Below are 288,358 nucleotides of genomic sequence, written 5' to 3' on the forward strand. Positions count from 1 at the left end.
CTATTGTGCTGGTACCGAGACTGGATGGAAAACAGAGTGTGTGTGGAATATTGAAAGGTGAATGCAGTGACAAAAGCGGATTCATATCCTATATCATGGGTAGAGGATTGTATTTAGAAAGTGGGACAATCAAAATTTATCACAAATATTAACTTGCTAAAAGGACATTGGCAAGTACCGTTATTGGAGAGAGCAAAGGAGATATTGGCTTTTGTGATGCCAATGGACTATTTCAGTTTAAAGTCATGCCATTTGGTATGAAGAATGCACCTGCGACATTTCAAAGACTGACAAAGTAATTGCACTTCTAAGCAATTGTGCTGTTTATATTGATGACTTAATAGTTTTCAGTCAGACATGGAAAGAGCATTTACAGCATCCAAAAGAATTATTTACTTGATTACAAGAAGCTAATTTGGTGATGAACTTGACTTAAAGTGAATTTGCAAAAGCGCAAGTTATGTACCTAAGCCATACCATTGAACATGGGAGGCTGGCTCCAAGAGATGTGAAAGTCAAAGCTATCATGGATTTCCCAGTGCCTATACAAAATGAGAAGTTTTGAGATTTCTGGGCATGAGTGGGATTTACCAGAAATTTGTACCAAATTTTAACAGTGTGGTTGCTCCACTGACTGGACTATTTAAAAAAAACAAGATGTTTCAATGGACACTGGAGTGTCAGAAGGCATTCGATAGTTTGATAACTGTATTAACTATGACACCAGTTTTGGCAGTACCCAATTACACCAAGCAATTTAAGTTGGCCGTTGACACAAGCGATACAGGCATTGCAGCCGTATTGTTACAAGATGACATTGGACTTGAAAAACTGATAGGGTATTATTGATGGATGTTGATTGCACAACAAAGAAGATATTCAATGATTGAAAAGGAGATATTGAGTTTGGTGTTAGCATTGCAGCATTTTGAAATCTATGTGGCAAACAAGTTGTGAGAAACAGTTGTTTATACAGACCACAATGCTTTAAAGTTTCTGGACAAATTTTGAAGCAAAAGTGCAAGGCTATTCAGGTGGACTTTATTAGTGCAACCATTCAATCTACAGATAATACATGTCATTGTTTGAGAGAATCTGATTGCAGGTGCGTATCAAGAGTTTGACACTTAACGGGAAAATTGGACAATTTTAAAGCCTGACACTGAACTGGAACAATTTCTGCTGATACCAAGGATTTGTGCATTTTTGTTTTGTTAATGCATGCATCTGGTACTGTAATAGTGTAAGTATATAGTTAAGTATCGGAGATAGTGTAAGATGGGTTAAAGAAAAATGAAGCCATCTTTTATAATTATGATGTTTCATTTTTCAATAAGGAGGGGAAGTCATGAAGAGATATTAATGCCTATAATGTTATTGGAAATTATTTTTTAAAATAGAGTTCTAGTGAGATCTGTGCCTATGTGTGTGTCTGCGTGTCTTAATTGGATCAAAGCCAGCTAGTCTGGGTGCTTTGATGTATACCAGTTTTGAGATGCTAATTAGATAAACGTAAGGAGGATAGAAGGTAAAGTGTAAATTTGCATTTGTTAAACCAACCATTCAAGACTGCAGGTGAAATCGTACACCTAGCTAGAAGACACCAAGCAATGCATTTATTTTTTTCAGCTTGGTGGGAAAACTGGTGGGATGAAAGGATGTTATTGTTAGAAGTGGTAAAGTTAAAAGCCTAGTGATACAATGGAAAATTTACATTCAAAGAGAAAGATATGTATAAAGGAGAAAGGAGATTGTGTGTAAGGTTGAGACATTTTAAGATCCAACAAGTGTGAGAAGCCTCCAGCCTGTGAGGCTCAAGCTGCTGTCTGCAATGATCCAGAGCTGAAAGAAACTAATTTTGAATGCGACTGTTCGGGGTGTGCTTTGCCAGGTATCTGTTTAAATCTATGAGATTTACTGTTGCCTTAAAGGGGTGTAACTGAGAGTCAGATTAAGGGATTTTGGTAGTTATTATAGTAGTAATTTATGTAGGCATATGTATGTGTTTACAATCTTTCTTGTATTAATAAATGTTTAATTTAGTTTTATAAAAACCTCTTGAGTCTCGGTGGTCTTATTACTACTGAATTCAAAGCCTGCATCTCGAAACATACAAATTGCAAAAATGGGTTATGATAGTTGTTTCAAGTTTCCCTCTGGGATTTGAACAACTCAGCCTTTACCATCGGCTATGCAATAATAGGCGCCCAGTATCCCAGAAAGATGCCTGTCCATCAATGGCCAGCAGGGAGGTCCAGAGCAACCTCACATTGGCACACAAGCTGCTTGTCATCTCTGCGGGCTTCTCTCAGGGTGCTTTGGATGATGGCAGCAGCTCCTCTGCCCCTCTGCCAGTAACCGTGGCATCCAATGAAACTGCGAAGACTGACAAGAGGATAGCCATGGCATTGGCTGTTCCATCCAAGGCGGGGCTAGCACTGGCCAGACATAGCCACCAAGGTTATCAAGGCCAACAGGACAGCAGAGTCAGCAGGATGCCTCCAATGCCGCTGCCAGCAACGGTTTGGTTGTGGGGGAGGCAACAAGACGCAGCACTCACAAACGTAAGTTTAAGGCACCGTGAGCACAAGAGGGACTTTTCACGGGTGATCTTCTGTTCTGCCATGTTTTGTTAATATGTTTACTAGTGTGACCATTAATGCCATATATTGTTATGTTCATTTGATGTGAGTGCCTTAAGTAGCACTTTAATTGTTGACGGGTGTGGCTGTGACACCTATGCGCGCCCACCAACCTGAAGATTGCTCGCGTAAGGAATGCTCGTCCGATGTCATCATGCGCTATTTCACATCCGTTCTGGCTGGGTGTATGTCCACCCGCGAGGCGTAAAATTCTGGCCTGGTGTGTTGTAGAAAGACTTCCCTACTTCTATACTTCATCTCCCTCTCAATAAAGGTCAACACTCTTATTTTCCTTCTTAATTACTTGCTGGACCTATAGGCTAACATTTTGTGATTCATGTAGAAGAGCACCCAGATCTCTCTGTACCGCAACATTCTGCAGTCTTACTGTTTTTAAAGAATATTCTGTTTCTCTATTCTTCCTGCTAAAGTGGACAGCCTCACATTTTCCCACATTACATTCCATCTGCCAGATTTTTGCCCACTCACTCATCCTATCTATATCCATTTGCAGTCTCTGTGTATCCTCCTCACACCTCGTTTTCCTACCTATTGCTGTATCAGCAGCAAAATCGGTTACAATACAGTCGGTTCCTTCATCCAAGTCATTAATATAGTTTATAAATAGTTGAGGGCCAAGAACTGATCCCTGTGGTTCTCCACTAGTTACAGCTCGCCAACCTAAAAATGACCCATTTACCCTGACTCTCTATTTCTTGTCAGTTAGCCAATCCTCTATCCATGCTAATATACCACCCCAACATCATGAGCTCTTGTGTAGTACCTTTTTATGTGACACCTTTCCAAATGCCTTATGGAAATCCAAATGCATCTACTGGTACCTTGTTACAACCTCAAATAACTAATAAATTTGTCAAATTGTGTCAATCACGATTTCCTTTTTACAAAACCATGTTGACTCTGCCTAATTGTATTATGATTTTTCTAAACTACCTCTTTAATAATGGATTCCAACATTTTCCCAATGACAGATATCAGGCTAACTGGCCTATAGTTTTCTGTTTTCCATCTCCCTCCTTTCTTGAACAGAACAGTTACATTTGCAGTTCTCTAATCTGCTGGGACGTTTCCAGAATCTAGGGAATTTTGGAAGATTACAACAAATGCATCCACCATCTCTGCTGCCACTTCAAGACCCTAGGATGCAGGTCATCAGGTCCAAGGGACTTGTCAGTCTTTAGTCCCATTAATTTACCCAGTGCTTCTTCTCTAGTGGCTGTAATTGTTTTAAGTTTCTCCCTCCCTTTTGTCCCTTATCTTGTACTATTCTTTGGATGCTTTTAATGTCTTCTACTGTGAAGACGGAATAAAAATACTTTTTCAAAGTATCTGCCATTTCCTTGTTTCCCATTATTAATTCCCCAGTCTGACCCTCCAACACTCACTTTAGCTAGTTTCCCTTTTTACATACTTGTAGAAGCTTTTACTATGTGTTATTATATTTCTTGCTTGTTTTCTCTCATATTCTTTCTCCTTTTAATACTTTAGTCATCCTTTGCTGGTTTCTAAAATGTTCCCAATTTTCTGTCTTACCACTAATCTTTGCCTCATTGTACGTCCTTTCTTTAAATTTGATACCATCATTAACTTCCTTAGCTAACTACGGATAGTACATCTTTCTCATAAGTGTCGCTTGTTCTCAATAGAATATATCTTTGTTGACAGTTATGAAACATCTCCTTAAATGTCTGCCACTGCTTCTCCACTATCCTACCTTTTAAATTATGTTCCCAGTCCACTTTAACCAACTCGTCTTCATACCCTTGTAATTTTCTTGAAGACTCTAGTTTGAGACCAACATTTCTCACTCTCAAACCGAATGTGAAATTCTATCATGTTATAATCACTCTTACCTAGAGGATCCTTTTCTGTGAGGTCATTAACTAATTCAATTTCATCATTACATATGACCAGATCTAAATTAGTCTATTTCCTGGATGGTTCCAGAACGTATTGTTCTAAGAAACTGCCCTGAATACACCATGAACTCATGTTCCAGGCTATCTTTGCCAATTTGATTTATTCAATCTATAGGATAGTTAAAATCGCCAACAATTATCGCAGTATCTTTCTTACAAGCCCCAATTATTTCTTGATTTATACTCTATCCTACAATGTAGCTACTGTTGGGGGGCCTATAAACTACTCTCACCCATGACTTCTTTCTTTTGCTAGTTCTTATCTCCACTCAAACTAATTCAACATCTTGATCCTCCGAACAATGATCATTTCTTACTACTGTACTGATCTCATCCTATATTAATAAAGCTACCCCGCCTCCTTTTCCTTCCTTCCAGTCCTTCTGAAAAATCATTTTGCCCTCAATATTCAGGTCCCATTCATGGTCACTGAACAACCCCATCACTGTAATGGACATCATATCATAAACATTTATTTCTATTAGTGCTAGCAATTCATCCACCTTGTTATGATTTCAGATAAAGAGCCTTTAATTGTATTTTCACCGTTTTTCCCTATTCTGACCTTATTTGCTGGTGTACTCTTATGTTTGTACTCTCTGTCCCTTCCTGTCACACTCTGGTTATCATCACCCATATCGCTACCCTGCATTATTGCTTTTTACTTTCTCATTAACTTTTCAAATCTCCCCTCATGTGCACCTCCACTCCGCTCCCCACTATTTAATTTAAAGCCCCTCCACAGCCCTAGTTATACAATTTGCTAGGATGCAGGTCCCAGTGCAGTTCAGGTGAAGGCCACCTTAATGGCATAGCTCCCTCTTTTCTAGGACTGGTGCCAGTGTCCTGTGAATCAAAACCCTTTTCTCCAAACTTTGAAATAAGCATTCTACTCTTTGACAAAAACAGAAACAGAAATACCTGGAAAAACTCAGCAGGTCTGGCAGCATCGGTGGAGGAGAGCACAGTTGACGTTTCGAGTCCTCATGGCCCTTCAACAGAACTAAGTAAAAGTAGGAAAGGGGTGAAATATAAACTGGTTTAAGTGGGGGGGATGCGTTGTTGGGACAAGCAGCCAGTAATAGGTGGAGATAACTAAAAGAAGTCACAGACAAAAGGACAAAGAGGTGTTGAAGGTGGTGATATTATCTAAAGGAATGTGCTAATTAAAAGTGGAAAGCAGGACAGATAAGGTACAGATAGCTCTAGTGGGGTTGGGGGAATACTAAAAGTGCTAAAAGATAGAGAAAAACAATGGGTGGAAATACATTTAAAAATAATGGAAATAGTTGGGAAAAGAAAAATCTATATAAATTATTGGAAAAAACAAAAAGGAGGGGGAAGAAACGGAAAGGGGGTGGGGATGGAGGAGAGAGTTCATGATCTAAAACTGTTGAACTCAATATTCAGTCCGGAAGGCTGTAAAGTGCCTAGTCGGAAGATGAGGTGCTGTTCCTCCAGTTTACGTTGAACTTCACTAGAACAATGCAGCAAGCCAAGGACAGACATGTGGACTTGAGAGCAGGGTGGAGTATTGAAATGGCAAGCGACAGGGAGGTCTGGGTAATGCTTGCGGACAGACCGAAGGTGTTCTGCAAAGTAGTCACCCAGTCTGCATTTGGTCTCTCCAATGTAGAGGAAACCGCATTGGGAGCAACGAATGCAGTAGACTAGGTTGAGGGAAGTGCAAGTGAAATGCTGCTTCACTTGAAAGGAGTGTTTGGGCCCTTGGATGGTGAGGAGAGAGGAAGTGAAGGGGCAGGTGTTGCATCTTCTGCAGTTGCATGGGAAGGTGCCGTGGGAGGGGGTTGAGGAGTAGGAGGTGATGGAGGAGTGGACCAGGGTGTCACGGAGGGAATGATCCCTACGGAATGCCGCCAGGGGGAGTGAAGGGAAGATGTGTTTGGTGGTGGCATCATGCTGGAGTTGGCGGAAATGGCGGAGGATGAACCTTTGAATGTGGAGGCTGGTGGGGTGATAAGTGAGGACAAAGGGGACCCTATCATGGTTCTGGGAGGGAGGAAAAGGCGTGAGGGCGGATGCGCGGGAGATGGGCCGGACATGGTTGAGGGCCCTATCAGCCACCGTGGGTGGAAAACCTCGGTTAAGGAAGAAGGAGGACATGTCAGAGGAACTGTTTTTGAAAGTGGCATCATCAGAACAGATGCGACGGAGGCGAAGGAACTGAGAGAATGGGATGGAGTCCTTACAGGAAGTGGGGTGTGAGGTGCTGTAGTCGAGGTAGCTGTGAGAGTCGGTAGGCTTGTAATGAATATTGGTGGACAGTCTATCACCAGAAATTGAGACAGAGAGGTCAAGGAAGGGAAGGGAAGTGTCAGAGATGGACCATGTGAAAATGATGGAGGGGTGGAGATTGGAAGCAAAGTTAATAAATTTTTCCAGGTCCCGACGAGAGCATGAAGCAGTACCGAAGTAATCATCGATGTACTGGAGAAAGAGTTGTGGGAGGGGGCCAGAGTAGGACTGGAACAAGGAATGTTCCACATACCCCATAAAGAGACAGGCATAGCTGGGGCCCATGCGGGTACCCATAGCCACACCTTTTATTTGGAGGAAGTGAGAGGAGTTAAAGGAGAAATTGTTCAGTGTGAGAACAAGTTCAGCCAGACGGAGGAGAGTAGTGGTGGTTGGGGATTGTTCGGGCCTCTGTTCGAGGAAGAAGCGGAGAGCCATCAGACCATCCCAGTGGGGGAAGGAGGTGTAGAGGGATTGGTGAAGAGGAAGCGGTTGGGGCCAGGGAACTGGAAATTGTTGATGTGACGTAAGGTGTCAGAGGAATCACGGATGTAGGTGGGAAGGGACTGGACAAGGGGAGAGAGAAGGGAGTCAAGATAGCGAGAAATGAGTTCCGTGGGGAAGGAACAGGCTGACACGATCGGTCTCCCGGGACAGTCCTGTTTGTGGATTTTGGGTAGGAGGTAGAAGCGGGCTGTCCGAGGTTGGGCGACTATCAGGTTGGAAGCTGTGGAAGGAAGATCTCCAGAGGAGATGAGGTCAGTAACAGTCCTGGAAACAATGGCTTGATGTTCAGTGATGGGGTCATGGTCCAGGGAGAGGTAGGAGGAAGTGTCTGAGAGTTGATGCTCAGCCTCCACGAGGTAGAGGTCAGTGCGCCAGACAACAACAGCACCACCCTTGTCAGCGGGTTTGATGACAATGTTAGGGTTGGACCTCAGAGAATGGAGTGCAGTAAGTTCAGAGAGAGACAGGTTAGAATGGGTGAGAGGAGCAAAGAAATTGAGACGACTAAAGTCACGCCGACAGTTCTCAATGAAAAGAACAAGAGAAGGTAAGAATCCAGAGGGAGGGGTCCAGGTGGAGGGAGAATATTGGAGGTGGGTAAAAGGATCCATTGAATGGGGAGAAGACTCCTGCCCAAAGAAGTGAGCACAGAGACGAAGGCGGAGGAAGAAGAGTTCAGCATCGTGCCGAGCCCGAAATTCATTGAGATGAGGGCGTAAGGGTATGAAACTAAGTCCTTTGCTGAGCACTGAACGTTCAGCGTCAGAGAGGGGAAGGTCAGGGGGTATGGTGAATACACGTCCGGGGCTGGGATTGGAAGACAGGATGGGGACAGAGGGACAGGCAGGGGTGGAGGGTCCTGGTTGGGTGTTGGTGTCAATGAGTTGTTGGAGCTTTCATTCCTTAGCACTTGAGAGAAAGAGAAAAAGTTTCTTGTTGAGGCGTCGGATGAGACAAAGAATGAAATGAAACTGGGGGCACGTGGAGCTTTGAAAAAGAGTGCGGCGGTGCTGCTGGAGGGAAAGGTCGAGTGTGTTCATATGGCGGCGCATGGCACTGAGTGTGGATCTCAGAATGCGACGGGAACAGCAGTCCGAGGAACGTTGTATGTCCCGGAGATACCTGTAATCCTGGGTGGGTTCGAAACATGAGGGATGGAATTTCAGTTGAAATCCACGTGGGGTAAGTCAGAGACGGAGACAGTCACTGAGAAAGGAAATATGGCTGTGAAAGCGGGTTTTAGTAAACACCTTGTCAAACACCAGGAGAGAAATGGAAAGCAATGAAGGTGAACAAGGCAAAAGAGAGATACGAAAATCCTGACGGAGAGTAGATTTTGCTTTTAATTCTACTCTTTGACCTTATTTGTCCTATGTAAATTTGCTGATGGCTCCAGTAGTAATCTAATTATTACCTTTGTGATTCTGCTTTCTATTCTAAGCCATAACTGCAAATTTCCCTCTGCAAGGCATCTTTCTTCATCCTACCTATGTCATTGGTACCCACATGGACCACAACAACTGAATCCTTCCCCTCACACTCCAAGTTCCTCTCCAACCCCAAGGAGATGTCCTTAACTCTGGGGAGACAACACAGTCTTCAAGATGCACACTCTCAGCTGCAGAGTACAATATCAATCCCCTGAACTATACTGTCACTTATTACAGCTGCATTCCTTTTTTATCCCCCCACTTGAATGGCCCCCTGCACTTTGACACCATGAACAGTTTTCTCAGGTGGCTTTGAACTGTCCCTTTAAATTCACAGAAAAATGACGGAATGAAAAGGAACATGCGACTTCCTGCCATTTCTGCCTGGTGATAGGCCTATGTGACCTGGATGCCTTGGAGACAGGGCCCAGGCCAAATGTTATTGAAATCCACATGCCAGGTTTAACACCTGAAAAATAAAGGGCACAACACCTGGTATTGCCATGGGTAACGTTACAGACTTAGGCAGATGAACATGCTTTTATTGTTGACTTACAGCTTCCCCAGGCAGCCTGATTAAGAGGTAAATGGACTGATAGACAGACAAGCAGCAGCCTTTGCAAGCAGTAAGGAAAAGCTGTTCTCTGCTAGCTACTAGGCAGAATGTTAATGAAAGCTTATCCTCTGGATAAAGAGAAAGAACCTGCAGAATCATAAGGCCACAGGAAGACTTGCTCTCACAAGGCAGGGAGAATGAATCACCAGAGTGAGCCTTGTTGCTGGAAGATGGTTCAGTAATTCCTGGAAGACTGAAGGACAGGGCCTTTGATGAACACTGGATTCATGTGAAACAGGAAGAAGTGAACACTTTGGAAGCTACTTCTTGTAAAGGGTGCAATTCTGCAGACAGCGTGCTGTAAAGCATAAATGCGACATGAAATATTTGTGTGCTAAAACACTAATAAAGGGATGTCTTTTCTGTAGTTTAGAATATTAGTTGCCTACTAAGTAATGGTTAGTCAGTGTTTTCTGTAGTTTAGAATATTAGTTGCCTACTAAGTAATGGTTAGTCAGTGTTGATTTCAGTTTGTTCGTTGCAGTAAAAGACTTAAAACTGGAAATCTTGTCATGCAATTCCTTTAGGCCAGTCACTTGGAATTGAAATCTTTTTTTTAATCAAAATTTATTGGACGCCACAGGGACTGTAACAAATTGGGGGCTCTTTCAGGATACAAATCCAGAGGCTGGGAGTGAGGAGATGGGAATTTTCTAGGCTTTAAGTGAACAACCATTTCACAGTTAGTTTTGTTGTATTCATTTAAAAGTCACCATGGCTATGTCCATTGCTCAAGCATTTCTCGAAAGGGAGAATCTGTTTGCGAGTGCCTTGAATAGTTAATAAATATTAATTTAAAGGCAGTAACAAAGAAATTAGAAATAGATTTAAAAGTCAGGGCTAAAAAGGCAGAGATTGTCAAATTATTGGCTCAACACCTGAACATTGAGGGTGAGAAAAGTAATCCTGAAAGTACACAGGTCAAGTTAGCTAGGATTCCGTTGCAAATAAAGCAACTGGAATTTGAGAGAGAGAAATTTTTAAAAACTTGAATTCGAAAAAGAGGACAAAGAGAAAAAGGGAAATGTGAAAACTTTAAATTAGAATTTGAAACTGCATGAGAAAGGAAAAACCTTGAATTACAGAGATTAAAAGCAAGGAAATTTGATCTTGATACAAAGAAAAAGTTCAGGTTATGCAAACAGGAGGCAGCAGGAATACTTGATGATGATTCAGATTTAACTCCTGGCTTTGATTTGTCAAGGAATATTCGCCTAGTGCCAAAGTTCAGTGAGGAAGGCAAAATGTATATTGTGTCATTTCAGAAAATTGCCATGAAATTGCAATAACTTCAAGAAAGTTGGACGGTTTTATTTCAAAGTGTGTTCATGGGGATAGCGTTAAAAGTATACTTGTCATTTCTAACAGTTTAGAGAATAAACCTTAAAATTCAGCAACCAATCAGCTACCTGTTCACCTAGTTAATGCCTTCAGGCTTCAGCTCCCTCTGTTTCCAGCTCCCTCCCTTGGACCACTTTTTTTTTTGTAAAAGACCAGAGCAGCACTTCCTCCTTCACTGCACCAAATTCTCTCACTTCCCAAATTCCCAAAGTTAAAAATACAATCTCACTGCACGCTACTTACTTTGTATGTCTGCAAAACCTTCTGTATCTATACTAGCTGAAATTTTAGAGATCTGAGTCAGTTCCTGCTCAGTAGAGCACCAGTTCCAACAAGAAAACTTTAATTCCAGATGACTCTCAGCAGGGAGTTTGTTTATCACTAACTATCACAGAATCACACAGTGCAGAAGAGGCCCATCAACACTGCACGGACACATGAGAAACACCTGACCTACCCACCTAAACCCATTTACCAGTACTTGGCCCATAGCCTTGAATGTTATGACATGCCAAGTGCTCATCCAGGTACTTTTTAAAGGATGTGAGGCAACCCGCCTCCACCACCCTCCCAGGCAGCGCATTCCAGATCGTCACCACCCTCTGGGTAAAAATGTTTTTCCTCACATCCCCCCTAAACCTCCTGCCCCTCACCTTCAACTTATGTCACCTCATGACTGACCCTTCAACTAAGGGGAACAGCTGCTCCCTATCCACCCTGTCCATGTCCCTCATAATCTTGTACACCTCGATCAGGTCACCCCTCAGTCTTCTCTGCTCCAACGAAAACAACCCAAGTCTATCCAACCTCTCTTCATAACTTAAATATTTCATCCCAGGCAACATCCTGGTGAATCTCCTCTGCACCCCCTCCAGTGCAATCACATCCTTCCTATAATGTGGCGACCAGAACTGCACACAACACTCCAGCTGTGGCCTCACCAAGGTTCTATACAACTCCAACATGACCTCCCTACTTTTGTAATCTATGCCTCAATTGATAGAGGCAAGTGTCCCATATGCCTTTTTCACCACCCCCCTAACATGCCCCTCCACCTTGAGAGATCTATAGACACACACGCCAAGGTCCCTTTGTTCCTCAGAACTTCCGAGTGTTCGTTGAATACTTCCTTGTCAAATTACTCCTTCCAAAGTATATCACCTCACAATTTTCAGGGTTAAATCCCATCTGCCACTTATCTGCCCATTTGACCATTCCGTCTATATCTTCCTATAGCCCAAGACACACAACCTCACTGTTAACCACCTGGCCAATCTTTGTGTCATCCGCAAACTTACTAATCCTACCAACCACATAGTCATCTATGTCGTTTATATAAATGACGAATAATAGGTGGTACGCCACTGGACACTGGCTTCCAGTCGCTAAAGCATCCTTCTGTCATCACCCTCTATCTCCTACAACTAAACCAATTTTGAATCCACCTTATCAAATTACCCTGTATCCCATGTGCATTTGCCTTCTTTATAAGTCTCCCATGTGGGACCTTGTCAATGGCTTTGCTGAAATCCATATAAACTACATCAACTACACTATCCTCATCTACACACCTGGTCACCTCCTCAAAACATTCAATCAAATTTGTTAGGCATGACCTCCCTCTGACAAAGCCATGCTGATTATCCCTGATCAAACCTTGCCTCCCCAAGTGGAGATAGATTCTCTCCTTCAGAATTTTCTCCAATTATTTCCCTACCACTGACGTGAGACTCACTGGCCTGTAGTTCCCTGGCTTATCTCTACAACCTTTCTTAAATAGAGGAACCACATTAGCTGTTCTCCAGTCCTCTGGCACCTCCCCCGTGGCCAGAGAGGGATTAAAAATTTGGGTCAGAGCACCTGCGATCTCCTCCCTTGCCTCCCTCAGCAGTCTGGGACACAAATCATCCAGACCTGGAGATTTGTCCACTTTTAAGCCTGCCAACACCTCCAATACCTTGTCACTCCCTATGTTAATTTGCTCAAGAAACTCGCATCCTCTCTCCCCAAGTTCGATACCTTCATCCTCATTCTCTTGGGTGAAGACGGATGTGAAGTATTCGTTCAACACTCTACCGGTGTCATCTGGCTCCACCCATAGATTGTCCCCATAGTCTCTTAAGGGCCCTACTCTTTCCCTGGTTATCCTATTCCCATTGATATACTTATAGAAAATCTTGGGATTTTCCCGACTTTTACCAGCCAGAGCTTTCTCATATCCTCTTTTTGCTCTCCTAATTGCTTTCTTAAGCTCCACCCTGCACTTCCTGTGCTCCACTAATGCCTCCGCTAATTTGATTCCCTTGTACCTGCTGAAAGCCTCTCTTTTCCTTCTCATTGTAACCTGAATATCTCTGGTCATCCATGGTTCTCTGGGCTTGTTACTCCTTCCTATCGCGCTAGAGGGAAAATGTTGACTAAAACTGAAAGAAACTGCAATTTACTGTTACAGTAAAATGCTAAAAGCAAACTTCACTAGATGTTAGAAGGATCAACCTGATTTTTCTAAAATATCACTTACCAAATTCCCAGATTTAAGTACTGTGTCTCACTGCTCTTGAGTCAAGCTCCACCTTCGTACTACTTACCCTCTCACTTCATCTCTTGAATTCATCTCTTTCATCCATGTTTGGACCAAGGCTGCAGTGAGGTCTGGAGCTGAGTGGCCCTGGTGATCCCAAACTGAGCATTGTTGAGCTGGTTATTACTGAGTAAGTGCTGCTTGACAGCATTGTTGGTGACAGCTTTCATCAATTTACTGATAATTGAGAGTAGGACTGATGAAGTGGTAATTAGCTAGTTTGGATTTATCCTGGGCAATTTTCCATATGGTCAGGTAGAGGTCAGTGTTGTAGCTGTGCTATGACAGTTTGGCTAGAGGCGCAGATATTTCTGGTGCACAAGTCTTCAGTACCCCACCTTGGGTTTTGCTGGGACCCATAGCCTTTGCTGTATTTAATGCACTTGGCTGTTTTTTGAAATCGTGTGGATTGCATCAAACTGGCTGAAGACAGGCATCCATGATGCTGGGAATTGCAGCATAAGGCAGAGATGAATCATTCACTTCGCAATTCTGGCTGAAGATGGTTTCAAATGCTTGTCTTGTCTTTTGCACTACTATGCTGGTTCCCTTATCATTGGGGATGGGGAAGTTTGTGGAGCTGCCTCCTCCGTTTAGTTATTTAATTATCCAACACCTTTCATGACTGGATGTGGGAGGATTGTGGAGATTGATCTGATCCATTGGTTGCAGGGTTGCTTTATTCTGTCCGTTGCATAGAGCTTCCACTGTTAAGCATGCATGTTGCAACTCATTTTTGGTTATGCCAGGTGCTACTCCTGGCATGCAGTCTGAACTCCTCATTGAATCAGGGTTGATCCCATGGCTTGATGGTAATGGTAGAGAGAGGGATATGCCAGGCCAGTGCATACAGATTATGGTTGAATATAATTCTGCTGCTGGTGGTGTGTAGTGCCTCATGAATGTTCAGTTTTGAGCTGTTATATCTGTTCTGAATCTATCCCATTTAGCATGTAGTAGTGTCATACAGCATGAAGTCTCCACAAGGACTGTGCAATGCTATCTCTTACCAATACAGTCATAGACAGATACATCTGCAACAGGTGAGGTTGAGACTGCCTTGAAGAATGGAACACTGGCTGCATCATGATCTACCAGTGAATGCAGCCGAGCTCCCTGATGAGTGCAGAGGAAGCCAACAGCATGGAAGCCACTCAGCTCAATGCCACTATCAGATAAATAAGGTGGCAGCATCAAATTTACATGCTGTCTACCTTCACCTGAACAAACATGGGCTGATCACAAATTGCAATCCTCACAGAGGAAAAATGTGAAAAATTAATTTTTAATTTGTAACTATTAGAAATAAGGCAAAAATGCAAGCATAACTGAGTGACAAGGTGCATAGATGAAGCAGAGGGAGACAGCAAGTGAAAGCATGTCTCAAATGTGTCATCTGAGAACAGATGAGGGATAATAGGAGGAAGTTGGGCTTGTGGGAGAGATAAAAAAAAGCTCATTACTAAAGGGCATCAAGTTGCAGGGTGTAGATCAAATTTCATCTTTTCGCAAATCCATGGGAGCTTATTATTTCTAAGCATCTCCCACAAAGATTTAAAGACACGCTTAAGGAAAAGCTTGGCAATGGTCTGGAAGCAGGCATGAAATAAGCCTGTCTTACATCTTCTGCAATTGTAGGCTAAGAATTGCAACAATATGATTCAGTGGCACATTTTTTCTTTATTCATTCATGGGATGTGGGCTTCGCTGGCTGGGCCAGCATTTATTGCCCATCCCTAGTTGTGCTTGAGAAGGTGGTGGTGAGCTGTCTTCCTGAACAGCTGCAGTCCATGTGGTGTAGGTACACCCACAGTACTGTTAGGGAGTTCAAGGATTTTGACCCAGCGACAGTGAAGGAGTGGCGATATATTTCCAAGTCAGGATGGTGAGTGACTTGGTGGTGGTGTTCCCATCTGTCTGCTACCCTTGCCTTTCTAGGTGGTAGCGGTCATGGGTTTGGAAGGTGCTGCCTAAGGAGCCTTGGTGAATTCCTGCAGTGCATCTTGTAGATGGTACACACTGCTGCTACTGTGCATCGGTGGTGAAGGGAGTGAATGTTTGTGGATGTGGTGCCAATGAAGCAGACTGCTTTGTCCTGGGTGGTGTCCAGTTTCTTGTGTTGTGAGAGCTGCATTCATCCAGGCAAGTGGGGAGTGTTCCATCACACATCTAACTTGTGCCTTGTAGATGGTGGACAGGCTTTGGGGAGTCAGGAGGTGAGTTCCTCATCACAGGATTCCTAGCCCCTGATCTTCTCTTGTAGCCACATTATTTATATGGCTAATCCAGTTCACTTTCAGGTCAATGGTAGCCCCCTGGATGTTGATGGTGGGGGATTCAGTGATGGTAATGCCATTGAACATCAAGGGGTGATGGTTGCATTCTCTCTTGTTGGAGGTGGTCATTTCCTGACACTTGTGTGGCGCGAATGTTACTTGCCACTTGTCAGCCCAAGCCTGGATATTGTCCAAGTCTTGCTGCATTTGGACATAGACTGCTTCAGTATCTGAGGAGTCGCAAATGGTGCTGAACATTGTGCAATCATCAGTGAACACCCCCACTTCTGACCTTATGATGGAAGGAAGGTCATTAATGAAGCAGCTGAAGATGGTTGGGCCTAGGACACTAACCTGAGGAACTCCTGCAGCGATGTCCTGAAGCTGAGATGACTGACCTCTAACAACCACAACCATCTTCCTTTGTGCTCAGTATGACTCCAACCAGCGGAGAGTTTTCCCCCTGATTCCCATTGACTCCAGTTTTGCTTGGGCTCCTTGATGCCACACTCGGTCAAATGCTGCCTTGATGTCAAGGGCAGTCACTCTCACCTCACCTCAGGAATTCAGCTCTTTCGTCCACGTTTGAACTAAGACTGTAATGAGGTCAGGAGCTAAGTGACCCTGGCGGAACCCAAACTGGGCATCAGTGAGCAGGTTATTGCTAAGCAAATGCTGCTTTATAGCACTGTTGATGATCCCTTCCATTGCTTTACTGATGATTGAGAGTAGGCTAATGGGGCAGTAATTGGCCGGGTTGGATTTGTCCTGCTTTTTGTGTGCAGGACATACCTGGGCAATTTGCCACATAGCTGGGTAGATGCCAGTGTTGTAGCTGTACTGGAACAACTTGGCTAGGGGAGCAACAAGTTCTGGAGCACAAGTCTTCAGTTCTATTGCCGGAATATTGTCAGGGCCCATAGCCTTTGAGTATCCAGTGCCTTCAGCCTTTTCTCGACTTCACGTGGAGTGAATCGAATTACCTGAAGACTGCCATCCGTGATGCTGGGGACCTCCGGAGGAGCCCAAGATGGACCATCCACTCAGCATTTCTGGCTGAAGATTGTAGCAAATGCTTCAGCCTTATCTTTTGCACTGCTGTGCTGGGCTCCTCCATCATTGAGGATGGGGATATTTGTGGAGCCTTCTTCTCCAGTGAGTTGTTTAATTGTCCACCACCATTCTTGACTGGACTGCAGAATTTAGATCTGATCCATTGGTTGTCAGATCGCTTAGCTTTGTCTATCACTTGCTGCTTATGCTGTTTGGCACACGAGTAGTCCTGTGTTATAGCTTCACTAGATTGGCACCTCATTTTTAGGTTTGCCTGGTTCTGCTCCTGGCATGCCCTCCTGTACTCTTCATTGAACCAGGGTTGATCCCCTGGCTTGATGGTAATGGTAGAGTGGGGGATATGCCAGGCCATAAGGTTACAGAATGTGTTTGAGTATAATCCTGCTGCTGCTGATGGCCCACAGCGCCTCATGGATGCCCAGCCTTGAGTTGCTAGATCTGTTCAAAATTTATCCCATTTAGCACAGTGGCAGTGCCACACAATAGGATGGTATCCTCAATAAGAAAGGACTTAGTCTCCACAATGACTGTGCGGCAGTCACTTCATGGACAGATGCATCTGCAGCAGGCAGGTTGATGAGGATAAGGTCAAGTATGTTTTTCCCCCTTGTTGGTTCCCTCACCACTTGCCACAGACCCAGTCTAGCAGCTGTCATTTAGGACTCGGCCAGCTCGGTCAGTAGTGGTGCTACTGAGCCACTCATGGTGATGGACATTGAAGTCCCCCACCCAGATTACATTCTGCACCCTTGCCACACTCAGTGCTTCTTCCAAGAGATGTTCAACATGGAGGAGCACTGACTTATCAGCTGAGGGAGGGCAGTACGTGGTAACCAGCAGGAGGTTTCCTCGCCTACGTTTGACCTGATGCCGTGAGACTTCATGGGGAGTCCAGAGTCAATGTTGATGACTCCCAGGGCAACTCCCTCGCGCCTGTATACCATTGTGCTGCCACTTCTGCTGGGTCTGTCCTACCAGCGGGAGGTGGTGTCTGGGACTTTATCTGTAAGGTATGATTCTGTAAGGATCACTATTTTCAGGCTGTTGCTTGACTAGTCTGTGAGACAGCTCTCCCAATTTTGGCAGTAATGCTGGGTCAATGGGGCTACGATTGCTGTTGTCATGTCTGGTGCCTACATCGATGCTGGGTGGTCCGTATGGTTTGATTCCTTTCTTGTGGCTTTGTAGCGGTTTGTTACAACTGAGTGGCATGCTAGGCCATTTCAGGGGGCAATTAAGAGTCAACCACATTAGTGAGCCAGATGGGTTTTTACAATGGTTTCATGGTCATCATTAGACTTTTAATTCCAGATTTTTATTGAATTTAAATTCCACCATCTGCCATGGTGGGATTCGGACCCTGGTCCCCAGAGCATTACCCTAGGTGTCTGGATTACTAGTCCAGCAACAATACCAATATGCTATCGTTCTCTCGATTAGGATTAGGCAATGGTCTTTCATCTTTGGAAGCTGCATTCAACTCAGTGTAGAAAATTTAGTCTTTTGTACTCTGTTTCCACAACACAAAACTGGCACTAAACTGACAATTTTTAACACAACAAATCTCAAGGTCAAATCTGATAAGGTTGCAGATAGGCTGGCTTGATCTCAGACTGTTGCCAGGGAGAAGGAACAGAGTCAGTAGCTAGGGAACAGAGCTTGAAGCAGGGACTTAAAGCAATGACTTCAGTCTTTCCAATATTTAATTGAAGGAAATTTCTGCTCATCCAGCACCGTATGTCTGGTAAGCAATCTGATAACTTAGCAATGTTGAAGCCGCAAGAGGTGGTGATGAGGCAGAACTGGGTGTTGCCAGTGTATATGTGAAAACTAACATTATGGTTTTGGATGATGTCACTGTGGGGTAGTCTGTAGATGGGAAAAAGATGACCAAGGATAGATTCTCAAGGGACACTAAAGGTAATGGTGTAGGAGCAGAAAGAGAAGCCATGCGAGTGACTCTCTGGCTGTGATTATATAGATATGAATGGAACCAGGTGAGAGCAGCCCCAGCCAGCTGGGTAACAGTGGAGAGGTATTGAAGGAGGATGGTGTAGTCAACCATATCAAAGGCTACAACAGGTAAAGGAGGGGACAAGTTTACCTTCATCAGTCATATAAGATGTCGTTTACAAGATGGGAGTGCACAGTCTGTCTCTACTTCCACTACTCCACAGGTCACAACACATATTTAAATGATTTCTCCAGCTAGCTATTTGGCCAAACATGTGCTTTACCTATGATTCTCAGAATGAGCACGCAATGCCCAGGTTTTCAATAAACAACAAAATCATTAGTTTATTATAAAACCAGACTTGTCAAGTAGAAGGCAAAACATTAACAAAGTATGAAATATGAAAGTATAATAATTACTCTAAGTACCCTAACTCTCTCGTTCTCATACATACATACACCAAAAAAAAAACCCAAAATAAACGAAAGGTTAAAAATCAATGGTTCAAGGGAAAAGGGTATATGATGAGTCCTTGAAATGGTGTCTGGATTATACATGTGGTTCTCAGCACTGGTCTGCGAACAATCGGAGTCTTGCACTACTTTTCAGGCAGGCTTTGCAGAAAACTTGCAGTCAATTTCAGAACATAGAGCCACTTTGGGGCATCTTCCATTCACTTTTTGCTTTCGACTGGGTCTGGAGCTTTTGAAGAACATAAGTCTTTTTAAAAACAAGTTCTTCCAGAATGTTCTTAGTCCTTGAAGATGAGCCATTTGCTGTGATTAAAGTATTTATGACAAGTACTGTAGCAAGATTCCAATATGAAGCGCTAGGAAAGATGTGAATGGATTTGAGACAACACCACATTCAAAGACTTGAAAGGAAAGGGAGTTTGGAGGTAGGTCAGTAGTTAGCATGACGCTGGTGTCAAGGGCTTGTTTATTGAGGTGAGGGATGATGACAGCAGATTTAAAGGAGGGACAGCACCTTAAGAGAGACAACCATTTACAATATTGGCTGACGTGGGGACGAGGAGGGAAAGTTGGGTGGTCAGCAGTTTAGTAGGAATGGGATTGAAGGTACTGGAGGTGGGTCTCACTGACGAACTCAGAGGGCATGTTTGGCCAGGTGGGCTAGTGGAAGGGAGGGACACATCTGAGGCAACTGATTGTCATGAAGATCAAAGCAGTCCATGAGCTCTTTGCACTTAGTGTTGGAGATGAGGGCGGAGAGTATGGGGAGAGGGGTTTAAGAAGGCAGCTTGCAGTGCAGCAAAGTAGTCAGGGGTTATCTTTGTATGCCAGGTTGATCCTGGAATAGTGAGCAGTTTCCTCATTATACCGTCTGTAGAAGTTAAATATGCAAATCAGACCTGCTCGACATACTTACTCCTGGAGGAGTGAAAAGTTGCTTTTTTTTTAAATTTGTTCATGGGATGTGGATGTTGCTGGCTAGGCCAGCATTCATTGCCCATCCCTAATTACCTTCATCACTAATAACACAGAAAATGCTAGAAATATTCAGCAGGTTTGGCTGCAGCTGCAGGGAGAAAAAGCAGAGCTATCATTTCAGGTTTGTGACCTTTGATCACATATTGTTGACTTTATTCCAAGCACTCACTTTGAAGAGTCTGGTTGCCAACCCTACAGTAGGCAGTGCTGTGGAGGAAAAGAATATTCATTTCATCCGCCAACATCTCTTTAATTAAGCTATCTGGGGGTCAACTTTAAAATCCAGATATTTATTTTTGGTTATCAAATTAGGAGGAGGAAGTGAGGAACATTGACAAAAAGCAAGATTATAAAATTGAATGAATGATTTTATTTGAGAATCTGTCTTTTACAATTCTGCCACTATCTTAACATATTACACTATAAATAATGCAATTTTTATAGAATAGAAAATGCGCTCACATTTCAAAAATACTCAACTTCCAAATAATGTATGTTTTGTGGACAATATAATTTATTATACCAAAAGCTGGTCAAAGAATCAAATTAATTAAGGAATTTCATCCTGCTCAGTACCAATAGTTCAGAATTCAAAAAAATTTATATGCATCTGGTGATAGCATATTGCATCCTTGGTTATCAAGCTGCAAAGCAGGTCCATTCACAGCTCTTAGACTCGGGGCCTAGAAGTAGCGCCATGTAGCCACATCCTCAGCCACAAAAGTAGTAGGCAGGAAGCATGCATACAAATCCAACTGGAAGTGTGTCCAGGACGAACAGTTCTGAAGAAGTCAGGGACACTTTGATCAAGGGGATTGAGGGGTGCAGGCAAGACCGGGGAAGGGGGGGCAGAGCTTACTTGGGGCCAGAGCTCGGACTCAGGGCCGAGACTCAGAGCACCACGATGAGTGGGGTCATTACAGAGGAGGAACAGAATGAGACAATGTGCAGTCAAGAATGAAATGTAAGAAAATGATTTAGATTATTACCTTCTGCTGACAGTTTTCTCTTCTGCGTGATGTGTTTTAAAACTTTTTTTTAAAAAAAGATTTGCTCAGTCCAACATCGGCCAGTTCTCCTCCTCTTCTCTCCTCCTCATGGCCAAGTGAACCATCTGCAGAGTGCATGCGCAGGGAAAGTTACCTGGACACTTTGCTCCAGAGGATGGTCACACCCCTCAGATTAGCTCATTCAAATTTGGTTTGTAATCAGGGGCAGGAGGGTGTGACTGCAGGTGAAGTAGGTATGAAGAGCCAGGGAGGAGTGTTTGAGGACCCTCAGACCTTGCAACTGTCCTGTCCAAGGTTCTTGCAAGCTGTGTGGATGAGATCAGGGACTGCAGAGAGGATGAGCGAACTGACCACAGCACCGTGGTACAGGGGGCCATTCAAGTGGGGGAAGGAAATAGAACGTAGTAGTGGTAAGGGACAGTACAATTATGGGTATAGATACTGTTCCCTGCAGACATGAGCATGAGTCCCGAAGGCTGTGTTGCCTGCCCAGTGCCAGGGTTAAGGGCACCTCCTTAGGGCTGGAGAGGGGAGTGGGAGGGGAATAATTCCGTTGTCGCAGTCCATGTTGGGACTAACAACATTGATAGGACTAGAAAGGAGGTTCTGTTGAAAGAATTTGAACAGTTAGGAGCTACATTAAAAAGCAGAACCTCCAAGGTAATAATCTCGGGATTACTACCTCAGCCACAGGCAAACTGGTATAGGGTAAATAAAGTCAAGTTGTTAAATGCGTGGCTCAAAGATCGGTGTGGGAGGAATGGGTTTTAGATCATGGGGCACTGGCACCAGTATTGGGGTAGAAGGGAGTTGTTCTGGTGGGACGGGCTTCACTTGAACCACGCTGGAACCAGTGTCCCGGTGAATCGAATAACTGGGGCTGTAAAGAGTACTTTAAACTAAATAGAGGGAGAGAGGTGGGGGAGGGTTCTGGAGAGAGGATACATATGCTTACAAAGCAAAAGGATATGGCAGCATTGCAGGACAGCTATTTAGATAATGATACCCAGATTGTGACAGGAAGAGGCAGAGCATACAAATATAAAAAAAAGCAGCAAATGAGTCAAAGGGGGACAAAGTGGTAAAAAAGGCAAAATTAATGGCTCTTTACTTAATAGTATTCGGAACAAAATAAATGAATTAACGGCACAAATAGAGGTTAATGGATATGACCTTATAGCCACTACGGAGACATGGTTACAAGGAGATCAAAGCAGGGAACTAAATATTTAGGAATACGAGACTTTTCAAAAGGACAGGCAGGGAGGAAAGGGTGGTGGGGTAGCTTTGTTAGTACAAGATGAAATAAGTACGATAGCAAGAAATGATCTTGCATCGGAAGATGTAGAATCCAATGTGGGTGGAGGTAAGAAATAACAAGGGGACGACGACACTGGTGGGAGTAGTCTATAAGCCCCCTAACAGTAGCTATATTGTAGGACAGAGAATAAGTCAGGAGATAATGAGGGCATGTAAAAAAGGCAGTACATTAATCATCAGTGACTTTAATCTTCATGTAGATTGGGAAAATCAAATTGGCACAGGTAGACACGAGTGAGAATTCAGTGTTTTTGGGACAGTTTCCTAGAACAATATGTTGTGGATCCAACCAGGGATCAGGCTATTTTGGATCTGGTAATGTGCAATGAGGCAGGTTTAATAAATGATCTCAGAGTAAAAGATCCCCAAGGAAACAGTGACCATAATCTGGTTGAATTTAGCATTCAGTTTGAGAGTGAGAAACTTGGGTTGGAAACAACTGTGCTAAACTTAAATAAGGGCAATTACAAAGGAATGAGGGCAGAGTTGGCTGGAGTGGACTGGGAAAGGGGTTTAGCAGAAAAGACGGTTGATGAACAATGGCAGACGTTTAAGAAAATAGTTCTTGACTCACAACTAAGATATATCCCAGTGAGGGGAGGGGAGGAATAAATGCAATAACTATCACTAGAGAAGAAGTACTAGGGAAACTAATAGGGCTAAAGGCTGATAAGTCTCCTGGATTAGGATATTAAAGGTAGTAGCTACACAGATAGTGGATGCACTGGTAGTAATCTTCCAAGAATCCTTAGATTCTGGAAAAATCCCAAAAGACTGGGAAACTGCCAATATTCAAAAAGGGAGGGAGACAAAAAACAGGTAACTATAGGCCAGTTAGCTTAACATGTCACTGGGAAAATGTTGGAGTCTATTATAAAGGATGTAATAGCAGAACACTTAGAGATCATAATCTAATCAAACACAGTCAGCATGGCTTCATGAAGGGGAAATCATGCCTGATAAATTTATTAGAATTCTTTGAGGAGGTAACAAGCAGGGGAACCAGTAGGTGTAATATGTTTGGATTTCCAAAAGGCGTTCGATAAGGTACTGCACATAAGGCTACTTAATAAGATAAGAGCCCATGGTGTTGGGGGTAGTATATTAGCATGGATAGAGGATTGGCTAACTAATAGAAGACAGAGAGCTGAGATAAGGGGGGCATTTTCAGGATGGCAACCTATAACTAGTGGAGTGCACAGGGATCAGTGCTGGGGCCACAATTATTTACAATATATACTAATGATTAGATGAGGGGAGTGAATGTACTTTCACCAAGTTTGCGGATGACACAAAAATAGGTGGGAAGGCAAGTGATGAGGATGACACAAAGTCTACAGAGGGTTTAGTGAGTGGGCAAAAACTTGGCAGATAGAATATAATGTGGGAAAATGTGAGGCTATGCACTTTGGCAGTAAGAATAGAGGAGCTGAATATTATTTCAATGGAGAAAGAACAGAAAGCTGCAGCACAGAGGGACTTGGTGGTCCTAGTGCATGAATCCCAAAAAGGTAACGTTCAGCAGGTAATATGGAAGGCAAATGAAATGTTGGCCTTTACTTCAAAGGGAATAGGGTATAAAAATAGGGAAACCTTGCTAAAACTATACAAGGCACTAGTTAAACCACGCCAGAATACTGTGAACAATTTTGGTCCCCTTATCTAAGGGGAGATATACTGGCATTGGAGACAGTCCAGAGAAGGTTCACTAGGTTGACACCAGGTATGGAGGGATTTTCTTATGAGGAAAGGTTGAGTACGTTGGGCCTCTATTCATTGGCATCTAGGAGAATGAGGCAACCTTATTGAAACATATAAGATTCTTAGGGGGCTTGACATGATTGATGCTGAGAGGCTGTTTCCCCTTGTAGGAGGGTCTAGGACCAGAGGGAATAATCTCAGTGTAAGGGGGTCACCCATTTAAGACCAAGATGAGGAGGAATTTCTTCTCTCAGAGGGTCGTGCATCTGTGGAATTCTTTACCAGAGAGCTGTAGAGGCTGGGTCATTAAGTACATTCAAGGCTGAGATAAGACAGATTTTTAATCAATAAGGGAATCAAAGGTTATGGGGAAAGGGCAGGAAAGTGGAGTTGAGGATTATCAGATCAGCCATGATTTAATTGAATAGTGGAGCAGGCTCGATGAGCTGAATGGCCTACTTCTGCTCCTACATCTTATGGTCTTATGCACAGTGCGCATGAGCAAAAAACAAAGATACTAGGGCAGTGGCAAGAAGAGACTCACCAGCAGTCCCCAAGTCACTGCCTGAGAAATACAGGATAAATGGCACCCTGGGGAACAAACAAACGGGACGAGGGACAAAACATTAAATTAAGGGACGATCACGTAAAATACAGGATGGTTGGTCACCCTGAGTCTGTTGCCTGTCACGCTGGGTAAGGGCAAGGGAAAAGAGGTGGCCTTTGTGCAGAACTAAAGCAAGTATTGGTAAAGAGTGTGTCAAATACCTTGCCTGAGGTCTTTGCTACAAGGCTGGTTTATCCTGAGGAAGCCTGGAGCATCCAGTCCCGTTAGAAAATCTACTCTACACAACTACTACAAAAATGAAAAAAGTTACTTACCTCCGAATGTGGAGAGCGCAGGGGTGTCAAGAGTAAGCATATGAAAATGTTACAAACATGCTAGTCCGGATTTTGTTTTCAGAAGAATGGTAAGGCTAACAGCACTCAGATATTATGGAGTAAATTGGACACCAACTTCTGGGGTCCACCTTTGCAGCTAAATGCAGAAATCTGAAGTTTCCTGTCCAAGGTGAGTTGGGGAGGTGGTTGGTAAGGGGTAGGGAACCGAAAAGTTGGGGCTCCCCGCACATAGTGGTTTTAACTCCAATGTGTGTGCGCATCGACACTAACTGGTGCCTTACATGGAAACCAGCCTGATCGGGAGTGAGGTTTGGAAGCTTCAGAAGGGGACCATGGGTCGGGAGTAGAGAACAAGGAAGTGCCCAACCACAGGGGTGCCCAGGCATGTTGATCCACCAGGTAGGTGTAAAAGAACCTACCTCCTGGATTTGACCACTCCTCACCTGGGTTTAGCTGCTGGATTCCCTGTGGGTCAGGAAACCTGGCTATTCACAGTTCAATTTGAAAAGTTGAAAAATGAGGCTGCAAGCCTCATTGTAATACTTAAAGTGCCAACCCGCCTCCTCGGAGGCACCTACTGTCACTCAACTGCAGACAATCCCACCTCCATTAAAGCTGGACATAGGTGGGATAGAGGTCTAAATCTTTTAAGATTTTAACTACCTGACTGACCAACTGAGGTTAAAATTTCCCCCTCTGACTCGGTGAGGATTCTTTGATCTGGTTGATTGAGGAACCATGCTGTTGCCTGCCCTGCCACAGGTCCCCTATGTCGAGCTGGGTCAGCTGCCTAATGACAGGAAGTTGTCAATCAAAAGCCTGCAAAAATCCGCAGGCAACATAGTGAACAGAGAGCACCTTTCCTTTGCCATTTGCACCATGCTATTAGTTTCAATTTTGTATTGTGTCTACAGTGTAAATGTTGCGGTTCAATTTCCAACCAACAAAAGTTTTCCCAAAAACATTTTGCATGTAAATAAATTCCTCCTCAGCTGGTTATACCCAATATTGTTCAAGTTGTTTGATGATTACAGTGTAACTGCATCAAATGGTAACAATTTTAACAGAACAGAGGTCACATGTAAAGCACTTATGTGCAGAATTTGCAGACCTAAAGAATACACAAAGATTTTGAACATTTTTCCATGCATAAAAATACACAAACTATAACACAAACATAAACAGAAATTACTTTTTTCTGTTTCCAGGCGAGCACTCAGGAACACGATCCTTGAATTGAAAGAGTTAACAGAACAAGGAGTGGGGGAAGGAAGACTAACAGAACTTCATAGTAAGTGCTTTGATTAACATTCAAAGGATCATTATGATCTTTGCCGTTCTGCCTTCCCCAAATATTCTATCGAAGTATTGAATCCAAGAATAAAAGATCTCCCACATGCTATGCTGCTACAAAGATAATGAAATAAAGTTAGTAAGAGTATGCATGTCCTTTGCTGAAGGTCCACAAAGGCTATAGTTCCAGTGATCTCAAAAGTTAATGTTCTATCTATTGGCATAGAGACGCATTTCCAGCAATATTTTTGCCTTTTATATAATGAATAAAAATAATTTGGTACCAAAGCCAAAAGTAAAGAATAGGACAGCACAACAAATAAAATAACAGTGAGGTAAGTGATATGACAAAATGCAATTAACCCTGAGAATTTATTAACGAAGTGTGAATTGTGTAACAAAACCTACTGGTAAATGTGCTGAAAATGCTGGCATTTAGTGCAGATCTAAACAATAACTTCCCACTAGACCTAACTGGAGCTCTATGGAAGCTTCTACACTTCTGTCTCATAACTAACTTAACCTTAGCATAGAAATGTTTTAAAAGGCATAATTTAAAAATTGCATAAATAAATGCATTTACATTGCTTTAGTCAAACATTACAGTAACAGGTTACATTAAAACAGTTAAAATGCTGCAGAATGGGCTATTACATTTCAAAGAGCAGAAAAATCACATTGCAGCAACTCCTAACAGCATTGTTGAAAACATCTGAATTCATCTGAAAGTGCATTATTTGAAAAGATGTCTGACTAACTTTTATCATTTGTTTCTAAACGTCGTCAGAGTGATGTTCACTACATTATGTCTTTGACAAGGATGTGCGGATGGTTTAAAAATAAAATTCCCAAACCTTTTGTCTATGAAGAGTGTTTTTCTAACACTCCTTCCAACAATTAACATTGCTTTTCATTTTTTAAACACTGTACCTAGTTTCTATGGCATAGTCTTTTTTTAAAATATACTTTATACACCTCTCTCCAGATGCAGTTAACTCCAGACATCCTGTAGGTAACGTTTCTCTTCACGTAGGTTGGCTATAATTTTCATGGCTGCCAGAGTATCCACTCCCAGCTTTTCTGATACAATCTCCGTCACAGAATTGGCCACATCTTTGGCCATATTTTTGCCATCTCTATTTAAGAAACAAAAATAAACTCAGTAAAATAGCAGTTACAATAAGACCCTATTCTTTTGGATGTTACAAAACCCAAAGTGTAGATAGTCATTAGTTGTTTGGTAGTACAGAACTTGAGTATTTCTGAAAAATACTTTTTTTTTTTGCCTTGCACTCATCAGGACAATTTGCAAGAAAATGCCAATATCAGGGGAAACAACAAATTTATACAGTATGTGAAGAGAGTGCTGATTGATTGGCCCAGGTCTCACAAACATCTTTGTTGGGTTCCATGAGTAACGTACCTTTGATGGAATCATACCTACCTCCTACCCCTTGCATATTTCTGATATTTGGATGATACATTTGCTATATTTAAATCCGCAGTTGCATGTAATAGTTTCCTTGCATGTCTTAATGGGCTCCATCCATCCTGCGCTCAAATTCACCTTTGAAATGGAGCAATTAAATGAACTCCCCTTCCTTGACGTACTGGTTGTGAAATCTGCCAGGGGATTTCTCTACCATGGTCTACTGCAAGCCTATCTTCACTGGTCAATACATGTGTTGGAATTCTTGCAGTTGTATATGCTACAAGATTGGTCTTATCGACAACCTTGTAAAAAGGGCCCAAGCCATTTGCTCACCATGCAAGCTTGATGTTGAAATAGGGCAAATCAAAGACATCCTGCAGGATAATGGCTACCCTGATCAGATCATTTCACGCTGTATATCATACAAACTCATGAATGGGCCTAAGGCCATCACTTTCAGCCCTGAAAAGTGCCCAGTTTATTTCAGATTACCCTCGAAGGGCAAGGTATCTCGAAAATTTGAGCAACAGGTGAAGCTAGCTGCTTCACATTGCTACTATGCAGTAGCAACACAAAGGGTATTCGCCACTAACAGGATGCTGCCATCAAGCCAAAAAGGCAAGTGAGTAATGTGCTATATGAATTTCAGTGCCTGTGTGATGCTAAGTATGTAGGTCATACATCCCAAAGACTGGCGGATCGTAGCAAACAGCATGTCCCTTTCACAGTTCGCAGCAGGCAAGGTACAGACTATACTCAACCAGCCTCTTCTTGCAAAATTCAAGACACAGGGCGGGATTTTCCACACCCGCCCACCATCGCAATCTTCCGGTCCCACTGCAAGTCAATGGACTTCTGGCTGGGGTGCTGCCTCGCCCGTGGCAGGTCCCACCCGCAGCGGGGCCGGAAAAGTCCAGCCACAGTGTCCAACATTAAACATGATTCTGTGACTGAGGACTATTTAGCAAATGTTGTCCAGTGTGGTAAGAATTATGCTGACAACCAATTTAATATTGTAAGTCAGGCTCACAGTGTAGTGCATTTGCATATACATACATTCATACACAGGGCCCTGTTCTTTGCAAACAGAAAGAACATTTACACACATTGCACCTGTTTCAGCTAAACAAAATTAGTGACAGCCATTCACTGGTTCATTCCCCAGGGCAATGTCTTGACCAATCAGAGTCAAGCTGCCTGGTTTAAATGTCAAACAATGCTAGGCACTTAACTGTTAGTCACCATCAACAGGTGTATTCGCCATGGCATTGCCTCTAACAATCAGAGTTCATTTGCCAATCAATCCGTACTCTCTTCTCATTCAGTATAAATTTGTTGTTTCCCCTAACATTGGCATTTTCTTGCAAGTTGTCCTAATGAGTGCAAGGCAAAAAACTTCGACAAAAAAATCTCTTTCTTCATAGACAGGCAATATGTATTAGACATGGATACTGCATACAGTTTGAATAATTAAGAATTTTAGGGCAGAATAAGTTGGGGTCAGAAGGACTTAATCATTTCAATCAAACCCTAGGCAAGTGTAGCAGCTCAGCATAGAATATTAAATAGGTAATGGAGTGTTTACCATCTCATGATATAGAGGAATCACTATCTATTTTGAAAGTGAACTACAGCACAATCACTGATTTTCATTTCAATGGTACAAATTGCAGGCAATTTTACAGAATTGAAAATGATTTACAAACAATGTTACACAGTTGGCTCTCCATCTGAGATGGAATTACTGCTTTGTTTCCCCATTTTCAATATATATTTTAAACAGTAGCTGCAATTATTGCTATTTTTTGAACCTGACATGCATCTGCAATCAGGGTTTTCAAAGAATTTTTTTTTAAGAGGAAAAAATGAATTATTCAGTTGAAATTTTTCCCATCTAGCCAGCATATTGACAATAGGTTGGCCAGCCCTCCGGCTTTCCCTTCCTTCCTTCCCCTCCAACAACATTCATTATCAGTACCAAATTTCTGAATGATGAAAGAGAAAACATCTGTTTTAAAATTTAAAATTTTCAAATAGTAATGGCAAGTAACTGGCATGCTATGTTTGCCTGGGTACTGCACAAATAGCACATTAGAAATTCAAAGCTAATAATACAACTACAACCAATGTCTATCTTCTTCCTAAAATAAATATCAACCCAAACATTAATGCGTTTAAAAATATAGGTACATTTCTTTCAGCAGCCTGGTTGAAGGCATTCCTAATTCCCTACCAGATACTTTTGTCCTATTTTCTGACTCTTATTTGCCTCCCTAGGGCAGCAATTAAACAAATCCAAAAAGGATGTCCATAACTTATTTGAAAAAGGTTACCCATCACCTCTGGCACCAGTCAAAATCCTGAAGAAACTGAAAGACTTAAAATGGTACATGAAGTACAATTACAAAAATACATAGAATGCTGGCATGGTTTTATTGAAAAGCTTGATGGTTGTGATGGAGTGTCATTCTCCACTACAGTGGTACTGGTACATGCATGGAGGGTTAAGAAGGAAACCACAGTTTACTAGTAGGGTTCTATTCATTAAAATTGATAGACTATAGGTCGCACAGGAGGAGAAACAAAGCTTTATGTATGTACCTGGCATGTGCCTGGGGCATCAAAGTGTGAAGTTTACCTTACATATCTGTCAAATAGAGTGTATATGAAAAGCCCCAACCTTTGTTATAATTTCTCTGCATTCAGGGGAGCGATTTTCCCCACTATTTTAGGTGCCAAACAGCCTCCAAGGTGGCCAAGACAGGGTCTTAAACCAAAACCAAAATTTTGATGAATTAGGTGAAGTTTGTACTAGGAACTGCCAATTGGAGGGTCATTAAGGGGCAGACCGCCATTTAAGTCATTGCCAATGTTCATTAAGGAAGCAGTGAGGCATTTCAGTGGCTAGTACTTAAACTAAAGCCCCATTCCATCATGAAACACATTGTTGTGCGTTAGCCAGCAAATTTCAAACCTTCATTGGGTGAGTACAGTCCATATACGCCGCTGCATGAAAATCATGTCTAATCAGTGGTCGAGTGTAAAACTAGCATGTGTACACTTTAGCATCTCCAGACAAGTTCAAATTATGGTAATCAACAATTGGGACCAAAGTCCCTCTTCCTGGCAATGTCTGAGGTTGCAACACACACTTCGCAACCTTGGTATCATGTGTGACTTTGAAATGAACTTCCAGCCACATACCTGCACCATTACTAAGGCTGTCCATTTCCACCCTGTAATATCACCTGACTCTGCTGTTGTTTCAACACACCTGCATGCCTTTGTTACTGCTCAATGTGACAATTCCAATGCACCCCCGGCTACCTCCAACTTTCTACCTTCTATAAAATTGAGGTCATCCAAAACTCGGCTGCACACATCCTAAATTGCACCAAGTCTATACGAACACATGAATTAGGAGCAGGAATAGGGCATTTGGCCCTTTTAAGCTTGCTCTGCCATTTAATAAGATCATGGCTGATCTGATTGTGGCCTCAACTCTACATTCTGCCTACCTCCAATAGCCTTTGACTCCTTTATTAGTCAAGAATTTATCCACCTCTGCCTTAAAAATATTCAACGATCCTGCTTTCACAGCTCTCCGGTGAAGAGAGTTCCAAAGACTCACAACCCTCAAAAAGATTCTCCTAATCTCAGTCTTAAATGGGAGGTCCCCTATTTTTAAACTGTGTCCCCTAGTTCTAGTCTCACCCACAAGGGGAAACATCCTTTCAGCATTCACCCTGTCAAGTTCCCTCAGGATCTTATATGTTTCAATAAGCTCTTCTCTCATTCTTCTAAACTCCAATGGATATAGGCACAGCCTGTCCAGCCTTTCTTCACAAGATAACCCCGCCCCCCATTGCAGGTATCAATGGAGTGAATTTTCTTTGAGCTGCCTCTAACAAAGTCCTGTTCCTGCATCTATCCCTGTACTTGCTGACCTACACTGGCTCCCATTTAAGCAATGCAGTGATTTTAAACTTCTCATCTTTGCCTTGTTTTCAAGCCCCTCCATGACTTTGCCCCTCCCTAACTTTTTAATCTCACCCAGCCTGACAACCCTCTGAGATATGTGCGCTCCTCTAATAGCGGCCTCTTGAGCATCCCCTTATTTTAATGTCTCCACCACTGGTCTCTGTGCCTTCAGTTGCCTAGAAACATAACTGTAAGCTCTGGAATTCCCTTCCTAAATCTCTCTGCCTCCATTTTATCCTACCTCCTTTAAGACATTCCTTTACATCTAGCTTTTTGACCAAGTATTTGGTCATCTGCCCCAATATCCCCTTATGTGGCTCTGTTTCAAATTATGTTTAATAAATGCTACTGTGAAGTGCCGAGGGATGTTTTACTATGTTAAAGATGTTGGGCAGAATTTTGCCTTGTCGGGAAGCCAACTGCTGCCTACGATTGGGCCCGGGAGGCAATTTCATGCTGCCGGGCCAATTAAGGCCCTCCTAGCGTGAACCGCGAGCGGCAAGACTGAGCGCTGCCTGTGTGGGTAGGGGGAGGACGATGAGTTGGGCAAGCGCAAGCACGCGCTATATAATTCCTGCCACCTCAGGGAGATGAAGACATATGAAAAAATATAATTAAAGAAATAAAGATGAAATGAAACAAGTCCCCTCATGTGAGTCTGTCACATGAATACAGGGACATGTTATTAATGAAAGAATAAAGATTTTATTTGATTTTTATTTGCTTTAGGAAACCTCATCCCATCTGTGGATGAGGTTTCCAAAAACATGCAAAGGCCACTTGGCCTTTTCACCTGCCTGTGAACCGTAAGGTTGGACGGGCAGCGAAAAATTTCATTTAATTAACTTCTTAATAGCCTTACTAGGCTTTTAATTGTCAGCGGGCGCACTGCCGACTCCGGGGTGTACCCACCAACCAAAATATCGCACGAGTGTACGATGACGTCGGGATGCACGCCCGATGTCATCGCGTGTCATTTTACACTCAGTCAGGTCGGGTGCCCACCCACCAAGCTAAAAATTTAACCCATTATTATTGTTGTTAAGATTGTGCACTAAAACCAGACTTTCAAGCAGGCATGGCTTATTAGCAGAGCACCCAAAAACGACCAGTTTACACTCTTTCACCAAAATAACCCCCACAGTATTCTTTGTTGGTTTAAAACATGGGACACTGTCACCTCCACAAATGCAATTTAGTTTTCCCTGTTATTCACTGAGTTTGTATTTATGTAGGAAGATCACAATATGCTTGCCCCAGATACAGTTTCATTCCCTCCTCCATGCCACCAGAGAAGAGGCAAATTGCCATGCAGATACTGATGTTAACTGCAATTGGGATTTAAACTCCTAATACCAAATGCAGCTTTCTTGCATTGCGGTTGCTGAACCCTGTCCAGTACTGCTGTTCCACATTTGGTGGGATCAGCTTGTGACCAGGTCATATGCACCAAGGCATTAGGGGAGACCTGATTGTTCCTTCCAAATTACACTGAAAGCCTGAACACTATGCAATACTCTCTAAATTAGATAAATGGTTATTACTGTAGATAAGCTTTTAAGTTTAAAGCTTTGCTTTTATATTACCATCTGTTTGGTGGTTGGCAGCGGTTTGGCAATAATCTCTCAAATTAATGGTTTTAGAAAACAGTATTACATAGTAGGTGGAGAGGTTCAGCAGAATTCTGCCCAACCCTCTAAAGTGTTTATTTTTAATTCAATTTTTTTCTAACTCTAGGTCTCCTCCCTGACCCCAAAATAGGAACTTTAAAATGTGACAAATTATTTCCCATGTTAAACATATCAAAATCTGCTAAAAGGTAATTTGGTTACAATTATATCAAACAAGTCACATGTTGTACACAGAGTCCATTTTGTTCGTCGAGTCACTGGAATTGACCAAAGTCAGGAAACTGATATGAAATGCCATGGTCTACACAATATACTCTGACTCTCAACCAACCAACTCCTCTTCTCCATCACCATCTTCCAACTTTGCAGAGCTTCAGCGATTCCACAAAAGAAATAGGCCATGTAGAACTCAGTCCTGGTCATAAATTAATAAATGGTCCAAACAACCAGACACCCTGCCATTAATATTCAAATAATGGCAAAGATACAAAGCAATGGTGAGGAAATATATTTTTAAAATTGGAACCAACGTCCCTGGAGGTGGCATTCATCTAAGCTACATATAAAAGTTGACACAGGACAGGATTTTTCAGAGAGCGAAGTTTCCTACCGTCAGCGAAAAAGTTAGCTGAGATGGCATCGCCACTGACCACGGCTGGACGGCAGGCATTTAATGCTTTAAGGAGTATTAATTGGCTGAAGGCAAGACTTGTGCCCTTCTCGGCCTTTTGGCTAAGATCAAGTGTTGCAGGGGCGACACCATGGTCCTACCAAGGCAAGGTCGGGATGGAAGGGCTATAACCAATCGCAATCCAAATCCATACCGTGGGTTACCTATCACCGTCCGAGTCACGGTGAACCACAGCGAAGGAGGATCACCTATGGATCGGGGCTTCTTCACCAGGAGGATCCTGTTGAAGGCGTGCGGCTTCCAAGCTCCGGAGATCTTCACCCTGCACGACTCCCGCAAAGGTGGTTATTTTGACGTGACGTTCAAGCGGGTGGCAGACTGCGTCCGGCTCCTGAGGGTGTTCGAGGAGAAGAGAGACCTGCCGGAGATGAAGATCCTGACGGCGGAGCCGCACTTTTCTCTGCCGTTGCAACGGGAACGTGTGGTGATGGTGCATGTGTACAACCCCTTCATCCCTGTCGCCGACGTGGTCACCTTCCTCACCAGGTACTTCGATAAGGTGGGGAGCGGCACCGAGATTCGAGACGACTTGGGGATCTGGACAGGCAAACGCCTGTTTAAGGTCACGCTAAAGACCGATGGTAAGGGAGCCATTTTCCACCCTCCTTCCAGTTTCGCTATCGGGGGAAACCGTGGCTACCTGGTCTACGCTGGGCAACCCAAGCATTGTCGCTCATGCGGCAAGGCTGGTCATGTGGCGGCCAACTGCAGCGCCTCCCTCTGCAAGATCTGCAAACAGGAAGGGCACCAGACAAAAGACTGCAAACAGGCCAAGTGCTGCAACCTGTGTGGCGAGGCAGGTCACCTCTACAGGACCTGCACCAAACGCTGCCGTACTTACACACAGGCAGCCAAAGCCGACCAGGGGGAAGCAGAAGAAATGTTTCGTGTCACTCCAACCACCAAGGCCCCCAGGGAGCTCAACGGGACAAAGGAGGACACAGAGAGAGACAAGGTGGAGAAAGAGATCGAGGCAACAGAGAGCCAATCAGCAGCACTACCCCCTGTACCTCCCAGTCCTCAGGACAGCGAATCAATGGAGGAGGAGGCAGCAGTGGAAAAGCAGCAGGGGGAGTGGCGGACGGTGAAGAAGAAGAAAAGTAAGAGGGAGCGAAGAAGAAGCAAAGGCGTTTCCCAGAGAAGCGGCAAGAGGCGTCTCCCATCCGACACGGATGACAAGGGCAGCAGCTCTTCGGATGATGAAGTGCCAGGGCGGCACCGACAGAAGAGGCGGCAAAGCTCCAGGGCGTTGGAGGACGAGACACCCGAGCTCCAGAAAATTGGAGACAACAAGGAGACCAGCGCACCCCAACTTTGCCTGCAACCTGAGGAGGCCAGTGCACCACAGCCCCTGGAATCTGGGAGCAGTGAGGCAATCATCGCACCCCAGCTCCAGGAAGCCGGGAACAGCAACACCCCAGAGGGGGAGAGTTTTGGAGAAGCTTCTCCAGCAAAGGTCATCTCAAAACCCGCTCTCTACGTGAACCTCCAGATGCCACCGGAGCAGAACACGGCCAAGGAGATCTACCTCAGTCCATCCAAAGTGAAGGAATTTGAGCTCACTACGGGTATGAAGGAGCAGACTAAAGGTCTGGGACTCTCAGAGACAGTGGGTTTGGTAGGAGAATAAATGCTTTAAAATGGGTTTAAAGATTGTATCCATAAATGTGCGTAGCATTAAATCTACTACGCGATGTGTTGCGACCTTGGACTACCTAGCCAAGGTCAAAGCTGACCTGTTGTTTCTGCAGGAGTGTGCGATACCGCACCTCAGCTCCTACAGGCAATGGTCACGATGGTGGTCCCACGGGCCATCGATCTGGTCGGGCGGAAACGACTCTCGTTCCTCCGGCCTGGGTATTCTGCTGCGGGGAGGCAACTTCACCGTCTCCGAGGTCAAGGAGGTGGTGGGCGGGCGACTCCTCGTAGCAGACGTAATGTACAAGAACGCTCCACTCCGGTTAATTAACGTGTATGGCCCGGCACAAGGGGCTGAGCGGCTGGAGGTTTTTCAGCAGCTCCCACTGCTGCTGGCGACCTCCAGGCCGGTCATTCTGGGCGGTGACTTCAACTGCATCATCGATGCGGCTGGACGATCCGGCAGGGCCGGCAGCAGATTGGACGCTACGTCCAGATCCCTGATGGAAACAGTTAAGGATGCCAAGCTGCACGACGTCTTCAGCAACCCTGCAGATGGAGCGCAGCGTAGATACACCTGGTCGCGGCCAGACGGGTCCATTCGTTCCAGGATAGACTTCCTGTTTGTGTCCCGTGCATTCACAGTCAGATCCACCGACGTCAAGCGTTCTTCTCTGACCACTGCCTCCTACTGGCGGACTGCCACTTGGAGAAGGACCTGAGGGTGGGCAGGGGGGCATGGAAGCTAAATGTGCAACTGCTGACCCCAGAGAACATTGAGGAGCTCAAGAGGGATTACAAAGGTTGGAGAACCGTGAAACCCCTCTTTGAGTCCCTGACACACTGGTGGGAAGCGACCAAGGGAAGCATCAAGAGGTTTTTCATCCTCAAAGGCACCCAGAAAGCTAGAAAGGAACAGAGGGAAATGTCCCGACTCCAGAAAAAGATGCAGAATCTGCTCTGGCTGCAGTCGATGGGGGTCGATGTCAAGGAGGAGCTCCATGAGGTGAAGGGCCAGCAAGCCTCGCACTTTGCCTCGGAGGCCTCCAAGATCATCTTCCGTTCCAGAGTCCGCTCCGTGGAGCAGGATGAGACGTGCTCACGTTTCTTCTTCCAAAAGGTACACAGAGAGCGCTCTGTGATCAGCAGCCTGAAGGAAGAAGACGGCTCAGTAAAGTCATCACGATCCGACATTCTGAGGATCAGCAAATCCTTTTATGCCGGATTGTATGACGTGAAGCCCACGGACAGCACGGCCTCCCAGTCCTTCCTGTCCTCTATCACGGAGGTCTTAGACCACAGTACGCGGGAGAGCCTGGACAAACCGCTAACTCCTGATGAACTGACTAAGGCCCTCGAGTCCTTCGAGAAGAGTAAAACCCCCGGAAGCGACGGCTTGCCGGCGGAGTTGTATTCGGCTCTGTGGGACTTGATCGGCCCAGACCTGCTAGGGGTGTACGAGAGTATGCTCCTGGCCGGTAGTATGTCAGAATCCATGAGGAAAGGCATCATCACCCTCATCTACAAGCACAAGGGGGAAGGGGAGGAAATTAGAAATTGGCGACCCATTTCACTGTTGAATGTGGACTATAAGATTCTGTCCAAGGTCATCGCCAATCGGGTCAAATCCGCTCTGGAATTGGTGATTCACCCTGACCAGACCTGCTCTGTGCCAGGCAGGAAGATCTCTGACAGCCTGGCGCTGCTCAGGGATACGATTGCCTATGTACAGGACAGGGGTGTGGATACCTGCCTCATCAGCTTGGATCAGGAGAAGGCCTTTGACAGAATATCGCACACCTACATGGGGGATGTGCTCTCCAAAATGGGGTTTGGGGAGGGAATTCGAAATTGGATCCAACTGCTCTACACTAACATCAGTAGCGCAGTCTCAATCAATGGGTGGGAAACAGATAGCTTTCCGATTAAATCTGGAGTCAGGCAGGGCTGTCCTCTCTCGCCTGTCCTTTTCGTGTGCTGCATAGAACCCTTTGCCGAGTCCATCAGGAAGGATCCGGGCATAAGAGGAGTGACGATCCCAGGCAGTGGAGGCACTCAGGTAAAAGCCTCCCTGTACATGGACGACGTCGCCGTCTTCTGCTCGGATCCGCTGTCGGTGCGCAGACTGATGCACATCTGCGACCAGTTCGAACTGGCCTCGGGAGCCAAGGTAAATCGTGGGAAGAGCGAGGCCATGTTCTTTGGGAACTGGGCTGACCGATCCTTTGTCCCCTTCACTGTCAGGGCTGACGGCCTGAAGGTGCTGGGGATATGGTTCGGAGGGACCGGGGCATGCGTTAGAAACTGGAAGGAGCGAGTGGCTATGGTGAAAAGGAAACTGGGCATGTGGGAGCGACGCTCCCTCTCCATTGCGGGTAAGAACCTGGTCATCAGGTGTGAGGTACTCTCGCTGTTGCTGTACGTGGCGCAGGTCTGGCCCATTCCAGACTCCTGCGCGATGGCGATCACTCGAGCCATCTTCCGCTTTATCTGGAGGTCGAAAATGGATCGTGTCCGCAGGGACGCGATGTACAAGCCTCTAGATAAAGGGGGAAAAAACGTGCCCAACATCGCCCTCATACTGATGGCCACCTTTGTGTGTGGCTGCATCAAGCGGTGCGTAGACCCTCAGTACGCAAACACCAAGTGTCACTACGTGCTGAGGTTCTACCTGTCCCCGGTGTTGCGAAGGATGGGTCTGGCCACGCTGCCGCGGAACGCTCCAAGTAGTTGGACCGTGCCGTACCACCTGTCCCTGGTGGAAAAATTTATGCAGAAAAACACCTTTGACCACAAGTCCATCAGGCAGTGGTCAGCACGTAACGTCCTAGAGGCCCTGAGGGAAAAGGAGAGGGTGGACCCTGTGGGATGGTTCCCCGAGCAGACTGTCAAAGTTATTTGGCAGAATGCCTCATTGCCAGAACTTTCCAACAAGCACCAAGACGTAGCTTGGCTGGTGGTGAGAAAGGCCCTCCCCGTCAGATCCTTCCTACACGCCAGGAGGCTCACCCCCTCTGCACGTTGCCCTCGAGGTGGCTGCGGTGGGGAAGAGACCGTTGTTCACCTCCTTGTGGATTGTGCCTTTGCAAAGAAAGTCTGGAGAGAGATGCAGTGGTTGCTGTCGAGGTTCATCCCGAGCAGTTCTGTGACACAGGACTCTGTGCTCTACGGGCTGTTCCCAGGGACACACACCGAGACAAACATCGACTGCAGCTGGAGGATCATCAACTCGGTGAAAGACGCGCTTTGGTCTGCCCGAAACTTGTTGGTCTTCCAGCACAAAGAGTTGTCCCCGACCGATTGTTGCGGACTGGCACAATCCAAAGTCCAGGACGACGTGCTGAGGGACGCACTAAAGCTTGGGGCAGCTGCCGCAAGGGCGCAATGGGGAAGGGTCGCTGTCTAAGACCTTTCTACCACAGCGCACCGAGAGACTGGGAACTGTTTAGAGCCCCTCGGGCTGTACAGATCAAAATGAAAGGCTGTAAATGATTGTAATATTGTTTGTACTGATGCACCTGGTGATACATTTTGTAAAAGTGTAACCTGGATTGTACCCTTGTAATGTTGTTTTTGAAATGGTTTTGAATGTGATTGAAGATATTTTATGAATAAAGTATATTTTTACAAAAAAAAAGACTTGTGCCCTTCTCTCAGGAGAAGTCCCGTCTCAAAGAGCCACATCATGGGTAGTGGCAGCCACTGCTGGGATGCAAGCATGATGCTGGAGCATACAGGACCAAGTAGGTGTGGGGGTCTAACGGCGAGAACGGCAGGGGGCAAGGGGGTTGAGGGTCCTGATGGAAAGGCTACAAGACTACCGACTCCCACAGCTACCTCGACTACAGCTCTTCATACCCCGCTTCCTGTAAGGAGTCCATCCCATTCTCTCTCAGTTTCTTCGCCTCTGTCGCATCTGTTCTGATGATGCCACTTTCAAAAACAGTTCCTCTGACATGTCTTTCTTCTTCCTTAACCGAGATTTTCCACCCACGGTGGTTGACAGGGCCCTCAACCATGTCCGGCCCATCTCCCGCGCATCCGCCCTCACACCTTCCTCTCCCTCCCAGAACCATGATAGGGTTCCCTTGTCCTCACTTATCACCCCACCAGCCTCCGCATTCAAAGGATCATCCTCCGCCATTTCCGCCAACTCCAGCATGATGCCACCACCAAACACATCTTCCCTTCACCCCCCGGCAGCATTCCGCAGGGATCGTTCCCTCCGGGACACCCTGGTCCACTCCTCCATCACCCCCTACACCTCAACCCCCTCCCACAGTACCTTCCCATGCAACCGCAGAAGGTGCAACACCTGCCCCTTTACTTCCCCTCTCCTCACCGTCCAAGGGCCCAAACACTCCTTTCAAGTGAAGCAGCATTTCACTTGCACTTCCCTCAATTTAGTCTACTGCATTCGCTGCTCCCAATGCGGTTTCCTCTACATTGGAGAGACCAAACGCAGACTGGGTGACGGCTTTGCTGAACACCTTCGGTCTGTCCGCAAGCATGACCCAGACCTCCCTGTCGCTTGCCATTTCAACACTCCACCCTGCTCTCATGCCCACATGTCCGTCCTTGGCCTGCTGCATTGTTCCAGTGAAGCTCAACGCAAACTGGAGGAACAGCACCTCATCTTCCGACTGGGCACTTTACAGCCTTCCGGACTGAATATTGAGTTCAACAATTTTAGATCATGAACTCTCTCCTCCATCCCCACCCCCTTTCCGATCCCCCTTTTTTCCAATGATTTATATAGATTTTTCTTTTCCCACCTATTTCCATTATTTTAAAATGTATTTCCATCCATTGTTTTATCTTTGCCTTTTAGCCTATTTCGATCCCTTCCCCCGACCCCACCCCTTATCTGTACCTTTATTATCACATTCCTTAGATAATATCACCAGCTTCAACACCTCTTTGTCCTTTTGTCTATGACATCTTTTGGTTATCTCCACCTATCACTGGCCCTCTATCCAGCTCTACCTGTCCCACCCCCCCTTAAACCAGCTTATATTTCACCTCTTTTCTATTTTTCTTTAGTTCTGTTGAAGAGTCATACGGACTCGAAATGTTAACTGTGTTCCTCTCCACAGATGCTGTCAGACCTGCTGGGTTTTTCCAGGTATTTTTGTTTTTGTTTTGGATTTTCAGCATCTGCAGTTTTTTGCTTTTATTCATTTAAGGCTTTGTTCTTACTGTTTTGTGAAACTGACCCTCCAAATCCATTCTTGTTGGTCAATTCTAATTATTTTCTCTTCTTCTAAATAGGACATTTAGCAATTTCAGCTTTAATTAAAAAATGCAAAACTTTCTTACTACAGATAAAGTACATTGGTCCAGATCTTCCAGTCTTCAGATTGTTGGAGGTCGGATGTACAACAGATGATGTGCATCGGAACCCTGCAAGCCCCAACATACTGACTGCCGTGGCAATTCCCGGGAAGTTTCAACTTCCAATGTACAATTTCCCTACTTCCCGGGACCCTTTTCAAACATCTCCGTCTGTGAGTTAGAGTCGGAGACTTTGGACAGTTCCAATGTACTTACCTAGGTAAGTTACCCAGGAAATGTTAGATAGATTAAAACCTAATCTAACTCCTGGGTAACTACTCACCTGACAGCACCCCTAATCACTCACACTGACCCGCCCCCACCCAGCCCCGACTTCCTCTCCCCTGGGAAAGCCAGGCCCGGAAAATCCAACAAGAAATGCTGAGCAACGTTAAGGCGGGATTTGAGCAGAGCGGAAATCCAACAATGATTGCCACTCATCGGAAGCTCTGGGTCATTACATTCAATTCAGATACTCTGCGTTAACAATACCATCCACCTCAGGGAGAATGTACTTACAGAACATTTATTCACCAGCTGATACATGCATTGGGTGCCTTTATGGATTGAAATGCAGCACTGCCCACATGTTATAAGTCATATATATTTATCTCATAAGAGAATTATGGTTGAATTATATGCTTTAATCTGTGCCATTCTGTAACATGCAATTATATACATCATTACTATGAACCTATCAATTTCTACTTACCCACATACATACAAATATCCACTTTCACTCAGCAACATTTTCGTGACATTTTCAGCGAAGAGCTGAAGTAGATGTTGAACATATTTTGGTTTTCCTTCTGTTGTGTCCTTGGGTAAATCTCTTGAGAAACAGACTTTCAGCTGGGTCAAAGTGCCATTGGTTTGAAAGCTCCTCAACTCATTTCTGGAAAGCAAAGGAACAAGATACATTTTTGCCGTCTCTTGCTTTCCAGTCACCCCCATTCCCCTCGAAAGACATATTTAGAGTTTTTAATTTCCTTTTCCCTTTGCTCTGTTCATTTTTAAACTTAATCCATTTGTAGCGTCTTTCAGTCTTGACAAAAGGTCTATGTCTGAAATGTTAAATTTTCTGTTTTCTCCACAGATTCTGCCAGGCCTGATCTGACATGCTGCATTTCCAGCATTTTCGCTTATGTTTCAAATTTTCAACATTTGTTTTTTTTTTACTTTTTGAAGGTGAATTTTAAGCCTTCTGCCCCATTATAAGAGAGATCAGGTTTTTGAACTACAACTGTACATGTTAAAATTCTTCCTTTCCTAAAATAAAAACTTCCATGTTTACTCACCATGATTAGTTTTGAAGCACAATATTTCACTAAAGTTTGACAGAGAAAAGTTAAGACAGTTAGGGGCCAATAATGCAGTGGCTCATTGCCACTACTCTGATGTAGATTGGCCACCAGTTTCCCCTTAGATCAGGTTTGAAGGCCTGAGGCCTACTCCGTGCTCAGTGTAGTTAAGAAGCATATAGCATGCTGGGAGCCTATGCACACACAACTGTGCTCAAATCTCAACAAGTCCCCAGGAGTGAATTTAATTAAGGGTAACCCAATAATGCAGCTGAATGTTATGCCAGACACTAAGTACAGGTTTCAAACTTGCTGCAACAGAGATGTGTTATGGGGAAGGGGTGGAATTTGCACAGCATGGATCTTTTTTAAAATTATGTTGGGTCACCTTTACTCCAACTACCTATTTTTCAATGGAGTCTTTGCATCTCATCAGTTGCAATATATAAAAACAAGTGCCCCACAGGTGGCCTTTACTGGGCTGCTGGTGCCAAACAGTTTAGCCTCTGGCCCATGCTCAACGTACTGTGGCCAGCATCAAATTAAGTAACGAGCTTACCATTCATAAAAGGGAAAAATCAACTCATTTCAGGTGCAAGAACCTCAGGAGCAGTGATGCTGGTAGCTCTGAATCATGCCAGGGCTATATTTTGGACTTGGAGTAATTTTTGGGAGGATACTAGAACTGCCTTAAGTCAGAAATCTTTTGAGCTGAGCTAACATTTGATGATGAAAGAGTACTTCAACTGAAAAGTAGAGCCAGCCCATGAGCTCTACAAAGTTTTTGAACAGGACTGAATAATACGCGGATAGAATTTTGGTTGCTGTAATATACGAAAAAAAGGAGTAATTTGAAGACAAAAGTGAAAAAATTGTTTTTGAAGTGATTCAAATTAAAGTTTGTAGATATAACAGTGCAAGGTGTGGGAAAAATAGGATGTATTGAGCTAGCACAATGCCCCAAGTTACTCTGTGAATGGATCTAAGTTACAGGGGACTAAGTAGTAAATAAAGAATAAAAACAATGTATTTACCGAAACAGATAATCTCGATCATGATGTCGACAACCATAAAATAGCCAAGTTTCCCCAAAATCAAAGTCAGGATTCTCTTCTTTCTGTTTTTGACTGAAACAGAAAACCAGCAGACTAAGAAAGCAAAAACTAAATTGTTCAAAAATCTAGACCACCAATTACCCATGCTAGATCCTTGAAAATGTTGAGGCATTTTTTTTCTTCTCCTACATGAAGATGTTTCACGACCATCTTGCAGTGCCTCATCCGAATGATCATTATTCACATGTGTCTGAGTTCCAGCAAGCTGCTTGTCTGTGGCCAGCATCATGGTTGAACCTAATGCGTTCCCAGCTGAGGCAATATACTCACACTTTGGAGTAGCTGGGTAGTTATCAAGGGTAAGAAACTTCTTCTCACTTCTCTCCTTAATTATATACACTAAGGCTAAACGTAGGACATCTATTGCCATCTCAGCCAAGGTCAGCTAAGAATACTGAGAGGAGAGTTCGTCTCAATAATCTCACTGATCTATCAGGAAAACAGTCAGCCCATTAATTAAATTCATTTTATAATGAATAACCAAATACATTAAAGTACTTAATTTCTACCTCAGTGACCAAACATTTAAAAAGATTATTTTCATATACAACCTTCCACAATCTTCAAATAATTCTAATTGCCACAGCTTGTGTCCTTAACTGCACCAATTCTCACAGTTCCACCATCCACATACTTTCAAACGTTCCAAAAACCAAAAGTTGTTTTTTTTAAATTAAAAATCTCACTGACAGTTGAATCCACAACGAATACTTTTTTCATTTACAGAATCATAGAATTTTTAAAGTGCAGGAGGCCATTCAACCCATTGTGCCCATACTGGCTCTCCGAATAAGCAATTCACTAAGTGCCATACTCCCGCCTTATCCCTGTAACCTGCACATTCTTCTCTTTCAGATTACAGTCTAGTTTCCTTTTGAATGTTTCGATTGGATCTGCCTCCACTACACTCTCAGGTAGTGCATTCCAGACCTTAACCACTCACTGCATGAAAAAAATTCTCATATTGTTTTTGTTTCTTTTGACAATTACTTTAAATCTGTACCCTCTCATTCTTGATCCTTTCACGAGTGAGAACAGTTTTTACCCCATCTACTCTATCTAGACCCCTCATGATTTTGAATACCTCTATCACATCTTCTGTCCGTCTTTTTACACCGCCCCCCCACCCCCGGAAAACAGTCCCAATTTCTACAATCTATCTATCTGCATAACTGAAGTTCCTCTCATTCTTGGAACCATTCTCATGAATCTTTTCTGCACTCTCTCCAATGTCTTCACATCCTTTCTAAAGTATGACGCCCAGATAGAATGCAATGCAACAGCTGAGGTTGAACTAGTGTCTTATACAAGTTCAACATAACCCCCTTGCTCTTGTACTCTATGCCCTTATTAATAAAGCCTAGGATACTGTATGCTTATTAGCCACACTCTCAACCTGTCCTGCCACCTTTAATGATTTATGCACATATACACTCAGCTCCCTCTGTTCCTCACTTCCTTTAGAATCATACCCTTTATTTTATATTGTCTCTATATTTTTTCTACCAAAACGAATCACTTCACATTTCTCCACATTGAACTTCATCTGCTACCTGCCCGCCCACTTGTCTATATAACTCTTAACATTATAAATTGCTGACATATAGAAAATAAAGTTAAATAGTTTCAAAGAATTAGGCAGATGAGTTTTCACAGTACTAATTTTGCTGTCTAACCAATTTCTGTCTGTAGGCATTTAAAACATGTGAGCAGCTAGAGACGGAAATGTTATTACTTAAAATGCTGGCAATGGAGGCAGAGATGTGAATGACTTCTTATCAAGAACAGCTATAGCGTAAATAGAGAGAAACAGTAAAAACAACTTGCACTTATTACAGAAAACATTTCAAGGTGCTTCACAAACGTATAACCCAACAAAAATTCACAACTGGTTAAAGTGCATATTAAGAGGAATGGTTAAATGTTTGATCTCAGAGGCGAGTTCTAAAGAGGGTCTTAAAAGGAAAGAGAAGTAGAGAGGAATTGGGAGTGATTTCCAGAGTGTAGGTCCTAGATGGATGAAAGCATGGTTGCTAATAGCTGTGTCAAGGGGTTTTAGGATGCACAATAAGCCATAGTTGGGATAATTGAGTCTTGAGGTGGCAGAGGCATGGATGATGGTTTCAATGGCAGATGGGCTGATTTAGAGATGGAGACAAACCATTTCACAGAAGTGGAAGTGTGTGATCTTTGTGATGGAGAAGATATAGGGCCAGAAGCTCAGCTTTAGGGTGAACAGAACTCGAGGTTGTAAACAGCTTGGTTCAACCCGAGACAGTGAGGGGGATAGAAGTGATGTTGTCAGCATTCATGTGAAACATAACTCCTGGTCTTCAGATGATGTCACCAAGGGACAGCATTTTGACGAGGAAGAAGGAGCTAAAGATAGGTTATTGGACATCGCCAGAGGGAATGAAGCATGCACAGGAAGAAAAATCGATTGTTGGAGATGTTCTGCCTTTGATTTGATAGGTAAATGTAGAATGAAGCAAGGGCAGTCCACTGAGCTGGGCAATGGAAGGGGGACAACAAATACAGTAGCAAAATCCAAACAGACCTGCTGGATGGGGTAGGTTAAACAGGGAAGAGCTTGTTGAAATTAGCACCCAGTGGGTGCACTAGGTGAGGAAGTTTGGCAAGAGCAAATCAAAATCATAGAAATTTACCGCATTAGAGAAGATCATTCTGCTCATCTTGTTCACACCAGTCAAAAAGGCGCCATCCAGTCTAAACCCACTTTCCAGCTTTTGGTTCATAGCCTTGTAGATTATGACACTTCAAATGCATATCAAAGTACTTTTTAAAAATGTTATTAGAGTTTCTGCCTCTGCCAGCCTTTCAGGCAGTGAGTTCCAGATCAGCAAAAATTTTCCCCATGAATCCCCTCAAAACCGCTTACCTCTTCCCCTTAATCTATGCTCCCTGGTTACGATCCTCTCAACCAAGGAGAACAGGGCCTCCCTATCCACTCTATCTAGACCTCTCAATTTTGTACACTTCAATCAGGTCTTCCCTCAACCTCCCACTGTTCCACTGCCTCTTCAATTGTTCCTTGTAATTAAAATTCTCCAGTCCAGGCACAACCCTCTTAAATCTCTTGAATCCTCTCTGATGTAATCACATCCTTCCTATCGTGTGGTGATTAGAACTGCACACAGTACTCCAGTTGTGGCCTTACTAGCATTTTATATGGTGCCAGCATAACCTCCTGCTCTTATATAGTATACTTCGGCTAATAAAGGCAAGTATCCCATGTCTTCTTGACCACCTTATTTACCTGTCCAGTCACCTTCAGAGTATTCCTCTACACTTCTGAGTATCTTACCATTTATTGTATTTCCCTTGCCTTGTTAGCCTTCTCATCACCCTCATGCTTCTCGGGTTAAACTTCATTTGCAATTATTCCACCCACCTGACTAGTCCATTGATTCCTATAGTCTGTAGTTTTCTTCATCATCATCAACAACACTGCCAATTTTTGTACCGTCTCCCTTACATTCAAGTCCAAATCATATACCACAAAAGGAAGGGACCCAGTATTGAGCCTTGCAGAATCCCACTGTTTACAGCCTTCCAGTTACAAAACACCAGCTGACCATTACTCTTTGCTTCCTGTCCCTTCGCCAATTTTGAATCCAACTTGTCACTTTGCCTTAGATCCCATGGACTTTCAGTTTGGTAGCCAGTCTGCCATGCTGGACTTCAGCAAAAGCCTTGATAAAATTCATATAAATTACATCAAATGCACTCCCCCTCACTGAGCCCTTCTGTTATCTCCTGAAAAACTTCAATCATGTTAGTCAGGCTTGCTTCATTTAAATCCATTCTGACTTGCTTGGATTAATCCATGTCTTCCTAAATGAAGATTTATCCTGTCCCTCAGAACTTTTCCCAACAATTTTCCCACCAGAGGTAAGGCTGCCTGGCCTCTCTCTCTCTCTCTCCCTTTTTAAACAGTGGCACAACATTAGCAGTCCTCCTCTCCTCTGGCACCACACCCATGCAGAGCAGATTGGAAAATGATGGGCAGTGCCTCCACTATTTCTTCTCTTGCTTCCCTAAACTGCTGAGGACACACTTCAGCTGGGCATGGGCATTTATTCACTTTCAAAGAGGTTAAAACCCTTAATACTTCTTCTTTCACTATGTTAACATCATCTAGTATCTCACAATCCTCCTCCCTGATTGCAATGACTGTACCTTCCCTCTGTTTTGTGAAAATAGACATTAAAAACTATACCATCATTCTCTGCCTCCAAATACAGGTTACCCTATATTCCCAAATAGGACCTACTCTTTCTTTAGTTATCCTCTTTTTCTGGATGTACTTTTTAAAAAAAACTTCTGCGTTCTCCTTAAATTTTTCTTCCAAATGCTTTTTCATGCCCCCTCTTTGCTTTCCTAATTTCCTTTTTAATTTCACCCTTATGCTTTTTATACTGTTGCTTTCTGCACTATTGAGCCCATGACATCAGTCATAAGCTTCCCTTTTATTGATTATCCTCTCCTTTAAGCCTCTTGTCATTCATGGGGCTCTAGATTGGTCAGTCCCATCATTTTTCTTTATGGAATACACTCTCTCTGAACTCTCACTATCTCTTCCTTAAATGACTCCCACTGATTTCACACTGATTTGTCCTCAAGTAGCTGTTTCCAATCTACTTCAGCTAAATCACATCTCAGTTTAGTAAAACTAGAGAATAGAGAACCTCGAGATTCAAATAAGTGTTGCATGATGAATGTGAATATAGTGTAAAAATTCCAGTCATCATAGCAGCATATACTCTGGGTTAAAAGCAAAATACTGCGGATGCTGGAAATCTGAACCAAAAGCAGAAAATGCTGGAAAAATTCAGGAGGTCTGACAGCATTTGTGGAGAGAAGAAAAGACAGAGTTAAAGTTTTGAGTCCGTATGACTCTTCTTCAGAGCTTACTCTGGGTTCATTGGTTCCATACAGTGTGTAGAACCATAGAAAAGTTACAGTGCATAAAGAGGCCAATCAGGCCATCGTATCTACAGGCAAAAAAAGCAAAAAGAAACTAGCCGCTCATTTTAATCCCAGATTCCTGCACCTGGTCTGTGAGCCTTGCAGGTTACAGCACTTCAAGTGCAGATCAAGGTACCTTTTAAATAGGTTGAGAGTTTCAGCCTCAACCACCAACTTAGGCAGTGTATTCCAGATGCCTACCACCCTCTGGGTGAAAACGTTTCTCATGTCCCCTCTAATCCTTTAGCCAGGGTGCATAGAAAGTTGACCCCTCAGCTAGGGGAAACAAGTCTTCTCCCTATCTAGGTCCCTCAATTTTGTACAACTCAATCAGGTCACCCCTTAGCCTCCTCTGTTCTAAGGAAAACAGCCCTAGCCAGTCCAATCTCTCCTCATAGCTGCAATTTTCAAGCCCTGGCAACATTCTTGTAAATCTCCTCTGCAGTCTCTCCAGAGCAATTATGTCCTTCCTGTAATGTGGTGACCAGAACTGTTCACAAAATTCCAGCTGAGGCCTAACCAGCATTTTATACAGTTCCATCATTATATCCATGCTTTTGTATTCAATACCTCGCCCAATAAAGTGCTTTCTTGTCCACCTGTCCTGCCACCTTAAAACGACCTGTGGACATGCATTCCAAGGTCTCTCACTTCCTCAACCCCTCTCAATAACTTCCCGTTTATTGAGTATTTCCTTGCTTTGCTTGCCCTTCCCAAATGCATTACCTCACACTTCTCTGGATTGAATTCCATTTGGCACTTCTCCGCCCACTGAACAAAACCATTGATAGTGGGTGAACGGGTGTGAAGTGCCATAGTTTGGCATTGGCTTGGTGGGAAGAGGAGGACCTTTTGGTGCTTTCTTTGAAAAGCGCATCCTTAAAAGCCCCTGGCAAAAATTGGGCTCCAGCCACCATTTTCACCCCTCCATGGAGTCTTCCCAACTCCATGAAAATCCAGACCAAAGAGAACTTAGTAAAATAGCATTACCTTGTGTGCTGCAGTAAATACCATTATTGGACCTTCATTAATAATGTCATGACTAAAGAGGTCAGACCTTAAAGATGACTTCTGTAGAAATTACCCAACAGTGAGGAATATATTTTTATAAATAGTTGCAGGTAGTGGTAATATACCAGTACTTCACATAGAAATCTATGTACTTTTGTGTTGTAAACATGTTATCTCCTACATATATGCCAGGAGATAACATGTTTACCTATTCTTTCACAGGACATGGCCGTCACTAGCTAGGCCAGCATTTTTATTGCCTATTCTTAATTCCCTGTGAGAAGGTGGTGGTGAGCTGCCTTCTTGAACTGCTGCAGTCTATGTGAGGTAAGTACACCCATAGTTCTCTCCACTTGCCTGGATAAGGCAGCTCCAACAATGCTCAAGGAGCTTCACAGCATTGAGAACAAAGCAACACGCTTGATCAGCACCCCATGTACCACCTTAAATATTCACTCCCTCCAATGTTAATACACAGTGGCAGCAATGTGTACCAACCACAAGATGCACTGCACCAACTCACCAAGGCTTCTTCAACAGCACCTTCCAAACCCATGACCTCTGCCACTGAGAAGGACAAGAGCAGCAGATGCATGGGAACACCACTGCTTGGTTCTCCAAGCTCCACACCATCCTAACCTGAAACTATAATCGCCATAGCCAGGATTTTCCGGTTGCCGGGCGGGTGGATCCAGGAGCGGTCAGGAAGCCGGTAACCGCCCACGATCAGGCCCCAACCGCAATTTCACACTGGCCGGCTAATTAACGGCCAGCCAGCATGAGTCATGCGCTACAGCGCTCAGCGTTACCGGTGGGGGCGGGAGGAGGCCGAGTGCGGAAGTTCGCGCATGCGCGCAAGTGCACACGGTAAAACATCCTTGAGGCACAGAGCTGCCTCAGGAAGCTGAAGATTTTTAAAATTAAAAATAAAAGATGTTAAAAATAATGAAAACATGTCCCTTCACATGACTCTGTCATGAGCAGGGACACATTAAATATGAGTGTTAAATGGTTTTATCTTTTTTTTAAAAATCACTGGTCGAAACCTCATCCCACCCGTGGATGAGGTCTCGCCAAAAATGCAAAGGCCGCTTGGCCGAACAGTTGGATGGCAGCGAAAAATTGTAGTCAATTAATTGATTAAGGGCCTTAATAGGCCACTTAGTTGTCAGCGGGAGCACGGCCAGCTCCCGCGTGCGCCTGCCGACTGAAATATCGCACGGGTGCGCAACGACATTGGGACACTCCCCTGATGTCAGCGCACATCGTTTTATGCTCGTTTGGGTCAGGCACATGCCTGCCCAATGACAGAAAAATTTGACTCCATTTCTTCAACAGCACTGTGGATGTGCCCTCACCACATTAACTGTAGTGAGTAAAGAAGGTGGTTCACCACAATCTACTCATGGGCAATTAGGGATGGCAACAAATGCTGGCCTTGTCAGTGATGCTCACATCCCAGGAACAAATAAAAAGTTAACTTTACTGTTTTACAAAATAAAAAATTCAGACACTGTAAGGTGGAAGATCACGATGGCCACTGCGTCACATGCACATTGTTACGAAGCGATAGTGCTAAGATTCTGCCTAGTATCTACTAGGCACTACCCACTCAACCACTTGGTAACATTTCTTGTCAATCAGCAGCACTTAAAATAAGTAAAACAAATATCAAGTACAGTGTTTTATTATCATTTCTCACTTCCAATTCCCAGTCAAATCTAAACATTATCAACATAAAAGTAGATTAAAAACTACAAATTTCTCACTGTCCGGTTCATACTCTTTTAATATAGTATCACATTCCAAATTAATTCTGAAAAATCTGCAAGCTTTAAAATCAATTATTCAGTTGTTGCAGAGTTCAGTTCTTTTATTTGGATGGTTGAGCTTTTGACTTCATTGACATAATCAGGCCAGTATCAGACATTGACACCCTGAAGGTGCCATAAGGCCAACTGTTAAAAATCAAAAGGTCTAGCCTTTGTCAGTCAGAATTGTCATTCATCCTTCTGTTGAAATTAACCACACACTTATCATGCCAAAGAACAACATTTATTTCTATGGCACTCCTCATTTGCAGGAAAATGCCTCAGGATACTTTATAATGAGGAGGAAAGGGACTGGACGTGAAAAAGTAATTGGAATTATTTCTTGATGGAAAGAGTTTAGCTTCTGTGGAGGAGCAAAGGGACTTGTGGTGTCCATGTACTCAAAATCATTCACAACTTATGGACAGGTACAAAAATTAATCAAAAGGGTTAATAGAATGTTAGCCTTTATCTCAAGAGGGGCTATAATACAAAAGGGAGAAAATTATATCTTAGTTATAGAGGCCCTTGGCTGGACATTACCTGCAGTGCTGCATTCAGTTTTGGGCACATCTTAGGAAGGATACATTGGTATTGGAGGAGGTAGACTGCAGACTTAGTAGAGTATCAGAGCTTTAAAAAGTTATGAGGTCAGGGTGCATAAATTTAACTTGTATTCTCTCGAGTTCTGAAGGAAATACACAATAGGTTTGTATGCATTTGAAAGAAGGGAGTAAGTCACTATTTTAGACGATACTGTTGTCAGAACTGCTTACCTACCAGGTCAGTTCTAAGGATGGCATGCCACCAGAAACCATCACTATCTTTCCTTTATACAACGCCTGACAGATGAACGTTTCTAGCAGTTTCAATTTTTCTGCCAGATTTTGCAAGGTATCTGTTATTTTTACATCTTCAATATGGGCAATTTTTAGTGGAGGAAATACAACGGAGACTTCCTGTTTCTCAGATCTTAACTTTGTAAAATAAATTGTTTTATGTAATTTAAAATCTTGGTCTAATGTCTAGGAAGACAAATACACAGTACAAAATTCTCCTCCAGTTCAGCAATCTTGCTCATGGAAATGACAAAGATGGGTAAAAATACATGTACAGGTTGGGGGTTCTCTTCAGACTTTGGTGTTAAGGCACCTCTATCAAGCAACCTCCATTGTGCTCCTAAACTATACTATGAATCAGGCTTGGAATTTTTGGTAGATTTGCTGCATTTATTAACATACTCTTCTTCAAAGTAATATGTTAAAATTCACAGTAACTCTAGCCGCCAAAGTTGTGTTAACAAAGGTTATGCATCAGAAACACAAACCTTAGCTTCTTTTAAACTCAAGAATCACACATTCAATATTATCTGAATTTTTTAGCTTGGTTTTGCCATCTGTAAATTAATGAAGGTTTTACTAGATGGCATGCTAACAAGAAAAATAAAGTCTTGAATAAAATCCCTAGGTTCCTGAATTTGAAAGAATAGGCAGAAACAAAAATTTTTAGCACAGGCTTAAATTTAAACCTCTCAAGATTTACGTTATCCTTTTACCACAAACTAATCACATTTTCTTGCTTTCTCCCAACGCATTTTTCTTTAAATAATTATCTAGTAGTTTTTGAAAACGATAACTGATTTAGTATTAATTATTACCTGTTGTAAAGTATGAATCAATATAGCCAAGTGAAAAAAAAAATTTTTACTCTCCCTCTCAAGTATCTAATATTTACCTTAAGGTCATGGCTTCGCTTTGATTTACAGACTTATGGCAATAACCAATGCAGTGTTTCTTTCTCCACAGACGCTGCCTGACATGTTTCCAGCATTTTCTTTTTTATTTACAACATCTATTTGTTTTAACAAATCCTCTTCAATCTTCTCAGTTCATGAGAACATAGCCCTTGTTGCTCTAGCCTTTCCTTGTAACTCAGGCTTTTCTTGTTGGGACTAACCTAGTAAATTTGTATTATTTCTCTCCAATGCTGTATACCACTCCAGTAGCCAAGAATCTCAAACTACAAGTAACATTTCAGGTGTGGCTGAACCATTGTTATGTTCGGTGTTACAATGACTACTTTGCTTTGGTATTTATCTCTTTCAGTATAAATTTCATTGCTTTTTTAAAAGTACATATTCAACCTGTCCTTTTTGTGGATTTATGTATTGCACATCTAGGTCACTTTTGCTCCTGTCTTGCATTGGAAAATTTTCTATTTAAATTATATCCTCATGTTTCTTTCTCTTCCCCAAAGCTCAAAGATTTTTTTATTCAGCAGTTTATCCAATGCTTTTCAGGCATTTATATTATAAACAAAAGCATCCACATCCACAATGTATGCTTCATTCCCCTGAAAAATTTTCTTAAATTATCAAACATGACCATCCCTTTACAAACCTATGGATTATTTCTAATCACTCCATGCCCTATAAGTATCATTTTATTGCTAGTTATGAGTTGAAGATTTCTACTTGTGCCCTCATCTGCCCACATGCCTAGAATCATAGAATGACACAATACAGAAGGAGACCATGCAACCCATTGTGCCTGTGCCAGTTCTTTGATAAAGTTATCTACTTGGTCCCATTCTCTAGCCGTTTCCCCACTGCCCTACAACTTTCTTCCCCTTCAAGCATTTCATATTCAGACACTTTTTCCATCTATTAAATGGGGGTGGGGGCTGGGGGCACCACTGGTTGGGGAATGCAGCAACAGAAATCACCAGCCAGGATCTCTAATAATTTTTCTATTCTGATGCAAAGCTCATCAGTTAATAGTTACCTCCTTTATTCCTTTCTCTTTTTGAACATGTGCCATGTCTGTCAGTCCCTTTGACACAGCCTGTCTCTAGCGAATCCGGAAAAAAGTTATTTTCCATGTCACTTCTGCAATAATCTCCTTCAGCATTCTGATCCTGAACACATGAATTTTAGTACAATTTGGGGTGAAATTGGTCTTCATTAGTAGAATGAAACGGGCTCATGGTGAATTGGCAGCCAGTTTACATCATGCCCGTTTTACTTTACCAAAGTCAATGTTCGTGGTGAAGACCAGTTTCTTGGGAAGGGGTAGAGGGGAGGGTGGAAATTAGGTTTGTTCACTATTAACTTCTTTGAATACGTAGCCTTCCGACAAAAGCTCAGAAAATTTGACTAGTAAAGTTTCACTGATGAAATAAACAGCATGAAACAATCCCAACAGAAGTCAATTTTTGGCATTTGTATGGCTGCAAGATGGTAAACCACATGAGGTTTGCCTCTCTGCCCCCATTCTACTTAAACTGAATCTTTATATCATGCAGCATCTCATTTGCCAGTCTTACTATAGCAGAGTTGAAAGAAATGGATAAAACAATAAATATCCATTGTGCCACAACATTCAAGCCATGTTACCTTACAGAAAAATTTAGATACCTATTTCACTATTGCTTTATCTTTTATCCCAGAAATTGCAACATTGAAATCTCATAGTAGTGATAACCAATCTGCTATCTATACAGTAGACACAAAATATTAGCTGACCATGGCCTAAAGGTGCATTCAAACTTTGCCTCCCTTATCATAGTAAGGAACTATATTAGAGACATAGGGCAGGATTTTGAGTTCGGCATGCAGGCGTGGTCAGCAGGCCTGGGAGCAGTCAGGAAATGGGCCACCGCCTGCGATTTCACATTGGCTGGCCAATTAACAGCCAGCCTGTGTGAAAGGCGCACTGAAAGGGGGACAGTGTAAAAGAGAACAAAAGGGAAGGTGAGTGATAAAATGGGAGACAGAACAGATTAAGTAAACTGGTGATGCATGGCCACAGAGAGTGATAATGGGACAAGTAAAGAAATAAAAGACGTGTCTAGAGGAAGAGTGAATGGAAAAAGGTCATCTGAAAGCAAAAATGAGAAAGAACATACAAATTAGGAGAAGTAGGCAGTTTGGTCTCCTGCCAATGGGTCTGAAAAAATCCAGAAAATTCTAAAATCCAGAAACAAGGAGTGAAATGAAAACCAGCCAAGGAAAAAACGGAGGGAGAGATTACTGTCCAAAATTGTTGAACTAAGTGTTGAGTTCAGAAGGCTGGAAAGTGCCAAATCAGAAACTGAGATTACTATTTCTTGTGCTTCCATTGAGCTTCACTGGAACACAGCAAGAGGCCAAGGACAGAAAGTCAGAGTGGGAGCAAAGTGGAGAATTAAAATGACAGGCGACTAGAAGCCCACCCTCTCCCTCAAAACCTAACTTTTCCCAACTCTGATGAATGGTCATGGACCTGAAACATTAACTCTTTCTCTGATGCTGCCTGGCCCACTGAGCATTTCCAGCATTTACTGTTTTTAAAAACTGAAATAAAGTTTTGTGCATGCTTCAGCATCCACCAGCCCATGGGCTAGATTTTACACTCCCCCGCCGACAGCACTGAAGGCAGGTGGTGGGGGGGGGGGGGGGGGGGGGGGGGGGGTGTTCTAAAATCCAGCGCTTGGGTCTTCCCGTCACCTGCCTGAGGCCTGTATGAAATTTTATAGGGTGCAGTGGAGGGGTCAGGTAGGTAGCTCGCCCACCCTTAGGCCTCACCCCGCCCTCCACTGCTACTTTACCCACAGAATGGGGAGGCCACACCAAGCGGGCAGTCCGGCAGCTTTAGCTACGCAGGTTGGTGTCAGGAAAGGGCGGGGGTACCTCATGCATAAGAGACGCCACGCGCCACCCACCCCCTCCCCCCAAGATCACATTCCCCTTTGCCCTCCCTCCTGACCTCTCAAACCTGCCCCCCACCCTGCCACCATTCCTCTCATTGGGGCCTGCCAGCCTGAAACAGCAAAATCAACCCCCACCCAACTTATATTAGTGACTGGCTCCAGCGACGATCTCCATTGGGGACTGCCTGGCGCTGCTGGCCATCAGGTTGGCTGGCAGCTCCCTGAGGCAGGACTTCCTGTCCCTGAGGGGCAGAAATCCCACCTCCAGCCTATTAACAGCCAATGGCCTATAAAATCCAGCTCAACGTTTCTTTCAATTTTCACCTTTTTTTACACCTCATCATCGACCAGTTAAAACTGATTTTTCTCCTGCTTACTTAACCTGTATTTGAAATGCAAACAGTTCCTGGATTCACAAAATCCCATCAATCTGCATAACAACTGAGGCCACCACTGCCCAAGCACAAAGTCTTCAACAATCAAACCTTTAATAACAACTACCAATGATATAAGTATTCCATACTTTCCTGAATTAAGAAAACTCTGCAGTGAATTTACTAAGGACATGGGAATGTTAATCTCAAATGTGACCATTTTCTCAATTAGGTTTCTGGCAGCTGCAGCTCAATATTTTTCTAAATTTAAATTGTGCACCCCTCACTCAGTTAGATAGATTCCCAAATCTAAATCTTCAGGATAGTCTTCGAATGAGCCCATGGCTTGACACATTACAGAACATTCTGGAGTACAGCTATCTCTTGTTTAGCATTCTTAATTTGTTTCTTAAAAAATGGCATGCTAAATGAAAACATGCTAAAGGAAAAATCACTTTCCTGTGAGAAAACATAAGGATGGGTTACATTCCTGACTTGTAACTTTTTACGTTAAAAACCTATTGACTGCCTCGAACCTAACTGGCTCCAAAGTCATCCTCCTACTTGCTACTCCAACTAACTTTCCATACTATAGTATAGCAATTCATTATTCTTACTAACTTGATATTCTTTCTATTCTTCCTTGCTACTACCCACCTCCTGCCACCCTCTTGCTCCCTCCCACTGCTTCCCTCCTTCCCATTTGCTCCTTGCCCCTCCTGACCCCCTCACTCTCTCCCCCACTTGTCGCCCCCTTGCTTCCTCCCACTCACCAACCCCTCACTGCCCATGAATGAGTGAGTGAGAAGCAGACAGGGGGCCAGGAAAGGGGAGCAGTGAGTGGGAGGGAATGGGGGGTGTGGTTGGGAGGAGGCAGCGAGTGAAGCGGTGGTGTGTTTAAAAAATAGATTGAACATGCACAATTACAATGCAGCTCTTGGCAGATGCTCAGCAACTGCTCTAAAAGGAAAATAGAGGCAGCGCTATTCAGGGAAGTTCTGTTATTTACAAACTACACTAAAGCAAAAACATGCTATTAGAACGTGCTTTAAACAGGGATATCCATATACTGATAAGGGCCAGTTAGGCTAGTTATAATAGCACATGGATATTTGGGAGTGTGTATGTCTGGATAAATGTTCAGGATTGAATATAAACAGTCACACTAATAGGTTAGCTTTTGTAGTCGAGTAGAAGCATCACACTGGTCTTATTGGTAGTTTGCGTTAATTGTCTAATTGTAGAACGAGTTGAACAAAAGTTGCATGGCTTTCCAGAACCAGTAATCACAAGAAAAACCTCAAGACTCCATATTTTGGGGGATAGCGGCTTCCCATTTGTTTTGTAAGTGTTTCCAGAGATCATCAAATATGACAGTCACATTTCTTGTATCCTCATCAGGTATAATATCAAGGTAGTTGAGATTTGGATTGCTCTTCATTGTATGAATTAAAACAAAATAAAAATCAGTTAAGTCCTAATGTACAGTCATACAGAGAAGCCGCTAAGAAATAATACTGATGATACAGTATTATTAAAAGCTGAAATATAGCCTTTCTCGTACCATAAGAATGTTTCCTGATTCCCACCAAGTGTTTCGATTCCCTCTCCCAATTTTTAATCCAGTTTTCAAAGGTCCAAAATGAATTTCAAAAAAATCCCAGAACAACGTTTCAAAAATAAAACTGAAAACACAACCATAAAACTATGAAGAATTTTAATTATAGGCACCAATAACCACATGCCATGTTGGTCAGCGTTTGTTATGGTCTGTTTTTGCAATGCTATGGATATCGGAAACTACAAACAACTGGAGTCATGTGTTTCTTTTAAAGAGAGAGATTTTTCTTAAGAGATGTATATGGAAAAACATTGGCTTACATTTAGCGTATTCAATCAAAACTATAAAAAGGGGCATTGCTGTCTAGTTTTAATCATTTTGGCATGAATTAAATCCAAAATTTTAAATACCGGCATGTTACAGGAATTATGGTATTTCCAAAGCAAGAGAAAACAGCTTCTTAACCATGGGATTTAAAACACTGAAAGATACTAAGTCATTATGCCCTTTCCTTTGCTCAATGCATTTACCAACAGTTCGCTTTTATCGCTCAATTTATGCTTCAGATGTTCTTTATGCCATATCTCAAATTCCTCCCATCAAGGGTGCATTTATCCTACAACTGCAGCTTCAGTGCTAAGTGGTTTCATTTTACACCGATAATCCAGAAATACTACAAATGCAGCCTAAATCTGGAATTAAGACCTCATCTGGAACGAAAGTGAAGTGAAGCAGAGCAGACTCCCCAGAGGTAGCATTCTCACCCTGCTTCACTCCAGTATGAGGGCAGGCCGGAATTCCAGATTTATATTACATAAATTTAGCATTAGAAACCACTTTGTACCAATGATAATTTTGTAATTTAAATACACACTAAGCCGCCCATTTTTCTTTTACTTTTTGATGATCTTCCATAGTATAGCCCAGGTGGACTTAAACTTTGGTGTCCTAACTGATTCCCAGCTTAACTTCTGATCCCATAATCCTCTCCTATTACCAATATTATCTAGTTCCACCTGCATCTGCCACCTCAGCTCTTTTGCTGTTGAAACCTTCATTCCTACCTTTGCCACCTTTAGACTCTCCTGGCTCCAATCCTGTATAAAACAGCTAATTAAAAATTCTAAAATAAAGCAAAATACTGTAGATACTGGAAATCTGAAATCAAGAGAGAAAATGTGGGAAAACTCGCCAGATCTGGCAGCATCTGAGGAAAGAGAAACAAAGCTAACGTTTCGAGTCGAATATGATTCTTCTTCGGAACCAAATTAAAAATTCTGCTGCTCTATCTTACCCCACACCAAGTCCAGTTTGACTATTTATCCCTCCTCTCACTGACCAACCTACATTGGTTCCCTAGTTCCCAGTTGGCCCGAAATATATTTTTAAAAATCATGTTTAAATCTCATGACCTTGCCCCTCCCCATCTTCCCTATCGATACCCAACTCTTCTCTCAAACTCTATTCCTCTGCCTCCAGCCTCTTCTGCATCCCTTCATGCTTCTTTCTCACCACTGGGGATCATAACTTCAGACACCTAGCCCCAGTCTAGGATACTCTTCCTAAACCCCACTCCTATTCCTCCAAGGTCATCTTTAAATCTCATCTCTTTCAAAATCCATTCCAACATCTCCCTTTTTGGGTTGTTTCTCTATATTGAAGGCCCTATATAAATACTAGTTGTCTTATCAATCACAACTCCACATACAGACTAAGGCTGGTCTAGGGAGTACTCTAGTGGTGGGAGAGAAAGAGTGCATGTAATTCAAATAAACAGGGTGAAGCAAAGGCGTTGGGAGGCTCAAAAATTGAGAATATTTCTGGAAAACCATAAAAGACATCACAACCAACTGACAGCATTTGTTATGGCTGATGAAGTACAGAATTACGAAGTCCAAATAAAAAGCTATGGCATGTAGACCTTTACTGCAAGGGAGTTGGAGTGAAAGAATAGTTTTGCTACAATCGTACAGGGCTTTGGTGAGGCCATACTTGGAGTACTGTGCACAGTTTTGATCTCCATATTTAAAGGAAGGAAATACTTTTATTGGAGACAGTACACTAAAGCTTCACTAGATTGGTCCCTGGGATGAAAGGGTTATCTTATGATGACAGGCTAAGTAAATTAGGTCTATACTCAATGGAATTAGAAGAATGACACAGGTGATCTCATTGAAAATTTGAGATTTTGAAGCGGACTTGCTTGACAAGGTAGACACAAAGATTGTTTCCCTGGCTGGGGAATCCAGAACGGGGCAGAGTCTCAGGATAAGGGACTGTTCATATAGGACTGAGATGAGGAGAAATTTCTCCACTCAAATAGTTATGAATCTTCGGAATTCTCCGCCCCAGAAAGGTTGTGAATGCTCTGCATTGACTACATTTAATGCTGATAAAGACAGATTTTGATCTCTTAGGGAATCAAGGGATATGGGGAGTAGGTGGGAAAGTGGAACTGAAGCCCAAGATCAGCCATGATCATATTGAATGGCGGAGCAGGCTCGACAGGCCATATGGGCTACTCCTGCTCCTTTTTCTTATATTCTTAGCTACAGACAGGAATCTGCAAATACACGTAGCACCCCAGCAACTTGTCCCGTTTCCTTGTAGCACAGTCAGAACATCAGCAATTAGGTATTTCCAAAAAGGGTTTCCCATTGCAGCAGCATAGCACAGCACCATTCACATAGGTCAGCATTCCTAGCAAGAACATGCAGTCACATTTCAGGGCTGATCTGACTGTTACAATGCCAGTTCAATGCTTAAGATTACTGCAGGCATCATTACAGTTCATGGGACAACTCTGCATCTGCATCTCTGCTGACCCACAAACAGATCAGCCATGATCTTAAATGAATGGAGGAGCAGGCTCAAGGAGCCGAATAGCCTAATTTTGCTCCTATTTTGTATGTTCGTAAGGAAGGTCATTGATGAAGCAACTGAAGATGGTTGGGCCGAGGACACTACCCTGAGGAACTCCCGCAGCGATGTCCTAGAACTGAGATGATTGACCTCCAACAACCACAACAACCTTCCTTTGTGCTAGGTATGACTCCAGCAAGCGGAGAGTTTTCCCCGGTTCCCATTGACTCCAGTTTTGCTCGGGCTCCTTGATGCCACACCCTGTCAAATGCAGCCTTGATCTTAAGGGCAGTCACTCCCACCTCTGGAGTTCAGCTGCTTTGTCCATGTTTGAACCAAGGCTGTAATGAGTCAGGAGCCGAGTAATCGTGGCGGAACCCAAACTGAGCATCAGTGAGCAGTTTATTTCTAAGCAAGTGTCATTTGATAGCACTGTTGATGACCCCTTCCATCACTTTATGATGATCGAGAGTAGACTGATGGGACAGTAATTGGCCCATCCTATTGAATGGCAGCGCAGCATCAAGGGGCCGAATGGTCTACACCTGCTCCTATTTCTGATATTCTTATGCCGATATTTGGATCACAGCTGTAATAAGGTCTGGGACTGAATGGTACTGGCACAACCCAAACAGAGTATTGGTGAGCAGGTAATCAGACAGTAAGTGCTGCTTGATAGCAGTGTTAATGACACTCTCCATCACTTTGCTGACAATGCAGACTACATTGATGGGGCAGTAATTGGCCATATTGGATTTGTCCAGCTTTTAGTAGCTTCTCCAGATTGGCAAATTTTAGGTAAGCCTGTGCTGCTCCTGGCATGCTCGTCTACACTCCTTATTGAACCAAAGAACCACCATAGAATGTTTATGGCAATGAAGGAGACCATTTTACCTAACACGCCTGTGCTGGCTGAAAAAAATCTACCATTCTAATCTCACTTTCCACCTCCTGGTACAAAGCACTGTAGGTTACAGCACTTCAAGAGCACATCCGGATTTTTTTTTAAATGAAAGTAGGATTTCTGCCTTTACAACCCTGACAGGCAGTGAGTTTCAAACCCCACCATCCTCTGGATGAAAAAATTCAACTCCTGGTGAGGGAAATAGGTCCTTCCTACTGATTCTACCTGGGTCCTCAATTAAAACTCCCCTTGGCCTCCTTTGATTCAAATAAAACAACCCCAGCCAATCCAACCTTTTCTCATAGTTAAAAATCCCAGCAATACCTTCATAAATCTCCTCTGTATCCTCACTAGTGTGATCACATTCTTCCTGTAATACAGTGACCAGAGCTGTTCATAGTACTCTAGCTGTGGTACAACTAGTATTTTATGCAAAACAAAAACAGAATTACCTGGAAAAACTCAGCAGGTCTGGCAGCATCGGCGGAGAAGAAAAGAGTTGACGTTTCGAGTCCTCATGACCCTTCGGCAGAACTGAGTAAAGTTAGGAGAGGGGTGAAATATAAGCTGGTTTAAGGTGGGGGGTGGGGTGGGGGGAGAGAAGTTTGGGGGGGGGGGTGGTAGTAGGGACAAGCGAGCAGTGATAGGAGCAGATAGTCAAAAGATGTCACAGACAAAGGAACAAAGACGTGTTAAAGGTGGTGATATTATCTAAGAGAATGTGCTAATTAAGAATGGGGAATGAAGCCGGACAGGTGGCTGAGGTGGTGGTGGGGGAGCATTTTAGTGATAGCGACCACAACATGGTACAATTTAAGCTTGTTATGGACAAAGAAATAGACAAGTTGCAAAAAAATGTTTTGGATTGGGGGAGAGCAGATTTTAGTAAAAAAAGGCAGGATCTGGCCAAGGTAGACTGGGAACAGATACTTGTGGGGAAATCTACAGAGGAGCAGTGGGGGGGCGTTCAAAAAGGAAATGGGGAGGGTACAGGCTCAACATGTTCCCTCTAGGGTGATCGGAAGGAGTTAACAAGCCCAGAGAACCATGGATGACCAGAGATATTCAGGATACGATGAGAAGGAAAAGAGAGGCTTTTAGCAGGTACAAGGGAAGCAAATCAGCAGAGGCATTAGTGGAGTACAGACAGTGCAGGGTGGAGCTTAAGAAAGTAATTAGGAGAGCAAAGAGGGGATATGAGAAAGCTCTGGCTGGTAAAAGTAGGGAAAATCCCAAGATTTTCTATAAGTATATCAATGGGAAGAGGATAACCAGGGAAAGAGTAGGGCCCATAAGGGACCAAGGGGGCAATCTATGGGTGGAGCCAGAGGACATCAGGAGAGTGTTGAACGAATACTTTGCATCCGTCTTCACCCAAGAGAATGAGGATGAAGGTATTGAATTCGGGGAGAGAGACTGCGAGGTTCTTGAGCAAACTGATATCGGGAGTGACAAGGTATTGGAGGTGTTGGCAGGCTTAAAAGTGGACAAATCTCCAGGTCTGGATGATTTGTGTCCCAGACTGCTGAGGGAGGAAGGAAGGAGATCGCAGGTGCTCTGACCCAAACTTTTAAACTCTCTCTGGCCACGGGGGAGGTGCCAGAGGACTGGAGAACAGCTAATGTGGTTCCACTATTTAAGAAGGGTTGTAGAGATAAGCCAGGGAACTACAGGCCAGTGAGTCTCACGTCAGTGGTAGAGAAACTATTGGAGAAAATTCTGAAGGAGAGAATCTATCTCCACTTGCAGAGGCAAGGTTTGATCAGGGATAGTCAGCATGGCTTTGGCAGAGGGGGGGGGGTCATGCCTAACAAATTTAATTGAATATTTTGAGGTGGTGACCAGGTGTGTAGATGAGGGTAGTGCAGTTGATGTAGTTTATATGGATTTCAGCAAAGCCTTTGACAAGGTCCCACGTGGGAGACTTATAAAGAAGGCATATGCACATGGGATACTGGGTAATTTGATAAGATGGATTCAAAATTGGCTTAGTTGTAGGAGTCAGAGGGTGATGACAGAAGGATGCTTTAGTGACTGGAAGCCAGTGTCCAGTGGCATACCACAGGGATCTGTGGTGGGTCCCCTATTATTCATCAGTTATATAAATGACATAGGTGACTATGTGGGGGGTAGGATTGGTAAGTTTGCAGATGACACAAAGACTGGCCAGGTGGTTAACAGTGAGGTTGAGTGTCTTGGGCTACAGGAAGATATAGGCGGGATGGTCAAATGGGCAGATAAGTGGCAGTTGGAATTTAACCCTGAGGTGATACACTTTGGAATGAGTAATTTGACAAGGAAGTATTCAATGAACGGCATGACATTAGGAAGTTCTGAGGAACAAAGGGACCTTGGTGTGTGTGTCCACAGATCTCTGAAGGCGGAGGGGCATGTTAGTGAGGTGGTGAAAAAGGCATATGGGACACTTGCCTTTATCAATTGAGGCATACAAAAGTAGGGAGGTCATGTTGGAGTTGTGTAGAACCTTGGTGAAGCCACAGCTGGAGTACTGCGTGCAGTTCTGGTCGCCACATTATAGGAAGGATGTGATTGCACTGGAGGGAGTGCAGAGGAAATTCACCAGGATGTTGCCTGGGATGAAACATTTAAGTTATGAAGAGAGGTTAGATAGACTTGGGTTGTTTTAGTTGGAGCAAAGAAGACTGAGGGGCGACCTGATCGAGGTGTACAAGATTGTAAGAAGCATGGACAGGGTGGAAAGGGAGCAGCTGTTCCCCTTAGTTGAAGGGTCAGTCACGAGGGGACATAAGTTCAATGTTTGGTGGGGTGGAGGGGGTGTGAGGAAAAACTTTTTACCCAGAGGGCGGTGACAGTCTGGAATGCGCTGCCTGAGAAGGTGGTGGAGGCGGGTTGCCTCACATCCTTTAAAAAGTACCTGGATGAGCACTTGGCATGTCATAACATTCAAGGCTATGGGCCAAGTGCTGGTAAATGGGATTAGGTAGGTAGGTCAGGTGTTTCTCACATGTCGGTGCAGACTCGATGGGCCGAAGGGCCTCTTCTGCACTGAGATTCTGTGGTTTCACCTTCCAAACCCACAACTACTACCATCTAGAAGGACTAAGGCAGCAGCTAGATGGGTACACCACCACCTAGAATTTCCCCTCCAAGTCACTCACCATCCTGACTTGGAAATTTATCACTATTCCTTCACTGTCGCTGGGTCAAAATCCTGGAACTCCCTCCGTAACAGCACTGTGGGTGCATCTGCACCACATGAACTGCAGCAGTTCAAGAAGGCAGCTCACCACCACTTTCTCAAGGGCAACTAGGTATGGGCAATAAATGCCCAACCAACAAAGCCCACATCCCGTGAATGAATAAAAAAAATCTAATTTGAGAGAATGCTTAGATTTGGCACCTAGATGAACACTAGTCCTCATGACTTTTAGTTTTTCCTTAAAGTGAAATGAGTACTCCTTGAAACAGGTCTCTGAGACTGCATATAGTTATTAAGAGACTTTCTCAATACACAATATCAGTTATATTGGTAGAGAAATACAACATTGAGTAAAATCTGAATACCAATACTACACAATGCCTGAATTTGAAAGTGGCCCATTAGCTATTTATTATGGACTAAATACTAAAATTTTTGTACAATACTGCAAAACCCTATCTCCCTCCCACTAAATGAAACAATAAAACAATGGGCTTCAGAGTAAAATAGAAGTTGAGATCAAAGCTCTTCAAATCTGTTGCTCTTCAATACCCTTACTATGCAAGACAGTGCAGCTGCTTGAAACTTCCACTATAGTCTGATAATATCACCACAGGAAATGCCACAGGGGAGAGAGACAGGCCACTGGTGTACAATTAATATTTATGAACTTCTATCTGCATTTATCTCATTTCATTATTTCATTGCAAGATGCAATTTCTATGTCCTAATTGAGTCATAAAACAGCATATTTCATAGTGGACTCTTATCATCGATCTACATAAGGAAAATAAGCCGCAACAGAATTTGAACAACAAACTATCGTGCTTTCCAAACAGGCAAAGTCTTCGCATTACAAAAGGTCATCAGGATTCTGGTCGAATTCTCCCCAAAAGGGGAGCCAAGGGAGATTTTTTCACGCGCACACAGAATCATGATCTGGAATGCCTGAAAAGGACAGTATAAGCAAATTCAACAACTTTCAAAAAGAAATGGGATAATACTTGAAGGGGAAAAAAAAAATCACAGGGCTATCAGCAGGGGAGTGGGACCAATTAGGTGGCTCTTTAAGTCCGCAGAGCACAATGGACTGAACGTCCTCCTATGCTGTGCAATTCAATGCTTCCATAATAACAGTGAGCATTGTCTTCTGGCATATAAACTATTTTCATTTACTTTCTCTTAATGTTTTTGTTTTTACTTTCCCTCTCTTTCTCACACTAGCTTTGCCAGCAGTAACTCCCCATCCCGCCCAAACCCCATCACTACCCTCCAATTTGCTGCAGCTACTGACAATGTTCATTGCATTTCTGCTGGGACAATTAAAGGATGGAAGGATGGCATCAACTGGCAGATGCACAGACACTTGAAATGCAAACAAAAGATTATTTACTCATCCTCTCCTCCCTGCTGAATGCTTTGCTCCTTCATACCACTGAGATATCTTTGCAGTCATCCCTCTTCTTCCACTAAGATAGTTTTTCTGCCTCTGCTATCTTTGTCCCCATACCCCATCCAACTCCTTTTCCCACCTTTTCCTGTGCCCCTCTACCTTTGTCTCCTACCCCTCTCCTTCCCCTGCCCAGCCAATGTTAGCCTACTTAACCTCCATCCTCTAACTCTTCTTGATCCAATTACTGCTTTCTGTATGCAACACCACAGCAGACTGACTTTTTTAAGCAAAAGAAAAACAACCCCTGGTCTTTCCTTCACCTTAAAGTATCAATCTCTAAAATTCAATCAAAAATATAACACACTTAAATACACACTTTGTTTTTAAAGGTTTCAGAGTTCGTACTGACATTAAGAGCAGGTCACATACCGGTGCTGTAGGAAACCTATGAAGGGAGCGATGCCAGTTCCAGGACCCACCATGATAATAGGAGCTGCAGCATCTGTGGGTAGACGGAATAATGTGTTTTGCCGGCTGAAAATAGAAATCTGCAGAAGAAAATTTATTCAATAGTTAAGATCATTGAGTTCAATGCCAGAATTTTAAATAACAAGATTTTCTTCCACAAAAAATTCTTTCAAAAACAGTGGGTCGGATTTTGGAAGGAGTGGGGGAAATGGGAACTAAGACGGGCGACCCTCAATTTCTTCCTGCCTGTCAGCATGTCGGTTTGCTGGCAGGTACCTACCTTGGTGCCATTACTGAAGAGACTGGATGGAGTGGAGGGTAGCCAATTATGCCCCTTAAAGAGGCTATCAAGGCCATGGTGCAGATACCGACTGTAATTTTCCAGTCAGCAGTCAGGGCTGATTCCCCACTGGGGCTGGATCCCAGCCAATGAATGGAGGCGGCCTCCCAGCATCGATCTCAGGGACTATTTCTCCTCCACAATAATGGCCTGGCAACAGTGGTCACTTTTAATTTTACCATTTTAAGAAGTCTTCAGAGGGTGCCTCTATCTTGACGTGCCCTCCCTTTCTCCTGCCTACATTGCAAGTTTCAATCCCTGATGGTGGGGCTGCCATTCTTCGAGTGCTGGAGGGCCTCCTACTGGCCCTCCAGTCTCAGGAGCCTGTCCACCATTCTTAATTGCATGGGGTTCCTGAAGGCAGCCAGCTCCAGGAAAATCATTTCCAGGGTCCCACTGCTGTTAGTTCTTGTTTCTGAACCCCGATTTCAGCCGAGCATCAGGATCAGAGCCCTGGAATGAAAATCTAGCCCAGCATGTTTGTCCTTTTTAAATCTTTTCCTGAATGTGTTGACTTTGCACCTTGTTATGGTTCCATCAGCATTAGGTAATCCTAGATTCAAATCTCTGTTACAGTACATTATCCCAGAATATTAACAAAATAAGTTAAACATGCAGTACAATTTTTGGAAATAACTTATTTTTGGATTACTCAATGTTCTGTAATAAATCCACTGCAACATGTGTTGCTGCAGAGATAGGCGAGTATTCTAAGATGTATAACAATTGGTAATAGTATATCATATATGCCTGGATTTTATGGGGCGCCCAGGTCCCTGTCAATGCCCCCACCTTGCCCACCCGACTCCAGCCCCACCCTGACTAAAATGTCAGCATGGTTGGTTTTGGGGGGGGGGATGGGGGGGCCTTCCACTTTTCTGACAGCCGGCCTGTGACAATTTAACGCTGGGAGCAATATTAATTTCTTTAAGGTGCAACTTCTGCCCCTTTCTTAGGAGGAAGTCCCGCCTTCAAGAGCTGTTGACCAATCTAATTGGCTCTCTAGTCCCAGCAGCGCCACGGGGAGCCACTGCCGTAGCTACGAGCAGTCTCCACTGCTGAGGAGTCCAAGCCAACGCTGAAGTTCATGGTCAGGGGTCATGGCGAAAGGCTCAGTGGGGATGAATGTTGGCATCGGTTTAATAGGCTGGAGTAGGGCGGAAGGTTAATGGGGGATGCCTCTGATGGGCTGAGGGGGCCCCCAAAGGAGATACCGCTCCCCCCCAGCTTGTCCAATACTAGCCTGCACATCTAAAGCTGGCAGGTTTCCAACATGGACCTCCCCTCGTTGCAAGTAAAATACCAGAGAGGGCAGGTTGAGGTCATTAGTGGCCATTAATCCATTTAATGGCCCTAACATGCCTAAGGGCAGGCAGGCCATTGGTGTATCCCCGCTCCCTGTAAAATTTCAGACCGGTCGGGGTGTGTGTAGGTAGCGGGAAAACTCCTCTGGGCTTTACGTTCCGCACCCCCTCGCCCACAAATCGCACCCCTCCCCCCCCACCCCCGCACATCTAAGGAGCACGAAATGCAGCCCAGAGAATTTGCTGCTTAAGTAACGGAGGCTGACAGCTACATATATGCTAATGACTGAAGTCAATCACAACAAAATTTAATTGACATAGAACAATAATCATGGAACATGCACTCTTAAATCTTGGCTCCCCACTTTCATCACTGTTCTAGCTATAGTACCGCCTCAAACCCAACTTCAGGACACCTGCCGGTCTAAAGCAGTACTCTGCTGGTTGCAAGCCACATCCCAAACTAAAGATAAGGCCGGGTACAAGAGAAGGGCTGCAATCTCATTTCAAGGTTCTAAAGAGAAATCTAGTCCACAAGTACACCACTGTTAAAATGAGTCTGAATACAGTGCAACTGAGGTATGGCTTCACTTTTATAAAGTTTTATCACACAGCACATACCTGTGGAAGCGGAAACCCATTTGACATGCAGTCACCAATTGTAGCTATGCTTTCATAGCTATGAAGTATTGGTATAGCTTGTTCTGCCAGCCAACCTGTGCATACACCTCTCCGGGCAACAGGCTTCTCAGGAGAGGATGGGAATTCAACAATATTGAAAACAAAATGAAGTTTACCAGGATAATAGTCAGATGAACTGTAAAGAAATTTTAAAAATAAATTTTAATAATATCACTAGTATTTGTTCATGCCCACAATCACTCAATATTGTTGAAAAATACATTTTTTGTTGGAAAACGTCTTTTTTTCCATCAACACTCGAGTTCGATACTACCAAATGAATATTTGTCACACAATACTTATCATCTTGCCTCATTTTGCTAATTATTCATTTTCCACAAACATTTATTCACTTAAGTCAAGGAGACAAGATCCATTATAGTTGAACTTCACTATAATTAACCTCCTCAAGGAGTGACGTAAAAGACTGTTATATCATGATATTCACTGTAGCATGATTTGGTGACTTGCTGCTTTAAAAAAATTTAGAAAATACCAATTTTAACTGAATAGAAAACAGGGTACATACTATTCATGCTTTTAAGAACATAAGAAATAGGAACAGGAATAGACCATTCGGCCCCTCGAGCCTGCTCCACCATTCAATAAGATCAAGGCTGATCATCTTGTGTTTCAATTTCCACATTGCCATCTAACCCTGATAACCTTTGATTCCCTTGCCTAATAAGAATCTATCTACCTCTGCCTTAAAAATATTCAATGACCCCACTTCCACCACCTTCTGAGGCAGAGAGTTCCAAAGTCACACAACCCTCAGAAAAAAATTTTCATCATCTCTGCCCTAAAAGGGCATTCCCTAATTTTAAAACAGTGCCCCCTAGTTCTGGACTCACCCACAAGAGGAAACATCCTTTTGATGTCCACCTTGTCAAGGCCATTCAGAATCTTGTATATTTCAATCAAATCACCCCTCACTCTTCCAAACGCCAGTGGAAACAAGCCCAGTCCGTCCAACCTTTCCTCATATGACAACCCACTCATTCCAGGTATCAATCTAGTGAGCCTCCTCTGAAACGCCTCCAATGCATTTACATTATTCCTTAAATAAGGAGACCAAAACTGCACACAGTATTCGAGTGCGGTCTCACCAATGCCCTGTATAACTGAAGCATAACATCCTTACTTTCATGTTCAATTCCTCTCGTAATAAAGGATAGCATTCCATTAGCCTTCTTAATTACTTGCTGTACCTACATACTAACTTTTTGTGACTCATGCACTAGAACACCTAGATCCATCTGTACCTCAGAATTATGCAGCCGTTCTCCATTTACGTAATACTCTGCTTTTTTGTTCTTCCTACCAAGGTGAACAACTTCACATTTTCCCATATTAAACTTCATTTGCCAGATCTTATCCCATTTACTCAATCTATCCATATCCATCTGCAACCTCATGTCCTCTTCACAACATACTTTCCCACCTATCTTCGTGTCATCTGCAAATTTAGCTACCATGTCTTCACCCCCCTCATCTAAGTCATTGATGTAAACTGTGAAAAGTTGAGGTACAGGCCCCTGTGGGACTCCACTTGTCACACCCTGCCAATCCGAAAAAGACCCATTTATGCATACTCTGTTTTCTGCCAGCCAGCCAATCTTCTATCCATGGTAATATGTTACACCCTACACCATGCATTTTTAGTTTCCGTAATAACCTTTGATGTTTTCTCATTGCATGTTATGATCCAAAAGGATCCTTAGTCCTAGGCAATGGCTATGAAGTTCTGCATAGTTGCGATTGCCTTTGTGAACTCATCCAGTGAAGGGGCAACTGGTTGTGTCTTCCACACCCTCAGTCTCCCCTACTCAATGACACCAATTCATTAATGTCCTCATCGCTCATAATTGCACGTGTCGGGGCTTGGTTCTCTTCAAATTCCATTCACTTTGATTTTGTTTCTGACAGACAACACAACCCCTTCTTCTGGTCATTATTTTCTCCAGTCCATCCAGAATATCAAAACAGATTATGAAACATGTTCTTGATACCTGCTCCTATGTTTTGTATTTGAAGTACGTGGTTTGCACAATGTCCACCTGAATTTATTTTTTTACTGCTGACAATACACTTGACCATCTCCTTCAGCAGGAACGTCCTGTACTTTGAATTGAAGCACTGAATATCATCCTGATCCCCAGTTGCTAGAGAACACATTGCATATGAATGTACATACTTATGAACAAATGAACTAGGAGCAGGAGTAGGCCACTCAGACCTTCAAGCCTGCTCCGCTATTCAGTAAGATCATGGCTGATCTGATTATAGCCTCCCGCCTACCCCCATAACCTTTCGCCTCCTTGTTAATCAAGAATCTATCTAGCTCTGCTTTAAAAATATTCAAAGGCCCTGCTTCCACAGCCTTTTGAGGAAGTGAGTTCCAAAGATTCCCTCGAGAGAAAAAAAATTCTCTTCATCTCTATCCTAAATGAGCGACTCTTTATTTTTTTTTAAACCATGACCTCTAGTTCTAGATTCTCCCACAAGAGGAAGCATCCTCTCGACACCAATTCTGTCAAGACCCCTCAAGATCTTAAGGGTTTCAATCAAGTCGCCTCTTACTCTTCTAAACTCCAGTGGATACAAGCCTAACCTGTCCAACCTTTTCTCTTAAGACAACCCACCCATTCCTGGTATTAGTCTACTAAACCTTCTCTGAACTGTTTCTAACGAATTTACATCTTTCCTTAACAGGTAGACAGTACTCCAGATGTGGTCTCAGCAGTGCCCTGTTCAACTGAAATGTAACCTTTCTACTTTTGCATTCAACTCCCCTCACAATAAACAATAACATTCTATTAGCTTCCTAATTACCTGCTGTACCTGCATACTAGCCTTTTGTGAGTCATGCACTAGGATACCCAGACCCCTCTGCATCTCAGAGCTCTGAAATCTCTTACCATTTAGATAATATGCTTCTTTTTTTATTCTTCCAGCCAAAATTGACAATTTCACATTTGCCCACCTGAGGAGGAGTGGGGGGGTGGGGGAGAATTGGCTATGGAAAGGAGCCAATAGTTACTTTCGGGTCATTGACTTCCTAATAAGCAGGGACATTTTTAATGAAACTCCTCCTCAGCTCTGTTTTAAATGGGAAAAAAGTATGAAACTGTGCCCCCTAATTCTAGATTCCATCAGCATTCTCTCTGTCAAGCCCCCTCAGAATCTTATATGTTTCAAGAAGATCACCTCTCATTGTTCTAAACTCCAATGAGTATAGGCTCAACTTTTCCTCTTAAGAAAACCCCTTTCATCCCAGGAAAAGCCTCGTGAATTTCTCTGAACTACTCCAATGCAAGTATGTCCCTCCTTAAGTAAGCTGACCAAAACTGTGTGTGATCTCACCAATGCCATGTACAATTGTGATAGCCTTCCCTACTTTTATACTCTATCTCCCTTGCAATGGAGGCCGACATTCTATTTGCCTTCTTAATTACTTGCTATGGCTGTATGCTGACTTTTTATGATTCACGTACAAGAACATCCAAGTTCCTCTGTACTGCAGCATTCTGCAGTCTTTCGCCAAATAAATAATATTCTGTTTTTCTATTTTTCCTGCCAAAATGGACAAGTTCACATTTTCCCACATTAAACTTCATCCTGCAAATTTTTTGCCCACTCACTCAACCCATCTATATCCCTTTGTATTCTCTTTATGTCATTCTCACAACTTGCTTTCTTACCTAACTGTGTACTGGCAGAAAATCTGGCTACAATGCAGTCGGTCACTCATCCAGGTTATTAAAATAGATCTTAAATAGTTGAGGCCCCAGCACTGATCTCTGTGGCACTCCGCTAGCCACAGTTTGGTAACCTGAAAATGACCCATTTATCCAGACTCTGTTTCCTGTTAGTTAGCCAGTCGTCTATCCATGCTAATATATCACCACTAACACCATAAGCTCTTAACTAGTGTAGTAAACTTTTATGTGGCCTTTTGGAAATCCAAATACACTACATCTGCTTGCTCTTTATCCACCCTACTTGTTTCATCCTTGAAGAACTCTTTGTCAAACGTGATTTCACTTTCATAAAAGTTGACTCTTCCCGATTGTTCCATGATTTTATAAATGTCCTACTATTACCTGTTTAATAATGGATTTTTGCATTATCATATTGTTGTTTGTGGAAAAGAAAAACCATGCATATGAGAGTCCTGATTCTTGAATAACAAACCCCTCAGGTTCTAAAAGGTTTCAATCTGGCCACCTCTTAACTCTTCTAAACTCTAATGGATACAAGCCTAGCCAATCCAACCTTTCCTCATAAGACAACCTGCCCATTCCTGGTATTAGCCTAGTAAACCTTCTCTGAACTGCTTCAATGCATTTAGATCTTTGCTTAAATAAGGAGACCAATGTTGTACACAGTACTCCAGATGTGGTCTCACCAGTGCCCTGTACAACTGAAGCTTAACATCAAATTACTGAAGATGTGGGAAATCTGGAATAAAAACGGAAGATGCTAGAAGTGTTCAGCAGGCCAGGCAGCAGCTGTGGAGAGAGAAAGAGTTAACATTTCGGGTTGTTTACCCATTGTCAGAATTGGAAAAGGTTAGAGATGGAACAGGTTTTAAGCAAGTACAGGTGTTAGCTGGCCTATAGTTTCCTGCTTTTTGTCTCCCTCCTTTCTTGAATAGAAGTGTTACATTTGCAGTTTTCCATTCCACTGGGACCTTTCCAGGATATAGGGAATTTGGGAAAATTACAACCAATGCATCTATCTCTACAGCCACTTCTTTTCGACCCTTGGTAGGATGCAGGCCATCAGGGGGCTTGTTCACCTTATGGGGGAGGTGATGGCATAGTGGTATTGTTGCTGGACTAGTAATCCAGAGACCCAGGGTAATGCTCTGGGGACCTGGGTTTGAATCCCACCTTGACAGATGGTGAAATTTAACTTCAATAAAAATCTGGAATTAAAAACTAATTAAACTGTCTAATGATGACCATGAAATAATCCATCTGGTTCACTAATGTCCTTTAGCTGTCCTTACCTGGTCTGGCCTACATGCGACACCAGACCCACAGCAATTTAGTTGACTCTTAAATGCCCTCTGAACAAGGGCAATTAGGGATGGGCAATAAATGTTGGCCCAGCCAGTGACGCACACATCCCATGAACGAATGAAAACAAGCCCCATTAATATTCCCATTACTTTTTCTCTAGTGATAACGATTGTTCTAAGTTCCTCCCTCTCTTTTGCCTCGTGATTTTCTACTATTCTTGGGATGATTTTTGTGTCGTCTACTATGAGACAGATACAAAATACTTGTTCAAAACCTCTGCCATTTCCTCCTTTATGACGTCTAATACCAACATTCATCTCCTTCAACAAATACAATATAAAATATTACCTTGCCGCTGAATAGGATCTAACTTGCAGTTTTGGTAAATGTTCTGAAAGAGAAGAGATTTTAGAAAATACAAGCTATGATTGGGAAAATGTAGTGTAAGTTTGATCTTTTTGTGTTATACTTGTAGGCAAATTAATATAAAAACTGGCTTTAAAGGCGTATTTTTGTTGTAAACTGCAGTTTTGGCCATTTGTTAGAGTGAAGCCTCAAGCAAGTCAAATCATGGATGATCTTGGAAAATAGCAAATTAACCACGTTATCAAATAAAGCTTTTAAGTATATAAAAAAAAACATTAAAACAGTGAAACCAAACTGAAACTTTGCATTCATTGTATTTCATGGCCAAAGCATTATTGGGATCAACTGTCTTAAACAGGAGATCTGCTTAAACTGAAATATAACGGTCCTCATGCTCTGAACCAATTAAACCTCATCTTACACGTAGGCTGCAACTGCAACCTTCATAATTAAAACAGATGTATTTTGAATACACTTGCAAACAGAAAACTCCAGCCGGGGGTGGCGGGGGAAGGGCCTTGTAGCAGTGCAACTAGATGTATAGGGGAGTGACACAAAAACTAGTAACTGAGAAGGAATGGATGAAGGGTTGGTTAAAAGCATAGGTTGAGGAAATGGGAAGAAAGACCTTCCTAAACCATGAATTATTTACCAACCCGAAAGTCCCCGAGTGTCAATGTCATTCCTCACAACTAATAGTTGAGGGAGATTTAGTGCATGAATTAGTGAGGATGTAATAAGACTGATCATGAGGTGCTCTGGTCATATCCTACTCGCAAATGGCAAATTTCATTAGCCATTGAGTGTGCAAATTTAAGAAATAACTTGAAAAGGACAGAAATATCTCATTGTTCCAATGCAAATGCCCTGTGAGATTACCAACTAAATGAAAATTTGATCTCAGTAACATTCAACTTTATTCAAAGAAAACTACCAATATATTGCACTTGATTGTCATTTTCAAACTATATAGCTATAACATGATTGCTATTGACCAAATTATGAACTTTTATAAATTCAATGTACATTTCTAAAAATACACAAATATTTCCTTCATACGCTGGAACAAAATAATCATGAAAATATTAAATAAAACATTGGTTAGATGGGTTTAGCACTCAGCAAAGAACTAACCAAAGCTAATGAGATCAGCCCTCATCAAAACAACCTACAGCTCTCAAAAGTGCCCAATAATTGATGTAATTACTAAGAAACAACTTATTGTTACTGCAATATTTTATACTAAGGAAGTAATTATTTTCAAAACTTATAAAAAAAGTCATTGTTCGCACTGAGGGGGGCAAAAGTCAGTTGCTCAAAACATCCAACACCTGTTTTTTTTTAAAAATTAAAATAAATAGTATGGGGTAGTTGAACTTGGGACATAATCTTCCAGGTTAGTAGAAAATAGATTTCACCTTTGCAAATTTACTTACTTTTTCAGGTTTTTTTTTAAATGAACAGGTGAGGACTTGAATAGGACTTATAGGACCGTGTACTTTGGGTGAGTTGGAGAATGGAGAATATTACCTTGCACTTTCCTACCTCTGTAAACTTCCCTGCCCTACAACCTCTGAGATCTCTGCCTTTCCTCAATTCAGAATTGTGTATCTCTTACATATATATCCTTCATGTTCAATCTTCCAGCTATGCCTTCAGCTGTCAAGACCCTAAGGTCTGGAATTCCTTCCCTGGATCTTTCTCTCTCTCTCCACTTTCAAGATGCTCCTTAAAAATGTATCTTTTTGAGCAAGCTTTTGGTTACCTCCGCCACTCTCCCCTTATGTGGTTAGGTAAGGAATTTTATTTGATAATGATCATAGGAAGCACCTTGGATGTTTTACTCTTTAAAAGGCAAGTTTTTATTTTATGTGCCATTTATAAATATTAATACATAAATAATTCCAAATAAAAGGCAAGTCAAAATACCCACTGCCAAAATTAAGAGCATGCTTCAGAAATTGTGAGTGAACAGCCCTACAGGTATGTTCAGAAATAAGGTAACAACATAAATATGGTCTCAAGTTTTTTCCCGAACCATAATTAAGGTGGATTTTAATTCCCACAATATTCTTGGATAATTGTGCATAAATTCCAACACAGTTGAAGATCACAAAGACATTCAAACAACAACAGCAAACCCAGCCCCTCCATCAGAAGGTCAGAAGTGGGGATGTTTGCTGATGATTGCACAATGTTCATCACCATTTGCAACTCCTCAGATACTGAAGCAGTCGATGTCCAAATGCAGCAGGACCTGGACTATATCCAGGCTTTGACTGACAAGTAACATTCGCACCACACATGTGCCAGGCAATGATCATCTACAACAAGAGAATCTAACCATCACACTCCTGACTTGTGCCTTATAGATGGTGGATAGGCTTTGGGGAGTCAGGAGGCAAGTTACTTGTTGCTGGAGTCCTAGCCTCTGATCTGCTCTTGTAGCCACAGTATTTATGTGGCTAGTCCAGTTCAGTTTCTGGTCAATGGTAACCTCCCCAGGATGTTGTTCGTGGGGGATTCAGCAATGTTAATGCCATTGAATGTCACGGGGAGATTATCAGATTCTCTCTTGTTCGAGATGGTTATTGCCTGGGCTTGTGCGACATGAATGTTACTTGCCACTTACCAGCCCAAGCCTGAATGTTGTCCAGGTCTTGCTGCACATGGACACAGCCGTACTTCAGTGTCAGAGGAGTGGCAAATATTGCTAAACATTGTGCAATCATCAGCGAACATCCCCTCTTCTGACCTTATGATGGAGGGAAGATCATTGTTGAAGCAGCTAAGATGGTTGGGCCTAGAACATTGCCCTGAGAAACTCCTGCAGTGATGTCCTTTGATGGGGATGATTGACCTCCAACAACCACAACCATCTTCCTTTGTGCCAGGTATGATTCCAACCAGTGGAGAGTTTTGCCCCTGATTCTGAGCAATAAACTATTCACCAATGCTCTAATTTCTGTCATTTAGTTAATTTCTATCCATGCTGCCACTGTCTCTTTAATTCTATAGCTGTTTTGTGGTACTTGTCAAACAGCTTTTGAAAGTCCATGCACACATCAACTACAACTATCCTCATCATAGCTTTTTGTTATTTGCAAGTTAGTAAAACTTGTTGCGCCTTTAACAAATCCACACTGACTTTTATTTATAAGCTCATGCTTTCCTATCTGTCAATTAATATTGTCCCAAATTACCATCTCTAAAAGCTTCCCCAAAATTAGATTGGCCTGAATTTGCCCGGTTTTAGTCTTATGGTCTTTAAACAGGTGTAACATTTGCAACCCTTCAGTTGCCTGATGTAAGGGAACATCAAGTCAATTTGCCCACTTCTAACAACCACAGCAAGATGAAGTATCTGATGTTGGTTGAGAGATAAATGTTGACCAAGACAACTCCTCTGCTCTTCTTCAAATAGTGCCACAGGATTTTTTACATCCACCTAATGCTTCATGGGGCCTCGGTTTAACATCTTGTCCAAAACACTGCACCTCAGATTGCAGCACTTCCTGCATAGTGTAAGAGTCAGCTCGAATTATGTGCTAAAGTCTTGGAGTGGTATTTGAGCACTCTCAATCCCCAAGTGGTCATCACTAAGCTAAGGTTGATACAGACCAATACAGTTATGGGTTCATTCCCTGTTCTGTATCAAGTTATTAAGGACAGGTTCATGGTGTACATTCAGGGCAGCTTCTTAGAACAATACGCAGTACAACCAACCAGGAAACAGGCTGTTTTAGATCTAGTTATGTGTAATGAGACAAGATTTATTAATGAACCCATAGTAAAGGGTCTTCTGGGCAAGAGAATCATAAGGAGAATTTCACAGTCAATTTAAAGGTGAGTAACGTGGGCCTGAAACTAGTGCCTTAAACTTAATTAAAGGCAATTACAAAGGTATGAAGACAGTTGGCTAAAATGGCTGGGAAAAATAGATTAAAAGGTAAGACAGTAGATAAGCAGTGGCATAACTCTCAACAAAGATACATTCCACTGATAAGACTCCACAAGGAGGATGCACCATCTGCGGCTAACTAAGGAAGTTAAGGATGGTATCAAGCTGAAAGGCAAGGCAAATAATGTTGCGAAGATCAGCGGTAGGCCAGAAAGTTTGGAACATTTTAGAAAACAGCAAAGGATGACTAACAAAATAATGACGAGGGAGAAATTATAATGAGAGCAAACTAACAAGAAACATAAAAACAGACAGTGACAGCTTCTACAAGTATACAAAAAGGAAAAGAGTAGCTAAAGTAAACATTGGTCCCTTCAAGGACAAAACTGGGTAATCAATAATGGGAAACAAGGAAATGGCAGACTTTGAACAAGGATTGTGTGGCTCGTCTTCATAGTAGAAGACACAAAAAGCATCCTAAGAGCGATAGAAAATCAAGAGGCAAATGGGAGGGAGGATCTTAAAACAATTATCATCACTAGAGCAATAGCACTAGTTAAAATAATGGAGCTAAAAAGGCTGACAAGTCCCCTGGAGCTAAAGGCCTACATTCTAAGGTCTTAAAAGGAGCGGTTGCAGAAATAGTAGATGCATTGGTCGTAATTTTGCAAAATTTCCTAGATCCTGCAAAGGTTCCAGTGGATTGGAAAACTGCAAACATAACTCCCTTATTCAAGAAAGGAGCAAGACAGAAGGCAGATAACCATACGTTAACCTAACATCCATCATTAGAAAATGCTGGAATCAATTATTAAGTAGTAGCAGAGTAGTAGTAGTAGCAACACATTTAGAAAACCATAATACAATCAGGTAAAGTCAACATGGTTTTGTGAAAGGGAAATCATGTTTGACAAATTTATTAGAGTTCCTTGAAGCTGTAACAAGCAGGATGGACAAAGGGGAACCAGCAGATGTAGTGTATTTGGATTTCCAAAAGGCAATCAATAAGGTTCCAATTAAAGGGTTCTGCAAAAGATAAGAGCGCAGGGTCTTGGGGATGATATATTAGTGTGAATAGAGGAATGGCTAACTAATAGGGCACAGATAGTTGAGATAAATGGGTCATTTTTGTTTGCCAAACAGTAATTGTTGGGGTAACCACAGCATCAGTGCTGGGGCCTCAACTATTTAACATGTATTTTAATGATTTGGATGAAGGGACAGGGCCAAATTTATTGACAATACAAAGGCAGGCAGGAAAGCAAGTTGTGAGGAGGACAGAATCTGAAAAAGGATACAGATAGGTTAAGTGAACAGGCAAAAATTTGGCAGATGGAGTATAATATGGGAAAATATGAGATTCTCCACTTTGGCAGATAGAACAGAAACACAGAATATTATTTAAATGGCGAGAGACTACACAATGCTGTGGTATGGAGGGGTATGGATGTCCTTATACATGAATCACAAACAGTTAGCATGTAGGCTTAGAAACTGAACTGGAGCAGCCAAATAAATGCTATGGCTATAAGAGCAGGTCAGAGGCTGGGAATTCTGCAGTGAGTAACTCATCTCCTGACTCCCCAAAGCTGGTCCACCATCTACAAGGTACAAGTCAGGAGTGTGATGGAATACTCTTCACTTGTCTGGATGCATGTAGCTCCAATAAACACTCAAGAAGCTCAACACCATACAGGACCTGCTTGATTGGCACCCCATCCACTACCTTCAACATTTACTCTCTTCACCAATGCACAATGGCAGCAGTGTGTACCATTTACAAGATACACTGCAGCAACTCACAAAGGTTCCTTTTACAGCACCTACCAAACCTGCAACCTCTACCACCTAGAAGGACAAGGGCAGCAGATCTATGGGGACACCACCACCTGCAAGCTCCCCTCCAAGCCCCACACATACTGACTTGAAACTATAATCAGAGTTTCTTCATTGTCACTGGGTCAAAACCCTGGAGTTCCCTTCCTGACAGCACTGTGGGTGTAACTACATCAGATGGACTGTGATAGTTCAAGAAGGTGTCACACCATCACCTTCTCAAGGGCAATTAGGGATGGGCAACTGACCAAGCCAATGATTCCCAAATCTGTGAAAGAATAAAAAAGGTACAGCAAGTAATTAGGAAGACAAATGGAATATTGAACTTTATTGAAAGGAACAGAAAAGTAGAGAAGTATTGTTACAACTGTACAAGGCAATGGTGAGACCACACCTGGACTACTGCATACAGTTTTGATCTCCTTAATTAAGGAAGGAAATATTTGCATTAGAGGCAGTTCAGAAAAGGTTCACTATGTGGATTCCTGGGATGAAGGGTTTCTGTTATGAGGAAAGGCTGACCAGGATGGGTCTAAACTCAATGGAATTTAGAAGAATGAGAGGTGATCCTAATTGAAACACAAGATTCTGGGATGGCTTGACAGGGAGGATGGCTGAGAGGATGTTTCCCTTGTGTTGGGGGGGGGGGGGCAGTTTCAGAATAAGGGGTCTCCTTTTTAAGGCAGAGACAAGGAGGAATTTTTTCTCTCAGCGGGTCGTTAATCTTTGGCTTTCTGTACCCAAGAAAGCAATGGAAGCTGGGTCATTGAATATATTCAAGGGCAAGTTCAACAGATTTTTGTTCGACAAGGGAGTCGAAGGTTATGAGGCGGTAAGGTGGAAGGCAGGAAAGTGGAGTTGAGGCCACAATCAATCAGCAGTGGGTTTATTGAATGGCAGAAATGACTTGAGGGGCTGAATGGTGAACTCCTGCTCCTCCTTCTTATGCTCTGATGTCCTTGTTTGAATCTTATGATGATTGTGGGGTAAAGAATACCAAGAAAGGAGAAGTGTGCAATTGACCAGAACTCCTGCTTCTAGTCATTCTCCAGTGTCTTCTATGCGAAAATGAATGAGTCCTGGTGTTACAAACTGATAGACTGAGGAGTGTATCAGAATAAATCACACCAAAAAATTAGCCCAACGTGATTTTTCATACAATAATTAAGTGAAGGCTGCCAGAGCCATCTTCTGAAAAATAGGAAATGAAGGAAAACAAATTGCTGGGTTGATTTATATAGAACACAAATTTAAAAAGATCAATAGAGCAATCAAAAATGGTTTGACACACTGCAGATGTTGCACTTACAGCTGAGTTAAATGGATACTAAAGGATCTGGCAGATTTCTTCATGGGCACTTAACTACAGCCATTCTGTACAGTTTTGATTTACGCTTATGCCCAACTTAAAAGGGAAACTTAACATTTGTAAAACACTTTCATGGATGTACCCCAAATCTTGCTTAAAACTTGCAACAGCAGTTAACGTCTAACCAGTTTTGTCAGGAGGTTAAGAACACAAGAAATAGGAGCAGCAGTAGACCACACGGCCCATCAAGCATATTCTACCATTCAATATGATCATCGTTGATCTTGAGCTTCAACCCCATTTTCCCACCCACTCCTCATATCCCTGAGGCTCCAAAAATGTGTATATCCCAGCCTTAAACATATTCAACAATGGTCCACAACTGTCTGGGTAGAGAGTTCCAAAGATTCACAATCATTTGACTGAAGAAATTTATCCTCATCTCAGTCTTAAATGATCGACCCCTTATCCTGAGACTGTGTTTTAGATTCCCCAATCAGTGGGGACAATCTCAGCGTCCGCCCTATCAAGCCCCTTCAGGATTTTGTAGGTTTCAGTGAGGTCATTGACACATTAGGTAAAGGTTGCTCACTTTTAAGTACAAAGAGGAAAATATTGGAGGCGTTGGAAATCTGAAAAATACAAAAAATGGTGGGAACACTTAACATCAGTGGAGTGGGAAAGGTAGGGTTAATGTTTGAGTTCAATGATCTTTCATCAGAACATGGAATCAACTTGAACATTAAGCCTGTCTTCCTCTCTCTCGACTGATGTTGCCAGGCCTGCTGAGTGTTCCACACATTTTGTTTTTTTAAAATATAAGTTGGCTGTCCTGCTAGCCCTTTGGACTAAAGCAATGATTTTTCTTCAAGAAGTAATCGCACAACAGTGCGAAGAAGGCAGAACAACTTTCATGTCCTGAAAATGATTGCTTAAGGGTATAAGAAGAGCTCCAAATAGTGAGGCATATAAAGCGTGATAAAGCTTAGAAAGTCTTAAGAGTTTGAAAGTAGAGAGCTTAGTAGACATGTTTTGATCATTCAATCAAAATCTTGGAAAATAACAGAAGTTTTGTAGTAATTTTGTTTATACATTTCCCAAAAAGCTTTTATAACTTTGAAAAAACTGATTAAAAAGCAACTCTAGAGTTCATACCAAAACAGCACACTAATTAAAGCTACATAGGAGCTTTGAATATCAATCTATTGCTGGACTCTGTGTACTGTTGTAGAAATCAAACCAAAAACTACAGAATTACCCTAGAAATGTCTGAAGACAAAAGTCTTATGATTCATTAAGTGTGACATTTAGATATGAAATGTTTTCCTACTTTGCTGGCTGTCCTTCAGTTCTACTCTTGAACACACATAAGCACCAATAATGCGGCCAGTATACTGTCACAGGGCTGCCACTCCTCAGACACCCAACTGCCTGTACCCAAGTTAGCAGAATTTGCTTCTAAATGCAGGAGTCAACTAATTTCAAGATGAAAATTTTATTCCCTGTGCACTGATCGCAAATGAATGCAACAGGAGCAGGTAAATGGCTGCTGGCACTCCAACAGAAAGGATCCTTTTGGAAGCATTGGGCAGGGTTGGCTTCTGAGCAATTGTTCTTCAGGACCGAGTTTAGTAGCCAGCAAGTTGGAAGGATAGGCCTACAAATAAAAAATTTAAAATGGAATTCACAAGGCTCTAACTTGTGGTTTTAATTTCCAATTGATGCTGACCAAATTGAGCACTTTGAGGTACTCCTACAGCATTATGACCAGCAGTCCTCATTTCAATAAACTCTTATTCCTTCATAAATGCTTTAAGCACTAAGCAAATTGCATTAAGACTAGGCCTTAAGGCTCTATGCTGGGTTATAATGGAAGCTGGCACCTTAGCTCAGCGAGCACTGGTCATCACACCATAGACTTCATAGTTCATGATGTTACAGATGACTCTTCGGTAGACAGGATTTTCCCCACACAAAGAAAACAAACAAAATCTGCTCATAATGAAGAACTATTCAGCAATTAACATCCATTATTAATCACTGATCCCCAGCATTAATATAAAAAAAAAATTTTTGTTGTTACCAGTAGCCTCTAAAATTTATACTAACTGCACAATAAAAGCAAAATACTGCAGCTGCTGGAAATCTGAAATAAAAACAGAAAAATGCTGGAAAAGCTCAGCAGGTCTGGCAGCATCTGCAGAGAGTTAAACAGAGTTAACATTTCGAGTCCGTATGACTCTTCTTCAGAGCTTTACTAACAGTATGCTGTGGTGCTGAACCATACAAACCAAGGAGGTACCAAGTCTGATCCCAGGTTTGTGCTGAATTAGCTAATCTTAAATCAGCATGATGGACAATTCTGCTCAGCATCCCCCATGCAAAGAAAGAGAAAAGGCAAACATACAAGGTGACCACTTCTTATCACTATGCAGCAACCTGAAAAGTGTACATTGTGGATATTGAGCAAGTACAGGACAGTATCAGGCCACTCTGTGATGCCCTGTATTGTCAAAGAACAGAAAACATAACATATGTGGATGTCAATCAAATACAAAAATAGCTGGGAAACGCTCATTTCTAATGCTCACACATGAAGAATGGTTACTTATGGGAGACAGTGAGATAATTACAATTTATGAATAATAATTTTATGCCTTTGGAAACAGGAAGGCAAAGGAGGGACTGGGGGACCAAACAAATTTTTAAAAACTGAAGAAATTACATTTAGACTTGTGAAAATAACCCTAAAATTGTAAACTTACAAACTGCAGCATAAAAACAGAATTTGTCATGATGAATTGAATCCTCCTCATCAATCTTTATCATCACATTAGATGGTGCGCCACAAGACCTTAAAAATGCCCAGTAGCTGTCCTACAGCCAGTTTTCCTATCCTGCCCTGAAAAGCTAGCAGAGGCTGGGTAAACTTGCCTCGGAGAGTCTCAAGTTCTATTCATGCCTGAGCCTTTAAATTAGAAATGCAGTTGTTATAGGAGATGCCAGGGGGACAAAGGCATTTCTATAGCATTCATTGTGAATCCCGCATGGTGTGTTAACTCCTTGGTGCCAGGGTAAAGGACATCACAAAAAGGGTGTAAAATATTCTGCAGAGGGAAGGGAGTGAGCCAGCATTTGTGGTATACGTTGATACCAATGGCAGAGAGGACAGGCATCGAGGTCAGATTTTCAGGATTTACGCATGGAGCATGGTTGAGGTATTAAATGAATACTTTTCATCTGTCTTTACCAAGGAAGATGCTGCTGCACAGGTCATAATGAAAAGGAGGTAGTAATTCAGACAGTTAGTGGGCTAAAAATTGATGAAGAGGGAATATTAGAAAGGTCATCTGTGCTTAAAATTGATAAGGGACCAGGACCGGATGGGATACATCCAAGGATACAGAGGGAAGTGAGCATGGAAATTGTAGAGGCACTGGCCTTAAATTTTCCTGTCTTCCTTTGACTCAGGGCTAGTGCCAGAGGGCTGGAGAATTGCAAATTTTACAATCTTGTTCAAAAAAGGCTGTAAAGTTAAGCCCAGACCAGGTCAGTCAGTTTAACTTCAGTGGTGGGGAAGCTTCTAGAAACAATAATTTGGGACAATATTAATAATCACTTGGGCAAATGTGGGTTAATAAAGGAAAGCCATCCTGGATTTGTTAAGGGCAAATCATGTTCAATAACTTTCTGAGGTTTTTTTTGAGGTTACAAAGAAGGGTGATAAGGGTAATGCTGTTGATGTGTTGTACATGGGCTTCCAGAAGGCATTTGATAAAGTGCTACAGAACAGACTTGTGGGAGAAGTTACAGCTCAGGGAATAAAAGGGACAGTAGCAACATGAATATGAAATTGGCTAAGTGGTTAATGGATGTTTTTCGGACTAGAGGAATGTTGGCAGTGGAGTTCCGCAGGGGTCAGTGTTGGGACCCTAGTTCTTCCCAATATATATCAATGACCTAGCCTTAGTATACAGGGAACAATTACAACATTTGCGGGTTATACAAAATCTGGAAGCATAGTGAACTGTGAGGAGGAACATCAGAAGGACATAGTCAGGTTGATGGAATGGGAGGACAAATGGCAGATCAAATTCAAGGCAGAGAAGTGTGAAATAATTCAGAAGCCTCTCTTCACCTATACTTTATTTTAAGAAAATATATTTATACAGCTCCCTTAATGTAGCAAAACATTCAAGGCACTTGAGTGGAATTTTAAACAAAATTTGACATGAGCCACATAAGGAAATATTAGACAAATGACCAAAAGTTTGATTAAAGGGGGTAGGGTTTAAGGAGTACTTTAAAAGGGGTAAAGAGAGATAAAATGATGGAAAGGTTGAGAGGGGAAATTCCAGGCTTTGGCAACTGAAGGCACAGTTGTCAATAGTGATGCAATTGAAATCAGGAATGTTCAAGAGACCAAAATTAGAGGAACACAAATATTTCAGTACTCATGAACTAAAATTTCAGTCATGTCACCTAATGTCTCAATTCCTGGCTTGGCATTCATTTTCCTATTTGTGAAGCAGTTGGGGATTTTTTTTTTCCCCATATACATTAAAGTCACATAAGAGTCAGCATCCTAATCACCAAGATGCAATAAGGTGCTATGTACATACAAATCATTCTTTCAGCTTTGTCAAGAGTCACAGGACAGAATATATAGTGAATGTTTATAAGTACATGGATCAAAGTAGTAGAGACTGTCCCAAGCATGCTGATGTCCACTTGTAGCAGGAAAATATATTAGAAAATTCACTAATGCTGAATGCCAGCATCCAATTTTACAGCCCAAATCTACCCCAACCATATGAGCAGAGTATTTTTAACTTCAACAGGTGATCAGATTACATCATTCCCTAAAGCTTAGGCTCACTGAAAAACAGCAACAGCAAATTCACAACAAAAATCAAATTGAGCTGTAATGTAAAAGCAGGTTTAAGATAAACTGGTTTCCATTCTGAGCACCTAAGGCTGTGATAAAAAACTGCACATCTCCTTTGTTTCAGCAATCATGAACTCACATCACAACTACCAGCACCAGCACAGAAAGACAATCAATATTGAGAAAGATAACAGTAATGGAACACAGCCCATAAGATTACTTATCTGTGGCAGGCTACATAAAGACCCACTCAGCAGCACTGACAGTTTAACCTTGAAAAGAGACAAGAGACTAGTTTGGATGTGCAGATATATTTGTAACTGCTACAGTTATCTAACTCTTTAATAAAATGTTAACGCCAAGAGACTTTCATAAAAACAATTAAAAATCAGATGCTAGAATCTCCTAGCATTAGAACATTAACTTGGTAGTCAGAGAAGATCCAAAGACCCAAATGGATGCCAACAAGGTATTAACAGGAAAAAGATAAAATAGTTATATGCTAAATGTTCATTTAAGTGGACAAAGCTCAAAATACTAGGATTTGTGAAGGTATTTTGCATCACGTTCCATAATTGTAAACTGAAACTCAGTCATTTGACTGGTAAAAATAATGAATCACAATGGGAGTACAGTGGGACATGCATTGGTCATGAAAATAACCAATAACCATCAGCTAACTTGCACAAAAAACAAAAACACACAGAAGTGCAATTTTAACAATGACGGATTTATAAGTTTTGAAGGAGGTAACTGAGCTCTGGTAGAGCAAAACTTATTTTTTGGTGGGGAAAAAGGCATGTGAAATTGATTTTTTATGCAAATGTTTATAGTGTTCTCTGCAACATTTTAAAATACACTGATTAACTTGCTGATTTTTTTTTGGTACCTTCTCTTTTCCATATTAGGCCTAATTCTCCATCTTTACTTCCTTTCACTCATTTGCGCCTGTGCAAGCCTAATCTTTCAACTCAATCAATGCGATGGAACTTGAAACCAGGTAATTAAAAATTTAATACAATTCAGAACAGATGTCTCATGGAATGAAACAAATATCAAAAATAAAACACTGACATTACGAGAAAGGCATCATCAAAATACCATATTATGTAACCACTAGGTTAATCAATGGTTGTATTCAAATTCTACTGCTTCCAAAATTAAAGGTAGCTAAAGCTCAACAAAATAAGCTGACAGTCATTTGGTAGTACAGAATTTGAGCATTGCTGAAAAAGAGAGACTTCTTTGTTGAAGCTTTTTGCCTTGCACTCATCAGGGCAATTTGCAAGAAAATACCAATGTCAGGGGAAATAACATTTATACTGCATGAGAAGAGAGTGCTGACTGGTTGGCAAGTGGTAGAGGCATTGCCATGGGAAATGCATCAGTTTATAGTGACAGTTAACTGCCAAGCAACATCTGAAATTTAAACCAGGCAGCTTGACTCCAAGTGGCCAAGACATTGGTATTTTCTTGCAAATTTTTTTTTCAAAATTCACTTATGGGATGTGGGCATCGCTGGCTAGGCCAGCACTTATTGCTCATCCCTGATTATCTTTGAGAAGGTGGTGGTGAGCTACCTTCTTGAACAACTGCAGCCCCCGTGATGTAGGTACACCCAGTGCAGCTGGGGAGGGAGTTCCAGGATTTTGACCCAGCAACAGCGAAGGAACAGCGATACATTTCCAAGTCAGGTGGTTTAGATGGGAACTTCCAGGTGGTGTTGTTCCCACCTATCTGCTGCCCTTGTCCTTCTAGATGGTAGTGATCGTGTATTTGGAAGGTGCTGCCTAAGGAACCTTGATAAGTTTCTGCAGTGTACTGATGAATGCAAGGTGAGAAGCTTCCACAAAAAAGTCTCTTTTTTCAGCAATACTCAAAATAAGCTAAATAAAATATGCATACAAAAAATCCTTGAAAGATGGAATTCAATGTGGGTAAGTTATTACACTCGGGAAGCAAAAACAAAGTAAGCAGTGAACCATAGCCACTTTCTGCTTCCCTAGATCTGCCAAACTCCAGGCTTTCCCTCTAGTATAATACAAACCACCCCACCGCCATGTTATTAAACCCTCGCAGCCCCCATAGAGTGCAGTTAAAAAATTATACCCAAACAGAACTTTCAAAACCCAGGGCCGTTCCCAAGTGCTACCAAAATACAGAAACACTCACTTTCCCATATGGGACACTGTTAAATACCAGGGGCAGGATTTTGCCCTTAGCGGGGGTGGTCGGAAAGCCAACTGCTGCCTGCGATTGGCTCTGCACCGCGATTTCACACTGGTGGGCCAATTAAGGCCCGCCCAGCATGGAACACTAGCAGCAGCGCTTAGCGCAGCTTGTGCGGGTGGGTGGAGGAGGAGGGCGAGCAGGTCGAGTGCGAACTTCGCACATGCGCATGAAAGAGCGTTTCAATCTTCCTGAGGCACGGAGCTGCTGCTTAAATAATAAAGGAAATAAAATTGTCATGAAACATGTACCCTCATGTGATCGCCCATGGGTGAGGTTTCCTAAAATTGTAAAGGCTGCCCGGCCTTTTCACCTGGCCGCCAACTGTTAGGCTGGATGGGCAGCGTAAATTTGAATTTAATTAGCTTCTTAATGGCCTTTTAATTGTCGGTGCCCGCCCGCTGAACGAAATATCGTGAGACTGCACGATGACGTTGGGACGCATGCCCGACGTAATCGCACGTCATTTTATGCTCGGGCATGTCGGGCGTGTGCCCGCACGCCGAGCGTAATATTCTGTCCCAGAAATCTAACCTTGGTTGGTGTGTTTTGGTTGGAACTCTGTTCTAAAATGGTGAGGAATATATAATGAACATGTAGGCAAAGAAATAATATGAAAATGTCACTCATTTATAGTTTTCAAAGCATAGTAGACCCATAGATGTCAATCTCCAAAGCACCAGCAGAAATTCCATAATTATATTTAATAAAAATGGAATTTGACTTAGTCTCTGAATCAGTAGCCCTGGAGACTCTCCCTTACATGACAAAACACTTATATCATTACAAATGACCTGTCCTCTGAATCACCCTGAGCAAAGCTACAAGATATCTGCCAGCTTTTTTAGAAATTGAAATGAAGATCCCTTTTGTAACTGAATTTCTTTTAAATCTTTAAAAACACAACTAAATTCATGTCTCCACACTGAATATCTATAATGAGATTATAAGTTCATTTTACATTTATACAGAAGTAAACAGCTCCTCTTTGTGTGATGGTACAGGCAAACTATAGCAGAGTAATTATAAAATTAAACAGTGCCCTCAACAGTGATCACTTTTATCCTTAGATTTAAATTGGAACAAAACTGAGAAATTACTTATAAATCTGATGTCAGAGTTCACTTTCATCCAACTTTAATCCCCTGTATTGAACAATGCTGAACATTTTTAAGATTTTGAATTTCATATCATTTGGGATCTTGATAGAGGAAAGAAATGATAAGATGACTGACCTAAAAGTAGGCTAAACGGTGGATGGCATGATGGAAGAGCACGAAGAATATCAAGCAGGCAGATGTTGTGGTCTCTCAAACACCGGTTGTAGTCTGCAGCACCCTGTCTGCTACTCAGTTCTTGCAGTCGCCGTTTTTCACAAGAGTCAGAGGTGTATTCAGCTAATGCTCGCAAACATGCCTAAAATATACAATGTAAAATAAATCAAAATTATACACAAAATGCCAAGTGGACCGTCCTTAAAAATAATAATTCTCTCACGATGTGAAGATTCTGACCCTTGTACAACTCTCCCCTGCCTTTGCCTCACAGCAATGTTTGAGCTGCCGAGGGCTCCCATGCTCAAATTCCCCCATCTTTCCACTTCCTTTTCTATCTTTATGATTCCCATTAAAACACACTTCTGAGTAAGCTTTTGCTCCCCTTACTATCTCCTTCCTTGGCTTGCCATCCATTTTTATCTGATAACACCTACCTAGAGATGTTTTTCTAAGCTAAAGCTGCTAAATAAATGGAGGATATCCCTTTGGTGTAGTCTTTCCTCATCATTCCGACATGAATCAATGTTGTGGTTTTACTCTGCATTGCCTCCAGAACTTAAAACATTTCCAATGTCCTATTTCTAATGAGCATATTTACTAATTCATGCTGATCTTTAGTTTCAAGTCCACACGCAACTTTTCTCTCCCCAAACAGCCCTCTCAGGATTATAGTATTAAAAATTCCTTTTTTTTTAATTTTGCCTCAGCAGAAATGCATTTTCCCCCCTCAATCCCTCTATTTGCTCCTTGATGTACTTCTATACCTCTATATATTTATCCCTGTGAACTCCTTGCCCTTTCTCCTCACATGATTTGGTCAGTTTTCTCCTCTGCTTCACCATTAACCTGTTTTACTTCATTTAGGGTCAAGCTTCATATTCTGAGCTTGCCAGTAGGTACATTATGGTACTGCAGGCTCAGTACTATCGCTTTAAAGATATTCCATTTGCCCTTTATAGACGTATTGTCTTGGATTTTGCAGCTGTAATGACTGAAAAACCTGTCAGTTTGCCACCATTACCCCTTTGAGACTGACAGCAGCTTCTAACATCCATAAAGGCCGAGTTAAACAAGGGAATCCAGAAGCTGTTGTCTGTGATTCCCTGCTCCTCCACGAGGTGCATTGTTGAAATCCCCACAGACGGCAAACTTTAGAAATCAATGAACTGTCGAGAGTCCTGCCTTTTATGCTGCAATAGCCCCCTGAAAATGTTATACCTTGTTAAATGAGGTTAACTGGGCTTTCTAAACAGTGTATACATAGATGCTGTTGAACAACCTCTAGCCCTGGAAACCAATTTTCTATTTTTGTCTTGTCAGGATTTTTCCATTAGGATAAAAGTTCCATAAATTTATACCAAAAGCTAAGTTTTAATATTCCATCTTTCTGGTTTTCTGTTTGTGAGAATTCTTCAATGTAATTCATTCTCTACCCTAATTGATGACATCACTGTTGCTGGTCCTCTGGAGATCTGCTTGACTATGCGGCAAACTCAAATTAATGTCGAGAAATGTAAAATCCACACCAGAGGTCTCTAGATCTTCATGGACAGCCTTCCTCGAGGTCAGCAGCGACGCAATGACATTCGCCGCCAACTGCAAAATCTGGGCCATTAACTGATATCCTCCTATCTACTCCCTTTGCTTCCCTCATTTAGCCTCAGATAATTTAATTACCAAGGCCAGCAGCAAGGTGCATCTGAAATAAAAACAGAAAATGCTGGAAAAACTCGGGCAGCATCTGTGGAGGGAGAAACAGAGTAAACGCTTAGAGTCCATATGACCCTTCTTCAGAGCTTCCTCACCTTCCTTTCTCTCTCCACAGATGCTGCCAGACCTACTGAGTTCTTCCAGCATTTTCTGTATTTTCTGATTATGTTAAACTTGATCATTTTGTGGTTGCTATCCCCCAAGGTGCTGCACATTCCATTTCTGTAAATTTTGGGTCTTCTCAGCTGAACTTAGGTTTTCCCAGTTCATATTTTGTTTAATCAACTTTACGCATGGTGGTACTGGTTCTTTAATCAAAACAATTCATTAGGTATGATTCCGGAACACCTGTATGTACCTTTTTGGGAACTGATCGTATTTCCAGGCACCAAGTCAGAATGAATTGCAGCGTACTTTGCTTTGGTACGTGTTCGGGCAAGTGAGCACCTTAACCAAGAAAGAAACATTTTGGTAAGCCTTGCTAAATGAATTCCTACATATACATTTCAAGGTAACAAGCAAGCTGTGCATATCAACTTCCACCATGGACACAAATTAGAACTCGTCTGTAATCATAGCAAATACCTGTTCTCGCTTCTTAATCAGTTGCATTTGAGAAATGCTCTGAAGCTACCTTAAAGGTTCCTAATTTATTGAAGCAAATCAGTTGACCTACAAATTGGCCTAAGTAAATTATTGCTGAATTATACATACATCGATACATACATACAAACATATAGAATTAGGAGCAGGAGTGGGCCATTCGGCTTCCCGAGCCTGCTCAAACATTTGATAAGATCATGGCTGATGTGACTGTGGCCTCAACTCCACTTTCCTGTCTACCTCCTATATCCTTTGACTCCCTTGCCAATCAAGAATCTATCTAACTCAGCCTTAAAAATATTCAACGGCCCTGCCTCAACTGCTCTCTGGGGAAGAGAATTTCACAGACCAACGATCTCCTGAAAGAAAAAAATTTTCCTCATCTCGGTCTTAAATGCAAGTTACACTTTTAAAAACTGTGTCACCTTGTTCTAGTCTCTCCCACAAGGGGAAACATCCTTTCAACATCCACCCTGTCAATTCCCCTCAGGATCTGATATGTTTCAATAAGATCACCTCTTATTCTTCTAAGCTCCAATGGACACAGGCCCAACCTGTCCAATCTTTCCTCATAAGATAACACCCTCATCCCAGGAATGAATGAAATGAACCTTCTATAAACTGCTTCTAATGCTATTTCTTTATTCTTCTAATGTTTTTCTCCAGTATGGAGACCAAAACTGTACACAGAATTCCAGATGTGGTTTCACCAATTCCACATACAACTGTAGCAAAATTTCCCTACTTTTATTTTGTATTTCTCTTGCAATAAACAACAACATTCCATTTGCCTTCCTAATCACTCGCTGTACCTGCATACGAACTTTTTGTGACTCATGTACCAGGATACCCAGATCCCTCTGTACCACCAAGTTTTGTAATCTTTCTCCATTTAAATATACCGTTTTTCTGTTCTTCCTGCCAAAACAGACCAGTTCACATTTCTCACATTACAAGCAATCTGCCAACTTTCTGCCCATTCACTTAACCTATCTAAATCCCTTTGTAAACTCTATGCGCTCCTCACAATTTATTTCCCTACCTGTGCCATCTGCAAATTTAGCGACCATACATTGGATCCCGTCATCCAAGTCATCAATATATAGATTGTAAACGGTTAAGACCCCAGCACTGATTGCTGTGGCACTCCAGAGGTTACAGCTTGCCAGCCTGAATTTATCCCTACTCTCTGCTTCCTGTTTGCCAATCAATCCTCCATCATGATATGTTACCCCTTACACCATGGGCTCTTATTTTGTACAGCAACCTTAGATGTGGCACCTTCTAACACCTTTTGGAAGTCCAATTTCACCAGATTTTCAGGTTTCCTTTTATCCGTGTTCCTTTGTTGCATCCTCAAAGAACGCTAATAAATTAGTCAAACATGATTTCTCTTTCACAAAACCACGTTGACTCTGCCTAATTGCATTAAGATTTTCTAACTGCAGTGCGATAATCTCCTTAATAATAGATTCCAGCATTTTCCCTATGACAGATGTTAGGCTAACTGACCTGTAGTCACCTGCTTTGTCTTTTCCTTTCTTAAATAGAGGAGTTACATTTGCTATTTTCCAACTTGATAGGACCCTTCCCGAATTAAGGTAATTTTGGAAAATTAAAACCAATGCACCTATTATCTCCGCAGCCATTTCTTCCAGGGCGTGAGGATGAAGGGCATCAGGTCCTGCTGGCAGGTTAGCCTTTGGTTCTAATAATTTTCTCAGTATCCTTTCCTGGTGATTGCAATTGTTTTTAGTTCCTCACTCCCTTTCATCTCTTGATTTACAATTACCTCTGGGATGTTATTTGTGTCTTCTACAATGAAGACAGGCACATCATCTGTTCCACATTTCCGCCATTTCCTTTTTTCACATTATTCATTCCCCAGACCCACTCTCTAGAGGACCCATGTTCACTCTAGTTACTCTTTTCCTTTTTAAATTCCTGCATAAACTCTTACTATCTGCTTTTATATTTCTAGTTAGCTTTCCTTCATCTTCTAATTTCTCTCATTTTTTTTTCGTCATTCTTTGCTGGCTTTTAAATTCTGTCCAATTTTCAGAGATTTGTAAACTTTTTCTTTCAATTTGATACTATCTTTAACTTCCTTAGTTAATCACAGATGGTACATTCGTCACCTAGAGACTTTCTTTCTCATTGGAATGTACCTTTGCTGAACATTAAGAAATAACTCCTTAAATGTTTGCCACTGCATTTCTACTGACCTATCCTTTAACCTATTTTCCCAGTTCACCTTAGCCAGCTCCATCTTCATGTCCTTGTAAATGCCTTTAAGTTTAAAACAGTCGTCTTACATCCACTCTTCGCTCCATAAATGGAATGTGAAACTGAATCATGTTATGATCACTGCTGCCTAGAGGCTCCTTTACTGTGAGGTCATTAATCCAGCTTCATTGCACTGATCAGGTCTAGAATAGGCTACTGTATGGTTGGCTCTAGAATGTGTTGCAGGGAGGATGAACGAACTGACCACACCACCGTGGTATAGAGCACCATTCAAGTGGGGGGAGAAAAGAGGAATGTAGCAGTAATAAGGGATAGAATAGTTAGAGGAATAGATACTGTTCTCTGCAGCAAAGACAGAGTCCTGAAGGCTGTGTTGCCTACTTGGTGCCAAGGTTAAGGACATCTCTTCTGGGCTGGAGATGAGAGAGCAGAGGTACAGGGTAGTGAAGAGGCGAACGATAATCAAAGTGTGACAGGAAGGGGCAGAAAATATAAGCAGAAGGATGCAGCAGAAATTAGAACCAGAATGAGTAATAATGGTAAAAAGTCAAAGCTTAAGGCTCTTTATCAAAATGCATACAGCATAGATAAGCTGTTGGCAAAAATAGAAATAAATGACTATGACTTGATAGCTATTACAGAGACATGGTTGCAGGGTGACAAAGACTAGGAACTCAATATTGAAGAGTATTCAATGTTCCAGAAAAATAGGCAAAAAGGAAAAGGAGGTGGGATAGCTTTGTTAATAAAGAAAGGTATCAGTGCGGTGGTGAGTAGTGATATGGGTGCAATAGATCGTGATGTGGAATCAGTTTGGGCAGAAATAAGGAATAGCAAGGGGAAGAGGTCACGGCTGGGAGTTGTCTATAGGCACCCGAAGAGTTGCCTTGCAGTCGGACAAAGTATAAATCGGGAGACAATGGAGGCGTGTAAGAAGGGCACTATAATTGTCATGGGTGATTTTAATATGTATATTGACTGGACAAATCGGAGGTAACATGGAAGACAAATTTATACAGTGCATCAGGGATTGTTTTTTTAGAGCAATATATTGCAGAACCTACCTGGGAAGAGGCTATTTTGGATCTAGTAGTGTGCAATGATTAATAAGAGATATCGTAGTTAAGGATCCTCTAGGGGGTAGAGATCAAAGCATGGTAGAATTTTAAAGTCAGTTTGAGGGTGAGAAATCAGGTCTCCAACCAGCGTCCTCAACTTAAATAAAGGCAATTACAGAGGTACGAATACAGTTGCCTAAAGCGGACTGGGAATATGAACTAAGGGAAAGGTCAGCGGATGAGCAGTGTTAGACACTTAAGCAGATATTTCATAACACTCAGCAAAAATTTATCCTGGTCAAAAAGAAGGACTCGATGAGATGGAAGAACCACCCGTGGTTAACAAAGGTGGTCAAGGAGAGTATCCAAACAAAAACCAAGGCATACAAAGCAGTGAAAACTAGTGGCCGGCCAGAGGATTGGGAATTTTTTTTTTTTAAAGGAACCAGCAGCGGATGACTAAAAAGCGAATAAAGAGGGAGAAAATTGATTATGAAAGTAAATTGGCAAGAAATATAAAAACAAACAGCAAGAGCCTCTACAGGTATATAAAAAGAGTGTGGCTAAAGTGAGCATGGGACCCTTGGAGGATGCGACTGGAGAATTGATCACAGGGAACAGGGAAATGACAGATAATTTAAACAAACATTTTGCATCAGTCTTCACAGTGGAGGACATTATAAACATCCCAAGGCAATCAGGTATAAAGTAGGTAATGGAGAAAAGATCTTGTAACAGTCTCTATCATGAGGGACAAAGTATTTGACAAACTAATGGGACTAAAGTCAGACAAGTTGCCAGGACCTGATGGCCTGCATCCAAGGGTTTTAAAGGAAATGGCTGCAGAGATAGTGGAGGCATTGGTTGAAATGTTCCGGAAATGTTCATTGAATTCTAGGAGGGTCCCAGCAGATTGGAAAACCACTAATGTGACACCCCTGTTCAAGGAGGGAGGGACACTAAAAGCAGGAAACTATAGGCCAGTCAGCCTAACATTTGTCGTTGGGAAAATGCTAGAGTTCATTATTAAGGAAGAAATAGTAGGACATTTAGAAAAGCGTAACGCAATCAAACCAAGTCAGCATGGTTTTGTGAAAGGGAAATCATGTTTTACAAATTTGCTAGCGTTTTTGAGGATATAACAAGCAGAGTTGATAAAGAGGAACCAGTAGATGTAGTGTATTTGGGATTTCCAGAAGGCATTCGATGAGGTGCCACATAAAAAGTTATTGCACAAGATAGGAGCTCAGGGTATTGGGGGTAATGTATTAGCATGGATTGAGGATTGGTTAACATACAGAAGCAAGGGAGTCAGGTTGGAAAGACATAGCTAGTGGAGTGCCACAAGGATCAGTCCTAGGGCCTCAGTTATTTACTAGCTACTTTAATGACTTGGGGGAAGGGGGCAGAGTGTAATGTATCCAAATTTGCTGACGATACAAAAATAGGTGGGAGGCATGTTGTGATGAGGACAGAAGGATTCTGCAAGGGGATATAGACAGGTTGAGTAAGTGGACAAAAACTTGGCAGATGGAGTTTAATGTAGGAAAGTGTGAGGTCATGCACTTTGGTAGGAAGAGTCAAGAGGCAGACTATTATTTAAATGGAGAGAGACTCTAAAAAAGTGCAGCACAGAGGGATCTGGGTGTTCTTGTGCATGAAACACAAAAAGTAGTGTGCAGGCAGCAAGTAATTAAGGTGGCAAATGGAATTTTGGGCTGTATTGCTAGGGGGTTGGAGTTTAAAAATAGGGAAGTCTTGTTACAACGGTTCAGGGTGTTGGTAAGGCCACACCTGGAGTACTGTGTACAGTTTTGGTTCTCATATTTAAGAAAGGATGCACTAGCATTGGAGGCAGTTCAAAAGAGATTCACTAGGCTGATTCCTGAGATGAAGGGGTTAACTTAGAGAACAGCTGAACAGGTTAGGCCTTTATTCATTAGAGCTAAGAGGAATGAGGGGTGATCTTATTGAAACTTACAAGGTTTTGAGGGGACTTGACAGGGTAGATGTTGAGAAGATGTTTCCATTAGTGGAGGAATCTCAAACTAGGGAACATAGTTTCAGAATAAGGGGACACTCATTTGAAACTGAGAGGAGAAGGAATTTTTTCTCTCAAAGGGTAGTGAATGTCTGGAATTCTCTACCCCAGAGAGTTGAGGAGGCTAGATCACTGGAAGTATTTAAAGAGGAGGCAGATAGATTTTTGAAATATCAGGGAGTTAAGGGCTATGAAGAGCTGGCACAAAAGAGGAGTTGAGGCCTAAGGCAGATCAGCCATGATCTTATTGAATGGCGGGGCAGGCTTGAGGGACCGAATGGCCTACTCCTACTCCTATTTCTTATGTTATGTTCTAAATTGCCCCAAAAGCACTCTATGAGCTCATCTTCCATCTGCCAATTGGATTCATCCAATCTATATGCAGATTAAAATCACCCATGATAATTACAGTGCCTTTCTTAGGCGCCCCCATTATTTCTTCCTGTATACCCCATCTTACAATGTTGTTACTGTTAGGAGGCCTATAAACTACTCCCACAATTAACTTCTTCCCTTTGCTATTTCTTATCTCTGCCCAAACTGATTCTAACATCTTGATTTTTATAACTAAGGTCATCTCTCACTATTGTAGTAATGACATCTTAATTAACAGAGCGACCCCACCACCCTTATCTAGCTTCCTATCCTTCCAAAATGTCAAATACCCTTGAATATTCAGGTCCCAGCATTGGTCACCTCGCGGTCACATCTCTGCAATGGCTATCAGGTCACATGAATGCTACAGGCATTCAGATACAAAGCCTTTAGTTCTGTCTTTTTACTATATTTCCATCCCTGACCTTAATTGCTGTCACACTCTTATGTTTGTACACTCTCTGTATCATAATGTGTTATATAACACATGTTCAAGGCATATAGGCTTGCATCACCCAATCTGCATAACGTTACATCATACTTGGAAAGTATTTGGTTAAAATTGAAGCAGTAGGCCACAGCTAGTAAAAGATTCAGCTATTCTGTTAGTGGCAACAAGACCTCATTAAAGTATCAATTAAGTTACATAGGAACTGCTAGGCAAAAAAAGTTAAAAATTAATCTGGCTCACTTTCTTACATTCTGGCAGTCACATGATATAACAAAAATGAAGCTGACGACTAATCATGGAAGTTCATTTCTGGTATCAATTAATCGACAACAGGTCCAGCCATGAGACAAGGAAACCCCTGGTGGTGGAAAGCTTTGGAACCATTCCTCCCAGGCATTCTGCACTTACCCTGTGTTACGTATCAAATTACTTGCACTGTATCCCAAAATATTTACTGAAAGAAATCCATCTAATTGTCATTAGAATGAATCAATACTATCTGCTTCCACCATCTCCCTGGGATGCCAGTTCCAGAATCAGAACACTTGCTCACTGAAATAATATTTCAGCAGATCAATGTTCAATTTATTCTCCTCCTAGTACAGGATGTGGCCTTGTGATTTACTGCTCTGGATAAGGTACTCATTAGTAAACTTTGACTTTGTACAATAAACTGGCTGACCAGTGGCTTGGCCACACATTTGTTTACACAAGTGAAGGCAAATAATTACACAAGTGAAGGCAAATAGTTACATCTATAGGAATGCTTCACTAAAAACTAAAAATGTAGTTGCAACTTGAATCTGTTGCATTGATGACATGGAAAACTACTGGCATATTAAAAAAATCAAATTTCATCTCATTTGTGTCTCATTTTTGCCAAAAGTATTAACTCATTTTTAAAAGAATAATAAAATGTGATTTCCACCAACTAAGCATCAGTTGATTATTTATCTTAAAAAATATTTTTTTGGTACAGATATAAACCATATCCTGTATCAAGACTTCTGTGAACCTAATATCTCAATTGTGGAAACTACTGTGTTATCTTCATTCATGGAATGTGGGTATTGCTGGGAAGGCTAGCATTTATTGCCCATCTCCAAGAAAGTTATGTTAAATTTGTACAGAACACTGGTCCGACCTCAACGGGAGTATTCTGTCCAGCTCTAGGTGACACACTTTTAGGGAAGACGTGAAGGCATTGGAGGGGGTACAGAAAAGATTCACAAGAATTATTCTAGGATGAGGAGCTTCGGCTACATAGATGGACTGGAGAAGTTAGGACTCCCTGAAGAAAAGACTGAGAGGAGATTTGACAGAGGCATTTAAAATAATGAAGGGTCTGGAAAGAGTAAATAGGGAGAGCCTGTTTACATTGGTGGAAGCAGCAAGAGCCAGAGCACATATTTTAAGGTAGTGTGAAAAAGAAGCAACGATGACATCAGGAAGACTTTTTCACGCAGTGAGTGGTTAGGACCTGGAATGTACTGCTTGAAAGTGTAGTAGCGGAAGGTTCAATCAAGGTATTCAAGAGGAAATTTGACTGTTATCTGAAAAGGAAGAATGTGCAGACTACGGGAGAAGACGGAGTGTGGTATGAGGTGAATCGCTCCTTCAGAGAGCCAGCACAGAATGGCCTCCTTCTGTACTGTAATCATTCGGAGATTCTGTGAATTGCCCTCGAGAAGGTAGTTGTGAACTGCCTTCATTTTGCAGAAATTCAATTCAATGCAAGGAAGACTTGCGGCGTTGAGAAACCATTTATGGTGACAAACAATGCCTTTATCCAGCAGCTCAACCCTAACAACATTTATTGGGGCTTTATCAAAGTAACAAATGCCTATTGTAATATGCAAAATACAAACTATTTGCTGTAATAATCTGGTTAATTTCCCTGAGGAGGAGCCTCAGGCCCTTGCAACTGTCCAAGAGGTTCAAGGTTCGTGCAGCCTGTATGGATCAAAGTGGGAGTTGCAGGATGGATGAGCGAACTGACCATGGTAGAGTCATACAAGAAGCCATTCAAGTGGGGGGGATTAATAGGAATGCGGTGATAGTAGGGGGACAGTATAGTCAGGGGAATAGATGCACTTCTTTGTAACCAACAGCATGAGTACAGAAAGCTGTATTGCCTGCCCGATGCCAGGGTTCGGGACATCTGGTCTAGGCTGGAGAGGAACTTGCAGTGGGAGGGGGAGGCTCCAGTTGTTGTGGTCCATGTAGGTACCAATGACATAAGTAGGACTAGGAAAGAGGTTCTTCTTAGAGAATACAAGCAGCTAGGGGCTAAATTAAAAAGCAAGACCTCAAAGATAATAATCTCTACAATATTCCTGAAAACAAATTGGAATAAGGTAAATAAGATTAGTGTGTTAAATGTGTGGCTCAAAGATTGTCATGGGAGAAATGTGATTTAATTTATAGATATTTCAATAAATATTTGCCATGCTGGGTCCAGAGTTCTGTTGAGTCCTATAACTAGGGTGGTAGAGGGCTTTAAACTAAACAGTGAGGGCAAAGGATCAGGTGAGGGATGGTGTGATAAGCCAAAGAGAGAGGACAAGGCAAGGGAGCAAGCAAGGTAGACATAAGGGAATTGACAATCTGAGTGTGGCAAGCAGGGACAGAGCATATAAACTTAAGAGTGCTCCACCAGATAAAGCTAGAGTTTGCAAAAGTAATAAAAAGACTGTCTATCTGAATGCATGCAGCATTTACAAGGTAGATGAATTGACAGCACAAATGGAAGTAAACAGGTATGATCTAATTGCCATGACGGAGACATGGCTGCAGGGTGACCAAGGCTGGGAGCTGAACGTTCAAGGCTATTTGGTGTTTAGGTAGGATGGGATAGCACGATAGCACTGTTAATAAAGGATCAGATCAGTACATTAATGAGAGGGGATCTTAGATTGGAAGATCAAGGTGTAGAAACAGTAGTGGTAATGTAGGATACAGTATAAATCAGGAAATTAGAGGTGCATTTAACACAGGTAGTACAGTAATCATGGGGACTTCATTCTACATATAGACTGGGTAAACCTAATTAGCACTAATGCTGTGGAGGACTAATTGCTGGAGTGTGTACTAGAACAGTATGTTGAAGAACCAACTCAAGAATGGGCTATTTTAGATCTAGTATTATACAATGAGAAGGGACTAATTAATAATTTTGTTGTAAAGGGACCTCAAGGGAAGAGTGACCATAGAGTGACCATAATATGATAGAATTTTACATAAAGTTTAAAAGTGATGTAGTTCAATCAAAACTAGGGTCTTAAATCTAAACAAAGGAAACTATGAAGGTATGAGGGGTAAGTGGGCTGAGGTAGATTGGGGAACTACATGGAAAGGTATGATGGTAGACAGGCAATGGCTAGGATTTAAAGAATTAATACATAGTTCACAACAAATTTACATTCCTTTAAGGCATAAAAACCCAGCAGGAAAGGTGATCTAATCATGGCTAACAAGAGAAATTAAAGATTGTATTAGATCAACACTAACTCCTGTCAATGCAAGATGGCCACCAACAGTCCTTCTGTGCATGCGCACTTATCTGTGCACGCGCACTTATCTGTGCACATGCAGAAATCCACCCTTAATTATGTGTGGGAGAGATAATGTGTGGAATGGTAAACTTTGGCATGCTTAAAAACTAGCAAGGGTAAATCATTGTGCATTTCTTTTTTAACAGAACAGATTTTTTTTTGTATTGCACTATCGTTAGTGATTTCCCTTTGCTACCATTTTAATCATGCTAGAGAAATTCCCAGCAACAGCTTCAAATTAATTTATTTGAGTCGGTTCATTTTCACTGAATTATTGGTTACTTATTGGAAAAACATTTTCCACATGATTCGAAGTTAAATGACAATTCAAATAATGAAGTAATGTAACCACTGATATGCTTTCTGATATTTAGCTGTTTAAGATATTTATTTCTCTGTTGTTTTGTTGGCATTTTTGTGCTAATCATATCAAAATCCTGGAACTCCCTTCCAACAGCATTGTGGGCGTACCTACACCACATGGACTGCAGTGGTTCAAGAAGACAGCTCACCGCCGCCTTCTCAAGGGCAACTAGGTATGGGCAATAAATGCTGGCCCAGCCAGCGAAGCCCACATCCAGTGAATGAATTTAAAAAAATGCTAGGGCTGGGGTAGTGAGACTTCATATATATTTTATGATGCGTGTAGATTATTTAACAGGCACCAGTAATTTGATGCTGCCAGCGCTGTAATATTTCCAATTCCAGGGCCAGTGATGACCGCATATGTGCCCTACAAAGATGGCGGCCACACATAACTGCACATGTGCAGCAAACGCAGCCTCAGATCAAGGAGGCGTTGCCAAAAAAGTAGTAAGCCTGAGAATTGAGAGCAATTTAGAATTCAGCAAAGGAGAACTAAGAGAAAATAGAATAAGTAAACTGGCGAGAAACATAGAAACAGATTGCAAAAACTTGCAAAGGTAGCAGAAATGAAAAAATTAGCTAAGTGAGCCCACAACAGGCAGAGGCAGGAGAATTTGTAATGGAGAATAAGGAATCAGCAGAGAAATTAAACAAATACTGTTTGTTGGTCTTCACCGAGGAAGATACAGAAAAAAACCTTCCAGGAATACGGGAAAACTAAGGGACTAGCGAGAAAGAAGCAAAGAAAGAAACTAGTATTAGTAAAAAGTAGTAGTACTGGACAAATTAATGGGACTCAAAGTTGATAAATCCCCTGGACCTGATGATCTATATCCCAGAGTGATGAAAGAGGCGGTTGTAGAGATAGTGGATCACTGGTGATCATCTTACAAAATTTCTATAGATTCTGGAATGGTTCTTGCAGATTGGAAAGTCACAAATGTAAACCCATTATTTAAGAAAGGAGGGAGAGAGAAAAAGTGAGGAACTACAGACCTGTTAGCCTGACATCAGTAGTGGGGAAAATGTTAGAATCTATAATAAAGAATGTGATAACGAACATTTAGAAAATAATGGTAGGATTGGGCAGAGTCAACATGGATTTATGAAAGGGAATGTGGATGTGGGGACCAAACGTAATATTTCCAACTTTGCTGATGACACAAAAAACTAGGTGAGAGTGTGAATTGTGAGGAGGATGCAAAGAGGGTTCAAAAGGATTAGACAGGTTAAGTGAGTGGGCAAGAACATGGCAGATGGAATATAATGTGAAAAAAATCTGCATTTTGTACCAAGGTGTATTTCTTAAATAGTGAGAGATTGGCAAGTGTTGACCTCCAAAGGTACCTGGCATCCTTGTTCATAAGTCATTTAAAGCTCACATACAGATGCTGCAGGCAATTAGGAAGGCAAATTGTCTTGCAAGAGCGTTTGAGAACAGAAGTAAAGATGTCTAGCTGCAAATGCATAGGACTATGGTGAGACCACACCTGGAATACTGTACAGCTTTGGTCTCCTTACCAAAGGAAGGATAGGCTTGACATAGAGAGAGTGCAATGATGGTTCACCAGATTGATTCTTGGAATGGTGGGATCTTCCTCTGTGGAGACTGGGCCTGTATTCTCTAGGGTTTAGAAGAATGAGAAGTGATCTCACTGAAAAATACAAAACTTTTACAGGGCTGGACAGGCTAGATGCAGGAAGGATGCTTCCCCCTGGTTGGGGGGAGCAGGGGGGTGGGGGCATGGGAGGGCAGGGAAGGTGTTGGACCAGAGGGGACAGTCTCAGAATAAGGGGTAAGTGTTTTAGACCTGAGACGGAGGAGGATTTTCTTCACTCCGAGGGCGGAATCTTTGGAATTCTCTACCCCAGAGGGTTGCAGAGGCTCAGTCATTGAGTATGTTCAAGACAGATCGATATATTTCTAGATATTAAAGATATCAAATAATATGGGGATAGTGCAGGAAAATGAAATTGAGGTAGACGATGAGCCATGATCTGGTTGAACGGCTAAGCAGGTTGGAGGGGGCAAACGGCCTACTCCTGCTCTTTTGTTCCTATAAGTTTAAATTGATATAGAAGTTTTCTTTATTAAATGTGTTGAACTATAGAAAACTTCTCAACTCAGTCTGCTAAATAAGCTTTTTATAATTATCACTTTTTTGTGCATGGCTATCTCCTCTTCACTTTCACAGCAGCAGCTTCAGCCACTTCAACTTTACTCTCTGGAATTAATTTCTTAAATATTTCTTCTCTCGTCACTTCATAACTTTTGCCAAACCTCATCATTTGGTTGAGCATCCGATCACTGCTCTGAACCTCCCTCTGACGACAGCTTTGTTGTTTTTTTTAAAAAGTCTATTTTCATTTCTCTCCTCATTTTTTCCTAAACTATCCCATGATATTTTTGGTGTTAACGGCACTATATAAATGCATTTTTTAAATCAAGTTATATTTCTATTTTGAAGTTGAAATACTACAACCATCTTCAAAAGATGCATCAATGCAGATGTTGTCGAAAAATGTCAACTTAAATAGATGTATGTGCAATACAAAAGTGTACTAAAATAAATAGCTTCTTCAAATTAATTTTAGCAGGTACAAATCCTTTCGCAACAATGCACCTTATCATCTGAAAGTTCAATAATATTCATGCTTTTATGTTTATAAACAGAGTTTCAATCGCATGCTAATTTTTTATTAAATTAATTTCCATTCTTGCCACACCTTGCTGACCAATCAGTTGGAGCACAAGCTGCCAGTTCCACTTTCCAACATTAGCAAGTCAACTGAATATGCCAGTCACTAACTGGAAAGAAGCTGCACTTGTCACACTGATTGAGATCAGATAATTCAGCAGAGATCAGGAATGATACCTTTCATCTTCTGGTTTGCATAACCCATTTCTAAAAGGCATCATCTATTCGGCCATCAGGTGACTTCATAATTTAAAAAACAGATGGGTTAAGATTTTAAATGTGAAACTACACAATAGGACAATATAGATCATTATCTTGAAGTACTACCTTATTTTTAGATACCTTTTTTCTTATTGTTTGGTCTCATGCTTATTTCAACAACACGGTCTCTCTTGTCTGCAAGCCCAAGTCTCCAAATCAGTTCTTCCACTTCACTCCTACTATTAGGACATATAACACTGAAAGCATCTCCAGGCTCATAGGTCATTGATGTTTTCTGCAAAATAATAATGACTTTATTTTATGACTTTTGTAATGGTCCACAGATTACTCAAGTAATTTTATTTTCCATAATCAAGGTGGTGGAGTAGGGATTAGTTTGTCAAAAGATTCAAGTAACCGAATTAAATCATATTTTAACATTTATGGTATCTGAAATTGCATTAGCCTGCACAATTTTTTTTAAAAAAAACAGTATGCAATCTGCATTGTATCTTGCATGTCTGTTACTGATGTAAAAATGACTTAGTTACAAACTCTTGTAGATATCTGGTTCAGTAATCTGCAGGTAATCAAAAGGTAAAGCATTACATGTGGACACAATGAGGCTACAATTTTATTTGTCCACAATGTGAGTTTTGAACAGATCAGTTTATCAGCAAATATGAACTTATAATTTTGAATAATTTTTTGTATTTCCACATTACCCATTATTATCTGGTTTAGTAAATCACAGTACAACAGCATCTGTCATGTTTAGCACCTTAACAACCAAGAAATTAGCCTTCTTGTCAAAATAAATTACAAACAAAATAGCGATGAAATCTCTCCCACAATTATGTGCTCTGTAGATTATGATTGGAAGCCTCAGGTCAGGTACTAATGCACTTCGTAGCCAAGCATATGGAAATATAATCAACAGGTCAACTGCAAATAGAGTATCCATTTTTTTTATTCATTCATGGGATGTGGGCATCGCTGGCTAGGCCAGCATTTATTGGCCATCCCTAATTTAATTGCCCTTGAAAAGGTGGTGGGTGAGCTGCCTTCTTGAACCACTGCAGTCCATGTGGTGTAGGTACACCCACAGTGCTGTTAGGGAGGGAGCTCCAGAATATTGACCCAACAACAGTGAAGGAACGGCGATATATTTCCAAGTCAGGATGGTGAGTGGCTTGGAGGGAAACTTCTAGGTGGTGGTGTTCATGGGTTTGGAAGGTGTTGTCCAAGGAGCCTTGGTGAGTTCCTGCAGTGCATCTTGTAGATGGTACACACTGCTGCCAGCGTGTGTTGGTGGTGGAGGGAGTGAATGTTTGTGGATGGGATGCCAATCAAGCAGACTGCTTTGTCCTGGATGGTGTCAAGCTTCTTGAGTGTTGTTGGAGCTGCACTCATCCAGGCAAGTGGAGAGCATTTCATCACACTCCTGACTTATGAGTTGTAGATGTGGACAGACTTTGGGGAGTCAGGAGGTGAGTTGCACGCCCCAGGATTCCTAGCCTCTGACCTGCTCTTGTAGTCCAGTTCAGTTTCTGGTCAATGGTAACCTCCAGATTGTTGATAGTGGGGGGATTCAGCATCGGTAATGCCATTGAATGTCAAGGGGCAATGGTTATATTCTCTCTTGTTGGAGATAGCCATTGCCTGGCACTTGTGGTGTGAATGTTACTTGCCGCTTGATGGTTCAAGCCTGAATATTGTCCAGGTCTCGCTGCATTTGGACATGGACTGCTTCAGTATCTGAGGAGTTGCAAATGGTGCTGAACATTGTGCAATCATCAGCAAACATTCCCACTTCCGACCTTATGATGGAAGGAAGGTTTATCCTAAATTACACAATTATATTCACTATGAACAACTTATACATCATTACATTAGCTATATGGCAAGCAGCAATAAAAAGACAACACACAACCAAACTTTTCAATGTAGTAAAATAGACAAAGCACTATAAAAATAACACAATTTCTCAATACACTTTCATTGTGGTTCTTTGCATTTAAGTATTTTCCTCATATGATATAGGCAAACTAGGGCAGAAGATTGGACGAACTCAAGAATGCTTTGAAGTATCTTGGTCGCCTTTTACTATTGAGGTGGGAGGGGATAAAGACAGGTTTACATGGAAACAATCAAATACATCACAGAACAGGATATTATTTACACTGATGTGAACGTGGGAATGTCATTCGTAGAATTTAGTCAAAATATCATAAAAGAACACTGAAGCACCAATACTAAATAATTTTAAGAAATTGCAAAAAAAATTTGGGCTGTTTTTCACGAAATATTTTCCAATGACTCGCATTCAGGAACTGTAGAAGACTTGGTGTGAGGGAAGGAGTAATGGTGGTGTAGTTGAAGAGGAGAGGAGGAATGGCTCATTCGTTATCATATCTACTCTTGCTCATTTGTCGCCATGACAAAATTTGGCAGCTGTGCAAGTATATGCTGGAAATAAAGTTTAATAAAACTCAAAATATTCTTTTTAAAGTATGATCAGGCTATATCCCCTGCCTTGCCATCAGATGTGATAATATTACTGTATATCGTAACTGTTTTCTTGCCTTCACTGGATCTCTGCATTTAAAGTCCAGTTTTAGGCACCACACACTGTTGAAAAGAGACAGAGGCACAGCAATCCAAGCCTTGCTCTTTTACATGATATTCACAGACTGTGCCATTACTAGCATTGTCCTCTTATTTCCTTTGGCCAGCTGTTGGAATGACTGAAGGTTGTGTCCAAGTAATTTGGCTTATCACATTTTTCAATTCTTTGGCTCCAAGCTACATTGTGTTTTTCACACACCTGCTACTCTGACTTTTAAACTCTTGCACAAAAATCATTCAAGAAGCTCTGAGATACTGGATTGATGATAAGCTTGATGGATTCAGTTTTTTTGAGGAAATTATTTATGTTGAAATGGCAGGATAGATTAAACAATAATACTAAAAGAACCAATTGACATCAAAAAAGTCATGTGGTAGGCAGAATTTTTTTTTCATTCATTCACAGGATGTGGGCATTGCTGGCTGGGGAAGCATTTATTGCCCATCCCTAGTTACCCTTGAGAAGGTGGTGGTGAGCTGACTTGTTGAACCACTGCACTCCATGTGGTGTAGGTACATGTGGTGTCGGTACGCCCACAGTGCTGTTAGGAAAGGAGTTCCAGGATTTTGACCCAGTGGCAGTGAAGGAACGGTGATATATTTCCAAGTCAGGATGGTGAGAGATTTGGGGGGGGGGGGACTTCAAGGTGGTGGTATTCCCATCTATCTGCTGCCCTAGTCCTCCTAAATGATAGTGTTCATGGGTTTGGAAGTTGCTGTCGAAGGAGCCTTGGTGAATTTCTGTAGGGCATCTTGTAGATGGTACACACTGCTGCTGTGCGTCAGTGGTGGAGGGAGTGAATGTTTGTGGATGTGGTGCCAATCAAGTAGGCTGCTTTGTCCTGGACAGTGTCAAGCTTCATGCGTGTTGTTGAAGCTGCACTCATCCAGGCAAGTGAGGAGTATTCCATCACACTCTTGACTTGTGCCTTGTAGATGGTGGACAGACTTTGGGGAGTCAGAAGGCAGGTTATTCACCTCAGAATTACAAGCCACAGTATTTATATGGCTAGTCCAGTTCAGTTTCTGGTCAATGGTAACCCCCAGGATGTTGATAGTGGGGGATTCGGTGATGGTAATGCCATTGAACATCAAGGGGTGATGGTTCGATTCGCTCTTGGAGATGGTCATTGCCTGGCACTTGTGTGACGCAAATGTTACTTGCCACTTGTCAGCCCAAGCCTGGATATTCTCCAGGTCTTGCTGCATTTGGACATGGACTGCTTCAGTATCGGAGGAGTCGTGAATGGTGCTGAACAACGTGCAATCATCAGCAAACATCTCCACTTCTGACCTTATGATGGAAGGAGGGTCATTGATGAAGCAGCTGAAGATGGTTGGGCCTAGGACACTACCCTGCGGACCTCCTGCAGTGATGTCGTGGAGCTGAGATGACTGACCTCCAACAACCACAACCATCTTCTTTTGTGCTAGATATTACTCCAAACAGTGACAATACCACTATATTGTTGATGTTATTGTTGTATTGTTGCCCAAATAATTGTTGTATTGCCTGTATTGTTGATGTTATTCTAATATATCAACAGGTGTTCCAATATCCCAGGCACTGAAATGCTATTGGCAGGCACCAGCAGTACCTGCCTAAAGAGCAGGGGCAGGGCGGTGTTAGTAGAGAGAAACACTTTTAGACCAGACAGCCCATCTTTTCCATGTTCCCAGAATAATTGGTGTGTTTTTACAATACAACACTCCTTTCTCTCCAGCTCATAGAAAGAAATGCATCAAAACAAATCCTCCAGGAAATGGGATTAACCCAACCTTCCTCCTCATCTATGACTAGCTTATTATCACTAACAGCCTCCTAACAACACAACTGAGTCCGAGTCTTTCTTCAGCACAGTTTCAATGAAGGATAGAAGGTGAAATTTATGAGTGCTATGAAACAAAAGTGGAAGCAGAAAGTTACCCTGACGTAAGTAGATAAGTTTATTCCTGGTACTTGAACTGCCTTGATTTGTTAAAACCTCAGACAATTACCTATTATATCTACTGAATCGCATCTTATAATATTTGCAACTGTAACAGTAGAGCCAGGTATTCTATTTTTATTCTATTTGAATAGATATAGGGTATGGTTGCTTCGTGTAGTACTGGAGTAGCAATCTAGAGATTGTCAGCTCAAATTCCACCATAGCAAGTTGACAATTTGAATTAATTAAAGGTCCTTGGAAAGGGAACTTGTCATCTCTAATGGTCTGGTCTACACATCACTGCAGTCCCATATTTCATTTCTTCATGCTGTCAAGGCACCATCTATATATTTATATATATTTTTAACGTGTAGTGTGTTGTTGGCTATTACTCATCAAGACACTTCGCAAGAATACTAATCTAAGGGGAAAGTAACAACTACTACAGTATGACGAGAGTGCTGATTGGTTAGCAAGTGGACTCTGATTGGGAGATGCATTGCCATGGAGAATGCGCCAGTGATGGTGACTGACAGTTAACTGCCAAGTATTGTTTGAAATTTAAACCAGGCAGCTTGATCCTGATTGGTCAAGGTATTGCCCTGAGGAATGAGTCAGCAAATGGCTATCACTTACTTTGTTTAGCTGATACAAGTGCAATGTGTATACATGTTCTTTCTGTCTGCAAAGAACAGGGCCCTGTGTATTAATACATGTAGCTTTCAGTACACAAAACTGCACCACACTGTGAGCTTGACTGAATCTTAAATTGGTTGTCAGTGTTAATTCTTAGCACACTGAGGATTATTTAGCAAATGTTGTCCAATTGCACAGTCACTTCTAATGTTGGACACTGTTTTGAGTTTTGCAATCATAGGCTGGTTGGATACAGTCTGTACCCTGCCCATTGAGAAGAATGGCTGGGACATGCTGTTTGATATGACCCCCAGTCTTTGGAATGTATCAGTAAATAAATCAGTATTAGTAGGGAAATGGTGTTAGAGAAATTGATGGGATTGAAGGCCAATAAATCCCCAGGGCCTGATAATCTACATCCCAGAGTACTTAAGGAAGTGGCCCTAGAAATAGTGGATGCATTGGTGGTCATCTTCCGAGATTCTATAGACTCTGGAACAGTTCTTACAGATTGGAAGGTAGCTAATGTAACCCCACTATTTAAAAAGGGAGGTAGAGAGAAAACAGGGAATTATAGAACAGTCAGCCTGACATCAGTAATGGGGAACATTCTAGAGTCCATTATAAAAGATTTAATAGCTGAGCACTTGGAAAACAGTGGCAGAATCAGACAGAGTCAGCATGGATTTACGAAAGGGAAATCATGCTTGACAAATCTACTGGAATTTTTCGAGGATACAACTAGTAGAGTTGATGAGGGCGAGCCAGTGGATGTGGTTTATTTGGACTTTCAGAAGGCTTTCAAAAAATTCCCACATAAGAGATTAGCGTGTCAAATTAAAGCACATGGGATTGGGAGTAATGTATTGAGATGGATAGAAAACTGGTTGGCAGACAGGAAACAAAGTAGGAATAAACGGGTCTTTTTCTGAATGGCAGGCAGTGACTAGTGGGGTACCGCAGGGATCGGTGCTGGGACCCCAGCTATTCACAATGTATATTAATGATTTAGATGAGGGAATTAAATGTAATATCTCCAAATTTGCAGATGACACAAAGCTGGGTGGGAGGGTGAGCTGTGAGGAGGATGCAGAGATGCTTCAGTGTGATTTGGACAAGCTGAGTGAGTGGGCAAATGCATGGCAGGTGCCGTATGATATGGATAAATATGAGGTTATCCACTTTGGCAGCAAAAACAGGAAGGCAGATTAATATCTGAATGGCTATAAATTGAGAGAGGGGAATGTGCAACGAGACCTGGGTGTCCTCGTATACCAGTCGCTGAAGGTAAGCATGCAGGTGCAGCAGGCGGTAAAGGCGGCAAATGGTATGTGGGCCTTCATAGCCAGAGGATTCGAGTACAGGAGCAGGGGTGTCTTGCTGCAATTATACAGGGTCTTGGTGAGACCACACCTAGAATATTGTGTGTTGTTTTGGTCTCCTTATCTGCGGAAGGGTGTTCTTGCTATAGAGGGAGTGCAGCGAAGGTTTACCAGACTGATTGCTGGGATGGCAGGACTGACATATGAGGAGGGATTGAGTCGGTTAGGATTATATTCGCTGGAGTTCAGAAGAATGAGGGGGGGGATCTCATAGAAACCTATAAAATTCTAACAGGACTAGACAGGGTAGATGTAGGAAGGATGTTCCCGATGGTGGGGGAGTCCAGAACCAGGGGTCACAGTCTGAGGATACGTGGTAGACCATTTAGGACTGAGATGAGGAGAAATTTCTTCACTCAGAGTGGTGAGCCTGTGGAATTCACTACCACAGGATGTAGTTGAGGCCAAAATACTGTATGTTTTCAAGGAGTTAGATATAGATCTTGGGGCGAAAGGGATCAAAGGATATGGGGAGAAAGCGGGAGCAGGCTATTGAGTTGGATGATCAGCCATGATCATGATGAATGGCAGAGCAAAAGAAGGGCCGAATGGTCCTATTTTCTATGTTTCTATGGCCTACATACTTAGTATCACACTGGCACTGAAATTCATACACCACATTACTCATTTGCATGATCGGCAGAATGTCTTTTTTGGCTTGACAGCAGCATCCGGTTAGTGGTGAATACCACTTGTGTTGCTACTGCATAATAGCAGCGTGAAACAGCTAGCTTCACCTGTTGCTCAGATTTTTGAGATATCTGAGGTAGACTGGGAACTTTTCAGGGCTAAAAGTGACAGCCTTAGGCCCGTTCATGAGTTTACGCAATATACAATGCTAAATGACCTGATCAGGGTAGCCATTATTCCACAGGATGCCTTTGATGTGCCCTATTTCAGCATCAAGCTTGTATGGTGTGCCAATGGACTGGGCCCTATTTACGAAGCTGCTGATAAGACCAATCTTATAACGTGTGAAACTGTAAGAATCCCAGCGTGTATATTGACCAGTGAAGGTAGGCTTGCGGTGGACCATGGTAGAGAATCCCCTGGCGGATTTCTCAATTCGTCCATCAAGGAAGGGGAGTTCATTTGACTGCTCCGTTTCAAAGGTGAATTTGAGCACAGGATGGAGCCCATTAAGGCATAATTATTACATGCAGCTGTGGATTTAAATATAGCAAACGTATCATTCACATATTGGAAATGTGAGGGGTGTGAAGTTAGAAAGTCCACGAATGTATAAGCTGCCTAAGACACACAAAAGTGATGTACCTTTACGCCCTATCTTATCTATGAACGGTTCCACACACCACGAATTGGTCAAACGGTTGGCAGAACTGTTACAATTACAACCAGTTTTGACCAAGTTTTCCAGATACAGTGAAGGATTCCTTCACATTTGCGAAGGCCAGACAGGACTTGCATATCGATAGCAATGCTGTGTACATGTGCTCATTTGACATTGCTAGCCTATTCACCAATATTCCACTTAAGGAAGCCATAGATACTTGCACTGCAGCACTATATCACAGTGATATAGGCCCACCACCATTGCGTGAATCTGTATTCATTAAACTTATGAACTCAGAAACTCGCGCAGTTGAGTTCAGTTTTAATGACACCAAGTACATGGTGTTGCCATGGGATCCCCTCTAGGCCCAGCTCTCGCAAACATCTTTTTGGGTTCCACAAGAAACGTGTCTTCAATTGAATGACACCTAACTTCCTACCCCTCATTTATTTCCCATGTTACTGTTGCTATTGATTTGGCTTCCCCAGCACTTCGTTAACTCCATGGGATATTTAACATATACCTGAGCAAGTGGAAGGAACCTTGGTTTAAAGTCTCATTGAAAGGCTGCACCTCAGACAACACAACAATCCCTCAAATTGCATTCAACAATGAGGTTCTAGTCCCCAAACTATGAGAATTCACACTCAATGTAGAGAGCAGAAATAGCAATGCTATAAGCTGGGCATGCTGACCTCCAAACCTGTTTCTCTGATCTGAGTGCCTGGCAAAGCAAGGTGTTCAATGAGAAGTTCAACCCATAACATCTGACCAGAGCTAACTGTGGGCAAAGCTAGCACACCACTAACACACAGGGGCAATCTTACAAATCCAACACAACACATGCTGATAAAGTTAATTTAAAAAAGGGAAAAAAGGACCTCTTCCACCCTATCCGTAATGAAAAATTATGATACCAAGTCATTAAATTCAGTACACCGTACTGTGCCTATAAATCACAACTCCACTTCTTCCCCTTCTCTCAGTCTATTCACTAGATGTGTCAGCCCCAAAGAAATATTTGGGAAAGGAACCACCTCAGAGATATTTGCTAATGCCATTCTATAACTTGCTTCCAGGTGGTGAGCAACTGCATTGTGACCCAATATCTTACTTCTCTGCCTTTTCGCTGGAGCACAACAGATGTCAGAAGGGGAGAAAGAACTGTGCATTTACAGAGCACTTTTCATGACCCCAAGATCTCCTAAAGCTCTTCACAGGTAATTAAGTTTTTTTTTGAAGTGTAGTCACTGTTGTAATGTAGGAAATGAAGCCATTAATTTGCACACAGCAATGGGTCCCACAAACAGCAATGATACAAACGACCAGATGATAGTGGCAATTTTCAATGGCTCCTTTAAAGAGCCTCAAGCTAGGCAAGGTAGAGTAGAGGTGAAATATCAGTTTCCCTACATTTAGTGCAAGGCACCACCTTGATAAAGAAGGTGAAACACACACTAGGAAGGTCCATATAGAGATTGATTGCTAGTGGGAAATTAAAGTGGGGAACTGACACTCATTAAAACAGGCTGCACTATATTTTGTTGTTTAGTGTTTGATCTAATACCCTTTCTCAACAGTAACCAGCTGATTGGGAGTAAGCAAGGAATAAACAAGTTGTTACTGAGGATTGAGCGCTACTTAAACCTCCAGCCTTGAAGGTGACTTTTGAAACACAATCAGGAGACTTTGAAGCAGTTTGTTAAGACTTCAGCCAACACTTCTCCCTTGCAGATACATAACATCCCAGTTTCTCAGTACTTCCTCCACCAGATCTTCCAGTGCCATAGAGAATCTGTGCGGGTTCTTCCTAAGTCTCGGAATTATCTTGAAGCATGCTGTTTTGTGTCAGCCAGCCATCTCCACACTTAGCAAAAAATGTGTGTGTGGAGCCCACATAGAGTGCTCCACAAAAACTGTTGCTAAATCAGCCTTTGAATGCTAACCCCTGCAGGTGTCCATTTTAGCACCTTTCAGCAAGTTCAAATAATAGCAATTAGGACCAAAATGGAGTTTAAAAAGAAATCAGACTTTCAAACAGTCATGTCTTAATTTGTACAGTTAGTGTATACTTTCACCTTTTCATCAAAATAATCCCCAATTTGTATAAGTGATTTTGGTTAAAAAAACATCTCCACTTGAGGAATTGCACAAGCTGCATCACACCCTTCTGTATTTAATGTCCCATATTCGACATCACATACACAAGGTTTCATCTCTAGTGGAAACTCCAAAATTAAATCAACAGGAGGACTTACTGAAATATCAAGTTCCAAGAATAGGGCAGTTTTCACTGCATCCTCCCGGGTTAGAGAAATTGCTTTAGTCACTGGAACCTGAAACACAGTGAAGTTTGGTGCCAACGAAAAAAATTCTTGTTGGGAGACCTGAGGGTTAAACAGTGGGGGAAAAAGGATTTAGAAAGTGCACATATCAAAGAACTCCAGAACATTGAACTCCAGAATTGAACTTTGAGTCAGAAACCAAAGGGACAGAATCCAGGTCTTTAAAGTACTGAATTTAAATTATTGAATTAAAATAATGATCTCAGAGTTAGAGAATTGGTGTCCAGAATAAATAACCAAAAGCAAAACAAAAGTTTAAACTCTCTTCCTAAACTGAGCAATGGATCTGTGGAAGTGAAATCAACAAAACCAATTAATGTTGAATTAATTAACTCCTTTGTAAAGAACTATGTATTTCATTATCAGAACTGAAAGTTATACGGTTAAATACAGACAAGAGTAACCAAAACTCATTAAGCTGATATTACTGACTGTTAATATGCATCTAAAATAACTAGTACAATTTGAGGGCCAAATCAACAAGGCCAAGAGATGGAGGCACAAAAACAAAGCACTGCAGGTGCTGGAAATCTGAAATATTAACAGAACATGCTGGAAATTCTCAGCAGGTCAGGCAGCATTTGTGGAGAGAAAAAGAATCAACGTTTTAGATTGATAACCTTGCGTCAGAACTGGGAAAAGTTAGAAATGTGATAGGTTTCAAGCACTGAAAGCAGAGAGGATGGAAAACGAATAAAAGGAAAGGCCTGTGATAGAGTGGGAGACAGGAGAGATTAACTGACAAGAGTTGATGATGGGGGGGGCCAAAGGGGGTGAAAATAGGGCAAGTAAAGAAATAAAAGATGTGTCAAGGGCAGGTATGAATGACAGAATGATGAACAGCTGCTGTCCAAAGCCAAAACAAGAAAAAAAAGTGTAAAACCAAAACCTGCAAAGCAAAATGGAAAAAAAAGGGGGCAGAGATTATGCTGTAAATTTATTTTTAAAATTGGTTCATGGGACATGGACATCGCTGGCAAGGCTATCAGTTATTGACCATCCCTAATTGCCCTTGAGAAGGTGGTGATAGACTGACTTTTTGAACTGTTGTTGTCCATGTGGTATAGGTACACCCATAGTGCTGTTAGGGAGTGAGTTCCAGGATTTTGACCCAGCGACCCAGTAAAGGAACAGTGATATATTTCCAAGTCAGAATGGTGCGCGGCTTGGAAGGGAACTTGCAAATGCTGGTGTTCCTATGCACCTGCTGTCATTGTTCTACTAAGTGGCAGAGATCGTGGGTTCGGAAGGTTCTGTCGAAGGAGGCTTTGTTTTCTCGCTGAAGTGCATCTTGTCAATGATACACACCACTGCCAAAGTGTAGTGGTTGTGGAAGCAGTGAGTGCATGAGGTGATGGATGGGGTGCCAATCAAGTGGGCTGCATTGCCCTGGACTGTGTCAAGTTTCTTGAGTGTTGGTGGAGCTGTGCTCACCGAGGCAAGAGGAAAGTATTTCATCACACTCCTGACTTGTGCCTTGTAGACAGTAGGCAACTTGAGAGAGTCAGGACATGAATTACTTGCCCCAGAACTCCCAGCTGTCTGCCTGCTTTTGTAGCCAGTGTTTATGTAGCTGGTCCAGTTAACTTTCTGGTTAATGGTAACCCCCAGGAAGTTGATAGTGGGAGATTCAGTGATGGCAATGCCATTGAATGTCAAGCAGAAGTGATTAGATTCGGTCTTGTTGGAAATGGTCATTGCCTGCCACTTGTGTGGCACGGATGTCACTTGCCACTTATCAGCCCAAGCTTAATTGTTGTCCAGGTCTTGCTGCATATAGACATGGCCTGCTTCAACCTGAGAAGTTGTGAATGGTACTGAATACTGTGCAAACAGCAGCAAAGATCCCCACTTCAGACCTTATGTTGGAGGGAAGGTCGTTGATGAAGCAGCTGAAGATGGTTAGGCTTCGGACATCACCCTAAAGAACTCCTGCAGTGTTGTCCTGGAACTGAGGTGATTGGCCTCGAACAGCCACACCCATCTTCCTTTGTGCCAGGCGTGACTCCAACAAGAGTAAGTTCCACCACTGCAACCCCCACCCCTCCTCCACCCTTACATTCATCTCTGCCCTCTGATCTAGCTGAAAATTTAAGTTTTCTGTTCCTTGCATTATTGAACTTGTTCCCACATCAGACTTCTTCCCTGTTACACTCACCCATCCCCTCCACTTCCAATGCAATATGATTGATTTGTATTCTCTGTAATCTATTCTTGAAAGTATTCCATTTATCCTGTATACTTCTGCTTACCATATTCTAGTCTAGTCCTTTTAAATGTCCTCACATCCTATCAAAGCCGGCCTTCCTCCCCTTCTCTGCAACAAACCCAAAATCAAAACGCAATCATGCTACTACAATTTCCCTCTCTAATGCTGATCCCATCTACCAAATCATAGTTGTTACATAGTATCAGGACTAATGTTAGCCCTCATGTGGGGGCTCTTTGACAAATAGACATTAAACACTTCAAAGGGGAGGTCAAAATACTATATTTTCCCAACTTTTACATTCCAATTTATCCATGGTAATTTGAAGTGTCCATTTAACAATTCAGTTTTATCATTTCCCATATTTTTAAGTCTCCCTTGTTTAACCTTGTGCTATATATCAAGGGTTCTCAACTTTTTTGCTTCTGAGGCCCCACTCCAACATTATAAAAATTCCACAGACACCTTACCGTAAATATTTTTACTGCACAAAAATCTGTCATACAATTAAACTTATATATTTAATGTGAAACTTGTTGTTGCTGCTAAAAAGCAATTCTGCCAATTGTGGAGGTACCTTAAACAAGTACATGCTCACTGTTCATCCAGGCTTGATAATGCTGTCCCTGCTTCACTATAACTCTACCACCTATACGGAGTTATACCGAAGTGAGAAACTGTCCTTAAAGTTGGCAGATTGTCATAGAGGCTGATGGTGTTGACAGCAATACTGACAGAGAAGACTCTCACTTCTTCTCTGGTCAGTTACTATCAAGCCAAGTGGACCATGCCCACTGCAACTGGAAGCCATCTCACCGACAACAAGGCACTCGGCAATGAGCCTCTAGGGCCAAGCAGCGGTTGCCAATTCATCAAGTACTGTGCAGGCCTAAAGTAATAATGTCTGTGATGATGACTTGAGGCTGGAAGGCAAAACTATTATCTGGACATTGTAACCTTTGGGTTAAATTTACTTTAAAAAGTGTTGGTGTGATGGAGACAAGTGAACCAGTGTTGAATCCCTTGAAACCTTCATTCGGATCCAGGCCCCAGACTACCATAAATCCCAGTAATGTAGTTTTCCCTCCCACTTCATTAATATTGTCTACTTTGATCCACAATAATGCCAAGCTGTGGGAGAAAACAATTAAACCTTTGGCTGTTGTGTATACATTCATGCCTGGAGGCTGTTGAGTGAGGCAAGGGAGGAGATAGGGGCACTGGCAATAATTTTCAATACCTCTCTGGCCACAGGAGAGGTGCCAGAGGACTGGAGGACAGCCAATGTGGTACCGTTATTCAAGAAGGGGGGAAGGGATAAACCAGGGAACTACAGGCCAGTCAGTCTAACCTCAGTGGTTACCTTAGATCTATGCCCCCTATTGGAAGCAATTCTGAGGGACATTAATCTACACTTGGAGAGGCAGGGATTAATCAAGGACAGTCAGCATGGTTTTGTTAAGGGGAGGTCATGCCTGACGAATTTGATTGAATTTTTCGAAGAGGTGACCAGGTGTGCAGATGAGGGCAATGCATTTGACGTAGTTTATTTGGAATTCAGCAAGGCTTTTGATAAGGTCTCGCAGGGGAGACTGATAACAAAGGTGAGAGCCCATGGGATCCAAGGAAATTTGGCAAATTGGATCCAGAATTGGCTGAGTGGCAGGTAGCAGAGGGCGATGGTCGAGGAGCATTTTTGTGACTGGACCCCAGTAGGGTTCCACGGGGATCAGTGTTGGGTCCCTTGCTGTTTGTGGTATATATAAACGATTTAGACTTGAATGTAGGAGGGTTGATCAGTAAGTTCGCGGATGACACAAAAATTGGTGGGGTGGTAAATAGTGAAGAGGATAGCCTTAGATTACAGGAGGATATAGATGGGCTGGTCAGATGGGCTGATCAGTGGCAAATGGAATTTAATCCGGATAAGTGTGAGGTGATGCACTGGGGCAGGATAAACAAGGCACAGGAACACACAATGAATGGTAGGACTCTGGGAAGTACCGAGGATCAGAGGGACCTTGGTGTGCATGTCCACCAGTTCGTTAAGGTAGCGGGACAGGTAGATAAGGTGGTTAAGAAGGCATATGGGATACTTGCCATTATTAGCCGAGGTATAGAATATAAGAGCAGGGAGGTTATGCTGAAACTGTATAAAATGCTGGTTAGGCCACAGCTAGAGCATTGCGTGTAGTTCTGGAATCTGCATTATAGGAAGGATGTGATTGCACTAGAGAGAGTGCAGAGGAGATTTACCAGGATGTTGCCTGGGCTGGAGTTTTAGTTATGAGGAGAGATTGGATAGACTGGGGTTATTTTCCCTGGAGCAGAAGAGATTGAGGGGGTACATGATTGAGATATATAACATTACGGAGGGGCATAGATAGGGTACACAGGAAGGAACTTTTCCCCTTGGTGGAGGGATCAATAACCGGGGGGCATAGATCTAAGGTAAGGGGCAGGAGGTTTAGAGGGGATGAGGGGAAGAATTTTTTTCACCCAGAGGGTGTTGGGAATCTGGAACTCACTGCCTAAAAGGGTGGTAGAGGCAGAAACCCTCATATCCTTTAAGTAGCATTTGGATGTGCACTTGTGATACCATGGCATACAAGGCTATGGGCCTAGTGCTGGAAAATGGGATTAGAATTTGACCGGCGCAGACTCGATGGGCCCAAGGGCCTTTTTCTGTGCTGTAGACCTCTGACTTAACCCAGATTTCTCTGTCACCTCTGTACTGTTCTTCAAATTTAAAAAAAGTTCCACCCCCTTATTTTATCTTTTCTATACCTGGGGAGTAAATTCTTTCATTCTAAATTCACCTCCCCAATTTACATTGTTGGCCCAGATCTTCCAGTTAACAGCAATGCTGGGCACATAACCTCTCGGCCAGCAGCTTTCTCCAACCCAGCAATACTACCCATTTTCAGCCTAGACTTCTAATCCCTGCTGAAGCAGAAATGGACCAGCGAAGCCTATCATGTGGAAGACTGGCAGGCATAGTAGTTGGGGGAAGGAGAGGACACACCCTTTTTTTCATATAACAGTGGCTGCCCCATATTCAGGTACATTTTTAAATGTCTTAATTTTTTTAACAAATGGGTGAGCGAGTGGGCCAGGTGGGGGAGGGAGAAGCAGGGTCAGTTGCGGTGCTCAGTTGAGTTACACTGGCTAATCACCATTGGACCAGGTATTAAACTGTGTAATATTCCCAGGTAAGTATTCAGGTAAGTCCTATGTATCTGGCCCAAGCCTCTGACCTGAGCTCAAGTGTCAAAGACATATGTGGAGGGTCCTGGGCAGTGGAAATCAGCCCATCAGAAGTTTAAGCTTCCTGGTCAATTTCAGCACATGTGCGTGCATCAGGACTTCTGCAAGGTCCTGCAACGCATCTCCCAACTTATGTCCCATCTCCAACAAGCTGGAGACCAGAAGATTTGGTCCATTATTTAGTCAGATCTCCATGACATCAGTAACAATTTACTTTCCTCCCTTGCAAAACCCTAGATCCTGATTCTATTCTGAATCTACTGCCACTTACATACAGCTGGCTTCCATTACCCTATTATTTGCTCCATTTTAAAAATTCTGTCATTACTTCCTTTGTGGTTGGAACTTTGCATTTTACTTACTTTCTTGTTGCAGCACTGCCTGTTGATATCAATGACTCCTACACAGCTTCAGAACATCTACACAGTTTCAGAATAGCTGCTCTCCTTTTCAAGTTTCAGTGCTCATTTTCCCTTATTGTCAAAATTGATGGGTTTTGGAAAGTCAACAGCATCACTTATTGTGCATATCCTTTTGGAAGGTTTGTTGGGCTAAAGAGTCATTTTTACTACCATATGCAAATGTATTCAACAGCAGCTACCTGTACAGCTTATTTGATGCATTTAAATGATACTAACAAACAGAAAAAAAAGCCTTTAGAGATAAGTGGCCTTACCTGCTCTGTGCCTTCTTGAAACTCCATGTTTAGATACTCCACTGGCAATGTAGGGATATTCAGTGCGGTTTCTGACAAGGGTGTTTCAAATTTTACCCAGTTCGGCACTAGGCAATTTTCCTGTGGTCCTGCTACTATACAATTCTGTTCAACACTCTCAGATGAAATAACTGAATCTTCAGCCACAGTTGGTACATTTGCTTCTATCCTCAATAATTCAAGACCTGCCAATGCATTCAGGTTCTTAAAATCAAGTTTGTTTGCTGTTGAACCATCGTTTGTATCTAACATCTTGGCTACACCATCATTAATCTCTTCTTTCTTCTGGCACACATCTTTCAAGGCATCCCAAAGACCTTGAATCCAAGGTTCAACCACTAACTCCAATCTAAAAGCAAATAAAATTAATAATTTTTTTTTTTAAAAACCATGAAATTTATATTAAGACTTTCAAAAGCATACAGGGACACAGTAATTTTCCTTGCAAGCAATTTACATACAAACATAAAAAATGAGGAGTAGGCCTAGCTTGCTCCACCACTCAATAAGATCACAGTCAGTTTGATTGTGGCCTCAACTCCATATTCAGCCTACCCCGATAACCTTTGACTCCCTTGTTTGACAAGAATCTATCAATCTCTGCCTCAATTTAAGGGTTAGTGTAATTATGGATGGATTAGGAATGAGTACTCTAATAAATTTTGAAAGCAACCAACTTAAGCAGGCAGTTTACATCATTACAAATAATATATACCACCCTGAAGAGTCATATGGACTCGAAACATTAACTCTGTTTCTCTCTCTCTACAGGTGCTACCAGGCTTGCTGAGTTTTTCCAGCATTTTCTGTTTTTATTTCAGATTTCCAGCATTCGCAGTATTTTGCTTTTACCTTATTGTTAAGACTGCTGAACTTTATATGACAGTTATGTTTTAAACTGTCTCCTTTAATTCATGGCAAAATGGAGTAGTCCAGAGGGATAGGACCTCTTATGGGATCTGTCTAGAAATAAGCGTGTAACCTCCTACTAAGTCTGCCTGGAGACAAGCCCATTTGACCTGCTTATTACAGAGACAGAAACGCAAATTGAAATTTATTCAAAGTCAAGTGCAAATTTTAACACCTTGACATAAAGGAGGCAGCAGCCAGCCATGCTGCTGCCCAGACTCAGACTCTCAGAGGCAGTCAGACAGAAACGTTTGGGGGAAGACGACAAAGCAGGTGCTGCTATGGCAGGTAGGAGAAAATGACTATTTTTGTGTTAACAACCAAGCGGACAGCTGGTGAGGATGGAACCCCTGTTCAAGGAAACAAGAATTGTGAAGAGTTAAAGACCACAATCACCAGGGGATACCTTGCAATTGAAAGCTTATTCGATTATGCTCAAAGGGTTGAACGAAGGAAACTTTGTTTACACGGACACTGGAAGATTCACCCTGGTGAACCAGGGAGAGATCCTGTTGGCACCAGGAGAAGCTTTAGGCTTCAACTACAAGGCTACATGTCTACGAAGAATATGGTGTAACATATAAACGTAGCATGGGGTTTTTCATAGTATTAAGAAGTTAATAGATAATACCCTTTCTGTAGTTTAGTGTATTAGCTGTCTTTTAAGTTTTTAGTCTATGTTGTGTTTAGTTTGTTACAGTAAAAGTCTTGAAACGTGAAATCTTGTCATGTGATCCTGAGTCACTGGGAAATTCATATCTATTTTTAAAAGTTATCAGTCTCTATAGGGATTGTAACTATATTGTTACATAGAGCAAAATAAAAATTGGGATATATACATGGGATGAAGGTAGAAGTTGAGGTAGCATGAGAAAACAAATTTGGTTTTAAATAATCTAGTAATTAATCAGAACGGAGACATTCAGCGACATTCTACATTTTTCACGGTAGATGGTTGCTCAGCAGTAGTTATTACTCAGATCACCGTTTAAAGACCCAGTTACACCTCTTTGAACAAGGCTTAAACTTTTATGGGGTTTCTAGCAGTGATATCAGAACAGAAAATAAATTCTCGCCACATTAACGGAATTCAATAATTGCCGACTTTGGGTGGGGGAGTGGGCACTGGAGAGGTGCACAGCCCAGCCGGTGACGGAGCAGTGAATGACACTCCACAACCTTGGGATTTCAGTGTTACTCGGCCCATGCGACAATCCTGAAATTGCAAATTCAGAGGCGGTAATGACAGCAACTCACTCTGCTAATTCTAGGCCAATATTTTGTTTAATTTGTCTTGAGTAATATTTGAACATATTGTATCATTGGTATGTACCAAAATGGCCTTTAAATATTACTTCTTTCAGTCTGTAAACCCCAGTATCAAATGAAAATAAAGTTTAAATCTATGATCGGATGTCAGTTTGTTGTCTTTATGCATAAGTTCCGTGGATCTTTGCTGTTTCACAACAGAGTCTGGAGCAAATCTGTCATTTGAAAAAAATCAATAAATAACTGAGTTACTGCAGCATCTTTTACTGTAGTTTATCACTATAAATGGTTTGCTATAGTATCAACCTAACCATGGTGCTTATGTACAATCGTGGGTGGAAATTTACAAGTGCGCTGGCGGCAGGCGTGATAGGTGGTGTGCGCAGAACATATGGCGGGACCCACTTCATGACGGCATGAAGGCAGGTCACGACCTTCCGGTCAGCCCACCAACAGTGGGCCGCATTTCCCACCATCAGTCGGTGGGGAGCTAATTATAATACGTTAACATATAGTTAAAAAGCCATCCCACCAGGCTCTTGGAACCCCGCAATATCGTCCATCCACGTCGGCGGGAAAGCACACCGAAGTATTTCACACAGCACGCAGGCTATGTACACTTGGCGGCCTTCACTTTGGGGGAGCTGCGGTGAGTGAGCAGCAGCGTTCACCACAGCTCACCCATAATTTACAGGCCTAGGGGGGGACACTGATGCCTGGCCCCGCAGGCGACTGCTGAAGAGTGGCGGGGGGGTGTCTGGGGGCAAGTGCTGGCCAGGCCCTGAGGCAACTGCTGAGGGGTGGTGGGGTGGGGGGGGGGGTGTCATCTAGTGCTGCCCTGGTGCTGCATCCCACGCACAGGCAATTGAGGTGGGGGGCAGGGTAAGCGAGGGAAGTGGCCACACATTAGGGACACCTGTATAAACTGACCATGCCTCTGCAACTGAGACGGATCAGGCGCAGCCACAGTGATATGATTGGAGTCAGGCTCCTAGCTTGCCCGCCCATGCAAGCAACACGGAGGCCCCAAAGGGCCACCAAGCATTTCATACCTCCCCCCACCCCACCGGCACAGACTTTGAGTCCGCCACCACTTCACTGGACCGTGGAGCAGTTGGGCTGCACACGTTGTGCAATCTCCTTGCCAACGCTGGCCATGTAGCAGTCACTGTTGGAGATGCTCATAGCCCCTTGCAATCTCAGCATCCTGGTTTGGACCAGTGTCCCCCATGTTGCAGGCTGACAGGGCAGCCAGTCATGGCTCATCTCTGGCCATCCGAGGGTTGACCAGCACTGTCTGGGAAGCATTAAGGGGCGGTCACACAGGGCCAGGAAAGGTGCTAACTACAGCCATGATAACCATGTCTCTCTCTCTCTTTCATGCTGCAGGAGGACAACATCAGGATCATGGATCCCGGTGAGCTAGCTGTATGCCTGATAGCCCACAGTGACCATAGAAGATGGAGGAGAGAGCGACTGAGGCACCTGGCAGTGCAAAGGCAGGAGCAGCAACCTCATGAAGGGGCAGCAGGGGCTCCCACACACGCTGTCCAGGAGCAACTGTGAACCATGGCTGGTCGGCACCTAGCAACACCCAGCATCCATAGATGCTGCCTGCCATTCCTGCAGAGGGCTGAGAACCAGTGTCGCTGACGACTGCGCATGTCTAGGAGTCTGGTGGTTCTTATCAGCTACTCACTGCAGGACTTGGTGCTAAGGGCGCATGGAGGGCATCCACTGCCAGTGACTATGAAAGTGACCGCGGTGCTCAATTTCTATGCCAGTGGCTCCTTTCAGGGCTCTGCAGGTGACCTCTATGGGATTTCACAATCCACCACCCAAAAATGCATCCATGAGGTCACAGATGCCATCTTCTCCATGGCACACAACTTTATGCATTTCACCCAGGACAGCTAGGATGCAAGGGCCATTGAATTCGCCCTGATCTCAGGATTCCCACAGGTGCAGGGCGCGATTGACTGCACTCATGTGGCGCTCAGGCCTCTGTCACTACACTTGGTGGACCTCTTCAACCACAATAACTTCCACTCACTGAACATGCAGCTGGTATGCAACCATCAGAAATGCATCCTGCAGATATGCACACGCTTTCCAGGGAGTGTACACGACACCTACATCCTGAGTCAATCGCAGATCCCTGCAGTCTTCCAGGGTCCACAGAGGCTGCAGGGATGGCTCCTTGGGACAAGGGCTACCTGCAGAGGCTGTGGCTGATGACACCCATGTGGTGGCCTCAAACTGCAGCAGAGCGACTCTATAATGAGGCTCATGCAGCAGCTCACAATTTGGTGGAGCAGACCATCGGGATGCTGAAGATGTGGTTCTGGTGCCTGGACCGGTCTGGTGGAGCCCTGCAATACAGTCCACAGAGGTTGTCAGACCTCGTCGTCTGCTGCGCCCTTTACAACCTGGCGCTGCAATGGGGTGAAGAGCTGGCTGAGGAGATGGAGGAGATGCATGTCTCCTCCAATGAGGAGGATGCCGACGGGGATGAGGGTTAGGGGGTTCTCAGTGGTGACGACAACAGGGATGAGGCTCTTGCACTGGTGAGATGATGCAGGAGCACTCTGGAGGCCCGCATAGCTGCCAGATTTGTGGAGGATGAAGACATGCAGTGAGGTGTCCCCGTAGATCCTCACATCACAGTTGTGAATGTTTGACTCTAGTCTGGCTTATCGCAGCGCCAATACTCTCTGTGAGAATGCTCCTGACATGGAGAGGCAGTGGAGGCCCTAATTGTCGCTCGATCGCAGGAGGATGATGACAACATGCAAGGAGGACACTCCATAGATCTTCACCTAGCCTCTGAGAATGCCTGACTCCTGTCTGGCCGAGGGCAGCTCACTTGCGCTCCACGATCAGTGCCATCTCAGAGACGCAGCCATGAAACTTTAGATGCATATGATGCTGTGTCCGCCTTCAGCACCTCAGCCCTTCAGGAGATGGTGCACAGCATCACTGGTCACAGATGCTGGTGTGATGGGGGCCAGCCCCACCTTAAAGGTGCTGAGGGCACACAAAGAGTATGAGAGAGCTCTGTGGCGCCTGCCCACTACATTCTGGCAGCAATGGCCAGCACTGCCGAGGTGCAGGGATCAGTAATGTGTCCAGGGAGTGTGAGGCTGGACTATCACTGTGGTCTGAAGGCTGCACAAAGAGGCCCTGGACTGAGGCACCTGCCTTTTATCTTGTGCAGAAAAGTTTCACATCTGAGTGACAAGGACACTGTTCATCAGAACAAGGAACCACTGGCAGGGTGACATTCTGAGGAGTTTATTGATGACAGTGAACAGTACGTACAAGTGATCAACACCCTTGACCAGACTGTGCAAATACTTTTACCTGACATTCCTAACCCTGCCGCTACATCTTGGTGCTCCCCAGACATCTACAGCAGAGATGGGAGCAGCCTGCTGACTGCGACGCCCTGTTTGTGATGACTTTGCCCGGCATCCTCTGGAGGGCCGAGACTTGGAGGGCCTTGGCCTGCTTTCGGGGTCCTGCTGTGTGGCAGTGGCACCCTCCTCGGCCTGTGAAGCTAGAGCTGAGGTCACAGGAAGAGGGGAGTCAGATGGGCCGGTCACTCCCAGAGTCACCTGGGTGGATGGTTCCGGGGTGTGCACCTGTTGATCCTCCTCCCTATGGGTGTCCGAGAGCCCCTGGCTGACTCAGTGAGCGGTAGGGGTTGTTGGAGTAAGATCGAGCTGCCCAACACCCCTCACGTGTACACACTGTTGGAGGCCAACTAAGGCATCAGCGATGGAGTTAAGCCCGCGCAGCAGTACATGAGTGACATTCGGGATCAAGGTCTCCATGGTGGCCGCCATCCTGCCAGTGTTGACCTTGATGTGTTGCAATGCCGGCGCTATCACCTCAGCCTGAAGACGGACAGACTCCTCCATCGTGCCTTACAATCTGAGGAGTGCAAGGGACATCCCTTCCTGATGTTCCCGAGCTTACCTTTGCAGCTCCAGCAACTGTGACATGACCGAGTCCAGAGGCTCGTCATCTGACTCAGACTCAGCAACGTTCTAGCCTTCAGCAGTCCTCCGAGTGCCGGGGGCCTGGGAAGTCCCTGCCTCCGCCTGCTGTGGATCAGAAAGTGCCACGTGCTCACCAGACTGTAATCCCGAGGCTACTCTAAAGCTAGGTCCCACCAAGGTGTGTGTCGCTGCGCTGGTGGAGGGTGTGGGTGAGCGCTGTGACGGGACTTCAGGGAGGGTGCCTTCAGATTCCTTTTTAGAGGTTTCTTCGGAGCATGATTGGAGGCCCTGGGTCATGGACTCTGTTGGCTGTTTGGCAGATGTGCTTGCGAAAGCGAGGGGGGATAATTAGTGCATGGCAGTGGCCTGTGAAAGAGGACACATCACTCACAGCATGGTTGTCTGATGGATGTTGCACTGCTGGATCCTCACTTGGTAGAGCAGCGCTGACCTCTCAGTCAACACAGGACCGGTCCCGGTCATCACCAGCCAGCTGGATGGCTCTGTCTTCGAATTCTGTCACAACTTTGATCTCCGGCATCCCTCCATCTATCTGCGACCTTTCCCTCCTGTTGTGAGCCAGTTTGTCCTGCATGGATAGAGATGGGGAGAGTGTATCAGGACTCCTGCTGGGTCAGATGATAAGTAGTGGGTGGTGAGTGGTCCCATTGCCAGGATGAGGACAATGACAGTGCGTGAGAGTGAATGGTGATGTCCCTTGCACTGGCAAGGGCCCTGTGGGTGTGTGATGGGTTTGAGAGTGTAAGAGTTGGGAGTGATGAAGAGAGTGACTTATTCTGGCAGAACGCAGATCATTCATCCTCTTCCGGCGCTGGGTGGCTGCCCTCCTCTGCAGGGCGTCCGTGCTGACCACCACTACCATTGCCTCCCAAGTCGGGTTAGTGACATTGCTACCCGTCCTGCGGCCAAAGTGGTGGTAGAGCACATCCCAGTGGGCCTCATCGGCACCCAGCAGTTGGCTCGAGGGACCTGCCGTTGAAGCAGGGGGCTGCAGTCTTTTTGCCTTTGCTGGCCATGTCTCCCAGGCAGCGGTGGTGAGCTGGTGGCGATGAGCGCTTTGCTGGCGGCTGCCTTTTAAAGTTGGCGGTCGGCATGATGCAATGGCAGGGTGATGGCAGGAGTGCGAATGAGAGCCCACCATGGAAACTGTGTGTTTCACTGGAGTGAATATATAATGAGGCGGGCTGCGGAAGATACTCCGTGAAAACCCGCCATTTTCATCGACGGATAGGACTCCATTTTACCCACCCGCTGCCACACAGTGCAGTTCTGGGAAAATTCCGCCAATATTATATTTTGAAATATATTATAATTGAATTATCAAGGCTGTGATTTGGAGTGCTTTGTTGTACTGGCCTGAAACATGGACCTTGAGTAAAGCAGTCATCCAAAGGCTATCTTGTGAAAAAAAGCAAAATACTGCGGATGCTGGAAATCTGAAACAAAAACAGAAAGTGCTGGAAAATTTAAGCAGGTCTAGCAGCACCGGTGGAGAGAGAAACAGAGTTAACATTTCAAGTCTGTATGACCCTTCTTCAGAGCTGAAGAGAAGTGGAAATGTGATGAAATTTATACTGCATAACAGGGGTGGGGCAGGTGGAGCTGGTTAGAAGGCCAGCGATAGGTGGGGACAGAGGAGGGATTGTCAAAGGAGTCCGTTTCATACCCTTACTCACTCATCTCAATGAATTTTGGGCTCAGCACGATGCTGAACTCTTCTTCCGCCACCTTCGTCTCCGTGCTCCACTTCTTTGGGCTGGAGTCCTCCCCCCATTCAACGTATCCTTTCACCCGCCTCCAATATTCTCCCTCCAACTGGACCCCTCCCTCTGGTCTCTTACCTGCTCTCAATCTTTTCATTGAGAACTGTCGGCGTGACATCGGCTGTCTCAATTTCTCTACTCCTCTCACCCACTCTAACCTGTCTCCTTCTGAACTTGCTGCACTCCGTTCTCTCAGGTCCAACCCTGACTTTGTTATCAAACCTGCCGACAAGGGTGCAGCTGTTGTTGTCTGGCGTACAGACCTCTACCTCACCGAGGCTGAACGCCAAATTTCAGACATTTCCTCCTACCTCCCCCTGGACCATGACCCCACCACCAAACATCAAGCCATGGTTTCCAGGACTGTCACTGACCTCGTCACCTCTGGAGATCTTCCCTCCAGTTTCCAACCTCAGTCTCCCAACTCCGGAAAGCCCGTTTCTACCTCCTTCCCAAAATCCATAAACAGGACTGTCCCGGTAGACCGATCACATCAGCCTGTTCCTACCCCACGGAACTCATTTCTTCCTATCTTGACTCTGTTCTCTCTCTCTCTCCCCCCACCCCCCCCCCACCCCCTCCTTGTCCAATCTCTTCTCACCTACATCCACGATTCCTCTGGTGCACTACGTCATATCAACAATTTCCAATTCCCTGGCCCTAACCACCTCCTCTTCACCATGGACGCCCAATCCCTCTGCACCTCCATCCACCAACAGGGTGGTCTGAGGGCTCTGCGCTTCTTTCTTGAACAGAGGCCCAAACAATCACCATCCACCAGCACACTCCTTCATCTGGCTGAAACTGTTCTCTCACTGAACAATTTCTCCTTAAACTTGTCTCACTTCCTCCAAACAAAAGGTGTGGCTATGGGTACTCACATGGGCCCCAGTTAAGCCTGTCTCTTTATGGGGTATGTGGAACATTCCTTGTTCCAGTCCTACTCAGACCTCCTCCCACAGCTCCTCACACCCCGCTTCCTGTAAGGACTCCATCCCATTCTCTCAGTTCCTTTGCCTCCGTTGCATCTGTTCTGACGATGCCACTTTCCAAAACAGCACTTCTGACACGCCCTCCTTCTTCCTTAACCGAGGTTTCCCACCCACGGTGGTGGACAGGGCCTCAGACGTGTCCGACCCATACCCCGCGCTTCTGCCCTAACACCTTCCTCTCCCTCACAGAACCATGATCCTTATCCTCACTTCTCACCTCACCAGCCTCCACACTCAAAGGATCATCTTCTGTCATTTCCGCCAACTCCAGCATGATGCCACCACCAAACACATCTCCACACACCCCCCACCCCGCCCTCACCGTCAGCATTCTGTAGGGACCGTTCCCTCCGGGACACCCTGGTCCACTCCTCCATCACCACCAACACCTCATCCCTTTCCCATGGCACCTTCCCATGCAATCGCCGAGGGTGCAACACCTGCCCTTTACCTCCTCCCTCCTCACCATCCAACGGCCCAAACGCTTCTTTCAGGTGAAGCAGTGCTTCACTTGCACCTCCTCCAATTTGGTCTACTGTATCTGCTGCTCCCAATTTGGTCTCCTGTACATCAGGGAGACCAAACGCAGACTGGGTGACCACTTCGCAGAACACCTCCAGTCTGTTCGCAAGCATGACCCAGACCTTTCTGTCACTTGCCATTTCAACACAACATCCTGCTCTCATGCCCACATGTCCATCCTTGGCCTGCTGCAATGTTCCAGTGAAGCCCAATGCAAACCAGAGGAACAGCACCTCATCTGCCAGTTACGCACTTTACAGCCTTCCAGACTTAACATTGAGTTAACAACTTCAGACCACAAACTCTCTCCTCCATCCTCGCCCCTTTTTTTAATCCCCTTTTTTCTACATTCATTTTTATTTTTTACCCATTTATTTTTATTCATTTATCCATGGTTTTATCCCCTTTTTTATTCCCCCCTTCTATCCCATTTTCCATCATTTTGTGTCCCCACCACCACTCTCTTCCCCAACCCCATCCCCTACAGGGCCATCTGTTACTTGTTCCATGTTGTTCTTTCACACAATGCTACCCTTGTTCTGCTATTATCACATTCTGCTTTCTTACCTTTATGCCACTATCAGCACCTTTTTTTTTTAAAAAAGCACTAACCACTACCATTAACACTCCCTTTGTCCAAGACATCCTTGTCAATCCCTCCTTTGTCCCCACCTATCGTTGGCCTTCTAGCCAGCTCCACCTCCCTTATGCAGTATATATTTCATCACATTTCCACTTCTCTTCAGCACTGAAGAAGGGTCATACGGACTCAAAACGTTAACTCTGTTTCGCTCTCCACAAATGCTGCTAGACCTGCAGTTTCTGTTTTTGTTTCGCTATCTTGTGAAATGTGGTTATGGAGAAGGATGGAGGGGGTCAGTTGGAGAGAACGTAAGAGCGACGAGGAAGTTCCCAGGAAGGAGGAAAGATTGCTCATGAATATCATCAAGAAAAGGCAACAAGGTTAGATGAGAACTTGCTGAAGAAGGTGACTGGAGGAAGATGAGAGATGTAGACCAAAAGGGAGAAAGAGAATGATGGTAAAAGCAAAATATTGTGGATGCTGAAAATCTGAAATAAAAGAGAATGATGATGTTAGACAACTTGAAATTGAAAATGGGAAGCTTCTATGAGCAACTGAACATGAAAGCAGATCACTACAACTAACTCAAGCCTGCTGCGGAGCAAATCTGTGCGATGATATTTCACCTATTGTGTAGGCTGTAGGTGTAGTAACAGCCTGTGAAATCCATTTTGTATAACTGTTTGACCTATTCATCTGTCTAAAAGGTAGTCTACAAAAAAAAAAATCTTCCGGATCACCGGGGGCATTTTCGACTCTAACCATGAATGAGAAATAACAGTTCTATAAAATGCCAACTCTAAAGGTATGCTATCCTACAATTCACTTCTCACTTATCCTCCTTTCTCCACAGCTCACACATGTTTTGTACTGCTAAGTGAGCTACCTCTAGGCCTGCTTCAATACTGCCAAGTCAGAAGTAAGAAGCTGCACAAGAGCAACCCTGAAAGAACAATTTCCTCTGACTCTGTTACTTTGGGGAAACTTCCACACAACATAATGGAGATTAGAAACAACTTGGGCAGAGTGGGAAAAAGCAAACTATATCAACTTGCTTAAAAATACACTCAGGCAAGCATACGGATTACAGTTTAGATGTAATCTAAAGGATGTAAATAAGCAGCTGAAAACAACTTATTTAGCAAATAGGGAAAATGATTAATTTACATAGTTTTCAACAGCTGCTGTTCATTCATGAACTATTTTCCCCAAAATTCAACACACTATGTGGTGTCAGCAAAATAATATCGCTAATGTAAAACACAGATAAAAATAATCAGCAGATAGTAAAAATTCTGTCGCCAGCCTTACCCAACACCATCGTCTGCATATCCAGTTGCATAGAAGTGCTCTGCACCAAGCTGTTGAAGGCGCTGATCAATTATCTTTCCACCATTGGCAAAAAGGCAATAATTGGAATCTCCAAGAGCTGGAGAGAATAATTTTTTTTTTTTTTAAAATGAGTGCAATAAATTATAGGTACCACTTCTAACATTAACTGGAGAAATTAACTGAAGAATTCAGAGCATTTATTACCTAATACTGCATACTTTATGTGTGAATAGTGGTGAGCTGGAAAAGTGCTATTAAGTTCCTGCCCAAATTTCTTTGCTGTTTCTGGTAGATCCCCACTACCAGTCGTAGAGGCAATTATAACAACTGGAGCACGTTCTTTCTCCAGATTGAACTGAAAGAATAAGACGAGAGAAAGTGAACTTCTTCAATCTGTTTCTTGTACCAATCTTGAAAGAAGAGCCCTTCAATATGATTCAACAATTAAGCAAATGAAGTAAATGAAAACCGTAACCCAAAGTCCCCCTAAGTTACACACTGCTAGCATGCCCATGTAACAGATACTGAAAGAAGATATACTCTCTTTAGCAGAAGGGTGATAGCACAACAGGCTCCTCAGATACTGAATTCCCATTCATGCATCTGCTGCCCTTGTCCTTATAGGTGGGAGAGATTGTGGGTTTGGAAGGTGTTGTCGAAGAAGCCTTGTTGAGTTGCTGCAATTCATCTTGTAAATGCTACACATTGCAGCCATTGTAGGTCATGGTGGATGAGTATCTGGACAGACTCCTATAGATACTGGACTCTTCAGTTACTGAAGCAACCCGTGTCTATATGCAGCAAGACCTGGACACCATTCAGGCTTGCGCTGAAAAATGCTAAGTAATATTCATGCCACGCAAATGTCAGGCAATGAGCATCTCCAACAAGACAGAATCTAACTACCTGCCCTTGACAGTCAATGGCATCACCATTGCTGAATCCCCTCAATCAACAGCCTGGGGGCTATCATTGACCAGAAACCCAACTGGGCCAGCCATATAGATACTGTGGCTACAAGAGCAGGCACAGGCTAGGAATTCTGAAGCAAATAACTCCCCTTCTAACTACCCAAAGCTTGCCAATCAGCTACAAGGAACAAGTCAGGAGTGTAATGGAATACTCTCCACTTGCCTGGATGAGTGCAGCTCCAACAACACTCAAGGCGCTCAACACCACCAAGGACAATTCAGCCTGCTTGACTGGCACTCATCCACCACCGACATACAATGGCTGCAATGTGTACCATCTACAAGATGCACAGCAGCAACTCAACAAGGCTCCTTCAACAACACCTTCCAAACCAACAATCTCTCCCACCTAGAAGGACAAGGGCAGCAGATGCATGATAATACTACCACTAACAAGTTCCCCTCCACACCATCCTGACTTGGAACTATATTGCCATTCCTTCACTGGCACTGGGTCAAAATCCTGGAATTCCCTTCCTATCAGCACTGTGGGTGTATCTACACCACATGGACTACAGCGGTTTAAGAAGGTGGCTCAACACCAGCTTCTCAAGCAGTTAGGGATAGACAATAAACACTGGCTTAGCCAGTGAATGCCACATCCTGTGAATGAATAAATAAAAAACAATGATTATGAATGACCAAAATATTTTTTTTCTTTTTTAAATTGTGGAAACAGAATTCACTTGCATACCCATTGGGAAGCCACACTCAAAGGGACTTCAGGTCAGAGAATCAGAGGTTAGTATTGTACAATAGGTTTTACAACCTAACCCAAAGGTGGCAGCATCCACATTTAGCAAAGCTAAAAACACAACCACAGAATTTTTTTCTCCTCCCCCATCAACAGGTTTTGTTCTTGTTTTTTTAAGCGGAGAACTGTTTTCCTAAGTGGAGAACAGTAAAGCAAGAGTAGATCTGCTTAAGTAATGGCTATGAAGTTCATCTCCAATGTTTCTAATTGTGTCTGAACGATAAGCACTTTTGGTGAACAAGATGCATGTCCAACATTTGGGTGTGAAATCAAACATCAGTCTTGGCTCAACGATAGCATGAGTTAGAAGACAGTGGGTGCAAGCCCACTTCTGGATTTGAGCAAATAATCCAGGCTGATGTTTCAGCAATAGTACTGAGGAGTGCTGCACTGTCAGAGGTGCTATCTTAAACAGGAGTCATTAAACCAATGCCTTATTTACAAATAACCCATGGCACTTTTCAAAGGCAAGTTCTCCCTGTATTTCTTCCTCAACCCAATTCACAATGGATTATCCAGCAGCTTATTACATTGCTATTTGTCAGATAGTGAGGTTAAGCAAGTCAACTACTATATATCCCTACATTGCAATAATGATTGCATTTCAAAAGTACTTAATTGGCTTTTACATCACAATCACAGAGAACTATCTTATTTGCAGGGTAACTCAAAAGATAAACATCTGTCTGCAAATGTGACATCAAAGCAATAGATGCTAGAATATATCTCCTCATGGGAAACATGCACTGTTCATCACATACATTGTCTGGTGCCAAAGAGTTATTTTCCAGTTACCTTTTCAAGTTGGCTCACACAACATATATCAGCTACAAATCCTTTTCCGTCTGCTTCCTCAGCAATTTCTTCAGCAATTGCTTTCGCTTGCCCTTGTTGTGAGGCATAAAGCAACAAAATTCGGTGTTTCGTTTCTAAAGACATCCTCCTGCACCAACTGCAAAGATCAAAAATATTGATCAGTCACCATGTCCAATATGAACAGATGAGATCAGCTCAATATAAAATATTTGCATTTAAATAATGCCTTTCATGACCTTAAGACGTCCCAAAGCACTTTACATCCAGTTATCTGTTTTTGAAATGTAATCCCTACTATAATGTAGGTAACGTGGCAGCCCATTTTCACACAGGTCCTTCAAACAATTTACCTGATAATAATTGATGCCCAGTCTGGCAACAGCTCGGTCTTGAAAATTCTCAATCTTGTTTTCAAATTCCTCCATAGCCTCACTCATCAATCTCTGTAACCTCCTCGAACCCAACAACCTCCCGAAATTTGTGCTCCTCGAATTCTGGTCTCATGGGAATCCCGGAATTTAACTGTTCCGCTATTGGCAACTTTGCCTCCAGCTGCCTGGGCACTAGACTCTGGAATTCCTTCCCCAAATCTCTACCCCCGTCTTCCTTTAAGATGATCCTTAAAATAGACCTCTTTCACCAAGCTTTTGGTCTCCTGACCTAATATCGCCGGATAGCTGAGTGTTATATCTTGTTTGATTATGCTTCTGTGAAGCACTGTGGGATGTCTTACTATGATAAAAAAAAGTGCTATATTAATGCAAGTTGTTGTTGGTTAAGGAATAAATATTGGTCAGGACACTGGGGGAACTCCACTGCTCCTCTTTAAAATAGTGCAGCGGGATCTTTAACATCCATCCAAGAACACAGACAGGACCTCAGTATAATATGTCATTTGAAAGACATTGCCACCACTACTGCAGCACTTCCTCAGTATTGCATTGGAGTATCAGTCAAAATTGTGTGTTCAAATCTCAGAAGTGGGACTTAACCTCAAAGCCTTTTGATTCACCAGCAAGGGCACTGCCAACTGAGTACATGTTGGTGACCATATGCAAGATGGGTCAATTTGGTATTGCTTTTAAATGATGATTAAACATGCCCTCATACCAATAACATACATATTATCTCCATACTTGGTACCTGGTAGAGTTTCCCATCAGGGAATTTTCACAGGAGGTGCACAACCAGTGCAGTTGATAGTCACATTAATTTAAAAAGTTCAAAAGATTTTCCTTAAATGAATCCTTAGCGGGCATGGAGATTAAGGTTTGTGGGAGAATGCCCAGTTTTTAGCTGTTCTAGGGGAAAAAGGAGTGAACAAAGAAAGCACATTGGCACGTATATAGTTGGAGCAGCTGGTTATGAACTCTTCAAGCTCGGTCACCCTGGGGCTTAATGTGCTGCTTAGAAATATTTAATTGCTCATTCGAAATTTTATAGAGGCATGTCAACCTACGACCTTTGCTTCAGTTCTGGAGGCTGTGCAAGTCTAGCGATGTGACCAACTGGGAGACTCTAGAATCTCATGAGTAGTTGCATGTAATGAAACAGCTGCAAGGAGGATAATGTTTTTAGCAGTATATGGGTCCCAAGTGGCTATGCCTTACTCGAAATGTGGTCTAATCAATGTCTGGTGCAGGATTCCTTTACTGTAGTTGAAGAGTGACAGAAGCTCTGTTTCATGAACCCAAGCATTTTGGGTGCCTTGGAGGCTGTGTCTTGACTTTGTATATTCCACTTTAAATTATTCTTGAGTAACAACATTCTGTAGTAACTTCGAGGGGGAGAAATCATGTAGTGTGTTGTTGGGCACTGCTGGACATTTATTTATTGCTGATTCGCATGATGTTACATTTCGCTACGTTACATTTCATTCCCCATATACTGGCCCATTTAACAAGATCATTTAGATCTTCCTGAAGGCTAACCTCATCTGCTGCTTCAGTAATAGCTCTATAGACTGGGCAGTCACCTGCACAGTGATTGATCTGACTTGATATTCCATCTTGGATGTCATTTATTAAGAACAGAAACAAATATGGGCCAAGGACAGTACCTCGGGGCACACTGCTTAAGACTGGTTTCTAGTTTGAGGTTTCTTCATTCACTGTGACTTTTTGTTGCTCTTTAGTAAGAAATATTCTTGTCCATTGCTTACTTTTCTCCCGGACTCCATATGATCTAGTTTGTCCAGTAGCTTCGTGTGTGATACGTTAGAAAGCCTTAGAAAAATCTAAAATAGCTAGATCTGAGGTGATACAATTGCCAAGGTTACAGGTCAAATCGTGGATGATAAGGATGATAGTGATTCTGTTGATTTAGCTTTACAAAAGGCATGCTGTTTGTCAATAAGGATATTTGCCCTTCAAGGTGTCTCATTAGCTGCCTATCAATGATATGTTCTAGTAATTGGCAGCAAACGCTAGTAAGCGAAATAGTGATAGTTTGCTGGATCTGTAAGGGGTCCTTTCTTGTAAATTGGAAAGATGTTAATTTGTAACCAGTCAAAAGGTAGTTCTATGTTTATGGATTGTTGGAAGATATACAGTAACATTGGTGCAAACTCACCTGCTGCAGCTTTAAAGTGCATGGTCTGTGATGTCATCAGGACCACAAGCTTTAGATGGATCAATATAAGGAATAGATTCTCAACACTCTTTGCAATTATAACATCAGACAAGTTTTTGTCCTCGTACTACAGATTAGTACTCAGGTGCTCCGATTCCTTCCTTGAAGATAACCGGAAACTGCAAGCTTAGAGCATCAGCTTTATCCTCGTCATCCAATTGTATCTTATCCCCTGCATTTGGGCTACTCGGAAGAAATAGCCACGGCAGGGTCAATAATATCTATTACTGTGGCATTCAGCAGAGAAACCTGGGTCAGGTTGCAAGTCAGTAGCAATGTACAGCTGCTCTTTGGACACATTTTAAATAGTTACCACTGTACAGTAGCAAGGATCTTGCTCCTGATGCATACAGTATGAAGAACCCTGAAGTACTTGAGTCCATTTTTATACTAATATTACAATCAATTCAGGAAACAAGTAGCATTTTCATTGTTACCATGATGCATAAAGACAGTCATCCTGAAACAATTAACAACTGCAATACAATAATGTAGTTTGGCAATAAGTAATTTACCTTTGATTATTAGGACATTCTACAAACATGTTAGACTATAATACTGGAAATTCTGCTGTCAAGGCTATTTGATCTATCCAGCAAGTTCTTTTTCCCGCAGGCTTAGTGTTCGAATTTAATAGGAACTCCTTAGTTATATTCAACTCCAAACGTTAACTCTGCTCCTCTCTCCACAGATGCTTCCAGGCCTGCTGAGTTTTTTCAGCATTTTGTTTTTATTTCGAATCTCCAGTATGCAGTATTCGGTTTTTATTTTACAGGTTTACCACGATAGGTTTAGATGAGGAAAGATGGGCGGGCGCTGGAGTGGAGCATAAACGCCGGCATGGACTGGTTGGGCCAAACGACCTCGCTCTGTGCTCTATGTCCCATGACAAAATCATGCTCATGCTTCCCATCACCCCCCTTCCCTCTCTTCCCCACCCCCATCTGCTTACAAGAAGATGAATTACATCTAATCATATTATACAACTCAGAAAGACCTACAGTTTTTATTGGCTCTCAATCTCCCTCGTCCCATCCCAGAATAAAGTGCAAAGATTGAACAATTTTGGTATTATAAATTCGTCCTTTTAAATAAAACTGTCCAGTGATTTAGGTAGGGGACACAGAATCATTATGTCACCGCTGTTATGTCGAAAATGAAGATGACACAAACTGAGGGAATGGCGCATCGAATTTAAATGATTAAATCATTTTTTTTACAATGAATTCTGTAAAATTATGATGTAACCCCAACACCTTCCTCGGGCACTGCAAGAACTAAACGTGCGTTACTTACGTCGGAGGACTAGCGATAATTGTCTTCTTCCTCAGGGCCGCAGTCAGGAATACCTTAAGGGTAAAAATTGCATGACGGTAATGAATGAGCTTGGGCTGAGAGACATGTGCTCTGCGAACCGGTCCCACTTGCTTACCAGCTGCTGGAACAACCCAACTCCAGCTCGATACTTTGAAGGTTCCTCCACTCGCTCGCAACATTGGCACCCGGCGCAAGCGCAGAACAAAGCGCCGCTTGATTGACAGCGCATCTATCCAATAACCATTCGAATACGCCGTTATCCAATGAATACAATCCAAAGAAAATAGGCGGGACGAAGAAATTCGGCGGTTTTGCGTCGGGCACGTAGCCGGCAGGGAGGAATGATGTGAATGCTGGTGCTATCATATGTCGGTCAGTAGGTGAGTTTCCTGATATCCTCAGCACTGCTCCATTTGTACTAGGAAGATCTGCAAAGAGCACTGCATGAAGTTTCATTTCCAAGAAGCAGAGCTGTCTAGGCGGCCGGAGTTTAATCTGAAACAAAAAGTGCTGGGAAAACTCAGCAGGTCTGACAGCGTCTGTGGAGAGAGAAAAACAGAGATATCGTTTCGAGTCCGAGCTGGAAGGAGAATCATACGGACGCGAAACGTTAACTCTGTCTCTCTCTCCACAGACGCTGTCAGACCTGCTGAGTTTTTCCAGCATTTTTTGTTTTTGTTTCAGATTTCCAGCATCCGCAGTATTTTGCTTTTATCTTGGAGTTTAATCTGATTTGTCAAGGCCACTAATTTGGAAGGAATAAGTCATTCGTTTTGCTTGCATAACAACAACTAGATGGGGATGTGGAATTGGAGGATACAACTTAGAAATGACAGAATAAATAGGTAAAGCAAGTGAGTGTAACAGACAACATTTTATACAGACAATGGTAAAGTGGTGAACATAGAAATAGGATGAACGTACTTTCAAAAGTCAAAACCGGGACACGTTGAAAAGAGTTGAGAAGAATTCATATCGGACTCCAAACATTAAGCCTGTTTCTCTCTCCACAGGTGCCGCTCACCTGCTCAGTTTTCCAGTATTTTCTGTTTTTATTACACATTCTGATTCTGTCCAGGCCCCCAGGGTAAATTATGCCCATGACCTACTACAAACTACCACTGTAACTCCTGTAAATTAATCCCAGTAACTCCCATAAGTCAGTGCCTCCCCTGCTGCCATGCCACTCACCCATGCTGCCCTCCTGCTCACCCACACCTCTGGAAAAATCACTGTTCAGTGTGAAGCAGAGGACCTTAGCAACACAAGTCAGTATGATGCCTATGCTTGCATTTGTCTGGGCACTAGTACACTCATCATTAACTTTGGCATATCCCACCAGCAAGAGAGTGAGAGAGCAGTTGTGCCAATTGAACAGAAAAGACTATCATTCATTGAATGTTCAACTCACAGTGACCAACACAACAGAAAGTGTATGCCAAGTATGTTGGCAGCTGCCACAGCTCTTTTAATCCACATGATAATGTAAAAATCCAGAATCTCAAAATAAAAATGGAATTTTATTTATTCAGGCACAACAAAAATACCACCCTGGGATTTTCCCCAAGAGCTCTCCCAATTCCCACTGTCCTCCTGCTGGCCTCCCACTCTCCCCTTTTGGTCCCCTGCTCTCCCTAGTTGGCCTCCTGCTCTCCTCGCTGCTGGCCTCGTCTATGAAATCCCTAATTGGCCTCTGGTCAATCTGGTCACTGAAAGGTGAACCAAGTGTGAGTAAATGGAATGAAAGGGGAGGGGCCTTAGTGGAGCTGAAAACCTGGACGTTTGACCAATTTGGAGAAAACTCTTGGGACATCGCGATACTTAGTGAAAAACTTGGACTGTCCTGGTGAAACCCAGTCACCCTATGTAGGAACAGAAAATGGACAACACATTCCATGAATGGCTACAGATGAAGTTGAAAAAAGACTTTGAGCATCAAATTTACTAAGACTTTGTCAATATATCCAGCCAATGCAGAATGGCAATCAGAAAAGCCAACAAAATTTTGAACTACTTAACCAGAACAGTTTTTTTAATTCATTCTCAGGATGTGGGCTTCGCTGGCTGAGCCAGTATTTATTGCCCATCCCCAGTTGCCCTTGAGAAGGTGATGGTGAGCTGCCTTATTGAACCGCTGCAGCCCATGTGGTGTAGGTACACCCACAGTGCTGTTAGGAAGGGAGTTCCAGGATTTTGACCCAGCGACAGTGAAGGAACGGCAATATATTTCCAAGTCAGGATGGTGGGTGACTTGGAGGGGAACTTCCGGGTGGTGGTGCCATCTGTCTGCTGCCCTTGTCCTTCTAGGTGGTAGTGGTCGTGGGTTTTGAAGGTGCTGTCTAAGGAGCCTTGGTGAATTCCTGCAGTGCATCTCTTAGATTGTACATACAGCTGCTACTGTGCGTCGGTGGTGGAGGGAGTGAATGTTTGTGAATGTGGTGTTAATCAAGTGGACTGCTTTGACCTGGATGGTGTCCAGCTTCTTCAGTGTTGTGGGAGCTGCACTCATCCAGGCAAGTGGGGAATATTCCATCACACTCCTGACTTGTGCCTTGTAGCTGATGGACAGGCTTTGAGCAGTCAGGAGGTGAGTTACTTGTCACACAATTATTAGCCTCTGACCTGCTCTTGTATTTATTTGGCTAGTCAAGTTCAGTTTCTGGTCAATGGTAACCCCCAGGACGTTGATAGTGGGGGATTCAGAGATGGTAATGCTGTTGAACTTCAAGTAGAATGCAAGTGCAGGTGGTGATCAAACTGTAATCCTGGTTGGTCAGTGCCATGGCTTCAGTTCTGGTTACCAAGACACAAAGGAGACATTCAAGTTTTGGAGGCAGTCATCAGACTGATTCCTAGTGTTGGAGGCCTGAGTTGTGAGGAAAGACTGGAGAAATTTGGGATTTTCATCTTTGATATTTGGCATCTGAAATATGCTTCCCAAAGTACATAAGATGTAGTAAATGGCATGGAAAAGGTAAATCTAGGGGAGACGGCAGTATAGTGACAATGTCAATGAATTGGTGGATGAACCATCTCAGCCTCCTCCTGAGGCCCCCAGCGTCATGGATGCCAGTCCACAGCCAATTCAATTCACTCCACGTGAAGGCAATGAATGCTGCAAAGGCTATGGGCCTGGCAAGAGAACTGAAGATGTGTGCTCCAAACCTAATCTCACCCCTAACCAAGTTGTTCCAGTAGAGCTACAATACTGGCATCTACCGAATATGTGAAAAATTGCCCAGCTATTTACTGTCCACATAAAACAGCTCAGATCCAATCTAGCTGCCTCATCAGCCTCCTCTCGATCATCAGCAAGGTTATAGAACATGTCGTCAATAGTGCTATCAAGTGGCACTTGCACAGCAATAACCTGCTCACTGAGTTCTGATGAAGAGTCATAATGGACTCAAAACATGAACTTTGCTTCTCTCTCCACAGATGCTGCCAGACCTGCTGAGTTCTTCCAGCACTTTGTTTTTATTTTATAACCTGCTTACTGAGTTTGGGTTCTGCCAAGGCCATTTGGCCCCTGACTTCATTATAGCCTTCATGTAAACATGGAGAATAGAGCTGAATTCCAGAGGTGAGGTGAGAGTGACTGCCCTTGACATCAAGGCAGTATTTGACCAACTGCGGCATCAAGGATCCCTGACAAAATTGAAGTCAATGGGAATCAGGTGGAAAAATCTCCACTGGTCGGAGTCATACCGAGCACAAAGAAAGACAGTTGTGGTTGTTGGAGGCCAATCATCTCAGTCACAGGACATTGCTGCAGGAGTTCGTCAGGGTAGTATCCTAGGCCCAACTATCTTCAGCAGTTTCATCAATGAGGACAGAAGTGGGGATGTTGTTCCCTGTTGATTGCACAGTGTTCAGTACCATTCACAACTCCTCAGGTACTGAAGCAATTTGTGTCCAAATGCAGCAAGACCAGAACAACATTCAGGCTTGTTTTTATAAGTGGCAAGTGATATTAATATCACACAAGTGCCAGGCAATGACCATCTCCAATGAGATAGAATCTACCCATCTCCCCTTGACATTTAATGGCATTGCCATTGCTGACGCCCCTACTCTCAATATCTCAGGGGTTGCCATTGACCAGAAACTGAACTGGACAAGTCATATAAATAATGTGGCTACAAGAGCCGGTCAGAGCCTGGGAATTCTGAGGTGAGTAACTTGCCTTCTGTGTCCCCAAAGCCTGTCCACCATCTACAAGACACAAGTCAGGAGTGTGATGGAACACTTTCCACTTGCCTGGATGAGTGCAGCTCCAACAACATTCCAGAAGCTCAACATCGTGCAGGACAAAGCTTAATTGGCAACCCATCCGCCAACTTAAACATTCATTCCCTCCACCACTGATGCACAGTGGCAACAGTGTGCACCATCTACAACATGCACTGCAGGAACTCCCCAGTGCTCCTTCGACAGCACCTTCCAAACCTGTGTCCTCTACCACCTAGAAGGACAATGACAGCAGATGCATGGGAACACTATCACCTGCAAGTTTCCCTACAAGTGACATACCATCCTGACTTGAAACTATATCGCTGTTCCTTCGCTGTCATTGGTTCAAAAGCCTTGAAATCCCTAACATCACTGAATGTACCTACGCCAGATGGAGTGCAGCAGTGCAAGAATGTGGCTTGCCATCATCTTCTCAAGGGCAATTAGGGATGAGCAACAAATGTTGGTCTTGTCAATGGTGCCTGCATCCCATGAAAGAATGAAAAAAATTTGGAAAAATATTTTAGATTAAATTGGACGAGTAGAACAAAAAGCAAGAGGTCACAGATTTACGCTAGTAAAAGTTAAATTTAAGACTGGAATCAGGAAGTTCTTCTCCACACACAGAATGATCAATACTTGGAATGCACTCCTAGATAAAATACCAATAGCTATAACTTACTGACCTACATTACCTTTTATTTAAAATTCATATCCTCGTGTTTAAATTTCTTCATGGCTTTGCCACTCCCTATCTTTGTGACCTTCAGCCTATCCCATTCCCTTTAACAACCAGGCCATCAGCTGTGGAGGTTCCACACTTTGGAATTCCCTCACTACACCTATTTCCCTTTCCTCCTTTTAAGACTCTTCTTTAATCCCCTTTTTTGGCTAAGTCTTTGATCATCCCTCCTAATATTGCCTTCCTTGGTTCTGCATCTATTTTTGCCTAATTACTTTTTCTAAATTACCTTGGGATGTTTTTGACATTAAAGGTACTATTTAAATGCAAGATGTTTTGGTGGTTTACACAGGAAATTTCAATTATTTTTGGTTGAGGGATCAATGTTGGTCAGGAGACCCAGATAAAATCATTTTAAACATAAGAACAATAGCCATCTTAGAATTGAGAAAGAACTGAGGAAGTCCAGATAACACCAACTCATGGCTTTTGTGTACATTTATATGTTAGGTGAATGTTAAAGTTAATAAATCTAAAGATAATAGTTATAGCAGAAAATGTATACATAAGATGCGGAAGAAAATATTGAAAACTTCTAGTCAATGGTTTTGTTGATTCACAAGCAAATGCTGTGCTAAGATGCGTCTTAAGGGCATTTGTATGTAAGTCTAATTGAGACCACAATGAAACCGCTTTTGGAATATTAAAGTTTTACGGTCTACTCTCTAAAGGACAATGAGGAATTTGAGAAAGCAGAAAAGGGAGTGACAAGGATAATTCTGGTACCTATAGTTTTAGTTTTGAGGTTGGACTCATAGCTAAATTGCCTTTCATTACATTGAGGGAAACACAATCTGGGTCTTTAGAATGCGGAGGGATGCTGTTTTTCTTAAATTATGAGCACAGATAAGACAAAAATTAACAAGCATCAAGATACATCAAGGGTCAGAAGCTTGATTTTATCCCCCAGCATGACAGGAAATAGGTGAGGGTGAGTTGGATTGCAAGTGCAAGAAGCATGCTGAATGGGTTGAATTACCTTTCTTTTATTTAATGCTTTCATGTGTCTTAATTACTGGAGGAGCAAGAAGTGCCAAAGTCATTTTCATTGTGGCCATGTTAAATGCAGGTGTTACACTAATGGCACAGAGTTACGTGCTTACGTGCCGACCACTGCCAGATGGACTTGTGGTCAAAGGTGTTTCTCTGCATAACTTTTTCCACTAGGGACAGGTGGTACGGCATGGTCCAATTCCTTGGAGTGTTCCGCGACAGCGTGGCCAGACCCATCCTTCGCAACACCGGGGACAGGTAGAACATCAGCACGTAGTGACACTCGGTGTTTGCGTACCGAGGGTCTACGCACAGCTTGATGCAGCCACACACAAAGGTGGCCATCAGTATGAGGGCGATGTTGGACACGTTTTTTCCCCCTTTATCTAGAGGCTTGTACATTGTGTCCCTGTGGACATGATCCATTTTCGACCTCCAGATAAAGCGAAAGATGGCTCGGGTGATCGCCATCGCGCAGGAGTCTGGAATGGGCCAGACCTGCGCCACGTACAGCAACAGCGAGAGTGCCTCACACCTGATGACCAGGTTCTTACCCGCAATGGAGAGGGAGCGTCGCCCCCACATGCCCAGTTTTCTTTTCACCATAGACACTCGCTCCTTCCGGTTTCTAACACATGCCCCGGTCCCTCCGAACCATATCCCCAGCACCTTCAGGCCGTCAGCCCTAACGGTGAAGGGGACAAAGTATCGGTCAGCCCAGTTCCCAAAGAACATGGCCTCGCTCTTACCACGATTTACCTTGGCTCCTGAGGCCAGTTCGAACTGGTCGCAGATGTGGATCAGTCTGCGCACCGACAGCGGGTCTGAGCAGAAGACGCGACATCGTCCATGTACAGGGAGGCTTTGACCTGAGTGCCTCCATTGCCTGGGATTATCACTCCTCTTATGCCCGGATCCTTCCTGATGGACTCAGCAAAGGGTTCTATGCAACACACAAACAGGACAGGGGAGAGAGGGCAGCCCTGCCAGACTCCAGATTTAATCGGAAAGCTATCTGATTCCCACTCATTGATTGAGACTGCGCTACTGATGTTAGTGTAGAGCAATTGGATCCAATTGCGAATTCCCTCCCCAAACCCCATTTTGGAGAGCACATCCACCATGTAGGTGTGCGATATTCTGTCAAAGGCCTTCTCCTGATCCAGGAGAGGGTGGGTCCTGTGGGATGGTTCACCGAGCAGACTGTCAAAGTCATTTGGCAGAATACCTCATCGCCAGAACTTTCCAACAAGCACCAAGACGTAGCTTGACTGATGGTGACAAAGGCCCTCCCCATTAGATCCTTCCTACATGCCAGGAGCCTCACCCCCTCTGCACGTTGACCTCGAAGTGGCTGTGGTGGGGACGAGACCGTTGTTCACCTCCTTGTGGATTGTGAGAAGAAGGTCTGGAGAGAGATGCAGTGGTTTCTGTCGAGGTTCACCCCGAGCAGTTCTGTGACACAGGACTCTGCTCTACGGGCTGTTCCCAGGGACACACACCGAGACAAACATCAACTGCAGCTGGAGGATCATCAACTCAGTGAAAGACGCTCTTGGTCTGCACGAAACTTGTTGGTCTTCCAGCGGGAAGAGTTGTCCCGACCGAGTGTTGCAGACTGGCACATTCCAAGGTCCAGGACTACATGCTGAGGGACGCACTAAAGCTTTGGGCAGCCGGCGCAAAGGCGCAATGGGGAAAGGTCGCTGTCTAAGACCTTTCTGCCACAGTGCACCGAGGGACTGGGAACTGTTGAGAGCCCCTCGGGCTGCACAGCTCAAAATGAATGTATGCAGTGAATACTAATTGTATTATAATTGTATTGAAGCACCTCAGAGTGCAACATGATGTATGTTGATAACTCCAATACCATTGTCTGATTGTCTGCATTGACCATAGTGAAATGATTGTAATATTCATTGATTGTATTGATGCACCTAGTGATACATGTTGAATCTGATTGTACTTTTGTGATTGTGATTTTGAAATGATTTGGAATGTTCTTCCAGATATTTTATGAATAAAGTATATTTTTCAAAAAAAAAAACTAATGGCACAGAGTTTGCTGCAGCAGGGTGTCTCACAGCATGCCCCAATAGTTAGATCTTTCCTTTCACTCTTCAGCTTGAATACAGTTTTGGATGTAAATTGCTGGAAGTGTGAGCTGACAACAGTACATGGAGATCAATGTGCAATCTGGAATCTTGGCAAACTACAAAACCAACAGCTTATCTCATGAACTGGTTAAACTTAAGGATAGAAAAAAAAATAAAGGAATACCAGAGAAGGAACTAGGGTAATTTACTGCCAAATTAGGTACAGAAAAATAAATATAGAGAGGGTAAAAGGGATTGGATTAAGACAGAGTTAATAAAGCGACAAAAAGGGATTGTAAGTCAAAACATTACAAATTTTTTAAAAAACTCTTAAGAACAATTTACCACATGTGGGAATGAAATTCACCAGTTTAAATTTTTCTCTCGCTAGACTGAAGAGGTTGAGTGGTAGGGCAGGAACATAAATTTCATGATTAAAAAGATCCTTAACACTGTTGAGTACTAATCCTAACTTTCTATGGCATGTTTATTTAATTAATTAACATCATTGACACTGGACTGTTTCATCTTTATTAAAATATTTATGTTTGTAAATATATACGTTGTTATATAGAGATGTACACACCCATTATTGGTTTAACTTTCTGCCCTTATTGATTCAATATTGAAACCCTAATTATTTGAAAGATGTAAGTGGATTAAATGCTGATTTGTATTATTTTTGTTGCTGATTTTACTTAGCTAAATTAAAATAAACAGATAAACCCAAGTTAGAATTTTAAGATTAAGCTAAGTGTAAATAGCTTAATGAGTATAACAAATGGTGATTGACAAAATAAAATGAGTTGCTTACATTTCTAACATAATGCATAGTTAATATAATTCAGCATTATTCCAATCAATTTTGCATTAAGAACATTCAATTCCAGTAAACACTAAACTATGATCTGATAGTGAGAAATTGAACATGATATTCTTTTAAAATATATATCTGAAAGCACAAACATTTTATCAGCTCAGCACATAAATGTGTGACGTGGTTTTACTTATCAAGGCAGACCAGAGACATAGGAACTTCTGGTTAGAATCTTTGAAAACATTCCCTTTCCTTCTCATAAAACTGGTGAGAACCACATTAATGGTTTGCGATTTTAAACTCCAGTAATTGATTATTCTGACCTTTCAGGTACACTTGGCTCTTTGGTTACCTTTCCTTGCAACTTGCTATAATCCTTTCCTGAAGACAGCAACTGATATTAGAATTCCATGGCTGTTAACCAGTAACTTATCCAAGTGGTCATTCTAATATATATATGTATATATCATGGCTGAACTTCTACATCAACTCCACTTCCCCACACTATTCACTTATTGCTTGATTTCCTTAATGCCCAAAATCCATCGAGCTCAGTCTTGAATATGCTCAACAACTGAGAATCCTCTGTGGTAGACAATTCCAAAGGTTAATAACCTGTAAGCAAAGAAATGTCGCTTCATCTCAGTCCTAAATGCCCAACCTCTTATCCTGACACTGATCCACAGCCCAGGAAAACAGCATCCACCCATGAAGTCCACTAAAATGTTATAGATTTCAATGAGATCACCTTTCATTTTTCTAAATTCTAGAGAATATAGACCCATTCTGTTCAATCAGTCTGCATAGGACAAGCTTTTTGTCTCAGGAATCAGTCCGGTGAACCTTCATTACACTCTCTCCAAGGCAAGTATATCCTTCTTAGGTGAGGAGATCAAAACTGTACACAGTAGTCCTGTCGTGATCTTGCCAAAGCCCTATATAATTGCAACAAGAATTCCTTACTATGATACAGCAATCCCCTTGCAATAAAGGCTAACATGCTACTTGTCTTCCTAATTGCTTGCTCCACCTGTATGTTAACTTTCTGTGATTCATATTTGAACACCCAAATCCCTCAGCATACCAACATTTACTAGACTCTCACTTTTTAAAAACTTCTACTTTTCTAATCTTCCTATCAAAGTGGATAATTTCACATTTCCCCACATTATACTCCATCTGCCACCTTCCTTTCGAATCACTTAACTGGTGTAAATATCCCATTGCAGCCTCTTTGCCTCCACCTCACAGCTTACTTACTCATCAAGGCTCCTTAGGCAGCACCGTCCAATCCCACGGCCATTATCATCTAGAAGGACAAGGGCATCAGACACATGGGAGCACCACCACCTGCAAGTTCCTTACCCAGCCACACACAACCCTGAATTGGAAATATATCGCCATTCCTTCACTGTTGCTGGGTCAAGATCCTGGAACTCTCTCCCTAATAGCACTGTGGGTGTACCTACACCACATGGACTACTGCAGTTCAAGAAGGCAGCTCACCACCACCTTCTCAAGGGCAATCAGGAATGGGCAATAAATACTGGCCTAGCCAATGACACCTACATACCATGAATTAATTTTTAAAAAACTTTCTCACCTAACTTTGTATCATCAGCAAACTTGGATATATTACATTCAGTCCCCTCATCTAAGTCATCAATATAGATTGCAAATAGCTGAGAACTTAGCACTGATCCTTGTGGTACCCCACTAATTGCATCCTGCCTACCTGAAATGATGCATGTATTCTTACTTTGTCTTCTGCCCATTAACCAATTCTTAATCCATACCCTCAAATCCATGAGCCCTAATCTTATGTGGTACCTAAACCAATGCCTTATGAAAATGCAAATATACTCCACTGGTGGTTCCTTATACACATGAAGGGAACAGCAGCATTATGGTAATATTACTTGATTTGTAATCTATAGGCCTGGATTAATGGTCTAGAGATATGAGTTCAAATCCCACCAAGACAGCTGGGGGAATTTAAGTTCAATTAATTAATAAGTCTGGAATAAAATGCTAATCTCATTAGTAATAACCATGAAACTACTGGATGGCCATAAAAACCCATCTGGTTCACTAATATCCTTCAGGGGAGGAAATCTCCCTACCTGGTCTGGCAAACAGATCCACAACAATGAGGTTGACTTGTAACTGCCCTCTGCTTTTTCTATAGCAGCTTGCCAGATCATTTCAATGTGTTTGTGCCTACATCAGATGGACTGCAGCAGTTTACCTTTTCAAGAGCAACTTAGGGAAGCTCACATCCCAAGGATGAATTAAAAAAACTGCCAGTTACATCCTCCAAAAACTCCAATAAATTTCACAGTTTCCATTTTATAAATCCATGTTGACTCTGCCTAATCATATTATGGCTTTCTACATGTTCTGTCATTATGTTCCATTAATAGATTCTAGCATTTTAATACTACTGATATCTGATTGGCCTTTTTCTCTCCCTCCTTTCTTGAATAATTACATTCCAATCCACAGGAACATTTCTAAAATCTAGAGAATGCCGGAAGATCAAAACCAATTCATGCACTGCCTTTGCAGCCAACACTTTTAAAACTCTAGAATATAGGCCATTAGGTCCAGGGGATTTGTCAGATTTTAGTCCAATTAATTTCTGCAGCCTTTTTTCTTTAATAATTGCTTTGTTCCTCACTTCCATTAGACCCCTGATTCCCCATTATGTGTCTTCTAGGAAGGTCCTTGAGAGGGTGCAGAGGACGATTACCAGAATGCTTGTAGGGGTGAGGGAATTTAGCTACAAAGTTAGGTTGTAAAAGCTGGGATTGTTCTCCTTGGAGCAAAGGAGATTGAGGAGTGACCTGATAGAGATGTAAAGGATTATGACATGTTTAGGTAAGGAAGACAAAGCTCCCAGATGGTACAAGGGCTCAAACACTGATTTATGGTTTTGAGAAAGAGATACAGAGGGGATGTAGCTATAGGCTTCAGGCTGGCAACCTGTTCCAGGAACAACTAGCCACAAAAACAGATGTAAGCTTTTGCTTTGTCGACCATATGCATCTCTAGACGTAGGAAGTCTTTTAAGCCTAAGTAAGTTTCTAATTCTCGCCTCTGTCCTTTCCCAATGATAAATACTGCACCTTTGGTGGTTGTATTTTCAGTTGCCTAGACCCCAAGCTCTAGAATTTGCTCCCTACACCTCTCTGCCTCTCCAGCTTCCTTTCCTCCTTTACGACACTCCTTTAAATCCACCCGTTTGACCAAGCTTTTGGTCACCTGATCTAATATCTCTTTATGTGCTCAGTGTAGTACCTTGTTTATAATGTTCCTGTGAAACGCCATGGCATGTTTCATTACATTAAATGCTCTATATAAATATATATTTTTGTTGTTGATCCTCATTCCCCAATGATCCCTGTCCTTGGCCCACTTAACAGAGGGTGCTGTGATACTAGCAATGGCCCAATTTTGCACTCCTCTTCCTCAGTGGGCTCAAATCGTTGCACTAGTTCCATGAGAATGAGGCTCGAGATCCAACATATGGAGATAGATGTACTCCAAGCTAACATGACTCTTTATTGTTCCCTTTCACTTGTTTATAAGCATTTACTTTATCTTTGGCCTTCTTTTGCTCAAAATCATTCTATATAGTTGTTACAAATGGACCTGCCAAATCTGAAGTACTGGTTTCAAAATGTGATTTTTTAAAATTTATATCGCCTTATAAGTACCACTCCCAGGATAGTGACGGGGCACAGTAATTGGCCTTAGCACTCCTGGATTAGGAAAAGGAAAAAAAATTCCTGAGTTACTGTTTGAAGTATTGCCTAGTGATCAGAACTGAAAATATATGTAAATATTGAGATCAGGTTAGACTTGTGTGGTAAACAATAATTCACTGAATCCCTTCAAGCAAGAGCAGGACCTAATTCTGGCTCTGGCAGAGATCATCTTGTACTAAAGGTAGGTAGGTACAATATAACATTAATCAGGACCAGAGTGGCTATAAAATTACATAGACAGATTAAGTGAGTAGGAAAAGAACTGGCAAATGGAGTATAATGTGGGCAAATGTGAAATTGTCCACAGGAATAATAAAAAGAAGTATATTTAAATGGCAAGAGATTGCAGAACTCTGAAATTCAGAGGGATCTGGGAGTCCTAATGCATGAATCACAAGATTCAACAAGTAATTAGGAAAGCTAATAGAACGTTATCATTTATTGCGAGGAGAATTGAATACAAAAGTAGGGAGGTTATGCTTCAGTTGAACAGGGCACTGGTGAGGCCACATCTGGACTACTGTGTACAGTATTGGTCTCCTTATTAGTTCACAGAAGGTTTACTAGGCTAATACCATGAATGGGCAGGTTGTCTTATGAGGAAAGGTTGGACAGTTGTATCCACTGGAGTTTAGAAGAGTAAGAGGTGACTTAATTGAAACCTTTAAGATCCTGAAGGGTCTTGACAGAGTGGATGTGGAGAGGATGTTTCCTCTTGTGGGAGAATCTAGGACCAGGGGTCACTGTTTAAAAATAAGTGGTCACTCATTTAGGACAGAGATGGGGAGAATTTTTTTCTGAGGGTCATGAGTCTTTGGAACTCTCTTCCTCAAAAGGCAATGGAAGCAGGGTCTTTGAATATTTTTAAGACAGAGCTAGATAGATTCTTGATTAACAAGGGGGGTGAAAGGTTATTTGGGGTAGGCAGGAGGTTACAGTCAGATTAGCCGTGATCTTATTGAATGGCAGAGCAGGCTTGAAGGGCCAAGTGTCCTACTCCTGCTCCTAGTTCTTATGTATATTCATATGATATGAAACTCAGAAATGTAAATAATAAGGATTCTAACAAACTTCAGGAGGAGATAGATTGGTGAAATGGATAGGCAAATGGCAGGTGAAATTTAATGCAGAGAAGTGTGAAGTGATATATTTTGATAGGAAGAATGAGGAGAGGAAATATGAATAAAATAGTCTAATTTTAAAGGGAATAAAAAGATCTTGACATGTTATGCGCACAAATTTTTTGAATGTGGCAATTGAGAAGTTAAGAGGGCTGTTAAAAAAGCATATAGGATTCTTGGCATTGTTAATAGAGAAAGAGTAAAAAAAATTATGTTAAACCTTTCCAAAACATTGGCTAGGCCTCAGCTGGAGTACTCTGGGGACTACACTTTAGGGAGGATGTGGAAGAGATTTACTAGAATGGTATCAGGGACGAGGAACTTCAGTTATGTGCAGAAGCTGGAGAAACTGGCATTGTTCTCCTTAGAACAAGGAAGGTCAAGAGATTTGATAGAGATGTTCAAAATCAAAAATGGTTTTGAAAAAGTAAATAAGGAGAAACTGTTTCTCGTGTCAGAAGGGTCAGTAACCAGGTGATTGGCAGAAGTATCAGAGGCGACACAAGAAAAAGTTTGTGTTTTACACAGTGAGTTGTTGTGACATGAAATGCAGTGCCAGAAAGGGATTCCAAGCAGATTCAATCATAACACTCAAAGAAGAATTGGATAAATGCTTGAGTTTGCAGGGTTATGGAGACAGAGCAGGGGAATAAAATGAATTGGATAGCTCTGCCAAAGAGCGGCACCAGTACAATGAGCAGGATGGCCTCCTTGGGTGCTCTATCATTCTATGATTCCAACTACAGGTACAGTATGCATAACCTTAAAGTGGTGGCTGAATTACTTCCTGACAGCCTGGTTCATTTATTCCCTGTCCTCCAATCTCCTTTCATCTAAAGACCTGGTTTAATCTTGATGTCCTGTGTGCAAAATCACAGCAAATAATATATATATTATTAACACAATACTTCATCGAACTATAGCATGGTTACAGCACAGGAGGAGATTTGGCCCATTGTGTCCATGCCGACTCTCTGCAAGAACAACTCGGCTAGTCCCACCCCCCCTGCCCTTTCCCTGTAGCCCTGCATTTTTTTTTCCCCTTCAGGTGCCTATCCAATTCCCTTTAGAAAGCCATGAACCTGCCTCCACCACAATCTCAGGCAGTGTTCCAGATCCTAACCACTCATGACTTAAAAAATATTTTCCTCAAGTTGCTGTTAGTATTTTTGCCATTCACCTTTATATTGTCTCATTCTCATTCTCAACGTTTCCACCAATGAGAACAGTTTATCCAACTACTCTGTCTAGACTTCCCATGACTTTGAGTACCTCCATCAAATTTCCTCTTAACGTCATCTTCTCTTCTCTATTGAGAACAATCCCATCTTCTCCAAACTATCCACATCTTGAAACTATTCTTGTAAATCTTTTCTTCACCCTGTCTAAAGATTTCACATCCTTCCTAAAGTGCAGTGTCCAGAATTGGGCACAATACTCCAGTTGAGGCCAAACCAGAAGATTCATCATAACTTTCTTGCTTTGGTGCTCCAGGTCTCTATTTATAAAATCCAGGTTCCCATATGCCTTTTTAACATGTCCTGCCACCTTCAATGATTTGTGCACATAAACCCCCAGGTCTCTATGCTCCTGCGCTCCCGTTAGATTTGCACCCTTTATTTTATATTGCCTCTCTTATTCTTTGTACCAAAATGAATCACTTTACATTTCTCTGGATTGAATTTTATCTGCCACACATCTGCCACTCCACCAGCCTACCCATGTTCTCTTGAAGCCTATCACTCACTTCACAGTTCATAATACTTCCGAGTTTTATCAACTGCAAATTTTGAAATGGTGCCCATACACCCAAGTTTAGGTCAAAATATACATTAAGAACAACAGTAGTCCTAATATCAAACCAAGGGATCCCTACTCTATGCCTCTCTCCAGTCTGAAAAACAACTATTCAGCACTACTTTGTTTCTTGTCACCCAGTTAGCTTTGTATTCATGCTGCTACTGTCCCTTTTATTCCATGGGCTTCAACTTGGCTGGCTGGTACTTTGTCAAACATCTTTAGGAGGTCCACATATGTCACACCATTATTCTCAGCAACCCGTTCCATTGCCTCATCAAAAAACTTGATCAAGTTAGTTAAATGCAACTTGACTTTAACAACTCCATGCAAGCTTCCCTTAATTAATCCACATTTGTCCAAGTGACTGTTAATTTTATCCTGGATTATGATTTCTAAAAGCTTTCCCACCACCAAGGTTAAACTGACTGACCTGTAATTGTTGGGTTTATACCACCCTTCTTTGGACAAGGGTTTACATTTGCAATTCTCCAGTCCTCTGGCACTACGCCTGTATTGGAGGATTATGGTCAGTGCACTTGTAAAATCCTCCTTTATATCCCTCAGTATTTTCAGATGCATCTCATCAGGTCCTTGTAACCATCAACTTTAAATACAGCCAGCCTTTCTAATATCTCCTGTATCAATTTTTAGTATCTCAACTACCTTCTCTTTCACTGACTTTGGCAGCATCTTTGACAGAAGATCTGTATCTGTAAAGACAGATAGACAGTACTCATTTAGCACCTCAGTCATGCTCCGTACTTCCATGTATAGATCCCCATTTTGGCCTCTAATTAGCCCCATCCTTCCTCTTACTATCCTTTTCCTATTTACATGCCTATAGTTAGCTGCTGGTTTCTTCTCAAACCTCTCTTGTTATAAATATGTAATTTCATGATTTATATGTTTTATGAACATATGAATCATGTCAAGCCAAAAAAACATTCTGCCTACCACACAAAATAGTAATTTTGCATATGAATTTCAGTGTCTGTGTGATGCTAGGTATGTAGGCTATATGTCGCAATGACTGGTGGATTATATAAAACCTGGGCCAGATCTGTTCTTGCCTTACTGAAATTGGCCCTCCTCCAACTAAGTATTTTTACTCTAGATTGCTCCTTGCTCTTTTCCATAGCTAACCTAATCTTATATCAATGCCTCTTTCCTCAATGGCCATACACTAAAAACCTAATTTAAACCTTATTGCATTCCCTTTTACCCTAAACCCAGTTGGTAGTGTCATCCGTTCCTCAGTTGGTAGCACTCTTGCCCCGACTCAGGTGATTCAGGGTTCATGCCCTGCTCCAGGACTTGAGCACAAAAATCAAGACTGAGGGAGTACTGCACTGTTAGAAGTGCCATCTTTCATCTGAGATGTTAAACCAAAGCCCCATCTGCTTGCTCAGATAAGGGTGATAAACCGCCATGTATTTTACCATAATTTTCCAATTTGTCCTGCTGCCTGAACAGTGTTTGGGCATGCACACTGTGTTACTGCACAGGGGCAGCCCAGAGTCCACTCAGCCACAAGGAGCAGGAGGACTGGCCAGCAGATTGTCTGAAAGTTGTTCGACTTCGGCAGGTGGATGGTTGGGGGCAGGGTGGGAAGGGCGAGGAGTGTCTGGGTCCAGGGGCACTCAGGCCTGAGTCGGGCAGGAGGGAAGGGGGGGGTGGGGGGTTCAAGGCCTGGTGGCACATGCCCAAGTCGGCGGGATGAAGTCCGGCAGGCCCGTCAGGGTTGGTGGCGGCATCCAGCAGGCCTGAGTCGGGGGAGAGGGTCCAGCAGGGGAGGTGGTGGCCTAGTAGTAATGTCACTGGATTAGTGATCCAGAGGTCCAGGCTAATGCTCTGGGGACACGGGTTCAAATCCCACCTTGGCAGCTGGTGGAATTTAAATTAAATTAATTGTGGTAAAGTGGAGTACCATGTACCTTTAAGAAAATGCAAGTGGTCTAACCATGTGACAGTACTGATCAATCACTGTATAGTGCAGGCTACTGGTTAACTTTAAGCCAAGAGCTGGAGGTGGTTGTGGGAGCACGTAAGGATTTAGTGCTCTGCCTTCTGTTTCAATAAACAATCACAGTTTGTTCTTATATCTCTCCTTTATTGATAGCAAGCATCAACTAACAAGTGTATATGAAGGTGTGCAATTCAAGTTTACTCGACTAGTGAGCTCATAGACTCAAGACATAAAACTGGCGACGAGGATGAACATAGCAAAATTATAAGACCCCTGAGTGAGAATCCACAAGATGGGTGAGCAAAACATTAGAAAGAGAATCTGTACTTATGTTATAAAACAGACGGCAATCAGAGCAGAAAGCAATGCTGCAGTTTTAAATTTGAAATGAAAAGAGAAAAGAAAAAACACTGGCATCACGATCGTGGGGATCATGCCAAAACTCAAAAAGAACGCGAAACACAGAACAGAAAAGCCAACAGCTGCAGAGAAGGAGTTGAAAAAAAACAGTGACTGTTCTTAAAGCAGTAATACATTTAAAGAGGTACATGCAAGAAAAATGACTATGGACAGAAAATTATGAGAGACATCAGAGAGAGGGCAACTCTGCTAAAGGCAAAGCACAAATCGATCGATGGCAGTCAAGAAAGCTGCGGTAAGCCAAACACCTGAATTCGACATTAACTGGAAAGCCTATCAGAAGCGCAGTCCCCTTGCAGTCATTCACGATGCCGTAGTTCGGGCGCGTCGTCCCATTCAACCCCATTTCAGATGACTGGTCTCAGTATGTCAAATGCCTAGCGTTGTTTTTTACTGCTAACGACACCGTGGGGGAGGAAAAGAAGAGGGTGATTCTTTTGTCCACATGCGCTAGCAAAATGTATGGGCTGATCCACAGCCTCATATCACCTAACACCCCCGACTCAAAGACATTCGACGAGGTAACAAAAATTGTACAAAAACACCTGAGACCAAAGCCCTCAGTTACCATGCAGCGCTTCAAGTTCAATTCAAGGAATCGGCTTCCAGGGAAGACAATAGCGGACTGTGTTGCTGTTTTAAAGGCATTAAATGAAAATTGCGAATTCGGAACATCCATTCGTGATATGTTGAGAGACCAAATGATATACAGAATTGGAGGTGATACTATTAAAAGGCGTTTGCTAGCCAAAGCTAATCTAGATTTCAATAAGGCATTAGAATTAGCCACAGCCATGGAGAGTGCTGTTAGAAATTCAGAAGCTGTAAGAGATACACAAAATGGCATTATCCATCTGATAGGGCGGGACAGACCAGCAACAAAAGGTTTGAAAACATCAGACCCCACAGAAATGCTGGAAACGGCGCCTATGTACAGATCAGTAAAAAACAGCAGTACCACAGTGAAAACCCACAAAATGAATGAGAGAAATGCATCCAGGCATCCAGTGGGTGATCAACAATTCAAACAAGTTGAATGCTTTTTCTGCCACTGCTATGGTCACATAATGCGGCATTGCAGAGATAGGCTGAGACAGCATTTTAAAGACAAAGGAAGAAATCATGATGTGTCTCATGGAAGAGCCAGAATAAATAGAATCAGACATCCATTCATTATATAACCTGAAAGTGGATAGAACCAAGCCAATCCAAATAGTCATTATAGTCAATAGACAATCCGTTAAGATAGAAGTTGATACTGGAGCGTTGATGTCCGTCATTGGAGAACAGACATTCAGATGCTTGAATAAAGGAACCCATCCTTTAATATTGGAAGTTTTGGACATTAAACTGCAAACATACACGGGTGAAGAAATAAGACCGAAAGGGATATGTCAAGTCAAGGTGCAGCATGAGGAACAACTGCAAAGTTACCCCTATTTGTAATGTCAGGCAAGGGACCAAGTCTCCTCATTAGGAACTGGGTAGGAGAACTAAACTTTGAGGACCCGCTAAGTTCCCAATTGGAAACCAGAAGCATTACTGCAGAAAAGAAATGAGTGCGCGAAGACCCAACAGGAGAAGCCCATGGAAGTGTTACATCGGGACAGAGTTCAAGCTGAAGTCAATATCCTTCAAAAAGAAAAGGAAAATCTATTAAAGGACTTTTGTGCGCTATGAAATTCAATCAGCTCCCAATTTGTGCCACTGAAAAGATATGAACAAGAAAAGGAAGAGTTAAACCTGTCTCTGGCCGAGTTAAGGAACGAATTAGCTGAGAAGGGCAATGATATGAGATTCTCCAGGCAACTATTGATGAGAATAGGAAAGAATTAAAAGATCTGAAGCAGCAGCTGCGTAAAAACCCTGAAGTTTTAAAACAAGAGGGCCCTAAGTTCTCAGAAGAGCTGTCGGAAAACCCAACTATTGAGCTCACTCACATTCAGCTCGTGCCTGAGTCAAGTCCAGCCAATAGCAAAATTAAAGAGAAGACTGAGATACGGATCAGTGCTACCAAGAAAAGGACACACAGAAGAAAAAGAGGAATTATTGACAATCCTTGAAAAGAAAAACAATTTTTCTCCGTGTTGCTTTGTGCTTGTTGCCCTCTGTTTCAGTTTGGAGGGGAGGGGCAGCAAGAGTGAACATGACCGCACCCAGAAGATGGTGAAATCATCCACTGAGGAACCTAGTGGACAACTGTCCCCTGAAAGGGTCACAGAAAAAACAACCGAGGTTGTTGAACTGTGACGCTCAACATGCCTGAGGAAGCTTCTTGAGAGACTTTATTTGTAAATAGTTATTAGTATAAATAGTTCACGTTATTAAGTTTGTCAACTGTATTTTTTAAGTTAAGGGGGAGAGATGTGGTAAAGTGGAGTACCATGTACCTTTAAGAGAATGCAAGTGGACTAACCATGTGACAGTACTGACCAATCACTGTACAGTGTGAGCTATTAGTTAACTGTAAATCTAGAGCTAGAAGTGGTTGTCGGAGTAAATAAGGATTTAGTGCTGTGCCTTCTGTTGCAATAAACAATCACAGTTTGTTCTTATATTGGTCTCTCTCTGTTATTGATAGCGAGCATCAAATAACAAGTGTATATGAAGGTGTGCAATTAGAGTTTACTCGACTACTGAACTCATAGACTCAAGACATAAAATTAATAAATCTGGAATATAAAGCTATTTTCTGTAATCGTGACCATGAAATTATCATTGATTGTTTTAAAAACCCATCTGGTTCAATACCCTTTAGGGAAGGAAATCTGCCGTCCTTATCCAGTCTGGCCTACCTATGTGACTCCAGACCCACAGCAATGTAGTTGACTCTAAAATGCCCTCTGAAATGTTCTAACAAGTCACTCAGTTTAAGGGCAACTAGAATGGGCAACAAGTGCTGTCCTTGCCAGTGACACCCACATCCCATCAAAGAATAAAGGCCTGAGGGAGAGGGGCTTCTGAGTATGTCTGTCAGGGAGGTGAGTAGAGGTGTGTGTGTTTGTGCTTTGGGGAGCAGCATGCACAGTGTCGACAGGTTCAAGCAGGCAGACTAAGTAAAATATGTTATACATGGATGTTGTGAGGGGCATAGTTTATTATTATTTGGGCCTCTTGCACCATCTCTCCAGCCATTTACTTCTTAAAATATACAATACTTCGACTGAACTGACATGGATTTTACAGGATTTTTCAGTGCAGAGACCTCTTGTTAGTGGGGACTGCTGCACTAAAAGTGTGAGTCAAAGAGAAGCCCAGCTGATAATTTTGAGGATGTGGCTGTTCTCAGGAACCAAATCCCTTCACTGAATCAGCACTGCCTGGGGCTGGGAACCTGCAGAGCCAGACACTGCAACTCCGGGGAAGCGTGCGATCGGCCGCTCGCCGAGCCTCGGACTCCCGATTAGATGAAGCGGTGAGAGGGGAGGACAGGCCCGGGGGGGGGACAGGCCGGGCCGCGGGGTGGGGTGGGGTGGGGGGAGAGGACAGGCCGCCGCGGGGGGGGACAGGCCACAGGGTCCGGGGGACAGGGTCGGCCGGCCCATGGGGGAGGAAGGTCAGTAAGAAGGCGATCAGGCCAGTCCAACCGCCGCGGATCTCCCAGGCCTCAGACCAGGTATTGTATCCGGGCGCTCACCCGGTTCTCTCTCTCACCCGACCCGGCCCCGCTCTCAGCCCGGCCCCGCCCCGCTTCTCTCTGGCTGCCATCCTCAGTGTCTCTGTCAGGCCGATCAGAGATGGCAGCCAGGTCAATGGGAGACGGACACAGCTTGAATCAGCAGCGCAGGGTGAGAGAAGGAGAATTGTCTCGATTCTCTGCCATCGGGTGTCTCAAATCGGCGGCATTTAATCCCAGCAAATGGCATTACATTAACAAATAAAGCAAAAGTCATGTGAGGAAGTGATTTAATTTGTGACATTGCCTATTAATGGAATCCTTGTGGGAGAAACTTTAAAAACGTAACGTATTCACATTTATTGCAAATGCTGAATGCAATTTACCAAGTTGTTAACCTTCTTAAAAGCATCTTAAAATTATCAGTACACTGTAGTATTGGGAACTTGAGGCTATTCTGACCTTCAATCTTCTTTTCTAACAGGTCTGAATTAAAATTGCTGAAGCTGCTATGGCATTAAATCTTCTAAGAGCGTTTCATTTTAATTCAACTGAGTTACAAACATACAACTTTTTACAAATTGTGAAGCGGCAATTTTTTCCCCGCAAGAGCCTTAACAAAATTCTGTATCCACAATGTAGCCAGATTTTGTCAACTGGACCTCTAAAAGCATGGTATCAATGGGTTCCTCAGAAAGGATACCACAATGTGGTCAGAGACCAGCCTTGCTGCACCTTGGGGACAGTGTGCCTCCATGGGGACACTGGGGAGAACTTTAAGTTGGACGGCAAGCAACACGCACCCTGTAATGAACAGAATTTTTTGAAACATTTAAACAACTGTAAAACTATAAAACACATCCTTAAATTGCTGAACTCATCAGCGTCCATTATAGACACAATGGCAGCTGCCGCCTTACTTAAAATATCACAGATTGAAAGAGATGGGAATGGACTGAAGACCCCTGCAGTACTGCTACAGGATGAGGTATTCAAGGCATTGTGTTTCCAGTTTGAGCATGAATCTTTGAGGCTCAGCAATGCAGCACTAGTGACTGCACTGTATGCTTATGTTCAATTGTATGTGGACCCACAGAGCACTCTCATGGTGCGATTACTGTCAGAATGTCAGTTGCGGCTCAACAAAGGACATATGTTCATTAAAGACTTGTGTTTGCTGGGCAAGGCCTTGCTGGATTTGGAGGGCCCAGGATGTAGAATGCTTAAGCAAATAATGGAGGAAATTCAAGGACGGAAAGTGGATGACTGGACATCTGAAGAGATAGCAATGGTTTATAACTTGCTGGCGGCTGGTGTGGGAGAAAGAGGAAATTACCAGCAGCTGCTGAACAAAATGAACACCCACACTCTTCATTTAGCTTCCAGGCTGGGTCGTAAAGCCAAAAATGACATACTTCATGCAATGGTTGTCCTCAAGCAAACCCAAGCAATTCCTTTGGTGATTAACCTGTGTAAACATTCAGTGAGACATGTCCCTCATTTCTCAGATCAGGAACTCATTGTGGTACTGAATGCTCTAATGTACTTTGGACACAGCGACAGATTTTTCACTGATGCTCTGGAGAGAAATATCCCCAAAAAAGCCTTTGTCATGCAGCCAGAACCAATCAGCAAAGTGATGCAGTATTGCAGCCAGCGGCGGATCCTGTCACCACCCATATTTGATGCAGTCGCTGAGAGTTTTGTTTACAATTCAGATAATTTTACAACTAAAGAGATTGCCTTACAAATTATGCCTTTTGGCAAGCTGAATTATCTGCCACCAAATGCAGGCCAGCTCTTTCGAAAGATTGAAAACTTATTAAGGGGACGATTTTCACAATTTCAACCGCGTACTCTGCTGAACCTCCTCCATTCGTGTATATTAATAGAACGCTTTCCTGTGAATTTTGTAGCCAAAATCTTTAGTCCATACTTTCTGCAACAGCTGGAAGGTGAGCTGACCTGTTTAATTATACTGGTTCTCATACCATATATACCATTCTTGGGATGTGGAAGCAAAGTGCTCTTTTTATGATTTATTTCATTTCAAAATAGGAAATTTATTAGCTGATTTTTGGAGGGAGAAAGAGAGTAATTTTGATAATGCTGTCAAATTTTGAAGAATATGATTTTGATAATGTAGTCAGTTCTGGACTGACTACATTATAAACAGTGTGCAGTACTGTACTCTATTCCTGGGGGAGGAGAGGCCAGCAACAGAGGTTATAACTAAGCTTTCTGTTTGAAATATCTGTTAAGGTGTTGCATGTAGATTGACGATAATTAGTCATCTTTTTTAAGTCAAGAAAAAGTAAATTCATAGAGAACAGTACGATCTGATGAGTGATTATGTTGTCATACCTAGCTGTAGGGCTCAGATGGTGCTATAAACATCAAAACAACAGGTGGCATTTTAAAATAATTTTATTTCCTTTTTTCTGTCTGTTATCAAAGCAGGCCTACAGTATTGTCAGTTTATTAGGTACTATATACATGAACTGTAGTGGTTGTTATGTAGTGAAGACTAAATGTTTCCCAATGGGAACAACCCATCTGCAGTATGGCGATGATGGGTTAAAGACATAGAGGGAAAAGATGCATACAACTAATTGAGTCCTTCTGAGTGAGCATAAGACAACAAGACAGGATGATGTTACATGGTGTTTGTTCAATGAATTGCCAAGTGATATAGACCAGTTGGACCCCATGGTTCGATTCTTAGTCTGTGCTAAGTTATGGCAATAGTTTGGGTGGTGCACTTGACCGCAACATGCTCAAGTTGGAGAGAGAAAAATTGAGCAGAGTTTTTGGATGTCAAGTGAGAGCAACATTAGGAACGACTGTGATCTTCCTATTATCCAATAACCTACTGAGGTTCATTCTTTAAGCTTGCATATAAATGGAGGCACCTGTGAAACCATACCCCAGCAAGTAGTCAATGCCTTCAGCGAGAGAGGAGAAAAAAGGAGACAAAAAGAGGAACTTCAGTCTTCCTTTCTTTCTCACATTCATACGTAGAATTCACAGTGCAGAAACAAGCCATTTGGCCCAACAGATCTATGCCACTGCTTCACACAAATCACCTCCCACCTCTTCATCTAACTCTCATCAACATATCCTATTATTCCTTTCTCCCTAGTTTCACCTTCAATGCATCAATACTATTTGCCTCAAATACTCCATCTGGTAGCACGTTTCACATCCTAACCATTCTCTGGATAAAGAAGTCTCTCCTGGATTCCCTTTTGGATTTTAGTGACTATTTTATATTAGTTCTGGTCTTGCCCACCAGTGGAAACATCTTCTACCCTATCAAACTTTAATGACCTCAATTGGTCACCCTTCAGTTTCTCTTATCTAGAAAAAAAGAGACCCAGCCTGTTCAATCTTTCCTTATAGGGTCACAAACTATTCATGAGTTGATTACAACAACTTTCGCTGGTAACATTTTTATCTTTTTTTTGTCCGTAAACAACAATTTGTCTCAGATCAAGGATTCAGCAGAATGTTCATCAATTCCAAGACAAAACAGCTTGCTTGATTGGCATCCCAACCACCACCTTAAACACTCACTCCCTCTACCACCTATGCACAAAGTCATTGCTTAAGCCGTACTAAGCATGTGACTATTTCAGGCAGGCATCACAGTTATTCATACCTCCATTAAACTGTCGTTGCCTGTCACTAAATCCTTTCAGCTTACTTTTAGACTCTCACCTATCCCCTTTCAGCACCGCCCTTCTATCTCTGTCCCTGAATGTGTCTCTTTTCATGCCTCTCTCAATAAGTGTACATGTGACCTTCACATTTCTCTGTCCTAATAACCTTCTCTACCACTTCCCAATCTCACTTCTTTCTCCATCTTCTCCAATCTGTGCTTCCATCTGTTACCCCAGTATCTATTGCACCAGTGATCTATTGTGTTTGTGGTCCTGTAAAAGGTCAGCAGCAAACCTGGTCTCAAGCATCTACCAGTTTACTTCTGTGACAGCAGAATGAACAGCCTTCCAACTCAAAATACTCCTCTGTTTCCTCCTCTGTTGAGGTCTGATTCATACTGGGGTACAGTTTCAGCCACAAGCAGGCCTCCAGAATATCGCCTAAGTGTTTATTCTTCATGTGTTAACCAAAATTTAGGGAGCGTCACTAATGGTTCAGATTCTTTTTCTAGCTTTTCTAGGATTTTTCTAGCTAAAATCCTTGCATAGGCAGTGTATACCAACGCATGTCCAGTAGAAAGCAGCAAACAGAAAGTTGCCCCTGTCTCACAGATTAGCTAACTGTCTCAAGTTAGTACTTGTCTATAAGGCTCTTTGGATATTTTAAAGCAGTACTGATGGTGATACCTAACTCCAATTTGTATGGGTCATTTTAATTTTAGTATTTTTTTTTGTATATCCTAAAAGCAGAAGGAACAGGCTTTGACAAGTTTGTCCTTGCCCAGCTGACTCAGCTGTTCATGGCTATGAAACTGGAGTGTCAAACGTATGAGGTATGTAAGATTTTTAAAATATTTGCCTTGTCTTATTGCGAAACAAATATTTTTCTTGTATATTGCACACAGTGAGTCAAGACCAAGTTTAGGCTTCAGGTGAAGCAGGGTTCAAGGGAGAGGTGATGGCGTAGTGGTATTATCACTGGACTAGTATTCTAGAGATCCAGCATAATGCTCTGGGGACCCTGGCTCAAATCCCACCATGGCAGATGATAAAATTTGAATTTAATAAAAACCTGGAATTAAAAGACTGATGATGGACATGAAAAAATTGCTGATTGTCATAAAAACCCATCTGGTTCACCTAATCCCCTTTAGGGAAGGAAATCTGGTCTGGCCTACATGTGACTCCAGACCCACAGCAATGTGGTTGACTCTTAACTGCCCTCTGACCAAGGGCAATAACCCACGATGCCCACATCCCATGAACAAAAATAATTGGACCAGAGCACGTAGACATAGTTAAGTTTCAATTTAAAGGAATATACATTCTGAAGAGTTCAAAATTTTAGCCAAATCGGACCCCTTCTGGGGTAGGGATGGCCTTCTGCTGAGCCATGGAGATGTTGGGTTAGAATTTGCTGAAGCAGGGCACCTCATGTGAGTTAGATTTCCTGACCATTCAGCTGAAAAAACTTTGCAGTGCGAGTTGATAACTGTGCAGAGGTCAGCAAGATATCTGGTGAATGATGGGACTAACAGTCTGCCTCCTTAACCAATTAAATTTAAGGGTATTCTTCCCTCATTATTCTTCTAGCCTCCCCTTAAATGCATCCACACTATTTGCCTTAACACACTTACTGTGTTATCGAGTTCCACATTCCCACCACTTTCTGACTAACAATGTTTCTTCTAATTCCCTACTTGATTTCTTAGTATCTTATATCTATCTTACATTGATAGCCTCTAGTTTTGCTCTCTGTCTACTCTCGTAATTTAAAAAGATATATATATATATGACCAGAGCTGTTCGCAGTACTCCAAATGTGGTCTAACCAATGTTCAATACAAGTTTAGCATAATTTCTCAACTTTTAATTCTATTCCTCCAGAAACAAACCCTTGTGCTTAGCTTGCTGTTTTAGGACCTGATTGACTTATATCACTACTTTTAGTAATTTGTGTATTTCTAATCCCAGATGTCTTTACTCCTCTAATGCATTTAGATTCTTATTTTCCAAGTAATGTGTGACCACCTTATTTTTCTTTGCAAAATGTAATACCTCACACTTAGCTATCTTAAAATTAATTTGGCAGTTATAAACTCATTCTGAAAATTAATAATCTCCTCTTGGAATTTGTCGCAGTCACCCCTCAGTACTGACTATCCCAAACAACAACCCCCCACCAAGCCCCACAATTTGATGTAATCCACAAATTTAAGAATTGTGTTTTTGACTCCAAAGTCTGAATTGCTAATATAAATTGTGAACAACAGTGGACCCAGCATTGATCCTTGAGGAACCCCACTTTCTACCTTTTGCCTCTCTGAATGGCTAAACTTTACCCCGACTCTCTGCTTTCTCCCTTGCAACCAGCTCGCTATCCATTCCGTTACTTGTCCACTTACTTTGCGTGCTCTGACCTTACTCAATTGTCAATTATGTAGCACCTTATTTTCATTAATTTAGATCTACAAAATTACCCCTGTTTACTCTCTTACCTCTTCAAAGAATTCAATGAGTTTGGTCAAGCAAGACTTCCTCTTTTGAAATCCATTTTGACTATTCATTGTTATATTTTTGGTTTTTGGATGTTTTTCGGCTTTTTCCTTTCGTAGGGATTCCATTATTTTTCCAACCACCGATGTTAAGCTTACTGGTCTGTAATTCCCTGGACATGTTATTATCTCCCTTCAGAAATATAGGCACAACTTTAACTACCTACCAGTCTTCTGGCACTAAACCTTTTTTGTACCATTATCTTTATTGCTAAGATGAATAAAACAGTTGGAAGAAGTTTAAACAAAGAAAGTGGTGGGAAGAAATAATAGCAATTAGCAAACCTTTGACACCTCTAAAACACCAAGTATAAAACATAAACTGCTGGTATTGGTGTGGGTGGTCACTGATTTGAAATGTGAAAAAAAAATAACACCAGTAATTCAAAGTAAATCACTGATGCATTTTATTGAATGAATTAATTCTACAACCATACCTTTAACCACAATCAAAATGTTTTAAAAACCTTAGCATCCGACACAAAGATGCATTCAGCCAAGACAAGCAAGAGGCAAATACTTTTTCCACAATGCTCAGCAGGGAGATGCCTCGATAGCTGTTACAATTGCTGCAGTCACCCTTGTTTGTGTACAATCTTTGCATCACGCATATCCTGGGTCACTGCCCCACCCCTCTTTCCAGCAGAGGCAGAGATGTTTGTGCACCAATTCATTCTCAGGCCAGTTTTTCACTAGCACCGAATTCCCTCGCATCAGCACAGTTATTTGCCAAGTTAGCAAATGTTACAACTTTTAACTTGAAAGCAGCTTCACACTTGATTATTTTTGCTGGAGGACCCATTTCTGTTCGTCGATCAATATGCTTGGTCAGCTCTTTGTGGGCGTGCCTTAAACTCACATGCATCTTCTTGGCAACACGTCCTGTATCGCCTGCTTGATCCCATGTGCCAACTTATGAGGTGAGTAAAACATGCATTTCTGAGGTGAGAAATTGAGGCTGACTCTTGATGCAAGTAAAGCATTTCTTAGCAGAAAAGAGGGTCAACTTAGACACCGAGTATAGGCCTAAAAATGATTTTTGGTGCTGGAAAAATGGGGTTGAAATATACACCACGATCTACGATATTAGGAGGGAGTGATGTGAATCAAGCAAGAAAGATTAGGAATGATATAAGATGAATACATGAATGCCAAGACCAAAAGGAAAAAATGGTTATTGAGAAATCATGGTAAAAAGAGCGCTAACATTGATCATGGGAGCTATTGAAATCTGGCTGAAGGAAGGAAGTGATTGAGGAACATTCTGCGAGGCTTTGTGTACTTCAGGAAGAAAAGAAAGGATATGGGTAACACTGCTTATATCATGGGAAGCTTAAATTTTGCTAAAAGTATTTGGGGGGTTGGCGCAGAAGCTTTTTAGATGCATCTAGGAAAATTGAAAAATTTACATAGAATAGACAGCACTGAAACAAGTCACTTGGTCCAAATAACCTGTGCTGGTATTTGTGTTCCACATTCCTCCCATTCTATTTACCTCATCTCAACCTTTTAGCCTGTCTTTCAAAAGCATCTAAGCGATTTGATTTCCATATTGGATTTATTTGCAACTTTTTTGTATTTATGGCCCCTAGTTTTGGATTCTCCTCTTCCCTACCCTGTCCAACCGATTCATAATTTTTAAGACCTCTAGCAGGTCACCTCTAAATTTTCTCTTAAACAAAAAAAAATAATCTGTTCAATCTTTCCCAATGTCATAATGTTGCAAGTCAGCACAAAATGAGAAGGAGGATACGCTGTTACAGGCGATCATAAAAAGATAATTGCAAATATCTCAATTATAATGATGCAGGATTTTAATCACGCTAACAGAGATTTGACTTATAATGGAGCCAATCTGCATGTGAATAAGCACATTAAAGTACTTCTCAAATCATTTCTTGGACAGCAGGTGAGGGAACCCACGGAGGGCAGAATGAGATTCCCTCCTTACTAATGAAGAGGGACTATTAGGCCAAGTTGAGGTCAATGGACATTGAGGTCTGATGATCAGGTCTAATGATCATAAAGTTGTTAATTTTAAGGTTGAAATGAAAACAACAGATTAAGTTGTATTTCAGAAAAGCAGAATCTGAAGAGATGGAAGTAATGCATGAAGGGAATAAAATTGGAAAAACCATTTCAAGGGAAGAATAGAGAGAGAAAAATAAAGCACTGTAAGGAAATTTTTCTTTACATTGCAGAGGCCCAGAAATGAGTCCATTTTTTTTTTAAATGGAGAGTAAAACCAACATGGATAAGAAAGGAAGATAGTGGGCCAAATCTCCCAGTATCCAGATTGTTGGAGACCAGTATGACTGAAGATAGGCTTTGGCACCCTGAGAAAGTCCTGATGCGTGGACCTCTGTGGGAATTGGCTGGGAAGTTTCAACTTCTGATGGGTGCTCTGGGGGATCCTCAGTTGGAGACTTTGGACAGCTCCGATGTACTTACCTGGGTAGTCACCCAGGCAATGTTAGAGTATAATCTAGTCTAACAACTGAATCCCCGACTACCCCACCACCCAACTGCCCTCCTGACCACCCCCAGCTACCCTCCCAACCCAACTACCCCCTCACTAATCTCACCCATCTACCCCCCCCCATCCCACTTACCCACCTCACCCACTGACCCACCTCACACACCTACCCTCTACCCATTTCACCCACCATTCATCCACTCGTCCATTCACTTAACATTCAAACTGGACCTTTAAACTTATCATACGGCAGCTAGTGCTGTTAAAAGGGGGTGTGTCCTGACTTCCCCCACTCTACTCCGATGGAGTTCCTTGAAAAATGCTGCACTGCACATTTCTGTGAAATCTGGGCTTGGAAGACCCTGGCAGAAATGCACAGCATTGTCAAGTTGGGGGATTTTTTGAGCGCAGCGACAAACCTATGATCATTGACGCTGCTCATCCGGGTCAATATGTAAGGAAATGTAGATGATGCAGGATAGCAGGAGCTACAGAATCGAACTAAGGAATAATAAGAAACTAATCAGAGTTACGAATAAGGAGCATAAATATGACAGAAAATATAAAAGATAATTAAGTATTCTTTTAAATATATTAGGAGAAGGATGAAGAGGGTGATTGGACCATTTATTAGTCTGAGTATGGAGGTGTCATCTGAGCTTAGGGAAGTATCAGAATTTAAGTCATTTTATGACTTCACTGAAAAAAGTGAAGCAGTTCCTAAATTGAGAGAGAATTATAAAGCCCTGCTGAAACCAGATAGTCTGAACCCAATCAACTCATCTACTGTGCAAAACTATATAACGTTCAACCTGTATTGGCAATTTTTGGCAGTCTTGTTGAGGATAGCAGTGTCGGAAATGGAAAACTCACAACGATACGGTAAGACTGCCCTTCAGAGGTTAGAGCAATGATAGGTCAGGCAGTTTAGAGGGAGTTTTACTTTTCATCTGGATGTGGCATATCTGATCTGGAAGTACTTGGTGCTGATGCTGGTGCTTGAGTTTTCCACTTAGATACTTATCAGCCTGCAATTTTTAACCCATTAAAATGATGAGATGAAAAATCTAAGGCTGGTGAACATAGAAACAGAAGACTTCAGCTAGTTCAAAGTGTAGGAGTGTTTTGCTATCCATACCTGATATTTTTCACCTTCAGGAACCTTTTCCCCACTGCTGCCCCCACCCACCCAATCACTCAAGCTGACAAAAAAAAGCTTAAAAATATAAACTTATTCATCTCATGACTGTTCCTTCCATTTACTGACACTATATGGCTATAAACTATGTACTGCAAGTATTTAGCAAAATGAATGGAAATTTGGTGTTCAGCATAGTCATCAATGGAGTAGTGGTTTTCAGTAGTGTCTTTACTATGTTGCTTATGTAGTGAATTCAGTTGTAATATTCTGCAATCCCATTCACAATTTGGTATGCTATGAGGGTATACACTGCCAATACAAATCTTCTGAGATTCTTTGTTGTTTAATGGCGATGACAAAACAGCAAAGGCAAACATTTGACCAGTATACTGATCATGTAAGTTTTTTCATAGCCTGTTGTGACACCGCTTTCATATGGCAAGTTACTTAAGCCTGTGGTGGCCCGCATTTTTTATTGTTATTGTTAGGTTACATATCAGCCATGGGCTATGATCTCATTGAACAGACTGCTCCTATGTTACTTACCATGAAAACCTTTTGTATAAGTTTCTAGATGCTTTAGAGATACTGTGGAAAATCCTGATCAGTATAAGAATTACATAGTTGGTGACATTGGTGCTTAATCGCTGGCACAGACGTGATGGGCCAAAGGCCCTGTTTCTGTGCTGTGTAACTCTGACCCTATGACTCTATAAATAAGTTGGTGGCAGGAACTGGCCCATGGGGAAACTCTTTCGAGTTATCAACAGTCACAGATTGCAACTCTTTCGAGTACAATCACAGTCTGGCCCATGGGGAAGTTTGCCTGCTTCATGGTGGGTTGTCAATTAGGCTCATTATTGAGCCAATTGACACTAATTATCAGTGAGCCCGCTGGAATTTAGTGGTGCTTCAGGGATTATATGTGAATGGCATGGCTTTCCCTTGTCTCCAGAAGGTCGCCAGGCAAACACTATGGCATTTTGGGGTGGGCCAGGGGTGGGGAGAGTTTGTCCCTCTTTCAAATGCATTTAGTGCTCGATCGAGGGATCCAGCAACAGGCAAGGGGGTAGCTGCTGAAAGCCACTCCCTTGCACTTTCCTTTGATCCCCTTCCCCACCATGACCCCCTCTTATCTCTCACTCACCTGTGGCCTGGGTCCCTCAGTGATCCTAGGCCTCCCCCTGGGCACATTACCAGCAGCAGCTGCCACAGGCCCCATTGACGCTGCCTGTAATGGAGAGCTGCTGGCCTCTGGCTATCAGCTGTCGGCAGATGGATTTCCACCCTCAGGTCCTGAATCCCGAGGAAGGCCCGATGCTGGCCAGTTAAGTGATAGCACTTATTCTGGTTGAGCCTCCCTCCTCAGAAGTGATGACCATTTCCCACCGGTTCTCCAACTGGTGGGCTGAACTCACGTTTCCTATATTACAGCAGTGACTACATTTCAAGTGTACTTCATTAGCTGTAAAGCACTTTGGAATGTACGGTGGTCATGAAAAGTGCTATTTAGCTGCAAGTCTTTCTTTCTAAAATCATGGCCTAAAGCAATAAAGAACATTGTGTCCAGTGGAAATAAGATTGTCCTCGACTTGTATGACCTAATACTTAATGTATGTGCAGACATACCTCTGGATTAGAAATACACTAGTTTTGTTTCTCAACAGGGTCCTAACCTTCCTCCAAAGTATCGAGTGAAATCATTTCTTACACCAGGCCACTCAGTGGAAAGCCTGGTGGATGAACATCTCTACAACAAAGTTAAGAATGCCCTGACGGATCTTCTTGGAGCAAGGAGTTACTTTGCTTCCCGTGTGCTCACACCATATGGGTATACATTAGGTACTGCAAGTATTTGCCAATTTTTTAATGGAAACTAGATGTTCACCATAGAACTGTGTTATCAGTCAGTACATTTGTGTAGGATTCTGCTTTCTATGTCTCCAGAATTTATGAAGCAGACACTAATACAAATGTATTTGAGAAAGGTTTTCTGCTACCACCTCTTTGTAGTTTAAATGGTGTATTGAATAATAGTTAATGTTTTATTTTTTTAAAATTTGGGAAAAAAGGAAAATGTTTTTCTGTGCATAAAAAGATAAAATATGAATCCAACGGTCAGCTCCTCCCATTTTTTGAAAAGTTTTTTGCAATGAACTAAATTTTCTTTCAGTATTAAGATATGACCTTCGTAATGTGAACTTTTTATTGGCAAAGCAGTGCAATGCTCTTGAAATAAAAATACAGGATATTTCTCCCTATCCTGTCTTTTCATTTGCTGTATCCATAATTATATACCTGCTGAGAAAATGGGCAATGATCTGTTCTTCAGCCTTTGCCAATATTGCTCTGTAACTATTTACAAAGAGGTTTATAAGAGTATGATTACTACTCCCCAAACCACCTCTTTCTTTGTTCGGGAAAGAGATTAGCCTCTGCTCAGTGGTTGTCTTTTACTAAGTATATGGAAGCTCAGCAACATGTTCCCACATGCTCTGCACCTCTAAACTGCCTCTTAATATTGTATTGACCAGCTCTATAAAACAAGCTTACAGCTTCGGTTTCAGTTTCGGGGGGAAAAAATAAATCGATTGCACTTTTTTCAGATGCTGAGGTTAAACTGGATGAAGGAGGATATGTGCTTCCCGCCTCTCAGCGTGAAGAAGTCTTCAGGAGGTGAGAACATTAGTTAGAATGAATTGACGAAGCTGTTGTCCATCAGAGAATTTTTTTATTTAACACTCAGAATGCAGCACAACACTGGAGAAATGTAGATGACTTGACAGTAAGGTACATAAAGGGAAACTTTGAAAAAGGAACAAGGTCTTGTCCTAAATTTAACCCTGATGATGATTGATAGTAGATGGAAATGGTACTGGGAGAGAAAGGAAATGTTGCAGATTTCCTGTAGCCTAATGTATGCTCAAGCAACCATAGCTTGTCCTATGTTTCATTTTCTGCACTTAAAGTGCAATGTTGCAACTGATTCCACAGTGTGTAAGACTGGCAGAATCACCATAACTGGCCATTTATGCCACTTCTTCAGTCTCCACTGAGGTTATGGCTGACGATCAGACCCCCAACAGAAATTCTATGCCATGGTGTTGAGATGTAATTAAGAGTTGCTCTTTTGGTCCTGGTATAAACATAAACGCTGGCTTAAATATTAGCATCTCATGTGTTTATAACCACTAAAAATCCAGTTGTATCTGAGTAGGCTATGCTCATCAAATGCACTGATCTACAGGCCAATGGGTTGATCGGGTCGACACATGCCCAAGAGATGGGTTTTCTCTAATCTGTTTAACAGCACTGCAGCATTCCACCTGTGATTTAGAAACTTTAGGTTGTTAGATTGCCTAGAAAAGCTGGTGTAAGAACGGCAATTCGTTTGTTTGCATCAGCTTGAATCACTATTATGATTACCAAACTAAACAGGCCGAATACAAGTTATGTGGGTTCGTATCCCACAGCAAAATTACAGAGACAGTATCAATTAATCTCATTTAGTTTTATAGACTTGTTCTTTCATTGAAGAGAATACTCCATTTGCTCTCGTGTTCAGTTCTGCATGTATTGGTCTGCGATTATTTTGACTGCAGCTCACCTTTCAGAGTTAACTCTGTAAAGGATGATGTCATCAGCAACAGTGGCATTGCAAATGGAATCATCAGGTTGTCGGTGAAGATGATTGGTACAAACATCCTTTCAGAGAAGGTAAAAAAGGTCAGTGGATGAGGATTTAACCTAGTAAAGTGGGGGAAAGGAAATTCAAAGATCATACTCAAGGGGGATTTAAACCACCTAAGAGAACCGAGATGCTTACCTGGTCTAGAATGTGAGCTGGTAAATGTCATATAGGACCGTTTTCACACCTACTTTACTGGGCACGCCACAAAATGCAAGTCAAATCTCTACTTGGAAATGGCAAGTGATTCAATAGAAGTGAAACAAACTCTATAACACCTGGAAGGGGAAAAGTGAGGGAAAACACAGAAATAGAAATTTCAACTTAAAAAGTAAAAAAAGTCAAGAGGAGCAGAGAGGGAACTAGAAATAAACAATCTTGTATTTGGCTCCTATGCTAAGAAATTCTTCCAGATAATAACAAAGGTTATCAAATATTTAGAATCCTTTAAGAATGTAAACAAGTTCAAAACTGAGGATCTTAAAGTAATTAAAATACTGGATGGTTACCTGCTGACAGTGTTCACTAAAGACACTATGCCACCCATCACTGTCTGCAACTAAATCTAATGGCTAATGTACATTCGAGGGTGCTGAGTGAGATTGAAGATGAAAGGGAAAATTATCCTCATTATGCGTGGGTGCAAAAGAATGGGCACAGTGCATAGAGGAAACATTGGATGTGAGAATCCCATATTGAAATAGAACCCCTGAATTTAAATAGGTGAACAATCAGGTCAGCTCTGTTGCATATGTGCAATCCTCTTTGCCTGATCTTCTGATCTACACCAAGGTGATGCTGTATACCCACTGAAATAAGAAGAAAATTGTCCTTGATCTACAAAATGCTCTGTGGCTTGGATTTTACTATTTTTGATGCCAATTAATTATGAGCTTAGTACGCCATTAAAAACCTTGATGCACCTTATTCAAAAAAGTTACACTTTTTCAAGGGGTTTTACAATGAGACTAATAACATAAATGGATAAGTTTTCAGTTCAGTGACTTTTAATTGATTGCCATGGGGAACAGTGCACCATAGGGAAACAGAATTACTAGCAGCTTCTGGATTTCCACATGTGCCAATTCCAGAAGTTACTGTCAGTTTTGGAAGTGTAATGACAACAAATGCTGACTTTTGCTGTCATTACTACTACAGTATCTGGGTCAATATCAAAAGCAAAGTCAAAGCTGTTAAACAAAAGCAAAATTCTCCAGAAGCTGGAAATATGAAATAAAGACAAAGTGCTGGAAATACTCAGCAGGTTAGCATCATCTGTCAAGAGAGAAACAGTGTTAATGTTTCGGATCAATAACCATTTGTCAGAATGCAGAGCTGATCGGCCAGACATTGCTGATTAAATAACTGAGACTAATGGCATTGCTGTTATTTCTGAGCAAATGGCACAGCAACTTCAGGAGAGAGCCAGAAAAGGCCTCATTACAGTCTTGGTCCAAACATGGACAAAGGAGTTGTACTCGAGATGAAGGAGAGTGACTGCCCTTGATAACAAGGCAGCATTTGACCGAGGGCATCAAGGAGTTCTAACAAAACTGAAGTCAATGGTAATCAGGGAAACTGTCCATTTACTGGAGTCATACCTAGCACAAAGGAAGATGGTTGTGGTTGTTGGAGGTCAATCATCTCAGTCGCATGACATTGCTGCAGGAGTTCCTCAGGGTAGTGTCCTAGGCCTAATCATCTTCAGCTGCTTCAATGACCTTCCCTCCACCATAAGGTCAGAAGTGGGGATGTTCGCTGATGATACTGAAGCAGTCTGTGTCCATATGCAGCAAGACCTGAACAACATTCAGGCTTGGGATGATGAGTGGCAAATAACATTTGCACCATACAAGTGCCAGGCAATGACCATCTTCAACAAGACCTTCTCTCCTTGACATTCAATGGCATTACCTTCACTGAATTCTCTTTCAACATCCTGGATGTTATTATTGACCAGAAAATTAATTGGGCAAGCCATATAAATACAGTAGCTACACGAGCAGGTCAAAGGCTGGGAATTCTACAGCGAGTAACTCACCCCATGATTCTACAAAGCCTGTCCCCCATCTAAAGGGCACAAAGTCAGGAATGTGATAGAATATTCTTGACTTGCCTGAATGAGTGCAACTCCAGCAACACTTTAAGCTCGACACCATCCAAGGCAAAGCACCCCATTTGATTGGCACCCCATCCACCACCTTAAACATTCACTGCCTCCACCACTGATGCACAGTGGCAGCAATGTGTACTATTTGCAAGCTGCGTTGCAGCAACTCACCAAGGCTCTTTCAACAGCACCTTCCAAACCTGCGGCTTCTACCACCTAGAAGGACAAGGGCCGCACATGCATGGGTACACCACCATCTGCAAGTTCCCCTGCAAGCCATACACTATTCTGACTTGGAAATATATTGCCATTCCTTCACTGTCTTTGTGTCAAAATCCTGGAATTCCCTTTCCTAAAGGCACTGTGGGTGTACCTACATCACATGGATGACAGTTGTTCAAGAAGGTGGCTTACCACCACTTTCTCACGGGCAATTTGGGATGGGCAAAAATACTGGCCTAGCCAGTGATACCCACATCCTGTGAAAGAATAAGTCTTAAAAAATACGAGATTAAATGTGAATATTCAAAAGTTCACTGCTCCTCTGTTAGCTTCGAAAATTGCATCTTGCTCACCACCGAAACGCATTGAACAGCAATAAGATGCTGTATTTGCGCAGTGGACACAAACTAAACTTGCCACATTGTTGTCTTTTTTGTTAAATTATGGTATTAACTATTGCCAATCAGTGGCACTTTGAGTATTTTGAAAATGTACAGTTTAAATTAAAAATTATTTTCCCTTTAGTCTCTCAATCCAATCTTCCTTTCCCCCTCCACCTGATTGACACAGAGTTCACTTATTCCAAGATACGCTTCCTCCTCAGTTTATTTCACAATCCTTCAAAATGGTTGGTTCAAGAGATACTGTTGCCCACTTGCTGTTTCCCCTCAAATCACCATTATCAATTCACACTTTCAGCAACTTGCCACACTAAAAATGTAAAAACCTAAACATGCAAGGACAAGTCTAAAGGAGTTTGCCATTAGATGCCCTGTCACAACAAATTATGGCTCCATGTGATATCTTAGTGAGCTTTACATCACTTTGGTAAATTGTCATTTGCAGATGCTACCCCATCACCTCACAGATGTGTATAGACAGTATCTAGGTTCGGTGTTCCACTTGAACAGTGTGAAAATACCGTTTGGAGATCCTTCTGTGTAAAACCAATTTATACCACTAGATGGCACCAGTGTGTTTTAACAATACCCATGTTTTTACAGCTCAGCCATGACCTAGCTGAATAGCAGAGCAGGCTTGAGCAGCTAAATGGCCTAATCTTGTACTTTGGTTCTTCACATTATCTTTATATCAATTGTTAAAACAGTAATGTTAACAGCAAGTTTTATATTCCCTCTATCCCATTTTTGTATTTTATACAAATTCAATTTTTTGGTGTTCACCTTGCTAGAAATACCACCTATTTTAACATTAGTAAAAAACTTACAGAAATGTTAAGTCATTATCGTCCTTATCTGTCCCTCGATTCAAAGATGACGTCTACTCAGGGTTGTGAGTTTCTGCCATTTGTATTCATGTGACTCAACTGGCCGATTCTCAACCCGCAGATTTTTGACCATATTGGGCACAAAGTAGTGGGATCCGGAATGTAGGATTTGCTTCCATTTCTTTCCTTTTCTGCCACCGCTCTGCCTCATCATTAAGACATTGTGACTCAAAGCATGATGCAGCTTGATGGACAAGTTGTCACCATGTTGAATAATTGGTAGCAAGCTTCTCAGAGTTATTGGCAATTCTGCCATGCTTCAAGGATAGCTTCAGAGTGTCTTTGAAGCGCTTTCTTTGTCCTCCCCAGAACAGTGGCCATTTGAGAGTTGAGAAAACAGGACCTGGTGGGGAAGATGCTTTTAGTCCATCCGACAGTGTCCAGTCCGTTGAAGTTGATTTTTGCAGGAGTTTTTTTTTCCTTGAATGCTTGTGGAGTTATCTTCAAGGACACTAGCATTTGTTCGACGATCCTCCCTTTGAATCCAGAGGATGCGGCAGAGGCAATGCTGATGAAATTTCTCAAGCATCTTGTGTTGATGATACACAGTCCAGGTCTCACTGCAGTACAGGAATATGGTGACGACTACTGCTCTGTACACTAGGACTTTTATTGACTTGCGGAGATCTTTGTGTCAAACACTCACTGATGTAGTTTGTAGAAGGCTGAGCTGGTGCAGCTAATCCCATGTTGGATCTCCTCGTCAATGGTGGCCTTTTGAGAGATGTGGCTACCAAGGTATGGAAAGTGCTTGACATATTCCAGAGTTCTCCTTCAACATATATGGAAGGTGGAATATTTGGCTGACCAGATGTTGATATGAGTTCTGTTTTGGCAACATTCAAGGACAGGCCAAGTCTCTTGAATGCAGTATTAAAGAGATCGATAGTGGCTTGCAAATCTGGTGCAGCATGGGTAATGACACTGCAGTTATCAGCAACCATACGTATACATGTACATCATGTATGTCTATGGTGGTCAGTTTAATTTGGCTGAGATGTGTTTTCCATCTAGGCGGTATTTATTGCTCACACCAGAGGGCAGTAGATCTTTGAGGTGAACAGCCACTGTTAGGTAGATTGCAAACAGTCTTGCTTAACCCAGGTCCAGATTTTGAAGACATCTGCTCAAGATCTCTCACTCAACAGTTGCAGTCATATCATCATGAAGCAGTTGCAGAATTGTGACGTTTCTTGTTCATACAAATCTTTGGAGCATAATCCACAGAGCCTCAAGATTTCTCTCTCAAGACAGAGAGATGTCTATCTTTCTCTCCACAGATGCTGTGCTGAGTTTTTCCAGCATTTTCTGTTTTTATTTCAGATTTCCAGCATCCGCAGTATTTTGCTTTTATCTTGAGTCTCATGATTTACTGAGTTAGATGCTTTGGTCAGGTCGATGATCGTAAAGAGTTCTTGGTGCTGTTCACAATATTTTCCTTCAAAGACCATGTCAGAGGCTTCCCCAGAAGGTCTAAAAACAATGAACTACACATCCCCTGCCATGAAAATGTTAAGTATTATGTACAGATAGTGTTTTTTGTTTCTTTTATAAGTACATCACAAAATTTCGAAGAAGGTCTGCCTAAACTAACAAATCGTTTATCCCAAGTCAATGGAGGTCCGATATAATAATGCAGTCACTATCACACAGCGCACGCCAGCTTTGTGAACTGGCAGATACTGCATATCAGTACTCTGGGATCACTCAAACCAATGGTAAAGCTTGAAATGCAACTAGAGATTTTAACCTGATCCTGAATTTCTGGAAGTATTTTAATTGTAGATTTTGTTTGCCACACATGCAGTACTTACGATTTCAACTATCGTCCCAGCCCTACATGCCTCTGTCCTGACACTTGTTTTCTACTCTCTGCCCCAACTTCTGCTACCTTAGCTCCATTCTGTGGAACTCCCACCCTAAACCCTTTGACGACACTCCACCTTTAAAAATCTTGAAACCCAGTCATAGAAGGGTTTTACATCAAGTGAAATATATAGATTTAAGTTTTGAAATCATGTTTTTATATGTACTCATTATCCTTTTCAGAATAGCACTATGCATTGATGACCAGAGAAGGTTCTCTGTAAACAGTCACAATCTGCTTGGTAAGGAAATCATCAAACAGAGGCAACTGCGACTGCTGGGCTACAATGTTGTACAGGTGAGTGTATCTCAACTTGTGAGAACCAAAAATACCTCATTCGTGAAAAAGCATATTTGGGATACATACTTGAATATATGGTCATAAAACGCTTTGTTGGCAGTAATTCCAAGCTTCGGGTCTCTCTTATGAATTCATGCATATTTATAAAGCATAATATGAAAACCTGTGATTACAATTAGTGTCTACACATGAATTCATGCATATTTATTAAACGATTACTTTAGGATCCTTAAGCATAATATGAAAATTTGTCATTTGTTTTATCCAGATACCATTCCATGAATTTGACAGACTGAAGAATAGTGAGGAGATGGTAAAATACCTTCACAAGAAGATCTTTCCATACAGCTACAGACTTGCTTGGTGAAGAAACTAAAACAAAGTGCCAATTAATTTCCACCTTAGAAACTCACAATGTCAGCAAAAAGACAATATGTAATGGTGGATATCCTACTGCAGTGTTTAATTTCTTGAATACAATTATATAAATAAAATTACTACTGAAAATAATGCAATTTTTAAAAAACTCCTGAAATACTATTAGTTGTGTATTTTATACATTTCATTAGGCAGAAAGGGTACTAAAAAGTAAATCCAGTTCCAAATGCACTTATTTGCAGTAAATATATTATTCTTGTATCTATAGGTCAATATGTTTAACTTAAGTTTTTCCTCGTGTCGCCATTGCTTCTTCTCCCAATCACCTTAAGTCAGGGTCCTCTGGTTCTCCATCCATCCACCAATGGGAGCAATTTCTCCTTATCTATTCTGTCTAGACCCCTCATGAGGAGAGCAGCCCCAGCTTCTCCAATCTATGTAACTGAAGGTCCCCATCCCTCAAATCATTCTCGTGAATCTTTTCTGCACCCTCTCTAATGCCTTCACATCTTTCCTAAAGTGTTGTGACCACACTGAACGCAATACTCCAGCTGAGGCCAAACCACTATTTTATACAAGTTTATCATAACTTCCTTGTTTTTGTACTCTATGTCCCTATTTATAAAGTCCAGGATCCCATTTGCTTTAATAACCGTGCTCTCAACCTACTCTGCAATCTTCAATGATTTGTGCACATTTACACCCAGTGCAGATAGCATTGATTATTAAACATAAACTGATCTTTTGCCCCAACATTGGCATCTTTATATGTTTCTGCATAAATCTCATTGGGCAGGAAAAATGAGGAGTTGACTTACCCAGCCCTCTGCAGCTTTAAGATAGCTAAGACGTGCGTTACAATGACCCAGCATCAACTCCTTCCATAGAGCAAATAAGCACTGACCTGATGTAGTGTGTTTTCAATTATGTGGAATAACCTTTTACTTATTCATGGAAATCACCAAAGATTGTTAAATAAATTAGACATATCAAATGAATGAAATTAAGTAATTTATTAAGGAATGTAGATTGCATTTTGACTGACTACCACATGCAAGCATGACATACTGCCAGAGTACAAAAAACAATGTGTATTTATTTCCGTGCCATGTATGTCCATTAATACTTGAACTTATGACCCCCAAGTGTTTAAAAACAACCCGGTGTCTTTGTAGTAATAGAGAATATTCTGGAGTGACAATGTAAGAGAGAATTCAGAATAAACATGTTTCTGTCCTAGAAGGCAATGGTTACCTTTATTACAAAGTTTCTGTTCTCCAAATCATCATTTACACCAGTTTGTAAATAATTTAAAAGTTCTTTACATTAAATAGTAAAATCTGAACAGGATGGTTCCTTACTATTATAATTCTCAATTATTTTCCGTAAAATCAGTCAGCAAGAGCAAGGTTCTTCGATTGAAGTTTCTCTCGTTCCTGTGAGATATGTGTTTCAATGACATCACACTGAGCCAAGTAAGTCTGCAGCCAAAAGAAGAGAAATTTCATGCTTCACAATAAAATGTAGCAGCTTTTCATATACATTTGATGGAGGCCTTATGAATTATTCTATAATGATTTCCAGGATAGTGATTATTTTTCTTTTAAAAAACAATATGTGAAACTAAGCAGTTTGTGCCCTGATTGCCAGATATGTAACAAGTTGGATAACATCTTTAGTATTTCTGACTGCTGGCATCCCGAAAAAAGACAAAATCTGTTTGGGTGAAACCACTTCATCCTAATTAGTCAATAAATACACAAGCCTAGAAATTCTGAACCCCAGTCTGCGGCTTGCCCCATCTCCTGACCACATCACAAATATGGAGACAGAGTAATTTGCACAACAGGTTCACAAAGTGCTGCTTTAAAATCCAGGAAAGGAGAAAGAGAAATGCTGCCAGGTGTGGCTTAAGTGGCCAGTGAATGAATTTCGGTTGTTGGCTTTGCCACTGTTAACTTGCCACATCCCTAATGGAGAGAGATTGCCATCCAGTTACAGCTATTAAACAGTGACTACTTAAGCTTTGCTTTACAATGGGCAGAACTAGTGGGGTATCTCTCTTTCCTGACAGAAGGAGCACGGTTGCAAGTACCACCTGCCCCTGCCGGAATCTAGCAGATGAAAATGTAACTTTTGTACATTATAAAATTGGGTTTATAAAGTCCTTCGGGCCTCATGGGCACTTTTTAAACCTGCCTACAGTTAACAGTGTGCATGTTGTCATCCACACACTCTTAAATTTTAATTCAACCACTATGATTATATGCTGATGCAGAGCATGCTCACGCCATGGGAGTTGGAATTTCCAGACAGGAAATGTATACTAGGTAATACATTGCCAGGCCCAAAACTCCAGCTATCAATCTCAGACTCGTAAACAGAGCATCAAATTTGAAATATGCAGACTACCTGATTATGTTTGTTGGTGATTGGGAATTTACATCTAAACCATTTATATACCTGCTTCCAGGTAACAGAATTGACTAAATTGAAATAAAATGTCCACCGTTCAAAGTTTGAACTGTCAATGTTTCAACTTCAAAATGCAACTTGGCATAAACTTAGGGAGAGTATAAAAACAGGCCATCTTACAGTGCTGACTGTGTCTGCACTGGAGTGCTGCTTTGGGCTGCAGTAGAGTGCTTAAGTTGGAGTTTGGTGACTGAGGGAGTTTGGTGAGGACGGAACGAGGTGATCCCTTGAGTACCGTGAGTACGGTCGGGTAAGTATTTACTACTTTTATCGCTTATAGTTTTTAAGGTCTTATTTTGTGGTTCATCGTTGTAAGGGCTATATTCTGTAACAATGAGAAGCAAGGAAGAAGTGCCCTAGAGTAATTGATATTATTTGATATTAAGTATCTTCCAAAAGATTTAATTTAATTTAAAGGGGTAAGTCATGGCAGGAGAGCTCAAAGCCGTGGTGTGCTCCTCCTGCTCTATGAGGGAGGACGGGAACATTTCTAGTGCCCGGGGCCAGCATGCGTGCAGGAAGTGTCTCCAGCTGCAGCTCCTGGAAGCCTGGGTTTTGGAGCTGGAGCGGCAGCTGGGGACACTGTGGAGCATCCGTGAGGCGGAGAGTATCGTGGATAGCACGTATAGAGAGGTGGTCACACCACAGGCTAAGAGTCCACAGGTAGGAAGGGGATGGGTGACCACCAGGCAGAGCAAGAGGACTAGGCAGGCAGTGCACAAATCTCCTGTGGCTATTTCCCTGCAAAACAGATATACTGCTTTGGATACTGTTGGGGGAATGGCCTCTCAGGGGAAAGCAGCAACAGCCAAATTTGTTGCACCACGGTTGGCTCTGCCATACAGGGGAGGAGTAAAAAGTGTGGGAATGCAATAGTTATAGGAGATTCAATTGTAAGGGGAATAGATAGGTGTTTCTGTGGCCCCAAACGAGACTCCAGGATGATATGTTGCCTCCCTGGTGCTAGGATCAAGGATGTCTCAAAGTGGTTACAAGACATTCTGAAGGGAGAGGGTGAACAGCCAGTGGTCATGGTACACATTGGTACAAATGATATAGGTAAAAAAAGGGATGAGGTCCTAAAAGCAGAATATAGGGAGTTAGGAAGTAAGTTGAAAAGTAGGACCTCAAAGGTAGTGATCTCAGGATTACTACCAGTGCCACGTGCTAGTCAGGGTAGAAATAGAAGGATATATCGGATGAATACGTGGCTGAAGAGATGGTGTGAGGGGGAGGGTTTCAGATTCCTGGGACATTGGGTCCGGTTCTGGGGGAGGTGGGACCAGTACAAACTGGACGGGTTACACATGGGCAGGACCGGGACTGATGTCCTAGGGGGAATATTTGCTAGAGTGGTTGGGGAGGGTTTAAACTAAAATAGCAGGGGGATGGGAACCTATGCAAGGAGTCAGAGGAGGGGGAATCAAGGACAAGAACAAAAGACAGAAAGGGGAATAAGAAAAGTGATAGGCAGAGAAATTAAGGGCAAGAATCAAACAGGGGCTCAGTGAAAAATAGTGGGAACAGGACAAGTAATGTTAAAAAGACAAGCCTTAAGGCTTTGTGCCTTAACGCGAGGAGCATTCGCAATAAAGTGGATGAATTAACCGCGCAAATAGATGTAAACAGGTATGATATAGTCGGGATTACGGAGACATGGCTGCAGGGTGACCAGGGATGGGAACTGAACATCCAGGGGTATTCAGTACTTAGGAAGGACAGAAAAAAAGTAAAAGGCGGTGGAGTTGAATTGCTGGTTAAAGAGGAAATTAACACAATAGTGAGGAAAGATATTAGCTCCGACAATGCAGAATCTGTATGGGTAGAGCTGAGAAACTCTAAGGGGCAAAAAACATTAGTGGGGGTTGTACATAGACCCCCAAACTGTAGTGGTGATGTTGGGAATAGCATTAAACAGGAAGTTAGAGACACATGCAATAAAGGAACATCTGTAATTATGGGTGACTTTAATCTGTATATAGATTGGGCAAATCAAATTAGTAACAATACCGTAGTGGAGAAATTCCTGGAGTATATGTGGGATGGTTTTCTGGACCAATATGTTGATGAACCAACAAGAGAACAGGCCGTCCTAGATTAGGTATTATGTAATGAGAAAGGAATAATTGGCAATCTAATTGTGCGAAGACCCTTGCGGATGAACGACCATAATATGATAGAATTCTTCATCAAGATGGAGAGTGACATAGTTGATTCTGAGACTAGGGTCCTGAATCTTAAAAAAGGAAACTACGATGATAAGAGGCGTGAGTTGGCTGTGACGGATTGGGAAACGTTACTTAAATGGATGACAGTGGATAGCCAATGGCAAATATTCAAAGAGCGCTTGGGTGAACTGCAACAATTGTTTATTCCTGTCTGGCACAAAAGTAAAACAGGAAAGGTGGCCAAACCATGGCTTACAAGGGAAATTAGGGATAGTATTAGATCCAAGGAAGAGGCATACAAATTGGCCAGAAAAAAACAACAAACCTGAGGATGGGGAGCGCTTTAAAATTCAGCAAAGTAGGACCAAGGGATTAAGAAAGGGAAAATAGAGTACAAGAGTAAGCTTGCGGGGAACACAAAAACTGACTGTAAAAGTTTCGATAGGTATGTGAAGAGGAAAAGATTGGTGAAGACAAATGTAGGTCCCTTACAGTCAGAAACAGGGAAATTTATAATGGGGAACAAAGAAATGGCTGACCAACTAAATACATACTTTGGTTCTGTCTTCACAAAGGAGGATACAAGTAACATACCAGAAATGTTGGGGAACACAGGGTTTAGTGAGAGAGTGGGAACTGAAATAAATCAGTATTAGTAGGGAAATGGTGTTGGGGAAATTGATAGGATTGAAGGTCGATAAATTCCCAGGGCCTAATAATCTACACCCCAGAGTACTTAAGGAAGTGGCCCTAGAAATAGTGGATGCATTGGTGGTCATCTTCCGAGATTCTATAGACTCTGGAACTGTTCCTACAGATTGGAGGGTAGTTAATGTAACCCCACTATTTAAAAAGGGAGGTAGAGAGAAAACAGGGAATTATAGAACAGTCAGCCTGACGTCGGTAGTGGGGAAAATTCTAGAGTCCGTTATAAAAGATTTAATAGCTGAGCACTTGGAAAACAGTGGCAGAATCGGACAGAGTCAGCATGGATTTACGAAAGGGAAATCATGCTTGACAAATCTACTGGAATTTTTCGAGGATGCAACTAGTAGAATTGATGAGGGGGAGCCAGTGGATGTGGTTTATTTGGACTTTCAGAAGGCTTTCGACAAAGTCCCACATAAGAGATTAGCGTGTAAAATTAAAGTGCATGGGATTGGGGGTAGTGTATTGAGATGGATAGAAAACTGGTTGGCAGACAGGAAACAAAGTAGGAATAAACAGGTCTTTTTCTGAATGGCAGGCAGTGACTAGTGGGGTACCGCAGGGATCGGTGCTGGGACCCCAGCTATTCACAATATATATTAATGATTTAGACGAGGGAACTAAATGTAATATCTCCAAATTTGCAGATGACACAAAGCTGGGTGGGAGGGTGAGCTGTGAGGAGGATGCAGAGATGCTTCAGTGTAATTTGGACAAGCTGAGTGAGTGGGCAAATGCAATATAATGAGGATAAATGTGAGGTTATCCACTTTGGTAGTAAAAACAGGAAGGCAGATTATTATCTGAATTGCTATAAATTGAGAGAGGGGAATGTGCAACAATACCTGGGTGATCTCGTACACCAGTCGCTGAAGGTAAGCATGCAGGTGCAGCAGGCGGTAAAGAAGGCAAATGGTATGTTGGCCTTCATAGCAAGAGGATTCGAGTACAGGAGCAGAGATGTCTTGCTGCAATTATACAGGGCCTTGGTGAGACCACAATTGGAATAGTGTGTGCAGTTTTGGTCTCCTTATCTGAGGAAGGAAGTTATTGCTATAGGGAGAGTGCAGCCAAGGTTTACCAGACTGATTCCCGGGATGGCGGGACTGATGTATGGTGAGAGATTGAGTTGGTTAAGATTATATTCGCTGGAGTTCAGAAGAATGAGGGGGTATCGCATAGAAACCTATAAAATTCTAACAGGACTAGACAGGGTAGATGCAGAAAGGATGTTCCCGATGGTGGGAGAGTCCAGGACCAGAGATGACAGTTTGAGGAAACGGGGTAGACCATTTAGGACTGAGATGAGGAGAAATTTCTTTTCCCAGAGAGTGGTGAGCCTGTGGAATTCGCTACCACATAAAGTAGTTGAGGCCAAAACATTGTATGTTTTCAAGGAATTAGATTTAGCTCTTGAGGCGAAAGGAATCAAAGGATATAGGGAGAAAGTGGGAGCAGGCTATTGAGTTCGATGATCAGCCATGATCATGATGAATGGCGGAGCAGGCTCGAGGGGCCAAATGGCCTACTCCTGCTCCTAGTTTCTATGTTTCTATTCGAGAAGAGTATATGAAAATTACATGCTACTAAAAATGTTAATGAGGTTTACTAAGTGTTTAAACACTCAAGGCCATTGTTTGATCTCAATTTTTTGTGTGATACTGGCTACAGGAGCTTTAGCTAGCAGCATGTGTAGGTTAAAAACCTAGATAACTTAAACATTCAGCCATCAATTAAATAAGATACCAACTGCACTTGAAATACACAGTATGGTTTTGAATTTGACTTTCAAACATCTGAAGAAAATTACAGATGAGGAAGGTTATTTTGCCCATCTTAGTTCGTCCACCCAGAGTGATGCTATAGTCTACCCATTTCAGTATCTGATTTTTAAATGATTCCAGGTTTTTAATATCGTTACTATACCCAAGTCCACGTAATCAGTTGAAAACTCTGCAGAACTTCCCGATAGCAGTCCTAAATTCACCTTTCATAAGTTTGAACCCATTACCCCTTTCTCTTCGCTTGCAATTACTAATATTTCAGACTTTCTTTTTCCTTTCCGTTAACTATTTTATCTGACGCCTCTTTTACATGCTGGAAAGCCCCAAACTTCTCCAGTTTTTCCTCATACCTTAGACCTCTGATACAAGGGATCAGCACGTAATTTGCTTTTGCTGTATGGATGTTGTATAGTCGTACAGGATGTACAAGTCAATGCTACAGAGCAGCTGTCAATAAAGCCAATATAATGTTGAGCTACACAGTAGAACAGAACAGTAGAGGGAGTAGTGCTTAAACTATACGGTATCACCGTCAGCATATGTACATAAGTACTATGTCCAGTTTTGGTCACTGATAAACAAAGGAGATAATCACATGCTGAGGTCAAAGTGGAGAAGAGGAAAGAAAGGGTAATGGGTTCAAAGTTATAAAAGGTGAATTTAGGACTGAAATCAGGAAGCTCTTCAGAGTTTTTAACTGATGAAATGGACTTGGATCTAATAGAAATATACAAAACAACCTGGAATAAATTTAACAAACAATTAGATGATGGCAACAAACAGAAAATGCTGGAAATACTACTTTGGGCATTTACTCTGTATATACATATCACTTTGCACATGAAACTGAATTCAGGGTAACACTTTCTGAACAAAGTAACATGCAACACAACATAGCAATAATCACCTATTGCTGAAGAAAGGTAGCCCTTAAATCTTCAACATGTAAGAAGAAAGACTCACCTGAACGTTCTTTACTAGACCTTTCCTCCTATGTCTGCAGTCACTAAAGTCATCAGGCAAACTCTTGAAAATAAATTTAAAATATTTCATTTGTAAGGACTATATGGTATAAATTGCACAAATTTGAACTATAGTCTTGTTTAAAGTTAAACTTAGTTTGGAACTTTCTGAAACAGAGGGGACAGTCCATTATGGTACAGGGTCTTCTCATCAGGTTTGCTAAAGATTATGTTAAAGGACTTTTCAAATCTATCTTCTTCAGACTTCAGATTCACTCAATATTAGCTGTGACAGGAGCCAAGTAGCATTGGTTGCACTTGGAGAAATAGAAAACTGAAAACTTCTGCCCAATGCGTTTCCAAACAAAAATGAAGATTCTTTTCTCAATGTGCTCTTCATCACAATGAATAGTTTTACTTATCAGTTTCATGTTTTCCAGAGAAACGTCATAGTTTCAAGTTTGTTGATTAACAAGCATGTTGAGTTTAATTTAAATGCAAACAAAAAAATACAATTATATCAATCTGAGATCACACTTAAAGCAAAGATTCTCACATCCTGCTGACGGCTCTTCTACATCAAATCAACTAGAGTTAAATGGCAGGAGTCATTGCAATCACTTTATTAAAAGTCTTGTCTAAGTATCAAGAAGGATGACTTTTTCTTTAAGAAAGTCACAATATAAAGTTTTTTAAAAAGCATTCTGCAATTATGTTGAAAAATCAGATTTAAAAAACTCTTAATAGTGGCAGAATCCACTAAAAATAAAGTACATTATTCATTGGCGATTTGAACTTCCTTTCATTATCTCAATCCCTTTCCTGAATTCACATAAATTAAAATTAAAAATAATCTGATAACTCCTTGCTACGAATTGTTCTGTATGTATTATGAGCAATGCTGCAATGGAGACACAAATCATCGGATACAAGTCAACCATTCAGCCCCATGAGCCTGTTCCACCATTCTACTCAATCATGGTTGATCTGGATCTCAAATCCATTTACCTACCTTTACATAGGAACATAGGAAATAGGAGCAGGAGTAGGCCATGCAGTTCCTCGAGCTTGCTCTGCCATTCAACTAGATCATGGCTGATCATCTATCTCTAAGCCATTTTCTCACACTATCCTCATATCCCTTGATATCTTTAATATCTAGAAATCTATTGTTGATCTCTGTCTTGAACTTAATAACTGAGCCTCCACAACCCTCTGGGTAGAGAATTCCCAAGATTCACCATCCACTGAGTGAAGAAATTCCTCCTCATCTCAGTCCTAAATGGCCTACCTCTTGTCCTGAGACATCCTGGTTCTAGACCCCACCCCTCTGCCAGGGGAACGGTCCTTCCTGCAATAACCCTGTTGAGCCCTGTAATAATTTTGCATGTTTCAATGAGATCACCTCTCATTCCTCTAAGCTTTAAAGAATACAGGCCCAGTATCCTCCATCTCTCATCATAGGACAATCCTGCCATTCCCACTGTCCCAGGAATCAGCCTGGTGAACCTTTGTTGCACTTCTTCTATGGGAAGTATATCCTTCCCTGGGTAAAGAGGCCAAAACTGTACACAATACTCCAGGTGCGATCTCACCAAGGCTCTATGCAATTGCAGCAAGACGTTTTACTCCTGTACTCCAAGTCCTCTTGCAATAAAAGCCAAAATCCCATTTGCCTTCCCAATTGATTGCTGTACCTGCATGTTAACTTTCAGTGACTCATGAACAAGGACACCCAGGTCCCTTTGGACATCAAAACTACCCCATCTCTCACCATTTAAAGAAATAATCTGCATCTCTGTTTTTTCTATCAAAGTAGATAGCTTCACATTTTTCCACGTTATATTCCATCTATCATGTTCTTTGCTCCATATCCCTTGACATATTTAATAAAAGTATATTAATCTCAGTCTTAAATTTCAATCAGCCCACATCCTTTTGGGGAAGTTCTAGATTTCCACTACCCCTTGTGTGAAGAGCTGATTTCAATCCTAGTCTAACTCTGATTTTAACATAATGCCCCATTGTTCCAGATTACACCACAAGAGGAAATAGTTTCTCTATCCACTTATCATAAAGGGATGATGAATCCCTTTATCATTTTAAAGGTCTCAATTAGATCTTCACTCCATCTTCTAAACTCCAGCAAATTACAGGCCAAATTCATGCAATCTGTTAATTTAGCCTTTAAAACACCATTAATAATCCTAAAAATCCGTGCTTAACCTCAAAGCCAATATATCCAAGGAGTGGTACTCAAAACACAATACTCCAGACGTGATCAGACCAAGACTCTGTACAACTGAAGCATCACTTCCTCATTTCTGAATTCTAGCCCCCTTGAGATAAAGGCAAATGTTCTATTAGCCTTTTTGATTACTTTTTGTACCTATGTACAAGGATACTCATATCCATGTTCCTCTATGACTCCTGGTTCTCACCATTAAGAAAGTATTCTGATTTGTCCTTCATGGATCCAAAGTGGACATTTCCCTACATTGCACTAAATCTGCCAGTTTTGTCCACACACTTTGTCTCTGCCTCTTTATAACTTTCTGCTCCTATCTACAAAACTTACTGTGACTTGACAGATCCAAACCAGGCTTGTACCACATAATTAAACTTTTCACATGAACCTACACAATTAAAATGATACATGGTCCAAGAGTGGTTCTTGTGCTTCCCTTACATGCCATGTGTTTTCAACTGTTGAATGATCTCCAATGAAATAAAAAGGTGGCATTGTGAAGTGGTATGAACCATATTTAAACATGGACAATTGTTACTGAATTAGACACATTTAACAAGGATCGGACTCGCACTCATTTATAGCCTTGTGGAATCCTCATTTTGCTTTATTGTATTTTGAAAATAGAAGAAACAAAAAATGATATTTGTATCCAAAATAAATTACAAAACTATCACTGCATAAATAGGTGATTAGAGGACTACTAGTTCAAATATGTTGATTATTTTATCAAAGTACACAATTTAAAATTTGACAAGAATGTCTTTTCTGTATTGTGTCTTGGATTAAATAAAATTTGTTGGTGTTCATAGCTGATCCATTTTTGTTTAAGAAAATTTAATTATCAATATCCAAGTGCTTCAAAAATAATTACACAGTTCAGGATAGACCATTTTTTTGAAAAAGCAAGATTCTGAAATAAGTTATCAAAAAGCTGTGAACTTTGTTTTTTACAGAAATGGCAAACATTAAAATTTAAAACGGTCAACGCAGCCTAATGAGAAAAAATTCAAATTTTGAGCTAAAACCCTCACCCCCACCAAAAATAGCAATTATATTTATATCAGTTGTGATATGTCATTTTCTCTTACCCACCATAGCATCAATCTGTTCAATGAACTTCATACACTGTTCAGATGTGCTCTTCACTTTCTTCTCTAACTTGGTTAAAGCAGCAGATTGAAGATCCTGAGCTAGGAACCCCTGGGTGATAATTGAAACAAAATCTCACCTCAGAATTCATACCCAAGAACATCATGTTTCATATGCCTGATGTTGCGAACAAACCAAAATGCTTATCTCTAAAATACTACCAAAAGATGTTAATCTGTAAAATCCAAATCTGTAATGCTTCAAAATTATTGACCGCCCCCCTCCCCCCACCACCAATACATTTAAAATATAATCATGTACAAAGATTTTGTGTAGTTTTGTTGCACTTGTGGTGGTACCTATATTGTTAATCCATAACTTCTAACTCTGAATTATACAGTCAACCTCACCAAGGAATCCCTTCAAATAAAACTACAGTATCGTCTATCCCCACCATCCCGGTATTTGAAATATAATCAGGTTATTGTATTATATTCAACAAAAACAAAAATTGCTGGAAAAACTCAGCAGGTCTGACAGCATCTGTGGAGAGAAAGACAGAGTTAACGTTTCAAGTCCGTATGACTCTTCTTCAGAACTAAAGAGAAGTAGAAATGTGGTGAAATATATACTGTTTTAAGGGGGATAGGACAGGTGAAGCTGGATAGAAGGCCAGTGATAGGTGGAGGCAAAGGAGAGATTGCAAAAGATGTCATAAACAAAAGGTCGAAGGGGTGTTGCTGGTGGTGATACTGGCTAAAGGAGGTGCTAATGGTGACATTAAGAGAAGAAAGGAGGATGAGCAAGTGACAGATGGCCCTAGTGGGGGTGGGGTGGGGGGGTGGGGAATGGTGCGGGGGAAAAGATCAAAATAGGCTAAAAGGTGGGGGTAAAACAATGAATGGAAATATATTTTTAAAATAATGATAGAAATAGGTGGGGAAAAAATATATATATCTAAAAAATTAAAAAATAAATATTTGAAAAAAGGGGATTAAAAAGGGGTGAGGATGGAGGAGAGAGTTCATGATCTGAGGTCGTTGAACTCAATGTTAAGTCCAGAAGGCTGTAAAGTGCCTAATTGGAAGATGAGGTGCTGTTCCTCCAGTTTGCGTTGAGCTTCACACTGGAACATTGCAGCAGGCCAAGGACGTGGGCATGAGAGCAGGGTGGTGTGTTGAAATGGCAAGCGACAGGAAGTTCTGGGTCATGCTTCAGGACAGAGTGAAGATGTTCCTCAAAGTGGTCACCCAGCCTGCGTTTGGTCTCTCCAATGTAGAGGAAACCGCATTGGGAGCAGTGAATACAGTAGACCAAATTGAGGGAAGTGCAAGTGAAATGCTGCTTCACTTGAAAGGAGTGTTTGGGCCTTTGGACGGTGAGGAAGGGGGAAGTAAAGGGGCAGGTGTTGCACCTCCTGCGATTGCATGGGAACATGCCGTGGGAGGGGGTTGAGGTGTTGGGGGTGATGGAGGAGTGGACCAGGGTGTCCCGGAGGGAACGTTCCCTACAGAATGCTGACAGGGGGGTGAACAGACGATGTGTTTGGTGGTGGCATCATGCTGGAATTGGCGGAAATGGCGGAGGATGATCCTTTGAATGCGGAGGCTGGTGGGTTGAAAAGTGAGAACAAGGTGGACCCTATCATGGTTCTGGGAGGGAGAGGAAGGTGCGAGGGCAGAGGCGTGGGAGATGGGTCGGACACGGTTGATGGCCCTGTCAACCATCGTGGGTGGGAAACCTCAGTTAAGGAAGAAGAAATACATGCCAGTAGGACTGTTTTGGAAAGTGGCATCATCAGAACAGATGCAACAGAGGCGAAGGAACTTAGAGAATGTGATGGAGTCCTTACAGGAAGCAAGATGTGAGGAGATGTAGTCGAGGGAACTGTGGGAATTGGTGCTTTTATTTTATTATATTGTATTATGTTGAAGTTTCCTCTTGACCCTCCCCTCATTTAAACTGAGGTAGGCACCTTATCCAAGAGATAAGTTCATTAGTCTGGACAGTATATGTTGGCATATCATGGTGAAATAACAGCTGAGTCCAGCCCTGTTGCATAAGAACATAAGAAATAGGAACCAGAGTAGACCATTCGGCCCCTCAAGCCTGCTCTGCCATTCAATAAGATCATGGCTGATCTTCTTGTATTTCGATTTCCACGTTCCCATCTAGCCCCGATAATCTTTGATTCCCTTGCCTAACAAGAATCTATCTACCTCTGCCTTAAAAATATTCAATGACCCCACCCTTCACCACCTTCTGAGTAAGTGAGTTCCAAAGTTACATAACCCTTGGAGAAAAAAATTCTCATCATCTCTGTCCTAAAAGGGCGACCTCTAATTTTAAAACAGTGCCCCCTAGTTCTGGACTCACCCATAAGAGGAAACATCCATTCAACGTCCACCTTGTCAAGGCCGTTCAGGATCTTGTATACTTCAATCAAATCACCCCTCACTCTTCTAAACTCCAGTGGAAACAAGCCCAGTCTGTCCAACCTTTCATCATAAGACAACCCACTCATTCCAGGTATCAATCTAGTAAACCTCCTCTGAACCACCTCCAATGCATTTACATCCTTCCTTAAATAAGGAGACCAAAACTGCACACAGTATTCAAGGCGCAGTCTCACCAATGCCCTGTATAACTGAAGCATAACATACTTGCTTTTATGTTCAATCCCTCTTGGAATAAAGGATAGCATTCCATAAGCCTTCTTAATTACCTGCTGTACCTACATACTAACTTTTTATGACTCGTACTAGAACACCTAGACCCCTCTGCACCTCAGAATTATGCAGCCATTCTCCATTTAAGTAATATTTTGCTTTTTGGCTGTTCCTGCCAAAGTGAACAACTTCACATTTTCCCACATTAAACTCCATTTACCAGATCCTTGTCCACTCACTCAACCTATCGCTATCCATCTGCAACCTCTTCACGCCCTCTTCACAACATACTTCCCTATCTATCTTTGTGTCATCTGCAAATTTAGCTACCATGTCTTCGCTCCCCTTATCTAAGTCATTGATGTAAATCGTAAAAAGTTGAGGTCACAGCACAGACCCCTGTGGGACTCCACTAGTCACACCCTACCAATCTGAAAAAGACCCATTTGTGCAAAGGTTCTGCCAGCCAATCTTCCATCCATGCTAATATTTACCCCCTACACCATGGGCTTTTATTCTCCGTAATAACCTTTGATGTGGCACCTTATCAAATGCCTTCTGGAAATCCAAGTACAATACGTCTACAGGCTCCCCTTTATCCACTGCGCATGTTACTCCTTCAAAAAACTCCAATAAATTGGTTAAACATGGTTTTCCTTTCACAAAACCATGCTGACTCTTCCCAATTGCCTTGAGCTCTTCTAAGTGCCCAGCTATAACCTCCCTAATGATCGATTTTAACAACTTCCCTATGACAGGTATCAAGCTAACTAGCCTATAGTTTCTTGTTTTCTGCCTCCCTCCCTTCTTGAATATAGGGGTTATAGTTGCTACTTCCCAGTCTGATGGAACCTTTCCGGAATCTAGAGAATTTTGGAAAATTAACACCAGCACATCAACTACCTCATCAGCTACCTCTTTTAAGACCCTAGGATGTAGTCCATCAGGACCAAGAGACTTGCCAACCGACAGCTCCATCAATTTGCTCAGTACCATTTCCCTAGTGATTTCAATTTCACCAAGTTCTTTTCTCCCGTTAACCTCCTGATTTGCAGCTATTATTGGAATGTTTTTTGTATCCTCTATAGTGAACATAGAAGAAAAATATTTGTTAATTTCTTCCATTTCCTTATTATCTACTATTAACTCCCCACTGTCACTCTTTAGAGGGTCAACACTCACTTTACTTACTCTTTTCCTTTAAAAATACTTGTAGAAACTCTTGCTGTCCGTTTTACATTTCTAGTTAGCTTCCTCTCATTAATTTCTTTCTCTTGGTTAGCCTTTTAGTCATTTTCTGCCATTCTTTATATTCTGTCCAATCATCTGACCTGCCACTCACCTTTGTGGAATTGTATACTTTTTCCTTAAGTTTGATGCTTTCCTTAACTTCTTTAGTTAACCGCGGATGGTGGGTTCTCCCCTTAGAATTTTTCTTTATAATAGTTCTTTTTCTGAATACTCTGAAATATCCCCTTAAATGTCTGCCACAGCTTCTCCACTGATCTATCCTTTAGTCTAGTTTCCCAGTTCACTTCAGCTAGCTCAGCTTTCATCCCTACATAGTCACCCTTATTTAAGTTTAAGGTATTAATCTTACTGTCCTCACCTACACTCATACATTTACCCAGACCAGGGATTGAAGCCAAGTGCAATACCCCAACATCAAGAATGCAATTCACTAGTCTAACCAGAAAGATTAACCTGAGCGTACTTCACGCCACTGCAGTGAGCCAAACATGGGGACAACAGGGTTTGCAGAGAAGTGGGCATTGGCACATTCCTGTTTGCTTAGTCCCTCCCCGAACAGCATTCCAGCTATTTTTTGAAGGAGGGATGATTTGATGGCAAGGATATCAAAAAGGTAGTATTTTCAAAGGCAAATAAGAAATAACTCACATTCTGAATGCCTGTCAGCTCTGCATTAATTTCTTCCAGTTTATGTGATAATTGATCTGTGGATTTTTCCAGCTCCTTTAACTTCTTTAATTCAGCTTCCTCCTCAGGGCTGTTCTGCAAGTTGAGAGAAAACAATCAAATCAGGATGAATTTTTTTAAGAAAGGGTTGAGTGGGGTGGAGAAATTGCTTTATTGCACTTCACAAAGCATCATATATAGTTATTCCAAAAGTAATTTGTTCTGTTATTATGTAGGTAAATGTAGCAGCCACTTTGTACTGAGCAAGATCCCATAAACAGCAATAAAATGAACAACCGGTACATTTGTTTTTGGTAATATTGGTAAAAGGAAGAATGTTGACCAGGACACTGCCAAAGGAATTCCCTAAAAGTACCAATGTGTCCTTAAACGTTCCTTTGAACCAATGGAACAGACTATAGGGGTTCGTTTTAATATCTCATTGGAAGGATGGCAACTGCAAAAACGTAACACTCCTTCTGTTCTGCTTTGAAGTGTCAACTCAAATAACGTGCTCAAGCCTTGAAACATGCTCTCAGAGGCAAGAGTACTACAAAATAAACAAAAAGTAAAACACTGCAAATGCTGTCAACTGAGCCAGCCTGACACTATAAAGTATTAAGTAATCCTAAAATATCCAGGCTTGTAGGAAGTGGCAAGGCCAGAATGTTTAACCACTGATGTCAGGTTCCTAACTTCAGTGACTCAAAGAAAGTTAGCTTCATGATATATTGTTAGTTCTTTGACCAAAACAAACATTATCATTTGAAGGAATGGCAGTTATTTAACATACTGTTGATGGATTACTAAGATGAACAATCATGTTAAAATGTGTGAAGTGTCTTTCTGATTATACAGATTCATTATGCCTGTTGTGCCAGCTGACAGCAACCATTAAGTAATTCTTGCAGTGACTATATATAAGAAACAGATGAATTACTTACTTATCAAAACAAAGAATGCAGCCTAGGCATTTCCCTACAGAAGAAGTGACAATGCCATAGGCCAAGTCACCCAGACTCCTTTCATGCCCCTTATAGAATAACAGTAGCCTTGCAGCAGGTGATCTATCTACTCTGCTAAATGAGGAAATCATGCATGGGTGAGAAAACCCGGTGAAGGAAGGAGAAAATAAGAATACAGTTATCCTTCTTTTTAAAAAAGGAATATATAAATAACGTCAGGAAAGCACAAAATGGAAAGTCGTTCAAGATTTTAGATATTTTGCTGTAAAAACTCATTGACACGGAAAAATGATAGAATCTTACCTTTTTACCAATCATCATTATTTTACAGCCATTTTTAACACCAAGGACGGACAAAGGTTGTTCCATCTCTTTAAGAGATTTACCTACGTGACACAGAAAATAAAAACATTAAACATTAAAAATGTTGTAGTTATTGTGACACTTTTTGGGGCACAAGATAACTGATCTGACAAACGCAGTGTCTGAAGATTCCAATGTCTTTTGGTCGCCTGACAATTTAGGGGCTTGCAAGTTCAAATCCTGCCATGGGAAGTTATATTCTAAAAAAAAGTCAATTTGTAGGATACCACCAGAAAATGAAAGATGTCAGAAAACCTCAACTGGCTCACTAATGTGTTTCAGAGAAGAAAACTCCATTCCTACATGATCTGGCCTACATGTGACTGCAATCCCACACTACATGGTGATTCTTAATAATCTCAGGTCAATTCAGGATGGATAACAAATGCCGGCCCATCAGAGTTACTAAAATTCCAATGGCAAATTAATTTTTTTAAAAAGTGTGAAAAGATTTCACAGCTCTCAGCTTAAAATCCCTACATGTTGAGCATCTCAGGCAGTATGTCTTTGAACTGTAAAGGAGCGATGTTCCAAAGGTTGCAGGGTCTCAATAGGTACAACCCACACAGTGCTTGCTTAAACACATGTGGGGGTTAAGTAGAAGTGGAAACTTGGTATTCTTCACTTCTTCAGTAACATGGTGGAAAGAGAGTCACTGGACCTCTCATACACCATCATATGGTAGGTTCACCTGCAGCATTTTGAGATGCTCTTTTAAGTATTTTTTTTTGAGTCTTCACATTTTATTTTGCAACTACTGTACATGAACTACAGTACCACAGCAGATCAATGTACAAGATCTTCTCATCACCAGCATCTGAAGTGCCTCTAAATTGTTGGTCTTAGAAAAAGATGTATAAGCAGAAGCGTCAGAGTCCATTTGCCATGTAAGATTCAACAAAGCCTGATCAGTACTGCATCTTCAGTAGTTGTTCACCTGGACCTCTGTCTCATCTTTCGTCTTTTACGCTTCAGCCTGTGCACACGCTTCTTCCGCCACTTAGCTTTCATGTCGACAAGGGTCTCAAAATCCCATAACCGAGAAGCTTCAATTAAACAAATCAGTTAAATTAGATGAGACAGAGTCAGGTGATAGGGCAAAGTTTTAAGACAAACAGCAAGTGCCTGAATATACTCAGACAGAGAGTAGACTTCAAATCGAGTTGGTGAGGTTGAAGTCTCCTCCTCCATCTAGTACAGAATTGGTTGGATCATTCATTTTGTCCACCCAAATAATCGCCTATGGCTATTTTTACACTTAATTCAGTTTCTAATTGTGTTCTTGTTTCCTCTATAATTACAACTTTATTAATTAAATCCTTTTATTATGACAGGGATTTAAAATCTTTCTTTTTCTGCTAAATTCTGAAGAAATTGTCCTTAAGTAGAAAATTACAAACCATGCTACTGGACAGCCAGAGTCTTGAGTCTGAAGCATTTTAACCTATTTAATTACAAAACAGCAATTCTAAATCACACTGTTTGTGACAATCTAGGAGATTATTAAGAGTCACCTATGTTGTGTGGGACTGAAGTCGCATCAAGGGCAGCAGATAGATGGAAACACCATCACCTGGAAGTTCCCCTCCAAGTCACTCACTATCCTGACTTGGAAATATATCACATTTCCTTCACTGTCGCTGGGTCAAAATCCTGGAACTGCCTAACAGCACTGTGGATGTACCTACACCACATGGACTGCAGCAGTTCAAGGCGGCAGCTCACCATCACCTCCTCAAGGGCAACTAGGAATGGGCAATAAATGCTGGCCCAGCCAGCGAAGCCCACATCCCGTGAATGAATAAAAAAGTAGACATATTTAAGTTTCTAAGAGGTTATCATTTAGAACAATTGGAGGTTTTTTTAAATGCATATGCATATTGTCAAGAAGATATAATGTCAATAATGTTATTGGAAATTATTTTAAAATAGAGGTTAGTGGTGTATGTGTGTGTTAATTGGATTAAAGCTAGCTTGTCTAGAGGCTTTGATTATATAGAAGAGAAGTAGGTTTGAAATGGTAATTAGATAAACACAGGGAAATAAAAGGTGAGGTGTGAAGGGGGCAATTTGCATTTTTAAATAAACTATTCAAAAGAGCAGGTGAAATATTACACCTAACCAGGTGAAGCTCAGAAACTATGTATTTATTTTTCTCAAAGCTTACGAGTAAAGTGGGTATTATGAAAGGGTTTTATTGTTAGTAGATTTAATGTTAAAAAAAACCTAGTGACAATGATAATTTGCATTCAAAGAGGAAAATATGTATAAAGGAAGAGACAGCTGTTGGTAAAAGGAGGAGAAATTCTAAGATCTAAGTTCTTATTACTACTGAATTCAAAGCCTGCATCTCGAAATATACAAATTGCAAAAATGGGTTATGACAGTTGTTTCAAGTTTCCCTCTGAGGTTTGAACAACTCAGCCATTACCATCAACTGTTAGAATAATATACATATTAATAAAGCTGCTATTTTAACTTACCAAGTGACGGGGGTTCAGGATGATACTTGAGGTTGATGAATAAGATCTCAGAAAGGTACAAAGCAATGGGCATTTGGGTAGTGACGGAAGGGTGAGAGGGCCGAGTGAGGCACCCAGACCGCACCGTTTGGACGGCAACAGTTTCTAATTTACATGAAGAGCTGGAATTTAGCAACTGAATATCAATTCGCTAAACACACTGGCAAAACTAAACTGGAGGGGCAATTATATTAGAAGAGACAGCCTAGGAGCTACAAACCAATACAACACCTTTAAGGTGACAAAATGTTTCAAGACACATCACAGGAGCATTATAAAAGAAAATATGACATCAAACCACATATGGAGATATTTAGATCATAGGACCAAAGGCTTGGTCAATGAGATCTTAAAAGGCAGAAAGCAAGGTAGAGAGGTCAGGAGATGCAGGAAGGAAATTTCAGAGTTTAGGTGCTTGGCAGCTAAAAGCATAGCCACCAATGGTAGAGCGATTAAAATCAGGGGTGCTCAAGAGGCCAGAATTAGATGTACAGATATCAGAGAATTGTGGGGCTGGGGGAGAATATAGAGCTAGGGAGAGTTAAGGCCACAGAAGATCTGAAAACAAGGATGAGAATTTTAAACTCAAGACGTTGCTTGGCCAGAGCCAATGTTGGTCAGAGAGCACAGGGGTGACGGGGAACAGAATTGATGCACATTAAGACAAAGCCTGTAGAGTTTTGGATGGCCAGAAGTTTACAGAGGGTAGAATGTGGGAGACCAGCCGTGAGAGCGTTGGAAAAGTTAAGTCTAAAGGATACAAAGGTACGAATGAGGATTTCAGCAGCAGGTCAGCTAAAAAAGCGGTGAAGTAATTGCACAGTGTTCAGGACCATGCTCAACTCCTCAGTTACTGAACAGTCCGTACTTGCATGCAGCAAGATCTGGACAATGCCCAAGTTTGGGCTAATAAGTGAAAAGTGACATTCACGCCACGAGTGCCAGACATTGATCATCTTCAATGGCATTACCATTGCTGGCTCCCCAACTATCAACATCCTGGGGGCTGCCATTGACCAGAAACTGAACTGGACCAGCCATATAAATACTGTGGCTACAAGGGCAGGTCAGAGGATAAGAATTCTGTGTTAACTCACCTCCTGACTCCCCAAAGCCTGACCACAACCTACAAGGCACAAGTCTGATGGAACACTCTATACCTGCCTGGATCAGTACAGCTCCAACAACACTGAAGAGCTTTGAAACCATCCAAGGCAATACAGCCCGCTTGATCGGTAACCTGTCCATCACCTGATATGTTCACTTCCTCCACCACCAACACACATTGGAAGTAGTATATACCGTCTACAAGGTGCACTGCAGGAACTCATCAAGATTCCTTCAACAGCAAATTCCAAATCGCAACCTCTATCACGTAGGAAAACAAGAGCAGCAGACGCACAGGAACACTAACTCCAATTTCCCTCCAAGTCGCTCACCATCCTGACTTGGAACTATATCACTGTTCCTTCATTTTCACTGGTTCAAAATCCTGAAACTCATTCCCTAACAGAACTGTAGGTGCACCTCTGCCAGATGGACTGCAGCAGTTCAAGAAGTCAGCTCACCACTACCTTCTCAAGTGCAATTAGGGATGGGCAACTCCCTCTCTCAGCTGATGAATCAGAGCTCCTCCATGTTGAACGGATCTTGGAGGAAGCACTGAGTGTGGCAAGGGTGCAGAATGTGCTCCAGGTGGGGGACTTCAAAGTCCATCACCAAGAGTGGTTCAGTAGCACCACTGCTGACCAAGCTGCCCGAGTCCTAAAGGGCATAGCTGCTAGACTGGGTCTGCAACAGGTGGTGAGGGAGTCAACATGAGGGAAAACATACTTGACCTCACCCTCACCAACCTCCCTGCCGCAAAGGCATCTGTCCATGGCAGTATCAGTAGGAGTGACCACCACAGAGTCATTGTGGAGACCAAGTCCCGCCTTCACATTGAGAATACCCTCCATTGTGTTGTGTGGCACTACCACCATGCTAAATGGGATAGATTTCAAACAGATCTAGCAACTTAAGACTGGGCATCCATGAGGTGCTGTGGGCCATCAGCAGCAGCAGAATTATACTCGAACACAATCTATAATCTCATGGCCCGGCATATCCCCAACTCTACCACTACCATCAAGCCAGGGGATCAACTCTGGTTCAATGAAGAGTGCAGGAGGGCATGCCAGGAGCAGTGCCAGGCATACTTAAATATGAGATATCAACCTGCTGAAGCTATAATCCAGGACTTCTTGCATGCCAAACAGCATAAACAACAGGTGATAGACAGAGCTAAGAGAACCCACAACCAACAGATCAGAACTAAGGTCTGCAGTCCTGCCACATCCAGTCGGGAATGGCGGACAATTAAACCACTCACTGGAGGAAGAGCCCAACACATCCTCAATGATGGAGGAGCCCAGCACATCAGTGCAAAAGATGAGGCTGAAGCATTTGTTATAATCTTCAGCCCAGAAGTGCCAAGTGGATGATCCATCTCAACCTTCTCCGGAGATCCCCAGCATCACAGATGCCAGTCTTCAGACAATTCGAGTCACTTCACATATCATCAAGAAATGGCTGAAGGCACTGGATACTGCAAAGGCTATGGGCCCTGACAATTTCCAGCAATTGTACTGAAGACTTGTGCTCCAGAACTTGCCATGCCCTTAGCCAAGCTGTTCCAGTACAGCTACAACACTGGCATCAGCCCAGCTATGTGGAAAATTGCCCAGGTATGTCCTGTACACAAAAAGCAGAACAAATCCAACTCGGCCAATTACCACCTCATCAGTCTACTCTCAATCATCAGTAAAGTGACGGAAGGTGTCATCAACAGTGCTATCAAGCAGCACTTGCTTAGCAATAACCTGCTCACTGTCACTCAGTTTGGGTTCCACCAGGACCACTCAGCTCCTGCTCTCATTGCAGCCTTGGGTCAAGCATGGACAAAAGAGCTGAACTTCCGAGGTGAGGTGAAAGTGACCCTTGACATCAAGGCCACGCTTGATCGAGTGTAACCTCCAGGAGCCCTCGCAAAATTGGAGTCAATGTGAATCAGGGAGAAAACTCTCCACTAATTGGAGTCATACCTAGCACAAAGGAAGATGGTTGTGGTTGTTGGAGGTCAGTCATCTCAGCTCCAGGGCATCACTGCAGGAGTTCCCCAGGGTAGTGGCTCAGCCCAACCATCTTCAGCTGCTTTATCAACGACCTTCATTCCATCATAAGGTCAGAAATGGGATGTTCGCTGATTGCACAATGTTCAGCACCATTTGCGACTCCTCAGATACTGAAGCAGTCCATGTCCAAATGCAGCAAGACCTGGACAATATCCAGGCTCTGGCTGACAAGTGGTATGTAACATTCGTGCCACACAAGTGTCTGGCAATGACCATCTCCAACAAGAAAGAATCCAACCATCGCCCCTTGACATTTAACGGCATTACTATCACTGAATCTCCCACTATCAACATCCTGGGAGTTACCATTGATAAGAAACTGAACTGGACTAGCCATATAAATACTGTGGCTACAAGAACAGGTCAGAGGCTAGGAATAATGCAGTGAGTAACTCACCTCCTGACTCCCTAAAGCCTGTCCACCATCTACTAGGCACAAGTCAAGAGTGTGATGGAATACTCCCCACTTGCCTGGATGAGTGCAGCTCCCACAACACTCAAGAAGCCTGACACCATCCAGGACAAAGCAGCCGCTTGATTGGCACCACATCCATAAAAAACATTCACTCCCTCCACCACCGACGCACAGTAACAGCAGTGTGTACCATCTAAAAGATGCACTGCAGGAATTCACCAAGGTTCTTTCGACAACATCTTCGAACCCATGACAGGTACCATCTAGAAGGACTAGGACAGCAGATAGAGGAGAAAATCACAACCTGGAAGCTCCCCTCCAAGTAACTCACCATCCTAGCTTGGAAATATATCGCCATTCCTTCGCTGTGACTGAGTCAAAATCCTGGAACTCCCTTCCTAACAGCCCTGTGGGTGTACCTACATCATAAGGACTGCAGCGGCTCAAGAAGGCAGCTCACCACCGCCTTCTCAAGGACAATTAGGGATGAGCAATAAATGCTGGCCCAGCCAGCAAAACCCACATTCCCATTAATGAATAAATAATAAAAATGAAATAAATTTTAACAGTCCACATAAGAACAGAAATGCTGTACTCCATGAATGGTGCTGAGAAAGAACAGATCATGTTGAATGAGATTAAAGGTTATTAACAGATGGCAGTTAACATGACTAGTCATTTCAGACCACTGAACAAAATGAATAGAGTGCTGAACTGTATCGCTGAAACAGTACAATACAGTACAATTCGACGAAGTCAAAGATAAAACTATAGTGCGCCTTGGGCATAGCCAAGCTAGATTATTAGAACTGTGTGTACTGTGACATTCAAATTCTGGTGGCAGTGCATAGTACACCATGAAATTATTCCCTCGAGTCAGAGAATTGAGCTATGAAAAAAATGGAAAAACTTCGGCCTTTCAGCCTTAACAAGGCCACTACGCCTCATATAGGTATGGTATAGAAAAGGTAAACCCAGTAGATTACTTCATATTAAACAGTAAGGCAAATGAACACAAATTCAAAGACAAACATACATCCTGGGAGTTACCATTGACAAGAAACTGAACTGGACTAGCCATATAAATTCTGAAGGTTGTACATACAAAGTGCAGTGAACATAGGCACAGTGGAAGCAAAGAAAACCCACAATCAACTGAATGCACTGATCGATGACTATAGCTTCCTTTAGGATAAGCTAAGATGGCTCCAATGGTCTTGCTATTCTCTATTCATCCTGCAATTTGATGCATTATTGTTATATTTTTAGCTCAATATATACACAGTAATCTGCTCTATACATTCCCAGGCAATATAGATTTGCTCAAGTTGTGAAAGTTCAAGAATATCCAATAAAATACCAAAAGCTTTCTCTTGTTAAGGTCGTGTAACAGTTACAGCAAAGCAAGAAATTACCAAATCATCTCAAGTTTGTGGAATTTTTGGATTTCAAGGTCAGTGATCAGAATGGAACTTATTTTCCACTTGTTGATATTCAATGTTTTCATGCACTCGTCAAATTCCTGACACTTACCATACCAACTATACAGAACAAAGTCTCCCAAATATTGTCATGTTTTGTACTAAACCACATCACCATCAGAAGTTACATTTTGAATGCTTGAAATCAAACTAAGTAGGGGCCTTCAAACCAAGATAAACAGAATGACAGGATCACAGAATTGTTACAGCACAGAAGGAGGCTATTCAGCCCATCGTGTATGTACCGGGTCTCCAAATTAGCAATTCGGAAGGGAGGGGCCAAAGTGAACATAGGTCCCTTAGAGAATGAGGCTGAGGAATAATAATGTGGAACCAGGAAATGGCAGAGGAGTTGAATAAATACTTTGCTTCAGTATTCACGGTAGAAGTTACTAATAGCATTCTAAAATTACTAAATAATCAAGGGGCAAAAGCGGGGGAGGAAATAAATACAGTAATTATCACTAGATGAAAAGTACCAGGGAAACTAATGGGGCTAAAGGCCGATAAGCCCCCTGGACCTGATGGGTTGCATCCCACGATATTAAAGGAAGTAGCTACAGAGAATGCAGTGGTAGTAATCTTCCAAGAATCCTTAGATTCTGGAGAAGTCCCAGAGGATTGGCAAATGGCCAATGTAACACCCTTATTCAAAAAGGGAGGGAGACAAAAACTGATAACAATAGGCCGGTTAGCTTAACATCTGTCATTGGGAAAATGTTGGCGTCTATTACAAAGAATGTAATAGCAGAGCATTTAGAAATACATAATCTAATCAAGTAGAGTCAGCATGGCTTGATGAAGGGGAAATCATGCTTAACAAATTTATTAGAATTCTTTGAGGAGGTAACAAGCAGGATAGATAAAAGGGAAAAGTTAACATACAAGTTCAACAGGTAATAAGGAAGGCAAAAGGAATGTTGGCCTCTATTTCTAAGGGGATGGAGTATAAAAATAGGGAAGTCTTGCTAAAACTATACAAGGCACTAGTTAAACCACACCTGGAATACTGTGAACAATTTTGGTCTCCTTATCCAAGGAAAGATAGAACCATAGAACACTACAGCACAGAAAACAGGCCATTCGGCCCTTCTAGTCTGTGCCGAAATATTATTCCGCTAGTCCCATTGACCTGCACCTAGTCCATAACCCTCCAGATCTCTCCCATCCATGTATCTATCTAATTTATTCTTAAAACTTAAGAGTGAGCCTGCATTTACCATGTCAGATGGTAGCTCGTTCCACACTCTCACCACTCTCTGAGTGAAGAAGTTCCCCCTAATGTTCCCCCTAAACCTTTCCCCTTTCATCCTAAAGCCATGTCCTCTCGTGTTTATTTCTCCTAATCTAAGTGGAAAGAGCCTACTCGCATTTACTCTGTCTATACCCCTCACAATTTTGCAAACTTCTATCAAATCTCCCCTCATTCTTCTACGCTCCAAGGAATAAAGTCCTAACCTGTTTAATCTTTCCCCGTAACTCAACTCCTTAAGACCCAGCAACATCCTAGTAAATCTTCTCTGCACTTGCTCAATCTTACTGATATCCTTCCTGTAGTTAGGCAACCAGAACTGCACACAATACTCCAAAGTTGGCCTCACCAATGTCTTATACAACCTCACCGTAACATCCCAACTCCTATACTCAATACTTTGATTTATGAAGGCCAGTATGCCAAAAGCTTTCTTTACAACCTTGTCTACCTGTGACGCCACTTTCAGGGAATTATGTATCTGAACTCCCAGATCCCTTTGTTCCTCCGCACTCCTCAGTGCCCTACCATTTACTGTGTATGTCCTACCTTGGTTTGACCTTCCAAAATGTAACACCTCACACTTTTCCGCATTAAATTCCATCTGCCATTTTCTGGCCCATTTTTCCAGTTGGTCCAGATCTCTCTGCAAGCTTTGAAAGCCTTCCTCGCTGTCCACAACGCCTCCAATCTTAGTGTCATCAGCAAACTTGCTGATCCAATTCACCACATTATCATCCAAATCATTGATATAGACAACAAACAACAATGGTCCCAGTACAGATCCCTGAGGCACACCACTAGTCACAGACCTCCAGTCTGAGAAGCAATCATCCACTACCACTCTCTGTCTTCACCCACACAGCCAATTTCGAATCCAGTTTACAACCTCTCCATGGATACCAAGTGTCTGAACCTTCTGAACTAACCTCCCATGTGGGACCTTGTCAAAGGCCTTACTAAAGTCCATGTAGACAACATCCACAGCCTTTCCTTCATCTACTTTCTTGGTAACCTCCTCGAAAACCTCTACAAGGTTCGTTACCACGCACAAAGCCATGCTGACTATCCTTAATCAGCCCTTGGCTGTCCAAATAATTGTATATCCGATCTCTCAGAACACCTTTCAATAATTTACCTACTACTGACGTCAGGCTCACTGGCCTATAATTACCTGGTTTACTTTTGGAGCCTTTTTTAAACAACGGAACAACATGAGCTACCTTCCAATCCTCCAGCACCTCACCCGTGGCTAAGGACATTTTAAATATTTCTGCCAGGGCCCCTGCAATTTCTACATTAGACTCCCTCAAGGTCCGAGGGAATATCATGTCAGGCCCGGGGGATTTATCTACCTTTATTCGCTGTAAGGCAGCAAGCACCTCCTCCTCTTTAATCTCTATATGTTCCATGAAACTACTGCTTGTTTCCCTTCCTTCCTTACACACTATGCCAGTTTCCTGAGTAAATACTGAGGCAAAAAAACTGTTTAAGATCTCCCCCATCTCGTGAGGCTCCACTCATAGACGGCCACTCTGATCTTCAAGGGGACCAATTGTGTCCCTTACTATCCTTTTACTCTTAATATACTTGTAGAAACCCTTCGGGTTTACCTTCACATTATCTGCCAAAGCAACCTCATGTCTTCTTTTTGCCTTCCTGATTTCCTTCTTTAGTATTTTCTTATATTTTCTATACTCTACAAGTACCTCATTTGCTCCTTGTTGCCTATACCTGCTATACACCTCTTTCTTCTTCTTAACCAGATCGCCAATATCCCTTGAAAACCAAGGTTCCCTATGCCTGTTAACTTTGCCTTTAATCCTGACAGGAACATGCAAACTCTGCACTCTCAAAATTTCGCCTTTGAATGCCTTCCACTTACTGAACACATCCTTGCCAGAAAACAACTTATGCCAATCCACTCTTCCTAGACCCTTTCTCATTTCCATAGATATACTGGCATTGGAGGCAGTCCAGAGAAGGCTCACTAGGCTGACCTCGGGTATGGAGGGATTTTCTTATGAGGAGAGGTTGAGCAGGTTAGGCCTGTACTCATTTGAATTTAGAAGAATGACAGGTGACCCTATTGAAACATAAAAGATTCTTAGGGGGCTTGACAGGGTAGATGCTGAGAGGTTGTTTCCCCTTGTGGGAGCATCTAGGATCAGAGGGCATAAACTCAGTGAGGGGATGCCCATTCAAAACAGAGATGAGGAGGAATTTCTTCTCTCAGAGGGTAGTCAATCTGTGGAATTCTTTACTGCAGAAGGGTCAAAAGGCTGGGTCATTAAGTATATCCAAGGCTGAGATAGACAGGTTTTTAATCAGTAAGGGAATCAAGGGTTATGGGGAAAAGGTAGGAAAGTGGAGTTGAGGATTATCAGATCAGCCATGATCTCATTGAATGGCGGAACAGATTCGATGGGCTGAATGACCTATTTCTGCTCCTACATCTTATGGTCATTCCCCCACCTTCTCCCCATAACCCTGCACATTCTTCCATTTCGGATAATAGTTCTAATTCCTTTTTAAATGCCTTGATTCAACCTGCCTCCACCACACTCAGGTGCTATGTGAAACAGCTTTTTCTCGTATCATTTTTGCTTCTTTTGTCAATTACTTCAAATCTGTGCTCTCTTGTTCTCAATCCTTTCGCAAGTGGGGACAGTTTCTCCCAACCTAATCTGTCCAGGTCCCTCATGATTTTGAATACCTCTATCAAATCTCCTCTCAGCCTTCTCTTTTGCAAGGAGACCAGTCCCAACTTCTCCGATTTACCTACATAGCTGAAGTACCTCATCCCTGGAGACATGCTGGGGAATCTTTTCTGTAACCTCTCCACTGCCTTCATATCCTTCCTAAAATCTGGACGCAATACTCCAGCTGAGGCTGAACTAGCATCTTATACAAGTTCAAGGTAATCTCCTTGCTCTTGTACTCTATGCTCCTGTTAATAAAGCCTAGGATACTGTATGCTTTGTTAACTGCTCTTTAAACCAGTCCTGCTACCTTTAATGACTTATGCACATATACATCTCAGTCCCTCTGCTCCTGCACCCCCTTTTAGAGTTGTACCCTTTATTTTATATTGTCTCTCCATGTTCTTCCTACCAAAATGAATCATTTCACATTTCTCTACATTGAGCTTCACCTGCACTTGTCTGCCAATTCCACCAACTTGTCTATGTCCTTTTGAAGTTCTACACTATCCTCCTCACAGGTCACAATGCTTCCAAGTTTCATATAATCAGCAAGTTCCTGTACACCAACGTTCAAGCCATTAATATAGATCAGGAAAAGCAAGGTTTCCGACACTGACCCCTGGGGAACTCCACTGCAAACCTTCCCCAGCCCGAAAAACATCTATCAACAACTATTCTCTGTTTCCTGTCATCCAGCCAATTTCACATCCATGTTCCTATTGTCCCTTTTATTACATGAGCTATAACTTTGCTCACAAGTCTGTTGTGTGGCACTATATCAAATGCCTTTTGGAAGTCCATCTACATTACATCAACGGCATTGCCCTTATCAACCTTCTTTGTTACCTCTTCAAAAAATTCCAGCCAGTTAGTTAAACATGATGTTCCATTAACAGATCAGCACTGGCTTTCCTTAAGTAACCCAGATTTATCCACTTGACTTATTAATTTTGACCTAATTATTGTTTCTAGAAGTTTCCCTACCACTGACTGGTCTGTAATTGCTCGGCTTATCTTTACAGCCTTTTTTGAACAAGGGTGTAACATTTGCAATTCTCCAGTCCTCTGGCATCATCCCTGAGTCTAAGGAAGACTGGAAAATTATGGCCCATGCCTCTGCAATTTCCACACTCACTTCCTTCAGTATCCTTAGATGCATCCAGCCCTGAAGCCTTATCAACTTTAGGAATATACAGCCTGTCTAATACCTCCTCCCTATCAATTTTAAATCCATCTAGATGTATAATTACCTCCTCTTTCACCGTGTCCAGGGTAGCATCTTCTTCCTTGCTAAAGAGAGATGCAAAGTATTAATTTAATAATTCCCCCTGCCTCCATGAATAGATCCACTTTTACTCCCTTGTACTATTTATATGCCTACAGAAGACTTTGGGATTCCCTTTTATGTTAGCTGCCAGTGTCTTTTCATAATTCCTCTTCACTTCTCTTATTTGCTTTTCACTTCCCCTCTGAACCTTCTCTATTCAGACTGGTTCTCCACTGTATTATCCACCTGACATCTGTCATAAATACACTTTTTCTTATTCATCTTAATCGCTATCTCTTTTGTCATCCAGGAAGGTCTGGATTTGTTTGCCCTATCTTACCCCTTCAAGGGGATAAACCTTGGCTGTGCCGCACTATTTCTTCATTGTTCAGCTAGCGTTTTCCACCAACTGTGAGAAATGGGTGTTATTTTCTTTAATATTTTGGGGGAATCCTGTGTTATTCTGTAAAGAAGGATGGGTGTCTGTGTGCATGTGTGAGAGTTAATTAAGCTGGGCAAGAGATTGATAGGGGTGAGGTTGACTGGGGGCTTAAAACATGAAAGGATAGAGGTGTTAACTTTGAGGTACAAATAAATAGGTTACTTAAAAATACAAATGTTAGATGTAAGTTGTGAGTTTGAATATCAAAAGGGAGTCAGAGGTATCAAAAAACATATTTGCGTCTTGCAGGAGTTCCATAGGTAAACAATAGTGGGGTATTATATTTTATTGACCCGAAGGCAATCACAAGATAGAGACAAAATATTTTATATTTGGAAGGATTTGAGTTCCAAAGAGGTGTAAGAACAATGGAACCGGGTGAAAGGGGAAAAAGATATTTTAGAGTTGCTGTGGAGAGTTTAGGGGATGGAGATACTTGGAGCTGTTTGAGCTGTTGAGCAATAAGCTGGAGCTCTGAGCTGGGAGAGGATGCTGTTTTAACCAGCCATCCAGTTAAGCCAGAAAAGTCTTGGGTTGCAACAAGCAGTTTTATTCTGAAATGGATTCCACCGCAGAGTGGAAGAGGGTAGAGGTCATGTGGTAGGCCTTTATTGAAGTTACAGCAGTTTGCCTTATGTAATATTACTGGGTTTCTTTTACAGTTAACAACTATAAGGGAGTGTTGCCTAGAAGTGTTACTTGTGGGTCTGACGAAGTAGAGTGTCTTTCTGGGGAATGTTTTGTAAGACTAACTTTAATTGTGTAACTGTAAACTTGTGTGCTTAAGTTTTTTTTACTCTTGTTAATAAAACTTTTACTTTTAATTCTTTAAATCCCAAAAGTGTTACTGGGCCTCATACTTCTGAGAACGGTACATCGTCGTCTTGTTTTCAGAATACAAAAAAATGGTTATAGCCCATAAGCCAAGCTTCCTCTGGGATTTGGTTTGCGCTGCAATTAACACCAGCTGTGGTCATAACACAACCTTTGATTCTAATTTATTCACCCCAGATCCATTCTTACACCATTGAAGTTGCCTTTCCCAAGATAATTATTCTTACTGTAGAATTTTCTTTGTCCTTTTCCATAGCCAACCTGAACCTTATGATACAATGAACACTGTACCCTAACTATTCTCCGACTGATATAAGATCCACTTGGTCCACCTCATTCCCAAGAACCAGGTCTAAGGGTGCCTCCTCTCTCACTGGACTAAAAACATACCACTGTAGAAAATTTTCCTGAACACAGTCCCAGAATTCTTGCCCTCTCTGCCCTTTACATTATTACTATTCCCAGCCTGCATTCGCATAATTAAAGTCCCCCGTTATAACTACTCTATAATTCTTGCACCTCTCTGTAACTTCTTTGCAAATTTGTTCCTCTACATCATTCCCACTAGTTGGTGGCCTATAGACTATACCAGCAATGTAACTGCACTTTTTTGTTCCTTAGCTCTAGCCAAATAGATTCTGCCCTTGACCCTTTTGGGGTATCTTCGCTCTCCAGCACTGCAATGCTCTCCTTAATCAATATTGCAACTCCTCCCCTTTTTCTTCCTTTCCTATCTTTCCTGAAATTCTTGTATCCAGGAATATTTAATACCCAGTCCCGCCCTTCTTTGAGCTAGGTCTCTGTTATAGCCACAACATCGTATTTCTACATGTCAGTCTGCACCTGTAACTCACCAATCTTATTTGTCAAACTCCGCGCTTTCACATACATGCAATACCCCTGACTTAGGCTTTATTACTTTCTCCTTTACTTTGACCCCACATAATAATTTACTATCCCTTACACTAATTACTATCTATCTCTCCAGTATTCTGTGCACTTTGGTATTCCTCTCTCATATTACCTTCCCATAACCTTGCCAAGTTAGTTTAAACTCTCCCCAACAGCACTAACAAATCACCCGTAAAGAACTCATTCTCAGCTCTATTTAGGCGCAACCTGTCCAGCCTGTACAGGTCCCATCTCCACAGAGCCAGTCCCAATGTCCCAAGAATCTAAAGCCTTCCCTCCTGCACCATCTTTCCAGCCATGCATTCATCTTTTTTAACCTCCTACTTCTGGGGTTCTACTTGTTCATTTTCTCCCTAGCTCCCTAAAATCTAGCTGCAGAACTATATCCCTTTTTCTGCCAATGTCATTCATACCAATGTGGACAACTCCTGGTTGTTCACACTCTCCCCTCAGGGTGCTCTGGAGCTGTTCATCCTTGACCCTAGCATCAGGGAGGCAATACACCATCTTGAGTTCACATCTGCAGCTGCAAAAATGTCTTTCTATTCCCCTGACTATCGAATCATCTATCACTATTGCTCTTCCCTGTACCGCTGTATTGTTCCCCCTGTACATCTGAGCAACCTGTGGTGCCATGGACTTTGCTCTGGCTGCAGTACCCAGATGCACCATCACTCTCATGAGTATTCAGAATACTAGTTAGAGAGTGGGATGACTCAGGGGACTCCTGCACTGCCTGTTTCTTTTTGACTCCGGTGGTCATCCATTCTCTCTCTCCCTGTATACTCTTAAGCTGCAGGCTGACCACATCTATAAACCTGTGATCCACAAAGCTCTCAACCTCACATTGCATCGCTGTTGTTCAAGTTCCGAAACCTGAAACTCAAGCTGCTGCAATTGACAACACTTTCTGCACAAATGACACGGGAAGGAGGGCATAAAGCAGTGCACAAAAGAGCGAGAGTTCACTGCATGAACGGCAAGGAGTGAGAACACAGCGGGACATAAAGCAGCTATTCCACCAGGATCCAGTCTGTGGGTTCAACACCCGTGTTCAGAAGGGAAAAATGAGGTGTGACATCACAGGGAAGAGGTAGGTGACTGGCTGGTGGGTATTTCCTACTTATTTTATTTAAACCAGGGAATAAACTGGTGAGTATTTTTTTTTAAAAGTAAGGTTTATTACTAGTAAGGTGTATTAAGTATCAGTATTAGTAAGGTTTATTAGTATTGGTAAGGTTTGTTAATAGTAGTAAGATTTATTAGCAGTAACAAGGTTATTGATTAACAGATAAAGGAATGGCGGGATTGCTCCAACCTCTAGAGTGTACAGCCTGTGCTCACTCCATGAAAAGAATTTCATCCTGTCAGCGAAGTCTGCATTCTAATTCTGCAGTCATAAGTTTGTCTTTGAATTTGATGTTTTATTAATCTACAACATTCAGCTTTCCCAAAGAGGACTGTAAATGTGGTTTCTGTCCAATAAACTACAAAACTCTTTGTTTTACCTTTAAGCACAGAAATGTTATTCCATTCTCAAAATGATTGAAGTACCCATGACAATAATTTGGCAAGTTTTGTTCAGACAGTCTTATCATTAAATTTCCAATGAGACAAACTCTTTAGTAAGCAATAACCACAATTAGGATCAAGGCAAACTATTTCATGCATTACCCATTCTACTAGCAAATTATGCATACCTTTAAAGATTAGTTTCTGCAGTTGCTGAGGTACCCCAGTGACTTGAGCAATAACTGTTGCCATGTCCTGTAATGTAGGCTCACATCCTTCCTGTCCTGCAGAAATTTCAATCTTGTGTTTTGAACTGCCTAAGAATGAAATACCAATTCACATCAGTAAACATCATTATGTCTTGACCCTTATTCCACGACACTTTTTTGAAAAGGCACTCTGCACCAAAACAAAGAACAGATGAACATAGCTCACATACAAATAATTTGCATCAGTTTTAACTGCTGCACACAGCATACACAATGAGATCTAGGCCTTGTGATTCAGACTACTTCTTCTCCATATCTAAACATCCCCATATTCATGTGCCACAATATCGTATGTGCGGTAAAAATGGACAATTTTATTCATGGAATCATACAATGGTTACAGCACAGGAGACCATTCAACCCTTCAAGTCTGTGCCAGTTCTCAGCAAGAGCAACTCAGTCCCACTCCCCTGCCTTTTCCTCGGAACCCTACAATTTTTTCCCTCTTCAGGTAATTATTCAATTCCCTTTAGATATCCACGATTGAATCTGCCTCTACCACAATATAAGGCAGCGTATTACAGACCCTAACATTTACTCAGTTTTCATTATCACCTACAGACCTTACAGTCGGTGAACAGATGTATCAGAGGTTACCCTGTCCCTCGATCGCTGCAAACACAGACCTATTGTATTGCACCGACCTGACTCGGATTGAGCCCAGCTCATTCTGTAGCGGTGACAGGCTCAGTGTGCAAACACGGGCGGGCAGACAGACACTGCCCGCCTGCAGCTGACTCAGTCACCCCCGCTGAAAGCCGCTGTTCCTCCCCATCTGATGGAGGCAGCAGAGCCCGGTTCCCCGGTCATTACCGTGCATCAGTGTGAGTCCGACCATGTCTCCAGCCATCGTTCCTCCACCCTCCCGGGGTTCACTCAACTTCCGCTCCGCAGCGGAAATGGCCGGCGACGCGGACGTGAAAGAAAGTGGAGGCGGGCGCCATCTTGGCGGCGGCGGGACGGGAGGTGAATGTGTGTGGGATCTCTAAATAAAAACAGCTTAAACTGTTAGCTGGACTAGTGGCTCGAATAATTGCACTAAGATCTCCGGACTGCAGTCTGTGAAGTTGTCTGAATCCGAGTTGAGATTTTTGTTTTCAGGCTGATTGGTGGAAGCAAAGTGACCAGTCCCACTCCGAGCCGACTGGGTGAAGCGACCTCTTCCCCCTTTACACAAAGCAGGGAGCAGCACCGACAGTGACTCCCCTTGCTCTCCTTCGTGGAGAAAGATGTGGTAGCTTAAAGAACCAAAGTTGATTATCGAAAAATATAAATTAAAGCAATTCTTTACACGTTAAAACTTTTTCTTTATATTAACCGCCTCGTATACTGTAATGGGATACCGAAGAAATGACTAGGAATGCCTTGACTGCGTTACAAGCTAAGGATGAAAAGAGTAAGGATGGAAACCGTGAAGTGTAGTACTTTGTACACTTCATTAGTTTATTTAAACATACAATTTAGACCACTAAAAGATACGTAATATTCCCTGGTCAATCGTTCAAACCCTACAAAACAATTGCTCTGAGTGGAGCTCAAGACCTACATTTTTTCCATCAACAAAAGCACATATTTTCAACACTGCCCACGTCTGCTGCTGAAACTCCTATTCATATTTTGCCACCTTCAGTTTCTTGTTCCAGTTTTTTTTGCCAATCTCCCCCTTCATTAAAAGCAACTCGCCCAAAATTGAGCCTGTATTTTGTTCTGCACTAAGATCTACCCATCACTCCTGTTCTCACCGATTTACTTTGGTTCCATATCCCCTAATGCTTTTAAAATTAAAATTCTTTATCTACATCCATAAATCCTTTTCCTGCCCTCACAACAATCTCAAGTTCTACATGCCCATTCCAAGTCCTTGTGCAAAGCTCTTAGAAAGAAACCCACATTTACACGGTAGTTCTAGTTACACAAACATCATTTATGATGTGATTATGTTTTAAAAGTCACTATAAAAATATTAACTTGTGATGTCACAAGGCGAAGACACTTTCCTCTCCCCAAAATAGTGACTGTTCCATTTTATTCTGTCCTATTCTGTGGAAGTTAAAATGAAATAGTAGAAATCCCAGGCAGGGTGTGCAGCAGATCAGGATCACTGAAGCAGACTGGGAGGAGTGTGAAGCAAACTGGGGTGAGTATTCAACAGATCAGGATCACTGTGAAGCAGACTGGGAGGAGTGTGAAGCAAACTGGGAGGAGTATTCAGCAGGTCAGGATCACTGTGAAGCAGGTTGGGATCACTGTGAAGCAGACTGGGAGCAGTGTGCAACAGGCCAGGATTGCTGTGAAGCACACTCGGATGAGTGTGCAGCAGGTCAGGATCATTTTGAAGTCGACAAAGAAGAATGTGAAGCAGATCGGGATCAAAGTGAAGCAGACCTGGAGGAATGTGAAGCAGGTCAGGATCACTGTGAAGCTGACTGGGAGGAGGGTGGAGCAGATCAGGATCACTGTGACCAGTACAGGCTGGATGGGTTACACCTAAACAGAGCCAGAACCAATTTTCTTGTGGGTGATTTGCTAGTGTGAAGGGTTTAAATTAAGTTGGCAGGGGTGTGGAAACCAGGAGGTAATATCAGAGAGGAATACCAAGGTGCAAAACATATTGGGAGAGACAGATAGGACCACAGTAGGAAATAATAAGGTATTAGGTAGGTTCAGCATAAGGGGGAAAGTAATAAAGTCTAAATTAGGGTTATAGAGCATGTATGTAAATGCACGTTGTGGTAAGTAAGAGTCATGAGTTGTAGATGCAGATAGACACATAGACATGTAGAAATATGATGTTATGGCAATAACAGAGACCTGGCTCAAAGAAGGACAGGAGTGGGTATTAAACTATTTCTGTATACAAGGTATTCAGGAAAGGATGGAAAGAGGGAAGGGTGGCAGTATTGATTAAAGACAACATTGCAGTGATGGAGAGAGAGGATGTCCCAGAGGGATCAAAGACCGAATCTATTTGGCTAGAACTAAGGAACAAAAAAGGTGCAATTACATTGATTGATATAGTCTATAAGCCAGCAACTAGAGAAAAAGTACCAGGAAAATTAATAGGATTAAGGACTGACAAGTCTCATGGACCTGATGACCTACATCTTTGGATATTAAAGGAAGTATCTGGAGAGAGTGTTTGCATTGGTTGTAATCTTCCAAAATTCCCTAGGTCTGGAAAGGTCCCAGCGAATTTGAAAACCGCAGATGTAACACCACTATTCAAGAAAGGAGAGATTCAGAAAGTAGGAAACTATAGGGCAGTTAGTCTAACATCTATCATTGGGAAAATGCTAGGATCCACTCTGGCAGGAAGAATAGTAAATCAGACTATTATTTAAATGGAGAGAGACTGCAGCATGCTGTGGTACAGAGGAATCTGGATGTCCTTATACATAAATCACAAAAAGTTAGCATGCAGGTACAACAAGTAATTAGGAAGGCAAAAGGGGGATGGAGTATAAAAGTAGGGAACTCTTGCTACAGCTGTACAGGGCATTGAGACCGCACCTGGAGTGGTGTGTGCAGTTTCAGTCCCCTTAAGGAGGGAAATACTTGCATTGGAAGCAGTTCACTAGGCTGATTCCTGGGATAAAGGGGCTGCCTTATGAGGAAAGGTTGAGCAGGTTAGGACTATACTCATTGGAGTTTAGAAGAATGAGAGCTGATCTTATTGAAACATATAAGATTCTGAGGGGGCTTGACAGGGTAGATGCTGAGAAGATGTTTCCTCTCGTGGGGAAGTTTAGAACTAGGGGACGCAGTTTAAAAATAAGGGGTCTCCCATTTAAGACAGATCAGGAGGAATTTCTTCTCTAAGAGGGTTGTTAGTCTTTGGAATTCTCTTCCCTAGTGAGCAGTGGGGGCTGAGTCATTGAATATATTCAAGGCTGAGTTAGACAGATTTTTGATCAGTGAGGGTATTAAGGGTCATGGGAACAGACAAGAAAATGGAGTTAAGGCCACATTCAGATCAGCCATGATCTGATCAAATTGGCAGAGTACGTTTGCTGGGCCGAATGGCCTACTCCTGCTCCAATCACTTATGATCTTCACAGGTTGGTGGAATGGGTGGACAAGTGGCAGGTGAAATTTAATGCAAAGAAGTGCAAAGTGATTCATTTTCGTAGGAAGAACCCAGAGACACAATAGAAAATAAAAGGTCTATTCTATAGGGGCTGCAGGAGCGGAGGAACCTGAGTGTACGTGTGCATAAAACATTGAAGGCGACAGGACAGGTTGAGAGAGTGGTTAAAAAACATCCAGCATCCTGGGCTTTATCAACAGGGGCCTAGAGTACAAAAGCAAGGAAGTTATGATAAACCTGAATAAAAGACTGCTTTAGCCTCAATTGGAATATTGTGTCCAGTTCTGGTCACCACACTTTAGGAAGGACGAGAAGACATTAGAGGTGCAGAAGATTCACAAGAATGTTCCCAGAGATGAGGAACTTAAATTACATAGAAAGATTGGAGAAGTTGGGACTGTTCTTTTTGGAGAAGAGAAAGTTGGAAGGAGATTTAATAGATAAAATCATGAGGGGTCTATACAAAGTAGATAAGAAGAAACTGTTTCCATTTGTGGAAGGATAGAGAAGGAGGCACAGATTTAAGGTAATTGGCAAAAGAAGCAATAGTGACATGAGGAAAAACATTTTCATGAGACCAGTGGTTAGGATCTGGAATGCACTGCTTGAGGGCGGTGGAGGCATGTTCAGTCCAGGTTTTCATTATCTGAACAGGAAGAATGTGCAGGGCTACAGGGAGAAGGCCGATGAGTGCCATTAGACAGGATGGGCCGAAGCCTCCTTCTGTGCTGTAACCAATCCGTGAAGAAGACCGAAGAATTTCCTCAGAGCTTTGTTGCCGCAACTTCGCCGAAAGTGCGGCATGAAAGGGGTTTCTAGCGAAGTTGCGACGACGGAGCAGGAGAAGCTGAGGAAACTCCTGGCGATAAAGGATGTGGAAAAGTGAAGATATTTCCTGTTCAGTGCGGTAGCTGCAAATGACACGGAACAACTCTGTTCCTGTAGCAACACAGACTCCAAACATTCGGTGGAAGTTTTAGACTCTTTTTAAATAACGAAGAGATATGCGCTGAAATATCGGACAGGTTACACATATACATATATATTCAATAACCAATATTTTCAAATTATCAGATGCCGTGTAGGCATGAAACGTAACAGATTGTGATGATCAGGGGAAGGAAAGTCAGCCCTTAGCTGTAACTGCCTCCAGAAAGGAGAGGAAACTGAACATTCAGCTACCCCGGATCTCAGCCTGCCTCTGGCACAGCCCCAGTCCCAGCCCCCACTCTCGGCAAAAGCCAAACAGCAGCCGTGGTTTTTACTGTTTGTGTTAGAGGCAACCATTGATTTAAAATGTGCAGATGGGGCTGCACCGAAGTGAACACGGTAAATTCCTTTCTGTGTGTTCTTAGACCGGGCAACACAGGAGGAGAAATAAAAGAGAGTTTTCGTTTCTGTGGTAGTTTAAAATCTGCGTAAGGAAGGTATACACTTATTCGGGTTAACTGCAGTCAGAGTGTAACACAGTATGGAAAGGGGGTAATGTTTTTGCACACAATAGGAGTAATTAGCCCACATGCCACAGGAGAAGGCACTAATTCTGTGCAGTATTGCAGGGGAGTGTGTAATAAGACGCAAAAGGTGAAAATAGATTATTTTTCCTGGAGGGAAATTGAATGTAAAAGCAAAAAAAAAGTGGCAGCGAATCTATAATGCTTTTCATTCATTCATGATGTGGACGTCGCTGGCTAGGCCTGCATTTATTGCCCACCCCTAATCGCCCTTGTTCAGAGGGCATTTAAAAGTCAACCACATTAGCTAGGCTGCAGCTGGAGAACTGTATGCATTTTGGGCATTTCACTGCAGAAAGGATATTGGATATAAGGAGTATTACCCAACACAGATGTACAAGGGAGATAACTGAGATGAGAGTATATCGTTATGATGCAAGGCATGGAAACATACACTGGAGCAGAGATTATTAATGGAGATCTATTAGAAGTGCTTTTCAATGTTAGGGTATAATAGGGTATACATTTAAACAGTATGTCCAATGATCAGTGAATTGATAATAAGGAGATATAAATCTAAGCCTAAAAACTAATAGAATATGGAATGCGTGGTGATTGAAGAAAACAATGATCACATTTAAGATGGAATTCGATAACAATTGAGGAAATTAAAAGTAGAGAGAAAAAGCAGGAAAATTGGATTGGGGTAGCTAGCTCTACTGGCATGAGATACCACGAGTAAAAATGTGATGAACTAAATCGTCTCGATTGACATGGAAATTTCAATGATTTTGTAATGAGAGGGGTTAGTAATTATACAATATAGGAGAGAGAGTAATGGTTTTGTAAACTATGGAACGGGTGAGGGTGAAGGTCTTGTATAATATGAACTGAGAAAGGATGATGGTCTTGTACAATATGAACTGAGAAAGGGTGATGGTCCTGTACAATATGAACTGAGAAAGGGTGATGGTCCTGTACAATATGAACTGAGAAAGGGTGATGGTCCTGTACAATATGAACTGAGAAAGGGTGATGGTCCTGTATAATATGAACTGAGAAAGGGTGATGGTCCTGTATAATATGAACTGAGAAAGCGTGATGGTCCTGCAATATGAAGTGAGAAAGGGTGATGGTCCTGTATAATATGAACTGAGAAAGCGTGATGGTCCTGTATAATATGAACTGAGAAAGGGTGATGGTCCTGTACAATATGAACTGAGAAAGGGTGATGGTCCTGTACAATATGAACTGAGAAAGGGTGATGGTCCTATACAATATGAACTGAGAAAGGGTGATGGTCCTGTATAATATGAACTGAGAAAGGGTGATGGTCCTGTATAATATGAACTGAGAAAGCGTGATGGTCCTGTATAATATGAACTGAGAAAGGGTGATGGTCCTGTACAATATGAACTGAGAAAGGGTGATGGTCCTGTACAATATGAACTGAGAAAGGGTGATGGTCCTGTACAATATGAACTGAGAAAGGGTGATGGTCTTGTACAATATGAACTGAGAAAGGGTGATGGTCCTGTACAGTATGAACTGAGAAAGGGTGATGGTCTTGTACGTTACAAACTGAGAGATGGTAATAGGCCTATACATTATGGACTGAGAGAGGATGATGGTTCCATAAACTATGGAATTAGGGAGGATCACTGTCCTATACACTATAGAATGAGAGAGGTTAATAGTAGTGGACACTATGGAATCCTCCTCCTTTAGCCTAAGAGGGCATTAGCAAAATCCTGCAGTAGTTTGCCATTGCCTTCTGCAATATGGCTGACCAGGAAACTCTCCCATTCTTACCACCTGCCGTCAGGCACATTGGAGGGATTTACAGGTTGATAATCAACCTTTTTGGTCATGATATGAACACACCTACCGTGGCCATCAAGTCCTGAACTGGGCTTCTGGCCCAGAGGTAGCGATGCACTGCACCACAGGATCTCCCTATACTTTGGAATAAGAGAGATCTATAGTCCTCTGCACTATGGACTGAGAGAGGGTAACAGCCTTGGGCACAATGGACTGAGAGATGGCAAGGACCCTGAACAATACTATTAAACTAAGAGGCAAATTAATCTATGCACTATATGGAGAAAGGGTGGTTGGTGTCTACATAATGGAAAACAGATAATCTTTCAGATTTTGAATATAATTAAGAATCAAATACATGGTGGAAGAGAAAGCAGTTAATAATCATATCTTGTGGATCAAGAAAGCAGTAAGATTGTTGCAAAAATATGGAATGCTGAAACTGGTAATAATGCATAAATGTTAATCAGTCTGTTCTGGGCTGAAAATGAGACTTTATTTGACATTAATAGAGCTGTGCATTGTATATAGTGTCACATGTTCATTCCTCTTTTCATTCAGGTCTATATGTGTAAATGGTGTGGGACACGTTACTGTAAGGAATGTGGCAGGGGAGATTTCAGCGGCACCATGTCATCACCAGATAAATGCAGAGTATGCTTCCAGGTGAGAAAGACTCAAAATACGACCAGCAATTCCAGTACAACAACAAACACATATTCACTTTCCCAACCAGGTCCTAATTTAGAGTAATATATAGTTTAATATGACAGCAGGTAATAAATAAGTTGGAGGCAGAGTGTTTGCAGTGTTTTGTTTACCATTACTAGGTAAGGTCTTCATGAGTGGGTTTCTCATTGCTGGAGCTCACCTTCCACTGCATGTAGCAAGACTGATTGGTTCTCAGTCAGCATTTAGTGCAAGGCTATGGTCAATAGGGAAAAGGATTGAATTATCCATAAATTCTCCTTCCTGCTGAGCAATCACAAAGTTACAATAGAAAGTTAGATACCTGATTTATATAAAAACAGCAAATTAAACAGGAATAGCATAATTTGGTTTATGTTTGTTGGTATAAATAACACATTTCCCATAATTTAACAGACATAATTTAAATTAATGTTATTTTCTTTGCTAAAATATCAGTTTAGGAAGTGCATTCCAGAGAATATTTCTAGTGTTTTCTCTTTCTGAAAGGGGGGGGCATTTATATATTTAAGAAAAAAATGAGTGATTTTCTTACTGTAACATAAAGCACTTGTTGATGTGTCCCTATTGGATTGGGTTCATTTACCAGTTCATTTCAAAAAGAGGACTCCCACCAAACTTGACAACTGAAATAATGCTGTTAGCTGAGATTAGAAAACACAGGCACAACCAGCTGAACTGTAATTCATATCCTAACTGAAACAAACATTTGGAGCACTTGCCAGTGCCATGATTTCAGAAAGTGTATAAATTTTAAAAAAAACCCTTTGCATATACCAGGATACCTGCATAAATTTGTTTTTACACATAAGGGGGTAAAGGAATAATAGATTGGGAGGATAAACACCAATATAAATTGTTTGGCTGAATGATCTGTTTCTGTGTCGTAACTCTCATGTGCAACAACGACAGTTTGTATAGTAAAATGTCCCAAGGCACTTCACAGGCGTGTTATCAAACACAATTTGACACTGGGCCACATTAGGGCAGAGGATCTAAAGCTTGGTCAAAGAAGTACAGAGATGGAGAGATCTATGGAGGAAATTTCACAGCTTAGGGCCTCAGCAGCTGAGGTTTGGCTGCCTGTGGTGGAGTTATTAAAATTGGGATGCACAAGATGCCAAAATTGAAGGAGTGCAGGCGTTTCAGGGGATAGTAGAGCTGGTGAAGATTGCAGAGATAGGGAGGAGTAAAGCCATGAAGGTATTTGAAAACTAGGATGAGAAGTTTTTTAACTGATCTCCAATGTAGGTCAGTGGGGGCAGGGGCAATGGACAAAAAGGACTTGGTGTAAGCTGGGTCATGGAAAACAGAGTTTTGATCACCTCAAGTTTATGGAGGGTAGAATGTGGGAGAACGGCCAGGAGTACATAGGAATGGTCAAGTTTAGAGCTAACAAAGGCATGAATGAGGGTTTTGATCAGCAGGTAAGCCGAGGCAGGGACAGAGTCGGGCAATGCTATGGAATTGGAAATAGGCATCTTAGTGATGATATGGATATGTGGTTTTATATATATATATCAGGGTTAAATATGATACCAAGGTTGTGAATAGTTTGGCTCGGCCTCAGACGTTTGCCAGGAAAAGGGAGGAAGTCGGTGGTTAGGGAATGGATTTTGTGCAGGGACCAAAGGTTTCAGTCTTCACAATATTTAGCTGGAGGAAACTTCTGCTCATCCAGTATTGGATGTTGGACAAGCAGTCTGATAATTTATAGACAGCAGATCGGTTGTGAGAGGTGGGGGACAGGTAGAGCTGGGTGTCATCAGCACATGTGGAAACTAATGCTGTGTTTTCAAAGGGGCAGCATATATATGAGAAATAGCAGGGGGCCAAGTAAAGATCCTTGGGCAACACCAAAATAATGGTGTAGGTGTGGGAAGAGAAAGAATTGCAGGTGATTCTCTGGGGGGCGACGAGATAAGGTAGAATGAAATCAGATCAACAATGTAACCACTGCCCTTGGTTCAGTGGTAAAACTTTCACAGTGCTGAATCAGAAGGTGGTGAGCTCAAGTCCCACTCTAAAGACTTGAAAATGTCATCCAGACTGATACATCAGTGTATTATTGAAGAGGTGCTGCATTGTCAGAAGTGCCGCATTTCAGATAAGACATTAAGCTGTGGCTCCAGCTGCCTTGTGGTTTTAAGTGATCACATGGCACTATTTTGAAGCAGTGCAGGGAAATACTCCCAGTGTCCTGACCAATGTTTGTACCTCAACGAAAATCACTGAATCAGATTATTTGATTATTATCTAACTTCTATTTGCTAGACTTTGCTGTGCACAAATTGGATGCTACGTTCCCTGCATTGACTCCAGCCTAGAAGTACTTACTTAGCTGTAAAGCACTTTGGGATGTCCTGATATCCTGATGTTGTTAAAGGTGCTGTGAAAATCTAACTTCTATCTTTCTTTCTCTTAAAGAAGCCAGGACACCTGTAAAATGGCCTTAAACTGTTTCAGTTGCAGTTAGGTCGCTTGGAAGCACTGACAATCATCATGCTTTTTGAGTGCCAGCTTTCTTGTCCTATTGAAAATGTATTCTAGTTCCAATGGATCAGTTTTAGCAGCGGGAGAACAAAACTCAAATCACAGAGTTTTTGGAAGTGGCTCAATATTTTCAAATTGATTTGTTGTTGTTTAAATGTGCTCAGAAAATTGGACAGCATATCTCATTGCATGAAGCAAGTGTGAAATTTGTGCAATTTCTGCAACAACCATTTACTTTAAAATTTATCTTCACATGAAAGTGTGTAATGTTTCAATCTGTCACCATGTTTTGGTATGTTACCAGGTCTTGATAAGGTTTTGCTTATTTTATGAGAGATTGAGCTGTTCCAAGGTCTTCACCCATGGGTTACCAATCTGCGGCCTCAGTTGCTTAAACTGCAGCCTCCAGCGTTGCCACCATGTTTCGATCTGTCACCACCTTTGGTGTGTTACCAGGTCCTGATGAGGTTTTGCTTATTCTATGTAAGAATTGAGATAGTTGGTACATATATTTTCTTGAAATTATTTACTAAGAGCTATTTACAAAGACCTCGTGATGAGTACATGGTTTTCAGGACACTGATTGTTATGCGTCTTGCTCTCTTGCAGCCTCTTGGTCATCTGACTCTTGATGTCATAATTACATCAAGCAAGGGGGGAGACAGTCTGGCACTTCTTCAATGGACTAGTAATCCATAGGCCCAGGATAATGCTCTCGGGACACGGGTTCAATCCCACCATGGCAGCTGGTGGAATTTAAATTCAACTGATAAATCAGGAATTACAAACTAGTCTCAGCAATGGTGACATGAAACCATTGTTGATTGTTGTAGAGACCCATCAGGTTCACTAATGTCCTTTAAGGAAGGAAATTTGCCTTCCAACCCAATCTGGCCTTTATGTGACTCCAGACCCACAGCAATGTGTTTGACTCTGAACTGCCCTCTGAAATGGTGTGGCAAGCCACTCAGCTGAAGGACAATTAGGGATGGGCAACAAATGCTGGCCTTGCCAGCGATGCCCACATCCCATGAAAGGATAAAGAAAAAAAGGATATCATTTAATCTCATTGTCTCATTAACGTAGCCATTAATCCTTTCCATCTCACCTCAAGTATAATCTCAAAACTGTTACATTCTTTTGTTAAACTATTCACATTACATGAGATTTACAGATGCTGGGAATATACTATTTACAGTTTCCATCCAACTCCTACTCCCTTCCCCCCCAAGTCACTGTCACCAAAGGCTTCAATCTTTTTTTTTTCTTTTTTTTGTAAAAATATACTTTATTCATAAAATATCTTCAATCACATTCCAAACCATTTCAAAAACAACATTACAAGGGTACAATCCAGGTTAAACTTTTACAAAATGTATCACCAGGTGCATCAGTACAAACAATATTACAGTCATTTACAGCCTTTCATTTTGATCTGTACAGCCCGAGGGGCTCTAAACAGTTCCCAGTCTCTCGGTGCGCTGTGGTAGAAAGGTCTTAGACAGCGACCCTTCCCCATTGCGCCTTTGCGGCAGCTGCCCCAAGCTTTAGTGCGTCCCTCAGCACGTAGTCCTGGACTTTGGATTGTGCCAGTCCGCAACAATCGGTCGGGGACAACTCTTTGTGCTGGAAGACCAACAAGTTTCGGGCAGACCAAAGCGCCTCTTTCACCGAGTTGATGATCCTCCAGCTGCAGTTGATGTTTGTCTCGGTGTGTGTCCCTGGGAACAGCCCGTAGAGCACAGAGTCCTGTGTCACAGAGCTGCTCGGGATGAACCTCGACAGCAACCACTGCATCTCTCTCCAGACTTTCTTTGCAAAGGCACAATCCACAAGGAGGTAAACAACGGTCTCTTCCCCACCGCAGCCACCTCGAGGGCAACGTGCAGAGGGGGTGAGCTTCCTGGCGTGTAGGAAGGATCTGACGGGGAGGGCCTTTCTCACCACCAGCCAAGCTACGTCTTGGTGCTTGTTGGAGAGTTCTGGCGATGAGGCATTCTGCCAAATGACTTTGACAGTCTGCTCGGGGAACCATCCCACAGGGTCCACCCTCTCCTTATCCCTCAGGGCCTCTAGGACGTTACGTGCTGACCACTGCCTGATGGACTTGTGGTCAAAGGTGTTTTTCTGCATAAATTTTTCCACCAGGGACAGGTGGTACGGCACGGTCCAACTACTTGGAGCGTTCCGCGGCAGCGTGGCCAGACCCATCCTTCGCAACACCGGGGACAGGTAGAACCTCAGCACGTAGTGACACTTGGTGTTTGCGTACTGAGGGTCTACGCACCGCTTGATGCAGCCACACACAAAGGTGGCCATCAGTATGAGGGCGATGTTGGGCACGTTTTTTCCCCCTTTATCTAGAGGCTTGTACATCGCGTCCCTGCGGACACGATCCATTTTCGACCTCCAGATAAAGCGGAAGATGGCTCGAGTGATCGCCATCGCGCAGGAGTCTGGAATGGGCCAGACCTGCGCCACGTACAGCAACAGCGAGAGTACCTCACACCTGATGACCAGGTTCTTACCCGCAATGGAGAGGGAGCGTCGCTCCCACATGCCCAGTTTCCTTTTCACCATAGCCACTCGCTCCTTCCAGTTTCTAACGCATGCCCCGGTCCCTCCGAACCATATCCCCAGCACCTTCAGGCCGTCAGCCCTGACAGTGAAGGGGACAAAGGATCGGTCAGCCCAGTTCCCAAAGAACATGGCCTCGCTCTTCCCACGATTTACCTTGGCTCCCGAGGCCAGTTCGAACTGGTCGCAGATGTGCATCAGTCTGCGCACCGACAGCGGATCCGAGCAGAAGACGGCGACGTCGTCCATGTACAGGGAGGCTTTTACCTGAGTGCCTCCACTGCCTGGGATCGTCACTCCTCTTATGCCCGGATCCTTCCTGATGGACTCGGCAAAGGGTTCTATGCAACACACGAAAAGGACAGGCGAGAGAGGACAGCCCTGCCTGACTCCAGATTTAATCGGAAAGCTATCTGTTTCCCACCCATTGATTGAGACTGCGCTACTGATGTTAGTGTAGAGCAGTTGGATCCAATTTCGAATTCCCTCCCCAAACCCCATTTTGGAGAGCACATCCCCCATGTAGGTGTGCGATATTCTGTCAAAGGCCTTCTCCTGATCCAAGCTGATGAGGCAGGTATCCACACCCCTGTCCTGTACATAGGCAATCGTATCCCTGAGCAGCGCCAGGCTGTCAGAGATCTTCCTGCCTGGCACAGAGCAGGTCTGGTCAGGGTGAATCACCAATTCCAGAGCGGATTTGACCCGATTGGCGATGACCTTGGACAGAATCTTATAGTCCATATTCAACAGTGAAATGGGTCGCCAATTTCTAATTTCTAATTTCTAATTAAAGGCTTCAATCACCAACGGTGTTCTCGGCTGTCTTGGAGGAAGTGTTGGATATATGTGTTACCTTATCTTCTCCTTGGAAGGCAAACACATTCAGGTTCTCATGACTGCTGATTCCTGGGCTGTGACTCTACAATTACCTGACTGTAAGTGCTACGAAAATCAATTGAGGAAAAACGGATTCAAGAGAGAAATCTTCAGGACTCAGATGGTCACAACCCTTTGAAAAGGAAGAGAACAAACTGACCTTCTCTCAGTAATCTTCTGTTTCTGCATTGCACACTGTGGAAAGGCTTGAGAAAATGCAACACTTGCAACTTCTTTGGAGAACTTCGCAGCTGTATCATTCACTGCTGCAATAACGACGAAAGGAGTAATCAATACAGTATCTGAGACCTGGCTGAACCTGGTAGATGAAAATAAGAATGAAGAATATCTTGAAGACATTGCAGGATACGAAGACAAGAAGACTTTCCTACTACTCTTCAGGAAGGAGTTGCACTTTCCATAGGTAGTGGAATCATTTTCACGTTTGCTTCAGCATGAGGCTGCTCCACTCTAGTCAATGGGGTTGCAGTGTCAGCATGAGAAAGTAGGATTGCCCCATCTTCAACAATGGAATAAACCTCCAGACCTGGATCTCTATGAAATTCCTGCATAGGACTCTTTAGATGTATAAGCTCTGTAGTTTGCTTCTTCTTTACTGAAAGATGATCTGAATGTATCTGTGACTTGCTGGTGAGGTTCAAGTGTGAGCTGTAACTTACATTCATACAAATTAATAAGCTCGGAACTTCGATTGGTTTGATCCAGTTTGGATCTCAATCTCCCTGGATAGCTTTCTTCTGTCAGCCTGCAATTGTTGATGCATGTTATTGGGGGGGTTCAGTGGAATAAGTAGACAAGTTCACCTCTTTATTACCTTCTTCAATGAAAGCTGAGTGCTCATCAAGAAAGACAACAGAGATGTCAGACACATTGACAATGGAGTCAAAGAGTGTAGGAAGATCTAGGACCTCTTTGTCCAACAGATCATCAGCTTCAGCAGTGGCTTCATTCTCCTGGACTCTGTCAGGAGAGACAACCAGGGTCTAGAATCTCCTCTCACAGATGGTCACCGTCTTTTCAGTGCCTCTTGTTTCTGCCTCTTCTAGCTTGTCTTCAAAGAGAAGTGGGAGATCTGCAATCTCCTCTGGTGGTCCAGTGGATGGTGTTTCTACAATAAAGAGCAACTCACTGCGTAATGAATGAGCTTCAATTGCTGCTGCACTTTCGAGGTTTGCCAGTCCTCTAAACAACTTTGGAAATTCATCCCTGAGTATTGCTTTGCCATCCTGTACTGTTATCTCATCGACCTTTCGTAGAAGACCAAGTCCCAAACATGCTGACTTGCTGAACAGAGAAATTTTCTGCTCTGTAAGATATAAAGAATTTTGTTAATTTCTTTATCTTCGTGCCTAAGGGTTATAGTGAACTGACCCTTCAGTTTGAGAACTGTGCCTCCTGGCCCTTGTAGCTTTAAGTTAGATGGTTGGATTTTTACTTCCTGAAGCCGGTCCAATTTGACAAACAGGACTGTGACTCCTGCCCCAGTGTCCAGTTTAAATTCGGTTCTGTATGCTTGGACTTTTAACTCTATTGATCAGAACTGCTTATCAGCTTTTTTGATTTCTCGAAGGAAATCGTCAGGTCGAAATGCTGTATTTCCTATTTCCTGGACCTCAAAATGGTTGGAAACTTGTTCCAGCTTTCATCCCCTTAATTGTGTTTTAGATCAGCAGTATTGTTTAAAATGTCTGGTCTACTGCAGAGAAAACATTCAGCACCCTCCTGCTGGACAGTGCTCACAGCAGTGTTATCTTTTGGCATCGCATCTGAAATATTGTAACCTAGATGGAAGGGCTCTCTCCGCCCCTTTGGCGGGCTTTTTCGCAGGCTTTTTAGTGGGGAGGGCTCCTGACTATGGGCCTACATACTGGATCAGCCCCTCCTGAGTCTCGACATCTCCCTGAATTACACGCCAATTCTGCTGTTACAGATCTGCCTGCCTTGCAAACTGTTTGGCATTGTCTAAGGTCAAATCCTCTTTGGATTGCAAAAAATCTGACAGTGTGTCGCCGAGCACGCCAACTACTATGCGGTCACAAATGAATCCATGCTTTAAGGCTCCCTAGCCAGAATTATTAGCCAATCAATACAAATCATGAATAAAGGAATCAATGGATTCCCCTGGCCTTTGGCTCCTCTGGTTGAATCTTGCACTTTCAATGACTAGATTCTTCTTAGGGCTGAAGTATTTATTGAAAGCTCCATAACCTTGTTATAGGATCAAAGTATCTTTGATGCCTTGTTGCGCCAGGGCAACATCAGCTATGGCCCCTTTTATATGCCCATAAAAGGATACAGACCTGGTGTTTCTGTGCTTTTTCTTGTAAACCTGAAGCTGCCCGGTACCTTTTGAACTGCCTGTTCAAGAGCTCCTGTCATTGTCCTTGCTGTGGAACCTCGATGTGTTAGAAAGCCTGTGGAAGAGGTCGTGGCTGTTCAATGGTCATCAGTATCATGCGTGGCTCACTGTCCCTTACTAAAGTATGTTTCGGTTTTGTACTACTTCATTGCAAAGTTGAGCTGTTCCAAGTAACCCATGGGTTACTAATATATGTCCTCAGTTGCTTAAACTGCGGCCTCCAGCACTGCCACCATGTTTCGGTCTGTCACCATGTTTGGTGTGTTACCAGGTCCTGATGAGGTTTTGCTTATTCTATGAGAGAGTTGAGATGGTCGGTACATATTTTTTCTTGAAATTATTTACTAAGAGCTATTTACAAAGACCTCATGATGAGTACATGGTTTTCAGGACACAGACTGTTATGCATCTTGCTCTCTTGCAGCCTCTTGGTCATCTAACTCGATGTCATGCTTACATCACCATCGATCTCATGATCATTAACATAACCATTAACCCTTTAATCTACATGCATTTATTCCTATGGGGGAACCACATGGCATCCAATTGGAGCTTTCACTGAGCAGCGTGACTGAGGTCAGTGGTTCACAGATACACCCATAGGGGCCAATTTTAACTTGGGTGCGAATTGGCCAAAACAGGCAGAGATTCCTACAACCTCCCAAGACATGAGGCTTAGGAGCTTGTATCAGCCAGGCTCATTTCCATGCCATTCCACCGATTCCTGCCCATATGATGTCACCACTGATTGAAGGGAATCAAAATTAGTAGAGGTGAAACTGCCACCCAGGATCCACAGAGACAATCCATGACTAGGTAAGTATAGATTTGGGGAGGAGAGGATTATCAGCATATCTGCAATCGAGAGAGGAGCGGAAACCTATCACAAGGAAGGTTAAAGGTACCCTTGTCGGGTCAGGAGAAGCACTCCTGCTGCTCCTGACTCAGAAGAAACTTTAAATATAAATTAAAGGTCACTCTCCTGGACCTCCTGTGGCCAGGTTCCTGACTGTTGCCAGCTCTTCGAGCCTTAATCTGGTGTTGCTTAAAATGGACTGTGCATCTTAATGATGTCGTGGAAACAAGCCATTTATTTAAATTAGGCCTGTGCTCCTTTTGGGCAGATAGCCATCCCATGACAGAATTCAGTCAAGTAAAAATGGTGAGGGTGGAAATGAGTGGGGAACCTACGCCTGCCAACTGGCCATCTTAGCTCCACACCTGCACCATTCCCATCGGATGGGAGGATTAAAATTGTCCCTATTGTTTGCAACTCCACTCCAAGTTTGTACTTACTGATCCTCCCCATCTGTACTTACCTTGCTAGGGACATACTCCATGCAGGAGGTAGTGCTAGAGAATGTAAGTGAGGCCTGGCCATTAAATCTCTCAGGCCTCTTACTAAATACCTGTTTGCTTTTGGTCCCCATGCCTTCCATTCCCACCTCAAGTTAAATCAGTTCTGAAATGTGGGACAGGCTTCTGTGCAAAGCAGCCTGGCCAGAAGAATAAAAGGAAAGAGACTTGGGAAAAGGAATAAACATTTAACATACCACTTTCAGTAACATAAGTCACTGGTTCTTAATAAGACTGAATTTGAAGGTGTTTACAAAGAGAACTTTGTTTTGACTTTTTTTTTATTCTCTTGAATCTGTTGGATAGTCGAATTGCCAGGGGCAGCTGGTTGAATTTGGACCAAGAACTGACACTTCCGGCAACAACAAAGGAAAAAGCACAGAAAAGTCATCAAAAACCAAAAGCTCTTCCTCCAAAAAGAAATCAGCAAAAAAGAAAAAAGTAAGAGTTCGGTCTAAACAAAGATATAAAAAAAAGTGAGAGTGGCTCAAGGAGAATTCAACTAATTAGAAAAGCTTTATATTGTGGAGTTTCTTATTATTTCTACCCAGATAACAGTAAAATCTGGGTGGATTTACATGTGCAAAAGGTCATGGAATGTTAAGAGTAAGCGTCAACATTTTACACGAGAGGTTTTGTGATTTTTTGCACTATTTCAAAAGCCCCTTCACTACAAGCAGTCTCCACCTATAGAACTGGCCAGGCTCTCACTTCAGAATAGTGGGTTACCGCTGATCGTACCCATTTGGGGTGGTCAACACATTAAGCCCAGATTCCTGAGCATACAAGTACCCCTGTTCACATTAATCAAACATTATTATTTTAAATTCCATTTAAGTTAGTCTATAAATTTATCTGGCCAATTGACCTGATCAACTGATCTGCACTTGATACATAAGATTTTCAGGGATGAGAAATTTCCTCTGTTTGGCAGAATTCTAACTTTTGGATTATGGAATTCTGCCCTTTTAATTTTTTTCCGACCTCCGCTTGGCTCAGGGGAACCATCACTCAGCTCCTCTCTCTTTAATCTGTCACCATCCAAGGCCCTGTTCTTGATTGAGCGACTCAGCCCTGAACTAACCACAGCCCATCGTTTGGCTTCAGGCTCTGGCTCAGGCTCCAGCCCCAGAGGGGGGAGGATGGATATTCCAGCTGGCCGCAGTCTCAGCCATATCCTGCCTTTGGCAGCAGTCACTGCATTGTGCCACCTATGGCTTAGCTGGCTCAGGAACTCGACACTACCCAAGTGCCCACTGAGGCTGTTAAAAATATTTTGCAAAATATTTTAAAAACCGATTTTCATATTTATGTAAGGTATTATTATATGTTGATCCATAATCTGCAAAATTTAACATACCAAATGTTACTATGCTGCTCTATTGCTGTTTTGTTTTGTTGGCGTCTGGTGTCATGTTAACATGTCCTATTGTGAGTATGGACTTAATACTGTGTTACACGCACTAATTGCATTGAATGATGAAATGCTGAGGTCACTTTGGTGATTTTATACAAATGCATTGGTCCACAGTCCTAACAGTAACAGAAGGTAAACAAAGGAAAAACTAATGTTTCTACCCACTTGAAGTCTAATAATTTCACCTATTTGAAGTGGCCCAGGAGCATTTGCATTTCACTACATATCGTAAAATGTGCTAAAATTACACGATTCCTTGTCACACAAAAACAATCAGACCTTTTCATCTTCAGCCACTCTCAATCTTGGACTTTTGACCACTGGTCAATTGAGGCCATACATGTGTGCTCTGCCTGTTGCAGTAAAGCACTAATTTGAAGACAGCAGTGACCAGCAGTCAATTGAAACCTACTAAATAGTAAGACCAAGATAAATAACTCAGTCAGTTGAAGAATGGCCCATTTCCTGGCAATCTCACTCATTTTTGTGATGGGGGAAAATTCCCTGCTCCAGTCACTGATCAATTACCATCAATAGGCTGCTTGATTGCACTGATTCATTATGCCAATAAATTTGTGCAGAAACGTGGACATAACTTCACCTTAGCAGAACCAGCACAGTGTTGTGTGCATTTTGGGGGCATTTTTTTTGCTTGCAACCCTAACGGAATCTCCAAGCCTGCGTGCCATAAATTTATTTGATAGTTTCCCATTTATGTCATAAATCAGAGATTTCAGTTTTAATAAAATAATTTATTTGTAGTTTACTTTGCTGGGGTTTGTGCCAAGGGAAATAACTGGACATTTCAGAAGCAACACGTAGAACACTGATTTTTAAGCATTATTAACAGCATTCCATTTCAAATGTAAGCTCCAAAATAAACCTTAATGTAAGAAATATAGTACTGTTGACATTGACTTATGTTAAAATGTGTGTTTTATAAAAATGTTCATTACTACAATTGGTTTCAGTGTTGTTGTCTAAAGAGGGGCTAAGTCAGCCGATGTTCCCAATCCTGAGAACTGTCATAATCCCTGTTGGAAAATGGGTGTGAATAGCAGAGTAACTTTGATTGAGATATTCTTCACAGTTGAATATTCTGCTCACCCTCAATGTCTTGGTTTCCAAGTAAAGAATAATCACTTAGGTAAAGCATTAGATGACTGTCACTATCCTTAGAAGTGTCACCAGCTTCAGGAGAGTAAAATAGAAAACATGAGAAAATTTGGAGGAGAAATAGATTTGCTAGAGGAAATACTTCAATATTTCTTCATTGTGTAGCTTGCATCTTAATTTTCATCTTATCACAACAACTTAGAGCTTAGCTGGATTTTGCTTAGTGACAGTATTACAGAGGTATAAGATTATAGTATGGCCTATCAAGGTTTAGTTTACTGCAATGACAACAACTTGCACTGCGTAGTCTTTTTAACAAGGTTCCCAAAGTGTTTTACAGAGGTATAAAAGGAGATATTAGGAAATTGACCAAAAGCTTGTTGAGTTTTAAGAAGAGCCTTAAAAAAGAAAGGCGGAGCTTTAAACAAGGGAGTTGCAGAAAAACACGGAGCCTAGGCAGCTAAAGGAATTGCACTATGGTTGCAGTGAAGGGAAAGTGGAATGCCTTACAGGCTAGTCAAAGGAATAGAACTGATGGGGGCTGCTGCACTGGAAGAGGTTATAAAGATGAGAAGGGCAAAGCCATGAAAAGATTTACACACGTGGATGAGAATTTTAAATTTGAGGCATGGAGGTTGAGGGGCTAATGTAAATCAACAGGTGCAAATGGTTGTTTGGTAGTACAGAACTTGGGTATTGCTGAAAAAAAAGAGATTTTTTGTTGAAGCTTTTCATCTTGCACTCATCAAGGCAAATTGCAAGAATAGCAAATGTAAAGGAAACAACAATTTATACTGTGAGTGTGCTGATTGGTTGGCAAGTGGACTCTGATTGGTAGAGGCATTTCACGGAGAATGTAACAGTTGATCGTGACTGATAGTTAACTACCAAGCATTGTTTGAAATTTAAACCAGGCAGCTTGATTCTGATTGGTCAAGCCATTGCCCTGAGAAATGAGTTAGCGAGTGGCCGTCACTTATTTTGTTTAGCTGAAACAGGCACAATGTGTATATGTGTTCTTTCTGTCTGCATAGGACAGGGCCCTGTGTATTAATGTATGTAGCTTCCAGTACGCGTAAACGTGCTACACTGCGAGCCCGACTGGCCATTTTAAATTGATTGTCAGCGTAATTCTTAGCACACTGAGGATTTCTTAGCACACTGAGGATTACTTAGCAAATGTTGTCCAATCGTGGAATCACATCTCCTGTTGGACACTGTGTTTTGAGTTTTGCAAGCATGAGCTGGTTGGGTATGGTCTGTACCTTGCCCATTGAGAACAGCAGAGGGAATATGTTGTTTGATATGATCCGCCAGTCTTTGGGACCTAGCATCACACTGGCACTAAAATTCATATACCACATTACTTATTTGTGTGATAGGCAGAACGAGCCTTGAGGACGAACCCTGTCATATATATTTCGTGGCAGCTCATCGATCTTACACAAGTACAGCAAGCGTTTTTTAGCTTGCTTTCGAGCAAGGCAGTCTGGTCCTGTTGACCAGCAGTTCCAACCTGCCTGTGCTTGCAAACTCATTGTCAGTCGGGCTCACAATGTGCTGCATTTGCATGTACTGGAGGCTACTTATATTAGTACACAGTATTAATCTAATTCACAGGAAATGATAAGTCTGATCTGAAAGACAGAGGTTACAAAACTCAAATTACTGGTTTCTTGTACTTAAAGTTCAGATTGTAACTCAAAATCAAATGTGTTTGTTTCCTTGAGCTAAAGTAACTGTTTATTTCCATTGTATAGCTTTATTTATTATGTGAATTATATGATGTGGCCCTGAAAGTCCATAGGCAAACATCCCTGCTATAAGTGTCAGTGTGTATCAACTGGGAACCTCCACCACAGATCCCAGCAGATCGTGGGCAATTTAAAAAAATTCATTCGCAGGATGTGCATTGCTTTCCACAACTATCTGGTAGTAACATTGCCATTATTACTTTTTCTTCCAGATTTAATTAATTAACTAAATTTAAATTCCAAGGCTGCTGTGAGGGGTTTCAATTTATGTCACTGATCATTAATTCAGGCCTCTGAATCAGTGATCCAGTAACATAACCTCCATTCTATCAAAACACTAAGGTCAAATCTTGAATTCCACCTAATGGAGACCAGTGATGCAGCAATGGCTGCCTGCTCCGGGGCTGGAGTTTTAGGCTCCCTGGAAAAATCTGGAACACGGTCAGAAAGCAAAAAAAAGCCCAAATCTTCAGTGGTCCAGGGCATGTCCCATGCCTAGATCCCCAAGGTGGTCCTCACTTTCATTGCTCAGTAGACTGCTAGACTTTCAATAGGTGTACCAGCTAGCTGGTGGATTTCAGAGCCAAGAGTGCGGATATTCGTGGCCTGGGTGTTCCTTCCCGTCTAGCCATGTGCCCTGTGAAGCAGTTGTCCATATCTGGTTCAAACAGGAGCTCCATCCCAAAGAAGACACCACAGAAAATGAAGGTGAAAGCCAGGACAGAGAATTTATATACACAAATATATCACTAAATTTGTCTCAATCAAGATCTGATATGTTATAAACTGAAGTTTGCAATCACTAAGGAATTTTCCCTGAATTCTAGCACATTATCAAACAAAATACTCCTTCTCATTCTCATCTTTGCGCATTTTACTTTGCAGTAAGCCAGTATAAAGTGGAACAAACAAAACCTGCTGAATTCATATTACCAGAAACTAAGATTTTGTTGGTGAATGAGCAGAGACTTTATTTTACATCTGAAAAAAATATCACAAAGGATAATTGATTTATTATGGACATTTCCACGTGTCATTAGAGATATCAGAGCTGAAAGTATATCAATTTAAAGTGCCACAACTGCAGTAGTGAACCATTTCTGCTATGTACATCAAGGATTAACAGTTACAAACCTGAGAATTTTAATTGGATTTATTTGCATTTATCATACCTTTAATGTCTACTAATTTGTCTTCAAATTAGTAGATATTAAAAACAGACTATAGCTTTTAAAACTAGAGCAATTGATACCTTTGTTCACGATTGAATAGTGACACAAAGATCATTGGCTTCCTTTGTTAGAGGGCCAAAAAAATGTTTAACTTTTAAAATTCCTCTGGGGTTGAGAACAAGCCAAAGGCCTGGACCCCTAGGTGGGCCCCATATTCAGAATTTGGCAGGCTACTATGCTTGGTGTCATCCTGCCACTGTTGTACCATGCAATGAACCTGCTGTCTTGGGAGCCCCCGCTCCCTGTCATGTCTTCCAAACAAGGTCCACCAGCTATAAACTGAAGTCTAATCATTAAGACAGGCACTGTAGGCCGTGTATTGGGATTGTAATATGTGGCAGTTTGTGGACAGACTGCTACATCTGCAAGAAAAGTTTCTGCCTCCTGACATTCTGGCTCAGAGTTGTTAAGCTGGAGTTGGAGCTAAACACATCAGGGAGGAGGAGGAAATATTTTGGGATAATTTATTCCCAAGTGCAATCAAACACTAGAGGAAAGCACATGTACATGAAGGGGAGAGTGTGACTATCAGTCATCTGGGTAGGAGGAGCATAGGAAAGGTGCTGAAGAAGTTCCAACAGGTACAAAGTACTGAATACCTGTTAGGATAATGGGATTGACTGTAAGAAGGCCAACCATAATGCTGTCTAAGGCACCATAAGACAGAAGGCTGTTCAAAGGGAGGAAGTGCAGAGTGGGAAGATTATAGTATTAGGCATTCCAAAATTTGCCTATGCCATGCCAGGGTAAGTGACATCTTGAAAATGGAGGGAGAGAATCCAATAGTTGTGGTCCACGTCGAAACCAACAACATAGGAAAGATTAGGGAGGAGGTCTTGTTGAGGGAGCACCAGCAGTTAACAGCTTAATTTACCTTTACTGCATAACATTTAATTATACCTTTTACATCTACACTCTTAAGGTAGATGTAAAAGATCCCATGATATTTTTGAAGATCAGGGAAGTTCTTCTTGGTGTCCTAGCTAATATTTATCCTTCAACCAACATCACGATAGAACAAAAAATAACTGGTCAATCCATTGCTGTTTGTCGGCCAACATCTACAACAATTTACTGCCATGGTCCCTACATTATAACTGGACTTCACTACAAAAAGTATTTGGTTGGTTGTAAAGTAATTTGCAATTTCCGATTTTGAGAAAGGCGCTATATAAATGCAAGCCTTTTTAAAAGATAATGGCATAACCCAAGGGCCATAACAATGAGGTCCTTCATTGTTTGTACTAGATACATGTTTCTCATCTTATGGAAGACAGGCTTAGTAGTAGTTCACTAAGATGAGGCCAATTGTAATATATGAATGAATAGAACGATTTACGATGAAATTCAATCTAATTCCTATCAGTCCTTGTAACATCAAAAGTTAAAAAAAAAGTCAAACTTACCTCCGGATATAGATTAGCTTTCAGAGCTAACCTTAGTAACAGAAAGCTATCCAGCTCTGATTATTTCTAAACCTGATTTCTGCTCTTTCCATGTTCAGCCTTCAAGGTGAAATTGACCATATTCATCCTCTGGGGTGCTTGATAGGGTTCCAGTGGGTGCGTAGGTGAATGCTGATGCCAATCTGTGCCTGGAAGGTTCTGCAGCAAACAGACGATTGAGTTTTGGGCAAGTTGCTGGATTGGAATTTCCTCTCTTTGCATTTTTTCTATGCCTCTGATATGCGTATGCTTTCGAAGGAGGCCGCATCACTTTTTATTTGGTTGCGCCAGGTACAGCAATCCTGGGCGAGCTTCTCCCATGACTCAAAGTTATCAGTGAAGCCTTCAGAGTGTCCTTGTAGTGCTTCCTTTGAACACCATGAGAGCACACCCCAGACTCAAGATCTCCATAGAAGATTTGTTTTCATAAGTGAGTGTCAGGAATTCTGGGTACATGATCAGCCCAACTCAGTTGTGATTGTTTCAGCATAGTGTGGATGCTTAGCATGCTAGCTCAGATGGGCACCTCAGTGTCTGGTATTTTGTCCTGCGATATGATTTTCAGCAGCTTCCAAAGGCAGCTCAAGTGAAAATGGTTGATATTCTTGGCATGATGCTGGTACACAGGCCAAGTCTTGTTATGGACAGGGAGAGGTGTGGGATAATTTTCCCCTTTTTCCTCACCTATCATTTGTTCGCAATAAGATATATATTTTTTAGACGGAGTGTTGACTTTAAAGAATAGACACAAGATAAATATTTATTTGCACAAGACCCTAAATGTAAATACAATGAAAACACCCGCTCCCTCAAACGCACAGACATATATGCATACAAGATGAATTCTAGAGATGACGCATGCACTTAGAATATTAACATAACGACAAGAAACCAATCATGTACCCATAATCAGCCCTTTAAGATGAAAACATTGCAGAACTGAGGAATTTCGTTCTCCTGGTTCTTTGAAGATAGGTCAGAGGTTTCTGGGGTTTCATATGAAGTTGTTGCCGAGTTTCTGTGGAGAAGAAATATAATCTTGAAGGTGAAAACAAATTAGCTTCTCTGCTCACTGCCTGAGTTGACTGTTTAGGCAGGGTTTGTTTCTTCTTGCTGGGGAGGTAATGATCCTTCTACGCTGAGTGGTCCCAGACTGACTTGCCCTGGCCTGTCCTTGGAATAAGAAGATTTTTCATCTCAGGCCAGTTTCAATCACATGACCATAGAATCAATTCTTCCATTATCCACACACATAATCTGGTGTCATAAGCTATTGCCATGCAATTGGAAACGAATGGTGGGCATTCACAACTGCTTGCAATAAAATGATTTCTCCACAGTTCTCTTTGTTATGTTTTGAGTTTGCAGACACCAAGTCTGGGGTGACCATTGTAGTTGAGTTTCTGTAAATATCCAGACAATTGGAGCTGTAAATTCCACGGGTGATCTTACATCCTGAATGTCTTTTCAAGGGAGTGTTCTTCACACAGACATTTACTTTTTAATGACTTTCTTGACACATAGTTAGCTCCTGCCTATACAGAAATCACAAAAAGCCACCTGACTCCTTGAACTCTGTCTCGGGTCAAGGTAAATTGTCTAAATTCCATGCTGCTTTTTAAATAAGTAAAAATGTCCATCGTTTTCATACGTTCAGAGATGTGACAGTCTTATATGTGTAGAGCAGAGTGGGCATGACTATTGCTATATGGACTTTCAGTTTGATAGGCAGATTTAGTCCTCTTCATTCCCAGACTGAGCTTCAAAGTCTGCCAAAGGCAACACATCCTTTGACAATTCTTGCATGTGTTACATCGTCAATATAGACAGCACGAGGGAGTGTGCTGCTGAGATAACTGAACTTAATTTTTGCTGATTGCCATAGGAAGCCAAAGACCTTGACCTCTGATGTGAACCTGGATCAGGTGTCAGAAATTGGCTAGTTGAGCTGCCAGTTTAAACTTGTTAGGTGCAAGGACTATTTTCCTTGGAGAAGATAAGGCTGAGAGGAGATTTGTTAGATGTATTCTAAGTCATGATAGGTCTGGGCAGAGAAGATTGCAAGGAACTATTCCCATTGGTGGAACAATTGCACCACAGGACACAGATTTATGGTAATTGGCAAAAGAAGCAATGGAGACATGAGAAAAAACTTTTTTTTAACCTAAGTGGTTAGGATCTGGAATGCACTGCCTGAGAGTGTGATGGATGCAGGGCCAATATGGGGAAGATGGTGGCGTAATGGTAATGTCACTGGGCTGGTAATCCAGCCTAATGTTCTGGGACATGGGATCAAATCGCATCATGGCATCTGGTAGAATTTAAATTCAAATAATAAATCTGGAATTATAAAACTAGTCTCAGTAATGGTGACCATGAAACTATCATTGATTGTCATAAAAACCCAACTGGTTCATTAATGCACTTTAGGGAGGGAAATCTGTCAACCTTACCTGGTCTGACCTACATGTGACTCCAGACCCACAGCAATGTCATTTACTCTTAACTGCCCTCTAAAATGGCTTAGCAAGCAACTCAGTTCAAGGACAGTTAGGGATGGGCAACAAACACTGGCCTCGTCAGTGACGCCCACATCCCATTAAAGAAGAGAGAAGTTGAGGCATTCATAAAGGAATTAACCTGAAAAGGAAGAATGCACAGGGCTATGGGGAGAAGGCAGGGGAATGGCACTAGGAGAATTGCTCCTTCAGAGAGCCAGCACAGTTATGATGGGCCAAATGCCCTCCCTCAGTGCTGTATTCATATTATGATTGATTTTAAACTCCTTGATAACCATACAGTACACCTACATTGAGCCACTTTCCACAAGTGCTAAGATAAATGAGGCCATTCTAATATTGGGGATGGAACAGAAGTGCCAAGCATGGGATTTTTGTACTAATGACCATTTCAAAGGGAGAAGGATATCTGAGGAGAGGGAACTATTGATAATGACAGCTGGCACAGGGGGAACAGAGAGCAATTGGGTGGGCAGGAGTTATGAGGGCAGGGTTTAAATGTTGAGTTAGTTCTGTTTGAGGAAAAAACTATGACTTGGTTAAATTGTGATTATGAATTTACAAAAGTTGACCCAGGCAAATAGTTCACTTTAATGAAGAGTTCAAAAACCCGGGGCATTACTTTATAAATATGTTTAATGAAACAGAAATTTGCAACGGTATGTTTGTCATCCACCCAAAGTAAGGTCTGAGGAATTTTAGAGCACATAAGTTATAATACTCAGGATCCTATGCCTTTTAAAATTTGCAAAGATTTTATACAGCAACATTCTTGAAGATGCTTGTGTCTCACCAGCCAGGTATATGTTCAATAGGTGTTACAATAGAAACAAAGTAATGTACACAGTCCTGAGTTTACAACATAGAAACTCTTGCTTCAGAAACAGCACCCTCCTGGCACACTGCTTCAACACTATCCTCTCAAATACGAAGTACTTTTCACTGAACTTTGATGTATGTATAGTGATGTTCACTAATGTCAAAAGCAAGGTATCAATGAACACAAACAACTGGGAGTTTTCAGACAAAGTTTTGCAGGATTGGGACTGTTTTAGAAACCAGCAACAAAAACCAAAAAGCCAATAAAAAGTGAAAAAAATAGAATACAAGGGTAAACTAGCCAGGAACATAAAACAGATTGTAAGAATTTTTACAAGGATTTAAAAAGAGAGAAGCTAAAACAAACATTGGTCCCTTAGAAGCAGAGAAAGGAGAAATTACAGGGAATGAAGAAAGAGCAGAGAGGACAAATATTTTGTGTTTGTCTTCACAGTAGAAGACACAAATTACATACCAGAAATAGCTGGTAACCTAGGTGCTAAAAAAGGAGGAAATTAAGGTAATTTTCAGAGAAAAAGGTACTGGCCAAAATTAAGGGACTAAAATCCAAAATTCCCAAGATCTGGTGGCCTAAATCCTAGGGTTCTAAAAGAGATTGATGCATTGATGCAGAGAGAATGGATTATTATGGTTTTTTCAAACTCCCTTAGATGCAGGAACGGTCCCTGCAGTTTGGAAGTTAGCAAATGTAACATCGCTATTCAAGAGAGGGAGAGAGAAAACAGGGAACTAGAGGCCAGTCATCCTGACATCAGTCATCAGGAAAATGCTGGAATCTATTAAGGAATCTAAAACATGGGCAGTCTCAAGATAAAGGGACAATCATTTAGGACTGAGGAGGAGGAGAAGTTTCTTCACTCAAAGAGTTACTCATTGGAATTCTCTACCCCAGAGGGTTGTAGATGCTCCAACGTTGAACATATTTAAGGCTGGGATAGACCGATTTTTGTTTTCTTAGGGGATCTAGGGATATGGGGAACAGGTGGGAGAGTGAAGAAGCCCAAGAACAGCCATGATCCTACTGAATGGCAGACAAGGCTTAACAGGCCATATGGCCTACTGCTGCTCCTATGTCGCATTGTGTACAGCAGGATATAGTCTTAAAAATTATTAATGCTGATATTTATAGGTCATTTTCAGAATTGATAGAGTTAATTTGAATATACTATTTAATGTTTCCTCAGGCTTTGCTCCTCTCTTTCTCCCTCAAAACCAATTACCCCATCAAACTCTGCATAAATCACCTTTGTCCCTTTCATCTTTCCCAATTACTGACATGTCTCAAACATATCCTTTCTTCAGGTCACCTCTCCAACTCTGTTTGAATTCCTCCAGTCCACCTTTTGCCACACAGTGGCCTTAACTCAATCATGAATGACCTCCCTCTGTGAATTGTGACTGCTTTGCTTTATCTTATCTGAATTTCCCTGCAGTGGTAGTTAACGCTCAACTCATTTAAAAGGTACCTGAAGTGCTGTAACCTGCAAGGCTACGGAATGGCCTCTTTCTGCACCGTAACTTTTGTATGGCTCTATCATGCCACCCTCCACCAATGCCTCAACTCTTGCAGTCAACCACTGTGGACTTGCTATTGATTAACTGTACTCCAACATAAACATTTAGCCAGAGTATCTCCATCAACTTTGGAGTTCCAAGCATCTAGTGTGAACTCCTTCCTCTTTCTCGTCTACATGCTTCCCTTCAGTGCTTTCATCCAGACAGGACTGATACGCCAAAGTACACCAGTCTACTCCTCCATCAACTATCGCAGTCACCTCAGCGCTGGCTGCTAGCATTCAGCTTTTGCGTCATAACTTCTTCCAATTTTAATTCAGAAGACAAAGTGTTCTTCTGCCCTACTGATTCCACTGCTTTCCCATATTGTTTACAATCGCAGCTGGGGTTTAAACTCCATTGAGCATCCATCAAAAGGATGCTGCAACTTGGCTCACCTCTGCCAGTGAAACCTTTATGCACCTCCACACTTGACTTTCCTTTCTGGCCCTTCCAACTTCTGCCTTCCACTCCAACTTGTTCAAAGCTCTGCAGCATATATTTTGTCCTACACCAAGTCTCACTTGCCAATCACTGCTGTTTGCTGAGCTGCAATGGCTCCTCATTCCCTCAATGTCTCAACTTTAAAACCTCCTTCTCAAATCTGCTGCTTAGAAGTTTATAGAAGTAAGCGCTTAACAAGGCAGGAGTTATCATTGCTGGGAAATAGAGAATTAGTCCAAATTTGGCACAAAGTACTCCAAACATAAGTAACACAATTCATACGCAAAATCAAGTTCTCTATTGTGGCCTGACAATAGGCCCAATTTCCCCTCAAATCAGCACCTGCTATAAAACCGCTGATGCGTTTGTTTCCCACAAACAAGGGGAAGGTTAGAAATCTTCACAGAAGGTGACAAGAATGCAGAATTCTGATAAAGCCACTGTTAAAGCAGAGTCCATAATTCTTTTGAAATGGAATTGGATAATTGCATGAAAAAACTATTTTGTATGGAGAGTGAATATGGGAATCAAATCAGACGAGGAGATTCATGTGAGGAATAAACAGCAGCAATGTCCCTGTGATCTAATGTTTCCACACCATGACATTCAATGATTGAATGAAAAGCATTGTTGTCAATGTTTGCATATTATGAACTAGATAGCTATTGCCAAAACTAATTTCACAAAATCCTCAAACCAGAGAGGACTGTCATCCTACCCATTTGGCCTAGATTCCAACCTGCATGTTAATAGTAAAGGCATTTATTTCAACCACACAAATTCAATTTTCAATATTTTATGTATCAAGTTTTCTTCAATTCAGCAGAACAGTTAGGAGTCAATTCTTCAGTTACATATTACATATAAATGGATTTTAATAAGAAGACTGCAATTATGTGAAAATTTATTGCAATAGTAAGAAAGAAGATTTACAGAGGTTAAATAGCCTGTCCATGAAGCAAGTTTATTAAAGTACATCAGGTCAACCAAATCCCGTACAATGTTTTCCACAAACTAGTTTTCTGTATTATCATGCTTGGAATCCATTGCAAATTAAAATATTAGATGAGTACAAGTAATCATCACAAGTTCACAGGCTGTAAGGGGCATATCATAAGTCAAGATTCTACAAGATATCTCTTGCACATTATTCAAAGGAATTAAATAGAAACTTAAAAGCCCACCTGCAGTAATCCTCAAGATGTCTACATGTACAATTCTTTCAAGCACAATTTCATAATGTAGTGACCAACGTTATGATTAGTCCAGGTTTTGATTTTGGAATATGTTCTTAGCAAATAACAATATACATACAAAAAAAATTGTTTAATTACAAATTTGCTTGAAAGCATGTGTTAAGTAGCAGGGATCTGAGGCAAACCAAATTCGTCCACCAGTACACCATCCTGAAAACACAAACAAGTCTTAGTATTGGTTAACTTAAAATAAATACACTTTACTGCTGACAATATTTGAGTACTGTCCACGTAGAGATATAACTGTCAAGTTGGAGTGGGCTAAAAGACTAATCAAGTATCAAATGCAACCTTTAGATAGCAAAGTGGGAGTGTTAATGAATGTCAACTCATCAAAATAACAGGCACTACATATTACACAAATAATTAAAAGTGCTTATGGTGTTTAAAACATGTCACTGCTGTTCACCATAAATTCTGAAGAGGCAGGCAGCTTTTACATCACTTGACAATATTGGGGGTTGATGGAATTAGGTGCAATAACAATAATAATCAAGTATCAATGGTGCTAACATATGTATTGGACAGACTAGCAACATTACAAAATGGCCACTATATATTCAGTAAAATATAACTACTACTACATAAATACATGAATCTGAAGGGGAACATGTTTAAAGATCGGGTTTACACAGAATGTTATGAAACATACCTTGTTGGTTTTTGCGTCACTGGGAACACCTTCAGGAATAGATGGTGCAGATGCAGCGTCATCTAGATAGGATGAGTCCTCATCAGCTAGAAGCTCATCACCCAATGCATCCAGTTCTGAATGTATAAAACAAGGTCATTCAGTGTAAATAAATGCAGATTTTCTTACATCCACTTAATCAATGTGCTGACCTTTGGCTGAGGTAAGCATCCTCACACCCACATCCTTTCCTGTAACACTATACAACAAATCACTTGGAGCATGCAAGTATTCCACAGTGACTCAGGCACTAGATTTCCTTTCTATTCTGTCAGACACTTGGGCAAAAAGACTCTGAACCTACTATGTGCGCAACACACCTATGTGCCAATACAATGACCAATAAGGCTGCCTCACATTAACATTTAAAATAGCTAATTTTATTAAATGAAACAAAGTCAACTAAAATCATTTGCAATAAGTAGCATTTATGTCAATTCCCTATAGAACTTTCAGGAGTATCTAAATAAACAATAGTCTCATGCATAAACTTGCCAAATGAACTGGACAAATTGTTCATAACTGCATTTTCTGTAATTCGTTCATGGGATGTGGCCATCGAGCATTTGTTGCCGATCTCTAACTTCCATTAAGGAGGATGTGATGAGCTGCCTTCTTGAACCACTGCAGTCCGTGTGGTTAACGTACTCCTCCTTCTGTTAGGTAGGAAGTTCCAGGATTTTGTCCAGCAACAGCGAAGGAATGGCAATAAGTCAGGAGGGTGTGGGACTTGGAGGAAACTCTGGGGTGATGCTGTTCCCATGTATCTGCTGTTATTGACCTTCTGGGTGGCTGAGTTCACAAGTCTGGAGGTGCAGTTGAAGAAACCTTGGTGAATTGCTGCAGTGCATCTTGTAGATGGTACGCACTGCAGACTGCGTGCCTGTGGTGGAGGGAGTCAACATTTAAAGTGGCGGCAGGGATGTCAATCAAGTAGACTACATGGTTGTGCACGGTGTCCAGCTTCTTGGTGCTGCACTCATCCAAGCAAGTGGATAGCATTCTATAACACTCCTGACTGGTGTCTTATAGATGGTGAAAAGGCTTTGCAGAGGCAGGTGGTGCATTACTCGCCACAGAATATCCAGCCTCTGACTTGCTCTTGTAGCCAGGTTTTATGTGGCTGATCCAGTTATGTTTCTGGTCAATGGCTGGTCAATGGTGACACACCCAGGATGTGGATGGTGGGGGATTCAACAATGGTAATGCTGTTGAATGTCAAGGCAAGGTAGTTACATTCCACAAATGTCATTTATCAGTCCACGCCTGAATATTGCTGCATGTGGTATGGGCTGCTCCATTATCTCAAGAGTTGCAAATGGATTGTGCAATCATTAGCAAATGTGCCCATTTCTGACCTTATGATGGCAAGGTCACTGATAAAGTAGCTGAAGATGATTGAGCTCAGGCATCACTCTGAGGATCTGCTTCAGCAATGTCCTGGGGCTGAGATAATTGGCTTCCAAGTTGTCACAAGATGTTCGTGGTTCTTTCTTATTACTGTTCTACCAAACAAAATTATAATTGTGTTCTGATGCTCAACACTGACATAGAAATTGTATTGTAATACAAGTGTATCCAATATTTTTGAAACACTGACATTGTGACAAAATTGCAACCAGTAAAATATATTGAGGGTAACTTTGTTACCAGCACATAACCTTGCTGGATTTAAGCATAGCTTATAAATAGAGCTACAATACCAAGCTCCGAAATCCACGCTGGCTGGGGAGTCTCATGTACTTATAAATCAGGATGACTTCATTCTCACCAGCTTCCAGATCATCCTCATCAATCTCTGGCGTTCCATAACTGCGACTCAGGGCTTCCTGCACATCATTTGCTTCTTCCATCATGTCTTCCAGTTGATCTTGTATGTTCTGTGGAGATCAATAATGGGTAAATCATAATGTAGCTAGACTAATGTACAGTATGAGGACATTCTTGCAAAATTCACTGTTACCTTAACTAGTAACAAAGTTATTCTCCATGTAGCACCAGAAAAGTGCAATCCAAATAACAGCAATCTCACCTTCACTTATTAGTTGATTGGTTTGCCATGCATTGATGCCAACTTGTGCAAATTAGCATTGGCATCTTAATTCCTGATTGCAGCTTAGGCAACTAAATGTAGAAGAAGCTATTTTCCATTACAAATCTGGGAAGTGATTTATTGTATATTTCTAAAGTTCATTTTTTTAAAGAATTACAGAACTTGAGAGTCAGGTCATATATTAAAACCAGCTACCATAATGACATGGACAGTGGCAGGCAGCAGTTAAATAATCAGGTCACTTCCAGAAAATGCCAATTCCACTGAGCAGATGAACACCTGCAGGCAGCTAGTGGGAATCTTGATTTAGGAAATGTCCTCAAAAGACAGATGAGCGAATCTGTGTGTTAGCCAACAGCATCTACAGCCCACAAGCCATGATGCAGCTGTAGTACGTAACACGTCAACGAAAGAGCAACCGTGGACAGTCTGAAACATCACCAGGCTTGTCGCCATTGCCTTTGGTGTGGAGGACAATCGTGGGCTCAAATAATAGTCAACTGACATGATAAAATAGTCACAATCATGTCCTTTATGTGAATTGATCCAGCCTCTGTTCAACACATTTCCATGAATTTAGTCAGATTCATATTTTCAGTTTGATTCCAATTAACCCCATTGAAATTTATAACTTAGGTTAGCTGGTTACACACAGAGTAATAGCGCAGTGTATACGCAGCATTTGATTTTGGTGCAGAGACTGTGTTCCTCAAGAGTTAACCACATCAATTGAGTATCTGCAGAATAAATGTTTTATTTTACGCTCAGAAAAAGAAAATATTTTGTTCAAATTTAGACAAACCACAAAGTTTGTAAATATTAAACAAATAAATGGATACACTATCAGCTTGACATAGTTGATAGCAGAAAGGTGTGGGACTCCAAGTTACGAGTAGAGAATACAAAAGCTGGGCTTAATCTCCTCTGCTCTGAGAACAAGAGATTTACTAGATGTGCTCAAAATCATGAAGAGTTTTGATAAAATAAATAAGGAAAAACAAACAGCTGGGGCAGTGGCCAGAGGGCACAGATTTAAGTAATTGGCAAAAGAATCAGAGGCAAGATAAGGAGAAACTTGTTATTTTTGGGAATGCACGGTCAGAAAGGTAGTGGAAACAGATTCAATAATAATTTTTAAAAGAATGTGAATAAATGCTCGAAGGGGAAAATTTGCAGGGTGAAGGTGAAAAGACAGTGGAGTTGCAGCAATTGGATAGCTTTTCAAAGAGCCGGCAAAGGTGTGATGGGCCAATGGCTTCCCTTCTTTGCTATGTATAAGTCTGAAATTATTATAACCAGATATACCAACATAACACAGCACTGAGCACTGTCAGAGGTGCTGTGGATAATGCTAAACCAGTGCAGCATCTTTTTGTTCTGACGACTCACGTAGATATTAAAAATCACAGGGCACTGTTCAAAGGGGAGGATGTTTTCTTGGTCAATATTCCTCCTTAAGCACCATAATGAAAAAGACTGACTTCTGGAAGTACTATGTCTACAGCAACTGCTTACATAAGCATTACTTTGAAATGCAATGACTTATTACATGAAGTACATAAGGAAAGTAAATTATAATTGGCAGCTTACTATCACCAACTATTAAGAGCCTTGTTCCAGGTCACTCATGTCCCTAGCAGCCTGCTTGGAACAGCAATAGCAAAGATTTAAAAACAAATTAACTGGCTGCTTTCTTAACAAAGCATGTATTTAGCTCAGAAATGGTGGGAATGGAGAGAAAAAGAAATGCAACTCACCAAAATTAAGAACCAGACAAAAAAATCCAGGGTATAAAAATATAAAACATAAATAAATTATAAATATATAAAAATAAAACAATAAAAATCCAGGTCGTTCAGGACAGAAGTCAGGAAACACTTCTTCACACAAAGGCTGGTAGGAGTGTGCAACTCTTCCACAAAAAGCAGAAGATTGAATTCAATCAATAATTTCAAATCTGATACTGACATATTTTTGCAATCGAAGATAAAAAAGGATATGGAGCCAAGGCAAGTCGATGGAATTAAGGTTCAGATCAGCCATGATCTCGCTGAATGGTGGAACAGGCTCTATAGGCCTAACTCGGTTCTGATATGGACATTACATTTGTTGTAGGAAATCAGTTTTATTAATTTTAGAAATGTCTGACACAATTATCCTGCTCTTTGTCAATTGACCGATTTCAGTTGGAAATCACAGCAGTTACTAAACCCAGAATACAGGATATTACTTCACCTCAATTTGATCAATCTTGACTTGTTTGTACGCTTTCTTCATTTCCTTGACTCCAGTTTTCATTGCATCTACCTACACAACAAATCAAAAATCAGCATACCTGCACAATTCAATTAAGTTTATTTTAGACTAATTTAGTCTCTTTAGTAAAATGTGCTGTTTTCTTAATATAACATGAACATTTGCAATATTGCTCCATAATACTGCGAAGATGTCTCATTTTTACTTTTCCACATTAAATGCGTCCCAAATTTATGTTAAACAATTTTACACTATCAGCACGGCAGTACTGCAGATATGCCATTTCATCTTACTGTAGTCTTTGTGTCTTTCAGCGTCTGTATAGTATAATTGGCTTGTTCCATGTTGAACGACTGCTGCATTAGATTGTCCCTCTGCTGTTCATACCTATCATTAAACACCAAAACATTCAAAATGTTTATCGCTTAAATTATTTTGAGTACACTGCAATCAAGATTAACTACAGAAAAAAAAACTCACATTCTCTTCTGCTTCAAAACTCGCATTGCTTTTTGCTTTACCATGTTCTAGAAAGCAAAAAAAGTCATGAGTATTTTTGCTGGTGTAATCAGAGTGCACAACCACTGGTCTTTAGTAAAAAGATAAATCTCTGATAAAGAGATGCAGAACCAAATCTTAAGAATAGACCACTGTGGAGCATTTAATTAAATCTTCAATAGATGATGGCTCGGATCTTCCGAGGAGTAGCAATCATTGTCAGATGGCCACTCCACGCAAACTGTCCCTCGCCTCGACACTGCTCCACATTTCTTGCCAAGTGTTCCAAGCCTGGCTTTCCCAGAAATGTGGACCATAGCGTCCTTAGGAGAGCTCAATTGCAGTGGGGGACGGGGGAGAGACAGTGGAGGGGGGGCACAATGGGACACACCCCCTTTTTATGGCACTAGCTGCCGTATAACAAGTTTAATGGTCCACTTTGAATGCTGGCGGGCCAGGGTGCAATCGGCTCGGGAGGTAGTCATTGGGGGTGCGTCAGGGGAAGTCAGGGGGTCAGTGAGTAATTGAGGAGAGGTCAGTTCTATAGTTACCCAGGAGTTAGACTAGGTTTTAATTTGACTTGCGTTCCCCGGATAACTATCCAAGTAAGTACATCAGAACTGTCCGAAGTCTCCAACTCTAACTCAGAGTCAGAGACCTTCGGGGGGGGCAGGGAAATTATCCATCGGAAGCTGAAACTTTCTAGGCAACTCCTATGGAGGTACACGCATCAGAACTTCCGCAGGAACCCGATGTGCTTCTCCGGTCCTATGTCAGGTCTCTGATGATCCAGAGACCAGAAGACTTGGGTCTGTCGACTTCCTCATGGATTTTCTTTTTTAAAATGCTTTTGGCACTGCTTAGTTTCAGTTTTAAGACTGCCATTTGATAGTATTATGCATGAAAGGAATAGTACTTTATTTTCCTGAATTATAAATGCTCTTAAACAAACTGCATTGATTTTCATCTCATGTAGGAAAATATATGGCAGAAAGCAAGGTTCTCGCTTTTGTTTTTTTTAAACCACAAAAATTTATTAAATACTTACCTTAGATGCACCATCTCTCATTTTCTTCATTTGGTCTTTGTATTTGGCCAATTCGACATCAAGCCTAGCAATTTTCTTATCGATAGATTCTGCTCTGCCATCGACCTGAAAAAAACCCCCAAATATTTCTAAGTTTCATCATTCCTTCAAATGGAACTGACAGAAGAGGAGAAAATATAAAAGGAATAACAGCTTTCACTTATACACCAATCTACTGATGAGAATATATAAAATCTCTCTTTTATCCCCAGCAGCTAAAAGATAGAGGGGGGACAGATACAGAAGGTTGGTGATGGGGACAGAAAAAGTGACAGAGAGGGGACAAGGGTAGTGAGATGCAGAAGAGGAAGACAAAGGATGGGAGAGAAGTAGAGGATGAGGGACAAAGGAATGACAAAAGAGATGCTAGATAGGGTTGACGTTAGCAATCACTCATGGACTTGGGGAAGACAGACCGGCAGTTCTCTTGGCTAGGTAAAGAGGCTAGTGAAACTCCTTTGCAGGCCGGGAAAAGAGCATTGTCAGTGCTGGCATGGGGGTGGCAGAGGTCTCCTAGTGGGTAGGTCTACATCAGTGGAGGACGAATAAAAAGAGGTGGAGATGGGTGGGAAGAAAATAAGTAAAAACCATTATTGGGCTCACAATAAGGTACATTATGGCTGGAAGTTTGTTGGTGGGAGTACAGGAAAGTCATGCCTCTCAAGCAGGACCATTCTGGAAGGGACATTTAGGCATATATATGTGCTCAATCTGTCCATCTCTTCACTTTTTCAGCTATAAGTTCACTAATAGACATTTCCAGCATACTTCACAGATTTGCAAAATTTTTGCTTTGAACTGCACACAATTCAATCTTCATCCTAAACATTACCCAGCAAGATAATGGAATATCAATTTATCTGTGGCCATGAAGTGGTTTAACAGTGGAACTTTTTCCTGCCATTCAAATTTCTAAATGCTCTTTAGATTCCATATGTGATATTACTTTTTCTATTGTAAAGATGTCCCATTGTTATCACTTTCAGGCACAGAAGATACTGCAGGTAAAAATGGACACTGTTTAAACTTTGACATGGAATTTGGTGATCTGCTTATTGCTTTTAAGATAATATTCTGGTCCATTTTATAATCTAGTTGGCTAATTTGGCAAACTGGATTCATGGCATTTCAGGGAACACTTCTAAAAGTCTGCAGCATCCAGGCCCACATCAAAGGGAAACACAAACCTAAGATTTCAATTTAGATTCAAATGATCTACACATTCTGTAAGCTGATGACCTAAATACTACAAATGTGACTTAAATATACAAGAGAGAAACAGGACACTTCCTGAATTGCTTTCTTCTCACAATTAGAGTCCACTGCCACTACTTCAACCAGGAAACAAAAGTGTCTTTTAATGTTAAAAACAGAATCTCAATCAAGCAGCAATGTAACAACACATTTGGCCTCAGTGCCCTTGGACCAGGAAAGGGGGCAGGGAAGAACACACTTCCAATCACTAGTCAATGACTCTTCCTAAAAAGTGCATGGGGGTAACAGCAAGGATCAAAATCAAGCTCACCTGGAATACCCCACACTCCTGTGAATTAATCAGTGCCATATAAAGATTTGGGGAGGTAGCCCATAGCTGTCACCTCTGTGAAACTCTGTAGAGAAATGTGTGGGCAGGGTGAGGTGATGCAGCACGACCAGTTTCAAACTCTTTCAAGTTATCAACAGTCACAGATTGCAACTCTTTCGAGTACAATCACAGTTCTTGGTTTTCCGGGAGTGGGACATGAACCCACAACCCTCTGATTCAAAGGCGAGGGTGCTATGAACTGAGCCACAGCTGACACCTCAAAACAAAGCATGCAGCTTAACACTAAAGGCAACTTTACAAGGGGGCACCTGGATATGAACAAGGGACCTCTTGATCTGCAGTCAAATGCTCTACCACTGAGCTATACCCCCTTACACGACCAGTTTCAATATAGACATGCTGAAACCATTTGCTGAGTGAGATTGTTGTTGAGTTGATTGAATACACAATTAAACAACATACAACATAAGTAGAACAGCTGCAATCTTTAAACCAACCACCACCAAATTTTATAATTGGGAAGGGTGGGTTGGTTGGTGGGGGGGAGAAACGCTGAGAAAGAGAAAAAGAAACATACTTTGTATAGAAACAACTTTAATAAACCCAAAATAATGTTGTCCTCTGCATCACAGAAGCACCTATTCAAACAAATTTTTTTGCAGCAGAAGTCTGCTGTAGCAGAGATGAGTGTGTTAAGTGAAAGCACAGAATATCGGGAGGTGTACACCTGCTTTGTGGATTATGAAAAAACGTACGATTTGGGTAAACTGTCAAAAGCTACTGCAAGTGCTGGAGGTGATTAGAATTGATTGGAAAGATAAAAGAATGATTGTTGCTCTGCATATGGGACAAACTGCTCCAATCAGTTCAGGATTTGGGGAAACTGAACCTGGTGTAATCGGGAGTGGGTGAGACAAGGCTGCCTACAATCACTACTGCTTTTCAGCATCTATGTGGAAGCCATGATAAAAGATGCACTATATGAGGTACAGAAAGTAGGAGGTCAATTGGTGAAGGTAGTGAGATTTGTAGATGACCAGGCTATAGTGGCTAGCACAGCAGACAATCTAGATATTAATGGATAGAATGAATGAAGTGGTGAAAGCTTAGGGAATGAAAATTAATGTAGAAAAGAAAAAAAATTATGAAGATTGGAAGAAATAATGTTGGAAGAGTAGAGGTCAAGAAGTCAACAGCTGGACCAGGTATCCCAATTTAAGTACCTGGGCAGCATTTTGTCAGAAGGTGGTTAGTGCCATAAAGAAACCAGAACTAGAATCACAATGGCAAAGAAAATGCATTCTCCAAACATAAAAATTGCTCAGCAAAGGAATGAGTAGAGATTTTAAAAGAGCGATCAAAACCTAGATTTGGAGTGTCTTGTTGTACAGGGCTGAAATATGGACCTTGAGAAAAACAAAGGGAGATTATGGGATCTAAACCAAGGTGGAGAAAGAGAATGGTGATGTTAGACAACTTGAAATTGAAAATGGAGGCTTCTATGAGCAACTGAAAAGGAAAGCGCAACACTGAGAGGTGTGGAAAAATGAGCAGAGGAGCTGCCTTTGGCCAGATACTGCTACAACCCTGGATAAAAAACTTCACTTATACAGGGAGACTAGAGAAATCACAGCTGTTCTCCTTAGAGCAGAGAAAGTTAAGGGGAGATTTGATGGGAGTGTTCAAAATCATGAAAGATTTTAACAGAATAAATAAAATATGATCTGAAATGTACTGCCTGAAGGGATGGTGGAAGCAGATTCAATAATAACTTTCAAAATGGAACTAAACAAATACCTAAAGGAAAACATTTGCAGGAGGATGGGGAAAGAGCAAGGGAATGGGACAAATTGAATAGCACTTTTACAGCACAGGCACTATGGGCCTGTATTGTATCATTCAATGATGTTACTTGCCATAAAAAGTACATTATAATTTGTTTTTCCTTCTTCTGTAGAAATAGAAGAGAGACAAGTGGGTAGCAAAGTCAACAAAGAATGGAAATCACAGAACCAAAAAGTTACTGCAACAGAACAAAAGTACAGTTTAATTCTCAAGTGGCAGGACTGCAAGTTTTGTTCAGTGTCGCTTCATGTGACCCCTGAATGTTTTCATTCTTTGGTGTGAGTAAAGGGTACAAGGTAATACCGTAAACCAGACATTGGGGTACAGGGAGGGCAAAGTGTAGTCCGTAAATGTAAATGGTGTTACATTGCCTCAAATAAACAGAAAACTTCTACATGGGAGTGCTGCACTGTTGGGGGTGCAGTCTTCTGCGTGAGATGTTAAACCCATCTGCCCTCTCAGGTGGATGTAAAAGACCCCAGGGCACCATTTTGAAAAACAGTGAGCTATCCCATGGCCTGGCCAATAACTATAGCTCAATGAACATCATTAATAAAAATCTATCTGGTCATTAATCACATCGTGGTTTGTGGAAGCTTGCTATGCATAAACTGGCTGTCACATTTCCTTACATTAGAACAGTAACAACAAAAGTACTTTTTATTTGTTCTTAGGATGTGAGCAATGCTGGCAACGCCAGCGATTATTGCCCATCCCTAACTGTCCTTGAGAAGATGATGGCGAGTCCCCTTCCTGAACCACTGCAGTTCGTGTGGTGTAGGTACACCCGCAGTGCTTTAAGGGAGTTCCAGTATTTTTACCCAGTAGCAGCAAAGTAATGGTGATATAGTTTCAAGTCAGGATAGTGCGCGACTTGGAGGGGGACTTGCACGTGATGGTGTTCCCATGCATCTGCTGCTGTTGTTCTTTTATGTGGTAGAGGTCGCACGTTTGGAAGGTGCTTTGGCGAGTTGCTATAATGCATCTTATAGATAGTACACACTGCTGCCACTGTGTGCCAGTGGTGGAAGGAATGAATGTTGAAGATATGGATCAGGTGCCAAGCAAGCGGGCTGCTTTGTCTTGAATGGTGTCAAGCTTCTGGAGTGTTGTTGGATCTGCACTCATCCAAGCAAGTGCAGAGTATTCCATCACACTTCTGACTTGTGCCTTGTAGATTGCAGACAGGTTTTGGGGATTCAGGTGGTGAGTTACTTGCCTCTGAATTCCCAGTCTCTGACCTGTTCTTGTCGCCACAGCATTCATATGGCTGGCCCAGTTAAGTTTCTGATTATTGGTAATACCCCCACCATCCCCAGGATGTTGATAGTGGGGGATTCAGCAATGGTAATGTCATTGAATGTTACAGGGAGCTGATTAGATTCTCTCTTGTTGGAGATGGTCATTGCCCACACGTTGTGTAGAATGTTACTTCCCGCTTATCAGCCCAAGCATGAATGTTGTCCAAGTCTTGCTGCATGCAGGCATGGACTACTTCAGTATCTGAAGAAAATGAAGTTCTAGAAAAAACTCAGCAGGTCTGGCAGCATCTGTGGCGTGAGAAAGAGTTAACATTTCAAGGTCAAAATAATTCTTCTTTGGAACAGAAGCTGCCTGATTTGCTGAGTTTTTCCAACGCTATGTTTTTATTTCAGATCTCTAGCATCCATTTATTTCAGTACCTGAGGAGTTGTGAATACTACTGAACACTCTACAATCATCAGATAACATCCCCACTTCTGACTTTATGTTGAGGGGATGGTTGTTGGTGAAGCAGCTGAAGATGGTTGGGCCTAGGACATTACCCTGAGAAACTCGCGCAGCAATGTCCTGGGGCTGAGATGATTGACTTTCAACAATCACTGGCATCCTTTATACTAGGCATGACTCCATCCAGCAGAGAGTTTTCCCTGGTTCCCATTTACTTCAATTTTGCTGGGGCTCCTTGATGCCACACTCTGTCAAACACTGTTTTGATGTCAAGGACAGTCACTCTCATCTCACCTCTAGAATTCAGCTCTTTTGTTCATGTTTGGATCAAGGCTAGAGCGAGGTCTAGAGCCTTGTTGATGTGGCGGAACCCACTGAGTGCTAATGAGCAGATTATTGCTGAGTAAGTGCCACTTGATAGCAGTGTCAATGACAGGTTCCATCACTTTGCTGGTGATAGGGAGTAGACCTATGGGGTGGTAATTGGCTGAATTGGATTTGTTCTACTTTTTGTGGACAGGACATACCGGAGCAATTTTCCACATTGCAGGTCAAAGCCAATACTGTAGTCGTACTGGAACAGTTTGGCTGAGGACATGACTAGTTCTGGGGCACAAGTCTTCAGCATTACAGCTAGAATGTTGTTAGATCCCATAGCTTTTGCTGCACTCAATACCTCCTGTGCCTAAATGACTGTAAAGCGCTTTGGGATGTCCTGAGATTCTGGAAGACACCATAAAATGGCAATTCTTTCATCCTTTCCAGTTCTAACCAAAGGTCACTGACTTGAAAAGTTTCTGGTTTCTCTCTCAACAGATGTGCCACCTGATCTGCAGAGTAATTCATGCATTTTCTGTTTATATTTCTTTATTGGGTGATTTTCCTGGTATTTGACATACTTGAAACACCAGTCTGTGTGTTCATATGCAAGTGAAAAACTTCACAGAATAACTTTGTTCCTGGCTTTGTTTGAAGTGGTGGTAACTAGGGGAGGAACATTTTGAATATGTATCTCTGATCATGCTCCCAAAAGGATGCTGTCAGAGCCTCAAGACTGGATAGAATTCTAACAGAAACTAAGCTTCAGAAACCAGTTACATCATTTAGTGTGCCTGCTGAATGTAGTTTGGTACTTTACGAACTAAGTTACCAACAGTCATACAAGGAAAATAAACAATAAAACTCTGTGCTCAAACAGTGTACTATATTATTCCAGGATCCAGAGAACTGTACCACAGTGTGGTCACTAGGGTTTCAATAAATTATAACAATGAGTGGACTGAGAGAAATTTTCATGTTGTTTGAAAAATACCCAACAATACAATGATAGATTTTGCCCTTTCAAACTTGGAAATGGCACATTGTAAACCAGAGTCAAGTACTGATGATTGCAGGCCATTGTTAAGTGCTAATTGAGGTGATTAATTAGGAGGGGCTAATTGGTTTATGCACTACTTTACCTATAATGTATTGATAACAATTCTGTTGAGAGCAATGAATTACTAACTACAGGTCCTTTTCTTTTTAGCGCTTACGTTAACTGGAAAAGTGCCTGGTCTGGACCACCCACAATCAAGTGAGACTCATTTAAAACACTCAAACAACCTTAGGAAATATGTTCAACAATACATTTTCAAATATCCATAAGATTTTTATACTCTCGCCATTGCAGGAACCACCCTAACTCCCTGCTCTTATAATAGTTACTTTCTTTCTTCTGTCTCTCTTTGCGGCATCATTCCCACCCCCCCAACCGCACCCTCAAGCAATTTGAATTTGAACAAAGCACAGCCCAGAACTGCCCACTTCTCTTCAAAAACCTAACTCTCAAAATTAGTTAACATTTAGCAACACAGAGCTTAATCACAGAAATTGCAGAACATAGACCTCCAACTGGGACAATTTATGTTGAAAAATAGACAAGCTGTCAAAAGTTTTTCAGCTTTCACTCGTCAGGACAGATGCAAGAATATCACATTTCAAAGTGGGCAGCATTAACTTCAGATATTTCCTTATTAGGCACAAGGTAAACTAGTTTTAAACCTATCTTGATACTATCCTGACTTCTTCTGCACTCCCAGTTATACAAGTACACATATCCATGCTAATAACTGAACAGATATGAAAACACTTCAGACTGTAACTTATTAGAGATGCTTCATTCTTATGAATTTTTTTTGAAATTGCCAGATTTCTCAGGGTCAATCAGAAACAGTTTCTTCGTGCTACAGTCATATTTAAATGTGCTGCATACTATATACAAGGCATTTTTAAAGAAAACAACAACAGCCATTAAGCGATGAACAGGCCCATAATGTTTCAGCCTCAGCTACTTGCTTTTCTCTATCCCTTGATACCTTCCCTTTCAAAAAAAAATTACCACCTGCTTCAATGGCCTTCATTAACATTCTATAACCTTCTACTGTATTAAGAAAATCCAACTAATTTCCCTTCTTAATGCTAATTTTTAATTTCTTTTGCATATGAATCTTTCGCAAGTGAGTATTTTGCCTGAATCAATTTTGTTAGTTGTCTTCATTACCCTGAGCTTCAATTAGGTTTCCTCAAAATCTTTTATTCTTCAGGAAAATACTAAGCTCACCTTCCCTATATTATTTTAAATTCCTGATACAATATTAGGAATCATTTTTACTGGGTGCCTCTGTTTGCTCTCAAGGGCAATGATATCTATCGGCCTCCACGTACCAAGCTTAAAATGGCTCAAAAACTCAAATCTGGGGTAAACAAAACTCAAAACACACCAGATGCTGAAAATCCAAAACCAAAACAGAAAATACTTAAACTTTTAGATTAGGTCGTATCCGCAGAGCTCAGACAAGTTAGCGCTAAAGCATGGACCCCTCATTAGAATATGTGAATTTTTACAGCTGAAGGATATTTAAAAAGAAACAGGATAAACAAAAGGGAGAAGAAACAGCGACACATGAGAAAACAGAAATAGAAAGACTTGCAACACTTACATGAAAGAGAGATAATAAATAGCAGCAATGCTATTAAAATGAGACAATATAAAGACAAAGCAGATAAATTTAATCTAAATTAAATGTCCATAACAATCTGGAAAATTATGGTTTGATATTCAGAAGTGAAGTTATGGTTCGAGGGATATAGCAAGCGTTTCAGCATTTGCCTTAGTCTTGGTTAAATAGGAGTCCTAATGCCTTCGTCAGCAAGTTTAATAACAATGTGGGGTTGGACATGAGAGTACAGAGCACTGAAGATTCATGGGGAAATAAATTACACTAGAGAAACAGTTCTCATTTAAATGACAAGAGCACAGGGAGCTGGAGGTGGGAATAGGGGAGGCTGAAGGCAGAAGGGTCTAAAGCCTTCTAGTCATAGAATTAGGCATGGATCATCCTGACAAAGCTTCTACACTCGAAATGTCCACTCCACATATGTTGCTAACCTGCTGTTTCCAGCATTTTCTTTTGTACATTTTCTGCATTTGCAGTTTTTTTTGCTTTGTTTATACTGTTTAATTCACAGCCACTTCTATTCCATGAACATTTAACTTGAAGAAGTTCAGTGCCTTTCTTTGATGCATTTTCCACTGTTTACCTTCACTGCTATGCTTCACCATTTTTATCTAGTTTACGAACACCTACTTTTACAGCCAGTCCAAGTCATTCCACTAGCTCCACCTCAAATTTCACCCACGATCACTAATAACTGATTTGCTGCTATATGTTGCCAGCTCATTGGCAGCACTGACTCACTTAGTTCTATATCATGCTTTGTCTCCTCTGACACTCCTAAATATTTTTGTCCTTTCAGATAACAAGAACCACAGGATTCAACAACTACCAGATGTCAGCTCATTGCACGATTTCTCTTCTTGTTCACTTTCTTCCAACCCCATCTTTGCTTCCAAACTTACCCCATCTGAATTTCAGTATCATCCCCAATCTTCCCTAACTTTGAAAGATTCATCTGCAGCAAGAGATTTAGCTTCACACCGCCCATACCTTCCAACTGTCTCAAACTCAATGAATCCTGAACTTGAACTGAGTTCTCCTTCCATGATTTTTGCCTCCATGCAGATTTTTGGCCAGGGTTCCCCTGCAGAATTGTCTCTTTGCCCTGTCTTCAGCCGTCCTGATCCTCCGATCTTTTATCCCCTTCATTTTTTAAATTAAATGCTAACATGAACCTGGATTCTGCAGTCAGCAGCAAATTAATGATGCTTTTTGTTCCTGATGCTTACAATTGTTCACAGACTTTGTGGGCTTTCATGTGGTAATTAGAAACCCTTCTCTAAGTTTCTCCTTAAAGAAAGCGGAGAGGAAATTTGATCAAGCTGTCCAAAATCAGGAGGGGTCTGCACAGAGTAGATAGAGAGAAACTGTTCACTTTGGAAAAGGGGTCAAGAACCGGAGGACACTGATATAAGGTGATTGACAAAAGTATCAAAGGCAACATGAGAAACATTTATTTGCACAGTGAGCGGTTAAGGTGTGGAATGCACTGCCTGAGAGTGTGGTAGAGAAATATTCATATGTGGCTTTCAAAAGGGAAATGTATAAACACCTGAAGAGAAAACAAGCTCAGGGTTACAGGGAAAGGGCAGTGAAGTGGCACTGTCTAAAGTGCTCTTGCAGAGAGCTAGCATGGACTCGAAAGGCCAAATGGCCTCCTTCTGTGCTGTGGCTACTGTGATTCTGTGACTTTCAGCACGGTGCTTTCTACAGGGGTTCCAGAATCAGTGTAGTGAGTGTAAGTATCACATATTTATTCAACCAATCAGACTGAAGAATCCTTATTGAGCCATGGAGAGTTTAACTTAGGAAGTGCAGTTAATCTGTTTATTTCAACTTAAAATCATGCACAGAAATCAAATAAAGCAGGAAAGATGGGATTTAAAGAGTCAAAGAAAATGTAAAAGAAAATATAAAACCTCCAAAAAAAATCTGAAGGAGTGAGGCTTCTTTCTAGTAAGAGTAAATTTTCAGTGCCAGAGATTGTTTGGTAATGCAAAACTTATCTCGCCATTAAAAGCTCACATACACTTGAATGGACAAGCCCTAAATTTTTCTGGCGTGTCTAGTGGTATTTAGTGGGCAAATGCTGTAATTTCATGTCCTCCATCTGTTTTAATGCTGAATCTTTTGATAAGGTACTGGTGGAGTGTAGCTCCTAGAGCAGTAGGTCACCTTGGAAAGCAACTTCCTGCTTTCCATGTTTAACTGTCCATGTGTGTGTCCCACAAGTTGCTGTCCAATTTACTCCTTAATAAGACTGCAAAATCCAGGCCATGATATCATACAGTTTCACCACTATCCTAACCTACTTTAATCTCTCCCTCTGAATTTGCAACCCACTATATTCTGAAGTATAACCCTGACATCATCAAACCCATTGACAAAGGGGGTTTTTGTTATATGGCAAAAGGACATCAAATTACCAAAGCCTGAAGACCAATCCCCTTGACATTAAAACCTACTTCTCCCAGATTATGGCCCACTACTAAACACTGAGTTATTATGCCCCAGAACATAAGTGACAGCATGCATTCCTTCTGGACAGTTTCTTCCATACACTCTCCAATCTAAGTGTTCCAACCCCCATGCAGCCTGCTTCTACTTCCTCCCCAAAATACAATCAGAACTGTCTCAGTAGAACAGTCATTTCAGCCAAAGAATCCTGCTTTTCTGGCTCTCTGTTATAAATGTACAGTCCCTCCACACTTTCATCGCTCACCACGATGGCCTGTGTCCTTATGTTCGCCTTACATCCGTCAGATCTTCTGTCATTGCAACCATTTTCAACATAATTCCACTACCAAATGTATCTCCTGCTTTCTCTTCCCTGACCACTTTGTAAATGGACTGTGCCCTCTGTTACATCCAGTTAAACTTTAAGCATCATCCTTACCATCTTCCCATACAAGTGGGAATGTACACCTGTACATTCACCTCCAAACAAAAGGTCCTAAAGACTCCTTCTGAAAAAAACAGCAATTTATTTGCACTACCTTGAACCTAGTAGACTGTGGTTGCTGTTCTCAATATGGTCTTCTCTATATCACCAAGACCAAAACAGATTAAGTGACCACTTTGCCAAACATTTCTATTCTGCCCACAAGTAGTCACTTGCCACTTCAATTCTGACTCATTTGTTTTGACCTTCTACATTGTTCTAATGAAGAAACACCACTACAGCTTTCTATTTGGTACTTTGTAGCTTTCATAACTTCAGGTCTTAACTACATTCCCAATTTCTCTTGAACAGGAAGCGATGACAATCTGAAATGGTGTGCTGGTCTTTCCAGGGATGGGCATTGCGTTGGGCTGGTGCTTGGGTTGGGGTCCTTTGTTGGAAGGGCAAACTGTACCTTTTTAAAAATGTTCATGGGACGTGGGTGTCGCTGGCTCAACCAGCATTTATTGCCCATCCCCAATTGCCCTTGTTCAGAGGGCATTTAAGAGTAAACTGCAATGCTGTGGGCCTGATGTCACATGTAGGCCAGACAAGGTAAGGACAGCAGATTTCCTTCCCTAATGGAAGGAAATGGACATTAGTGAACCAGATGGGTTTTTATGACCATCAGCAATGGTTTCACGGTCATCATTAGACTTTTAATTCCAGGTTTTTATTGGATTAAAATTCCACCATCTGCCGTAGTGGGATTTGAACCCAGATCCCCACAGCATCACCCCTGGATTTCTGGATTACCAGTCCAGTGACAATACCACTATGCCACCACCGAGAGTGTCGACCTACACTTCTTCCACATTCTGCACCTACTCCATTTCTTGTGCTATTTTTATCTGCATCATCCACCACCTCCTCAGCTATTCACATGTTCGGTGCCTTGTAAATGTCTTCATTAATTCTCACAATGTCTCCTACAGGCTCATCCTAATATCACTTGTCTTATCTCTTGTATCCCACTCAAGTACTTTATTGATCATTCTGGATCTTTTTTCATGTGAATTTTCCCTTCCACATTCCTTTTGTTGTGTTCCTTTTGTTAAATGCTGCTCATCTGCAATATTCTGACATAGGGTCCATGCCTGACAAGTTAATTTGTCTGTTTCATCCATAGGTACTCTGAGCTGCTGAGTGTTTGCAGCATTTTCAGTTTTTGTTTCTAGTCTGAGGCAACCAAACATCAAAAACAAATGCAACATAATTAGGAGCAGAAACGACTGGATAAACAAGAGGCTGGAAAATGCCAAGTGTTAACAATTGTCATTGCCTTTTGGAAAGGAACAGGAAATATGCAGATCCAATAAACAGAACCAGTTCTTCCAGTTTCTTCAAAACTCAAACATACATGCTTGTGTATTATTTCATCAGCTCTGATCTCAGACTGGGCCCGGGGTGGGCGAAGAGTTAGAATTCCAGTATTAGTACTTAGCTATTCTTTATCCTTCACTGTATTCTACATATACAAAAGTTTCCATTGAGCTTTATCACATCTTAGTCAATAAGGGAGATCTTAACCTTTTCGTTGTAAATCAAAAAGTTCTTTTTTGCTTTCCGATTCCCTTCAACCTCAAAGCATTTAAGTGAATTTGCACCTAAACTTTTCTAAACAACAAAATACATTTAATCCATTTGAGATTTTCCTCATGCATAGAAAACATCGAGGTTGCTTAAACACACGTGAATGAGCAAGTATTCTTGATTTTCCTTCTCTATTCATGTACATGCCATAAGTATGAAGTTGTTCAAAATCACTTCTATTACATGGAGAATGCTGGTAGGACATTAGAAACACTAGCAAGACAGCCCAATGTTCAAGAACACCTAACCAGAGGATCACCCAGCTGGGTATCCATTCTGTACTTTCCATAAACTATAGCACATTCAAAACTCTGCTGCCTGTATCCTAACTTACACCAAGTTCAGCTCATTTAACACCCCTGTCCTGGCTGACCTGTGTTACTGCTGGTCCCCCAAAGCTTCAATAAAATTGCAGAAGGGGCATTTAATTGACAAATGAATTTCATTACAGTTCAGTGTGAGTTACTAGAGACATAAGGAGATCACATATTACTAGGAAAGAAAGAATCTAAATGGGGTAGAGGAGCAAAGTGATCTGGGAGTACAAACACAAATTACAACAAGTTGTGACTCAAGTCAATAAGATCATAAAAAAGCAAGATCAAGCTTAATCCTAGAGAGCGATAGAACTAAAAAGTAGAGAAATTAAGCTAAACTTTTACTGAACTCTGACTGTACCACACGAAGTACTGTACTGTGTACAGTTCTAGTCGTCATATTATATAAAGGATATAGAGGTACTGCAGAGGATTAACAAGGATGATATCAGAAATGCAAGGTTATACCCATCAAGAAAAAAGTGAAAAGACTGGGTCTCTTTTCTCTTGAAGCAAGGTGCTGAGGGATAATGAAGAGAGGTTCTTTAAAATTATGAAAAGTTTAGATCGAGTAGACACAAAGTGAAAAGTTCCACTTGTGGGGAAGAGCAAAACTAGAGGCCATCAATATAAAGTAGTCACCAAGAAATCAAATGGGGAACTCAGAAGTCTTTACCCAAAGAGTGGTGAGAACATAGAACTCTACCACAGTGAGTACGAGATGATTAGTAGAGATGCATTTAATGGGAGCATTAGAAAAGCACGAGGCAGGAGGAAAGAAAGGGTTGTGCTGATAACAGAGAGGATGGTTGGGTGGAGGTTCAAGTGGAATAGAAACAAGAGCTCGGAGTGATTGTGCCATTTCTGTACTGTATATCTTTTGTAATTAAAATTCTCATCCTCACGATTAAATCCCTTCATGGTCTCACCACTTCTCAGCTTTGAAACCTCTTCCAGTCATACAACACTCCTGGAATTCTGCATCCGTCTGACATTAGCCTCTCGTGCAACCTGCAATTCCTTTGCATCATAATTTCCAGACATACCTTTCCCTGCCTACACCCATGTCTCGAATTCCTTACAATTGTACCCACTTCTCTCTCTCCCTCCCTGCATAACCTCTATTAATCTAACCTAACACTCCAGTGCAGTACTGAGGGAATGTTGCAGTGTTGGAGATGCTGGCTTTTGGTGGTGACATTATCCGAGGCAGCTTCTGCTCTCTCAGGTGGATGTGAAAGATCCCATGGCAATATTTGACAGAAGAACAGGGGAGTTATCCCCAGTGTCCTGGCCAACACCTACACACAGATGAGCTAGTTATTTATTGCTGTTATTGGTAGGATATTGCTGTGGGTAAACTGGGTGCTGGGATTCCTATAAATGAATCTTCTTCAAAAGGTGTTCCATAAATGCAAATCGTTGTCTCTTTATGTAAATACAAGCAGCTATATTGAAAACTGACTGTCCTCACCAAGCCGGGGCCACAGACCTCACAGAGGGTCTGTCCCCAGAGCCCAGCCCAACCCGGCTCCCAATGGAAACCGAGTCCGCTTGTTCCGGATTCCGGCCGCTCCACTTCCCAAGGCCCTGATCCTGATCCTGATCCTGGTCCTGGTCCTGGTCCTGGTCCTCCTCTGCCCGGACCGCTCTCCCTCCCTCTCCCCGGGGCTCCCAGCACTCACATTCCCAATACAGTCTGTCAGGTTGGGCGGCGGGGCCTTGGGTTTGGACCGTCCGAATAGCCGGTTCATGGCGACGGCGACAAAAAAAAACAAAAAATATCCGCCCGACCCAGCGGCACCAACGTCACAGCGAGTGGGTGGGCCTCAGAAACACGTGTTAATAACGTAAAACGCACAGAAGACCAGTTTCGGTCCGACGTTAGCGTGCAGCCGTCATGACGTGGACGATGAGCGGTGGCACCAGTACAGCATATGATGCAACAGGGGGCAGGAAAGAGCTGCATTGTATTGATGAGCTGCGATTTGGCCTCAAGTGGGACAAGTGTGTGGCCTTTCATGAATGAAAACTCAAGATGAAAAATTTAAAAAATGCTGGAACCGCACAGCAGGCAAATCAGCCTCTGAGAGTAGATAACCTTTAATAATAGGCAGTTTTGTCAGCACTGTTTTAGTTGGTCGGTGGGATGATTTGGTAGGTAGTGCCTGCCTGCGCCTCTGGGACAACAGTCAGTTAATTAGATACACTCAGTCCTCGCATAAAGTTGTGGTTGCGTTCCTGAAAATCACTACTGCAACTGAAACGACTTGAAGTAAAACATAGTAATCAATGTTAAAACTGTAGTTAGGTTCAGTATGATCTACTTTATCAGAAAAAAATATTAAAACATTATACCCTCTAAGTTGAAATATTTTATATTGCTAAATTCCTACATTGGCAAATGAAATAACTATTAAGATAAAATAAGTTTAAAAATATAAAACAACATAACTTTCTGCTTACAGTATCTCCTGCTCTCCGCAGATCCTGCTTCTGCCATGGGCCGAATGGCCTCCTTATGTGCCATTAAAATTCTGTGGCTCTGTGATTCCTGAACATCCCACTCCCTGATCCTCTTGATCGCAGCAAATCCTCCCCAACCCCAACCCCAACCCTCCGAGTTGTGGCCTTTCCCCCTCCACAACCCTCTGAGCTATGGCCTCTCCCCTGACATCAGAATTGTGGCCTACCCTGCTCCCCGACCCACCATCTCGCCAAACCTCCCACTCCCTGGCTCACTGTCTCACCACTTCCCTCACCTGGACATGCATTCCCATTGAAGATCCAGATCCAATCCGAAGCCAGAGCTTCGATGTTGTGGAAGTGTGAGTCCCAATGGTGTAGAAGTGCCTAGTTGGTCTGCGACAATCCATGTTTTCTTTTAAAACGCTCCCTCTCACTGTTTGCAGCGAGGCAGGAGCAAAACATGGGTATTAGCAGCCCCAGCTCGACACTTCTGCACCATCGCGACTCGCGCTTCCACAACATTGGAGCTCTGGATTCAGATTGGACCTGGATCTGCAATGGGAACGCAGGCCCAGGAAAGGGAAGCCAAAGAGGGTGAATCAAGGTGTGGGAGGTTTGGTAAGATGGTGGATCAGGGAGGGGAGAGGCCGCAACTTGAAGGTCATGACGAGGGAGAGGCCACAATTCTGAGGTCGGTGAGGGGAAAAGCTGCAGCTCAGAGGTTGGGGAGAGGGAGGGGCCACAACTTGGATGTTGAAGAGGGGACTAGGCTGCAAGGCAGGGAGCGGGGAGAGAGTGCAACTTGAAGATCAGGGAGTGACCTCAAGGGAGTGTGAGAGTTTGGTGAGCTCAGGGAAACTTAAATATCTTTCTGAAAATCTAAAATTGCATGAAGAAAACATTTAACTGCATGTACTTTTTAAATTCTAAGTCTCATCCAGGGGTCTAAGCAGGAAGATAGAAGGTATCCACTGGCAGCAGCTAAAATAGTTAATTATGGAAACTAGTCTGGCCTGGTCTTGCTGTACCTGGGAAAAGCTGGTCCCTTTGCTTAGAACATATAAATTCAGACGTTCTCAGTGTGACCAGCACTGGGTGTGCGAGCTCAATGGGGTGTGAGAGTTTGGTGAGCTGAGGGAGTTCAGTAAGGAGAGAACAGAGGTGCTCCTTTGCTTTTTCTAACTTTTTCACCCTGTAGGAACTGGTTCTGGCTCTACTACAGAGGAAGAAGCTAGCTGTTTGGTGAGTATCAGGTAAGTGGTCAAGGCTTATTCTACTCCTAAGTTTTAAAATAGGACAGGAATTTGTGATAAGATTAATAAATATATCAAATAAATAATTGAATAAAATAATTAAGTAATTAACTAAAGCACAAAAGGATGGCTGGACAGGTGATGCATCGTGGCTGCAGCATGTGGGAATTCTTGGATACCAGTGTTATCCAGGGCAGGCATGTCTGCAGCAAGTGTGGCTTGAGGAGCATCGGCTCAGAGTCATTGAACTGGACGCTGAGCTGCAGACGCTGCAACATATCAGGGAGGGAAAAGTTACCTGGATACTTTGTACCGGGAGGCAGTCACACCTGTTAGGATAGGATCTTCTGATTTGGAAGGTAGTCAGGGACAGGAGGCTGTGACTATATCTGAGGCAGATAAGGGGGCCCAGAGGGCAGGAGTGTCAGCCTCCGCAATTGTCCAAGTTTGAGGTTCTTTCAGCTTGTTTGGATTTGAGTGGTGGCTGCTGGGTGGATGAGCTGACTGACCATGGCATTGTGATACAGGAAGCCATTCAAGTGGTGGGAGCACAAAGGAATGTAGTGGTAGTAGGGAACAGTATAGTAAGGGGGATTGACACTGTTCTCTGTAGCAAGGAGCGAGAGTCCAGATGGCTATGTTGCCTGCCCGGTGCCAGGGTTTGGGACGTTTGCTCAGAGCTGGAGAGCGACTTGCAATAGGAGGGGGAGGATTCAGTGGCCGTGGTCCATGTAGGTACCATTAACATAGGCAGGATGAAAATGAGGTTCTGCATAGTCAGTGTGAGGAACTAGGTACCAAATTAAGAAACAGAACCTCAAAGATAATAATTTCTGGATTATTACCTGAGCCACGAGCAAACTGGCATAGGAGAAATAAGATTAAAGAAGGCGTGGCTCAAAGACTGGTATGAGAGAAGTGCGTTCCACTTCGTGGGGCACTGGCATCAATCGTGGGGAAAGTGGGATCTGTGCCATTGGGATGGTCTACACCTGAACCAAGCTGGGGCTGGTGTCCTTGCGAGCCACATAACTAGGGAAGTAGAGAGGGTTTTAAACTGAATAGTGGGAGCAAGGGATCAAATTTGGGAAGATGTGGTAAATCAAAGACAAGGCAAGAGAGAAAACTACTAATATAGGAAATGATAAACAGACCATGACAGAGAGTATAAATCTAAGAGTAAATCAGCAGATAAGGCTAGACACTACACAAATAATAAAAGGACAAAACTAAAGGTTCTGTATCTAAATGCACATAGCATTCAAAACAAAACAGATGAACTGATAGCACAAATAGAAATAAATTAGTACAATCTAATAGCCATTACACAGACATGGCTACAGAATGACATAGATTAGGACCTGTATATTGAAGAGTACATGACATTTAGGAAGGACAGGAAGTCAGGAAAAGGTGGAGGGGTGGCTCTGTTAATTAATGATGCTATTAACACATTACAGAGGGATGACCTAAGTTCAGGAAACCAGGATGAAGAAGCAGTTGGGTTGAGTCACTTGTGGGATTGGTGTATCGGCCCCCGAATTGTAAGTACATTTTTTTTTATCCATTCAAGGGATGTGGGCTTCGCTGGCTAAGCCAACATTTTTGTTCATTGCTAATCACCCTTGAGAAGGTGGTGGTGAGCTGCCTTCTTGAACCACTGCTGCATTCCCTGTGGTGTAGGTACACCCACAGTGCTGTTAGAAAGGGAGTTCCTGGATTTTGACTCAGCAACAGTGAAAGAACGGTGATATATCTCCAAGTCAGGGTGGTGGGTGGCTTGGAGGGGAACTTTCAGGTGGTGGTGTTCCCATGTATCTGCTGCCCTTGTCCTTCTAGATGGTAGTGGCCGTGGGTTTAGAAGGTGCTGTTTAAGGAGCCTTGGTGAGTTCCTACAGTTCATTTTGTAGATGGTACCCACTGCTGCTACTGTGCGCCAGTGGCGAAGGGAGTGAATGTTTGTAGATGGGGTTCCAATCAAGCGGGCTGCTTTGTCCTGGATGTTGTTGAGCTTCTTCAGTGTTGTTGGAGCTGCACTCATCCAGGAAAGTGAAGACTATTCCATCACACTCCTGACTTGTGCCTTGTAGACAGTGGACAGGCTTTGGGGAGTTAGGAGGTGAGTTACTCGTCTCACGATTCCTAGTCTCTGACCTGCTTTTGTAGCCAGAGTATTTATATGGCTAGTCCAGTTCAGTTCCTGGTCAATGGTAACCCCCAGGATGTTGATAGTGGAAGATTCTTAGATGGTAATGCCATTGAATGTCAAGGGGCAATGGTTGGATTCTCTCTTGTTGAATATGGTCATTGCCTGGCATTTGTATGGTGTGAATGTTACTTGCCACTTGTCAGCCCAAGCCTGGATATTGTCCAGGTCTTGCTGCATTTGGACATGGACTGCTTCAGTACCTGAGGAGTCATGAATGGTGCAGGATATTGTGCAATCATCAGTGAACATCCCCACTTCTGACCTTATGATGGAAGGAAAGTCATTGATGAAGCAGCTGAAGATGGTTGGGCCTAGGACACTATCCTGAGGAACTCCTGCAGCGATGTCCTGAAGCTGAGATGATTGATCTCCAACAACCACAGCCATCTTCCTTTGTGCATGGTTTAACTCGAATCAGTGGAGAGTTTTTCCCTGATTCCCATTGACTCCAGTTTGGCTAGGACTCCCTGATACCACACTCGGTCAAATGTGGCCATGATGTCAAGGGCAGTCACTCTCACCTCAGCTCTGGAGTTCACCTCTTTTGTCCATGTTTGAACCAAGGCTGTAATGAGGTCAGTAGCTGGCGGAACCCAAACTGGGTGTCAGTGAGCAGGTTATTGCTAAGAAAGCGCCGCTTGTTAGCATTGTTGATGACCCCTTCCATTACTTTACTGATGATGGAGAGTAGACTGATGGGGTGGTAATTGGTTGGGTTGAATTTGTCCTGCTTTTTGTGCACAGGACAAACCTGGGCAATTTTTCACATAGCCGGGTAGATGTCAGTGTTGTAGCTGTACTGAAACAGCTTGGCTAGGGGTGCGGCAAGTTCAGGAGCACAAGCATTCAGTACTATTGCCGGAATATTGTCAGGGCCCATAGCCTTTGCAGTATCCAGTGCCTTCAGCTGTTTCTTGATATCACGTGGAGTGAATCGAATTGGCTAAAGACTGGCATCTGTGATGCTGGGCACCTCCAGAGGAGGCCAAGATGGATCATCCACTTGGTATTTTTGGCTTATCTTTTGCACTGGGCTCCCTCATCACTGGGTTGGGCTCCCCCATCACCGAGGATGGGGATATTTATTGAGCCTCCTCCTCCAGTGGGTTGTTTAACAGTCCACATGACTGGATGTGGCAGGACTGCAGAACTTAGATCTGATCCATTGATTATGAAATAGCGTAGCTTGGTCTGTCACTTGCAGCTTATGCTGTTTGGCACACAAGTAGTCCTATGTTGTAGCTTCACCAGGTTAACACCTAATTTTTAGGTATGCCTGGTGCTGCTTTGGGCATGACCTCCTGAACTCTTCATTGAACCAGGGTTGATCCCCTGGTTTGGTGGTAATGGTAAAGTGTTTGGTGGTAATGGTAAAGTGGGGGATATGCCAGGCCATGAGGTTACAGATTCTGCTTGAGTGTTGTCCAGTGTTGAATTGCAAGATCTGTTCAGAATCTGTCCCATTTAGCATAGTGGTAGTGCCACACAACACGATGGAGGGTATCCTCAATGTGAAGATGGGACTTCGTCTCTACAAGTACCGTGCGGTGGTTGCTCCTACCGACACTGTCATGGACAGATGCATCTGTGGCAGGCAGGTTGGTGAGGATGAGGTCAAGTATGTTTTTCCCTCACCACTTGCCAGACCCAGTCTAGCAGCTAGGACTGTAGGACTCCTAGAACTCGACAAGCTCGCTCAGTAGTGGTCAGAGTATATTTTGCGCCCGTGCCACGCTCAGCGCTTCCTCCAAGCGGTGTTCAACATGGAGAAGTACTGATTCATCAGCTGAGGGGGGTGTGGTATGTGGTAATCAGCATTAAGTTTCCTTGCCCATGTTTGACCTGATGCCATGAGATTTCATGGGGTCTGGAGTCGATGTTGAGAATTCCCAGTGCAACTCGCCCCTGACTGTATACAACTGTGCCACCACCTCTGCCAGTGGGACAAGGATGGTGATGGTGGTATCTGGGATGTTGTCTGTAAGGTGTGATTCCATGAGGATGACTATGTCAGGCTGTTGCTTGACTAGTCTGTGAGACACTCTCCCAATTTTGGCACAAGCCCCCAGATGTTAGTAAGGAGGACCTTGCAGGATCGACAGAGCTAAGTTTACCATTACCATTTCTGGTGCCTAGGTCGATGCCAGGTGGTCTGCCCGGTTTCATTCCTTTGAGACTTTTTGGCGGTTTGATACAACTGAGTGGCTAGGCCATTTCAGAGGGCGAGTCAACCACATTGCTGCTGCCGGTCTGGAGTCACATGTAGCTAGACCAGGTCGGGAGAGCATATTTCCTTCCCTAAAGGGCATTAGTGAACCAGATGGGTTTTTACAGCAATCAGCAATGGTCATTGTTAAACCATCAGCTATGGTGGGATTCGAACCCGGGTCCCCAGAGCATTACCCTGGATTTCTAGTCCAGCAACAATACCATTATTGGTATATAATAATGTATAAAAGAAGTATAAAAGAAGAGATAATGGGAGCTTGTCATAAAGGTACGGCAACAGTCATGGGAGTGTTTATCTACATATAGACTGGAAAAATCAGATGGGCAAAGGTAGAGTAGATGAGGAGTTCATAGAATGTTTTTGGGATAGTCTCCTGGAACAGCACATCCTGGTGCCAGCCAGAGAGAAGGCTATACTAGACCTGGTAATGAGGAACGAGATAGGATTAATTGATAACTGCCTAGCGAAGGCACCCCTAGGTAGCAGCGATCATAATATGATTGAATTTTACATTAATTTTGAGGGAGAAGTGAGTGCTTCCCAAGACTAGTATTTTAAATTTAAATAAAAGCAATTATGAGTGCATGAGAGTGGAGCTAGCTAAAGTGAACTGGCAAATGAGGTAAAGGGATAGGTCAATAGACGTTCAGTGGCAGACATATGAAGGGATATTTCAGAATACACAGAATAGGTACACTCCAATGAGAAAGAAACATTCCAAGGGGAGGGCCCACCATCCATGGTTAACTAACTTGTGCAAAGATGGGTGGCAGGTCAGAAGATTGAACATAATATAAAGAAAAGCAAAGAGTTAACAAGGTGAGCGTTGGTCCTCTAGAAAGTGCGTCTGGGGAATTGATAATGGAAAATAGACAGATGGCAGATGAATTATACAGGTATTTTGCTTCAGTTTTCACCATAGAGGATGCAAGTAACATCTCAGAAATAGCTATAAATCAGGAAATGGAAGAGAGAGAGGAACTCAGAAAAATTACAATCACCAGGGAAGTGTTATTGAACAAGTTGTTGGGGCTGCGGGCTGATAAATCCCCAGGTTCGGTTAGACTTTATCCTAAGGTCTTGAAAGAAGTGGCTAGTGAGATAGTTAATGCATTGGTTTTAACTTTACAAAATTCCCTAGATTCGGGGAAGGTTCTATTAGATTGGAAAATAGCAAATGTATCCCCTCTATTCAGAAAGGGAGGAAGACAAAAAAAGGAAACTACAGGCCAGACATCTGTCATAGGGAAAATAATAGAAGCTATTATTAAAGATGTTATAACAGGACACTTAGAAAAATTCAAGGCAATTAGGCAGAGTCAACATGGCTTTGTGAAAGGGAAATCATGTTTAGCCAATTTATTGGAGTTCTTTGAAGGAGTCACATGTATAAAGGGGAACCAGTGGATGTACTGTACTTAGATTTCCAGAAGGCATTTGATAAGGCGCCACATCAAAAGTTATTGTGGAAAATAAAAGCTCAAGATGTAGGAGGTAACATATTGGCATGGATAGAAGATTGGCTAACTAACAGGAAGCAGAGAGTTGGCATAAATAGATCTTTTTCTGGTTGGCAGGATATGATGAGTGGTGTGCCACAGGGTTCAGTGCTGGGGCCTCAACTTTTTACAATTTATATAAATGACTTGGATGAAGGGACCGAAGGAATTGTTGCTAAATTTGCTGATGACACAAAGGTAGGAAAGTAAATTGTGAAGAGGATATAAGGAGGCTAGATAGATTAAATGAGTGGATAAAGATCTGGCAAAATGGAGTATAATGTGGACAAATGTGAAATTGTCCATTTTGGCAGGGAGAATAAAAAGAGACTTATTATCTAAATGGTGAGAGATCACAGAGCTCTGAGTTTCAGAGGGATCTGGGTGTCCTAGATCATGAGTCACAAATAGTTTGTATGGGGGTACAGCAAGTAATTAGGAAAGCTAATAGAACAATATCATTTGTTGTGAGGGGTATTGATTACAAAAATAGGGAGGTTATGCTTCAGTTGTGTAGGGTTTTGGTCAGACCATATCTCCATATTTGGAGTATTGTGTACACTGCTGGTCTCCTAAGTTAAGGAAATATGTAAATGCATTATAAGTGGTTCAGAGAACTTTTACTAGACTAATACCAGGAATTGACAGGTTGCCTTATGAGGAAAGGTTGGACATGTTAGGCTTATATCCACTGGAGTTTAGAAGAGTAAGAGGTGACTTGATTGAAACCTTTAAGATCCTGAGCGGTCTTGACAGGGTGGATGTGGAGAGGATGTTTCCTCTTGTGGGAGAATCTAGAGCTAGGGGCCAATGTTTAAAAACAAAGGGTCGCTCATTCAAGACAGAGATGAGGCAAAATTTTTTCTCTCAGAGGGTCATGAGTCTTTGGAACTCTCTTCCTCAAGAGGTGATGGAAGCAGAGTCTTTGAATATTTTTAAGGCAGAACTAGATAGATTCTTGATTAACAAGGGGATGAAAGGTTATTGGGGGTAGGCAGGAATGTGGGATTGATGTTACATTCAGATCAGTCATGAAATTATTGAATGGCGGAGCAGGCTTGAGGGGCCAAGTGGCCTACTCCTGCTCCTAATTTGTATGTTCGTATGAGCAGGGAGACGCCGCTTCAAAATGACCCCTATCAGATCACATGGGAAGTGTCATTCAAACACTCAACAAGATTACAGGCTGCATTGACTTACCGATATTAAAGCGAACATTAACAGGGGCAACGTTAAGCAAAGACTTAGTGTATTTTAAAACTTCATTGTAATATTCTGGCACTGAGTGTACCAAGTATAACAATTTTTTGATCTATCTGATACATGGAGTATTTTTGTGGAACCTTACTGTGCACAAAATGGTTGAAATGTTATCTCACGGAACTGTGCCAAATAATTAATTCTATGTGAGATGTTTTGGGGCATTCAAAAGATAAGGGAGAGTGCTGAATAGATATAATTTTTTTTTGTCTTTAGTGGGAGTCAGCAACAGTGCAAACTACAGGAAATTAATGGCCTTTTCTTTTTACATATTTTCTCATGCATCTAAGAATCCTATAAGGAAGGCAATAACTGGTTAGCTGAATGCAAAAAGGTCGGAGTCAACATAGAAATGTGGTGAGATGGGGATGGCATGAGAGAGTTGGCATAGGATGGGTACGGCATAGAAGAGATAGAATGGCATGAAAATGATGACATGGGAAAGATGGAATGGCATGGGATAGGGTGGCATGGAAGGCAAAGGATGACATGTGAGTGGTGGCATTGGAAGGATAGAATGCATGGGATGGTGATGGTATGACCGAAATGAAATGAGAAGGTTGGAATAACAGGATGGGGATGACATGTAAGGGAGACAATGGCATGGGAGGGGTAGCTTGGAAGAAGTGGAAAAGATGATGTAATTAGTTAAGTATATTAATTTGAATCAAATGTTTTGCATGTTTCTGCTGGTTTATTAAAAATGTTTGGGCAAATGCGGGTTAATTAAGGAAAACCAGCAAAGATTTGTTAAAGACAAATTGTTTTTAATTAACTTGCCTGAGTTTTTTGATGAGGTAACAGAAAAAGTTGTTGAGGGCAATGCTGTTGATTTGGTGTACATGGACTTAAAAAATAATTGATAAAGTGCCACACAACAGACTTGTGGGTAAACTTATAGCTCATGGAATAAAAGGGACAGCAGCAATATAGACATGGAATTGGTTGAGTGACAGAAAGCAGAAAGATGAATAGAGGTTTGTAGTGGAGTTCCCCAGGGGTCAGTGTTGAGACCCTCGCTCTTCCTGATCTATATTAATGACCTAGACCTTTGTGTACAGGGCACAACTTCAAAATTTGAGAATGATACAAAGTTTGCAAGCATTGTTAACTGTGAGGAGGATAGTGTAGAACTACAAAGGGATATAGACAAGTTGGTGGAATAGTCGGACAAGTGGCTGATGAAATTTAATGCAAAGAAGTGTGAAGTGATTCATTTTGGTCGGAAGACCTCAGAGAGACAATATAAAATAAAGGGTACAATTCTTAAGGGACTGCAGGAGCAGAGAGAGCTGGGTATATAAGTGTATAAATCAATGCAGGTGGCAGGATAGGTTGAGAGAACAGTTAATAAAGCATACAGCATTCTAGGCTTTCTTAATAGGGGCATAGAGTACAAAAGAAAACGAGTGATGTTAAACTTGTACAGAACACTGGTTTGGCCTCAAAAACAAAAATACCTGGAAAAACTCAGCAGGTCTGACAACATCTGCGGAGAGGCCTCAACTGGAGTATTGTGTCCCGTCCTGGGCACCACACTTAAGGAAAGATATGAAGGCGTTAGAGAGGGTGCAGAAAAGATTCACAAGAATGGCCCCAGGGATGAGAAACTTCGGTTACAAAGATATACTGAAGAAGTTAGGACTGGTTTCCCTGAGGAAGAGAAGGTTGAGAGGAGATATGCTAGAGGTATTCAAAATCATGAGGGGTCTAAACAGAGTAGATAAGGAAAAGCTTCTTATTGGTGGAAGGATGGAGAACGAGAAGGCACAAATTTAAGGGAATTGGTAAGAGAAGCAGTGGAGACATGAGGAGGAACTTTTTCATGCAGCGAGTGGTAATACACGGCCTGAGAGTGTGGTGGAGGCAGGTTCAATTGAGGCATTCAAGAGGGAATTGGATTGTTATCTTGAAAAGGGAGAATGTGCAGGGTTACAGTGAGAAGGTGAATTGCTCCTATGGTGAACCGGTGTAGACATGATGGGCCAAATGTGCTAGAATAATTCTGCGATTCTGTGCTCTGAGGTAGGGCCTCTTCTTCACCATGTATGTTGGCAGACACACATGTGCTTTTTCATGGAGCAGAGCTGACACAAATGTGAATTGATGATTTTAAAATTGTGGTGAAAAGCTGGTTCACAGAGGTGCATAAGAACATGACGTCTCTGTGCTCTGGTTAGGGACCCTGACACTCCCATCCTGCTGCCACCGCTGCTGTTGTCACCAATCACTGTTAGCCACACATGCGTTACATACTCCATTCTTTCATATGCCCCACGTGCCTGTGTGTGTGCCAGGCTTCACCCACCAAATCAACCCACTGACCAATTAGAACAGTGCAGACTGACTAAAACTATAATTTACCCTTTCCTGAATCCTTCCACATCTTCATTAATGTAAAGCCCTATTTACCTTTCGCTCTGCTTCTCACCTGATAGGCGGTGGCAAAGGTTTTCATTCATATATCCATGGTTGAACAGCATGCAGCATACCAGTGCATACTTGAAACCTACTCAGCTGAGTGTTGCAGGGCTTCTCCTGAGCAGTTCAAGAAGTCAAAGTGCTATTTGAGGATGCTGATAGTGTGCTCTATTACTTTCCCTGTGGTCACATGGCTCTTATTGTAGGCCTGCTGTGCATGCGCATGTGAGTTCCTGACTGGAGTCATGAGCCTTCTCATGAGTAGATAACCATTATGTTCCAGTAGCCAGCCTTTGGTGGGTCAGATACAGGTGGCACAAAGGACTGCACAGACTGAAGGAATTGTGGGTGCTGTCAGGATAATCAGTATTCGGCTGCCTGTGGTTGCACACCAGCTGCACCCTGAGGGACTGGAATCCCATTTGGTTCATGAAAATAGCTGAGTTCTCATGAGATACACACAAGACAATGTGCGTGCAGTCAATGGCATCCTGCACTACTGAAACCGGAAACAATGCCAGTCCTCGTGCTCATTCCACCTACTTGTCTCCAGCATGAGGGAAGTAGATTAAACTGTTTCCCTGTGTACAGAGAGCCTCAATGCTGTCCCTTACGCATTAGTGAACTGCAAACTGTGAGATATATCTCCAGCAGCAGCCTGGAAGGGGTCATACATAAAACCTAGGAGCCATGATCACCTTGACAACCGCAGGCAGTACTGTTCTTGCCCTGATTTGAAGGAGTTGGCAGATTTCAGTCACAACCTGTGTTATGAAAGCATGTTGTCTCATGTATTGGTCCTTGCTGAAGTTGATGTAAACAGATTGTTCCCTAAAGATCCTCCACAGATGTGGTTTCTTGCTGAATGCTCTTCCCATCCTCCTCCTCCTCTTTCCTCTTCTAGATCCGGCTTTTTGTGGTCTCCCTCCCGTCTCCCAATCAAGCTCAATTTCCAGAGGAAACCCTACCAGGCCACCTGGAAGCAATGTGTTTCAGTGTAAGCTTTTAATTGTATAGAAAATCAGCAACTCCCCAACCACACTCTGTACAGTATTCAAACTTTAGCTAGCTGTGGGAAAACGCCAAAATTATGTATAATTACACAAAAGGCCAGAAAAAATAACCTGTAATTCTTTCATGATTTCCATAAATAGCAGTGTTGGTGGGTGGAATGGTGAGGGAGAGGACGTGGGTGGTGTCCTTCACTAATTCCATTTAACATTGTGTTCAGTTGTGTGAGATTAAGACAAGGGGTTGGCTGGGAGTGTACAGTTGGATAATGGCAGCACTGGCATCAAATCAGCGTTGCATACTGGTTCCCGTCATGATCTGCCATGGTCGTTGGCTGCAAGTATCCGAATTCCTTTAACAAGGTGATGCCCTGCACGCTCCCATCAGAAGTGTATATTTGCCTCTTGGACTTCATTTACTAGCTTTTATGGCTGCCAGCACATAAAAAACTGGTGCAACAGAGTCCAATTTAGCCCCTGCATGTTTGAGAAATCAATGGAGACAGATAATATTGGAAAATTCAAAAACGTAATAGATACTTAGCAGAGAAATTGATTGAGGAATCTGAGAAATAATGTGTGATATTCTTTGAACTTTGGGCCCGAACTGATGGTCTTTTTAGGTCAGGTACATTGACGGGATGGTCAAATGGGCAGATAAGTGGCAGATGGAATTTAACCCTGAAAAGTGTGAGGTGATACACTTTGGAAGGAGTAATTGTGTTAACTCAATTTTATTACACAGCTTTTCCGTGCCTGGTGGATGCTCTCGTACTTACAAATGAAATCTTTTTGTTAAGAGCTTCCATTTCACTGAGGAGGTTTCAGGCCAATCGACATTCCAACAAGCTGCTAGGAAATAAAAACAGAAAGTGCTGGAAATACTCAGCAGGTCTGGCAGCATCTGTGGAGAGAGAAAGAATTTTAAAAAAGACCAAGGACAGAAATCTGAGTGTGAGAGCAAGATGGTGAATTAAAATGGCAAGTGACTGGAAGCTCAGGGTCATACTTGCAGACTGAGCGAAGGTGTTTTCATAAAGCTGCGTATGGTCTCCCCAATGTCAGGAAACCGCAATATAAGCAGCGAATACAGTCGACTAAATTGAAAGAAGTACAAGTAAATCACTGCTTCACCTGGAAGGAGTGTGTAGGGCCTTGGACAGTGAGGAGAGAGGAGGTAAAAGGGCAGGTGTTACATCTCCTGCGATTGCATGGAAAAGTGGGAAGGGAATGAGGTGTTGGGGATAGAGGGATGGACCAGGGTGTCATGGAGGGAACGGTCCCTTTGGAATGCTGACAAGGGAGGGGAAGATGTCTTTGGTGGTGGCATCATGCTGAAGGTGGTGAAAATGGTGGAGGATGATCCTTTGAATGTAGAAGCTGGTGGGGTGGAAAGTGAGGACAAGGGAAAACCTATTGTCATTCTGGGAGGGAGGGGGATAAGTGAGAACAGAAGGACGGGAAATGCATCAGACACGGTTGAGGGCCCTGTCAACCAAAGTGTGGGAGGAGTACTCAGTTGAGGAAAAAAGAAGGCATATCATAAGGGCTGCTATTCAACGTAGCATCATCAGAATAGATGCCATGGAGATGGAGAAACTGGGAGAATGGAAGGCAGTCCTTACGGGGAATAGAGTATGACAAAGTGGATATAACTGTGGGAGTTGGTGGGCTTATAATGGATATCAGTAGACAACGTATCCCCGGAATGGAGATGTAGGAAAGGAAGGGAAGGGTTGGAGATGGACCAGGTGAAGGTGGGAGAAGGCTGGAAATTGGAAGCAAAGCTGATGAAATTTTCCAGTTCTGAACGAGAGCAGGAAACGACACTGATACAGTCATTAGTGTACTGGAAAAAGAGGGGGCCTGAGTAGGACTGAAACAAGGAATGTTCCACATTCCTCACAAAAAGATAGGCAGAACTAGGACCCAAGCAGGTAGCCTAACAAGTTGAAGGAAAATTGTTCAACGAGAGAACAAGTTCAGCCAGGCAGAGGAGAGTGGTGGTGGATGGGGATTGTTCGGACCAAGGAAGAAGCAGAGAGCCCCCAGACCTTCCTGGTGAGGACAGAGATATGGAGGCATATGTCCATGGTGAAGAAGAGGCAGTTAGGGCCAGGAAACTGGGAATTGTTGAAATAACGTAGGGCATCAGAAGAATCACAGATGTAGGTGGGAAGAGGCTGAACAAATGGAGAAAAGATAGAGTCGAGAAAGGAAGAAGTGAGTTCAGTAGGACAGGAACTCGCTGAAATGATGGGTCTACCAGGGCAGTCCTGGTTGTGGATTTTGGGAAGGAGGTAGAAGCAAGCTGGCTAAAGAAGTGAACAGGAGGCAAAGGCAATGGAAGAAGAGTTCAATGTTGCGCTGAATTCAAAATTCATTGAGGTGAGGTGGTAGGAGGTAAAGCTGAGTCCTTTGCTAAGTACAGATTGTTCAGCATCAGAGAGGGGAAGGTCAGAGGGTATTGTGAATACAAAGCAATGAGTAGGATTAGAAGAAGAAGGGATGGGGTCAGAGGGAAGTGAAGGGGAAGAAAGGTCTGGAGATGCATTGATACCTATGAGTTGTTGGAGCTTGTGTTCCTTAACACCTGAAAGGAAGAAAAAAAGTTTTTTTGTAAAAATGTTGGATGTGACTGATGATGAAAAGAAACTGTGGACCAGGACAGCTTTGAGAAAGGGTGAGTCAGTGCTGCTGGAAAGAGAGGTCGAGTGGCAGTTTGAGTACCCGTGGCAGTGCATGGCACTGAGTGTGGGTCTCAGGATGTGGCAAGAACATCCAAGGAATATTGTATGTCTTGGAGCTGCCTGGGTGGATTCCTGATGGAAATTCAGTGGTATCCACATGGAATAAATCAGAGCTGGAGACAGTTGTTGAGGAAGGAAATGTGGCTGTGAAAGCGGGTTTTGGTAGACACCTGATCAAACACCAGGAGGAAAATGGAAAGCAATGAAGATGAGCAAGGTAAAAGAGTCAAATGGGAACTCAGCGACTTCAGCGGCGAAGATAATAAGAGAAATGTTGCTTATTGAGAGAGACTGTAGAGCAGAGTAGAATTCGGGTAAAAATAAGAAGAGTGTGTCAGGAAGGGACAGAGAACTTAACAAAGGTAATAGGGCATTAGTGATTAGGATGATACTAGGGAAAAATAGAATGAGTGAAGCATTCACAACAAAATGGATCCATTGATCCATTAGCCATTACAAAGGCGTGGTTGCAGAAAGATCAAGGTTAGGAATTTAAAATCTAGAAGTCTTAACTTTTTGAAGAAATAGACAAAGTGGAACAGGAGAAGGGGTTACCCTGATAATAATGGATGGGATAAAGATAGTAGAGAGAAAGAATCGGAAAAATCAAGATTGGGTGCAGCTTGGAAATTCGAATCAGGAATCAGAAGTACAACCTCAAAATTTGCTGATGACAACAGATTGGAGCTATGGTTAATACTGTGGAAGACTGTGACCGAATACAAAAAGACGTTAATAACCTTGCAGAATGGGTGTGTAAGTTAATTTATTAACTTCCAATTAATTAACTTCAATAAAGAAAAGTGTGAGGTAGGAGGAGTAAGGAGGCTACATACTTCTTGGAAAATAAGAGTCCAAATGGATAAATCAAATACTGCGGATGCTAGAAATCTGAAATAAAAACAGGAAATGCTGTAAATGCTCAACAGCATCTGTGGAGAGAGAAAAGTGTCAGGTTGGTAACTTTTCACCGGCAAAAGTTAGAGGTGTAACCTGTTTTAAGCAAGTAGAGTGCCAAGGAAAGCAGGGAGGGCAGGAAAGAACAAAAGGGTAGTAGGCCTGTGCTAGGGTGGAATGCAGGACAGACTAAATGATGAAGGGATGGTGGTGCAAGACAGCATGAAATGGTAATGAGACAAGTAAAGAAACAAAAGATGGGTCAAGTGGCAATAGTAGAATCATTACCAACAGCTGTCATCCAAAAAATGGGGGCAGGCATTGTGATCTATAATTATTGAATTCAATGTTGAGTTTAGAAAGTTGTAAAATGCCTAATCAAATGATGAGGTGCTCATTCTTGAGCTTATGATGAGGTTTATTGAAACAGTGTAGGAGACCAAGGACAGGAAGGTCAGAGTGGGAGAGGGCTGGAGAATTATGATGATAGGCTACTGGAAGGTTAGGGCTGAATGGAGAGATTACCCAATCTGTGTTTGGTCTCCCCAGTGTAGAGGACTTTGGTCTCCCCAGTGTAGAGGGCACCACATCATGAGCATCAGATACAGTATACTGAATTGAAAGAAGTACAAATAAATAGTTGTTTCATTTGGAATTTGGAGCTAGACAGTTCGAAAGGAGGAGATAAAAGGGCAGGCATTGCAACTCTGTGCTTGCAAGGGAAGGTAGCTTAGGAAGGGAAGGGAGCATTTGGGTTATAAAAGCAAAATACTGCAGATGTTGGAGATCTGAAATAAAAACAGGAAGTGCTGAGTGCTGGAAAAACCCAGCAGGTCTGGCAGCATCTGTGGAGAGAGAAGCGGAGTTAACGTTTTGAGTCCAATATGATTCTTCTTTGGAACTGAGTTTGGATTGATTGAGGATGGACCAGGGCATCATGGAGAGAACAATCTCTTCAGAATACTAAAAGGGGAAGGGAAGCTGTGATGGTGGCATCATGGTGAAGGTGGCAGAAATGGTGGGGGATGACCCATTGAATGTGGAGGCTGGTGGGGTGGAAGGTGAGGGCAAGAGAAACCCTATCATTGTTTTGGAAGTGGGGTAGAGGATGGAGTAGACACGATTGAGGGCGCTATCAGCCAGAGCGGAGGTGAATCCCTGTTTGAGGAAAAACGAAGACATATTGAAAGACTGGTATGGAAGGTAACATTGTTAGAACAGAAGTGATGGAGACTGAGAAACTAGGAAAATGGAATAGAGTCTTTGCAGGAAGTGGAGTAGGAGGAAGTGTAGTTGAGGTAGCTGTGGGAGTCAGTGGGCTTAAAGTGGATATTGATTGATAGCCTATCCCTAGAAATGGAGACAGAAAAATCAAGAAAGGGAAGGAAATAGAGATGAACTATGTGAAGGTGAAGGAAAGTTTGAAATTGGATACAAAGTTGCAGTTTGGGATGGGAGCAGCTAACAGCACTAATATTGTCATCAACATATCGACAAAAGAGGTGAGGGAGGGGATCCAAGTAGGGCTGGAACAAGGAATGTCCCAATGTCCCATCAATAGGCAAGCATAGCGAGGACACAAATGGATTTCTATAACAACGTCTCTTATTTGGAGGAAGTAAATGGAGTCAAAAGAGAAGTTGTCCAATATGAGAACAAGTTCAGCCAGGTGGAGGTGGTTGGGGGAGGGGAGGGGGTGTGTTGCGGAAAGGTGGTTACAGTGGGAAGGGGATCCTGGTTGAATCTTGTTCAGTGAAGAAGTATATATTGCCTTCTGGCCATGGTGAAAGGAGATGGGTAAAGCCAGGAAAGTGGAAATGGTTAAAGTGATGGAGAGCGTAAAAATAGCTGTTGATGCAAGTGGGAAGAGACTTCCATCCTCACTGAAATTTTAAAATGTCTTGCCCTGCTCCCTTTGAGCAAGCTGGCTGCTCACCTTCTTGGAACAGAAGTTGGTAAGTCAGATCCAGCTCTCTAATACACTTGGGAATTTTTTGCCCATTTCATCCGTCATGTGTACACAATCCCATCTATGTTAAAATACCCCCTTTTTAATTCTCTGCCACACTCCCCCTCTGACCTTGCTGTCCACTGCATCTTACACTGTTCTAATGAAGCTCAATATAAGATTGAGAAGCAGCACTTTCAACCTTCTGGATTCAACACTGAGTTCAAAAAATTCAGATGACAGCCTCTGTCCCTATTTTTTTTTGCTGCTGGTAAAGATTCTGTTGTTCCCAATTGCACTATCCTATGATTCTTTATTTCTCCCATATAATTCTTTTTGCCTTGCACCATCATCCTTTTTGATATTTAATCTCTCTTGCCTTCCACCCTATTATGATGGACCTTTCCTTTTGTTCTTTCCTCCCTTCCCCCTTTCTCTGACTTGGTATTTGCTTAAAATTTGTGACATCTCTAACTTTTTCCAGTTTGATAAGAAGTTATCGACCTGAGACCTTAACTCCATTCCTCTCTCCACAGATGCTGCCTAACCTGCTGAATATTTCCAGCATTTTCTGTTTTTATTTAAGAGCCTAAATCGGGTGAAGGAGCAAAGGAATCTAGGGTACAGATTCACAAATCATTAAAAAAGTAGTAACAGATTAACAAGGCCAAAAAAAGCACAAGCCAATGGGATTCACTTTTAGAGGAATATAATTGAAAAGCAGGCACATTATAAATATAAGATAACCACTAATAAATCCAATGGGGAATTCAGAAGCACCTTCTTTACCCAGAGAGTGATTAGAATGTGGAACACATTGCCACAGGAGCAGTTTAGGTGAATAGCACAATTACATTTAAGGAGAAGCTAGTTAAGTATATGAGGGAGAAAGGAATAGAAGAATATGCTGATGGGGTTAGATGAAGCAGGATGGGAAGTGGTTCTTGGGGAGCATAAAAACTGACATGGGCCAGTTGGGCTGAATGCCTTGTGTCTGTGTTATAAATTCTTTGTAATTCTTTGTAACCCCCATTGCTAACATTCAGGAGCTATGTACTTCATCCTGAGGCATGAGTTGTGTTCTCAGCTAGCTGACAGTGTAAAGAAAATATTATTTTTTCCAATATTTCTGTGGGATACTGTGAAGCAGGCTTGTGGGCGCTGTGTGTATGTTGTGTGTATGTGTGACTAATTTTATTGGATTGAAGACAGTCAGGCTGTAAGGTTTAAATCATCAAAGGGTTAAGTGTAAAGTAGACACATTTGAAATGGAGATGAGTGAGCTAAGATGGGATACCAACAGATACAGCATGAGTAGGAATTTGCATGAGGAGATAAATGAATAGTGAACTTTTAGCTATTTAGTTTCAAAGAAAGAAAAAGTAAGTTTTACAACTGACAAAGATCATAAATATATAATGCAGAGTTATTACATTTATTTTTCCTGAAAGTGACCGTAAAGACAACATGAAAGATTTTTAGATTCTGGGAAAGGTAACTTTCAAAAGAAAGTTAAGAACAATGGGTAAAGATGAAAGGGGGAAAATGCATTTAAGGAAAGATTGAAAGCTGTATGAGGTGTGTGACCATGTGATCTTGCAGAGTGTGCTGTGTGAGCATACTCCTGTGAAAGAAGCAGCTTCTAGCCACCCCGGAGTAGTCTCTGGTTGTTCCAGAAAGCAAGGTTTTGTTATAAGACTTCACATCCATTGTCAAGTGAGAGGGAAAGAGAAGATTGTGAAATGCCTCCCTTATAGCAACAATGGGTGCCTTGTGGTAATATTACTGAATGTTTTATAGATTCAGAATCTATAGGGACTGTTGCCTGGAAACTGATGTTTATTTGTGAGTCTAGCTAAGTAGAAATCTTTTGGGAAATATTATAAGACTAAATTTAACTGTGTAACTGTAATATGTAAACTGTGTGTTTAATTTTTCTTTTCTTTTGGTTAATAAATGTTTTAATTTAGCATTTAAAATAATCAAAAATGGTAGTGGAGTCTTTACTTCTGACTTCAGTACATATACTTCCTCGTAATAAAAATACAAATTGCAAATCATTGTGATAGCTAGGCCAAGTTTCCCTTTGGGATTTGAACAGCTCAGCAATTATCTCCTGCCAGATCATAACAACAGATAGTAAATTGATTGATCTGGCAGAAACTGTCTGATTTCCCTAGAAATTGTTTATTGGCCAGGAAAATAGGCAATGTATCAATTTCTGAGCCATGGCAAGCACTGTCATGGTTCTTGAGAAGGTTTCCAGATCTCCCATTTCTAGAACTCCTTATACATAACTCCAGGATATATTCAAATAAGATCTTTTGGCCTATATTTCCTAATAACTGGTTATCTGCAGGAGTGTCTGGGTCTCTTGTGGTGATGTTGTATGAGCTTGACTTCTGTTTTTTCTGTCAATCCTCCTCCCCCTCCTACAACTTACATATCATAAAGAGAGGAATCCCCAATGGGAAACTCATACCACAGCTCTGATGGATATTGTATGGGATTTTCCCAAACAAAAACTAGTCCTAAGAGAGATTACCAATTGAACCTAGGACCTCCAAAAGCAAAGTGCAAAGAAGTCCCCAAAACCTAAAATTAATAACTTCCTATCACTGCAATCAAATATTTGCAATTGACTATTTATAATTTAGCATAAGCTTTCATCAGCTGCTGCTCTGAGAGGCCCTTAACATCTTATATCAATAATTACTAAGGTTGCAAGTG

At 42.2% G+C, this 288,358-nt stretch overlaps 4 protein-coding genes, 1 long non-coding RNA gene and 1 other non-coding gene across 11 annotated transcripts; 2 read left to right on the forward strand and 4 right to left on the reverse strand.

Annotated features, from left to right (window-relative positions):
• Positions 1-20,415: 20,415 nt before the first annotated feature.
• Positions 20,416-139,656, reverse strand: mtrr (5-methyltetrahydrofolate-homocysteine methyltransferase reductase). 3 transcript variants are annotated; one of them, XM_078538734.1, is made up of 15 exons: positions 139,534-139,656; positions 135,450-135,606; positions 133,134-133,284; positions 132,909-133,026; positions 121,496-121,883; positions 115,257-115,385; positions 105,269-105,422; positions 91,891-91,979; positions 89,781-89,961; positions 74,365-74,407; positions 68,927-69,122; positions 66,623-66,741; positions 43,338-43,430; positions 41,715-41,897; positions 20,416-27,431 (listed from the first exon to the last, which is right to left on the reverse strand). In XM_078538734.1, exons 2-15 carry the CDS (start codon positions 135,591-135,593, stop codon positions 27,287-27,289), a joined length of 2,133 nt encoding a protein of 710 aa, XP_078394860.1. In that variant the 5' UTR covers positions 135,594-135,606; positions 139,534-139,656; the 3' UTR covers positions 20,416-27,286. The 3 variants fall into 3 exon arrangements, with proteins under 3 accessions (XP_078394860.1, XP_078394858.1, XP_078394859.1); XM_078538732.1 differs by having other exon boundaries at positions 139,398-139,615; XM_078538733.1 differs by lacking the exon at positions 43,338-43,430 and having other exon boundaries at positions 139,398-139,617.
• A 20,849-nt stretch (positions 139,657-160,505) lies between these two features.
• On the forward strand, positions 160,506-180,894 carry fastkd3 (FAST kinase domains 3). Of its 4 annotated transcripts, none has more exons than XM_078538736.1 (7): positions 160,506-160,791; positions 161,477-162,947; positions 165,402-165,487; positions 172,494-172,668; positions 173,433-173,502; positions 180,184-180,298; positions 180,570-180,894. In XM_078538736.1, exons 2-7 carry the CDS (start codon positions 161,504-161,506, stop codon positions 180,666-180,668), a joined length of 1,989 nt encoding a protein of 662 aa, XP_078394862.1. In that variant the 5' UTR covers positions 160,506-160,791; positions 161,477-161,503; the 3' UTR covers positions 180,669-180,894. The 4 variants fall into 4 exon arrangements, with proteins under 4 accessions (XP_078394862.1, XP_078394864.1, XP_078394861.1 ...); XM_078538738.1 differs by lacking the exon at positions 160,506-160,791 and adding an exon at positions 160,830-160,992 and having other exon boundaries at positions 165,405-165,487; XM_078538735.1 differs by lacking the exon at positions 160,506-160,791 and adding an exon at positions 160,875-160,992.
• Positions 180,895-181,673: 779 nt separating this feature from the next.
• bag1 (BCL2 associated athanogene 1) lies at positions 181,674-215,841 on the reverse strand. Its single transcript, XM_078538741.1, has 7 exons — positions 215,628-215,841; positions 214,734-214,862; positions 197,971-198,053; positions 196,685-196,798; positions 192,120-192,227; positions 188,778-188,840; positions 181,674-182,160 (listed from the first exon to the last, which is right to left on the reverse strand). The coding sequence occupies exons 1-7, from the start codon at positions 215,662-215,664 to the stop codon at positions 182,071-182,073; spliced, it is 624 nt and encodes a 207-aa protein (XP_078394867.1). The 5' UTR covers positions 215,665-215,841; the 3' UTR covers positions 181,674-182,070.
• LOC144678799 (uncharacterized) lies at positions 215,783-233,152 on the forward strand. Its single transcript, XR_013576182.1, has 3 exons — positions 215,783-216,210; positions 222,738-222,842; positions 232,876-233,152. It is a non-coding gene; the product is annotated as an uncharacterized LOC144678799 (long non-coding RNA).
• Positions 233,153-245,670: 12,518 nt separating this feature from the next.
• LOC144678797 (charged multivesicular body protein 5) lies at positions 245,671-267,521 on the reverse strand. Its single transcript, XM_078538739.1, has 8 exons — positions 267,368-267,521; positions 252,693-252,797; positions 251,627-251,673; positions 251,440-251,533; positions 251,126-251,197; positions 248,609-248,717; positions 246,799-246,914; positions 245,671-246,296 (listed from the first exon to the last, which is right to left on the reverse strand). The coding sequence occupies exons 1-8, from the start codon at positions 267,434-267,436 to the stop codon at positions 246,246-246,248; spliced, it is 663 nt and encodes a 220-aa protein (XP_078394865.1). The 5' UTR covers positions 267,437-267,521; the 3' UTR covers positions 245,671-246,245.
• Positions 254,577-254,648, reverse strand: trnac-gca (transfer RNA cysteine (anticodon GCA)). Its single transcript has one exon. It is a non-coding gene; the product is annotated as a tRNA-Cys (tRNA).
• Positions 267,522-288,358: the final 20,837 nt, after the last annotated feature.

Source organism: Cetorhinus maximus, chromosome 3 (assembly GCF_964194155.1).
Source record: "Cetorhinus maximus chromosome 3, sCetMax3.hap1.1, whole genome shotgun sequence".
Taxonomy (NCBI): Eukaryota; Metazoa; Chordata; class Chondrichthyes; order Lamniformes; family Cetorhinidae; genus Cetorhinus; species Cetorhinus maximus.

Excerpts from the sequence above, each read along its gene's own strand:
- mtrr (XM_078538732.1), bottom strand. The coding sequence starts at position 139,597 with ATGTTGCGAGCGAGTGGAGGAACCTTCAAAGTATCGAGCTGGAGTTGG. Across the intron at positions 133,285-135,449 it reads GTGTGAGCCAACTTGAAAAG|TTCAATCTGGAGAAAGAACG; the intron begins GTAACTGGAAAA and ends TTATTCTTTCAG. Across the intron at positions 43,431-66,622 it reads ATAGGTTTCCTACAGCACCG|TCAAAAACAGAAAGAAGAGA; the intron begins GTATGTGACCTG and ends TTTCTGTTTCAG.
- fastkd3 (XM_078538736.1), top strand. The coding sequence starts at position 161,504 with ATGGCATTAAATCTTCTAAGAGCGTTTCATTTTAATTCAACTGAGTTA. Across the intron at positions 173,503-180,183 it reads CGTGAAGAAGTCTTCAGGAG|AATAGCACTATGCATTGATG; the intron begins GTGAGAACATTA and ends TATCCTTTTCAG. Across the intron at positions 180,299-180,569 it reads TGGGCTACAATGTTGTACAG|ATACCATTCCATGAATTTGA; the intron begins GTGAGTGTATCT and ends TGTTTTATCCAG.
- bag1 (XM_078538741.1), bottom strand. The coding sequence starts at position 215,664 with ATGGCTGGAGACATGGTCGGACTCACACTGATGCACG. Across the intron at positions 214,863-215,627 it reads CGGACTCACACTGATGCACG|GCAGTTCAAAACACAAGATT; the intron begins GTAATGACCGGG and ends TTTCATTCTTAG. Across the intron at positions 198,054-214,733 it reads GCAGAAACTAATCTTTAAAG|GTAAATCTCTTAAAGAGATG; the intron begins GTATGCATAATT and ends TGTGTCACGTAG.
- LOC144678797 (XM_078538739.1), bottom strand. The coding sequence starts at position 267,436 with ATGAACCGGCTATTCGGACGGTCCAAACCCAAGGCCCCGCCGCCCAAC. Across the intron at positions 252,798-267,367 it reads TGACAGACTGTATTGGGAAT|GTCGATGGCAGAGCAGAATC; the intron begins GTGAGTGCTGGG and ends GGTTTTTTTCAG. Across the intron at positions 246,297-246,798 it reads GTGACGCAAAAACCAACAAG|GATGGTGTACTGGTGGACGA; the intron begins GTATGTTTCATA and ends TTGTGTTTTCAG.